The sequence below is a fragment of the Labeo rohita genome, chromosome 18, assembly GCF_022985175.1.
Source record: "Labeo rohita strain BAU-BD-2019 chromosome 18, IGBB_LRoh.1.0, whole genome shotgun sequence".
In the NCBI taxonomy this organism is placed as follows: domain Eukaryota; kingdom Metazoa; phylum Chordata; class Actinopteri; order Cypriniformes; family Cyprinidae; genus Labeo; species Labeo rohita.
In genome coordinates, this window is record NC_066886.1 from 31,497,827 (window position 1) to 31,786,184 (window position 288,358).

At 36.0% G+C, this 288,358-nt stretch overlaps 6 protein-coding genes across 16 annotated transcripts; 4 read left to right on the forward strand and 2 right to left on the reverse strand.

Moving 5' to 3' along the window:
• Positions 1–18,194: 18,194 nt before the first annotated feature.
• LOC127180894 (rho GTPase-activating protein 42) lies at positions 18,195–144,760 on the forward strand. 10 transcript variants are annotated; one of them, XM_051135269.1, is made up of 26 exons: positions 18,195–18,543; positions 48,152–48,247; positions 60,162–60,223; positions 85,757–85,828; positions 108,001–108,102; positions 108,997–109,107; positions 114,516–114,620; positions 120,854–120,983; positions 121,621–121,721; positions 121,809–121,918; positions 122,406–122,462; positions 127,714–127,792; positions 127,993–128,032; positions 128,377–128,439; positions 130,481–130,558; positions 132,857–132,941; positions 133,125–133,183; positions 133,282–133,387; positions 133,758–133,917; positions 135,187–135,355; positions 137,099–137,161; positions 138,233–138,622; positions 139,480–139,639; positions 140,762–140,824; positions 140,964–141,043; positions 143,295–144,760. In XM_051135269.1, exons 1-26 carry the CDS (start codon positions 18,390–18,392, stop codon positions 143,381–143,383), a joined length of 2,784 nt encoding a protein of 927 aa, XP_050991226.1. In that variant the 5' UTR covers positions 18,195–18,389; the 3' UTR covers positions 143,384–144,760. The 10 variants fall into 10 exon arrangements, with proteins under 10 accessions (XP_050991226.1, XP_050991228.1, XP_050991227.1 ...); XM_051135271.1 differs by having other exon boundaries at positions 135,187–135,337; XM_051135270.1 differs by having other exon boundaries at positions 130,484–130,558.
• Positions 144,761–145,040: 280 nt separating this feature from the next.
• On the reverse strand, positions 145,041–156,173 carry pgr (progesterone receptor). Of its 2 annotated transcripts, none has more exons than XM_051135287.1 (9): positions 155,850–156,173; positions 154,743–155,650; positions 153,388–153,497; positions 152,580–152,696; positions 152,025–152,330; positions 150,215–150,359; positions 148,488–148,618; positions 147,787–147,944; positions 145,041–146,180 (listed from the first exon to the last, which is right to left on the reverse strand). In XM_051135287.1, exons 2-9 carry the CDS (start codon positions 155,525–155,527, stop codon positions 146,025–146,027), a joined length of 1,908 nt encoding a protein of 635 aa, XP_050991244.1. In that variant the 5' UTR covers positions 155,528–155,650; positions 155,850–156,173; the 3' UTR covers positions 145,041–146,024. The 2 variants fall into 2 exon arrangements, 1 of the variants encoding a protein (XP_050991244.1); XR_007829709.1 differs by adding an exon at positions 146,652–146,763 and having other exon boundaries at positions 146,094–146,180; positions 154,743–156,173.
• Positions 156,174–160,818: 4,645 nt separating this feature from the next.
• On the reverse strand, positions 160,819–184,500 carry trpc6b (transient receptor potential cation channel, subfamily C, member 6b). Its single transcript, XM_051135280.1, has 12 exons — positions 184,224–184,500; positions 180,235–180,991; positions 177,875–178,060; positions 177,276–177,440; positions 176,902–177,118; positions 174,303–174,530; positions 171,859–172,123; positions 169,257–169,452; positions 165,941–166,144; positions 165,633–165,689; positions 165,305–165,380; positions 160,819–163,533 (listed from the first exon to the last, which is right to left on the reverse strand). Exons 1-12 carry the CDS (start codon positions 184,316–184,318, stop codon positions 163,397–163,399), a joined length of 2,583 nt encoding a protein of 860 aa, XP_050991237.1. The 5' UTR covers positions 184,319–184,500; the 3' UTR covers positions 160,819–163,396.
• A 737-nt stretch (positions 184,501–185,237) lies between these two features.
• On the forward strand, positions 185,238–189,540 carry rnf7 (ring finger protein 7). Its single transcript, XM_051135308.1, has 3 exons — positions 185,238–185,467; positions 188,523–188,570; positions 189,079–189,540. Exons 1-3 carry the CDS (start codon positions 185,293–185,295, stop codon positions 189,195–189,197), a joined length of 342 nt encoding a protein of 113 aa, XP_050991265.1. The 5' UTR covers positions 185,238–185,292; the 3' UTR covers positions 189,198–189,540.
• A 3,716-nt stretch (positions 189,541–193,256) lies between these two features.
• On the forward strand, positions 193,257–202,561 carry grk7b (G protein-coupled receptor kinase 7b). Its single transcript, XM_051135309.1, has 4 exons — positions 193,257–193,983; positions 199,392–199,829; positions 200,823–201,094; positions 202,179–202,561. Exons 1-4 carry the CDS (start codon positions 193,384–193,386, stop codon positions 202,507–202,509), a joined length of 1,641 nt encoding a protein of 546 aa, XP_050991266.1. The 5' UTR covers positions 193,257–193,383; the 3' UTR covers positions 202,510–202,561.
• Positions 202,562–255,877: 53,316 nt separating this feature from the next.
• On the forward strand, positions 255,878–258,628 carry fzd9b (frizzled class receptor 9b). Its single transcript, XM_051135288.1, has one exon. The coding sequence runs from the start codon at positions 256,482–256,484 to the stop codon at positions 258,228–258,230; it is 1,749 nt and encodes a 582-aa protein (XP_050991245.1). The 5' UTR covers positions 255,878–256,481; the 3' UTR covers positions 258,231–258,628.
• Positions 258,629–288,358: the final 29,730 nt, after the last annotated feature.

Consider the following 288,358-nt stretch of genomic DNA (forward strand, 5'->3'; position numbering starts at 1 on the left):
GTCTGTTATTGAGAATGATCCAAATTAATTAACATTAAAAGAGGTTAAGAACAAATGCATGTGTGTACACGACTGAATTTGCTGGAAATTTTTATTATTAGTAAATCCACACAATTATTAGTGAATAAGACCCACTTTTGGGGGAAAACATATACAAGTGGCTTATTACCGTCTCTGCAATAGGATAAAGTATTTTAACATTAACAAATTACACACATCAGCTTTAAAGGGGTCATCAGATGCTCATTTTCCACAAGTAATATGATTCTTTAAGGTCTTAATGAAAAGACTCTCTGTGGAGTGACAAGCTTGTTTACTTTAGCCACATTTAGCCACGAAACTTGCTAACTAGCACATTATTAGGAAAGGCAATTGCAAAGATTCATAAAAAAAAAAAAAACCTTATACTCACTTCTGCTGTAAGTGAAGCTGGATCACGAATGATTTGCATGAACATAGACACTTTTATGTAGATTGCGAGGCACATTTCCTTCACAAACAAAAGTCCACTGTGTCTTCAGCGGCTCAGATGTCTGGAGTAAATGACGGCCACTATGTTCAATATTACATCCAACAACAGAACATCTCAATCGCTTATCAGCCCTTCTTGTCTACGTCCCTGTTCCAGCATTGAAACAATGACGATCGGACTGTTACAGCTCATCGGGGCGGGTCTAAGGTAAAACGGGCGTGTCAATCAACTATCGTGGGAGTGGCCTCTATCGGTGTGACATCACACAGACAAGATGCTGAGAATGGCTTTATTTGAAAAAGGGGAAATTACTTTTACAGATTGAATAAAAACCACCGGGTGGATATTTATCATTATAGGGTGAATGTGTACACACACTGCCAACACTCATTTATGTTCAAACAACATGCAAAAGTGAACTTTGCATCCGATGACCCCTTTAATATTTGATATTGGGGCACTGGCATCCCAAATTAGTAATAGCATATTATTAGCTATACCATAGCTATGTGCCTTTCAGATCTTTTTCTGACTGTATTGTGTATGCTGCATGCTGCTCTTTCCTCTGAAATATGCTGTACTTCATTAAATGTTAAGGCTCAACCAGTCAACATCAGTGTAGAGTGCATTCTATGAGGTCAAGATGGTTTCGAACATACATACAGACATTGATTTAGCTCACACTGTTAATTTCTTCCACCAAAGTCACGCAACCTCTCTTGACAGGCTAGTATGTTTCAAGCATGGAATATGGTATTATAACTGCATGATATCTTCAGCAACCTTTCCCATCTTTCTCACAAATAATCAATCACTTTGAAACGGGATAAAAATCGAAATGGAAAAAAAGGAAGAAGACAGATTCAGCTAATGCTCGCTTTGAAAGTAAGATCAAGACAGCTACTTAGTGGCTTAAACACAATATTTTTGTGGTGTAACGGGCGCTATGGGATATCGGAGTGAAGCTGTAGGACCCAGAGTCTTCAGCACAGCGGAGGGTCCAGATCTCGATGTCCAGATGGAGGAGAAAAGAAATAGAAGGAAGAACATTTGAGATGCAGCATCTGCTGTTTCAGTGGGTGGTAGGGGTTGATATTTTTCAGTCTTATGTCAATACACATATTTATTTTATTTGCTCTGAAATGCAAGTAAAATACAGTAAAAATATATTTAGTGGACACTTTCCATGAATGTGGAATAAAATAGGATTTGGAACCCTTTGAAAAGTTTCTTATCCTTTCAGCAAACAGTCAGTAAATAAGCTGCTTAACCCTAAAGCTTCTGCATCACTTTGATACATAAATTTCAAATGCATCCAAATGATCAAAATCTGTTGCACACAATCTTATACATGCCTTCTGTCATCTAATTGATAGGTTAGCAAGTAAATATTTAGCAGATAAAATTATAAAAAATATCCACCTTCAGCTCATGGTACACATCTTTTTGCTAAGAAACTCCAGATCTTTGATCAAAATACTAAGAATCAACTTACTAAGCGAAGTCACAAATTTTTATATATATATATACATTTTATGTAAGTAGTCTACTATATTGTACTTGTGATTTACATTACAAGCTTTTTGCTGATTGACAGGGTTAACTTTCAGAAAATCAGAGGTCGCGTTAACTGAAAATTCTTCGTCATTTTATCAGTGATGGAAAAATCTGTAGGCTGTCCATCATTTTGATGGATTACACTGAGGGTGATCTATTGTAGATTGTAGCTGCAATCCCACTCCTGTCCAGTTGGTGGAGAGTGCACTCCAGTCTTGGCAGCAGAGCAGGGGATCCAGAACAAAAACGAAACTGTCATGAATGTTTTTCTGTGCATTTGATTACGCACAGGCGAGTACACAGAAGCTACAACGATCTATCACGCCACATTAAAGAACGTAATTGTTTTGATAAATGAGCTTGAGAAATGCAATCACAATTACAATTTGTGTAAAAACTGACTGGCATGTTGGAAATGTTATGTTACTTAAAGGGGTCATCAGATGCCCATTTTCCACAAGTTGATATGATTCTTTAGGGTCTTAATGAAAAGTCTATAATATACTTTGGTTAAAAATTCTCAATGGTAGTGTAAAACAACACCCTTTTTACCTTGCCAAAATCAGCTTTGCAGAAATCATTCTGTTCTGGTCGAGGCTGCTTTAAATATTAATGAGCTCTGCTTGCCCCGCCCCTCTCTTCTCTCTGTGGAGTGACGAGCCTGTTTACTTTAGCCGCATTTAGCTGATAAACTTGCTAACTAGCATGTTATTAGGAAATAGTTGATTGACAGATTCATAAAAAAAACCTTATACTCACTTCGGCTGTAAGTGAAGCTGGATCACGGATGATTCGCACGAACATAGATGGATATATGTAGATCGGAAGGCGCTTTCCCTTCACAAACAAATGTAATCCACTGCATCTTCAGCGGCTCAGATGCCGGGAGTAAATGACGACCACTACGTTCATTATTACATCAAGCAACACAACACCTCAATCTGAGATATTCTTGTCTAACTTACATCCCTGCTCCGGCATCGAAACAATGGAGGTCGAACTGTTACAGCTGATCTGAGGTAAGACGCTCACGTCAATCAACTATCGTGGTAGCGGCCTCTGTTGGTGTGACGCCACACGGACAGGCATCTGAGAATGGCTCGATTTGAAAAAGGGAATTTGACATTTGAATTTGAATAATTTGAAATTATTTTTACAGATTAATTAAAAACCACTGCATGGATTTTTATCATTATAGGGTACACACATTAATGTTCAAACAACATGTAGCAAGCATTCGATGAGCTCTTTAAGCTTGAAAAAAAACCATAAATAAATAAAATAATTACAATATTTACAAAACTAGCACACACATTTAAAGAAGTTTATCTAAAGTTTCCTCATTTTACACTGCCAGCAAAATAATTGTAAAAACGCGTGCACATCTGAAAGACCCAAAATTGGGTTCACATGCAGGACAAAATATATATTGCTCAACCCTTATGTGTGGTAAGTTGCAACACTGCATTCAAATGACAAAAAGTTCAAAAAAAAAAAAAAGATCACTAACGTGATGTGACTTAATGTGTGATATATCAGGAGGTTTCAAATTTATTGCACATTTCTTATATCTGAAGGGTGAAAGGACAGTTTCAAAAGAGATTTGTTTGCATTTGAATAGATGAGCGTGTCTCAGAGACCTCCATTATTTAAAGTGGGATTATGCTGAGATTCAGTATTGGTCAGAAGGATATTAAAAATCCTGAATATATGTTTGCTCTCTGATAATTGGAAATATCTAGATGGCCTTTTTGACTTCAAAGGAATGTAGCAAGAAGCCTGAGCTCATGTTGCAAAGGTCTGTCACTCCATCTGTGCAAGTCAGCTGAAAAGATGTAACATCGCCCCCTACAGGTTTACAAGATAGCACTGATAATCAAGCATTAGCATTGCAAGTAGCATAAATGTCCTCCGTTTCAGTTTGGCAGTCCAAAGCTTGAAATGTGTGCACACCTGTTATATAGAAATGATCAAGTACCCTTTTATGAAATCAAATTTTCTTGTTTTTTCATCCTCTCTATTGTGTGCAAATTGTCATCTGTGCTCAATGCTGCAATGTGATCCTGGATTTTTCTGTTTTTTTCTCCTATGTAATGATTTCTGATATGCTCAAATGCCTGCCCGCAGAGGAGACATTAGCCGAGTGGCATGACTGGGTGCGGTGAAGCCATTTATTGGGCTGAGGAAGGGCGAGTGGTTGAGGATAAAGCCCTACGAGCGCCCGCCAGTTAAAAGTGGAACAAAAATGCATGTGCAGACATGCTACACAGACTCACCAATCCTGTGAAAGGGGAACTTGGCTATTTATCATCCCAGCCTCAGATTCGCTCTGGGGGCCATAACCACACAAACCCCTCCATGTGAGTCGTCAGAGTATTAAAAAAAAAAAAAAAAAGTCTTATACCACAAACCTCTCCTTGAGCAACATCTAAAGGCATCTAATTGCAATCTTTATAGCCTGGGATGCATTGTGAAGAGAACAGTGCATTTGCTTTAAAAGCCAACTGGGAAAAGACAGCAGGGAAGAAGGTAGTCTTAGAGTAATTTCCGCTCTTCTTAATGTCCTTTCAGGTAATAGATCAGACTGTGAAAGTTTACTGCTGAAAGGAAGACAAGCTGCATATAATGTATTTCTGTATGCTAGGGTGTTTCTCTGGCCGCTCTTTCAAAGTGAAAAGCAGTAAAACCATTAACTCGGTACCAAAACCCAGTGAGCTGGCTGCATTTTAAGACATCATAGGTGCACTTCCGACACAAAGTGTGTTCCGAAAGCCAGGAGGGAACATTATGCTGCCTTATGAGAAATTTATAAATCTAATTGTGAGACAGGATTACATGTACACTAAAAAAAGAAGGAAAGAAAATAATAGTAGTTTCTGTAGTTTTCAGAACTTTACAGTACAAAAAAAAAAAAAAAAATATATATATATATATATATAGCAACATTTTAGGTTTTACCTCTTTTTTTTAACTGATAAACTGTATTTACAGGGGGGAAAAAATCTTTAACTACTACAATTTTAAATGGATAGTTTACCCAAACAAGAAAATTCACTTTTACTTAGTGCTGTGAAATAGATTAATTGCAATAAATCGCATCCAATATAAAAGATTTTTTAAATAATATGTGTGCATGTGCTGTGTATATATATAAATACATAAGCATACATGTATATATTTAAGAAATATTTACACGTATATATGTATTCATATTTATATATAATTTATATTATATACTGTATTAGTCTGATTGTATTCGTCTGAAAGAAGAAAGTCAAATACACCTAGGATGGCTTGAGGGTGAGTAAATCATGGAGTAATTTTAATTTTTAGGTGAACTATCCCCTTTAAAGTTAGTTCTTGATTAGTGCCTTAACTCATCATTATTTCATATTAAAGTAATATTAAATATGGTATTAGTACAAGATTATCTGTGTACTGTTATTGTATAGTTTGTACAATACGTAATAGTACTGCAATTACGAAAGAATGCCTAATGCCTACACACCTTCAATAAATTGAATTTAAAAAAGAAAAAATGATTTGCACATTTTTATTCATCATTTTTTTAGAAGCACAGTTAAGAAATCTTCCAGAAAAGGTCTATCACCATCTTTCTCCAACCAAAGCGACTTGAACTTGACAACGACTTCCCAGCTTGTAAATACGAACCTCCCAGGAGGACTTGAATGCATTAACAGTTGACAGCAAGGCAGTTTAGTAAGTTTTCAAAGACACTAAAGTCACCCCCGACCTCCTTCTTTTTTATAGATCTTCTCTTCTCCTCTTTTCCAATTATATTCCTTCTCACTTCCCTGTCTATCTTCCCCGTGCTCTGTCTGCCCACCCAACCCATTCTTCTCTCTTTATCTCTGCGCTTACCACTTTGTCTCATGAAAAAGTCATCAGGCCTAACCTTTCTGCTTACACGTGGGCAAGGGTGTCATCAACAATAGACTCAGTTTCTGCGAGGAAAAAGACCTTGCTTTGAGTCGAGACACAAATAGATGCGGGAGGGGGACTTGTCCGGCAGTAAATGCCACACTCTAATTGATAAGAAATGAATCTCAATTAGGGTCATTAATCACGAGGAGAGGGAATCGGTGACAGGCTGAGCGCTCCACAGGCTGCCGTCTGCAGATGAGCCGAGTGGCGGAAATTGTGAAATTACCTCAAACGTCAAACTGTGGAAGAAAATGCAATGCTGTCATCACAGTCACTGTCAGACGCTGAGACAATACATCCTAGCTGTAGGATCAGTCAACGTTAGAATAAATCTGCAAACAGGCATTGCCGTGTTCATCCTGTGAGTTATTTGTTTGTTAATCAGCAGCGCCTTTGACGTACAAAGGTTTGCGCAGCGCTCAATGAACAATGTGTTACAACCGAAGTGACATTGTGGGCACTGGTTTGCGTATAGTTTTCACTGCAGTTTTGACCTTTTAGTGTCTGATTACTTTGAGGCCTAATGTTGTGCCTGCCCATTTCTTATCAAGCCTGGTTTAAAAACATCCATTTATAATTGATGAGCACTGCGCAGTAATTCTCCCATACAGTATAGCAACATGCTATATTGTTCGTTGGCTGTGTGTGGCATTCCCAGTTGCACCTCCATGAGATTCCATCCTCTGGAATCGCCCCTTTATCTCGAATCTATCACAACCAAGCTCTTTGTAATCCACACTCAGACCGTGTAAGAATCCACACCTGCACAGTTCTACTGAAAGCTGCAGATTTTCACAGAACTGACCTTTATCACAAGGCTTCAGTTGTAGGGTGAAAAACCATCTGCTTTAGATTTTATCAATAGCAGTGAACACTGGTGGATTTTTAATGTATAATTTATCCCAAAAAGTTCATCTAAACAGACCTAGTATGTCAGCTTCCAATGGGCTGATTAAAAGAAAAAGTTGTTGTTTTTTCTCTCTCGTACAGCTGGATGAACACCTGTATTTTCCAGTATCAGGAGAATAAATGTGTGTAAGCAGCAGGCCACAGTGTCTGGCTGCTTTTTTATGACAGAAAAGCAACATTATAATAGTACACAAATAATAGTAGCAGTCCTTGATTCTGGTTGGCAGGTTGTTTCATACACGATAAAGCACGGCTATGACTGATTTCAGTCTGCTTCACCCATTATATGTACCACCAAAGACTATAAAATACCCAAGACGTGTCACTTACTTTTGAATGGGGGAAAAAATGCAAAGCTCATTATGGCTGCAAAGCCCCGCCTTCGGAATAAATGAGCCAGTCGCTAATCGGTAAAGTCATCATTGCAGCTGCGGTTAGAAGTCCCGGTTGCAATAGACCAATTTTGAGTAGACATCACAGTGACATCACTGCAGAAAAACACTGGTAACAAGTGGAGGCAAATGGGTAAAATCCATGGAATAAGAGAAAAAAATATTTTTGTGCCTTTTGATGTCAAAATCGGAATGCATTTACTTTTTATAGAATACGGTCGTCAAAGATGCCATTTGAAGCTAAATGCAGACACTTAAACGGACATACTATGGATGAAAACGGCTATGATTATTCTACTTTTAAAGCATAAATTTGATTTAAACAATAGGTCTACATAATATTCACATATGCTGTTCATAGGGGACATATTGTATTAGCCCTACAGTTACAGCATTAAATATTAATTAAACCTATTACTATTAACATTTTTACATAACATTTTTTTTCCTCACAATTCTGATTTTTTTTCTCACAAATGCAAGTTTATATCTCCTAATTCTGACTTTATAACTCAATTTAACAAAGCTTGTGAGTTTTTAATTTTGTAGGGAAAAAAGGCAGAAGTGTGGGATATAAACTCTGAGCCAAAGGGGAAAAGAGAGGATGACGAGTTGTTTTTCCTCTGGAGTTGTTGGATATAATCTCAGAATTTTGAAATATAAAATGTACCTTTTTTTATTCTTTTATTCCATGGCTCCACAGACTGCCACTTGACCCACCCACAAAAATACGTCATCCCTGTTTCGGGTCTGTAAGACTATCGCACTATCTAATGTCATTTTCGTTGAATAACTTATCGCTGGGTGACAAGCTCTTGTAATAAGTGAATAACATTTTGAAAATGACATCTGATCAATAATCTATACTCTTTTCCATGTAATTCTCTAGCCTTAAAGGCTATCTCTCCCGGGTTTTCTGCAACTACGCTGCATGCGCATCCCAAATGTTTACAAACAGATAATTGGTCTATCCACAAGTTTCCTACGCCTCATGAGGCCTTGCGTCAAAAGTGGGAGCGTCTTCCGGTTCAGAGTAAACAAGCTGGACATGACACTCATTCATTCAACAGTTGACAGGAGTGACGGGCAAATAAAGCCTCTTGAAGCACTGACACTTTCCTCTGACTGTTTCGGGACAAGATTCAAAGCTTCGAGAGTGTCGAAAACAGCGCAATCTGGTGGTTAGTTAAAAATAAAGCAGCCAAAAGACTAAAGCTCCGTCGGAAGACGCATTCACCACAATTTCCATAGATCGGTCCATGTTATATGCACAAATAAAGGCCTAACCGTGTGTGTGTTTGTTTGTTGATTTTCTGACTCTGATGAATTTATTTACCCATTAAATAGTGCCATTAAATGCCAGTACGAATATCAATATGATGTAATAGAAGGATAATGTACACATATATTAATTGCATATGGCATATATTTAATTTTCCTGAAATAATTTGTATTCTTCATATTACTTGTATGACTGGGTATTTAAACATTTAATTATTAAATAGGTCCCAATAAAAATGTACTCGCAAAGTAAGATCTGGGGGTCGAACATTAGGACACGCAAAGTGAATCGCGCACATGACTGGACAGAAAGTGAGGCTTCTACGAAAGTGATTTCTACGTTAACAAGCCTCCAATGGAGGCTTCATCTGGCATATGCCCTTTAACACAAGCTCTTAAGTCTCGGTTCAAATGTCATTTTACTAGTTGACAGTCATTCAAGATTTAGCGATCCAAACTTGCTAACAACACAAATTCGAAAAGCATATGTTGTCCATAAGAACGTAATGACATCTCTCATAAAGGTGTACATCTTTACAAAGTAAACGATGGTCTAAAAACACTTAGCCTCTTTGCTAATTAGCACACAAAATACCATTGGTATACTATGTCCACCACCTCACCTCACCGTGTTCTTTTTTACAGTAGCGCCCCCCCCTGAAACTTGTGGATACAGTCAGCGTTCTGAGATGTGCACTTAGGATTGTGCATGCACACTGGCTGGTCTAGCCTGATAAATAAGTAAGGAATTATTGATGACCGACCATTGAATTCTTAGAAAATAATGCACACCTGAGGTGGTGATGCGGGCATGATGTGAAGTGGAATGGGCGTTACATCTTGGGTGTGCATTATTTTTGTAGAATTCAGCAGACCAAAGTCAATTATTCCAATTATACTATGGTTACCACACCTCAAGACATCGATCAGATGATATATTTCAAGGCATTTGCCTGTTTTTTTGTCTTAAAAATGCTATTGTGAGTAGGATTAGTTACTTAGGCATCTCATCAAAACGCATCCATTGCTAATTCTAAAATGTCATTTTAGACCTAATGACGCTTGAGCTGTTGATAGCAGACTAATGAAGTTTAGACAGACAAACAAGCAGACAGACGGAAAGGAGAGAGAGAGAGATTACACTCGTGAATTACCTCTCTGAGTCTGTGTGTCTCTCAAAACTGATCGACAACAATGGTAAAACTTTAAGTTCAGAGCAGCACTAACAACATTAGCGTGTCTGCTAACGGGTATGCAAACTGTGTGTGCGTCTGTAAGGGAAAGAGAGTGGAAATACAGTATGTGCTTTCCGTACACAATAAAACATAATTTTGTGGCAAAACATGCAACTAATCTGTCACTTTTATCCTATTGTTTACTGTATTTATTTGTTTGGTCAGTGTCGTTGTGAGTTTTGTTTACTTATTTTGCTGTTTTAGGCTTATGGACCTTTGAAATAACTGAAATCATGTGACGAAGATATATAAACATAATGCGGTCACGAGCTGCCTGGAACTACGTTCGCTGTGCGTTTCCCTGAAAATAATGCCCACCTTCAGAACGTTCGTCAGCCAATCAGACTCCAGCATTCAACGACCCCATAGTAAGCTAATTAAACAACATTGATGATACAGTTGTTGTCAGATTTCATTGGCGATTTCCAATATGAAGTTTAATTGTAAGCTTGGTGAAGTTTTGGAGAATTTGATGTTTCCCCATTCAAAGAGATAAAAGCTGCACTTGTATGCCCGAGAGGTTCAAAAGATGTTTCAAAGATGACCAACAAGTGAAATGACTTGTCTTAAAGGGACTTTGGTATCACTGCACAACACCCTTAGCAACCACCTTTAGCAACATGAACAATCAATATATAGCATCAACACTATTCCATGTGTTTAGTATTTCAGCAAAAATAACTGTTTGTTATTGAAATGTTTAAAGTTCGAGGTCTCTTTAAGAAAGAGTCACCATTGAAGTGTAACAGATCATGCTGATGTTAAGTGGAGCGCGGGACCATTGCATTATGGGTCGCTTTAACATGGAGGCAGAGAAACGCAGATGTCACAGAGCCTGATACAGAGTTCATTAATCTGCATGGTCTAAGAGGGCGCACACGGTAAATTCATCTTTAAGTCTGTTGCATTTTGTGTATAATGTTGTTTTATATCAGTTTATGTGAACGTGTTATGCGTGAAGAGTGATGCTATTGCATTCGTATGCATATCAGCGGGCGTTTAAGTGAGAGACTGTGAAAAGGACTGAATATTGTATGCTTTATTTCTTGTAGTTTTCACTGTGTCTGCTGAAAAGAGAGAGAGAGAAAAAAGAGAGAGAGACAAATAAACAGCAAAAGACATCAGTACGAAGTGTGGCTATCATTTCTTTAGACCAGTGCAGCTACACTTCCCGTCAAAGAAACTCTTCTCATGTGGGAGAACAGGTGTTTTCTCATGCTGAGAGATAAGAAAATGTATGTGTGTGAGAAATAATCATATATGGTGTTAAGAATAAGTAAGTGGGATAAGAAGAGTTCCCAAGAGTTTTTATTTGAGCCCCATAAGTTGAATCTCCTGCCATTTACTGTTGCTTTCAGGAACTATTTTTTTTAGCGGAAAGGCAACATTTAACAAATTTACTTCAAAAAAACTTAACATACTACATACATTTCTGGTTTTAATATGTGTACTGTGTGGTAACCGTTTTATAAAAGCAATAAGGTATGTGCTGTATTGTGAATAAATCTCAGCTGAAGTTACAAAAACACACAAACAAACAAATAATGGTACACTGAGTAATACAGAGTAAATCATAATTATGTTTGCACTGATTTAATGTCCATAGTATTTGATTTCATCACCATTGTCTGTTTTAAAATCCATTTTAATTTGACAAATTAATAAATACTTTTAAAAGAATCTGACAATTCAAAAACCACTGGTTTGAACATGTTTAATGTGAAGCTGTACGCTCCTGGTTTCAGTGAAATGATCTGGGCAAGTGTTTAAATGTGTATGACAAGATAAATTATGGATTGTAAGGTCTGTGCGATTGATATGAGTGTATATATTTTAGAAAAATTATTTTGAAAAGTATTGGAAAATATTTATTACTATTTTGTTAAGGTTCATTTTTAATATAAACATAATTAAAATATTTTTGTAATTACAAATTTAGGTCTGAAATACAAATGGGAAATCAACATATACATGAACTTTAACATCGAAGGTTACTACTAAAAACTAATTTTTCCTGAAACACCATAAGACCATGTCCTGAAAATCGCCTTGCTGCCTACCACACCAGATACCATTGTATATTAAAACTGAAGAAGACCTACACAGTAATATGTGACACCGGACCACAAAACCAGTCATAAGTAGCCAACAATACACTGTATTCAGTGACTGATTTTCAAAATGACTGATTTTCCTTTTATGGCAAAAATCATTAGGATATTAAATAAAGATCATGTTCCATGAAGATATTTTGTAAATTTCCTACCATACTTCATTTGGACAACTTTAAAGGTGATTTTCTCAAACTGTGTGTTTTTTTTTTTTTTTTTTTTTTTTTTTTTTTGTTTTTTTTGCACCCACGGATTTCAGATATTCAAATAGTTCAAATAGTATCTCGGCCAAATATTTCCCTATCCTAACAAACCATACATCAATGGAAAGCTTATTCATTCAGTGGACCCTTATGACTGGTTTTGTGGTCCATGGTCATATACCATGCCAAGCTAAAGAAAAGGTTTAGAACAACCCAGGCTCATTGGAAATACATGCCTGTGGTTACATTCTTCCAAAATGATACTACAGTACATTGCTTATTGCATGTTTTGCAATGTCCAGTGAGTGGCACTAAAAGTGTGTTCAGTTTTATCTGAAACAGATGAGCGTTAATCTGGCAATGTTTTATTGCATTGCTTGTTGTATGTTTTAAAGCAGTTTAGAAACAAAATGCAAAAAGGTAAGTGAGACTAAAAGGCTGATGTTCTATTGTATTTGAAAATAACATACCACCCTATACTAAACCTAAAAGACATTAATAAAAGCAAACATAAGATAAAAACACATTAGCTGAAGCAACCATGCCTTTGTAGTTTGCTTGTACAAGTCTTTAAGTGTGTTATGTTCACAGGACTCAAGTCTAATGCTACTGAGCAAGTTTACTCTGTCAGAAAAGCCATACATATGATGCTAATTATATGATAAAATCATCAGAATGTATACATTTATAAATTACAGGCTATGGTAAATACATTCTGAGACCATAACATAGTAAAGATGAATAAAATTGTGTTTTACTGCCACTAGTGTTCATTTCAATTAATTATATATGAGTGCATTTTTACATCTATAAAAAGGCACATAGCCTGTTTCTAGAGAGCCTAGGTTGGTTTAAAATGTTGTGCAATGCAATCGTTCCAACTTCCAAAGTAGTATCAAGCAGCACTCACTTCTAATTGTTCCCCAAGCTGATTCCTTATACTTTCAATGAGCACAGCGATTAAATCTGCTAAAGTGTCTTGACTGATTCATAATTTCACCGTTCATTACGATGATGAGTCAAACAGGACCCCCGGGACACCCAATCCGTGCGTCCACGCAAGAGTGTGCACACGGGAGACCTCCACGGAGCCAGTGAAGCCAAGGCCTCCAAACACATACCTCAGCCAAGATGCTAAATAATTCATTGACGTCAGCTGAAATATAATCAGGAGCTTGTGAATAACAAACCCGTGCAGGGAAGCTAATCAATGCAGTCTCTGCAGGCGTACTGATATCTATTGTGTCTGCATCTACCAAACACATATATTAGTGCACTGGCGCACCCCTTTGCTTGAGTGTGTGTAAGTGGGTGGGCTTGGAAGGGCATGCATGTGTGCTTTGTGTTCTGTAATGGTAGAGTACAGATGGAAGCATGTTGGAGCACAGTAAGTGCAGATTGCAGTGCGGTCATAATGTTGGACTGAATGTGGTTAAAACAAACTACAGTACCTGTATCCTTGCTGAGTATCATCCTAATTAAACCAAACTGCTTTGAAAGACACCACAGGTGACCATTGCAACACTGCAATTAGCCCAGCCTCATGCAGCCTGCTATTGCTTGATTCCTGTTCAATTCTGTTTTTTAAAAGAACATTTTTTGTCGCTGAACTCTCCTCTAGGCAACACAATTACATTAAGCTTCGCATTCACAGAGCAATCGCTCAGCCATTACCCCATCACAGGAGCATTTCTGAGTCTCAGGCTGTGAGGAGGTCTCCGGTTCATTAACAAGACTGTGAAATAGCTCCAATTCTCCCTGTCACTGACTGGTGCTGAATCGAAAAGTTTGAATGCTAAATTACAAAAATGGCATGTGTGGGAATTTACAGCCTGCGCACCAAAAGCGCTGCTGTCCGATTTGGGATTTGGGTTTTGCATTTGAAATACAACCACAGAGTTGCAGAAGTAAAAATCCCATGAATATTCTCCTTAGAAGAATTATGCAATAATGTAGAAACCTTTCAAGACAGACATAATGAGGCATCATATATACTGTATATGTTATATTAATTATTAAATTAAATATGTATTTATTAGGGCTGTCAGTTTAACACGTTAATTAATTAGTAATGAAAAAGAATCCCTAAAATTCAAGATACTGGTGCAAAAAAAAAATGCCCCTGTATGTGTTATGTCTCATATATACAGTATATATCACATATCACACAATATCACACCAGTGTTACCAAGTCCACGGTTTTCCTGTGGAATTGGGCCTTTTTAACACTTTTGCCACGGGTTGTTTTTCATGTCTGCAGGTTGAAGTGCCCCCGATAACAAGATTTTTAACCCTTGGAATGTGAATTTTACCAGGGTTTTACCAGTTTGGGCTAGTTTTGGGCTAGTCTGAGTAGCAAGTGGGTGGGTTTTGTTGTGGAAACCTGGCAACCCTGTATCACATGGGCAGCAAGAGTAATATGACACATGAGTGATATGAGTGCTGATTTTGTCCCGATCTATCACAAGGATAAATGTGATTTTATACAGCAGTTTAGTAAATAAGAAGTTGATATAGTGGTATATATAGTGTTAACACAATATTATGTGGTTTTGCTCAATTTTGTAGAGAACATATTACCTTTGAAGCCATAGCAAAGTTATCTCTGAACAACACAGCAGTGTTTAGTTTCTGAATGAATCCGCATTTTGAACGAATCGTGTGAATCAATGATTCAAAGGCTCATTTATAAAGAGAGCCAATGAATAAATCAGGAATGAATCAAATTTAAATAAATCAAATGAATGAATGAATGACTCATAAAGACATTTAACGCCACCTGCTGATAGATTTAGTTTCTCATTTAGAGTATTATTTCATTAAAAAAATAATAATAATAATAACAATAATAATAAATAAATAAATTAAAGGGATAGTTCACCCCAAAATTTAAAATGTCATCATTTACTCACCCTCATGTTGTTTCAAACCTTTCTTTTGTGGAACATAACAGAAGATATTTTGAAGACTGTTGGTAACAAAGCTGTTTTGGTTATCTTGACTTTCATTATATGAACAAAAAGTAATAGGATGTTTCTTAATGTTACACTCAGAAAAAAAAAAAAGATACAAAAGTTGTCACTGGGACGTTTGTCACTCTTTCAAAAGGTACTAAAATATACCATTTAGGTATTTATATGAATATTTTAGACTTCAATATGTACCTTTAAGGTATCAATATGCATCATTTAGGAGTAAAAAATGTACAACGATGTACCTGCCCAAGTATCTGCTTTTGGAAAAAAAAATAATAAAAAAAAATAAAAAACTAACAAAAAAGAAAAAATCAGTCTATAAATAAAATATATAGTAGGAGCTTAATCAAAAGCACTTTTGCTTCCAAACTAAGTTTTAATATTGTGATTCATGGTTTAGGTCTCTTTATTGAAAATGTTTTTTAATTATAGAAAATAAATGTGAAAATGTGAAAATCACAGCTAAAATCTAACTGAAAATGAAAGACCTTTGGTTGCTTTGTCTCTACAAATTGTTGTCAGTGTGAATACCTCTTTATAGGCTACCTGTTATGTTGCACAATTGTTTTACATTAGTAGGATTTCCTTCTACTGCTACTGTCTTTCAGTTTTGGTGTAATGGAAAATATAGAATTGTAAATTAGTTGGCTGAAGTGTTTTAAATTCTTCCTCCTGCTTTGCATCGACTGAATGTTCATTTGGAATTTGACATCATTATCATCCCACCGTGCCCTGTATTTGTGGCCGATTCTACCGGCTCCAATTAGGCTGAAGTCTAATTACTTTCATTTAGTAAGGTATTAATTCAGAATTCACCCTTTCCCCATTCTCATTAGTTCCGGCACGATCTCTCAGACAGTATAATTACAGTTGCCTGTTTGGAGTAGAAAAAGGGGAAAAAAGAACAAAACGTGTCCGTATGACATGACGATATTCATCGACTGACACTACAAATGTGATTTCTGTTGCTTTATAGTTCATTTCAGTTGTTTTATTTCCTAGGCTGACATTTATGTGCTTTTGGTAGTTTTACATCTGGGTTATAGGTGGTGTGAGTGAATGCTATAGGCCTTTAAGGAGTTGTTTGAGCGTTTGGTTTATTATAGCCATATATGTCTGGCCTGTTTCATCAGACCTTGAGAAGCGCTGCAGGTCATCAGACATCCAGGAGCTTTGTTGATGTCATGAACAGATAGATCTGCACTGCTGTATGACCCTTCAGGCTGTACAAGCTATTGTCAAAGCGATCTTCCTGATATGTTGCACTGTCTGTCTTTTTCTCTCTGAGGATTAAGTGAGTGACTGTTCTGTTGTGCACTTTGTTGTGGACAACAAATTAGAGTAAATCTGCTCTGTTTACATGAGCTGGGTTGTTTTTATCACCTGTAGGGCATCTATGAACACCATCATCCATGGCTGTAGTTGCCAGAGGGACATGTCCACACATCCATATCAACTCTGGGTTAGCATCACATAAATCAGTAGGGCAAAATGACCCTCTTGGGCACAGACGGCCCAAAATTTCATCTTAATACATTTAATGAAAGGCTATGTTCTTATTAATTTTGTCAGTTCATCTAAACATCAACGTGTGTGAGATTTAGTCATCGGATGCCCAGTTTCCACAAGTTGATATGATTCTTTAGAGTCTTAATGAAAAGTCTATAACATACTTTGGTTAAAAATTCTCATTGATAGTGTAAAAAACACCCTTTTTACCATGTCAAAATCAGCTCTGCAGAAATCAGCCCATTCTGATGCATGTTCCTTTAAATGCAAATGAGCTCTGCTCACCCCACCCCTCTCTACTGTGGAGTGACAAGCCGTGCTCTGTTTACTTTAGCTGCCTTTAGCCGCTAAACTTGCTAACTAGCACATTATTAGGAAAGGCAATTGCAAAGATTCATAAAAAAACATTATACTCACTTCTGCTGTAAGTGAAGCTGGATCACGAATGATTTGCATGAACACAGACGGATATATGTAGATCGGGAGACACATTCCCTTCACAAACAAACATAATCCACTGCATCTTCAGTGGTTCAGATGTCAGGAGTAAATGCTGACCACTTTGTTTATTATTACATCCAACAACAGAACACCTCAATCGCTTAGGAGCCATTCTTGTCTTCGTCCTTGAAACAATGACGATCGGGCTGTTACAGCTCATTCAGGGCGGGTCTAAGGTAAGACGCCAGTGTCAATCAACTGTCGTGGGAGTGGCCTCTGTCGGTGTGACGTCACACAGACAAGAAGCTCAGAATTTCTTGATTTGAAAAAGGGGAAATTATTTTTACAGATTAATTAAAAACCACTGGGTGGATTTTTGTCATTAAAGGGGAGATGTGTACACACACTGCCAACACACATTTATGTTCAAACAACATGTAAAAGTGTTCTTTGCATTCAATGCTTTGTCTGTCAGCAATTATTGATTGTCAAACCACAATTTTAAATAGAATAGTTGATTTAGTATTTTACATTTATGACAAAAAATAAAATAAAATAAATGTACATACCTTACCCTATTTATCAGTAAATGTTGTTGTCCTTTTTGCATTGTAGGGGAATAAAAATGTGAAATTGTTATCTTAAAATGAACTATTTCTACCAATTTTAACTTCTTTTGAAACTATTTTCTTACATATACATATGTAATATGTATGTAACTATTTTCTTATTCATACATATAAACTGGCCTGTCAAATTTTGTCTGAAATGCAATTAACTGGGCATTAACTTGTCTGTTAAACTGTTATATCTAAGCATGATTACACTTTCAGTTGTACTGTAGTGAATATTACTGGTTCTATTATTATAACAAAAGTTTGTGTACATAAACTAATTGTTGTACTGTAAAGTGTGGAGATTCACAAAACAACAACAAAATTATCATATAGCTTTTGTATTATTATTTACAGCTGATAGATAGATAGACAGATAGATTTAATGTTACATAAAACATATATTTTTTAATTGTTTGGTAAAGGAGATAAAATTATCTTTGTGAATGACTTCGTTATAGAAAGTGTTGAACGTTAAGCCATTACACATGCAGCACGTCCACGGGTGTTATCTCATGTAACCAGCAGGAGTCTCATGATCTCAGGCTGGCTGCTGCAGAAGTTTGGCTTGATGAAAGTTCAGAGCGCGGAAGTGAAGAGAAACTTTCGCATGAATCTCTGCAAGAGAGCGACACTTCCCGCGTTTGAATGTGGATAAGGATGACAGTGATGACAAGGATCCGCCAGTGCGTCTGAGGAAATATCGAGTTGCACTGTTTTGTGAGGCTTTATTTCAGGTCTGATTATGGGGTTGCCGACTCTAGAGTTCAGTGACTCTTTTGTGGACAGTCCGGACTTTAGAGAGAGACTCAAATGTCACGAGATCGAGCTGGATCGAACCAACAAGTTCATCAAAGAGCTGATTAAAGACGGACACCAGCTGATCTGCGCGCTCAAGAGTGAGTACACAACACATCAATAGCCTACAATAACACCCGCATCTCTAATATCGCCGCTCATATGGGCTGTAACTCAATGCCCAGTGTGCTGTCTACTTAGGAAGCATGTGGTCACTATAGGCGTGTTCTAAAGCGCGCAGGATGCTCAACAATGGTGTCTAGATAGGCGACTCACTAGGTTTTGAGACACAGCCAGCGTAATGAATAAGAAATACCCTAGTGTTTATTCTTCCCTGTGATCACTAATAATAATAATAAAACATGCAACACTTTTATTAAAAACATTGCTCTTATTTCCGAAAAATACATTGATGTCCCATTTTTTTTAAATGCAAAAAAAGAAAGTCACTATTAAAGCTACTGTACTGTATTACTGTATAAACAATTAACACAGCATGAAATGTAGCTGGTTTTAATCACATCAAACAAAATGATTTTAGCCTCACCGCACTGATCTTTCTCTGTTGTTTCCAAAAAATATTTTTTTTATTTAATTTAATCATTTTGAAACATATTTAGCCTAAACCTGTTATGCATGTTGTACCTTCTGTTTATAATAAAGCATGTTAAGAAGACAAATTGTAGTGTTGACAGGACTTCTCAAATACTATATTCAACTTCTTAACAAACACAAAATCACCAATGAAACTTTTCTTCTTTAATTTATAAGAAATTTACTTAATTTCACCAGTTGGATTGCAGCCTTGTTATTCAGTCAAGCATTTTAATCAAAAATTCCATAAATGTTTAGTCAATGTTTATTGCTTTGAACTTAATATAAAATGAAACAGCACATCTGATATGTACAAACTAGATTCTAGCTTCAGTTCGCAGTCGTTTTGTAGAAGTAACATATTAACAAATGTTATTTGATTATAAAAATGCTCATCTGATCATAAGTGAATGTACGTTCAGATAGGCCTAGTTAGAAATGTTCTGAAATTTTGACAATTTTGTTTTTGCTGATTAGGGTAGAGAGACAGAAAAGGAGAACATAACATGTGAAATGTCAACATTTCTCTTTCAGTTCATGTTTGAATGTTTGTGTGATGATAGTATCTTCTCAGAGTTTATCTGAAGTTCTAAATAGCAAACTGTTTACTGATCAAGGTCATAGATACATTGAGACTGTTGTGATTTTCAGTGTAGTCTGTTAATAGAGGCCTTTGGTTTATTAGCTGCTTACACTGATGTGCTTTACCTAAGAAGTAATCAGGGTGAAATTCAGGTAATGTTTTGTTTTCTTTTAGATGTACACTCTTAAAAATGAAAGTGCTTTAAAAGGTGACATAGAAAAACCATTTTTGGTTCCACAAAGAACTATTCAGTCAAAGGTTATTTAAAGAACCAATTCTTTCTTACCTTTTTATAATCTGAAGAACCTTCTTTCGCCACAAAGAACCTTTTGTGAAACAGAAAGGTTCTTCAGATGTTAAAGGTTCTTTATGGAACCATTTTAGAAAAAAAAAGGTTATTTTATGGCATTGTTTAAGAGTGTAACTAGTATATAGGATTCTGGAAAAGGTGCTCAGATGGTGTATTTCCAGCCTGATTTCACGGAAAAACGTATGGTGATTGTTACACAATGTGAATTGATTTTTAGAATAAAGTAAGCACTAACCTCATCCCTAAACATTTTCATCACTGGGACGAAAGCAGATCATATGCATTCATACAAATTAGCCACTAATTCCCCAAATGTAAAATAGGAATTGCGGATTGTGATGGTATTAACAGTGCATTCTGGAAATATGCAGCTGTGCTTGCATCCATCCATGCTTTTTCAGCTAGTTTTTGTCTGCCAAATGCATGAACGTAGATGTACTATACTGTGTGTGGAATGCTGGAATTGTGAATCTAGATGATTGTGGTGGGTAAATACAGTGTGAGCTTCAGCCCCCCTCAAGGTTGCCCCCTGGATTATCTGATTCTCATGCCAAGGCCGTGAAAATGCTGTGGCTTCTTTTTTGTGTGAGTGTGTGTAATTGAGGCTTTCAATATTATGTGGCACTGCTGACCTTCAGACATAGAAACAAAAGATAACTTGTTTTTAGGGAATGCCACATTAGTGCTAAGATAACAGCATACAATGGGATAACTGTTTAATGCTGTTAAAGAAATAATTCAACCAACAGTAGAAATTCTTTCATCATTTAATCACCCATGTCATTCAAAACTTATGACTTTGTTTCTTTTTCCAAATCTGCAGACAGTGCTGGTTTGCTGGTATTTCTGTGCTTTTGATTATTTTACAGTGATTTTTTTCAAACGTAAAAAAGGAAACAAGTGTAATATAAGTGGTCAGTGTGACTTGGGGATTATATTCAGAGTCTTCTAAAGCTGTATGATAACTCGTTGTTGAGTCAGTGAGTTGAACTCAACAATCAGATCCGTCCGGTTTGTGATTCATTCGGATAGGAATAACATTCGGATAACAGCTTCAATAAAGGAATAGCTCACCAAAAAAACCAAAACATTTTCTGAAAATGTACTCACCCTCAGGCTAATCAAGATGTAGATGACTTTGTCTTGATCAGAACAAATTTGGGGAAATGTAGCCTTTAATTACTTCCTCTTCAGTCTGTCCTCTGCAGTGGATGGGTGCTGTCAGAACGAGAGTCCAAACATCTTATTAAAGTGAAGTGAAAAACTGTGTTATGAAGGCATTTTATTTTAAACCATAATTCATAATAATGCTTCTCCAGTGAAAAAGTGTGTTGTCTCTCACATCAAAATAGAGGACTTGTATTTTAACCATACGCCACTGTTTGAAGTTGAAAACATCTTAATGATTAATTTGCTTATTACAAATGTGCAGTTTTTGCTTCACAGTATGTTAATTGTTGGAGTGTTTTTGTGTGGATTACTAGTGGAAGTTTTTATCAGCTGTTTGGATGCTCATTCTGACGGCACCCATTCACTGCAGAGGATCCATTGGTGAGCAAGTGATGTAATGCTACATTTCTCTAAATCTGTTCTGACGAAGGAGGAAAAAAAAAGCTGAACTTGAATGGCCTGAGAGTGAGTACATTTTTAGCTAATATAATTTTTTTGGGGAAGTATTGCTCTGAAAGGTTCAAATTTTGTTCAGACATCTCTCTTTATGGTGCCACAGACAGCTAGGATTGATGTCAAGATTTTAGTGAATAATGTCTTAAATTTCAGTCTGTTACAAAAGCACAAAGCTACAACTAGCTTCAGAAGACTTGGAGTACCACACACATTTAAATATCTTTTGCATTCCTTTTGAAGCCTGAAAGTCTTGGTCATGGAAAAAGAGCATATAAGCAGCATTAAAAATCTGTCTTTTTGTGTCATACAGGTTTGAAACTGCATGAGGGTGAACAAATGATGGCATCATTTTTACTAACAGCGTGAGGGTGAATGCATGATATTTGATATGATAATTTTTTACTTTCAGGCCAGCTATGGTTTTCAAGTTAGTTGTTTATCAAAGTTATCAAAGTAAAACTCTGTGGTCCTTTAGCTTACTTTACATAACACACAGACAAGACTCTGCAGTCCACAAAAAAAAAAAAAATAGGTCTATGATCCTCCTCTGTACTGTAAATGTGTTGATTTAACCTTGCTTTCTACCCAGCAGGAAACTTTTAATACTAGAATTTCTTTTTATCATTAGTCTCTCCAGTCAAATGAACCTAAATGAATAACACTGCGTCTTTCACACGGATGTGTCACCGGGCGGCAGTGTAATTTTGTTCACTTCATTCAATGCTTCAGTGGGGTGCATGTTTTTGGAAAGGTCACATAATCCTGTGGTTAACGGCAGCACATAGTGACTCGGTTTAAATCCGGGGTGGTAATTTTCTGTCGCTTTTTCTTAATGGAATACATTCATTGTGCTGCTTTACCATATTTTTATCACTTTCTTTGCAGCAAAATGATGTTTTGTTGTACTTTTTTTTTTTTTTAAAGCAGTAAAATACACCAAAAAAATTAAAAGGTAAGGAAAAATATGCAGATCCCTGAAAATGGCTTCCGTTTCCAATATAAAAACAAAAAAAGCAGAATATATACATGCTGCGTGTATGCTTTTTTCATAAAGCCAAATGTGACACAAGTTTAATCACAATAATTTGTTGCAAAAATGCATGAAAGCAATACCAAAGTAGTCAAAATGACATAAAACCAGTGTCGTAACTCTTCTTGAGGCAGCAAATTTTAAATTTTTAATGAGGTGGTAGACAATCATTACTCAATTACTCAATACAAATTTTAATTTGGTTCTGTTCCTTAGACAACACAATCATATGAATTCTGAATGTTTGTATTACAGTGTAAGCACAAAATTAGTTATGTTTATGACATTGTCATGGTGCACTTAAGGTATTTTTTTTTACAACATATATTTAGCATATTTACTATCATTATTTTATTAATGGTATATACAGAAATAATAATAAATAGTTAAGTTATGGATAAATGATAACACAAATCTGATTCATTTTAATGTTTTAAAGGGGTCTTGTTTAAGAAAGAAACAAATATCCATAAATTAAGAATTTGCAAAAAATATCTCAAAAATTGTTTTTACATTAATGATTTATGATTTCTGCTGTCTATGCAAATGCAGGTAAATGCATGTATAGTACAACCACGTTTTGTAATACATCAGGTTGTGGCATAAGTAGCATACTAGACACCGTTTCTTTTTTTTTTTTTTGTATAATTTTTAATAACTGGCGGAAACATGCAGACTGTGTCTCACATTTATATACAGTTGTGATTGCTATATTTTTTTAGGGATTAGTCTGACTCTTAACTTTAGTGTAGGAACATGTTCTTACCATCCATACCCTAATCTACACCCTTCAGTAGTACCACATTCTTGGTAGATTATCACAGGCCATTGGATATTGCGCATGCCATTAGGAGTTGCCCAGTGGTTTATATTTTGGATAATATTTTGGCTTCAAATGGACGTTACCACATAAATCTCAATTTTCCTATTACCTGACCATTTTTACAGTGCCATTATCATCATCATTTTTTTGCTGAAAGTCAACATGAAAGCAAAACTGATGCTGTTTACTTGATTAACATGTTTTTGATCAGTGCACATGTTTATCCGAACAAAAATTGTTCACATTAGATGCCAGCCATCATACAACACCGTTGTAGTTGATGTGTTAACAAAGCCATAGCTCCACTTTTAGCAATGGAAGTTTGAAACGAACCACGGCTCTTCTGCAAACATGATTAGTCCCATCTAATTTTGCAGCAGAAAGTCTGTCAAGGTAATTAAAGGGAGCTCCAGCTGAAGAGACTACTTACCGCCCTAATGGGTTAGAGGTGCCGCCTGATCAAAAGGCCCTTTGCCTTATGAAGGTGATTAGTGATCTTCAGCACTGCATAAGGAGGATGACAGGGTCGGATTTCTGTCCACGTTAAAATAATGATGTCTGTGTAACTGCTATACAATTGCTCCTCATCTCTGAGTGAAATATTTAGTAAGAAATATTGCCCACTGGAGCCCAAATTCGTGAGGACTGTACAGTCTGGTGATGAATTTGTGTGTTCTGACTGCTGCCTTCATCTCATATGTGAAGGCGTCGCGTAATGTGTTAAAATCCTTTAAACTAGTATTAGCTTTTAACTGACTTTTAATAAAATAGGCTGTGTGACTTTGGGGAATAATGCATGAATAATATAGCTCCAAATGTATGTCAATATGCAGGGACTTTATTTAAATGAAAACCACCTCTTTGGTTATTGCTTACGTGCAGTGATTGTCTCTTCGTGTGCCGAGGTTGCCGACCCCTGTGGTAAAGGAATGTGAATGTCTAGGTTAGTGAGATCTATATATAGTGCCTGTGAGATTGTCGATTACCAAAGAAAATAATGTTTGCTCATCTCAAAAAAAAAAAAAAAGTCTTTCTGTAATGCACGTACAGTGGAGATTACAGGTCATGGCACTCTGAAGGGTTTATAAAACTCGAAAAATGTGTAAATCTCCCACACTAAAACATACTTTTAGCAACATTTTGTTCAATCAGCCTTCCTCAGGCTTCCAACACTCCTGAAAGTGTAACCAATTTAAAATGACTCATTTACAGTAATTACAGCTGTTGATAATAACAAAGGTCACAGCTATAATTATGCTAATTTTATTCAATTTTATTCAGTTTTTTTTTTTTTTTTTTAGCTTTGTATATTTATGTAGCAAATGACAACTGATAGAATTATTGCCTGTATTATGTGGCAAAGGTCTTTCCGATTTGTACAAGGTTATTTAAAGGGTTACTCCACCAAAAATGACATTTTTATCATTAATCACTTACCCCCATGTCGTTCCAAACCGGTAAAAGCTTCGTTCGTCTTCAGAACACAATTTAAGATATTTTGGATGAAAACCGGGAGGTTTGAAACTGTCCCATTGACTGCCAGGTAAATACAACTGTCAAGGCCCAGAAAAGTATGAAAGACGTCGTCAACAGTGTTGGTGAAAGTTACTTTTAAAAGTAATGCATTACAATATTGAGTTACTCCCTAAAAAAGTAACTAATTACGTTAGTTGGAAAGTAATGCGTTACTTTACTTTTGTGTTACTTTTTAAATCTGGGCAGGGCTTGCTTGTTTGTTTTTAATATAAAAAGATCTGTTTTTGGTAAATGTAAAAGCCTTTTCACACCAAAAGCCTCAGGCTTTGAGAAAAGCAAATTCATGTCTGCATAGTAGACCGCAGAAGAAAAAAAAAAGTAAACTCTTCAGCAATAAAAAAAAGGAAAACAAATGTTAGATCATCTTGAGTAATTTTTGCTTATTAGTATGGTTGAATTTAATCATCATAGGTCGACACCAAAGACATTGGTTAATAACTGGGATTAAATTCATAAAGGATATTTGTATTACTTAACATATGTAATTATTGTGGGGTTGCGTCATATTCTGAGTTGAATTTCACTTTTTTATTCATTTTGAGCAATACTGAATCTGTTTTTTGTGAGTGAGATGAATTAATTCATGTTGACATTTATTCTAGAACATCTTACTCCCGATTTCTTTCAACATGGGGACAGGAGAGATTTTAATCAATAAATTCGGGGAAAAGTAACTGGCATTATTTGAAAAAACTAACTCAGATATTTTCTTCAGATATTTTCTGTCAGTTAAAAAGTAATGCGTTACTTTACTAGTTACTTGGAAAAAGTAGTAATATTACGTAACTCGCGTTACTTCTAATGCATTACCCCCAACACTGGTCGTCAAAATAGTCCATCTGCCATCAGTGGTTCAACCATAATTTTACAAAGCTACGAGAATACTTTGTGTACGCAGAGAAAACAAAAATAACGACTTTATTCAACAATTCGTCTCCTTCGCGTCACCGTAGCGCCATTCTGGACAGTGGGATTTTAAGCAGCAGCCACTGATGGAACGGCAACGGCATCTCAACGTCATATTGCGCATTCGCGACTTTAATTGCTACTTCTTGACGTTCTACTGTAACCGTCTACTACGGGAGAACAGCTGGTTTGCCATAGTCTTCACAGCGTGACAGATTAGATAGATAAATGTTATGTTTTATAGTATATACCACTGTAATTCCATCAGTATACGATTCTGCCATTAGTCTTTCATTTAATCTGTGTTGATATGTTTTAAATTTAAGATAATCCATCATTTGTACTTAAATAAATTACTGAATGCCGCGTTGCGCCGTCCTGTTTATGGTTGCTTAATGATTTTATACGTTCTTGGCTACAACGGTGTAACAGCTTACTTCCGGCCATCGTCGCCGTTCCATTGGAAGCTGTTGCTTAAAGTCCCCTGTAAAGTATCCCCTGTACGCAAAGTCTTTGACGCAAAGACCGTAGGCTGTTTTCTGTCAGCTGCGTCAAATATAAGTTCTTTGGCCGCGTCACGCGGAATACGCTATTTCCGTTTGAATCAAAGCGTAAATAAACGCAGCTGACAGAGAACAGCGTACGCTGTTTGCGTACAGGGATACTAGGGACTTTAAGCAACAGCTTCCAATGGAACGGCTACGAAGCTGTTACACCGTTGTAGCTGAGAATGTATAAAATCATTAAGCAACTTGGTGCTGATGCAAAAAAGCAGACATATCTTTGTACAAATGAAAACATCGTTAACATTGGCTTAAGTTTAAAACATATCACCACAGATTAAATGAAGACTAATGGTAGAATCGTATACTAATGGAATTACAGTGGTATATACTATAAAATGTAACATTTATTTACGTAATTTGTGACGTTGTAAAGACTACGGCAAACCAGCTGTTCTCCCGTAGTAGACGGCTACAGTAGAACGTCAAGAAGTGGCAGTTAAAGTCGTGAACGCGCAATATGACGTCGGAATGCCGTTGCCGGTCCACCCGTGGCTGCTGCTTAAAGTCCCTACTATCCAAAATGGCGCTACGGTGATGCAGATGAGACAAATTGTTGAATAAAGTCGTTATTTTTATTTTCTTTACATACATAAAGTATTCTCGTCGCTTCATAAAATTCTGATTTACCACTGATGGTAGATGGACTATTTTGCCGATCTTACTTTTTTGGGTCTTGACAGTGGTATTTACCTGGCAGTCAATGGGACAGTCAAAATCTGGTTTGGAACGACATGGGGGCAAGTGATTAATGAAAAAAAAATCATTTTGGGTTGGAGTAACCCTTTAAGCAACAGTTTTTCAATAACGGAAGAATGTGTGCAAGTATGGTATAGACATAACATGGTAAGATTCAGACATTAAGTTGGGTGTCCACCTTAAGGATAATCACCATGTTTAAAATGAAACCATCATGTTAAAAATTGGATATTCATTGTATCATACAGTATAATACAATATCACATTCAATGCTTTCAGAATCTTTGCTTTTTAAAATAACAGATTTTTAATGACTTTATATGTATTGACCAAAAATAAATTATTTTATGTGTTATAATAAACAGAAAATTATACACACTTTGTTAAAGTGATTGCTCTGAACAAGTTTTAACTTATTCAAAACTACTTGTTTTTCTGGTTTCTTCTGTGGCATTCTCTATTCTATTTCCATTCTTTTGACTTTTTTTATTTGTATAAAAAAAAAAAACCTTGCTACATGTTAAAGTAACCTTGTTACAGCACAGCAGTCACATAATATTGCTCGTTGTTGGTTTTGATTGCTTCTATTGTCCTTATTTGTAAGTCACTTTAGATGAAAGTGTCTGCTCTGTTGAGTGACTTAATGTAAATGTATATTATTTTAGCTATATGTATTTCTATAAATACCTTGCCTTTTGCCCCATGCTGGTGAGCCTTTTACCCTGTGTGTGGAGTAGCATGCTGGCCTTGCCACGTCATGTATTTATACTTGAGGATTTAAAAAAAAAAAAAAAAAAACACTTCTATAATTCATTTTCACACCAATTATTTTGCTCCGTCAGTGTTCCATATATATAGAAGTAGTGAAAGCACTTTTTCTTTAGCCTGATTGTACCCTACCTACAAGTCTAAGCTACTGTTAAAAGCATAAATGTAAATTTATATATATATATATATATATATATATATATATATATATATATATATATTTTTAAAGCACTTATATCAAAGGTCAGAGCTAAGTACTCATTAATAAGGGCTGGTTCACAAAGAACATGTTTTTTTTGTGTGTTTGTAGTGTATAAATGTATCCATTTTATGGACTATATATATTGGTTCTTTGGTGTCCTTTTGAAGTCTCCAAGTGTCCTTTTTGAAAAGACATCTAAATTTATCTTGAAAAAAGTCCACTTCCAGAACAACAGTTTACAGATAATGTAATCACCCCCTTGTCATCCAAGATGTTCATGTCTTTCTTTCTTCAGTCGTAAAGAAATTGTGTTTTTTTTTTAAAGGAAAACATGTCAGCATTTCATATAATGGACTGATGTGGTGCCCCAAGTTTGAACTTCCAAAATGCAGTTTAAATGCGGCTTCAAACGATCCCAAATGCGGTTGTAAACGATCTCAGCCGAGGAAGAAGGGTTTTATCTAGCGAAATGATCAGATGTTTTCATTAAAATAATACAGTTTAAATACCTTTTCATCTCAAACGCTCGTCTTGTCTTGCTCTGCCTGAACTCTGTGTATTCTGGCTCAAGACAGTTAGGGTATGTCGAAAAACTCAGACCGTATTTCCTCAACTTCAAAAATCATATTAAAATCATCCTACATCGCTGCAGAAGTTCTGACCCAGTCTTTGTAAAGTGAACATGCAAAGAAGATCAAACACCCTTAACAAAAAAAAAAAAAAGTAGTTCAGAGAGAGTAAGACAAGACAAGCGTTTGACATTAAAAAGTATTTAAATATAGTATTCTTTTATTGAAACTAACCGATCGTTTCACTAGATAGGACACTTCTTCCTCGGCTGGAATCGTTTACAACTGGATTTGGGATCATTTGAAGCCACACTTAAACTGCATTTTGGAAGTTCCACTATATGTTTTTGAACATCTTGGATGACAAGGCGGTGAGTACATTATCTGTCAATTTTTGTTCTGGAAGTGGACTTCTCCTTTAAATCTTTTGGTTTACTTTGCTGGATATAGCAAATGATAAAATGATCATGGTAAGATAAATAATGTAAGCTTAATTTCATGATAAGTGTGCGATTAATCGCGATTAATTACACAAAAAGGGCGTGATTAAGCCAATTAAAAATTTTAATCTGTTGACAGCCATATTAAAAACAGAAAACCTTTCATGTGTTTTGGCCATTCATTTACATGACAGCAGCGTTTTGAGGGCCTGAAAATGCCAACTTTTAAAAAACGTCTTTCAGATTGCATGTTATATACAACATCTCATTATCATCTCTGTGTAGACGTCATGTGTATGCGTATTACGTGTTCAGTCTATCCACCTTTTTTTGACAAGCCTACTGTTTTGAATTACAGGTGGCACTTTCAATTTGGGGACGTTCCATTCAAAATGCCTGAAATGAATTATTTCAGATCATAAGGTTTCCTATCTGTTTGACTCAATGAGGTGTAGATTTTCCTTCATGTTTTATTTTTTAGACTTAATGAGAATAACGTAATGCTTGGTATTATAATGTGACATGTTATAACAAGAAAATTTATGGCAAGAGCTTTTTTCAGTCGCTGCATTCTTTTCCTCATGATTATTTTCTTTTTCCCTTTGCATTTTACTGTAATAGTATGAAAAAGGACAATTTTCTCTCGATTTAATTCATGATATACAATTCCATGGAATGCACGACAAATTTTGCATTTTTCTCTTTCACAAGTACATAATTTATTATCTGTCTAAATGGCGGAAATCATTTTGAAATAGTATCACACAATGTTCGAATTAATAAACTCTTTTGATTAAGGAAATGTATGTTGCTACATAATACAGATACTACTACAGTTATATTCCACCAGTCCGATATTGCTAAGCAGTTGCTTTTGGGGTTAGCCTATTCATAGTCTGTTTAAAGTACCTTGTTTATGCTTTTACATGTTTAAATGACATTTTAATGTTCGATGGTTGAAGGGTGAGTAGAATAATGTCGCCCAGTTTTTAAAAAAAAAGTATTGTCGCTTTTATAGAGCGAGCCTTTCACAGATTTACAGCTTAACGGAAGTTACACCCATAATTCGTGCAAAGTGTCATGGGGTATAGGAATAAGGATGCGCATATCCGCAGATGCGTAGTAGTTTTTTTACATAGTGAAGTCGCCATCTACTGGCGTTGTCGTCTGTATGTAAAACTTTTGCTGTAAGACAATTATTGTCACATAAACATACCCTAAATATGGTAAAAAAAAATGTTTTGAACTCTCTTAATTGTTTTTAATTTACACTTTTAAGAGCAACATTACAAACATACAAAACATAAAGTCCACATTTGTGACATTCATGCTATCTCCCGCTCTCACGAAGCACAAGCCGCCAGTGCAGTAAATTTGAAAGCATTTCTCTTCCTCTATCCCTGCATTAGTAAGGTCTCTGTTTGGATTTCACTACTCTTCTGGGAGTGGTGTGTGTTTATGTGAGTAAGTGCAATGCTCCAGGGGCTTTGCCACAGGAAATGCGCTGTAAACAATGTTGGGTAGGCTTGTCCTTTCCTCCCACTGATAACTTTCCTCACTGACAGATACTGCAAGTGTGTGTCTGTGTCTGTGTTAGTTTGTACCAGTAGGACTCAGGAAGCTGAGAGGCTAATTAATCTGAACAAAGATTGGATTGTGGGGAGTTATTTACACAGTGAAAGGTTCTAATTCTTCAAGGCTCTAAGAAACAAGTTACACAGTTTCCGCTGTGTTAGAAAATGTTACACTAGCCACTCCATCTATAACAGACACTGACAGTGTCAGTGTGAATACGCCTCTGACCTTTACAGTTTCACTCCCAATAGTTGTTGCCTGATGTGACCTGGAGGCCTGGATGAGAGAAAAACTCTTTATTGACTATCATAACATTTAACATGTTAAGTGTTGCTAAATGAACATACCTGGACAGTATGTTAACAGATTTTCTCAACCAGCGTTTCACTACTTTATTTATATCATGCCTATTATGGATAATGTAATACATGTTTATTACAGTATCCAAAGTGCTTATTTTCTGCAGGTTTATTATTGTTACCTATATGCATTTGGGTTTATTACTTGAAATAAAATAAGCATTAACTGAAATAAAATAAAATATATCAAAATATGATTTTATTTCAGCTAGTTGCCAAGGCAACATTTATTATTTGTATTTAGTTAAACTTGAAGTACTAAAATAACTAAAACTAAAACTAAAAACTAAAACGTAAAAGTTGATAACGATGATAAATGTTTCTTGAGCAGCATATCAGCATATTAGAATGATTTCTTAAGATCATGTGACATTAATGCTGAAAATTTAGGTTTGATCACAGGAATAAATTAAATTTTATCATATATTCATATAAAAAACAGTTATTTTAAATTGTAAAAATATTTCACAATTTTACTGTATTTTTAATATTTTTGATTACATCATTGCAACTTTTGTGAGCATAGGATACTGTTTTTCAAAAACAAAAATGTAAACTTTAAAATGCCAGGGTATTTAAAAAAAAAAAAATAATAATAAAAATGTCAAAAACAGACAACAGAAATAAAAAAAATTACAACAACAGAAAAAAAATCTGATTAGGAAAAGCTTTATAATATACAGTTTATCAATGTTACAAAAATATCCAACTTTTATAAATTGCTAACTTTTTGCCTCTTCAGCTGTTGCATGTTGTTTCAGCTGTCATTGTTGGTTTATATGCACTCCGTTTTAAAAATATCATGTTATTCTGTATTAGAACTCATTGCAGCGACAGAAAAACATATTTATTCACACAGCAATCTGTGTTTGGCTACAGTATTTATATGTTGTTTGAAGAAATATGTTTGCAGAAAACAGATCTTTGGCCTACTGTTTTGACAACCTCGATCAAAGCCTTGTTTTGTCCTTTGAGGTTTTATATCAGGAAAAAAAATCAAAATCAAGCCTATTTATATATTTTTTGACGCATGTTCCTAATCATACTGTGCATTATTTATCAGGGCAACAGCTGTCTTTGTAATATTTTATGAAAATGTAATTACGTGCTCTGCCTTTGAAACTACTTTCCTTTTCAAATGAATCACTTTTACTTTTCAATCACATTTTTCAACCACTTAGCTCCACTCTGGTATACAACAACCACAGTTTTTCTTGTTAAATATATCCTGGTTCCTTTTAAAATGTGTCACATTGTTGAAAGTGAAGTTTCAATGTACTAAGTAAAGAACTGAAAACTTCCTCTGCAGTCCAAACAAACCATTAACTGAAACTCGGCTGAACTTCCTGAACTAGGTACAGTTATGTATCAATATATCATGATTACTTTTCTCAAGATACTGCATTGTTTCTTCAGGCCCTTCTATAGTTTTATTTTTTTATTTTTTTGTCCCCAGGTCTTCACTACTATACTCTCTTAAAAATAAAGGTGCTTCAGTCAAAGGTTCTTTAAAGAACCATCTCTTTCTTGCCATTTTATAATCAGGAGAGCCTTCTTTCACCACAAAGAACCTTTTGTGAATCAGAAAGGTTCTTCAGACGTCAAAGGTTCTTTATGGAACCATTTAGACAAAAAAGGTTCTTCTATGGCATCATGAAGCACCTTTATTTTTAAGATTGGCATAACTCTAAGAAGTTATTACTGAAATTTAAAAAAAATAAATAAATAAATACTGGAAGAATTTTTATATGTAAGAATGACTTTGAGAAAAAAATAAAACAGATTTCCTGTGTTTCTAAATGAAATGTGGATTGCTTTATGAGTCTGTCACAATGTAATGCAGACTTTGCAAAGAGGCGGTAATTGAATAATTGGGAAGAGTATTGGACAAGATAGCAAAGTAAACACTTTTCATCATTTCAGATGCAAATAAGACATTTAAATAGCAGTAACAAGACCGCCTGTTTAATTCTAAGGGTGGACCTTGACTAGCAGTATCACCTGTCTTTCATCTTAGAGTTTTGTCTGTCTTACATTGTAAAACTCATGCCAAGATCTAAAGATATACAGTACTGTATAACTGATCATTTATCCAGATGAATTCTCAGATGTAACTGAACTCCACTTAGCTAATGCGTATAACAATGATCTTTAAATAATCCCTACAGATGTTATTACGTGATGTGTTGTGCTAAGCAGAAGCATTTCCCTTTACTCAGCAGAAAGGAGCAATTTGCACTAAACGATGTGCTCTTTGCTGATAATTAAAAGTGACACTGTTTGATGGGATCTGAATGAGATGCATTTGTTTGTTTTGCTGGATGGCTGTTTGCTTTTGTTTATGCAGTATATATATCAGGCATTGTTTTGCTTTTTATGCATCTAGTGCATCAAAGCCGACACCAAAAAACGAGGGTTTTGTCATTCTGCCTTTTCCCTTGTAGACATGCTGTAATTACCATTTGAGATGCATATGTCACTTTGCTTTTGCTGTAAGATGCTTGTTTGTAAGTGTGATTCTATACAGAATTAATGCATTTCTAAGGCTGTTGAGCCACCGTGAACAAAGTTGTTTGTGGTCTGTGGTTCTCGTGTCTGACAGCTAGTATTTCCATCTGAATGAGGCTGATAATGGAGGTTTTGTCTTGCCGCTGCAACACATTTGATTGGCAGAGATGTTTGGTATCTTTTTGGCTGGCTGTGTTTGTGTTATCTTAACCCCTCTCTTTAATGATGCAGCTTGTAAGTTGGTAAAAAGGTGTCAGAATTTTACATCAATTTTTGACGTGGCATGTTGAAGAATTTTGTCAGTGTGTTGACACATCACTTCAGATTGCCAGAAACATCTAATTAAGCCTCCGCTGGAAATACTGACAGACTTTAGACATTTGCTCCCCCAAGTGCAGAGAAATAGATTAATATAAAACATATTACAAGTTAGAAAGCTAGAACAGAATAGAGAATAAAAAAGTGAATATGTATTAGCTTAGAGTTTAGCAGGAAATTACTGACTGTTTTTAAGTGCATGGGAGTTTAGACTGAATTATTTCAAAAGAGCATGGTGTTAACATCTTGCTAACACTGTCAACCAGAGCGGCGCGATGTGACTAAAGACAAAAAAGTTTTAATAGTGATTTATCACGTCCTGTGAGTCTAGGGTTGCAGCTAAAGACTCTATGCGGTCAATTACAGCATGTCCTTGATTATTCTGATTTAAAAGCAATTTTAGTTTTTTTTATTTACTTATTTTTTCTTTTTTGTATTTTGTGCGACTAATTAGTTAAACTTGGTCATTTTCATTAAAGGAAATGTTCATGCAAAAATGCAATTTTGCGTAAAATGCACTCAACCTTGTGCCATCCAAGATGGAGTTTGTTTCTTCATCATAACTTCATCAGATTTGGAGAAATTCAGCATTACATCACTTGCTCACCAGTGAATCCTCTGCAGTAAATGGGTGCCGTCAGAATGAAAATTCCAACGAGACGGCTTCTTCATTGGAGGAAGTATGATTATGGATTATGGACTTGTTTTTTGGCCAACAGTGACAGTTAGGGTTGTTCATTTCAGTTATTTTTCCTAACCGACAACCGGCACTCGTTAACAGACAAGATTATTTTAAATTAGAATTTAAATATTTTAGAAGATGTTTTACATGCACAAAAAGCAGCAAACAACAGAACATGAGGATTCACATGGACACATCACATCACGCACCTGTAGTGTTTCTATAAGCGAATGGAGAAAAAACATAATAAAGCTAGGCTATATTTAATGAATGAATAGGCCTATACGATAAATATTTTTACTTAATTAACAAAACAAAAGAAAAAAAACATTTCAACAAGTAGCTAGCATGCAGAGTTTTGGTTCATTTTTGTGCTGCGCGAAAGGAAGACGGCTGAAAATGGCATCCTGTTTTTCTTTATTTTACAAAAGCACAAAGATTGTTTTTTATTGTGAATGTACACAAATAAAACCAAACAGTTTACAGTTTCAATTATCTGTATGACTAGGAGTCGTTTCCACAGTTAGAAGGAAAAAAATCAAGTGATTGCGCCGGCGCCACACACGCGCACACACAGCCAAGCATTGCTAACTTGACAATGCAGCTTTTCCATTATCATAATAAAATACATTAAAAAAAAACTTTATCAATGTACTGCCGTGACATTATGTCAAACAATACATTTTATGTGGATACTGGAATGTGAGTGAAGTATAAAACCAGGTTTACGTAATAAATAATATTTTTGCATTCAAATACATCTCGAATACAGAAACATTCGGATTTGTGGCGTATGAGAGCGCCAACGTTAGTTTCCGTTTTGCTTTAGCCTAAATGAATTTGTGCTGGCTTGTCGTTTATATAGCCTAGCTTCTTATATGTTTCATTCTTGTTCTTTTCTGAATACTGTTAAATTAAAAGGATTTTTTGTGGAGTGAGGGGAACTAAAATAGCCTAGCCTATGTTTATCGCCATCATGTCTATTTCTGAATGTAATAATAAAATGCGACTTATATTATAGGCCTATGCGATTTCTCTTTTCTTCTCTTTTCTCTCAAAAATGCAATTTAATTTTAACCATCCAGCAAATGTTTTAAAACATTTTGATAAATTAATGAAAAAAAAAAAACCTTTTAAACCATTTAACTGGTTGTATTAATCGTTCAAAATTCTTTCTGTCAGTTAATGGTTAACTGGTTAAAATTAGCATCCCTAGTGACAGTTTAAAGTTAAAACGCCTTAATGGAGGATTTGTTTCCTACAAACAATTGATGTTGTAATTGATGAACTGGAGTGGTGTGGATTACTTGTGAATTACTGGGATGTTTTTAACAGCTGCTTGGACTCTCATTCTGACGGCACCCTTTCACTTCAGTGATTTAATGCTTCATTTCTCCAAATCTGATGAAGAAAAAAAAATCATCTTCATCTTGGATAGCTTGAGGGTGAGTACATTTTCAGGAAGTTTTTTTTTTTTTTGGGTGAGTTGTCACATCCATAGTGGAATCCACGTGATTTTATCTAGGTCACCTTGAAAAGTACAAACATTTAACACGTACAGTAGGTTGTAAAATATATAGGCTATGGATGTCAGAAGTGGCACCAAGCCAATACTAAAAGTGCTGTGTGCCCTATGAGATAGATCTAATTGGCCATTATTAAGCAGTAGTGTTCCATCAGGTCTCGATGAAGCCACCTGGCCATGTAAATTCAAAGATCAAATATTTATCACCTCTCTCCGTGTCTTTTTCCGAGTCTCAAGCATGTGCGGTGTCGTTTAGTTGAGATACAGCTTGGGGATCGGAGACTGAGAGAGGTGCTGACTGGAGGAGTGCCAGGCCTGATTTCCTCCGGCTGACACATGGGCACCCCCGCTGAGAGGCTGATGAGCGATTGTCATCGTTACCTGGAGCAAGACTCATCCACTTTCGATCCCCTCTGAGTGGAATCAAAGAACAGGGAACTCCTAAGGTTCGATGAGAGAACAATCCCTTGCTTCTTGTTAAGCTGGAGGTAGAAGAGGGTCTCTTTGATGGGCCGCTGTCGTGGCAAATCAGTATGGTCTTCCTGTCAAGTGCATCTGATTGGGTATCAGAGGAATACAAGTTCTCTCTGAGACGTTCCATGATGCATTACCTGTCAGTCTTCTAAAGAACATTATAATTTGGCCGTTCTATTTCATGACTTTTGTATGAATCTCGAACAAAGGAAACGTTAATGGTCCCTTCACGTGTGTGACAGTCAGTACAGGATAGATGAATTGTGTTGTACACATTTTGTCCACATTTATGAAAATACACAGTAGACCTGGCCAAGTGCTGTGGAATTTGTCAGATAGACAGATACCACCGTGTTTTTTTAGACAAGGCTATGCTTTTAAAAGTGGTATATGCGCTTTGTATTCTTTGCAAATGGTTTGTCATTTCAGAAATGCATCCACAAGCATTTAGGAACATACCTGTCAGCCCTCCCGTTTTTCCTGAGTTTTTTTTGTATTTTGCCATTATATCCCGCTATCATCTCGTTTAAATATATTCCCATGTTTTCCCAGTTTTTTTTAGTCTTTCTGTTAAAAAACAAGACCCACTGGGCATATTTTATATGTTTCCTACAATCGCGATTGGTAAAACTCCCATAATTTGTATGGCCCTCAATAAACCTCAATATATGAATAATCATGCCAACATATTCCAAGGTTGTCCAGTTGCCAGATCTTGTATGAAACGCATCACAGTCGACACATCATACACATTTCAACCCACTTGTCTCCTCAACTTGGCAACTACAACCCAGTAATGTTATTGATATCTGCGCAGGTAGTACCATGGGAAGGAAACAATGTAGAAATGGGAGGAGAAGACTCAGGTGAAGCTCATTGTTTGATAGTAATTGTCTAAATTAATATAATAAATGTATAGAATAATAATGATAATATAATAATTGATACTTTTTACTTTCCCCTCATCAAAAAAATTGGATGAGAAAAAAAGTATTACAAAACTTCTAAAACTATATCATTAAAAAGTGTATAAATCACTCGTTTTTCTAAATATTGTGCAACAGCGACACTAGCAGGTAAAGTTACAACAGGAATCCGCGTTTCTCTCGCCTCCCCTGGAGCCCACTGAGTTTTAACAGACCCACTATATCGTGCCGTGAGTTTGATGGGGGTAATTGAGAATGAATGGGGGGAAGTCACGTGAGAGGAGGCAATGCCTCCATTGCGATATGATTAGATATGACTAGTTGTTCGACTGTGATTGGTTCATGCAATAAAACTCCTGCCTCTTATGTTTGTGTGCGTTCCACGTTCACAAATCAGTCTGAATGAACAATACAATGGTGTTAATGGGAAGACTAATTTTAAAAAGTAAGTAAACAACTCACGCACTTAGATATAACCACTTTGTTACAACAAAATAAGGCTTGAGATGTTGAAAACATGATCTGTGGGAGTTTTTAGTGAGTAATCAGCTTGGTGAAATTTAAAGTAAATCTCTGCCTAATATTTACAGAGCTTTGATGACTGATGATCTGAAACATTCAAAAATAGTTAAAAGTTAACTATTAAAAAGAATAGCTGAACGTAAGTTCACAAATAAAATATATTGTTTAAATTGTTACTGCGCTGAGTTATTATTTTGGAATAAAATGCTTAAAAACACTAACTTGATGATATTCCTACTTGGCTTTAAAGGGGTCATCGGATGCCCATTTTCCACAAACTGATATGATTCTTTAGGGTCTTAATGAGAAGTCTATAACATACTTTGGTTAAAATTTCTCCGTTTTTACCTTGTTAAAATCAGCCCTGTTCAGAGCGAGCTATTCTATTGCATATTCCTTTAAATGCTAAGAGCTGCTCACCCCGCATCTCTCTACTGTGGGGAGATGTGCCGGTCTGTTTACGTGTTTAAACACTAAGCTTGCTAACTAGCACATTATTAGGAAAGGCGATTTGCAAAGATGCATAAAACCCTTACACTCACTTCTGCTGTAGGTGAAGCTGCATTACGAATGATTTGCACAAATATAGATGCATTTATGTAGGTCGCTGGGCTCATTTCCTTCTAAAACAAAAGTAATGTTTTAGTAAAGTAATCCTCTGCATCTTCAGCGGCTCAGATGTCGGGAGTAAATGACAACTGCTGTATTCATCATTACATACAACTACAGAAAACCTCAATCGCTCAATCGGAGACCTTGTTGTCTTCCCTTGCGGTCGGAGTCGGACTGTTACAGCTTAGTCAGGGCGGGTCTAAGGTAAAACGGTCATGTCAGTCAACTATCGTGGGAGCGGCCTCTGTTGGTGTGACGCCACACCGACAAGAAGCTAAGAATGGCTTGATTTGAAAAAGGGGATATTTCTTATAAAGATTACAAAAATACCACTGGGTGGATTTTTATCATAATAGGGTGGACACACTGCCAACACACATTTATGTTCAAACAACATGTAAAAGTGAGTTTTGCATCCGATGACCTTGTTAATGACCCATTGTAAAAATATAAAGCAGAATTGTTTTCCCCCTCTCTTTTTTTGATAAAGTAATGTTTATTGTAATCAAGTACAGAAAGACGTGCAATACCTGTGAAATGTTTTAGGTGCAGCTTCTCATCTGGTATCGTTCTCACTTCCTAAGGGTTTGATAAATGCTGCAAAGCCACGACTTGTGCGTGTCATTCTACAGATGCCGAAAGCACCTTTAGCTCTTTATTGCAATGCACTATATTGCTTTCACTGAGAAACATTTGCCGTCGATATACTGATGAGAAGAGCATGGGAATTTTATCATCATGAAATTATATGCTGGGATGATATTTGGGGCATGACTTTGATAATCATTATTGCCTTTGGAGTGAGAAAGGTTTGGCTTGTTTTGTGGAGGAGAGGCTTTAATACTCCGAATTCAGTATGCTGACGTTTGTGAGGAAACATCTGATTACCCTAGTGAAAAATAAATATACTAAAATGTATTTGAAATACATTTATTTTATGCTAAGTATACTACAAATACATTTACATATTATATACTTAATAAAAATACCCTGTTATTGTACTTTTAGTATACTAAACTAGCATATTTAAAGTCTGCTAAATTGGAACAACTAATTTTGTGCTTAATGCACTTTAATTGTGCAGTGCTGAAGTCCAACTAAAGATATACTTAAGTATATTTGATTGTGCTAAAGTGGAACTATTGCAAGTATACTTTAGGTACACTTTAAATATTTTGCATTTAAAGACTGATATTATTTAAAAATCATACAGTTTTCATCAATAGTAACATTAAAATGTATTGTAGGCTTAATATTAAGAAATTTGCATTGTGCAAGTAGTTTTTATATCAGTAAGTCCTGAGCAATATGTCAGTAAATATGTTAATAGACTTGAACTATAATTAATATAAAATAAATGCATTTTAAATCTAGTATTTTTTTACTAGGGTACTTTATGAATTGATAACCTGTCTGCTAATTGATATTATAAATGCTGTTTTACTAGAGAAGTCACAAAGAATGTTGTCTTTATTTCTATTTTGCATGAGATTCTTAAAGCTAAAAGCCTCAGAATCAGATTTAATAGCAAATATATTTAAATTCAAGCTGTGAATTATGAGATGTATGAGATTTCTGTTTTGGCTAGAGACCAGTGTACAGAACCCTGGACTTTATATATTAATATTAATAAAATATATTGTGGCCACGAATAGTTAAAGTTAATAGTTTTAGTTTTAGTTTGGCACATTGTACTATTCATACTACTTAAATTTAAAGTTGTACTGCCTTAAATTAAACAAGGGAATGAATTAATAAATTGTGAGAACAAATTAGTAAAACATGGTCACAATTTGCCTAATATGCGGGAATGAATTAATAAATCATGGGGAAGAAATGAATAAATTATGGGTATGAATTCTTCATTTGCAGCCCTGATTTTTTTTTTTCCCTCAATGTCATATCTGAGGCTACATTCAAATTGAAAACGTTCATTTCAAACCCTTATTAGGCAAGTAAAATGGTCTTTGATTGTGATTTTATGTTACGTCAAAGCTTCCTTTAAACCATTACCGATGTTTAAATTTAGTGTCATGCAGTACAATTTACTGAACTGTGATTTACAGTTGATGCTGTGCTGTCTTCTGTATTTGTTGCTTTTATAGAGACTTGCGTGTGAGATCATATTATCACTATAAAAGGTGTGATTTGCCTCATTATTGACTGTGTTCCAACCGATGGAACATTTTGGAATGTGAACACAGAACTAAAATGCCTTTTCTCTACACACACCCACACACACATTAAAAAAAAAAAAACACATACGCATACACGCAGCCACCCACTATCTGCAACACACTATTAAGCACAAGCACCGTCACTGTCTCTTATGGCTTGTTGTTGTAGCAGGGCCGGAGGAAATGTCCTTTTACCTAACAGGCAGTGAGCTATAGAGGCACTCTTCCATGGCAGGCCGTGTGGAGGTGTGACATGAGATGAAACCTGTGATAAAAGCAGGCTGGAAGCCCGTCATATGTGCATACTGCCCCTGTTGCCAGGTTCCACAGCATGCCCTGTAATTACACTCGCTGCAAAATTACACGCCAGATGCGACGTGCTTGTTAATGTCATAACGGGAATGTTGCTAAGTGCCGACATGCGTGTGCACATTGGATCGTGTTTAAAGGGATAGTTTACACACAAAAAATAGAAATTCTGTCATCATTTACTCACCCTCATATAACAAGGGCATATGCTGTTAGTTTGTGTAGAATACAAAGAGATATTCACACAACTCTTTTCCATACAGTCAGTGACAGTTCAATGACTGGTCTGTCAAGTTCCCCCACCCCCGAAAAAGACAGAAGTGCACCATTAAAGTAGTATAATATCCATGTCATGTGTTATGTTCCAAGTCGATTGAGGCCATATGATGATTTCCCATTACAACCACAATATATTTTTGTGCTAAACACTGAACAAGTATACTCTAAAAAATGCTGGGTTAAAAACAACCCAACTTGTTATTTGGCAACCCAGCACTGGGTAAATAGTGTTTTGACCCAGCTAGTTAGGTTAAATGATTTTACCATGCTGGGTTATTTTATTTAAGTCAACTATTGTACTGGAACTTATAAAAACACACACATAATTACTAAAGGCAACAGCAAAAATCAAAAGATTTACATTTATTATTAAGCAAGAATACATGGACAAAATACAAGAGTACAGTACAGTTTACAACATTACATACATTTAAACTCATTTAACAAGCATTTTAGACATACAAAATGTAACATTTAAAAGTAGAATTTTTATTTTAGTGTATTCAACCGCTGTAATCGCTTTTTACTGAAATAATGCTAATTGTGTGCTGGTGTGTTGCTGAAATCTGAGCCGGTGAAGGTCTGCTGTTCGGCGGGTTAACTGCGAACTTCAGGCTGCGGCCTCGTGTTTCACTCGTAGCTGAAAGATGCCATGACTGACTCAAAAAACTGCCCATAAACAAACAGTACTGACATTAGAGAACATATTTTAAGATTAAATTTAAGATTAAAAAATTCATTTATTTTATGCAAGGCAAAAGGCGTTTCCATCCTGCGAAACAACCGCTGCTGACGCAGCTGACTGACATGTTGCGTTGCGTAAAATAATAAAATTTTACAGCACAGTAAAGACTTTATAAATGAAATAGAATACAAACCTTAATTTCGCTGAAGAAGTGCAAATCGGCAGCGCTGAGAACCATTCTCTCCTGTATAGGACTCAAATCAAAACCCAGCGTTAAAAATGTCCCAGCAGCTTAGTTACAGAAAAACTACCATGGGTAAAAATATTAAAAATAACCCAATAAAATGACCCAGTGGGCTGAACCCAGCATTTGGGTTAAAGAAAAAAAACAAGCATTTCTTACATTTTGGGCTGAAAATTCCTCATTAAAAAATCTATCATATGGCTTCAGAAGACTCAATACAGGGTTATTATTGTTAACTAAAACTAAAACAATTTAAAAAAAGAAATCATTACTTGAAATAAAATAAACATTAAAATAAAATAAAATTATTAAATAAAAACTATATGGATGAACTAATAAAAATAAAGAAAAACACAACAATATTATTACAACTAAAAAAATGAATGAAAACAGAAAATATAAGAATAAAATCTAATCAGTATGCTAACAAAACTATAATAGTACATCAATTATAGTAAAATAGCACTGGTGTTGTTCATTATAAAAAAAAAAGTAATTACTTACAGTACTTTGTAACTTAAATGGAAAGTAGCATTTTAAGTTACTTCAGTGATTTACTTCAGTGATTTATTTATTTTCAAAGTACATTGGATAAAATGTAACAAATAATACTTAATATTATTATATTACGAACAGATTTTTTTAATCTGAATGTTCTTCTGAATGTTATATGAACAACAAACAAAAAAAAAAAAAAATTCTCTGTTCCATAAAAATGAAAAATTACCATAGTAGAGTTTTAAATTAAATGAGGGCAAGTAAATAATGACTGAATTCAGTTTTGAGTGATTTATTTCTTTAGCGTTAAATGGGAATAACTGTAAGAGAGAGAGAGAAAATGAAGTAACAGGCAAAAGAAAATAAATCTTGTACGGTCTGAGAGGCAGCAGGGTGGATGTATGTGACCTTTTAGGAAATGTCCTCTGAACATGCTCCTCTTCTGCTATCTAGTTTTGCCCTTTGAGCTCGTATTGTCTTGTAAGGGAATGTTTTTCTGTTCTACCCCTGAAACTTGGGAGGTAATGACACCGAGCGTCTCTTACTATGTGTGTTCTAGGGAGTGCTTCCAGCTGGTTCTATGCTCACTTGCAGCTTTTGTGAGTCAGTTTGAGTGTTTAATGCTTTGTGACATCTCACACTGCTCTGTCATCCTTCTTGAATACAGTATTCCATCTTATGCTTACTGATTTATTATTAAAACCCAGTGTGAACTTAGGCAATTACGTAAAATCTCGTACTCATTCTTACTGGCGTGTGTCCCATCATGCAGTGGTGAGAACAGCTAGTGTTACTCTTGGCAGTGTATTCATTACACCAGATGTTTGAATCAAAAGCTGTGTTCCAAAACCTGTTGAGATGCCTACTTAGGGAACATCGTTAGGATTCATAAGTGTGCTTCTGACACAAGGGCTGTTGAAAAAGGTTGAGCACAATTAGGCGTTTTAGAACATTTCTAGTTTGGGTCAAAATCTAAGGCATTATTGCATGTAGTATAAATTAGTTTCTTTTTTTTTTCATTCATTGGTGGATCTGATATCTATGGAAGCTGAGTTTATTTCATGCAATTCCGACTATATCTCGGAATTCTGACTTTATTTCTCAGAATTGCGACTTTATATCTCGGAATTCTGACTTTATTTCTCAAAATTGCGAGTTTATTTCACGCAATTGCGACTTTATATCTCGGAATTCTGACTTTATTTCTAAAAATTGCGAGTTTATTTCACGCAATTGCAACTTTATATCTCGGAATTCTGACTTTATTTCTCAGAATTGCGACTTTATATCTCGGAATTCTGACTTTATTTCTCAAAATTGCGAGTTTATTTCACGCAATTGCGACTTTATATCTCAGAATTCTGACTTTATTTCTCAAAATTGCGAGTTTATTTCACGCAATTGCAACTTTATATCTCGGAATTCTGACTTTATTTCTCAGAATTGCGACTTTATATCTCGGAATTCTGACTTTATTTCTCAGAATTGCGAGTTTATTTCATGCAATTGTGACTATATCTCGGAATTCTGACTTTATTTCTCAGAATTGCGACTTTATATCTCAGAATTCTGACTTTATTTCTCAAAATTGCGAGTTTATTTCACGCAATTGCAACTTTATATCTCGGAATTCTGACTTTATTTCTAAAAATTGCGAGTTTATTTCACGCAATTGCAACTTTATATCTCGGAATTCTGACTTTATTTCTCAGAATTGCGACTTTATATCTCGGAATTCTGACTTTATTTCTCAAAATTGCGAGTTTATTTCACACAATTGCGACTTTATATCTCGGAATTCTGACTTTATTTCTCAGAATTGCGAGTTTATTTCACACAATTGCAAGTTTATATCTCGAAATTCTGACTTTATTTCTCAGAATTGCAAGTGTATTTCACGCAATTCTGACTTTATTTCTAAGAATTACAAATTTATTTCAAGCAATTCTGACTTTATTTTTCAGAATTGCGACTTAATATCTCGCTATAACTCGCAATTGTGAGTTTACATCTCACAATTCTGAGAAAAAGTCAGAATTGTGAGATAAAAGGTTGCAATAACTTTTTTAAATTTTTTATTCAGTGGCGGAAACGGGCATCTGTACATATCCAATAACCAAAAAATACTTAAATATCTGAGGAAAATATCAGTAAAAGCCATTATCAGTCAATCTTTAGACAACAAAGTTGTTTCCTTTCATTTCAGTTGCTTATGATGTTTCGTTTAGATTAGGATGCTGACTCAGAAAGCATCTGCTTACTTTAGAGCATGTAAACAGTAGGCAGCGAGGCGGCTCGCTAAGGTTTGAAATGGAGCCAAGAACATTTACAATCCCAGCTCAGTGATTCCCTGAAGGTATGAAGGCAGCATGTTGTGACGGACAGCATGTTCTACACTTAATAGGCGAGAGAAAGAAATGACAGCGGCTCAAAGTGACAACTGTGTGGAGATGGACAGCAGATCTACAAGCCATTTCCTACAGAGATAAAGAGACAGTTTGGAGAGCTGAGGTAATACAGGAAGGAAAAGGAAGCAAAGTGCCCACTAGGGAAACCTCAATGGCCGAGGTGCGATTTTCCAGGTTGAATCTGAAAGCCAATTGGACAGCAGCAGGTGTGCTCCTCCTTCGCCCCTCAAGACACCCGCTTCCATTTTACTCAACCTCTGATCTCGGGAAAAGCCAGGCCTATTAGACATTAATGCTCTCACTGAAGGCTACAGGAAAGTACTGTAGTTGTGGATCAGCGCTGCAGTGGCGATCCTGTCTGACGGTACGAGAGGTGAAGGGCACTGCATTATTGATGAGGCTCATTCAGCTTGACTGAGCAGACTCACATCTCAAACAGATTATTGACCGGCACCCTGGAGTCTCAGAGTTGGTGCATGGCATGAGATGATATACATGCTCACTCAACACATCGGTGGATAACCTTGTTATGTGCTCTCAGTGCTATGGGCGACGCATAAGGCCACAGATAAAACCTGATACCGGATTAAATTCCTGTGTTTATTTCTGTTAGAGGCTGTAACTAGACTTGAACCTTATCTTTCAGTAGGAAGCAAGATGTTTGCAAATGGAAACGGCTTAGTTTATTGTACTAAGGTGTTATGAGGGGTTTTAGCTCATTGCTGTCAGGGTTGGGTAAAATTTACATTTGAATTCCATAGTTTTTTTTTTTTTTTTCTTTTTTTTTCTTTTTCATACTATAAAAGTCAGTGGAGATCAGCAAATATTTGGTGACCCACATTCTTCAGAATATCTTCTTTTGTGTTCAGCAGAAGAAAGAAACTCATATAAAACTTGTGAGTATATTGGCAGAATTTTAATTTGGGTCTTTAAATATTAGCTCCCTTTCAAATCAGGAATTTATTTGAATTTATTTGCCATTTGTTGAATGACAAGAAGAGAAATTTAATTCAGAATTTAAAAATAAATAAATAAATAAATAAATAAATAAATAAACTTGTGTAATGTCTTCCAGAAATGTTAATTTATTTATTAATAAAATATTTAAAACTGAATTCATATTTCTATAATATATTTCACATTTTAAACATCCATCTATACATTACATTTTTGGACAAACTAGGCTTTTAAAATAAACAGTTATATGGATTTTTTTTCTTTCCTTGTATGCTAATCAAATTTGAATGGCAATTCTACATCCAGTTTTCAACCTCATCTCAAATGTATTTCAATTTAGCATTTGAAAGTAATTGTCAATCACTTCTAAAGACCTGCTAACACCAAGAACTATAATTATAAAGATAACTGTAACAATATCTATATTTGTGTACACACCAACAGATGATAACATTCTTGGTGGGCTGCCTTCAGCCTATACACATCAATATAAGATCAGTATTCAGCAGAAAACAGTTTTCATAGGGATGCTGTTACTCATTTTTAGTCTTTCCTAATAATAAGCTAGTCAATAAAATCAAACCTAATTTGCATGTAGATCTTAAACACAGTAGATATAACCAAGTTCATTCTAAAGGTCAGAAAAAAATGGAAATGTTATGAAAAACTATATTTTAGTGGACTACAATTGTGACACTAGGGGAAAAAAATACCAAAGCGTATGATATGCTGTGTTGTTTTTATGGGATATGGAAAAAATCACATCACATCCTGTTGCCCTTTGCTGCAGTGTTTTCTTTACTTAGAAATCATGGCTAATTTATCCACATAGAATCTGCGGCCATTAGATTGACCCCTGTAAGTGGAATGTTCCAGTATTTAATATAAATGAGATTGCAGTGCTCTCTGTATCCTCCCTAGTGAACTCTGTATGATCTGGACTGTATTTATGTTTGGTACGTGAGATTCAAACAGCCAAGAGTTACAGAAATGTTATTTCTGTGTGCTCTTGACCTTGTCAGGTTAAAAAAGCGGGCAGAAAATTAATGCAAATTGTTTGCTGCAGCTATATGATGCACTGAAAAGCTAAAATAGAAGAAAATTGAAGTCATTAAGTGCAAATTATAAGCAATATGGCTTCAACTATAACCTTATATGTTCTCCGAAATTTTTCAGTGTTCAGCGTCAATGCTATTGATAGATTTGACCAAAGCAAAGCAGTCACAGGATTGTGAATTGTATGGAGTGAACTTCTGATCTTTCTGGAATTACAAACCTCCCTTGTGGCAGATCGGTGTCAGTCTGCATATTAGCTCTGGCCTGTCTAATGAGAACTACAATGCTTCTTCAAGGCCTTTCTTAATAGAGAATTTACCAAGCCAACTGTCTAAAGTGCAAAGTTAGTTCCCTGCCACGTTGTGAATGTCTGCGTCTTGCTCTTTTGACAAATCTTTTGCTCTTAAGCTTGAAAGAGCCATTTTCCAAACCTGCGCTTTTCCAAATAAAAGATTAAGGGAAAAAGTAATGAGAAAACCTTTTCAGAGTTTTCTTTTTCAGAGAGCTTTTGAAAGCTTTTGTTGGTATTTGGAGAAGCCGTCGGGTCTATCACCTCTTTAAGACATGATGAAATGGCTTTTCTCTGCCGTCTCATTACCGTTTTTGATTGAGTTGCCTAGCATTTCCTGCTCAAGTTCTTTCCACCCACTCTCGATGACTGAGATGTACGTTTAGCACTCCAAATGAGAGCTCATTTACTCTCAGCAGGGAGCTAAGATTATGTATTTGCCTCTTTATAAAGACTCCCATAGTGAAAAGAGGATACACCTTTAAATCAAGTACTTGATCTTAGTTTGATTTCAACTCTTAGTCTTTGAGTGTCACAGCTTTTATGCACTATGATAGTTCTGCTAAACTGTCCTGTTGGAAATATATGTGATTGTATCACCATATTTTAGCCTTACGTTACACTTTCATATTTCAAAACGGTCTTTCTTCATTTCAGACCTCTCGGCAGCCGTCCAGAAGTTCTCCCAGTCCCTGCAAGAGTTCCAGTTTGAGTGCATTGGCGACGCAGAAACGGATGATGAAGTCAACATTGGTAAGTGTGATGTCAACTGCTGACATTAGGCCTGCTACTGCTAATACTGATTCAGACCCTTTATTCAAGTGTGCTATTAGTATACTTCTTTTAAACTAAAACTAGGAAAGTTTACATTTAGTCTACTTTTTATATACTTCTCAGAAATGGGCTTCATGTACTTAATGACATTTAAGTATACTTGGCTTATACTTAGAAAAGGTCTAAATATATTTGAGCTGTACTTGTGCTGCTAGAATCCGTGTTTTCATTGTTATATGGTAGGGGGCGCTATTACACATCTACTGTACAGAATTTCCAAAAAACACAAGTGAAGAAGAAACTGAAACAACAGATGCTTCCATGTGTAATCTAACAGGATCATCAGACATAAAACAGCATCAAAACTGTAACATTATGGAATAAAATGTCGACCAATGAAGAGGTAATAATAATGACTGTAAAGCTTTGGAGTGTTGATCAAATCCATCTACGTTTTGATTATCATTCTGAATCCAGTTCATAGTCATTTTTCAGTTTTTTGTATCAAAATGTTGTTTATTTCTTTGTTTTTTATTTATAAAACTTACCCACATTCAAGTGTTTAAAAAAGAATGCATGAAGCTAAAATAAAGTTTTTGTTTACAAGCAGATGCCCTGATCTTTTATTTTGATGTTTTGGATGTTCAGATATTCATATAACAAAATATATACAAATTAATACCTAAATAGAGACGTATACTTGAAATATAATGTAAAGTTCACTTAAAAAAAAACTTACGAGTATACTTGCAGTATAAAACTACTAAACTAGTAGTTTACTGAGACTATAAGTGTCCTAAAAATGCTACTACACGTATTTAATTAGTAAACTATTAGTATACCTAGAAGTTCACTTTTAGTGTAGTTGTAGTACAAGCTAAAAACTTTGATGTAAATTTGTTTGTTGTGTACTCAAAGTTTACTACTGTTATACTTAAAGTATACTTAAAAGTATACTTTTATATACTAGAAAGTAGGCCAATTTAGTCCCAAGTAGTACTGAAATAGTACACTTACGAGTATACTACTAGTACACTAATATTTGTATGCTCACTACATAAAGTACACTTAAAAATATACATGAACTTTACTTAAATATACTTAATAACATAAACTTGAAGTATACTACTTTTTGGTAAGGGGATGTATATTACAAATCACAAATAGGATTAATATAGGATAGGATTTAATAACTCAGTTATTTTTCCTAGACAGCAATTAGATTAAATGGAGAGCACATGGAAAAGTTTCCTGCTTAAATGTTCCCCAGACGAAAAGACCTCATGGAGTTTCAGAAGACATCTCATCAATCACTTGAACTAGGCCTGCACTATTAATCAAATTTTTGTTTGGATTATGACTTTGGCTTCTAGAAATTATGAAAACATGATAATCAAGATAAAACGATTGTTGTGCCACATTCTGTGTTCGTTACAGTGGTGCACTTCTGTCCCTGCTTAAAGGGGACATCGGGTGGCCATTTTCCACATTTTCTTTAGGGTCTTCATGAATTGTCTGTAATAAACTTAAAATTCCTCAATGGTTATTTAAAACAACACTTTTCTTACCTCGTCAAAAACAGCTCTGTTCACAGCGGACCTGTTTCGGTGAATGTGTCTTTAAATGATAATGAGCTACTGCTCACTCCGCCCTCTGTTCTGTTTTTTGTGTTTTCGTTGGCGTGTCACCGTCAAAAACAAAACGAATCCACTGCGTCCTCAGTGGCTTTGATGTCGGGAGAAAATGAAGACTTGTATGTTTACATTTACATCCAACTACAAAACACCTGCATTGCTTACAGCTGCTTGAGTGCAGAGAAAATAGCAAACAACATACAACTGACTGAGGGTGGAAATATGCTAATAAGGGGCAATATATCAGAGATTGTGGGCGGGGTCTGAACAGTATGACATCATACCTCTGAATCAAAATGGCTTGATAATTGAGACTGTTTAGTTTTTGGGGGGGGATTAAACAAACAAATGGATGGAGTGAAATGGAGTGAATGGATTTTTATCATTGTAAGGTGGTTGTGTCCACACACTGCTAACACCGTGTAACGTTGAATTTTGCATTTGTGTCTAGCAGAACACCTGAGAGAGTTGATTCCTGCCCTAGTAAAAAAAACATTATATTTAAAATACATTTATTTCATACTAAGTATAGTTCAAACATATTAACGTATTTGGTGACATATCACTCAAGACTGATTTAAAAATTAATCGGAGTACTTGTGCACAATGCACATTTCCTAATATTAAGCCTAAATGTGTTTTAATATCACTATTAATAAGGATTGTATATTATATGTCTTTAAATGCAAGATATTTAAAGTGTACCTGATCTTGCAATAGTTCCACTTTAGCACAATCAAATATACTTCAGTATATCTTTAGTTGGAGCTCAGCACTACTTCCAAACAAACTGCATTAAGCACAAAATAGTTGTTCTTATTTAGCAGACTTTAAGTATAGCAGTTTAGTATACCAAAAGTACAATTGCAGGGTAATTTTAAGCACATAAATATGTACATGCATTTGCAGTATACAGTACTTAGCACTAAATACATTGTAGCATTTTTATTTTTCACTAGGGTAAGCAAGAAGTCCATTAAATCGACTAAGCTATGAAAGAACAACATCGAAGTGATAAAATGTTCCTCCAAACCCATTAAAGATCTGCTTAACCATTCTATCATCTTAATGGAAAGTTCTCCTAATGCTCTGAGGAATAGTTTCCTTTCTCATTCCCAAATGTCCTGCGCACTGTCCCAGATGGATGGGATTGTCATTTTAATCAAGACCTGTCTCTGGAAATTCCATATGAGTTTCTTGGAAGAGTCACCCAGAGTTGAGTAGACAGATTTCCACTCCAACTCTTATGCCTTCGGCTATTGATTACAATTTTTAGCATGTGAGCAGTCACAGAAAGACTTTGCAATTCATCGTTTTGATTAGTAAACGCATTCTCGTATGAAAGCCAGCATCGGGCATTCCGATATCCTGTCCCAGTCCAGATTTAGCTCAACAGCTCAAGGCAGGTCTCAGCGAGATTGCCTGCCCGGCATGCATAATGTATTGTATTGATTTGCTTACATTCCAGACAAAAAGGTCTCAGCTCAGCCCTTTAAGAGATCAGAGTAACTAATTGTGATTTGTGTCAGAGATTAAGGAAAATGCAGACCGCTCGCCCTCGGTGGGCACTGAGCAGATGTGCTGAGAGTTCATACGCCCTGACGGGTTGATCGCTCATTCTGTTCTGTCTTTTTTTGCAGCCATTCATCTCTTTCTCTCATTCCTGGGTTCTCTCCTTATGTGTCATTACTTTGTTTATTATCTTCCTGTCCTGCTCTGTGCATTGTGTGCTGGCTTGACACTCAGACCATCTGCATCTAACAGTTGGCTCCCAGTCTTTCCGTACCCTCAATCGCACAAGCAACCTGTCATTTAGTCCGCTACCTTTCCCCTTCTTTTCCCAGGCAATCTGATGGGGAAAAACCCAATTAAACGTGTTGAGGTGTGGCAAAGCAAGCTTATAATGAGTTCAATTTGGCCCTTTCCTATCCCCGTCTGGTCGCCAAATAGGAACATGTTAAATTTTAGCATTTTTTTCCCCCATTTGTTGGGTGAGCCGGCCATTGCGGCAATGTTTTGGAAGGTAGCGACACAAAGGCATCTTTACGGCTGTTTAGCTAATGGACAGCTTTAATGGACAGAAACGTTGATAGGTAGGAAATCATAGGGCCACGGCTGTTGATTTACATGTGTAATTTGGCGGAATGATTTCGGTTTGCAGTCCGTGGACAAGTGAATATTGATGAAACCTGTGGCTGCATTTTAATGCGGTCTCTTTGACACAAATCCAGCACTTTGTCCATTCTGTGATACTCTGATAAATACTGTGCACAAAAATGCCAGGCACTACAGAAACTGGTATAGAAACAGCAGTTTTCACTAGAAAACTGCTAGTAAATTTCACAGATAACTGAATTAAATGTGAAAGTTTAAAGTAGAAAGACTGAAATAGTATTATCTTGTATGCACACTACAATAATCTTTTGTTTAATATTTGAAATATACTTTTTTACTATGTAAGAGCACTTTAGCAAAATCCACCAGTCAGTTTTATGCAGCTTTCAGGAATGTAACTATGGAGGTTTGCGTGACACTGATGCAAAAAGCTTAATTTACGCCAAATCTTGACTCAGACTCAGGTCTCAGCCTGGACTTGAATGAACTGGTCTCAACAACAACACTGCATGACAAAAAAATTCCCCCCAAAAATAAAAAAAATAAAAATAAAAAAGTCAAGCTCAAGCAAGTTTTCATCATTCTTTGCACAAAATGATTCAAGCGCTACTTTTGACGTGCTTAAAGGAGAAGTCCACTTTCAGAACAAAAATTTACAGATAATGTACTCACATGAGATGGGAGTTTATCGACATACCCTAACTGTCATGAACCGGAACAAAAACAGAGTTCAGGCAGGGTAAGACAAGACGAGTGTTTGACATTAAAAAGTATAGAAATTGTATTATTTTTATGAAAATAACCGATTGTTTTGCTAGATAAGACCCATCTTCCTCGGCTGGGATTATTTACAACCGCATTTGGGATTATTTGAAACCGGATTTAAACTGTATTTTGGAAGTTCAAAATCGGGGCACCATATCAGTCCATTATATGGAGAAAAATGCTGAAATGTTTTCCTCAAACATAATTTCTTTACGACTGAAGAAAGAAAGACATCAACATCTTGAGTGACAAGGGGGTGAGTCCATTATCTGTAAATTTTTGTTCTGGAAGTGAACTTCTCCTTTAAGAAGATGACAACAGATGGTATGATATTTCTTTGATTAGAGCTTAAAGACATTCCCCTGACAGAATGTTATTGTGCTGTATGTGTGACTGTGAGGGACAGAGAGACGATACTGAGAGATGACTTTATCGAGTATGACTTTGATTTGGCATAAAAACACAAAAACAGGTCTTAAGATTCCAAAAGCATTTACTGCACGATTAATTCTATTAGAATGAACTTATGAATAAAAAATATCTAGTTCTAGTTAAAGGATAAGTTCAATTCTAGAACAAAAATTTCTAGATAATGTACTGACCCCTTGTCATCCAATATGTTCATGTCTTTCTTTTTTCAGTTGTAAATAAATTATTAGTGGACTTCAATGGTGCCCCAAAATATGAACTTCCAAAATGCAGTTTAAATGCAGCTTCAAAGGGCTCTAAACAATTACAGCCGAGGAAGAAGAGTCTTATCTCGCAATACAATGGGTCATTTTCTAAACAAATTGACAGTACATATACTTTTTTACCTCAAATGCTCATCTTGTCAATCTGGGTCAGTACAGTCAGGGTAGGTTGAAAAACTCCCATCTCGTTTTCTTCTTCAAAGTCAAAATCGTCCTACATCGCTGTTTTACCTTTTTTTTTGTAAATGGCGTTTGATATTCTTTACATGTTTGCTTTGTAAACACTGGGTCGGTACTATTGAAGCGATGTAGGATGATTTTGAAGTTGGTGAAGAAAACGAGATGGGAGTTTTTCGACATACCCTAACTGTATTGCCCGTATTGAGTTCACGTAGACCTAGACAAGATGAGCGTTTGAGGTTAAAAAGTATAAATTCTTAATTTGTTTGGAAAATGACTGATGGTTTTGCTAGATAAGACCTTTCCTTCTCAGCTGGGATCATTTAGAGCCATTTGAAGCTGCAATTAAACTGCATTTTGGAAGTTCAAACTTGGGGGTACCATTGAAGTCCACTAAATGGAGATAATTCCTGAAATGTTTTCCTCAAGAAACATAATGTCTTATCGACTGAAGAAAAGAAAGACACAAACATCTTGGATAACAAGGGGGTGAGTAAATTATCTGTAAATGTTTGTTCTGGAAGTGAACTACTCCTTTAATGCCACTGTTGGCACTGACCATCGAAAACGCCGTATCAGTTGACCAATAGAAAAAAAGTTCTGATCTATCAGTCTTCATGGAAAGTTTTCAAAGTGTCTGGTATTTCTGTTGTGCTCCCATAGTGTCCCAGCCCTAAAAGGGTAAGATTACTCTTACTGAAGAAAAATGTAATTGTCTTGTGGAATCAATGTGGTCATCGATGAAAGTGAGCTTTCGGAGTGACTTGACCGGACCCCTCGTGTGCTGTGGGACCAGAATCTTGATGTAGCTGAGCTGCAATCTACTTTGAAGCTCCAACCAGTCTGCGTCGCATCAGCAGTCTGTCTGGGAGTACAGACGGGGTCACCTGACCTCCTATCGATTTCATTCCATGACTTCCTGCTGTGACATTCACAATCCACACCAGTTATCCTGAAATCAATCTCACAGAAAGATTGATGTAGCTATAGAAATATTAATTGTCCTAAAAGTACAAGACTGTTTTACTTCAGCCCTGATGGGCAGATGGCTGTTGCCGATCATACTTTGTCTTTTTCTTCTTTCTTCACTTTGTTGCTCATCAGGGCTCTGACTTTCCCATTGTCTCGCACAACAGAGCTGTCCAGTCATGATGTCAGTTTGAAGAATAGCCTGGATGGAAATTATGTAAAATGAGTCTAAAAGTGTCATGTGGTGTGACCATGAATTACTGACATGTTTTAAAATCAGCAAGATATTTTTCTCTAATCGTTAATTAAAAGAATGTTTTAAAATATTATTTTCAAGGTAAAAGGTTATAATTTTTATTTCCAAATATCATTTGTCTATTGAACATGTATTTAATAGATACCAAATAAGAGCACTCTAGCAAAATCCACCAGTCAGTTGTATTCGTCTTTCAGGAATGTAACTGTGGAGGTTTGCGTGGCACTGATGCAAAAAGCTTAATTTACACTGGATCTTGAGTCAGACTCAGGTCTCAGTCTGAACTTGAATGAATTGGCCTCAACAATAACACTGCATGACAAACAAATTCCAAAAAATAAAAAAGTCAAGCTCAAGCAAGCAAGTCATTTTTGATGTCAATTTGTAGAATGGCCTGAAAGGAAATGGTATAAAAGGAGTCTAAAAATGTCATGTGGTGTAACCATACTAACATGTTTTAAAATTAGCAAGACGTTTTTCCGTAATCGTTAATTAAAAGAATGTTTTAAAATAGTATATTTTTTAAGGTAAAAATAATTTTTATTTCCAAATATCATTTGTCTAAACATATATTTAATAGATACCAAATATAATATTATATATATTGAATCTAAAAATGTCATATAACCCTCAAAATGAATATCATATTTTTTCTTCCAAAATTATTATATATAATTTCATGTATAGAACTAATATAATATTATACATTCAATATAAAAATGTTATTTGGTATAACCCTCAAATAAAAATGTTTACCATGTTTTCCTTATTTTGTTATTTATTTTTTTGTGCAATTTACAAATATTAAACATCATTTGTATATTAAATATATATTTAATAAATAGATTTTCCTTACTCCTTGAGTCATTATTTTCATGATTTTTTCAAAATACATTTTCAAGCTAAAATGTTATTTTATATTTAGAAATATTAAAAGTCATTGTGTCACATATATTTTTATTAATTGCTTAATATATTTTATACCAAGAGTATTAAGGTTTTGGGAAGTCACATTACATGACATTTTGCAATCAGAACTAACCTTGCCTTGTCATATAAATTATATGATTTTTTTGGTGAGAATTATTGGCCTTGCATGACCTTGCACGTCTTAATGCAAAATTAAAAATCTGCTCATTGTAGAAAAGAGCTGTTTAAGTCCTTTATGTATTATTTTCATTTTAAATTTTAAAGAAATTAATTAAAGAGCTAGGTATTAAAGAGCTAAGAAAGAAAGAAAGAAAGAAACGTCCTGTTTCAATAGAAAACATTGCAATAAAGAACAGAAAACGATGCTTATCAAGTGATTTCATGCAGTTTTAAAGCTATTTCTTGCTGAAGCACAGTCGTGTGCGATCGGTCTTGATTTATGGATCGTGCATTAGGGGTTTCTAAATGAGAGGGCGATTCCTTGTCTGCCTTTCTCATCAGCCCTTCTCAAATGTGTGTACGTCAGATCTCCTCTGTCCTGAGCCAAAAGCCCATTTCACAGAATGACTCATCACTTCTGTCATTCTCTCTATTAACCTGTGAATGATACATACGCTCTAACCCCTTTTAGCCGCTATATCCTGCCTTAAGTACCTCATATAGTTCAATAGAGACATTTATCCACAGCTTTTACTTTTATTTTTCACATCAAATCCCTCTCACTCTCTTCCTCTCATATTCTGTGGTCGTATTCACGAAACATTTTATCTTAGCGCTAAGTTCTGCTAAATAGCAGAGATTGGTTGAGAGGGGACGTCATTCATTAACCTCAAATATGGCTTACATTTGAAAATTAAAACATGTAAGTTATAGCAACTTTACTTAGTTGCTCTCTCTGACATTATCCCAGCGTTTGTGTGGAGTGTGAAGCTGTTAGCGTGCTTAAGCAACTGCATCATTTGATAATTGCGGAAATAACATAAAATCCACTGTCATTTTTGATCATGCTGATAAAATAATAATAATATAATGTTATAATATTAATGTTGCCCAGCCCTAACAGTTAGTGTGCTGTGTGCATGTCTGGCATCACTGGGTGTTTTAGAGGCTTCTGGGAGATGGCAGTCTTGCGTTCAGCTGTCCGAGGCTGCTAAAAGCCAAGGAGCGTAAATGGACACAAAAAAGAGTGGACAGGCTCTCCGGACCGATGGTTTGATAATTGTGTTTATAGAGTTGGCACGCTGGACTTGACCAAGTGTCCAAGCTCAAACGGAGGTAAAGTCCATCCAGGCAGAGACAGCAGCTGTCTCTTATCCACAGCCTGTTTAAATGAAGCCATGGAGCCATCAGTGGCTCGCAGACGCTGTTCTGAGCAATCACAAGCTGCCATTGTGTTACAGCAGACAGACAGACAGACGGTAGTGCCAGCGCTGGGTGAGGTTGCGGATAATGGCGGGATTTATTTTGAATGATGTAAATTTCTTAGTGAAGCGCTAAGTGCAATAGTCTTGGAATTCAAGCTCAAGAACACTCAAAAAATGTAGTTTTGTCATTATACATTGAGAAGGGGTCAGCACCATAAGTTAAGCACTATATTCCAGAATTTTCATTTTTGTGTGAATTATAACTTGATAAATGATAGATGGAACTTCATCATAGTCTTTTTCCGAACATCCACTGGTTGAATTTTTCAAAATACATGATAGTATTGTGAATTTTATGCATATGCAAGTTGGAATCAAGGTTACTTGTTCACACTCACATGTGATTAGTTCTGTGTTTTCTTTTGTTTTCTAATTGTAGGCTCGGTTTCTCTTGTGTTACCTTTTGGTTTGAGCACTTAGCTCAAGGACTTTCAAGTAATTTCCAGGTCACAGGTTAATCAATGCATCAGTTGCCCCTTGGGTCAAGGTTTCGTTTGTTAGCCCCTGCTTGTAAAAGCCATAACTGCACCATCTGACAGCAAAGCACATTTTTCTCTAATCACAGCCAATTATTTATAGCCTTAAATCTGATATTTAAAGGGGTCATCGGATGTTGAACATTAATGTGTGTTAGCAGTGTATGTACAAATCTACCCTATAATGATAAAAATCCATGAAGTGGTTTTTAATTAATCTGTAAAAATAATATCCGCTTTTTCAAATCGAGCCATTCTCAGATGCCTGTTGGTGTGGCGTCACACCCACAGAGGCCGCTCCTATGACAGCTGATTGACATGAGTGTCTTAACTCAGACCTGCCTAAATCAGCTGTAACAGTCCGAACTCCATTGTTTTAATGCCGGAGCAGGGATGTAAATTAGACAAGAATATCTCAGATTGAGCGATTGAGGTGTTGTGTTGCTGGATGTAATAATGAACATAGTGGTCGTCATTTACTCCCGACATCTGAGTCGCTGAAGATGCAGTAATTACGTTTGTTTGTGAAGGGAATGCGCCTCTCGATCTACATATATCCGTCTATGTTCGCACAAATCATTCGTGATCCAGCTTCACTTACAGCAGAAGTGAGTATAAGGGTTTTTTATGAATCTTTGTGATCGTCTTTCCTAATAATGTGCTAGTTAGCAAGTTTAGTGGATAAACGCGGTTAAAGTAAACAGGCTCGTCACTCCACAGAAAGAAGAGAGGGGCGGGGTGAGCAGAGCTCATTAACATTTAAAGCAATCTCGACCAGAACAGGATGATTTTTGCAGAGCTGATTTTGAAAAGGTAAAAACGGTGTTGTTTTATACTACCATTGAGAAATTTTAACCAAAGCATGTTATAGACTTTTCATTAAGACCCTAAAGAATCATATCAACTTGTGGAAAATGGGCATCCGATGACCCCTTTAAATATTCTATTATATTATAGTAGATGTTTTACCAGTTCCTGATCATTTTTTGGAGGCCGTTGCAAGGGATGTGCATTGGAGCTGCATGATGTAGCCTATATTGAAATAAAATCGATGTGGCTACTGTGTTTGTCAAATCATGCAGGCTACAGTTTAATTAAATGTCTGTTTTACCAGTTTCAAACATGGCATTTTGCACATGTAGTTCATGATACAGTGCTTCAGCATCTGAGAATGGCTTGGTTAATTTACTGTGAATCAAGCATGTTCCAAGCAGCACATATATTATGTTATATTATATTATATTATTGTTAATTAATTTATTAATTATTAATTAATTAATTAATTAATTTATTGCTGGCAACCCATCAAAATAAAAGCTTGAAATTTTCCCATTTAAACAGATATTAGGACATGAATATTAGTTTTGTAATTTTACAGTAAAATCTTTTATTTAGAGTTCTATTACTTCATTTTTTTTCAATATTTATGATTTAAACTTCAATATTTATTTTGTACTATTTTTACTATTTTTTATGTCATAATATGACAGTATTGTCAGTATTATAGTCAATAATCAAAATAAAATAATGAAATAATGAATGTTTATTTATGTGTTTGTTTGTGGGAATGTGGCCTATATGAAAACTCAAGTGCAAAGAGAAAAAAAAAACAAAAAAATCTGAAATGGTTAATAAAAGATGTTTGAGTTTCTTCTTGTAAAAACTAAAGTATATAAACTTTTTTTTCCCCCCATAATCTTGCAATCATAAAAGGATTTCACACTCAAAAAATAATAATAATAATAAAAATAAATAAAAAATAACAATTAAAAATAAAAAACTTTTACATTTTTATTATTATTATTATCTATGTAGGTGCAGTTTACAAAAAATTAATCAGATTAATTCTTTCTAAATAGCTATTCAAGTAATTCTGTATTTTTCATATGACAACATATATTGAAGAAAAAGAAAAAAAATAATGATATCAGTTTTTTTTCTTGCCAATATTGTGCAGCCCTAACTTTTACTATATCATGCGTTATGACGTCATTGTCTTGCGGCTCCAGATTAGTCACATGGTGTTTTCAGATGATGATGGATGACAAGAAATATAAAATTATGTAGCCTGAAATGTATTGAATTTTTATTTTACATTAAACTCTAGCACCTGAAACGTATTAGCAGCACCTAAAAGCCTGTAAGTGCTCAGTTTGTTGTGGATAAATTATTGAACATGGCTATTTCATACCTTTTAGGTGATCAAAAGTGTAGGGAGGTATTTTTGTAACTGTTCCGTACTGATTTAAATTCATAGAATAAAGCCCTTTGTTCAGTCTGCATTCTTATTAAATGCTGAATCTTTCCTATTAATAGCTGTGGCAATAAATCAATTCTAACTGCATTTACTTAACAGCATTTCTATTGACCCACATGAATCAAGATATTATTATAAGTTTGAACTTTAACCAGCAAATGCAAATGGATTAACAACTCTATTTTTCTTCTCCAGCTCAGTCCTTCAAAGAGTTTTCCCAGCTGCTGAACACCATGGAAGAGGAGAGAAGGCGGCTGGTAAGTACTGAGTATACATACTATACGGTATCTGTAACCTTAGTAGCCTGTGTATCCTGTGAACATCTTCTTATAAAAAGGTATTTTATTAAGTCAAACTCCATCACATTGATACCATAAGCATACTGGATCATATTGTTTTCCCCCATCATTGCTTTCTTGGGTGTGTACTGTATGTTTCCAACGTATTCTACAGCAATACCATCATTGATTGATTGATTAAATATGGTAATAAAATGGTAATGCAGTAAAACATAAATAAAAAAAGCATTAGTTTGGTTTGCAGATGCCAGGAAAGTATTGCTGTTGTTTCCCCTTATTAAATTAACACCCCATAAAACCCTCCTGATTAACTGAGCTGATAATGAGAAGGCAAGTAAACAAACAAAGCCTGTTTTTTCCCATCTGATTGGTAAAACAACAAGTCTGAGCAAGTATGAATCTGTCAGATAAATAATGTTTAATCACCCAATCGGGGTTTATTTTGTGATAATGACCAGTTAACTGTGCGTTATCATTTCATTTACATGGCTGCTTTACCAAATACAAAATTTTATTTTGTAAGAAAAAAAGTCGATTGATCAGAATGAAGTGTTCCGGAGAGCTGTATAATTTTTAATCAGCGTATTGAAGTAGATTATAAAAATGATTTTTCAAAGATTATTATAGTACGTTTTTGCACAAAAACACTATATCAGTTTTTGTACTTGAAATCTTTAGTTCAATGCGCTACTTGCCATTTCTTTGCAATTATTTGTGAAATTAACTAGAAAATTTATAAATGACGTGTTTCAAAACCAGCCACAAACCATAAGCATGTGGCACGCTAGACTTGGTTTCTGCGGATGTGTGTGTGTGTGTGTCTCAGAACTCCAGAAGGCACGGTATAGTTAACATGTTTGACGTGTGCGGTCACTCGTCACGACTTTGCAGTGACATCCGGTGGACATCACGTACGGTTCCAGTAATATGATGTACAGTTCTGGGAATATGAACCCTTACGCTGTAGTCTGACACCAAAGATTCAGTAGTTTGCATGAAGTCACTGGTGCAGGCAGCCTTAGGGCCTTATTTTCTTCTCATTGCATCATTATTGTCCTTCCTGTTAAATGTTAAAACAGCAAACACTTCCAGCAATATACAGCCTCGTTTAGTTTTAAAGACAAATGTCCTTAAAACCTAACCATGAAGACGTGAGAATAATCCAAAATGCTTAATAGCTCACTTAAATGGTGCTTTAATGATGTGTGTGATTATCACACAGTTACCAGCTGCTCATTTAAACCTTTAAACTACCTAACTAAATGGCACGAATAATACATCAGGGATGCGTGCAGTCTGTTCATACATTCGATTTCAGAAAAATACAAAATCATCAGTTTTTAAATGAGTCAAGGTGTGCTGTTGGTGCACCTTTCATGCTGTATCTTTCTACCAAGACCAGATAGAAACATTGTGTTACCTTTTAAAGAAGCCTTATTTTGTACAAATTCCACAGATGTGGTCATATTAGCAAACCAGGTTTCTGGAAAATCTGCATGGGTAAACATTTCCCTTTATGTAAATTCCCAGTCGTGTGAATTTCTTTTGAAAGGACTGGATTTTGTCTGCAGAAAATTGAATAATGGTAAATGTGACCACACCTTAAAGTGCTCCTATTATGCCTTTTCAAATATGACTTTTCATGCAGCGTGTCATCTGCAAAGTTGTGAAGGCAACAGTGCATGATAAATAAAGTTAGAATAAAGAGTCGGCTCACAATCGCCTGAATGAGTCGTCAGGAAATCGAATCTTATTCTGTTATGGCTATACGTCACGGAGTAACACATTTGCATAATGTCCGCCCACGTTCTACGTCGCAAACAACTTGCCTGTCCACAAACACAATAAAATTCCCATGTGGTTTACATCATGTAGAGAAGATCCTTTTTTATAGGTTTTATATTCACTTCCAAAAGATGAATCTACAATGGTTGTATTTTCTAGCAGTTGTTAAAAATACGTAATGTTGTGTAACAACCCTGCACATGTCTTGCTAACCGGCTGACTCATGCTTCTGTAGTTCTGTTGTTCAGCTGTTGTCCCACTGTAGTCTAAAAAGTTGTGATTGATGCAGCTTGACTGTCTGTCTGTCTCATTAGTTGGAGTAATGGTAAAGGATGGCGCACAAAGCGGCTTTCACACCGAATGCAGGTGTGCATATAGGGTTGTCAAAAGGTACCGGGTTCGGTGCTTTCGGTACTGATATTTTAAAAATGTCCATTTCCCGCTCACATTTGAGCGCTGTTGAGCCGATTTTTAAACATCGCTGAAATGGCCATAGTGTTCACACGCTCAACAGATATTACTGTGATTGGCTACAACGATAAGCGATTCACGCTCCTCACCGAGCGCTCACACATGACCACAATGGGAGCGTTTGAAAGCCGCGTCTGTCAGCGGATCCGTCTATATGCAGATGTATTAGGGATCCACAGACACATGTGGCTTTCAAACGCTCCCGTTGTGCTTATGTGTGAGCGCTCGGAAGGGCTGCACTGAACTCAGCGGGCAGCGCAGCCACGTTCAGTGTGTAAATGCATTATACAATGTTGAAGTTTACAACATAGAGGTGTGCCCGGTTCGCTTACATAAGCAAATTGCAAGCACTTTCCACGGTAGTCCGTGCTAACTTGTCAATCAGCCACTTCAGCCGTTTCATTGTCAGTCTCCGGCTCGAATTGGTATGGTAAAATCGATGCCATCTTTTCTATGTATTGACAAGTCTCCAGTGCTGCCATTCAGTTATGGCAATGGGCGTATCGTTTTCCGACACGCGCTGTACGCGGTAGACCAATCATAAAGGACTGCGCCATCTGACCAATCACAGCAGTGAGGGCTCACGGAAAGGAGGGGTTTAGAGAGACTGATTCTTCGAACTGCTTCGCACGAGAAATGAGGTAAAATTAAATCTGTGTTTGGAGAAAACTAAAGTGTTTTTTGACCTTGCATACATGTAAACCTGTTTTGGGAGGCTCTTAAAACAATGTTAGCAACCTTTAAAATGGCATAATAGGAGCACTTTAAAATCGGCATGAAACAGATGTTACTGTTTTTTCTTCCCTGTTGTGGCATAAATCAGAGTGAAAGTACTTCTTGAATAAGAAAAGAAAATGTAGCAAGTTGATTTTGTCAACTGGGAATTGATTGGATCATTGGATTGTTGTCATTTGCTAATTGGCACGATCTCATGTGAGTAGTTTCTGGATGGGAAGCTATATTACCCAGCCCGGTGCATTCGTCACCAGAGAAGAGATGTTGTTGTTGTTGTGAGGGGAGAAAAGGCAATCCCAGAATGCATCAGATTGAATAAAGTCTATAGGAATTATAAAGTCTTTTAATGCTGATGTAAACTTTGATAATAGCTGAGTCTAATTTAACATGACTATTTAGAGCTAACTAGAGTATTGTGTTGTCAGCATGCTAACATCATACTCCATTGAAATCGGTTGTAACTTGATTCTTTCACATAAAAATTCATATCTTTTTTGCTTTTGAACAGTGTTTTAATCTGTCACTTAAGATGTTTAGGGTGTTGGCTTGGTAGACAGCTGTCAATGAGCAGTCCTAGGGTGATCAGACATCCCTGTTTTCTGGGGACAATCTTGGTTTTTGGTGTCCTGTCCCCAACTGGAGCTGTCCCAAGAAATGTCCTCATTTTACAGCTCAATCAAAACAATGAATACTTTCACTATACTGATTATTGCTTGCGCACTGCTACTGTAGCCATAAAGAATTTGGACGAGAGCAGAGCGCTCTTATCATCAATTCTCAAAAGAGACGCTGCTGTAGATTTCAAGGTAGTCACATACTAACTATATATGGTAAAACAAAGTAGTACTGTGCACTTTATAGCAGGGCATGATAAGGCTGTTTTGCACACAGTATTAAACATTCCTGAAACTTTCCACAACTCCAACATGGATAGTATAAAAAAATAATAAACAATGTGGTCAAATGAGCCTAAAATGCAAAATAATAAGCCTGATTAGGTATAGTAAACATACATTTTGATAAACATAAACAAAATAACTTGGAAAAAATCAATTAAAAAAAAATTAATTTATACTCACAGCTTGCAAAAAGATGATTATATGAGAATGATTATATATATATATATATATATATATATATCGGACTCTGGGGCAGACATTGTGTGGCTGAGTTATAACAACTTCCTTTTACATGGTGAAACATCAAACATCGACAGGCCACCATGGAAAAGATCCTCACAATTTAACATTGCAAAGGCCTTTAGATTAGACTGACCAAACATGATGCTGATGTCATTAAATCTCTATGAGGAGTTTGTTAGTGCGTAAAACATGCCATTTCCTGTTGCCAGCAGGTGGCACTATGGCAATAACTGAATGTGGTCATGGGCATGTGTTCAGGACTGGACTCTTATCAAGCAAAAATTTTGATGCAGATCGGACATTGTATGCCTGAATTATAACAACTTCCTTTTTCATGACAAAACATCAAAGTTTGTCAGGCCACCACGGACATACCCTTCATCGGAAGCTCAAGATCTTTGCAATTTAACATCACAAAGGGCTTTAGATTACTCTCACCAAATTTGGCATTGATCTGAATAAATCTCTATGAGAAGTTTGTTTAAATACAACGCCTGAAATGGCAAAAATGGCACAAAACTTGCAGAAAACTTCAAAATAAGAGATTTCTTGTTTCAGACTTCGTACCCCGGGGACTTTTTTGTAGGTATTGGTGTGTTACATATGTCTACCGAATTTTGTATATGTGTGTGAAACATAGCTTGAGGGCACTTCGTTGAAATTTTATAGGTGGCGGTATTGAGCCATTTTTCCACACCCACTTCTGAAACCCATATCAGATGTAAATATTCACCACTTTTGGGGTGTGTTCAAAGTTTCATGTGTTTTCGAGCATGTTTAGGCCCTCAGAAATGAGATTCATTTCAGAGAAGACAAAGAAGCAATTCCAACAGGGTCCTCGCACCGGTGCTCGGGCCCTAAATATATTGTCCCCGTTTTTTTTATTTGTAGATAATTGCAAGTGAGATTTCAAGGATATTTTGATCACTGAGCTAGGAATGGTCCAGTTTTCATTTTAGAAAACTGGTCACCTTACAGTAGACAGCATGGAAGCTCACTATGTTTTGAAAAAGAGTTTTTGTATGCGTGTTTGTAAAAGATTCTTAAGCGATCCCAGCTGGGAGCATTAATGCTGGGTTCCTGTGAAATGTTTGAAGTTAGAGAAGATAAGGGAGGTTTGATAAAATGACTAATGGTTTGTTTTCGTGACCCATGTTGTTGTTTTTCCCAAAGTGCTGCTCTTTAAAGTCTCTGTCTCGAATGATGCTCTGAGGTTCACTCGTATACTGCGACCCCTGCTCTCTGATCCATATATATGTGGGGAAAAGCAAAGTGGCTTTTCTTTCAGACAGTGAGTAATAGGGTGAATATTATTTTTAAAAAAAGGACTAAAATATACATTTTATTACGTTACTCCTAAATACATAACTTATGGATTTATGTCTGGAATAAACTCATTTGTGCAGTCTCACAGAGTGAAACACTTTAGTTTTATTGAGAACAAAACACTTTTGAGGATAGCAGACACAGGGGATTTGATTTCATTTTCCTCTCCTTCATCCTTAACATCTAATCTCTTTTTAGCAGTCTTCATGCATAGTTTGCAGCAGAGACACTCTTTGCAAAGAGGAGACTCAGTCCGGGAGGAAGCCCACAGGACAGAAAAAATCTCAAATGAGATATCTTTATTATCTTTATCCTAGACAGCAGTGAGGTTAAATGGAGATCAAATAGAGGTTTAAAGGTACAGTTACACAAAAACATGTGAAATTATTTCAGACCATGCAACAGAATATATATTTTTTTAATAAAAATAAATTAGAACAAATAAAAATTGGTTTATTGGTCAAACATCTTTTATAATTTTATTTTGTGCCAAAATGTATTGATAAAAACTAATAAAAAAAAAAAAAAAAAAACTAATTTTTTGGCTCATTATAGTGTCAAGTTTTGCAAAATACTAACTTCAATCTTCTTTTGAATCAATTGTGTGTTCAGTCTCCTGTGCATAGCACATGAAAGTACTGTTTGTGAGTTGCTGCCTAGGTTGAGCATTGCAGATCAGTCATTTGTGAGGTTACATTTTAGTTAGGATGCTGTTGTTGAAGACAGCTGTACGTAGGCGGTAGACAGCCAGGCTAGGTTTTGAAACACAGCCATTATCTTTGTTTGCGTTGTGCGGCTCGCTGCTCCTGTCCATTCTTTGTTGCGCCAATTGACTTTACTGACTGCTTAATCAGACATCTCGTAATCCAGGGCCAGCTGTGGTTAATGAGAAACCACATGGAATTTAGCTGCAAGTCGGTGAAACTTTCCACTTCATTCAGTTTACTCGCATTCCTTTTCATGTTGTCTGCAGCTAAGTGTTTCTTCACCTTGGCCTGCAAGTCTGTCTATTAAATAGGATGTAATGGCTGGTGTGCGCTCTTTTAGAGGATGCTTTTGTAAAAGAGATTGCATCTACCAACACCTTGTGTCATAAATTTTTGAACAGAGGAATATAAGTAAGGGAGGAAGGAGATTTTCCAAATATTTTCCATGGTAGACTTGCTAGTGCACTCTTGATCTCCTGAGCCCAATCAGTCATGGAACAGAGAGCGCTCTGCTGTCAGACTGAAAGCGAGGCAGCCGTATATACATGCAAACGTCAGTTCTCTTCAGCCGAGTGGGACTGAAGCCAGCCCTTGTGATGCAGTATTACTGTCAATAATGCTGACCTATTGACATGTGGCAGTGAGAGCAGAATTGTGATTATCTCTGCATGTCTTGTTGAGATCAGAATGCTAAATGGTTTTCAGATTTTAAGCTCTTTGTCTGCAACTCAAAACAAATCACAAGACCTCTGACAGCTTTTTAAACACATAATCATAACTGCTCAAATGTATCTTTATGTATAGAGACAAATTAATGAGGTTTAATACCTCATCTAAATGAGTTCTAATTCTAACAAATAATCTTTATTTACAATAAAAATAAAAAGTACATGAAAAGTCTTGGACAATATATGCAACAAAATCTATGCACTGTTGTCCCTCAAAACCTTAATGAGCACCTGATGGAGTTTACATCAAGCTCTTTCTATTCATAAAGATGCCGGTACAGACATTCCGGTCAGCCAGGGTTGCCTTCAATTCATGCGTCTTCGGAAATAGAGCCATGCACACATTCATTACGCAAAATGGGGAACACACTGTTATGACAAAGTTTTTGCAGCATGCACATTTGTGCTTGTGCGGATGCAGTGAGTATAAACCAAGGATGATCAGCATGGATTTATGAGTTTGACATGTGCAGTGCCACCTAGTGGACTCCTTCATTTTGTTTTGGCACGTTTTGCTTGATGTAGGGTGTCGTGGGGATTCATAAAGGACATGGGTGGTGGGAAGCAAGATTCAGTCGTTTCATCTCATGTAGTGTGTCAAAGTGGATGACGATGACAAAGTCACGTCTGCAACGCTTAACGATGTCACCACAGAAAGACTAGCATGTTCGATCTTTTTCCATCGTCCACGACGAGTTGCATCACATCTGTGACACTGGCCAACACATCGAAATGAAAGAGAGACAATGGTATCGGTCCTGCTAGGTGGAATTTTACAATGGAGAAAATGTTCATGGCAACAATACTCATGTATTTATGATATCTCCTTGAGGGACTACCACAATAGCATGAAAAAGGTTAAATAAACACTATTTTACATTCACCTTGACAGTCTATACTGTCACGCAATGCAGATTTGGGTTCACTGTCAGGTTTTCTTTCTTTTTTGGGCTTTTCTGGTATCAAGACAGAGCAAAACACGCTGTATTCTAGCCATTGTTTGTTTACACTCATGGCACCTTCTGTCTAGTCCACCGTATTGATAACAGCACGCACATCATAAAAGATGGCAAGCGATGAATGGTCAGGTAGCAATGTGTATTCTGACATGTTTATTGTTCACGACATGACAAGATTTTAGAAGTCAACATTGCATAATTTGACACAGTGACTGTTGTAACCCACAAAAACCAAAACCAAAACCAAGCAAACAAACAAACAAAAAACAATAAAACAAAAAGTAGTCTGAATCACCTATAAGCAAGCACCCAACGATGCATTTCCCAAAAGCAGCTATGGTTAGTCATCTATTTATTTTTCTTTAAGACTGGTCAAAATGTTTACATTTTGGTTTCATAAAAACTTAGATTAGTCAAAGATGTTAGCTAACCGCTAATTGGTCAAACTAGTTCTTAAGACACTGTCTTAACATAGAGGCTAAGTTTATGCAACTGGCCCATGGTTGCAAGTTCCGTTGTTACCACACTCTGAAAATTTACCAAACTCTGGTTATTTTGGTAACCCAACTCTGGGTTAAATATCCTCGTGGTTAGTGTGCCGACATATAGCGCAACTGTGTTTGCGGCGACCCAAGTTCGATTCCTGTCTCAAGCTCCCTTGTTGATTCATCTCTCTTCACCCAATGCTCTCTACTGTCCTATCAAAATAAAGGCAAAAGCCCAAAAATATAACTTAAAAAAAAAAACAGTTGGGTTAAGTCTTTGACCAGACATGCTGGCTTGTTTTAATTATTTCAAATATTGAATGAAAATTACTATTGCTGGCTTAAAATGAACAAAAAATAGATTGGAAATTAAAAAGCAGCACAAAATTACTAGAGGCAACAGTAATAATCAAAACGTGAACATTTATTAATAAGTGAAAACACCCATGGACAAAAATATAAAACAAACTGGATTATACAGCATAGTTTTCAACTCATAGAAATAAAATATAGAAATTTACTTAGAAATAAAAATATAACATTTAAAAGTAATATTTTAAAATATTACAAAATAACCGTTGTTGTCCACTAAATCGGCGGGGCTGAGGACTCACTGTCTCCTGAGGAGAATAAAAAGCCCGCGCTCTGACTGTAACCCAACAGCTGGGTTAAAGTGCCCTCACTGAGTTATTTTGTAAGAGGGAGGGGAGGGGTGTATAGTTTCAGCAGCCACTAACCTAACAGCTGGGTTACACAAAAAACTACCCAACACTAGAAAAATAACCCAACATAATGACCCAACAGGCATAACCCAGCAATTGGGAGTTCAACAGACCATAGTTAACTAACAGTGTTTTTTTGGAAACACACACCAGAATATCCTAGACACTATTCAGAGCACTGTAGAAAAAAGCATTGCACCTTAGTAACCTTAGTTAGCAAAATTTTAGCAACCTCCCAGAATATCCTAGCAAAGCTAAAGGTGTTTTGAAAGTATTATCTGTGATTGGAAATGGTGCATCTGGAAAACTTCTCTCTGGCTGTTAAACACCTTTCAAACTGCCATTTGTCCATGACAGTTACATAATAGGTGGCTGTGCTCTGGAGCTGCACATTCTTTGGCATGGAAATCTTTTCAGGTTCATTTCTTCCCTCGGTTCTTCAGGGTCAGACACAAGGAAAAAACATGAATACATTGGACTGCCAAAACTAAAGGAACTTTGCAGTGAATACAGTTTTATGCAAAAGTTTGGGAACCCCTTGCAGAATCTGTGAAAATGTGAATAATTTTAACAAAACAAGAGAGATCATACAAAATGCATGTTATTTTTTATTTAGTACTGTCCTGAGTAAAATATTTTACATAAAAGATGTAGGGATTCGATCCGATATTTATATTGGGTATCGGCTCCGATACTGCCCTTTTTGTCAGATCGGGTATCAGTCATAGAGTGTAAATCCAAATCCGATATTGTGCGTATTATTCTGTGCACGTTTTCGTGCACTATATTCCAAGTCTTCTGAAGCCATACAATAGCTTAATGTAAAAGCAAAAATGTAATCTACATTTAATAGCAAAAGCTTAATCTACATTTATTTAAATGAAGAAAAAAAAAAAAAAAAACCTTCACTGGTATCAGATCGGTATCTGTATCGCCCGATATCGAAGCCTAGGTATTGGAATCGGTATCGGAGGCAAAAAAGGTGGATCGGAGTTTGGGAACCCTTGGTAATACTGTGTGTGGTTACCTGGATGATCTATGAATGTTCTTTTTTTTTTTTTTTTTTTTTTTTTTTTTTGTGATGGTTGTTCATGAGTCACTTGTTTGTTCTGAACATTTAAACCGAGCACTGTTCTTCAGAAAAATCCTCCAGGTTCTACAGATTCTGCAGTTTTTTTTCTTTGTTTGTTTTTTTTTAGCAATTGTGCATATTTGAACCCTTTCCAGCAGTGACAGAAATTGAGGGACTCAAACTAAACTATTAAAAAAAGGTTCAAACATTCACTGATGCATTAAGAAACAAGAGGAAATAAGATGCATTAAGAGCCAGGGGTGAAAACAGCATGAAGATGTCTTAATTTTTCTTATTTTGTTGAAATATAATTTTTTCCCATTTAGTCCTGCCCTTCGGAAACAACAGAAGATACTTGCATGTTTCCCAGAAGACAAATTAAGTACAATTTACCTTGATCTTCAAATGCTAAAAGTTTTCACCTCCGGGTTCTTAATGCATCGTGTTTCCTTCTGGAGCATCAGTGAATGTTTGAATGTTTTTTAGTAGTTGCTTATGAGTCCCTCAGTTGTCCTCAGTGTGAAAAGATGGATCTCAAAATCATACAGTCACTGCTGGAAGGGGTTCAAATATGAAAAAGATGCTGGAAAACCAAAGAATCTGCAGGATCTGGAGGATTTTTCTGAAGAACAGTGCTCAGTTTAACTGTTCAGAACAAACAAGAGACTCATGAACAATCATCACAAAAAAAGGTCGTAGATCATTCAGGTAACCACATACAGTATTAAGAACCAAGGGTTCCCAAACTTTTGCAGGGAGTTATTTTAATAATTTCAGCTATTGTTTTTTTGTCTTGTGGACTATATGGAAACATATTTTATGTAAAATATCTTACTCAGGACAGTACTAAATAAAACAATTGCATGCATTTTGTATGATCTCTCTTATTTTGTTCAAATTATTCACATTTTCACAGATTCTGCATAAAACTGTATATCAGGGTCCAGAACAGCTTATAGAAACTACCTAGCAATGCCTTCGCAACTGTCAAATAAATATCATATACCACCCCAGCAACCACTAGCATTATAGCAGCTTTTTGCATGGGCAAACATCACTCCCAAATTCTTTTTTGACATGATATGAATGAAGACTAGAATAAATGGATGGTTGAGGGAATTAACAAATAAACTCAAAGCAAACCCAGCATTCCAGATCAAATTTCCTCAGCGGCTTTGCGAGTGTGTGCTTTCACAGACGAGAAATTGAAACAAAATCCTCGGCCCCTCAACCCCCCACGTCCCCTAGTCACATCTGGAGTCAATCAACAACCCAAAATAGAAAAGACACTGAGCGATAAGAAGCCGCTTTTGCTCACTGGCTCACAGATACACGTGTATCAGATTAGTGCCACTTCCTGTTTTAGTGGTTTATTAGCTGAAATATATATTTCGGTGCCAGTGCTATTTCAAGGAAGTTTTGGAATGGGTTGTACGGTGAAGGTGGGTTATCGGCGCTAGACGGGCATGAAGGTTTTATTACCGTCATGATGGTTTGCTTGGCTCAAAGCCACAGAAGAAACCGGTATCCGTGTATGTGCGTCAGCCACCCAAGTGTGTTATTGCGGAGCACAGACTTATCAAATTCCACCGTTTTAAAGAGAAGTCTGGTTTAATTCCCCTGGTGTGAGACAGCAAGCCTTCTCAGCAGAAAGAGAGATGGAAGGCTTGTGTGTGTGTGAAAGGGAGAGAAAGTGTTTTGTGCTCTGCATGGCTGGAGATTGTTCAAGGCCGCTGAGTTCTGATGGTATTCAGAGGCCAGGGGCCTGATGTTGTGGCGCTTTTTTTAAAGGTGATCATATCCTTTAGGGAAATCCTCTTGAAGCTGTTCCAGAACAAATCTGTCCTCCGAGCCGATAATGTTGTGAAAGCACTGAAATTCGGTTCCCTTTTTGTCAGTCTAGCCAGGTGTGGTTATCTTCAGCCTGCACCCTGTTTAGTAATTTCCTCACTTGCTCAACACTGTTCCTCTTAGCTTGTTTTGTGTTTTAGACAGCTCAGAGCACGCTTTTACATCCAGTCTTACATTAAGGCTATTAAGAAGACAGGCCCTCAGCTGTGTTCATTCATGTAATCTGGAGTTACAGGGAACTCACCAACATTTATGCTTACATTCAGCCCTAAACCACTCACGGCTTATTACACCCTCACATTAAGCTTCAATTTGACGCGTTTTGCATTCAAAGGCACTGCATTCATGAGCTTAGGTTTGTCATTCAGCTATGTTAAAGTTCATCTGAGTTCCAGAGAGTGCAGCCAAGTGCTAAAGCTGCGCTGGATTAAATCTGACGAAAATGTGACACATTTCATCCCAGGATCAGAAGAACGATAAAGAAAATAGCGACTATTTTTATTATGTTTTAGTTTTATTATGTATATGTGTAAGTATGTACAGTGTAAAAAAAATCCATAAAATTTACGGTAAAAACAGTAGCAGTGTTCAATTTAAATACCGTAATTTCATTAAATTCATTAAATAGGGTAGATGTGTACATACACTGCCAACACACATTTATGTTCAAACAATGTAAAATTGAACTTTGCATCTGATGACTCCTTTAAGAAAAAAAAGTTATTAAAAAAAATAAAAATATATATATAATGCTGGGAATTCTGGGAATATCAATTTACGGTTATTCACTGTAAATTTTGCGTTCCTTTTCACTTCTGAAAACAGTATACTACTGTAAAATTGCATGCAATTTCCATTTGACAGATTTTTACAGTTTTTTACCATTAAATTCATGGTCATTTTTACAGTGCATTTATTTATTTAAATTTGTATTTATTTTTTTGTATTGTGACATTATTTTCATCAGGAGTGCATTGAGTGAATCTCTCTATTTTTTTTATTTTTTTTTGTAAGAAATATCTTATGCTGACTGAAACTGCATTTATTTAATCAAAAATACAGTAATAGTCTAATATTGCTGCTCAAAAAAAAAAATTATTCTTATTAATCAAAACAGTTTTTACTGCACATATTTGTAATATTATTGTGCTTCAGTAAAACTGTAATATACTACCGTTCAAATTTTGTATGTATTTATTTTTATTCAGCAAGGATGCATCAAATTCATCAAATGTGACAGTAAAGATATTTATAATGTGTATATATATATATATATATATATATATATATATATATATATATTATTATATATATATAATAAAAGAAACGTGAAAAAATGTATCATGGTTAAAATAAAAAAAAAAAGCAATAAAACTTTAAAGATTACAAAAAAGTGTGTGTGCATTTTAAATGTTAGTGCAGTAATGAGAATTTGGGATGAAAATATGCTTAATTGTCAGGGGAAAAAAGCAAAAACATTAGATCAACCACAAAAAATTCCAGTGAAGAGTTTTGTTAAATTCATGCAAACCACGACCTGATTTAGGCTAGAAGCCATGAGTTGTCCAATCTTTTGTTTATCCTCTCTGTGATTGCATTGCGGAGCGTGGGCATACAGTGTGCTGAGGCCAGTCTTAAGGAATGTCACATCGAGCGTGACGACAGAGACAGAAAAGAAGTGATTGTTTCCAAGGTTTACAGCGTTAATGGGACTCAAGAGGGCATTTATGGTAAGACACACATGGACTACACTACAGTGTGACTCCAGGACTCAAGACAAAATCACTGCCCCACAGCTAGAACCGAGGTTTATTTGAGTTTACTGTAACTACAACAAATGTGTCTTTGAACAAAAGACTCCACATGTCTCTCACAACTAAATAAAATAAACAGAGAGAACACATGGATAAAGTCTATACACTGCCAGTTAAAAGTTTGGAATAGTAATGTTTTTTTGTTTGTTTGTTTGTTTTTTGAAAGAAGTCTCATGCTTAGGAAGGCTGCATTCATTTGATCACAGTAAAACAGTAATATTGTGGAATATAACTGCAACTTAAAGTAATGATTTTCTATTTTTATATACTTTAAAATGTAATTTATTCCTGTGATCAAAGTTTAATTTTCAGCATCATTACTCCAGTCTTTAGTGTCCTCCATGATCCTTCAGAAATCTAATATGCTGATTTGGTTCTCAATTATTATTGATACTCAGTTATTAACAATGGTTCTTATATAATAACATTGAAAAAAAAATGTTCTTGCTTAATATTTTTTATGAAAATTATAATAAAATGTTTTTTTTGTTTTTTTTCAGGATTCGCTGATGAATAGAATGTACAAAAGAACACTTTTGATAAATTTAAGTGTCCTTGCAAAATGATCAATAATAATAATAAATGCAAACAATTTTGCATAGTTGTATTTGACACATGAAAACTGTAACAATGTCTCTTACAAGGTAACACAATGTAACCTTGCTCTCACTTGAAATGTGTCCCCACATTAAGTCCTTGAATTTGAGGGTATTGGACCTGGAAAGTCCTTGAAATGTCCTTGAATTTGAAGTTAACCAAGGTGTGGGAACCCTGATTAAAACACTGAAGAAATATATGATTCCTTAAAAATAAGGTTTTAATAATTTTAGTAGTAGTAGTAGTATTGCGTACATTCTGCTGAACAATAGTAATGTATTCCTGCCACAATGTCTTCACATTAAACTGAACTTTTATTTTGACGGGTTGCCGTGAATACCTTTAAATTTAGTTGTACTCAAATGAAACGGAAAATGCTCACAAAGTGACTCTCAGAGCAGTTCTGGAGATGCTGATGTATTTATGTCCTCATTTATGTCCGCAATTCAGTACAATTCAGCATTATGGAAATCATAAGCCCTACTTTAAATATATATTTAAATAGAAAACAAGTCATTTTAACTTGTAATAATATTTCACAATATTACAGTTTTGACTGTATTTTTGATCAAATAATGCAGCCTTGGTGAGCATAACTTCTTTCAATATTAAAAATTCATAATGATTCCAAACTTTTATTTTGACCGGTAGTGTGTTTAAACCATTTTACAATGTGCCATATTTGAATGAGTAAAAGTTTCATCAGGAATTGCACTGACTGTTGGACCAGAGGGAAAGCTACATGCCACAGTTCTCTATTTTAACATCCTGTCTGTGAAATCTGACTTTTAGACAAAATGAAGCACCTCCACCAATGAGAAGTTTGAGTGCATCTTGTGAATTAGGCAGCCTTGCCATCATGAGCAGGAAAACATCTCATATATGCTGATCTACTCTGTCTGTAGACGAGTGTTCAGCGTGTGAAGGATGGGAGGTTTGTTCAGGAAGCAGGTGTTAGACTGAAGCAGCACCTGAGGTGGTAGAACGGGTCGGTGAGATTTGCGTCTCGCTGAGAGTGCGCTTAGCGTAAGCACAAGGTAATTGATATCTTAATTGAGAAAATGCTGTCATCAAAAGTCGATACAAGTTCATCATAGAAATTAGATGTACCTTACTGGTGAGACACCTTACGGGTAATGGATTTCCCCCTCTCTTTAGGTTTATCGGCAGCATGCATATACTGCAAGATCTGTTGAACTCCATCCAAATGAATTCAGCAGACATTCGGTTTTCAGCTCAAAGCGAATTTTTGCAGTCAACCTCACTGACACCAATTAGAGTCGTATACAGATCACCGCCGACTGTTCTCGGATGCCTGGGATGAACCAGGTGCTTTTGTTCCTTGCAGGCATTTGCTTTGATATCTTATGAAAAGTTTCTATGAGTAACTTGAAAGGGTTGGTGAGTTTGTTATCATATGATTAAGTAAAAGTTTTGATCACTAACAATTTCATATATTTTTCAGTGCATTTAAAATACAGAATGATTACTTTTGTGTTAAAGGGGTCATTAGATGCTAGGTTCACTTTTACATGTTGTTTGAACATTAATGTGTGTTGGCAGTGTATGTACAAATCTACCCTATAATGGTAAAAATCCATGCAGTGGTTTTTAATTAATCTGTAAAAATAATATGCCCTTTTTCAAATCGAGCCATTCTCAGATGCCTGTCGGTGTGACGTCACACCCACAGAGGCCGCTCCCACAATAGTTGATTGACATGAGCGTCTTACCTCAGATCAGTTGTAACAGTCCAACCTCCTTGTTTTGATGCCAGAGCAGGGATGTAAGTTAGACAAGAATATCTCTGATTAAGTGATTGAGGTGTTGTGTTGCTGGATGTAATAATGAACATAGTGGTCATCATTTACTCCCAACATCTGAACAGCTGAAGATGCAGTGGATTACGTTTGTTTATAAAGGGAATGCGCCTCCCAATATACATATATCCGTCTATGTTCGCGCAAATCATTCGTGATCCAGCTTCACTTACAGCAGAAGTGAGTATAAGGGTTTTTTTTTATGAATCTTTGCGATCGCCTTTCCTAATAATGTGCTAGTTAGCAAGTTTATCAGCTAAACGCGGCTAATGTAAACAGGCTCGTCACTCCACAGAGAGAAGAGAGGGGCGGGGCGAGCAGAGCTCATTTGCATTTAAAGCAGCCTCGACCAGAATGGGGTAATTTTTGCAGAGATGATTTTGGCAAGGTAAAAAGGGTGTTGTTTTACACTACCATTGAGAATTTCTAACCAAAGTATATTATAGACTTTTCATTAAGACCCTAAAGAATCATATCAACTTGTGGAAAATGGGCATCCGATGACCTATATATATATACACTACCGTTCAAAAGTTTGGGGTCAGTACATTATTGTTTCTTTTTTTTTTTTTTTTTAAGAAATTAATACTTTTATTCACCAAGGATGTATTAAGTTAATAATTAAAAGTTTATTAAAAGTTAATAATAAATAATTTACATTGTTATAAAATATTTATATTTTGAATAAACACTGTACTTTTTAAACTTGTTATTCATGAAAGAATCCTGAAAAAAAAAAAAAAAAAAAATCACAGGTTCCAAAAAATATTTGGCAGCACAACTGTTGATATTATCCAACATTGATCATTCTAATAATAAATCAGCATATTAGAATGATTTCTGAAGGATCATGTGACACTTAAGACTGGAGTACCGGCTGATAAAAATTCAGCTTTTCATCACAGGAATAAATTATATTTTAAAGTATGTTAAAATAAAAAACATTATTTTATATTGTAAAAACATTTTGCAATTTTACTGGTTTTTTTTTTTTCTATATTTTTAATCAAATAAATGCAGCCTTGATGAGCATAAGAGACTTCTTTAAAGACTATTACAAGTCTTACTGACCCCAAACTTTTGAACAGTAGTGTGTATATATATATATATATATAATGTTTTAAATAAACATAATAAATAAATAAATAAAATGTAAAATGGCATAAAGTACCTATTTCTATTCATAGATTGAGTTGACAGCACCGTTTTCCTTTGCACTTTTTCTTTCTTTCTTTTTCTTCTCTTTTTGTTTTGTTTTTTTTGTTGTTGTTTTTTTTGCTTTTCACATTCGTACATTCTTTTCTTTTAGCATTGTATTTGGGCCTTAGGGCATGATGTCTCTTGGGGCGTTAAACTGTTCTAGGGAGTGGAATGTAAAATCAATACTCTCCAGCTTTTTGCGTGTGTGTTTTACATAAACTTGCCGCATGATAAAGCAATTACTTTTTGGACTTAAGCCCCTTTTTTGATGTCCCTGGTATGTCTCCAGTGACATGGAGATGATCCCTACAGGTGAGTCTGTCTTCAAAGGCCCCGTCAAGGCAGGCCATTCCAGATAAGGATGATTACGGTAGCTCATCCCGAAATGAATTCCAAAGGTCAAGTGTCCTGAGAACTGCCTCCACAACTACAGAGGAAAAAAATGCAATGAAAACCTTCACTGTTGATATCAAGTCATTCAGATTCAGATTAGTCACAGTGTCTGAGCACTGCATCGCAGGATGTTTTGCTCTGCAGCCAGGGAAGTTAAGACGGTATGAAATCAGCCGTGAGGACGTTCCACTCCAAACAGGTAATAAAGTGCAGCCAAGGTGTCGATTCAACTCATGCATTTAAATCATATAGATCAGATCCCTTTCTGATCTGAGCATCGTCCTGGGAAGACACACACACACATACTGTAGACCTATTTGTGCCTCACGGATTCATCAGAGTTTCGAATACACATGCTTTATTCATTGGTCATAAAATAATAATCAAGGAATGAGCTGGAAATTTGAGTATTTATTGAGTTACTTTCCAGTTAGCCGCGTTTAGCATTTATCGTCTCCACTAGCCGTAGGGATGATGCTCGTGTCGCAGTTCTTCCCTCGTGTCGGAATATTAATCTAACCAGTAATTCCTTTGATAAAGTTGCGCTTTCAGAATTCTCCATTCAAGGCTCGGGGGGGATGTTTTTGAATACCAATGAAGCAGTGCTTACTAAATTGAAATAAAACAAAGGAATGAAATGAGAAACTGATAGAAACGGTGCAGGGTTTTGGGTTTGCGGCTAATCGCAGAGCGCTCGGATGTAGATGAGGTTTGTGTGCCTTTGTCAGGCAAAGGTGAGGGTGACCGTGTGTTTCAGGGGGTTTCAGAGACAATGAAAACAATTCTTTTTGATTTATGGGTGGAGAGAGACGCTCTCCAGAGATGGTGGAGGAGAAAGGTCTCTCTAAAATTAGAGCAGGTATTATGTGCTGTGTTATAGCTTTATCACGCACCCTCACAGCGCAGAATAACTCTGTTAATCAAACCGAGTGTCATGTCACACCGCCACGGCAGGTCTGCTCCACATACGCAGATGTGCATCCTGAGCTGATATATTTGCATGTTTTGGGCAGGGAGGTTTCTAATACCTGGAGAGAGAAATATCCATTAGCATTCCTGTTCATCTTCAAGGCAGTTGCAGTGTGCTGCTAAAAATTTACTTGAAGGATTGAAGGTATTTGGCATTAAAAAGACTGTAAATACATGGTATATTTGCAGCTCTGATGCAGTTTATATATTCTGATTTCCTTTTCTGAATCGGCCTCACAACCGCAAACCACATGTAACCACACCAGCCCAGGACCTCCACATCCAGCATCTTCACCTCCAAGATCGTCTGAGATCAGCCACCTGGACAGCTGGTGCAACAATCGGTTTGCATAACCAAAGAATTTCTGCACAAACTGTCAGAAACCTCAGGCAAGCTCATCTGCATGCTCGTCATCCTCGTCGGGGTCTCGACCTGACTGCAGTTCATCATCGTAACCGACTTGAGTGGGCAAATGCTCACATTCGGTGCCGTCTGGCACTTTGGAGAGGTGTTCTCTTCACGGATGAATCCCGGTTTTCACTGTACAGGGCAGATGGCAGACAGCATGTATGGAGTTGTGTGGGTGAGCGGTTTGCTGATGTCAACGTTGTGGATCGAGGAAGAGGAGTGGAGCAAGGAGTGTGCTGCACTGCGTGAGGCAAAGGGTGGTCACACCAGATACTGACTGGTTTTTAGACCAGACCCCTCCCCCCCCGGACCCCCCCAATACAGTAAAGCTGCTCATTTTAGAGTGGCCTTTTATTGTGGCCAGCCTAAGGCACACCTGTGCAATAATCATGCTGTCTAATCAGCATCTTGATATGCCACACCTGTGAGGTGGATGGATTATCTCGGCAAAGGAGAAGTGCTTACTAACACACATTTAGACAGATTTGTGAACAATATTTGAGAGAAATAGGCATTTTGTGTACATAGAAAAAGTCTTAGATCTTTTAGTTCAGCTCATGAAAAATGGGGGCAAAAACAAAAGTGTTGCGTTTATAATTTTGATCAGTGTATATTATATTATATTATATTATATTATATACAGGTTATATAGGGTCTTATAAGAACTCACTGTGCAATGTAGCCTATAGACTGACGTTATATGGCCCTAAAATTCAAGATATTGGGGCAAAATGTCTCACATTTACATAAGATACAGGATATAGTTAAGCAATATAAGATAAAGTTAAGCAATATCACACAAGCGACGATTGCTGTTTTTGTCCTGAATAGCACAAGTGCAAATGTGATATTGATTTTATACAACAGTTTAATTAATAAGAAGTTAATATTGCGTTTATTTTAGACACAATATTGTCTGTTTTTTTTTTGCAACTTTGCCAGTGAAAATATTATCTATTAAGCCACAGCAGAACTGTTGCATCTCCGAGCAACACCATTTAATACACATTTAAAACCCATTAATCTCACTGTGTTTTTTATGCAATTTAAATTACAGTGTAAATACATTCATTACACCTCTGAGCTGCAATACAGTTCTCTAAATACCAACTCAGATGTCACAACTGGGAAAAAAAAAATTTAAATCATGGCCATTGTAGCCTAAAAGTTCAGGTGTAATAAATTTATTTTGAGTCAAATAAAGTATTTCTTTCTTAAGCTACTTTTTGCAATGTTTATTTTAGGGCTGCAACAACTAATTGCTAAAAATCGATTATTATTGATAAAGAAAATCATCGAGAACGAATCTCATTATCCGATTAGTCAGGTCTGCCCGCCGTGCACGTACAACTTCAGCCGGTCGAGTCAAATTATTGCACTGAATAACGCATTTGTATGGACAAAATGCATCTAAAAATATTGGAGGAAACAGAATGAGATGCTGCGCAATCCAAGCTGCCCAAAACTTGAGAATTATTTATTTTAAGCTTTAAGCTAATGTGTTAGCGTAATCACTTGCCTTGTCAGGCACGTTGACAGATGTGTTTGCATCCTCACTGCAAAAAAATTCAGTTTGTGGGCAGTTTATGGTGGCAAATTCAAACGAGCATTTCCATTTTTACACAAAAGTCCATCCTGACAGTCTATGTTAAGTTAAAATTTTTACTGAATGAGCGCGAGCGTCAGACCGATGGAACATAGATATGGGGACAATTAATACTCAGCGCAAAAACATTCGTTGTGCTGAAATTTCTGTTGCTGAACAATAAATGTAGGTTTAAAAGACAACATGTAGTGCAAGTATTTTATGAGAGTAGGAACTGTAAAGGGATAACAGCGTGTACAGTGTGTCTGAATATTGTTTATTGTTTATTGGGATCCCCAAAGTGGTTGCTAGTTGCAGCACTTAAAATATACATCTACATATTTATAAACATATCCTCACATTTTCTTTGAAATACATATGTACAGTTACTCTTTCAAACCATATTCCAAGCAACAGAGCCTCGATAACATACAGTCTTTTTCATCAAATTTGTTTTTGGACTCAGTAAAAAAAAGTTGAGCCTTACTCACTTGACGTGTTTTATAATCATGTCTAAGTCCCACATAAACAAGCTTTTCAAAGAAAAAACAAGGAGTATGATACTTGATTACCTTGTGAAAATATACCAACAATCATACTTGTAATTTAACCTTTACCGGCAGCCAGAATAACTTTTTGTGCATGTCACTAACATTGGCCCAAAATGGATAATGAATCACTAGCCTGGCTGCTCTGTTCTGAACCATCTGAAGTTTTTTTTTAGGTGTTTCTCAGATGCACATGACTATACTATAGGGCAGTACTCAAGATGTGATAAAAAATAATGACTGTACCACATCTTTTAAAACTAAAATGCAGAACATTTCCTGGCCACCGCTATAACTTTTCCCTTAGTGGTTACTATATAAATGTTTGTACCAGGACAACATATTGTCAATTTTGTGTTTTTATTCATTTTTATTACCTGTATTATTCTTTTCATTTTTAATGTAGAGATTTAAACTGTTCACTATATACAGTGCTTAACAAATGTATTAAAAGAAATTTATGTAAGGTTTTTACCAAATTATGTAAGGTTTGTGCCACTGGAGCTCCAAACTAGCAGTACTGGTGATTACCAATTTTTTTTAGCTTTCTGTATTGGTTAGTCCTCCAATATGTGTAAACTCTTTAGTAAGAGTAGTAGGCTATTTATAATGCTATAATATAATTATTGATGTTATCTATGAAAGAAAGGCAGAAAAAATAGTCAAGCGCTTTATAGTGTTTTTTTTCTTCAATTACCCAATTACTGTCAAAAAGTACATAAACAATGCCAGCAAGAATGCAAGCTGTGCATAGAAGAATGGATTGAAGGCTATTTTTGATCTGTGAATAAATAGTTGTTTCAGTTTGTCATTTGCCCAGTAAATGACTAACATTTTTAGATTTAAACAGATTCCTAAAATATTTGTGTTTTCTCTTTATTATGACAGGTGGTCTAATAAATTGTTAAGCAGTGTATGGTTTCATAGCATTTAGTTGGCATGTTTGTTTGAAGGACATTGGGCAGAATGTGAAATAGTGTGATTTCTGTCAATAAAATGATTTTAAAATAGGCTAACTAATCGATTATCAAAATAATCGTTAGTTGCAGCCCTAGTTTATTTGATGCTTTCCTCTTTTAACACAATAATGGCTTTAAAAATTTGATGCGTGACTAATTTTGTGATTAATTTAATTATTTGAGCACCACACTGAGTAATTAATTAGATTACAAAAATATAATATAATATACAGAGTGGACAAACAACACTGAGACTCTTCATCTTTTGAAAAAGGGCCAGAGCAACGAAATCTCAGGTTTTTCAGTGTGTGTAGCTGCACGTGTTTTTTCAGTCTGTTGATGTGCCTGCCTTGTTCTGTGCTGTAGTGAGCTGGGGCTCGGGGAGTAAGGCTGGAGATGAACAAGCTCATCAAGAAAGCAGGCTTTTTCATTGGAGAGGAACGGAAGCATCTGGAGGTTGTAGAGAAGAGGAGAATGATGTCCAAGCTGCTGGACAACATCATAGACAACACTCTCCACCCCCTCCATGACATGCCTGTAGGAATGAACAGCATGTTCTGAAGTAGGCTGATTCAGCTGTGCAACAGAAAGCGCTACAGGAAGCCAATCATGCCTACTGCCGTGAGACATAATTCATCAACCATGTGCAGAGGCACCGGTGACCTTTAGTGAATTAGGACGCTGCTCTGAGTTATTCTTGGGCCCAACATGAAAAATCTTAAAATACATAAAAGCAATTTAGGTTCTGTTCAGTATCAGCTTCTTTTGGCTTTCATAAATACTCTGATTATGACATATGTGCAAAGGATGCCTTTTGTGATACCTGGGCAAATTGTGTCAAGAAATGTTTATTCTTCTAGCATTCTTCAAGCATTCAAGCACTGTCTATGTACTGTATCCGTCTGTCTAGCAACCACCTAGGAAATTCTAGAAATGCCTTAACAACCACTCAGAACACCCTAGCATGCGTCCAGTAATGCCCTAGAAACCAACTGGAATACCATACCATAGTAGCACACTAACAATGCCTTGTAACCACCCAGAAAACATCAGCAACCACTTCTCAACATCCTAGCACCTAGAACATCATAGTAACCACCCACTGCTGGCCCTAGACTTCTGGGGACCCTAAGCAAAACTTTATCTGAGGGCTTTATCAGTGCAATCATAAAAACCCCAAAATATCCCCAACTTGTTATCTAGTTCAGAGCAGTTTCACTGTCAACAAACAATGAGTTGCACCAGTCAATGATACAATAAAAAGAAGAAAACTGCATGCAGTAGGACAAACACAAAAGAAAAAAAGATAAACATGAAATAATTTAGCCTACTAAAAGTAATAGTCTACTATACAGAAATTGATTGGAGCAATTAAATGTAAATAAAACACTGCATAGTCTTTGCCATATTAATTAAATAGACAATAGTTTTCTTTTGTTGTTTGGTTAACATTGAATGACAAAGACAACAGCAGATTTATTAGGCTGCGTTAAGACCTTTAAGATCCAATGATATAATATACTGACAAGCATGTGATTACTTTCCCATCTGTTTATTTTAACTTAAAACATAACTGAATCACTGCTGCACAGACTCAGGGTCCAAATGAATCACCACTGCTCTAACTCAGGCTCCCAATGAGACACTACTGTGCAGACTCAAGTTCCAAATGAATCACTACTGTGTAGACTCAGGCTCCAAATGAATTTCTACTGTGCAGATTCAGGCTCTAAATGAATCACTAATATGCAGATTCAGTTTCAAATGAATCACTACTGTGCAGACTCAGGCTCCAGATAAATCACTACAGTTCTAACTCTGGCTCCAAATGAATCACAACTGCTCTAACTCAGGCTCCAAATGAATCACTACTGCACAGACTCGTGCAGTAGTGATTCATTTGGAGCCTGAGTTAGAGCAGTGGTGATTCATTTGGTAGACTCAGGCTCTAAATTAATCACTACTGCACAGACTCTGACTTTAAATGACGTCATTTTCTCAAGATGACAGCGGCCATACTGAGAATTCTTTGGCTTCGCTTTTCTGTAGTGGAAGAAGCGGAGACGCGTCATCCGTCTTTTTTACAGTCTATGGTTTAAGCGCACACCCGAAGGACAAAGTAGCCCGTTTGTCTGGGTTTTTGCACCGTCTTGGATCGCGCGCACAAGAAGCTGCCTGGGGAACAGCGTCTCTTTCGTGGCTTGATGAGCTTCTAACACTTTTAGTATGGAGCATGCCTGGCAGGAGACTGTATATTACAGCAGTCCTGTAACGTTATATGATTTGACTGATTGGGATGTTATGTAGGACGGCTGACAGCAGGCCGCTTTAAAGGAAAAAAACGGCATTTGGAATTGTCGGTATGCGGCATTAATCGCTCGGCCATAGTCATTAAATCATCTTTGAGGGCAAGGGGGGCCCCTGGTGGTTCGGAGGCCCTACGCAACTTGCATACTTTGCGTATAGGGAGGACCAGCACTGCAGTCACCTTGCAACATTCTTGGAAAGCCAGAGTGAACACCCATTGAACACTCTATCAATGGGCTAGCAACCACCTAGAACATCCTATCAACTGCCTTGCAGAGTCCTAGCAAATAACCAGAAAAGCATAGCAACTACATAGCAACACCATTGTAAATTCTCTGGATCTGTGGAGCAGTGTGTGCAAACACACACTCACAGACCGATGCTGTAACTGAAAGAAATTTCCTGTTATCGGTGTCAGTGTGTTGTGAAGGGCTTTTAGAGCACATATTATAATGCCCTGAGATATAGAGACATATTTCAGAGTTTGAGAGTCAGAGTCTGACAATGCCGGTGTTTCATGACCCATTTAAAACAAAAAAGACATTTTCTTATTTCTTTATCGCTCAAATTCACAATGTTCATATTATTGCTCATTTTCTTCATTTTAATAGTTAGTGGAGTGAACTGCAGCAGTGTGCTCTGGAGTTCTTATTAAATGAATACTGATGAATGTAGTTTTATCACACTAATCATTACTGCTCTTCTGAAGCGTTGGTGAGAATGTTCTCACAAGCCTGCTGCAAAAATGTAAACTCGCACCACAAATTTGCTCATAGTAGTGAGCTTGTTAAAATTCTCAGCCTTTGGCATGCCTTCTAACTTTAATTCAAGCTGTGAACTTCACAAAAGTGTAGTTTAATCAAGACTGTTTTCTCATGAAATACTGTATGTCTATGCTTGATTGCAGATACAGAATGCTGATGATGTTCTGATCACACCCTTGGAGAGATTCCGGAAAGAGCAGATTGGAGCAGCCAAGGTAAGTCATCCTATATAACTTCAGACAACAACCAGAAATGCCCTGGTATTTGGACTAGGTACCAACAAGGCTAAAATAAGCTACTGACTGACTAATGCTTGTGTGTGTGTTTGGAATCGTGTTTGCTTTTAGGCTGGACAAATCTTGTTTGGACTATATTCTGCTCAAATCTGTTATTTATGGTTTAAAATATTTAAAAAGGTTTTTGCTGTTAGTGTGTTTTGATGGATATATTAAATGCCTGAAGATAGTAATATTTTATGAATGTTTAGCCATTACAAGAGTGCCTTCATACCTCTAACTAAAAAGTATGTAAAAGTGCCAATGGTATTACCATGTTTGCCATGCCATGTATTACTTAAAGTATCTTAGAATACCAAGTAAATACCATCGACATGAATATGGTAATAATTCAGTGTCTTGGTTTACATCAAAGCAATGTGTTACTGCTGTTATGTATGATTTAAATGATTCCTTGTGAGGTTTGCACTGTTAGCATGATTTGATGCATATTAAACACCTGAAGATAGTAATATTTCACTGATTATTCAGCCATTACAAGTCTGCCTGCTTACCAAACAAGTACCTTAGTACTACCATAGACTTTGAGTATCATCAAATATAAAAATGGCTATACTGTATAAAGTACTGTATATATCGAGAGACATGGTAATACTATCATTGCACCATGGTACAGTTTCAGTACTTCTCAAAAGTGGTATGAACGGCTGCTGTTGTTTAAAATTGTGAAATTGAGGCTTATAGTCCTTTCATTGTGTAGTATTGTGTAGACCATCAGATCACTTCCAATTTTATAGGCCATATTTGCTGTCTACTGGAAATTAGTAAAATATTAGTTTAATTGGATGCTAATTAATTGTTTTCCAGGTATACACCTTCAGTTCAGAATCAAAATTAACCCCTTTTTGCTAAATACAAATTCATGATTAATTGGCACACAAGAGGTTTTCTTTTAACCCATTGTTTTTCACCCCTCTCCTCCAGCCGTCTGTCATTAAGACGAGTTTCATAATCAGTTGTGATGGCTAAAATTTCACCGAACATGTTTTTCTGATTGAATGTCTAGATTAACTCAAAAATGTCATTACAGAAGTGAAATGGGTTTGGAATGTTGTTTTATGTCTTTGCACATTGCTCTAGAACCCAACAAAATGATGTGTCCTAATTTCTGTGATGATGCAGTGTTTACTTTGCCTAGCAGTCTTTTAAATCATGATTCGAATCAAATCTTTGTAGTAAAGTAATGCATTTTTTTAATTTATAAGAAAATATTACTTTTTTTCCCATGTATTGACTTACAGCTCTCCCGTCTCCCTGTTGAGATAAGTGGGTCATTGTCTGCACTGTGTAAACATAATGCTTACTGTAGTTCTAGATTAAATGTGAACATGCATTTACTCATCTTACTTGCACAAAAACAGATTTAGTATTCCTCAAAATGAATAAAAACAGTGCAAACTCAGAATATGATGTAATCCTTCAATAATTAAATATCTTAACACAAATATCCTTTATGTATTTAATCCCATTTTATTAACCAATGTCTTTGCTGCTGACCTTTGTTAATCCTATTCAACCATACTAAGAAGCAAAAATGACGGTAGATAAACAGTCTCACTTTATTTTAAAGGAGAAGTCCACTTCCAGAACAACAATTTGCAGATAATGTACTCACCCCTTTGTAATCCAAGATGTTCATGTCTTTCTTTCTTCAGTCATACAGAATTTTTTTTTTTTTTTTTTTGGAGGAAAACATTTCAGGATTTTTCTCCATATAATGGACTGATATGGTGCCCCGAGTTTGAACTTCCAAAATGCAGTTTAAATGAGGCTTCAAACGATCCCAAATGCAGTTGTAAACAATCCCAGCCGAGGAAGAAGGGTCTTATCTAGTGAAACGAGTCAAACGCTCGTCTTGTCTTGCTCTTCCCGACTTTGTTTTTTTTTTTTTTTTTTTTTTTTTTTTTGCGGTTCATGACAGTTAGGGTATGTCGAAAAACTCCCATCTCATGTTCTCCCTCAACTTCAAAATCGCCCTATATTACTGTTTTACCTTTTTTGTTAAGGGTGTTTGATGTCCACTTTGCAAAGACCATGTCGGTACTACTGCAGCGATGTAGGATGATTTTGAAATTATTTTTGAAGTTGAGGGAGATAATACGATTGGAGTTTTTCTACATACACTAACTGTCTTGAGCCAGAATACACAGAGTTCAGGGAGAGCAAGACAAGACGAGCGTTTGAGATCAGAAAGTATTTAAATTGTATTTTTTAATGAAAATAACCGATCGTTTCGCTAGATAAGACTCTTCTTCCTCAGCTGGGATCATTTACAACCACATTTGGGATCGATTGAAGCCGCATTTAAACTGCATTTTGGAAGTTCAAACTCGCGGACATCATATCAGTCCATTATATGGAGAAAAATCCTGAAATGTTTCCCTCAAAAAACATAATTTCTTTACGGCTGAAGGAAGAAAGACATGAAGATCTTGGATGTCAAGGGGGTGAGTACATCATCTGTAAATTGTTGTTCTGGAAGTGGACTTCTCCTTGTAAGGTCCAGTTCTCGCTATTAGCAAACCATTAACTACGGCTTTTGCCTCAATAAACTCCTAATTATTAATAGTTAGTAAGGTAGTTGTTATATTCAGGTTTTGGGTAGAATTAGGGATGTAGAATATGGTCATGCAGAATAGGTCCTTTATAAGTCCAAATAAACAGTCAATATGTTATTAACAGCCATGCTAATAAGCAACTGGTTAATTGTTACCTATACTAAAGTGTTACCAGATAAACATAACATTTGTGTTTTGTTTTTTTTGTTTGTTTTTTTTTAATTATTATTGCTGAAGAGAGCAAAATGACCCAGCCCAAACGACAAAAGATACACAAAAGTAAAGTAACACATTGCTTTCCATAAAATGTAAATAAGTAATGCAGTTAGTTACTTTTTTTAGGGAGTAATGCAATATTGTAACGCATTACTTTTATATGTAAAATTACCCAACATTGCTTGAAGGTACACTACCAAAACAAAAACAAACAAACAAACAAACAAACAAATCAGTACTATGGCAGTACTGTAGTACAATATGAATGAAATCAGATAAGAAATACTATAATGTACACCTAGAAACCAAGATACTTGGTAAAATGCATGGCATGGCAAACATGCTAATTCTGTTTTTAGTTAGTGGTATGAAGGCACTCTCGTAATGGCTAAGCATTTATAAAATATTATCTTCAGGTATTCAGTAATAATAAATTCAACCCATGCTAACAGCAAAAACCATATAAGGAATATTTTAAACCATAAATAACACAATAGCAGATTTTGGCCGAATGTAGTCCAAGCAAAACTTGTCCACAGTCTAAACACAAACACGTTCCCCAATACACACACACACTGAATCGCTGTAAGGTAGAAACTCATTATACATTAAAATAAGCAGCATCAACATGTCCAGCAGTATGAGCCCCTTGGGATCTAAAAGATCACACACACATATTCAATCATACACATATACAACTGTGCTCAGTCCTAAATAAATATATACCTATACACTCAAACACACATGCTGAGCGTCTTCCTTGAGGCGAGTGTTAGGTCCACCCATCTGTACATAACCCAAGCCCTCTGATTTATATTCCTACCTCAAAGCCACTTTTGATTTATTTTGCATGAAAAGGGTTTTTGCGTGTGGCTTGCGCTTTGTGGAAAGTTCACTTGCAGGACCAGAGAACCAGTATTCTCGCTGCTCTTGAGCGGATGGGTGGACACAATGTAAGCAAAGACGAATTCTCATAAATTGAGATCAACCAGTGTGGTGTTGTGGAGTTCTGTCTTTTAGATTTTCTGTAAAAAGAACTTGTAAACAGTGCATTAAAAGGGGTAGTTCACCCTAAAATAACAATTCTTTATATTAGGTGGCCTTAACTACTATGTACTTACATAAAAAAAAAAAAAAAAGTGTCATACTTATTGTGTTCATATTGTATTGCAAAACACATTTGCTGCTATTGAGGTGGGATACGGGTAAGGTTAAGGACAGGATTGGTGGTGTGGGTAGGTTTAAGGGTAAGGTGTAAGGGATGGGTCAACAGTGCAATTATAAATGTGCTTACAGCAATTAATTACAAATGTAATTACATGCAGATATATATTTTTTTAAATGTAAGTACAATTTAAAAATGTTTGTACTCAAAAAGTGCATTGTACCAAAAGATTAATTAAAATATAAGTACATATTAGTTAAGGCCACCTAATATAAAGTGGGACCCACCTCTGTCATTATTTCCTCCCCATATGATTTTCTTTTCTTCTGTGCAAAACAAATTGAAAAATTAAGCAGAATATTGATGCTTTTCTATAAAATGGGCTTCATAAGCAGAATGTATGAATCTTGTATAAATTATAAAAAACATTCTGTATATATAATAAGAGTATAATAATCTTTTCTGCTCATGTTTCATGAATTCATACTGTTCACTGCAAATCTTCACCTGTGGCAAAGCCCTTAATTTTGCATATGCTATTTAATTGTGCCAGGATTAATGTCACTAAGGTCTAGCGCTTCCGACTGTGATGTTGCAACTTTGATTTTTTTTTGTTTTTTTTCTTTCCCCGTTTTGTTTTTCTTTGGTTTTGGCTAAGCCTCCGCTGACTTTGAATGTGCTTTATAAATATATGACTTGACTTGGCATGAAGGCTTTTATTGCGTGGGCATATTTCACATGCATCTAGCCAGAATGTTATATATCATGCATTGCAACCTCTACATTTCACTTTCACTGTTTTTGTGAAGTAAACAAAAGCGTCATGTCATTCACCTCAGCGTCTCTCTGCAGAAAGTGCATATATGAAAGTCATCACCCAGGTCTCTTCTTTCACTCTTTATCTCCTTTTTCACCACTTTCCTTTAACAGCTTATCCCTTTCTCCTCTACTCTAAACACACTCTAAATGCGGAGAATGGATTGAACACTAGCCATGGAGTCAGGAGCCTTACTAAAGGATTATGGGAATGTGGGGGATCGGCCGGCTGCCAGACCTCCTCCTCACTCAAATTTAGTGTTCAGAGGGTGGCTGGGAGGTATGGACGTCCTTATTAGGGAATTACAGCCTCGCTGCAGCTCCATCTGGTTAACGGAGTGAGGTCAGTGGCCGATAAAAGGGCCGCTCAAACTCAAAGCCTGAACAATTTATTTCCTGTTGGCCAAGCAGCCCTATTTAGCACCTCACAAGCGCAAGGCTTTTACTATGGGAGAGCACGTATGGGTCATCAGAGCTCAGAATCACAAGCTGTTCAAATTTAAACAAACACAAAAAGTTTTTGTAGAATTGTACTGTTTGTTCTTCTCCATGCAGTTACAATGCATCATTTTGTATTTTAAAACAAGTACTTGGCATCTCAGTATTTAGCGTCGTTTTTGCACATTTGTCTTGGGGATTGATTTTGTTTTATTCATGATTTGGGGTTAATTCACTTTTTCCTTCCTTTGGAAATGTCACTGGCACAAATCTACCCCAGAACAGAAGTTTATGATCTCAGCTAATGGTAGTAAGACTGGTTTGTGTAATTCCCCGTGAGCCACGTCTCATAAAACTGGACCCAGCAGGTCATGAAATCAGCATGTCAGCTCAAAAATGTATAAATAAATAAAGCTACACCCTCAAACCAGACCACAAACTTAACATATGCCAATACATTTATTGCCAACAGTATTATCTAGTTCACTGAACTAAAAACTGCAGCAAGCACTTCTTACCTTGGCCATGGAAACAGGTTTGCATAGTTTATTGATAATAAAAATGCAACTTGCCAATCTGGCCATGTAAACCAGCTGGGACATTCTGCAAAACATTTGCCCCTTATATACGTATCTTTAACAAATACTAATGTATTATGTTGCATATCAGCAAAAATTCTAACGTTTTATTGTAAACTTTTTTGTGTGCTAATTTCTCTTTTTGCCTGACCCATTTTCTGTGTTTAGTAAAAATGATGTGAAGATGTCTCCACAGATTATATGTCAGCTATATTAGATCATCTGTGTTCCTTTTTTTTAAGAAGTGAACAAGGACAAGGACAAAGCAGTAGGGTACAATCTTAAAATGTCAACTGTCAGCATATGTTAGTATCATGATTAAATGATTGAAATTATTAAATTATATTTCTAAGAAACATCTTTTAGTTTTATGACTTCATGCATTAAACATTAAAAGTTAAATACATAAAAAGTGGAATGCAGAAACGTAAAACTGTCAACCCTGTCACCTTCCTGTAACCCTGGAAACATCATATTTAAATTCTGTTTCTAGGAATCATCTTTTAGTTTTATGATCTTATGCACTAAACATTTAAAGTCAAATACATCAAATGTAAAAAAACAAACTGTCAACCCTGTTACCTTCCTGTAACCCTGAAAACATAATTTAAATTATATTTCTAAGAAACATCTTATAGTTTTATGAACTCATGCACAAAACATTAAAAGTTAAATACATAAAATGTAAAAACATAAAACTGTCAACCCTGTTACCTTCCTGTAACCCTGGAAACATCACATTTAAATTATGTTTCTAAAAAGCATATTTTAGTTGCATGACCTTACACCCAAAACATTTAAATTGCAATGCATAAAATGCAGAAACGTAAAACTGTCAACCCTGTCACCTTCCTGTAACCCTGGAAACATCATATTTAAATTCTGTTTCTAGGAATCATCTTTTAGTTTTATGATCTTATGCACTAAACATTTAAAGTCAAATACATCAAATGTAAAAAAACTGTCAACCCTGTTACCTTCCTGTCACCCTGAAAACATCACATTTAAATTCTGTTTTTAAGAAACATCTTATAGTTTTATGACCTCATACACAAAACCTTTAAATACATAAAATGTGAAAGCATAAACTACCAACCCTGTGAATACGTCACATTTCAATTTTCATTCTAAGAAGCATCTTTGAGTTTCATGACCTTAAGCACAAAACTTTGAAAGCCAAAAAAAAAACCCTTTCAATCCTGTTATCTTCCTGAAGAAATAATTATACCACGACAGGTATTAAAATGTATTAATTTAACTTGATACTGTATGACGCAATGCAGTTTTGATTATCTTACAAAAAAATTTTACCTTAATATCACCCCACAAACACCCGTTTGCCCAGCAGTAGTTAGATCATAATGGCCTACAGAGAAGTACAGCGTAATGATGGATGTGGGCCTGTGGTTTTCTGTCACGGTGACGGCTTGAGATACGAGGCACGTGTGAAGCCACCTCTGGACTGACGGTGGCTGGAGCAGGTGGCAGAAGGCAGGGGGTGAATGAACATCTGCCCTGACGGGGACTTTGCTAATGACATATGCCGTTATGAGATTGACTAAGTGGTTAGGCAGACAGATTGGCAGACAGAAGACCACAGATGAGATAGGTCTTCTAAAAATTTCCTATATATAGCTAGATGTCTTGGAATTGTATTAAGGCTTGGAATGTCAAAAGGCTTTGTTTAATTCCTTTGATACCTAAAACTAGTTGTAAAGAGTTGTTCAGAGTGTTTTTTCATCAACATGTACAATCTTGTTTATGACAGGCCTTGGTTGAGCCATGAAGGAACAAGTGTAAACATTTTTGTGGTTGTATTCACACCTTTAGAAAATTTCATATCTTCAGGGCCTCACCGTGGTACTTCATGTATAACTGTATATGTGTGTGTTTTCCGTTTCATTTGTAAGGTTCCTTTTCAGTTAGGATATTATTTTACAAGGTACAAGGTGAATAAAAGTGTCTCACTGAGACTGTGGAGCAGAGCCGGTGTGTTCAGTTGTATCTTTGAGACCTTGCATTTCCAGCCAGCAGGTCGGGCTAACCCCGGTCAAAGACAGAGCTGAGACTTTGTTTCTGTCCTTAACTACTAAGAAATTCACTGACAAGACCTCGCTTACACAAAAACTTGCACGTCAATCTCGACACACTCCCACTTCCCTAGACCAACGCATATCTGATGACATTCAAGGTAACCAAGAAACTGAACATTGTGAAAACATGCAGTTACTGAAAGAAGTTCATTGTGAAGGATGAACAACTGGTAATCATGAGCAAGAATTACACCATCTTTACCTTATTTTTATAGAATTTAGTAACTGATACTGTAGATTTGTAACTGTTTTTAGATATGTCTACCATCTAAACTTGCAACTGTTTTTTTTAAGTAAATAGAAGAGTTTTTATCTATACTTTCAGCTGAAAAACCTTTCAAATATGTTACATATGTTATATTATACTTTTTTTAACAAGATTTTGAGTTAAAATTTATATGTATGATTACCATTTCTGAATTTCACAATTTTGTAAACACCATAAGTAAAGTACTTATATCCCCAGTTTCACAGACAAGGTTTAAGCCTAGCCCTAGACTAAAATGTAAGTCTGAGCTGTTTCAACAGAAAGAAAATTGCATTGACTGATCTTAAAATATATTAGTGCCTCTGTTTTGTCTCAAGATGCACACCAGTACTGTGTTTTTTTTTTTGTTTTTTTTCTAAGGCACGTTTATAAAAATTACTTAAATGTCCTAATTGAACTATAGCCTAATCCTAGGTTAGTCTAAACCCTGTTTGTGAAACCGGGCCGTAGTGTAATTAGATTGTATTACATTGTAAAATGCTCAGAATCATATTACAGTTACTTTGGATTACATGATTACAAATTATTCACACAATAGCATTATTCATAATTTATTGATGCTTCCTAATTTTTCTTTTTTTCTCTTTTAAATCATTCTTTCTAATATTCACAATATAGCATGGGCCATGTAATTCATTTGTAATACGTTCATCTGAATATACATACAAGCACCTCTCTGTCAATTATATAGTGTATGATATTAATTATTCATCTTTAATCTACGCTTATAATCATAATTTGTGTAAAAAGGAACGTTGTATGGAAAGGAAGGAAAGTTGTATGTGTTTTACAGCCCAACTGTAGGCACAGTCGCCTATTTCCAGTGAGCCTGTGTTGCAATTTTAAACCATGACTTCAACGATTCTAAAATAAAATTACTATCAGACCTTACTGAGTTTATCACAGTATATTCTGGCATTGCATAATCCGTGAAGGATACATGCAATCCTGTCTACTGTTTGGAACAGGTCTATGATGCCTTACAATACTGTCCTGGTAGGCAACTTTGGAACTGAGTTAATGATATCTTTGGCTGGACAAGAAATACAGAGATGCCTGTAGTATCTAAGGTGTTGCTGACAGGACTTTCTAGGGTTTTAAAATTCAGGATGAATGTGTCTGCATTCAGTTCATCTGGGCCTGTCTAATCTTAGGCACTTCCTGTCTGGTGCAGAGTGCAGTACAGTGTATTTTTGAATAACTCTTCTCCACGGGAGGTGGACAGATTCAAAGATTACTGCAAACCTTCATCAGAATAAAAGCTGTGAGAGGAGCTTCTTGCCTGCAGAAATAGTTTCAAAATAAGAGGTGGGAAGTTGACCTTTACCCTTATGTGCTTGGCAGGAAATAATAGCTTTTATGTCTAAGGTTAATCAAACATTGAAGGAAGAGCAGTTCTCTTGTCGTCTCTGCAACGCTTTTGTAAAACAAGAAGTGAAATGTGCTGTGTTTTGTTAGTATTCAGTTCTGTCATTACCGAAATCTGGTGTTTGCATAATAAAATTAAAAATGGCAGCTTAGTAACTGTTGTGCTAAGGGTCTTTGAACCGATCATGTTAATATTTATAATAAGGTACCTTATGATCACAAATATTAGTGCAGTGTGTGATTTCTGCACCACTAGCAGCACACATCAAGGTCTGTAATATCATTTCAATAGCAATTTTTTAGCTAATGCTATTTCATGCTTTTACTATGAAATATTAGGGAATAATTTTGTATTTTTTGTATTTTTCCTTCAGCAAAATACAGAGCCAGCTATCAATGGAGAAAAAGGGCTTTTGTTCACAGAATGATATAGTTGCCATCATCTACAAGAAGTCTAACTGGACCAAGCTAACAGCTAAACCAAACTGAATAACAATGGCATATTTATAGCTGTTCTGCACCACAAATGAATTTTGATCAAATTTAACGTTGAACTTTAATTTAAATATGTTGAAACTCCGTTATAAATGTGGATTTGATTATCTTATTTCATTAAAATTTGACAGGCATCTGTTTTCATCATCAGTTTGTCCTGATAAAAGAGTCTGAATAGTAGGGGTGTAACGGTACATGTATTCGTACCAAACTGTCACGGTATGGGCATCTCGGTTCGGTGCATGAGGCCTTACAACAAATACAGGCAATTCACCCTCAATCCAGAAGGGGGCGCCTGCAGAAATACAATGCTGAATGATAACTGCTGGCAGAAGAACAGCGAATACCAGGAGTTGCACACTTGAAAACAAAGCTCACTAGACAGTGATCATGTGCTGATTCTGAACGCGTCTCTCACTGACAAAGGAGTACTATAACGTTACTTTTAAGACTTGCGCACTCACCTGTCTGCAAAATGGAGCTTTGTTCTCTTGTATCCTACCTCTCGCATTCAGCACAAATCCAAATATTCCATAATATTTCCATAGTTGCGATGCATCCAAATGCTAAAATTATTTGTTATGTAAATTACAGGCTTTGTACTTCAGTCGCGTTCTAACGGTGACACAGTGAGGCGGGCGCGCTGATGTTTGGTTCACTGTGTTTTATTTTGATAAAGTAAGTTACCAACTGTCAAGTTAGCAATGCTAGAAGCCTGGAACTGATATTTTTTTGTGTTTGTGTGCGCTGACGCGATTGCTTCAACTTTCCTCATACCAGCAAAATCACTTTAAACAAAAAACAAACAGAATGTTGCTTAAAACTGAATTGAAACTCAGCAGATATAGGCTATGTTACGTGTCGCACATTTTTTTTCCTTGTCTATCAGTTAACTAAATTAAATATATTTCAAGTATGTATTCCTTGTATGTATGTATATATGTCCAGATTTTATAGCCTGTATATGACATTAATTTTATATAATATTTAGTATTTTTACATGTAGGTGGAAAAAATTGTAATTTGTACTACTGTTTGTTTAAAATAAATGAAAAGAAACCTAGCATAGTAGATTTGTTTTTTGTTTTGTTTTTTTTCTGTTGTACCAAAATTGTATCGAATCGTGACCCTCGAACAGAGGTACGTACCGAACCGTAAAATCTGTGTACGGTTACACTCCTACTGAATAGTGAAAAATGTTTTTGTGAACAGTGTTATTGTTTGTTTTTCCATATTAAATCCACATGATTCCACATACTCCTGGCACACAAAGTGATGATGTGTGTTTAGAATATTTTAAATGACTGTTTTATTTCTTTGTTTATTGAACTGTTCTATACTGTGGTAATTAATTATGCTGTATCCGTTATGCAAGTTTGTTGTTGTGTTTTTCTTTAGTTTTCATGTTGTGCTAGAAAGGTGAGAACACGCTTTGAGTGCCATCAAAATAGCTCAAGTCGAAGTGCTGCTTCCTTATTATCATCGTTGGACTCTGTGTCCAATTAGCCATGTAACAATTTGCCAAAAAAAGAGCTGTTTTTTTTTTTTTTTTTTTTTTTGAGAGAGAGAGAGTCGTGCACTGTATCAGTAGAGCTTCAGATGTTTTCCGCTGACTGCTCAGGCACATGCAATCGCCCACCTGCTCTTATCAGGTAACAGAGGACTGATTAGACCTTATGCGTTTAATTGAAGTGTTGTGTGAAGACGCTGAGGATGTCATTATGATCCTAAGCTCTCTAGAGAGCATCACTGGACTAAGACAACACCGTCCACCCCCATCCATACTGTTCTCTTCTCTTCTCTTCTCTTCACATCTTATATTTTATTTCAGGATAGTGTTGTCACGATACTGGAATTTCTAACTTCGATACGATACCTTGAAAAATATCGATATTCAATACCATTTTCGATACCACAGAGAAATAAAACTGCCACAGTATTAAGGGGGTAATTTTTTTTTAAATTTAAAGATAAATATAACAAATCTAGAACATGACAATGAGGTATATTTTACATGAACAAACATATCTTGAGGTACTACACTGCTACAGCCCTGTTCAGCTTCTTAGCTTCATTTGAGTTTGCTTCATACTTTCTTTGCTGTTCAAATACAGCTGGTAGTGTAGGTTGTGAGCGTGTTGTTTTTGTTGCAGGTCAAGTCTCATCTTCTTTCTGGTGCTACAAGACAATGCCAAACTTTAATAAACTTTTTTTTGTAGACCACACTTTTAAAATGAACCGAACTATCTAACTAATCTTAGAACTTAAGCTAACGGTAATAGATATGTGTTAACATTAGTTAACATGAATAAACAATGAAAAATCTTTCCAAAACATTTATTAATCTTAGTTAAAAGTTAATTTAAACTAACATTTATTAATACATGAGCTAATTAAAATCCAAAGTTCTATCTGTTAATATTTTTTCAGTGGACCAGAGCTAACCTGATCCGTTGTATTTTTATTACCTACCGTTATGAAAGATTAAAATATACTGTAACAAATGCATTGCTCATCGTTCATAAATGCTGGTTAATACATTAAAATTATTTGATGAACAAATTTTAATGCCAGATTCACATATACTCACTGATCCACTCATGCAAACGTGCGTCCATCACATGCGAAAACAATGCTCAGTTGCTCACTGGATCGACATAAAGACAAATTGCAGAATTTAAGTAGTAATTTTTTGAATAAAGTTAAATAAGCACAAGTTAATTTACATTTGGGCACAGTTAAAGTATTTACTTGTCTTAGATTTCTCAGTCAGTTTATCAGCAACAATACTAGGCCATCTTGGTTAATGATTCAGTAATCTTAAAATGAGAACAGTTACCAAGCTCTCGAAATTCTTTATATAGATCCAGGTGTCTGTCTTTCCGGTGCTTTGCTAAATTAGAGGTGTTAGCGTCTTTTGTTAGCACTGCTCTGTAGCAACACTTGCATATTGGCTTGCTTGTGTCCTTCGGCTTTCCATGTTCATTTGCTTCATATCCAGAATATTTCCAGATAGCACTCCTGCTGTGTTCTTTATCAACCAAAGCCGGTCACAGGGGCGCCGCACTCGCCATCTTTCTATCCGCTTCACTTATGCTATTTAACGAGAGCGAATGAGACGAGACAGGCACTGCGGTCACGTGTAGTGTTTGTCAACGCGCCTTTGGAGAAGTGAAAGTGACAGCTCGGCTAGTATCGGTATATCGATTCTTCTGGAAATTAGTATTGATACCGTTCAGATATTTCAGTATCGATATGTATCGAAATATCAATATTTTTGACAACACTATTTCGGGATATTCTCTCTTTTCTTCTTATTTGTCCTCTCCTCTTTTCTCACATTGTCTCATCTCTCTTCCTTCTTCAGCTTGTCTTCATCATTTATCTTGTCCCATTTCAGTTTGTCTTTTCTTTTATCTCATATTGTCTCTTCTCCCCTGTTCCTCTCCTCTTTTCTTACATTGTCTCATCTCTCTTTCTCCTTCAGTTTGTCTTTACCTCTTATTTTGTCCCATTTCAGTTTGTCTTTTATTTTATCTCATATTGTCTCCTCTCCTCTGTTCTTCACCTCTTAGTTTGTCTCTTGTCTTATCTTGTCTTGTCGTCTCCTATCTTCTCCTTGTTTCATCTTGTTTTCAAGACGTCTTGCTCATCTTTTCTCAATTTGACTTGAGGCTCTTGTCCTGTGTTGTGTCCTCTGTTCTTGTCTTTCTCTTGTGTTTGTCTCTCGTTTCTTCTCTTATCGTCACGTCTTCTTATTTTGTCCTCTCCTCTTTTCTTACATTGTCTCATCTCATCTCATCTCTCTTCGTCCTTTAGTTTGTCTTCTTATCTTGTCCCATTTCAGTTTGTCTTTTATTTTATCTCATATTGTCTCATCTTCTCTGTTCTTATCTCTCACTTCACCTCTGAGTTTGTCTCTTGTCTCATCTTGTCTTGTCGTCTCTCCTATCTTCTCCTTATTTCATCTTGTTTTCAGGATATCTTGCTCATCTTTTCTCAATTTGACTTGAGGCTGTTGTGTCCTCTAGTGTTCTTTCTCATGTGTTCGGCTCTCTTCTTCTCTTCTTGTCTCGTCTCGTCACGTCTTTTTTGTCTATTCTCTCTTCTCGTCTCATGTTGTTTTCAGTTCTCATCTCGTCTCAGTTTGTCTTTTCCCTTTTCCTCTCTCATGTTGTATTGAATCCTCTTCTCGGTTCTTTTCTTTCTCTTGTCTTTTTTTTGTCTCTTAACTGCTCATCCTAGTTTGTCTCATCTTCTCTGTTCTTATCTCTTCTCTCATCTTGTCTCATCTTATCCTCTTTTCTATTCGTCTCATTTTGTTTCACTGTTCATCTCATCTTAGTTTGTCTTTTATTGTCTCATGTGCTATGTTCTTGTCTTTTGTCTTGCATTTTCTCTCATCTTGGCATCTCTGCTGTCCTCAGTTTTTGTAATCTCTTCTTCACCTGTCCACTTTTATTGTTGTTCTTTATCCTTTCCTCTCGCCTTGTCTCAGCTTGTCTTTTCTCAGCTTGTCTTATCTCATTTCCACTGTTCTTGTCCTCTCGTCTCTCCTCATATCATCTTAGTTTTTTTCTTCTCCTTCTTTTCTCTCCTTTCTTGATTTCTCGTCTCTGTTCTCCTCTCCATTTGTCTCAATTTATCTTGTCTCATCTTGTCTTTTCTCCTGTCCTCTCCTTTTTTATTGTCTCTGTTTTTTCAGCTCATCTCATCTCGTCATCTCTTTTCTCATCTCATCTTCTCTACTACACTTGTCTCATCTTGTATTCTTGTCTCCTTCACTCAAATTGTCCTTTCCTCTCATCTTGTCTCAATACTTTTCCTCTCTCTCTCCTCTTCTGGTACTAAATAAGTTGATCCTATCATATTTATTCACTGAACTTATATCAGAGTGTAATAAACAGTGGCGAGACATTCCATCACAGTTGTTTAGATTTGGCACCAAGCACGGAAATTTGAATATTGGCTCACGTCTCCTAAAAGCAGAAGAGAGTAAGAATAACGAGTAAGAGCCTGGGCTGTTTGTGCAGTGCACCCCTGGGGGTGTTGGTTTGTTTCCCCTTGGAGCTGTCAGTATGTGAGGCAGTGATCGCTCAAAATCGGTGCCATCAGCCCGTCTGGCCAGGTGGCTCCACAGGCTCCAGGGTTCTCTATGAGTGTGTGTGCGCTCATGCACATATGTTTGTCTGCCTGGCTTTTTTGTCACTCTGTGGGGGATCTGAAGTCTGTCTGTCATGCAGAGCCCCATCCGTTGCACAGCGGTCTTTAACCTGGCTGTGGTTCGAACTTCCCCTGTGAGCAGAGGTCACGTGAGGTCATCTCAGTAGAGGACAACAGTAAATTGTTGAAGGTCTGAAACAAAGCACAAATGGTCAGCTGAGGCCCTGCTGGGATAACAAAACGGGATCACACTTGTTAGTGGGTCTCAGTGCTTAATGGGTAGCCCTGCATTGATTTTGTTCCAAAGGACATTTCCAAAGATATTGAATGTGAACCATTCTCAAAGTTCTACTCATTCCCTGTTTGGAGTGCTTTCAAGCTAGCACTTTTGGTGCACACCAATGTTCATTTGACACCAGAGTTTGATTCATTTCAAAGCTAAACTCTGTTTTCCAAACTTCTCTACATATCATGTGGACATTCTGATGTGAACAAAATTGCACCAAATCGCTGAACTGAATTACTATGAATGATGTATGACTGTGTTTGTGTGTTTTCACTTGCTTTCTTGACAAGCAAGACTGACGCACTGCAAGCACAGAGAACGTATATATCTCCTTTATGCTCACCTTCAGCAGAAATGAACTCCCACGTTCTTTAGAAGAAATGCAGTGCATTTGTGACAGATAGCTGAAATGTGTTGACACTTTGGAAACAAAAACAAAGGTTCAAAACCAAAGTATAAAAAGTGAGGTGAGCAACGCTCTGAATTTTGCCGCCTTCTCCTGCATTGTTCTTAACTAGCAACAGGAGTAAACAGCTGCCACTTTGATGACAAAAACACGCTGTTCTTAATCAAAAGATACAGTCTGATGGTGGGATGGTGGGGGACAGGAGGAGCAATCAAACTCCTGTTCAGACTATGGTGTGTGGCTTTAGGAAAGGACGTGACATGTTGCCAAGTATGACCCATACTCAGAATTTGTGCTCTGCATTTAACCCATCAAAGTGGGTACCCAGAGCAGTGGGCAGCCATATTGCTAGGGGGTGCCCGGTGAGCAGTTGGGGGTTTGGTGCTCAAAGTTGTGGAGAGAGCGCTGGTGATTCACTCCCCCCACCTTCAAACCCTGCCAGACTCCTTTCGGTTACAAGCCCGACTCCCTAACCATTAGGCCACGGCTGCCGCATTAAATGCGTTTGAGCCTGAAAATAGCCAACATTTGGTGCTGATGGTGGCCACTACACATCAAAGAAACATTTTTTTACCTCAACTGGGATATGAATTAAGAAAATTATTTGGTAAATGCATTTTAAAGTTGTTACGTCTGACATCTGTTATAAATAGTTTTATTGTTACATTTAGAGATGCGCTAATCTCAGTTCATGGGCTCATGGTTTACATGTTAGTATTGAAGCATGCAGTTTTTCTTTAGTTGTGTTCCTTTGTTTTGTCCTCTACTACACAAATCATTAAAATGTACATTTTTTGACTCAGTCCCAACATTATGTTGTTTCCTGCTGTTTGGAGCCCATCTGCTGCAAACTCTCTCCATAACTCAGTGCAGTGTTTGTGGACAGAGCGGCTGTGTGTTGGATTACTAAGGCATTTCTTGTTGTGGTGACAGTGGCTGCTGTGTGTTTGTGGATGGCTGTTGAGGTCCTGCCGTTTATCCTTGCTCTGTGGCTTGGGATGTACGGGTCAGTGTGGTTGGTTTCTTTGCTTCAACAGAGACTGCTTGTTTGCAGAATGAATTTCTCCTCTCATACTTTGGACTGTCTGGTGGATCAAAGACTATCTATCTATCTATCTGTCTATCTGTCTATCTGTTCATCTCATGTAACTACACATCATTCAGATGTTTAAAATATGTCTAATTGTCCATTTGTAAAATGATGTATTTATGATTTCATTTTCAAATTAATAATTATTTGATTCCTTCAATACTCTGTATCTGTGTAACACATTTTACCATATTTTAATTCATTTTTAAGACTTTTTCATCTGTATTCTGAACGCAGATACTGCATAAACCTATTTATAAACAAGCCCTGAAGTTATTTGTAGACTTTTTAGTATTATGGTCTTTTTTATAGCAGAAATTGTTTTCAAATGTTCTATTACTGTCAGAATAAACAAACACCTATGAATCCTGTGGAGGTTTTGTGTGGGCCTGTTTATGAGTAGGCCTCTGGCTTATTTTTTGGGGCTGTTTTGAAGCTTTTTAACTTCTAGTATGTGTGGTTATAGTGAATTATCCCATTGATTTAAGACAGTACTGGGGCAATCCCAATACATTTAAAGTTTTTTGGTTTAATCCTCCTATTTATTTATTTTTATTTTTTGATTATCCCTCTCTCAGAGTCTTTGTGTTGCAGAGAGATAACCTGTGTTTCCTTCAGACAGGTTTTTGCAGTATTCATCCAGTATATTGTATTTCACTGCCATGCTTTGATATAAAGCAAACAAGCCCGAGGGGAAATTTATTGTCTGTCAAGACACTATCTAATATATTTATTCATTTATTTGTCTGTTTTATTGTTTAACTCATATCCCATAGGAGTCAGATATAGACACTACGATTTCCTCTGGAAACATTTTCTCTTTTTTTTCTGGACACAGTAGGAATCTTGAATCTTGAAATTATTTATTGATTGTTGTCAGGAATTTGGAAACGTGGTGGATGCTGGGCTGTTATTATTTTGTCACTGAGGTTGTGAGAGTGTTCAGCAAGCGTACTGTTTAGCTACGTCATATCAGTAGCCGTTATATTGGGTCAAGGGTTAATGGAGGGGCCATGGGAATGAAAATACACACACAAGCTCGAGTTTCACTGGTTGTTTCCTTTCACTGCATGACTGTCTATAACTACAACTATAGCCATTTTCAAAATAGCATATTGCCATGCTGTTTTTGCAGTGTGCTCAGTATGCATATTTTTCTGTATGTTTTCTTCAGAAAATGTGCTTCTGCTTGCATGCGTGCACCTTTTTATTTGAAATAGTATTGAGGTGTTTAAAAATAATTGTGATCACATGTATGGAGCTCATGTGTTAACCGCTAGGCCGTGGCTCAAACAAACCAGCCTGTGCCTTTGACAGTGGTCCAAACAAACCCTCTGTCATCTCCCATGCTTCCACTCAGAACAGCACTTGAGTTGCTGCGAAGAAATAGAGCACTTTCAAATTTACATATGACCTTTGAATATAGCGATAACTGTAGAATCCACGCATTGCGTCGCTGCATGGAAGGCCTCAGGCAAAACAACTCAGGTGTGAAAACAGACTGAATGGAGTCAGGGCCTTTTGGAGGGTTTGGTGTTGTCGATTCTCTTGTGTGGAAATCGCCTCTCGTGAAGTTAGTTATCTTGTGAGTTGTGACAGAGAATGAAAGAAGCAGATGGATATCTGAATTTTAAATTCCGTATTCTTCTCTTCATCATTTCCATCTGTTACTCTTCAATGTCTTTGTTTTCATTTAAAGCTAGCCTATAAAACCTTAATTTTGTGCAGTGGTACCCCCACACCTAGGGGTGTTGCGATATACCAGTTCTAATGGTATTTAAATAATGAAATATCACAATTGTGTTAGAGGTGTCACAATATTTATAAATGAATAGTATACAAAGGACAATGACACATAAAAATCCAGTGCCATTATGGAGCACTAAACTATCACATGTAATTTGTTTCATTCATACTCGACACCAGAGGGCGTCCTCACACAAAAAAGTCCACAAGCAAGACTTATAGAAGTAATAACTCACATAGCACATGTCTGCAAGTCCTATAGACGTATTGCAGATGAGCAAACACTGTAAAAAATGCGTCTTCCAGATGTAAATGTAGACGTCAAATAGATGTCTTTGTGATGTATGTGTGGTATCAGCCCAGACAGCACACGTACATCTGCAAGATGTCTGTTAAAGATCACGTTTTCCAGATGTAAATTTAGACGTCAAATAGACGTCTTTGTGATGTATGTGTGGTATCAGCCCAGATAAAGAACACATGATCTAGAAAGCATCCACTGTGTACAAACATCTGACAGATGTCTATAAGATGTCAGTTTTACATACATTCTAAATTACAAACATCTTAAAGACGTATTGCAGATGAGCAAATACTGTAAAAAAATATATCTTCCAGATGTAAATGCAGATGTCAAATAGTCGTCTTCGCAATGTATGTGTGGTATCAGCCTAGATAGAACAGATACGTCTGCAAGATGTCTGTTAAAGATCACATGATCTGAAGAGCATCTGCTGTATACAAACATCTGACAGAATTCTGTAAGATGTCAGTTTTACATACATTCTAAATCACAAAAACCTTAAAGACAAGAGTTCTGATGCAAAAGCCTCTAAATAGTCTGATGTTTTTCTTTAAAATGAGCATTTCTTTCTGGCTACTATGTATAGGTTTCTGTGTAAGTACTGGTACTTCTAAATGGGTTGAGGCTGGGATTCAGCGCATTCGAAGTGAAAGTACTTGATGAACATACTATATGTGGAGAGCATTCACTCAGTATCATTATCTTATTTTTGACCAAGATGGCTTTTAGAGGCTTTTGCATTGGAACTCTTCACATATAATAGATGTCTATTTAACATCTGATAGGAAACATCCTATAGACGCAGCCCTGCATCCTATTGCAGATGAGCAATACCAAGCAGCAACCTCCCGGTCTGACTCTTGAAACCAACACGGAAATAACTTAAACTGCAATTCATCTACTGGCTGCTAGAGACTGGCTTCAAAAGGAAGTCAATCCCATAGACTCCCCATGTTAAAATGCCCAACTTAGCAGAAAAAAAAATATGTTTACAGCCTCGTACAACAAGTGGTTTTGGTCTGTATAGCTAATTTTGCCCTTGATGACAACTGTGAGAGGGCTGATTTTTTTTTTTTTTTTTTTTTTTTTTTTTTTAATATAACTCATCCATTTAAATTATATTACACCTTAAAGTTCTTCATAATTAAGAGCGTGGCCACTTGAGTGACAGGTGGATTGCTACCACTGTCACCACTGTCGCGTTAGGTGGGCGTGGCTTTAGCAACCAGCTCCACCCACATCCCACCTCTCTGCCCATTTTCGATTATCCGGGAGTGACGCACTGCCATGATGGCGACAGCCTGCGCCACCCACTTTGAGCTTCAAAAATGCTCTTCAATATCCTACGGGTGACGTCAACGTTCTAAGAAATCCCTGTAGGCATCCAGCCATCGCTGTAGCTGAGTAAAATGCAGAAAGAAATGTTTTATCTGACTTTGCAGGCAGTGTTTGCATTCAAAGGTACCTCACAAAATAATTTCAGACAGACTTCTGAGGCAGCATAATGGTTTAATGATCTACAACAAAATATAGAGAGCTTTGGTGAAAACAAAGTGAATATTTAATTACTATAATTCACATTTCTCCCTAGAAATGATATCAAAAAAGGAAAAAAGTTGATAAAACCATACAATTACACACAAACTGACTGCCAGCTCTAACTTTCAGACACCATTTTTATTTTTTACGACAACTGTCAGGGTAGTGGGCAGTGAAAGGTACAGCTATGCTGCCTTAAAAATCTGATAAAGATATCTCAGTAGACAAGATGTCACGCAATTATTTGTTTCAATTAATATTTCAGCTTTTTGGACACAACCAAAGGGTCAGGGTTTGGTTAGGTCCAGTTAGCCTCTGTTGGTCCGTGGTGTAACTATACCATCGTGCTGCCAAAAAAGCATTTCTGCATTGACAGCTTTTCAAAAAGGACTGTTTTGACAGAACATGTTCTACCATCTTGACCTTTCATACCCATAACTTTGAGCCTACTTTAAAAGTTTCCGTTGCCCTAACTTGATTCTCCAGGCTGAAAGTTTAGAATGTTTTTGATTGATTTTGAACTGAATTCTCTTGTGTGCTTTGGCAAACAGTTCTGCTGAAAAAAACAATAGACATCATCAAAAAATGTGTAATGGTTTTACTGGTTATAATGGGACTTTATACAGTTTTAACAGAAACTGTAATGGACCCTGTTGGTCTCTACTGGTAATTGGTCACCTTTTATTGGTGGCTTGTTAAAACCAATAAATCCTAATGGAACACGTCCTAAAACATACAACAGAAAATCATTTTTTAATGGTTTTAATGGTTAAAAGTTGATGGTTTGTAATGTTTGTAGTGGAAACCATTAGAATTTTCTGTGATGGTTTTATTGTTTGCTTGTTTTTTCAGCATTGTGGGTATTTCCAAAGAAGACTGTACACTGTGCCATTAATGAGACCAGTGCAAATCTAACTTTTCTGTCAGCACACATCTGTCAGGGAATGTAATTTTAATAAAAGCTGACCCATAGACTCATAGATGATATTTCAGAGTTGCATTCAAATGGCAGTGAAGGCGATATTTTCAAAAGAGTGTTGTGTGATTTGCTCTTCTGTGCAAGAGAAGATTATTCTTATCTTGTAACTGTGTATGATGAAGTATATAATCATCTTTACGTTTGGTTTATGTCATTTCATTTCCGTCCAAGTGACAATATATTTATTTACATGCAATGTATCAATTATGTGCTCTATAGCAGTAACTGCATATCTTGCCGGGAGACCCAGATGGGTTTGTGTGATAAAGCATTAGAGTGCCACCTAATGGCTTGACGGGCAAATCACAAGCACGCTTTGTTGTCAAATGTTAGTTTAGCATGTTCACAGTTAATGTGATTCTCTACAGCTGTGGTAGCTCTGATAGAACACCTGTGTGCCTGACTTCATACGCTAAAAATGACCAGAACACCAGCTGTCTGAAGTCGGTTCTGAGAAAAGCTTTGTATTTTGGGTAGCTTTTGGGTAATTGACAGCTTTGGTAATTTTACAGCTTACATAACAGGCCTTGATCTTCTTTAATAATGCTAATATAATGCCAGTAACAATTTGTTTTTTTTATAGGAGGGGAAGAAGAAATTTGACAAGGAGGCGGAAAAGTACTATTCCTCACTAGAAAAACATCTCAACCTGTCATCCAGAAAAAAAGAATCGGCTCTCCAAGAGGTGAATCATTCCACAAATAAGGCTAGATTCACATTTTCCAAAGGAATACTAGTGCTTACGCAAAACGAAAAGAATTATAGTAAGCTCAGGTTTAAGTTTTAATCTGCATTAGAAGTGTTTTACCATCTTCCTTTCTTTCTATTGTGCACTAGACTCAGAGAATCAACAAATAACTACAGTATAAATGGTTAAATGTATGCGAGGAAGACAAAGACTAATCAAATTCAGTATGCGAATAGGTGCAAGAAAGACAGCCAATCACAATTCTGTTTAATTTTCTTAAAAACAGAAACAAATAGCTCAAGACCTAAGTTAGGAACATATTGAAAAAACATTTTTTAGTTCACTTAAAAAGTAAAATCCTCACCTTTTTGTCATTCCAAACTTGTATGACTTGTTTTCTCCTGTGAAACATGAAAGCAGAATTTGAATAATGTAATTTCCGCTCTTTCCATGCAATTATAATGACTGGGAACCAAATAATAACAACACACAAGACATACGAATTACTTTTATAGTCCTCTGTGTTCTTTGTTCAGCTTGAACGCTTGAATTTTTCCTTGTTGTGTTTCACAGAAAACAGAAAGTCATATGGGTTTGGAACAACATGGGGATGAGTAAATAATGATAAAATTTCCATTTTTGGATGACTAATCCTTCTCGAAACAGCAGCGTTTAAAAGCTTTAGTTCCTGTTTTTTTCTTTCATGCTGTTCGGAGATGTTCCTGTGCGTTTGTTTAGCTTGTTGTTACACAAATTCTCACAAAGCTGAGCCAGAAATTCTCACATGTAACCATTAACCAAAGCCCAAACACGTCCAAATGAGCGTACGAGCCTGGCAGCCATCGCTTTCTGTCCGTCTCTAGGGTAACAGCGCTCTTTGTTCGTTTGCAGGCTGACGCTCAGATTGATAAGGAGCGGCAACTCTTTTATGACGCCTCTCTAGAATACGTCTTCAAAATCCAGGAGGTTCAAGAGAAGAAGAAATTTGAATTTGTCGAGCCGGTAAGATCTTTGTCATGCACAAAATTACCTCTTATTTTTAGACTTGAAGTTCACAAATACCCACAGAGCCACTCATATGCACATAACAAGGTTTTTCAGTCTGGTTCTCAGGTGAGCACTTGGAGATTTGGTTTGGTGCTCACACTGCACATAGTGTGACCTATTAAAGATAACTAATAAAAATAAAATAATTAATAATAGTATTATTGCACTTTGTTTATTTAGTTTTAAAAAACAAAATAATAAAGTGCTATAATATTATATTTTAAAATAAAAAGTGAGTATTAAGTAAAAATACAACTAATTTATAGTAGGGTACAACCACACGTGTAAAAGGCTCACCAGCATTGGGTAAAAAGGCACACAAATACTTTTGCTAAAATAATGTTGTTGTTGTTTTTTTTTTAAATAATGTTTACTTGTTGAAAACAATCACTTTAGCAAAGTTAGCTTATTTTAATAAATAAAATATTTATTTTTTGTTCAATAAATCTACTGTCATTACAATGTGTTAATATAAAACATATTTTAAAATACAGAAGCAAAATCATTTTAAAATGTAAAAATTCTGAAAGCATTGAAGGAGATCCCATAATGATTGTAATATAGATTTACAGTAGTAACAACAAAATATATTTTATTATATGATATGATTAATAGCATGTTTTTAAATATGATGGTTTCATTCTAAACATGGTGATTATCTTTAAGATGGACACCCAACCAGAGGTCGCATTAACTGAAAATTGGATGAATGTTTTCCCATGAATGTGTTTGATTATGCACAGGCAAGTACACAGAAGCTACAGCAATCTATCATGCTACATTAAAGAGCACCAAAATGGTATTTATTGCTTGAATTTCCTAATGAAATGGACAGAATTTGAAATCTGAGACATAGTTTCATATCAAAAGTAACAAAGCCTAGCCTATTGCTATTTATTGGAAGGAAGACACACTATGCATTGTTCATTCATCAACTGAAAAACGCATAGACCAAAGGATTCAATTGTGATTTAAGAATCGATATTGGTTTATTAAAATGAGAATCTTTTGAGATGAGAATTTTTGTTTGTTTGTTTGTTTGTTTACCCATCCCTAGAGTATTTTGTTGTTTTTAAACACTGCACTGTCGTCCTGTAGGTTCATGATTAAAAATTAAAGTTTAAACAAAAAATGAAAGCAATTAAATGTGTCATTCTAATTAAAATATGAAAATTAAAATGACAGGTAATAATATATTATACAGACAATGTTAAAGTCTAGCGCAACCTCTGCACCCAACATAATATATGATATTTACCATCTGAATCTAACAATGACATGTCAATAAATGGAAATGTTAGCCTTCTATTAATTATCATGTTAATTATTGTGCCTTTTAGCCCCAACAGCAGGGCTTTTTAACCCAAATACCATACTTTTACATAGTCTTTCAATATTTAAAAACTGCTGCATTAATTATCTTAAACAAGACTGAAAATGTCTCAAGATACATTGAATAATTTTAGCGATTCTCATTTGCTACTTAAATCTACAACATTTTTTGAAAAAATCAAATATTAGATCAAGTAAGCACAGAATCGTCTTTGCGCTACTGCCTGCGATTGCGTTAAGGATCAGACAGATTTGCACATGTATCTTGAAAAGTGGATGTTTTGGAAAGTGCTACGCCATGTTTATCTGCCATCTAGTGATTTCGAAGAAAATAATATCAAAGGCGCCTTTTACCCCAGGGCGCCTTTAGCCCCGTTGTACCCTACACTTAAAAATGCAATGCTAATATTTACATTTTCTTTTTTTTTTTTTTTTTTTTTTTTTTAATATGACTTTTGATCATTTTTAAACCTAAAATCAGCAAGCTGTTTTAGCACCGCCAAGTGAATGCTTTCAGTTTGAATTGAAATTTTGTACAATATTACAGTATCAATCCAATACGGCGATTGTGCATTGACAGCTGTCAATCATGTCGGTATGAAAATGAGCGGTCTAAGCTTATTTACGCAGCGCTTTTTTGTTGTTGTTTTTTGGTCGCGCATGCACACCTGCATACCACTTATGTGCATCACTGCACATAACCACAAAAACATATGGACAAATGTGTCTTCTGAACAAACAATTGTTGCCTATCATGCAGTGTAATGTAATGAGAATCAAGCCATCTGGTCAGTAATAGTTTTGTAGCGAACAGGACAGTTTATGACCACTGAAGTCATAATTTCACTTCTTATTATGCCAACTTACAAACCTCAGCTGTCATTTCCTGTCCCACAATCACCCCTGAGCTTTTAAAGGTACAGTTCACCAAAAAGTTTGCTGTTATCTTGTTCTAAAACCTGTATGATTTCCTTATTTGTGGAAAACAAGATATTTTAAAGAATGTTGGTAACCAAAAATTGAGATTTCTGATGAAACCTTCTGCTTCTCAGATGTTTCTTCTGAAAAGACTCCATTAATCTCAGATCTGTCAGAGATTTCAGAGTCTCAAACTGCGTTCATATTTGACAAGATACAGTAATTGCAACCAAGCAACTGATCTCAAACATGTTTCATCCAGTACCAAATGATCTGAACTGCTATTCACATTTAAATACTGGATGTTTTTCTAATGAATCTTTGGAAGGAACTTCTGAGGCCAACTTCATCCTTCCTCTTAATGTAAAACAATAGCTGGAAGTTTTTTAAACACAGTTCGAGAAGAAGAGATCTCAGTGTTCTTTTTATTCAGACGTTTTTCATGTTTAGCATCTAAATCTTCACTCAGCAGACAGATCGAGTGGAATACACAGCAGCTGGACCTTGCATATTACAACAGTGGACAGAATTTGCATGACTCATTTCTGCATTAAGCATATTTATATGCATAAGTGTGAGCTGTAAAGTGAGCCAGAGAATGTGCTGTATAGATTTAGAGGGACATCCAGTGTTTATCACCTGGCATGGGAGAAATGACGCTGTTAATCTCCCAGAAGCACCGCAGTCTGGTCTGCTCTTGAGTTTCAGGGTGTGACATCAGCATCTTTGAAGTCTTTTGGTAAAGTCACATCAGAAAGTCAAATCTTTGCACAGGCCTTAAGTATGAGAGAGCCGGGAAAACTGTAATGATTGACTTATATGCACTCCCCATATACTTAAAAAAAAGGCTGAAACAATTTTCACTCAGAAATTGTTATTAAATGTCACAATTACAAAAAAATGTCAAGTGACACATTAAGCGTGAAATTGTAAAATGAAAGGAGTGAAATGGTATTTTCTTGTAAAGTATGCTTTAAAAACCATTGTTTTATATGCCGCTTGGAAAAAAAATATCCTTTACAGTGTACATCAGGGCTGTTCAATAAGTTTTTCACTGATTAAATGATTAATTTAGATTTGAAAATAATTAATTCCATTTTCAAAAATCAAATCATAAATCATTTTCCCCTGCTCTAAGTCTGACTCCTACTGACACCTAGTGGTGTGGATGCAGAAACATGCAAAAGCAAAAGTTCTCAATTACCAATACGATTGTAGAAATGGGCAATTCACCAGACGCCATGATTATTTTTTTTTCTCAAATGTCCAATAACAGGAAGATTTACAGAGATGGCTACCCCCATGAGGCGACCCGCTCCATGTAAAATTTAGTTTTTATTAGGCCAATAATGAGTACAGTCTTCATATCAAGTGACATTTTACAAAAGTCTTATTTATTTTTTGTCAAAAAAAAAAAAAAATTTGTGAGGAAAATGCTCCTATTTTAACATTTTTTGAGTAGTGTAGCAGTTGTTAGACTAGATAGATAGATGGATACATAGATAGATAGATAGATAGTTGCTATGCGGTTGCTAGGGTATTTGGAATGGTTGCTAGGGTGTTGCTAGCATGATTTAACATGCTACTAACATGAATGTAAAAAACAGCTAAAACCAGCTGATTTAGTAAAACCCAGTTTAAAACCAGCTAATTCAGGAAAACACAGCTTAAAGGAGAAGTCCACTTCCAGAATTATGGTTTTTGAGGAAAACATTTCAGGATTTTTCTCCATATAATGGACTTCATTGGTGCCCCAATTTTGAACTTCCAAAATGTTGTTTAAATGCGGCTTCAAAGGGCTCTAAACGATCCCAGTCGAGGAAGAAGGGTCTTATCTAGCTCATTTTTTTCTGAAATTATACATTTTTATACTTTAAGCACAAAAGCTTGTGTAGCACAGGCTCTGGGATGTGCGTTCACTTACTATTGAATCACGTCGAAAGGTCACACAGAACATGGCGGAACTACAGACCCAGTGTTTACAAAGTGAATGCGCAAAGACAAAGGAAGTGCAAGTAAGTCAAATGCTGTTTACAAACAAAAAGGTACAACGATGTCGGACTATTCTGAAGTTGTAGAAGAAAATAAGATGGAGTTTTTCGCCTTCTTTTTGAGTACACAGACGATGAACAGACATGATTCGCAGTGTCGTGGACACGCATCCCAGAGCCTGTGAGCTTTTGTGCTTAAAAAGTATACAAATTTTACTTCTTCCTCAGCTGGGATTGTTTAGAGCCCTTTGAAGCTGCATTTAAACTGAATTTGTGGAAGTTCAAAATCAGGGCACCAACGAAATGCTTTGGTCAAAAAACAATTTCCTTACGACTGAAGAAAGACATGAACATCTTGGACTACAATTGCTGTTCTGAAAGTGGACTTCTCCTTTAAAACCGGCCAATTTAGGAAAAAATGTTTATACCAGCTAATTAAGCAAAAAAAAGCAAAAACCAGCTCATTTATAAAAAAAGAAAGAAAACAGCTAAAAACACCTCATTTAGCAAAAACAGCTAAAAACAACTAAAACCAGTTGATTTAACAACAACAAAAAAAACAAAGCTTAGAACCAGCTGATTTAGCTTACAAAAAAAAAAAAAAAACAGCAAAAACCATCCTGAGATGGCTGTCTAGTCTTTGCTGGTTTAAGCTGAAAGTAACTGGTTTAAGCTTACTTGATTTTTTTGGCAGGTCTCCCAGCTAAGACCAGCTAAGACCAGCCAAAAAGCGCCACAAACCACTTTAATACCAGCCTGGAAGATCAGCCAAAGCAGCCAGCTTAGGCTGGTTTTAGCTGTTTTTGAATGGGGAGTTGATAAGCTTTGCTATAGCAACAGACAGCTTAAATACATCATAAGACACAATTGTACAATACATACTTTAAAGCTTAAATAGCAGATCAATAAGTTGGCTTTTTCAAGCAAACCTAAAACGTTGTTTTTTTGTGTGCAAGTGTAGACAGACTTTTGATTGAGCAGTTAGGTGAAAACTTAAGAATGACACAACTTCAGACACAAAACATTGTGAAACCCCTTTTTGCACTTAGAAAGAGGAAGTGTTGGATATGTTGTGTAACAGACGTATGATGGAAACTTATTTATATCTTCTTTGGATTGCAGCTCTTGGCCTTCCTACAGGGTCTGTTCACATTCTATCATGAGGGTTATGAGCTGGCCCACGAATTTGAGCCCTACAAACAACAGCTACAGTTTAACCTGCAGAATGTAAGTACATCTCTTGTGAGTCATCCAGCTTCTCTTTCTCCTTTTCACTTACTGTAGCCTCCTGCTGACCAAAAATGTGTTTTTAGTATATATATATATATAATATATTCGTATAGCCACATGGTAACGTCTTGGCCATATAAACAAGTTCTGCATCCATTTTGCCCTCTGTATTTCATGCTGTAACCTGCTCCATGTGTCTTTGATCAATATTGGCCTGAAATAAACCGCTTCCTGCTGCTCGTCAGCATCTCTGTGGCTGGGTTCCGTGACCTTTGACCCTTTCATTGCATCACTGTCACTGTAAGCTCAAAGCTGATGTGGTGTCACAGAATTTCAGCTTGTTCTAAAGCACAAAAGACCTGTGCTGCAAGGCTATGCAGCACTGCGGCATATATATATACGCTGAAAAAACGCTTTAGCCTTAACAGTATTTCACTGCTGCAGGACAAGCACCCTTAAAATTGTAGGTTGATAATTCTCAGTGATATATTTGGCTGTGATGTCAGTACTCTAGAGGACAAAAGAAGGACATGAAGCCATTTCTTTTCATTTCTTTCCAGCAAACTGTGAAAGACAATTTGAATGCACTTGGTATGTACATTAATGAATATCTATGGGATAATTTATGGCTAGGTGTGCATTAAGTAAGGGATTAAGCATATCCAGCTGGTTGTTATTGAAAAATACACCAAGACATGTTGATCAAGACAGGCCGTTTATTGCCCGGAGGGGTTTATTTGGCAATAACAACCAGCTGGATGTACATTTGCCAGCTTATTATGCAGCTACTTGCCACGTAAGTAAATAATTGGACACAAAATATTGATTTGAGTTGAAATATTTTATTAGCTCATTTGTAAAGCTTCCTCAAACAAAACAGGCCCTTTGAGCCAAAACAAACTAGTTATTTTATCACTTTTCACCAAATAGATAATTACTTGGACATGAAATATTGATTTTGAGTTAAAATGTTTTAAAATCCATTGCAGTGCACAAAACAATCATTCTGGCAACTAGGAAAGCACTATAGCAGTACAAGAGTACTATTATGACTGAAATCTTCTGATTTAGTTTTCAATACAAATGCTAAATGACACACAAAATTGCATCAGTGGAATTTGAATGAAACGAGATAACGAGTCAGCGCTGTAATATGGGATAAAAGGAGTGCCAGTTTCAGATACCAGAATGTGCTGTCTGTTATACAGCGTTGGTACTGACGACAGTATCAGGAAATATTAGACCTTGTACTGTTGTGACTGACCAATTAAAATCAAGTATTCCAGAGAATTGTTAAATTTACTTGCATGCAGTGGTGGACGAAGTACACAAATCAAGTACTTAAGTAAAGTATTACTCCAGTAAAAGTAAAAGTGCTCCTTTTTCAATTTTACTCGAGTGAAAAGTAAAAAGTACTGATGAAGTAAAGAAGTACTGATGATAGATTTATTTTGCAATTTTATATAAGCTATTTAATTACATTTTATATCAGCACATAGTTTTTATAGTCCTACTGCTCAAAATACCAGGGATTTTCCGAAAATAACCACTATATAGAGTATAAATACATTATTGTTTGTTGATATGGACTATGTTGACGAGAGTGATGTAGTGACATGTGCATTCACTGTGCAGCTTACACTGCGCTTACACCATCTAATTTTCACCAGTAAGAAAAAAAGTCTTTTAAAGCTTGTTGTTTTGCATAACGTCACAGTTATATATGACATGAGAATAAGGTCTGAAGGTAGCAAGAACATTGTTAGGAAAATATAATTATATAAAATCAAACCTTGTCTGTGGTGTAAAAACACCCCTGGCCAGATGCCCCCAGAGGGCATCACTTCCCACTTTGATAATTACTGTAGTTACCATGTTCACAGCCTTTTTTTTTCCTCAGATGTAATCTGTGTGGTTGAATAAAAATATTTGGACTTTATATCTAAAAATTACCTCAACTCAGCTCCAGCAAGCTTGTTAGCTAGACAGTTTGCATCAGCTAACAGTATTTACTTATTTTCACTTATTTTTATGAATAAACATTCATGTCTGTCTACTCTGCTAGTTGATCCAAAAATTTATAGAGTTCATAAACAGTATAAAAACAGACGTCACGTAGGGCTAAGTGCGTAGCATTTTAATAAAATTGCTAACGTTACAGCAGCGGGGAATATGAACGTGCATGGGTTATTTTATTTAATCTGTGTTATTTAAATTTTTCGTTTTTTGACCTAAACCATAGAGACACTGATGTTGATGTGTCTGAATTCAAGTATTTCAGCCTTTACAGCAGATTTAATTCACAAACAATGGACAGTTTTGACCTAAATATTATTTTCAGTTACAATAATTAATCCTAAAAATTGAGATTAGTAACTTGTTTTTCGCAGCATCAGTCGCACGTGTGCTCACAAAATCTCCCTGTCCTTTTTGAATTCAGTTGACTGGAGACTCACTCTAAACGGATCATTTAAATAATGAGTTGTCGACTTGAGAACAGCTGCAATTGGATCATTCCAGTTCGTGAATGAATTGTTTGGTGTGATTCATGAATCAATTTAACAGGTTCATTGAAAAGAATCAGTTTGTTCATGAATCAGCCACGGCTTCTGCATCTCGGAGCATGTGATATATTATAAGGAGTAACGATATGTTTTATCAAATTTAGTGAAGTACAAAGTACAATCTTACACTTTGGAATGTAGTGAAGTAAAAGTGAAAGTTACTCAAAATAAAACTACTCCAGTAAAGTACAGATACTTGAAAAATGTACTTAAGTACCATAACGAAGTACAACTACTTCGTTACTGTCCATCACTGCTTGCATGGAAAGCTGCATTGATGTTTGCAGTGCGAAATTTTAAACATCTACATTATGACTTTGTTACTGAAAAATAAAATGTAGCTTTTCAGTAGTGAAGCTGTTTTATTTAATAAAAGTCACAGGGTAGCTTCTGAATGTGTCATTGTGTTCACACTTTTTGTCTGATTTTCAAATCTATTTTTGCTTGAAATCTAAGTTGATTCACCTCATAGCTGTTTGATGTCTTTTTGTTTGGAGAGAGTTCACTTTTAGACCAACACAAGCATAGCCATCTATGCTTCCAGTCCCTATACGATGCTAAAAGCATTGTCCTCTGTTAGATGGCAGCTGCATTACTCAAATATGATTTCAGGTCATTCTCGGAAAGTGGTATAATTTATGGCAAATATAAAAGATGATTTCTTTTCCCATAACTACCTAAAGTCATTGAATTTCGATGAGCTTTAGTTTAGAGGAGCATGCCAAAAGTGTTACACAGATGCCGTTCATTTGAAGACACTAACAAAAACGTGCTAAAAATGACTATGCTCTTAGTAGTACCGTAGTATTCAACGAAGTACCCATAGTACATATACATGGCAGTCATTCAGTACCATCAGTTTACTTTGTAAGTCTTCTCTAAAGGTTATATATATATATATATATATATGAAGAGTTCAGATGCAAAACCAGCTAAAAGCCATCTCGGTCAAAAATGAGATAATGATAGTAAGTGAATTCTCCTGACACACAGTATACATCCATCAAATACGTTTTCTTCAAACTCACTAAAATACCAGCCTCAAACCAATCAGAAGTACCGGTACTTACATAGAAACCTATACATCTGAGCCTGATAAAAATGCATTTTTTTAAAGAAAGATGTCAGATGGATTTAGCTGGTTTTGCATATTTATATATATATATATATATATATATATATATATATATATATATATATATATATATATATATTTGATTTATTTATTTATTATTTTTTTATATTATTTTTTAATTGTACTTTTATACTGCAATAATTTTACATTCCAGCTTCACATTAATGTAGAAACAACATATAGTATTTTTTAATATGTGCCATTTTTTATGACAGAAGGCAAGTGTCATTGATTGCAGCTGATGTCTCTATTATTTTTTTTCCTAATATTTAACCATTGACTATAGCCATTCAACATTACAGTATAACTGAGAGCTATCGCTTTAACATTTGTTAGACTTTAAAAAATAACTTCTAATTTAAATGAACTTAAATGAAATGAATAGCAACATATCTAATTTTATTTTGTTTTGTTTTTTTGGTTGCATTGGAACAACACAAAAAAAACGGAAAAGAAAGGTCAAATCTGATACAATTCCACACAGAACCCAAAAAATGCACTGTACAAAATGATTGGCACCCTTAACTTAATATTTGGTAGTACCACCTTTGGAAAAAATAACTGAAATCAATCACTTCCTGTAACCATGAATGAGTTTCTTACACCTCTCTACTGGAATTTTGGACCACTCTTCTTTTGCAAACTGCTCCAGGTCATTCAGATTTGAAGGATGCTTTTCCCAACTGCTGTTTTGAGATCTCTTCACAGGTGTTCTATGGGATTCACATCTGGCCATTTCAGCGCTCCAGCACTTTGTTTGTAACCATTTCTGAGTGCTTTTTGAAGTGTGTTTCGGGTCATTGTTCTGCTGGAAGATCCATGACCTCTGGTGAAGACGCAGCTTTCTGACACTGACCACTACGTTGCGCCCCAAAATCATCGGATTTCATGATCCAGTGCCAGAAGCAGCAAAGCAACCCCAAAACATCTTTGAACCTCCACCATGTTTGACTGTAGGGACTGTGTTCTTTTCTTTGAAGGCCTCATTTCATTTTCTGTAAATAGTGCCATGATTTCCTTTACCAAAAAGTTCTACTTTTGTCTCATCTGTCGACAGTATGTTCTCCCAGAAGGATTGTGGTTTTGTCACGTAAGTTTTGGCAAACTCCAGTCTTGCCTTTTGCCTTTGTGTCAGCAGTGGTCTCCTACCATAGCGTCCCTTTTCATTCAGATGGCGACGGATAGTGCGAACTGACACTGTTGTTGTACCCTGTGTCTGCGAATCAGCTTGAATTTGTCTGGAAGTTAATCAGGGTTCTTTATCCACCAATCGAACAATCCTGTGTTGTAATTTTTTCCTTAATTTTGTTCTTCCGTCCACGTCCAGGGAGGTTAGCTGTAGTGCCATGGGCTGTAAAACTCTTGATGATATTGTGCACAGTGGACACAGGAACATTAAGATTTCTGGAGATGGACTTGTAGCCTTGAGATTGTCCACGTTTTTCCACAATTTATTCTCTCAAGTTCACAGACAACTCTTTACACTTCTTTCTTTTCTCCATGCTCACTGTGACACACAACACAAAGGCTGAGTCAACTTTTCTTTATTTTAACTGGTTGCATATGTGATTACTATATTGCCCACACCTGTTACTTGTGGAATGTGTGAAATTTGATCAAGTTTGACTTTTCTTCTCTGTTTTTCTGTGTTGTTGCAGTGCAAACAAAAACAATAAGCATGTGAATACCGAAACATTTGCAATTGGAACAGTTTTCTGAGAGAATTGCAAGGGTGCTGATATTTTTGGCCATGACTGTATTTATTTATTTCCCATACTGTCAAGTCAATGGGGTCCATCAACTGTTTGGTTTCCAATAGTCTTCAAAATATCTTGTTCAATAGAAGAAAGAAACTCATCCAGGTTTGGAATAACATGAGGGTGAGTAATTTGAGAAATATGAACTCAACCAGCTCTGAGCCTGTGTATTCAAACTGAAATGTCCAGTAAGTGGCACTAAAATCACTTGCAATTTTATCCGAAACAGATGAACTTGAATCTGGTAATGTTTTATTATGCTTATTTTTGTACCTTAAGTGGTAGTTTGGAATATAAATTTCTGTTGAGTGTTGTAAATTTTTTAATGCTCTATTGCAATAAACTTACCTGATTGTGTTAGCAAGCAAATGTGATGTTTAAAAAAAGAATTTGCTGAAGTGACATCATTTTAAAGTGCTTCTTAAAGTCTTTGAGCTTTTTTTATCATGACTTGTGTTTATCAAGCAGGTGAGCTATTTGAGCAAGTTTGCTACAACAGAAAATATGGGGCTTGTTGTATGCAGACATCAAACTGTTTTAGTTTAGAAATCATGCACTGTGGTAAAAACACTGTGTTTTGAATTTCTCTTTCCTATGCATGCCTGTATACTGTAGATGTCATTACTACATTCTTCTACAGTCTCATATCTGGTTTAAAATGCATTCCCATTTGTCAGATTAAATATGATTGGCTATTCTAAAACAGCAATTGCATTCCTGAGATGCGATTCCAATGATTTATTTGTATACATGTGTTTTATTTGTTGGATGAAGACGAGAAACAACTTTCTGAGCACCAAGCAGGAAGTAGAAAAGCTGATGAACAGAGTTCGGTCTGCAGATCAAGACCAGAAGCCTCCAGGCCACTGGACAATGGAAGGCTACCTCTATGTCCAGGAGAAACGTAAGTCTTATAGAGCCAGTCTACAATCTTTCAAGCACCAAGAATGAGCAAACAGAAGAACAGACAGCCTTTGGCCTTCCATACCAGACACTTGTAAAAGTATGATGATAACAAGTCTAGAATTTAGTGTTCATGCATTTTTATTTTTATCTTCCCTAAGTGATCCCCTCTTTTTCCTGTTCCTTCATACTGCAAATGTCAGGAAATGGCAAAATAAAATTGCTGTCCACATGTAAACAGTTAGATTACATTCAATTAACATTATATAATTTCAGATAGGACAGTGAATGGCGTGGTCTAGGAAAGAATAACATTGCCCTCTGGTGGATGGATACATAATACACAGTTGTTACATTTTTATATAATTTTTAGTGGCAGTTGATTTTCAAATTAAAACATTAAAAGATCACAATAAAGAAATAAAAAGTATATATACATATCAAAAAACATTTTTAACTATTTGAATTAAACATTCAAAATTATTCTAGAAATGTATTGAAATTTAAATAAAAAAAAAGCTCATTGAAGGTACTTTAACCAATTAAAGTAGGAATATATAATTTATTTATTCAAATTTTAGAGCTTGACAGCTGCAAATGTCAATGTTTTGGCAAAGCACATCTCATGTGTGTTGCAGGGCCTTTGGGATGCACATGGACACGCCATTATTGTACGTACGAAAAAGATAACAAGACCTTCAGCATGTGCAACACAGAGGCGAAACCCACAGCTAAACAGGTACAAAGACGCTCATGTTTTAGTAATCGGTAGGAACAGATGTGCTGTTTGCATCGGGTTCCACCGTCTGTCTGTCTCTTTTCACAGAACGGTGTCATGTCAAATCCAACAGAGAAGTTCAGACTGAAGTCCTGCATCAGAAGGAAGACTGACTCGATTGATAAGCGATTCTGTTTTGATATAGAGGTGGTTGAAAGGTGGGCATTTGCACTGACAACACAGTAAATCAGTAAATCTTTAATACTCCCTGAGAAATATTTCACCCCAAAATAGATATTTGGCTTCTGTTTCTCAAACATGAATTTTTTCTGTTTTGTTTTAAGAGCCTGCATTTCTGTTTTCTGCATGCTTCTTTTGTCTTTTACTTCACACTATATAATCTGTCTTTGTATATTTTAACTGTGTAATCTTCTCCTTTTTTACTTGCATCTGCCTTCATGGCACAGTCTTACGATATTAGGTGGCAAATATGTTTTATATGTATGTAAGCATCTGTGCACACATATTACGTGCCTGTTCTACTAACACTCAGTCAATCAGGTCTGTGAGTAGCAATGTACCTTTTTGTGTGTTCATGTACTTTGCCACCTAGTGTAAGGTTGCACTGTTGTTTTTCTGACAGTTTACCTTGTACTGTATGTGCCCATTCCCCCCTGTCCCTTCTCTGTGTTTATTTCAATCTAGAAATACCATCTATCGTGGATCTCTTTTCAGACCACTGCAATTTTTCTGTAAAGCCCGGTATGTGACCAGCCCAGAAGCATGTTGAAGCGCATGTGTGCTGCTTGTGATCTCATGCATTCAAAATCCACGCTGATCAAAGCTCATTTCTCACTCCGATGGTTTGACTGTATTGCATGTTGAAAATCCAACACATTCCCTGCACCTATAATCGGTGGGATAACAGTTTGATTTGATTTAACTGGCTGAGTGATTTTTGATCTGGAAATCACATTATCTCTTGACATCAAGGAACAAACATCACAACATCAAATCAACAATGTAGCTATTGCTACACCAGGCTGGAGTTAGGCAAGATAGAGAGGAAACATCCAATGATAGAATTGAGACAGATTTATAATTATTATATTTGCGTAATCAGTTTATGCGAAAAACCTAGTGAGCTGCCTACTCAGAAAACATTTTAAGGCACCATTCAATGCAAAGACCCAAAAGACAGTTTTATTCTAAGATGCCTCATTTTTGCACAGATCTTAAACAGGATTGCATGTTTCCTTCACAAAAAAGCAATATTATATGTTTTTATTTATTTATTTGTTTATTTATTTTTGTCAGCCAAACTCCTTTGTACAACAGTGTTTTAGTGCCACGTTAAAAAAAATTTCAAATCTAAGATTACAACATTAAAGTTGTAATATTTCGAGAATAAAGTCAAAATATTATGAGAAAAAAGTCAAAATACTACAAGAATAAAGTTGAAAAATTTTGAGAGTAAAGTCGAAATATTACAAGAAAAAAGTCAAAATACTACAAGAATAAAGTCAAAATATTACTAGAATAAAGTTGAAAAAACTATGTGAATGAAGTCGAAATACTACATGAACAAAGTCTTAATATTACGAGAATAAAGTCAAAATACTACGCGAATAAAGCTGAAATATTATGAGAATAAAGTCAAAATATTACTAGAATAAAGTTGAAAAAACTATGTGAGTGAAGTTGAAATACTACGAGAATAAAGTCTTAATATTTAGGAGAGTAAAGTGGAAATACTTCGAGAATAAAGTCGAAATACTACAAGAATAAAGTTGAAATACTTTATTATATTATTATATATTATATTATGATATACTATCAACAGAAGGAATGAAAAAATACTACAGCCTAATTTAATAAAACAAATGTCTCATTATTGTAATCGGAAAGATGATCGATTCACATGCCGCTTAAACTGAGGTGAATACAGCAATCTGTCATGCCACATTAAAGAGCGTGAAAAACACATTATTGTAATAGACTTATTGTTTGCATTTTGCTATAAAACCAACATAATTTGAAAGCTAAGACTTTGGAATATCTCCCCGTGATCCCAATCTGGGTCATTTGCATGTGCAATATGTGCAATATAAGATACAATATTATAACTTTAATCTCATAATTGCTACGAATAAGTAATTAATTCTCATAATTAATTTGTAATTAATTCTCATCATTTTTACTTTATTCTTGAAAAATTTAGACTTTATTCTTGTAATATTTTGACTTTATTCTCATAATATTTTGACTTTATTCTCATATTTTTTACATTTTTTTTTTTCCAAAATATTATGACTTTAATCTCGTAATCTTGTTTATTTATTTATTTTACCTTTTGATCTAAAACGAATTCTCTGTGTGCTTTATGTGATGAATACAATTTGTGTGACTTTCTGCATTTGCCACCTAGGCTATGCATATTATTTAAATCAGTCACTGATGAGGTTTTATGACGTAGGATGTTATTTTAAAAAGCTGCAGCCTGTGTAAAGAGCAGACAGCATGGCAGCTCACTATGTTTTGGAACAAAGCTGTTCAGTTTTATCTCAGAATGTTCCATTACTGGAAAACCATTTGAAAAAAGGTTCATTATAAACAGTTCGCACTGTAAATTCTAATTGGATGAGCCAAAATCAAAGCCATTATAAATGCTATAGTATACTTACACTTTCTCATGTACACGAATGCCTCTCAGGAAACACTCCTACCATTACCTTTAAACTGCACTGCAGCGTGCTTGCCCTAACAAGCGGAATAATAATCAAAGCATAGCTGGGCGTATAGCTAATTCATCCATGCACAGATATTAGTGACAGCTGGTGCACAGGCATGGCTGTAAATGCAGCGAGGAGCGTGTTAATGGCTATGAGCTGGCGCTAACGTTCACCTTACAGTTACGGTTAATGGAAATGCTGTCAAATCATGTGTGAAGATCCACGGGTAATATTTATGGGTGGATTAATCAGTCCTTGTGATTCTAAATGGTGTGAAACTCGGATATAGAATACAGTTAAATTGATGTTTATGTAAATGAAATAGTACTTTCATGTATCATTTTTCCTTTCAGTGTGTAGTGTTACTGAGCTTGGGAAATTGAAAGGTTTTTAAGACATCACTTTTGATTTTTGTTCAAACATTTAAAGAAATAGATTACCCACAAAAACATTATATAATTTCAAACCTGTATGACTTTCTTTTTATTATGGAACACGAAAGGAGATGTTTTGAAGAATGTTCGCGTTGCTCTTTTTCATACAACCCTAGGAGCTGCCAAGTTCAAAAAATGAGACAAAACATACATAAAAGTTGCTAAAATGACTCATGTATTCAGGGCTTGACATTAACACTTGCCAACCCGCCAAATGCGGGTGAATCTCAGTGGCGGGTAACACAGTAACACAAAAGAAACATACTGTAGTAAAAATTTAGTTTTTATATGTATAACATAGCTTAAGCAACATGACACGACCAAGGGAGTGCAGTTTTCTCTGAAAACCATCATTGTAAATTTGACAATGATTTCGTACAACAGTTCAAATGAGTAGTTAATATATATTTTAGTATGCAAATGGTCAATGTTAACTGTTTTTGCTCTTTGGTTAATGAAAATAGTTTAAAACGAAGATCACAGCAGAACAGTCATGCATCTCTGAGCAACACACAGCAGTGTTTCATTACTGAATGATTTGTTTCTGAATTAGTCATTTGAGTCAATGATTCAGTGGCCCGTTCATAAAGACAGGCACTTGCTTCATTCTTTGATTGAATCAGCCATCTAAATGAATCGTTTGAAGGTATGACTCAATGACTCACTCAGTCAATTGCTGCCACCTATTGGCAGTTTACTTCCATATGTAACTTGTTCTATAAGTAGCTTATCTTTGCATTTTTTCGTTTGCATTTTAATATATATATATTAGGGGTGTAACGGTACACAGATGTCACGGTTCGGTACCTCGGTTCGAGGGTCACGGTTCGATACGATTTCGGTACAACAGGAAAAAAACCCCAAATCTAATGTGCTAGGTTTCTTTTCATTTGTTTTAAACAGACAGTAGTACAAATTACTTTTTTTTTTTTTCACCTACATGTGAAAATACTAAATGTTATATCAAATTAATGTCATATATAGGCTATAAAATCTGCAGAACATATATAAATACAAGGAATAAATACTTGAAATATATTTAGTTAACTGAATGACCAGGGGGGAAAAAACTGTGCGACACGTTATGTAGCCTATATTTGCTGAGTTTCATTTCAGTTTTGTGAAAGAAAGAAAACTCAAATATCAGAAAGCAACATTCTATTTGTTTTTTGTTTAAGTTGATTTTGCTGGTATGAGGAAAGTTAAAGTAATCGCGCCGGCGTACACAAACACAAAACATGACAGCACAGTTGGTACTTAAAATAGAACCCAGTGAACCAAACATCAGTGCGCCCACCTCATCGTTAGAACGCGACTGATGTACAAAGTCTATAATTTACATAATAAATTATAGTTTAGCATTTGGATGCATCGCAAATATGGAAATATTATGGAATATTGGATTTGTGCTGAATGCGAGAGGTAGGATACAAGAGCACAAAGCTCCATTTCGCAGACAGTTGAGTGCGCAAGCCTTTAAAGTAACGTTATACTCTTTTGTCAGTGAGAGACGCGTTCAGAATCAGCACATGGTCACTGTCTAGTGGGCTTTGTTTTCAAGTGCGCAACTCCTGGCATTCGCTGTTCTTCTGCCAACAGTTATCAAACAGAGTTGCATTACTGCGTGCGCCCCCTTCTGGATTGAGAGTGAATTGCCTGTATTCATCGTAAGGCCTCATGCACCGAACCGAGATACGAATACATGTGTCATTACACCCCTAATATATATATATATATAAAACTGATTTTAAACGCCAAGCTCGTAACATTTGTACTGTTTTGCAATGTAAATGCTTTGATGCTACATTTTAGTTTCATTAAACAAGTAAATGCATCTAAATGCTGCTTCAGCTGCTTCTTTTTCTTCTGCAGTGGAAAGATTGGTTTTGTTAATACCAATTTCATTGGAAAAAAAGAAGAAGAAGAAGAAGACCTGGAAGTCAGTTTAAATAAATTTAGTACCTAGTAACTTTATAACTTTGTTTTTTTTTGCTGATGAACAAAAAAGTTAATGTCAAGCCCTGCATGTATCATATTCTCTAGTTTTGTGTGAAATTTATTTACTAAGACACTTTTTACACTATTACTACACTAAAACACTATTTACTGTGCCACTACTCACCATGTAGGTAATTTTATGGAAAAGAGAAGTTTGAACATTCTTTATGTTACATTTAAAGGGACCGTTCACTCAAAATTCTGAAAATTCTGTCATTAATTACTCACCCTCATGTCGTTCCAAACCGTTAGATCTTTTACAAATTAAGATATTTTTGATGAAATCCGAGAGCTTTCTGACTCTGCATAGACAGCAACGCAACATTACGTGTTCAAGGCCTAGAAAGGTAGTAAGGACATTGTTAAAATAGTCCATTTGTCATCAGTGGTTTAACCGTAACGTTATGAAACGACAAGAATATGTTTTGTGTACCCCTGTATATGCAGGGTCAGAAAGCTCTCGGATTTCATCAAAAATATCTTTGTGTTCTGGAATTTGTGTTCCGAAGTTGAATGAACGTCGTACAGGTTTGAAATGACATGAGGGTGAGTAATTAATGACAGAATTTTCATTTTTGCGTGAGCTTATTCTTTAAGAGAGAAAGTCATAAAGGTTTGGAATGGGTGGGTAGGATAATTTGGAATAAAATCAGGGTAAGAAAATATGCCATTTTTCTTTCTGGGTGAATTGTATATGATGTGGCAACATTTCATTTGGTTCTAAATCCTTTACATGCTTCAGTTTCGCTAAACACATACAAGCAAAGGCTCTATTCAGAAACTATATTAGGCATATGAGTAGGATATTTCTAGAGCGTGTCAGACTTTAAAGTGCTGTGTTGTCTTCAGGCATGGCATTATCACGCTACAAGCGCTGTCTGAGTCCAATAGGAGACTTTGGCTGGAAGCTATGGATGGCAAAGAGCCGGTAAGTCCTGAAGCAAATTTCTTGGCTGATTTAATACAATCTTGACATAGTTGTCATCATTTGCTTCTGTATTGATTCAAGCTTCAGAAGATCTAAAGCTCAGGTATTTCGTCATAACGTAAAAATTGATCTTCAATATCAGTGCTCTACAAGTATTTCTCAATTAAGTTAATATAATACGTTTTTCCTTTCTCTTTCAGATCTACAACCTTCCTGCTATTCTGAGCAAGAAAGAGGAGAGTAAGTAGTCTCTAAGCTCTCGTATTATCATATAAAGGCCTTATATGTTTTTAAATGTTTGATTTTATTATGTCTTGCCTTTTTTCAGTCAGTCAGTAAAGCTTAATGTTGGAGTCTGACCTCACATGCTCTCATCAGATTAACTGTGTTTAACAAACACTTATTCAGATAATGTGTTCTGTTTCCCTTCACTACACCCTTTGTGTGTCTCTGTTCTCTCATTCCGTATTACAAGGTCGATAGCATTAAATTGAGTACAACCGAGTAAGCCGTATCCCCCTGAGTGTGACACAAGCTAAATCCATCTATTGAACATGTTGTTTCTTTTCACCTGTCTTTCGTAGCATATTTAAATGAAGCTGGATTTAATTTTGTGAGGAAGTGCATACAGCTGGTGGAGGTGAGAGGTGAGTTGTGTGTTTACCGGAGTACTAATTTCTTCTTACTCTATGTATACCTATATTCTAGTAATTTGAATATTCTAGTTAGTTTTCTTTTTGATTTTTATATATATATATACATATATATATATATATATATATATATATAAAATGTAACATGTCATGTTTAAGGAATCCCATGTACATTAGAATATATTATTTAATTATAATTTAAATAAATTAATATTAATGTTAACATTAATCAAAAGATCATTCTTAAGCCTTAAGAATCTTTAAAAAATGTAAAAAAATGTTTTTTTTTTTTTTTTTTTTTTTTTATGTGGTGTAATACAGGTGCATCTCAATAAATTAGAATGTTGTGGAAAAGTTCATTTATTTCAGTAATTCAACTCAAATTGTGAAACTTGTGTATTAAATTCAGTGCACACAGACTGAAGTAGTTTAAGTCTTTGGTTCTTTTAACTTCTTTTAACATCTCAACAAATTAGAATACTTCATAAGACCAATAAAAAACATTTTTAGTGAATTGTTGGCCTTCTGGAAAGTATGTTCATTTACTATATATGTAATCAGTACTTGGTAGGGGCTTCTGTTGCTTTAATTACTGCCTCAATTCGGTGTGGAGGTGATCAGTCTGTGGCACTGCTGAGGTGGTATGGAAGCCCAGGTTTCTTTGACAGTGGCCTTCAGCTCATCTGCATTTTTTGGTCTCTTGTTTCTCATTTTCCTCTTGACAATACCCCATCGATTCTCTATGGGCTTCAGGTCTGGTGAGTTTGCTGGCCAGTCAAGCACACCAACACCATGGTCATTTAACCAACTTTTGGTGCTTTTGGCAGTGTGGGCAGGTGCTAAATCCTGCTGGAAAATTAAATCAGCATCTTTAAAAAGCTGGACAGCAGAAGTAAGCATGAAGTGCTCCAAAATTTCTTGGTAAACGGGTGCAGTGACTTTGGTTTTCAAAAAACACAGTGGACCAACACCAGCAGATGACATTGCACCCCAAATCATCACAGACTGTGGAAACTTAACACAGGACTTCAGGCAACTTGGGCTATGAGCTTCTCCACCCTTCCTCCAGACTCTAGGACCTTGGTTTCCAAATGAAATACAAAACTTGCTCTCATCTGAACAGAGGACTTTGGACCACTGGGCAACAGTCCATTTCTTCTTCTCCTTAGCCTAGGTAAGACGCCTCTGACATTGTCTGTGGTTCAGGAGTGGGTTAACAAGAGGAATACGACAACTGTAGCCAAATTTCCTGACACGTCTGTGTGTGGTGGCTCTTGATGCCTTGACCCCAGCCTCAGTCCATTCCTTGTGAAGTTCACCCAAATTCTTGAATCAATTTTGCTTGACAAGCCTCTCAAGGCTGCGGTTCTTTTTTTTGTGCATCTTTTTCTTCCACTCAACTTTCTGTTAACATGCTCGGATACAGCACTCTGTGAACAGCCAGCTTCTTTGGCAATGAATGTTTGTGGCTTACCCTCCTTGTGAAGGGTGTCAGTGATTGTCTTTTGAACAACTGTCAGATCAGCAGTCTTCCCCATGATTGTGTAGCCTAGTGAACCAAACTGAGAGACCATTTTGAAGGCTCAGGAAACCTTTGCAGGTGTTTTGAGTTGATTAGCTGATTGGCATGTCACCATATTCTAATTTTTTGTGATAGTGAATTGGTGGGTTTTTGTTAAGTTTGAGCCAAAATCATCACAATTAAAAGAACCAAGGACTTAAACTGCTTCAGTCTGTGTGCATTGAATTTATTTAAATTTGAGTTGAATTACTAAAATGAATGAACTTTTCCACGACATTCTAATTTATTGAGATGCACCTGTATACTAAGTGTTTATATGAAAACATCCAAGTATGATTTTGAATATTGTGATAGACAGTCAAAAATGTGCCTTTTCACTTTAAGAAATTAATCATAATACCTCAAAACGGACGTCCAATTCAAGTAATTTACGTGTAATTTGGTCTCTCTGTGGGAATTTGGAGAGAAAATGTGTTTTTATGCATATTCTGTATGTATATATTCTTCTCTCAGCAGGACTCAACACTATGGGTTTGTACAGAGTCGGTGGAATAAACTCAAAAGTGCAGAAGCTCATGACCACAGTCTTCTGTAAGTTAGTTTATTCAACACAATTAATGCCAGCCTCGAGAATTAGACAAACAAATGTGTGTTTCAGACTATCCCTCTGAAGCAGTCCCCTCTCGCAAACACATTGTCAAATTAATTTATTTTGGAGCTCAGCATCACATCTGGGGGCTATTACAATGTTGTTCTCAAAGATCTCAGCAAAGTTCTGGAATTAGTCTGTAAACCCTGAATCTAGTTTAATAATTCAAACTATAAACACCATGTCACCATGAAACAAAAATTGGCCATTTTATTTATAGAATGTTGCATTCCACACAAGAACATCGCTACCTTGGTGACAGGTTGTCTAAAAATAAAGGCCATTTTCACTCTCCCACAAGATGAAAATGAATATAATTAATATTGTCATTATTTAAATGCTGTAAATCATTAAACATTTTTTGTCCAACTGTTGTTATAAAAGCTGCAGCGTTATTCGAATATTTTTTTTTTTTTGAGACAATTGTCACAATTGTTCTATGGTGTGACTGTCTCAAGCATGGTTCAATAAATTACAACTTTTATAAATAAAAAAAGAAAATCATAAAAAATGTGATAAATATCTCTGGTATAATTGCAGTAAGTGTATAAGTGTCTATTTTTGTAAATGGCAATAGTTTTTTCATCCATATATTTATGAAAGTGTAGGAACTTGATACATTTTGTCTCTGTGGTGTGACACCATATCCTGATTTTAAATCGGCCAATTCCAGAAAAAACTTTAATTAGTTAAAGGACCCCATTCATGGTCATGTTACTGAAGCCCCCTGTCAAGCCCATGACATGTGCACGTGGACAATTTTTGTCTCAGAATTGTTCAAATATTTGATATAATATTAAATATTTATAACCACTATAAAAATGGGTTACGGTTTGTTGTCCTTTGGTGTGACACCCCTAAATTATATATATTTTTTAATTAAAAATTATGCAAATATATCTTGCAAACTGCTAATGACAGGTTATCTTGGAATAGCAAGGTCATTAATTGACACAGAAGGCTGAAACGTCATATGGTGTGACAGAAAATGTCCTCCGGTGTGACGCCTGTACTGTCACACCATAGGACAAAGATGTCACACCAGAGGACAAGGTCTCTTTAAAAAGCATTTTAAATAATTAAATAAGATTTGTTTAACTACTTTTTTTTCATTCTTTTTTGATCATTTTCAGTGTTCTTAAATGTAAATAATTACATTAATTAAACTATTTTCTGATGTTTTTGCTGAAAACTTGTACTGTTATAAAGTGTCATGAAAATAAGTATAAAGTGTGATACTTTGTTTCTGAAACAGAAAGAACTGAGGGAGAGAAATTAGTAGATGGCAATATAGACAATCGTATTTAGCTGTGCTGCACATGCAATATAAATAAATTACATAGAAATACTTTAAGAACTACCATTTCTGTCCTTTAGTGTGACATAATTTCCTGTGGTGTGACACACATGAAAGAACCACAGATTTTTTTTACCTCAAAATATTGAGGTAAAAAAAATATTTTTTACCTCAAAACAGTTGAGTTTTGCAATAGTGGAGATATATTCCTCATCTTAAAATGGTTTAATTTTCAGCAGTTTTGAGCAGATGACAGTAAAGTTTGTCTAGTTGTCAAAGTTTGTTTTGAAATTGTCCAACAAGTCACTGTTTTTGAAATATTATGCTAATTTAATTATAATTTCATATTAAATAAATAGCACTGTATGAAAATAGGTGTCTAACAATGAAGGTAAATCTCTCTCATGCTATTTATATTAATATTAAGAGAATTTTTTTTTTTTCTTAATTTTTTGCTATCTCACACCATAGGACAAATTTATGGTACAGCTCAGTAAAAATGTTTCAGTAAAAAAAAAAAAACAATGAAAGAATTGACGAAGTTAGGGAGCCTTTATATTTTTGCAAAGATCAGACTTTACACTACATAAATATATGCATTTCTTCTTCAAAAATGGTCTTTTACAAAATAATAATATTTTTTTTTTTTTACTGGCTATTTGTCAACTGCTCATATACCAAAATAAATCATATAAATATCTATGTAATGTAATGTTTTATATGTTTGTCATAGACAATGAAAAAGTTGTAGTGAAAATTAAAATGAAAAAATGATATTTTGAATAGGGAAAATGATTTTTGCATTGTGACACTTTCTTAACAGTTATCTACATGTTCACATCTAACTGTCTGTGACTGTAATGGGGGAAAAAAAAAATCTTTAATATTACTCCAACATTTGCACACAAATAATGTTGCACATGTTCCTGCTTTTCTATTACAGCACCCAAAGCAGCGTCAGATATGGATCTGGACCCAGATACCTGGGACAACAAGACCATCACCAGCGGCCTGAAGAATTACCTCAGGTTAGTGTGTTCCTCAGGTTTTACGTTATTACTCTTAATGGAGATTCAAAACACTAATGGGAACCGTACATTGAGGAAAATGACACTGAAATAGATTGTACCTTACTCTGTTTGAGTGAGCTGAAATTACAGCACTTCTGTGAGAAGAGCTAATAAGATGTAATTCTCACCGCTGTCCACCAGGTGTCTTTCTGAGCCTCTCATGACATACAAGCTCCACTCAGACTTCCTCTTGGCTGTCAGTAAGTTATAAAGCTTTTGTTATACATTAGAGAAGCTGTATATGTATACATTTATGTTTAGTTTGTACTAATGGTGTGTTTGATCTGTTTTCTTTCAGAATCTGATGATCAGAACTACAGAGTGTGTGCTGTTCATGCACTAGTGCATAAACTACCTGACAAAAACAAAGAGATGCTGGAGATATTAATCAAACATCTAGTCAAGTATGTCTGAACATGTATTTTTTTTTTTACTGTTGCAGGAAAACTTCTCTCGGCCTAAACTCACTTTCTTCTTGGTCTCAATAATATGTTGTGAGCAAAATGTTGTACACAAGGTGGATGGTCACCAGCATGTGTTGTGTTTTGTGTGCTGGTGTCTGTACAAGACTTAATAACTAGCTTAACCAAGACCAAGACGAACTTAATCAATGGGCTTCACCACCTAAAATTTAGTAGTAAACAGCATTGCCCACTAGATAGCACTAGGTTGCATTAACCACCATATACAGTGTGATCCAACATGTAGGTTGGTGTAAGCTGAATTTGAAGTTTGATATTGGTTTGAGAATTTGACTGGCATGTGTCTCTGCAGTGTGTCCACTCACAGTGAGAGTAACATGATGACGGTGTCCAATCTCGGAGTGATCTTTGGCCCTACGCTCATGCGCTCACAGGAAGAAACCGTTGCCGCCATGATGAACATCAAATTCCAAAATATTGTGGTAGAAATTCTCATTGAAAACTTTGAAAAGGCAAGTGAAATCAGTCATTCACAACATACTCCTGGAAGAAATAATAATACATTAATATTTTTATCTATAAACATCTATGTAAACTACCGGTCGAAATTTGGGGTTTTGTAATGATTTGTTCGTAATATAATGTTTATAAAAGACGTCTCTTATGCTTACCAAAGCTGTATTTATTTTTTCAAAATACGGAAAAAGAAGTGAAATATTTACAATTTTTCTATTTTAATATATTTTAAAATTAAAGTTATTTCTGTGATCAAAGCTGAATTTTCAGCATCATTACTCCGGTCTTTAGTGTCATATCATCCTTCAGAAATCATTCTAATATGACGATTTGCTGCTCAAGAATTATTAATTATGTTTTCAGTGTTGAAAATTGTCATTTTTTAGAAACTGTGATACATTTTTGTCTTCTGTGGTGAGATTTTGATAAATGGAAAATCCAGTAGAACAGCATTATGTGAAATCTTTTGTAATCTTCTATAATCAGTATGAATCTTTGCTGAATGAAGTTATTATTAATTTTATATAAATACGTATTACATATAATTTATGTATATAAATACAAATTACATGTACACTGGCATTCAAAAGTTTTTTGTTTTTTTTTAATTTTCTAAAGTTTTTAAAGTTTCTTATGCTCATGGCACCTGCATTCATTTGACCAAAAATACAGAAATATTATTATGATGTAAAATGACTGTTGTCTATTTTTTAATATACATTAAAATATAATTCCTGTGATGCAAAGGTAATTTTTCAGCGTCATTACTCAAGTCTTCAGTGTCACATGATTCTTCAGAAATCATTCTAATATACTGATTTATTATCAATTAGTTGTGCTGCTTAATATTTTTTGGAACCTGTGATGCTTTTTTTCAGCATTCTTTGATAAATAAAAAGTTAAAAAGAACAGCATTTATTTAAAATAGAAATATATTGTAACAATATAAAGTACAGTTTAAACATTTAGGGTCAGTAAATTTGTATTTTTTTTTTTTTAAATAAACAAATTAATACTTTAATTCAGCAAGGATGTGTTAAATTGATAAAATGTTATAGTGAAGACTTATTTTACATTCTAATAATATTTAAAAAATAGAAATAGAAAACAATTATTTAAAATTATTTTAAAAAAAAAAACATTAAAAATCTTCTTAAAAATCAAACTTTTGAATGGCAGTGTACGTCGCTTAGGTGTCCAAATACTTTCAGATGTTTGTGTATCCGGTTATTCTCTTTCATAATTATTTGGGTATGTCTTCACAGATATTTCATCAAGCGCCAGACCCTAATGTTCCTCTGCCACAGCCTCAGTCTCGGCCGGGGTCTCGCAGGAGCAGAGCAATCTGTCTCTCATCTGGGCCGCGCAAACCCAAAAGCCTCTACACGCCCTCACTGTGCCTGGCAGACGCGGACAGTGAGTCTCACAATACCAGTAATCCTCACATTTCACATTTACTGATGACACTACACTCTGTGTTTTATGTTAATGTAAGAAATTAATTTTACTATTTTGAATTAGTACACCTAACATAATTAACACATTTGTTTTACTTTACTGGTGCTTGCTAAGGCTGGATAAAATTGGTAAAAAAAAATTCCATAGACTCGCATTTAAGTGCCCGAGCTGCAAGCTACACTGATCACTTAGTTTGTACTGCTACTTTAGCAAGGGACGTGCTAACCTGGACAAGAGCCGAGCACTATTACCATTAATTACCATTACCATTAACAGTAATGCTGTTTAATTATGTTTTATGCAACAGGGTGTGGGATTGTTATGCACAGTTTTTAAACGTTCCTGATATTTCCACCGTCACAGTGCAGTAATGTATGAATAAAAATAATAATAATCAACTAAACAGTTACACTTGCAACAATTACATTTGCAGAAATCACAAACTTTGGCTCAAAATGAGCCTAAATGCTAAATAAGAAGCCTAATTAGGGATTAATATGTTGTTAATAACATTTGAAATTGTGTATTGAAACTACTTAATTGTTACAAAGAAAAATCCCTGATTTTTAATTCATATACAACAACAAGTGAGATTTCAGTGATTACTAACATATTGGCCAGGGGTGTGGGGGGAAAAATCTATTCACATTTGAATCTTGATTCAGTCTTCTAACAATTCACATCGAATCACAAATTTCAAAAATCAGTTTTCTAGTTAATATAGATATAATAGCCTAGTCCTAAAAACAATAACAACATGATGTTGTCAAAACAAAACAGCAACAGTAATGGAGGAAGAAAAACAAATACACCCTGCCCTATTTTCAGCGAGGACAAGTAATTATTGATCTTTAATAATTATGGGAAGTTACTATTATTATGGGAAGAAGGGATGCGTCCGAATCTGTGTTCGCACAGCAGTGTTGCCAAGTCTGCAGTTTTCTTGCAGAATTGGGCTACTTTAACACTGTTGCCGCGGGTTGAAGCGACCCCAAAAACGTGATATTTATCTCGTGGAATGCAAATTTTACCAGGGGAACCCCACCAAAAAACGTATATTTTACCTTGCGGAACAAGATTTTTAACAGGGTACCCTCCTCTAAACGCGATTGGGCTAGTTTTGCAAAGCAATTGAGCAATTGTAAAAAAACCTGGCAACCCTGTCGCAAAGGCACAGAAAACAAAAAACGATCTATAGAGCCACTAAAGGGAAATGGCAAACATTAGAGGCCTGCTAGTGGTTGCCTGTTATATTACATTACATAAAATTTCACTTACCACATAAACAGAGTAAAAGATGACTGATAGGATGATGGCGAATGATTTGCAGATCTGAGCATCAGAGAGCACCTCTGACAAACATCTAATCTTGTAAAATGTGTGGTAAGTACTAGGGTTGTGCCGATAGACAATAGTATCGTGTATCAGTGATAGTCAGAGATATCGGCTGTTACTGATGCCTTTGATGATAGCAAGACTATTATTATTATTGTCCGTCAAAAACAGACTAGGCGCCTATCTTTAGCGATGCAGTGCAGAGAGCCACTTCTGGGGCGCTTCAGAAACTTGCCGCAAGATGGCTGGTATAAACACAAAGGCACAAAAATGAGGGGGTGTTTCAGGTGGGAAGCATGCATTGTGTAATTGCGTGCAGTTGCTGACGCTTGTGAAAGTGTGCAATCGCTTTCTTACGCGCGCTGTTTTTCTGATTCTGTTCAGCAAAGGACGGGAGAGGATGGAAAAGGGGGGCATTATCAAAATTGAGCATATCGCCCAACAATAGTAAGTACAGCTGCTCTGTGTATACACAGAGTACGTGCGATTGCAGATCTTGAAAGTGAAAGTAAAAAGCAAGCATATTAATAACAGCTCCCTGATGCATGCAATTAATATACAGTATAATTACCCAACAATATAATTGCGAGAGATAGCATTTTTCCTCCCGTCTTGTATTTATTCCCCTTTTGGGTTTCTGTAGTACACATAATTTCCTTTCCGAACACGGTATTCGGATTCGGGCACATCTCTAATAGGAAGTGTAAAATATTTGTATTTATTAGGAAGATAATAGTTATTAGGAAACACTGATTGCTTGAATCAGGACAACCCATACTATAGACTGGTGTGTTTTTGTATCAAAATACTGGTGCATTTGATGTCCATTGTGCACGAAAAAAGTGATGATAAACCTGTGAATCATGATTAAAAATCTAAAAGTCGTGAATCGATTTTTAACCGAATTATGACCCCAGGAATCTATATGAATCGAATCGCCAGGTACTTAAAGATTCCCACCCCTAATATTGGCTGTTTATTAGTTTATTATCTACATCCTTAATTCTACCTAATACCTAAACTTAACAACTATCTTACTAACTATTAATAAGCAGCAATTAGGAGTTTATGAAGATAAAAGTCGTAGTTAATTTTATGTGGAAAAAAATCTAATTTTGTTACTGTAGTGTGGCAAATTATCACATTATTTACGTTAGCATCTCTTTTACTTTCTTGCGTACTTGCTGATTAAAATATAAAAAAGTGAAACTCTAACAACTATTGAGAGTAATAGGAACTGATAAAAAGTAAAACACCCAAATACATTTCAGTAAGGATTTTTTTTTCCTGAAAATGTGCTTTACTGTCATAAAAATTACATAATGCATGAAAATAGGCTTAACGTCTTCATGCATTTATTTTCTTTTCAGTTTGAGGTGCAGTGTGACCCGGACATTCTGACATTTTCAGGCAGTCATTGTATTAAGAAATGTAGTCAGTTTAAGATGTGATGTGGTTTTTAGCTGCTGTATGTCTCTACAGCAGACATACAGCATACATGTCGTTCTGCCCCTGCAGGTGACACGTTCAGCAGTAGCTCCGGCAGCACTCCAATCGGCAGCATGGACTCCCTCTCCTCCCACTCCTCTGAGCAGAACAGCTCCTCCAAAACCTGCTCCTCTCCACAGCCCAAAGACAAGCCCCCCTTCCCCGGCCTGCGGCGGACTCCTTCCTCTCTGTCCTCCAGTGAGCCGCAGGGCCCCACTTGCACCAGCAGTCCAGACTCCAGCTCCAGAGAGGACACAGCCCGTGTGGACTGGGAGGACTCCAGCGGGGTGAACACAGTCTCAGCAGCTGTCAGATCTTCACCAGCACCCACAAAGGCTCCCCACATAGAAGCCGGAATCAAATCAGCACAGCTTATCCGCTCGAACGCCCCATCTCTAAAATCTTTAAACGTCACAGAAGGTAGGGGCCAATAACATACATAACTGGTAAAAAGGTTTTTGTTAAAAAGACTCTTTTGTTCATCCAGGCTATATTTATTTAATCAAAAATGTAGTAAAATTGTGAAATATTATTACTCTTTCAAATAACTGTTTTCTGTTGTAATATGATTAAAAATGTAATTTATTCCCGTTATGGCAAAGCTGAATTTTCAGCAGTCCTTAGTGTCACATGATCCTTCAGAAATCATTCTAATATGCTGCTTAATCATTATTATTATCCATTTTGTTGGTTAATATTGTTGTGGAAACATGCATTTCTCGCCATTCAAAGTTTGGGCTACATAAGATTCAAAAAAAGAAGTCAAGGACACATTAAATTGTTTAAATGTAACAAGTACATTTCTAATGTTACAAAAGTTACAAAATGTTTCAAATGAATGCTGTTCTGTTGAACTTTATATTAATCAAAAAATCCTGAAAAAAATGTAGTGTTACATTTTTTAACATATTTTACAGCAAAAACTGTTTTTAACATTGATATTAATAGGAACCATTATTAATTATTAATAATGATAATAAGCACCAATAAAAACATGATAAATGAGCAGCAAGTCAGCATAATAGAGTGATTCTTGAAGGATCATGTGACACTGAAGACTGGAGTAACGATGCTGAAAATTCAGCTTTGATCACAGCAATCAATTGCATTTTAAAATATATTAAAATAGAAAACAGTTATTTTAAATTGAATTAGCGTTTTGCAGTTTTACTATTATAATGTATTTTATGATCAAAGAAATGCAGCCTTGCTGAGCATAAGACTTAAAACATTTAAATAAATAAATATTAATTGGCCCATTGTGTATGTCTCTGGAGGTCGTAAGAGCTGTGTGGGGTCTGTACACAATCTAGCAGGCGTGGAGCATAAAGACGGCACCCGATCCACTGCCTACCATGATCTGCCGCCTAAAATGGTCCTGCGTCGAAAGCTGGACAACAGCAGCTCTACCAATGGTTATCAGAGACCAGGATCAGTGTAAGTCAAACTCTCTATCAGTATCCAAACCACTGATGCTAAAACTGACATAACCCAGCTCTGTCTGTTACTCTAGAAATCATTCTCAGATGAGTAGTTATCCAGCTTTGTTAGAAGTTAGGAAAAAGCTTTTGTTGTGGGACCATGTCCACCCTGTGTGCTAATCAAATGGCCTAATGACAGATCCCAGTCAACATTTAAGGATGAATATGATGAAAAACACTTGCCAAGTTCTTAGAATTTTGATCTTTTGCATTCATGTTGATAAACGTACTATATGTATTATATGTATACTATACATACTATATTTTTTTAAAAATGCAGACATTTTTCATATTTTAAACATTTATTTTTACAAGTTTCATGAATTGAATTGTTTTGCAATATGGTCCCATTAGTTATTTTTTTGTTAGTACAATAACATAAACTAAAATATTTTTTTTCCATTATTTTTGAATCTTTTTTTATGTTGCTGTAAGAATTCCATTTATGTTTGTTTTTTATTGTTTTGTTTTTTTTTTAAATAAAAAAAATACATTTATTTATTTATTTAATCTCAGTGTAGTTGATTTATTGTTCAGAAATTATTGTCAGCTTTTATCTGTGTCTGTCAGATTTTAGAAAAACCTTACATCATGAGAAATGTAAAAACATTACTCAGGATACATAGTGAAAAAACATTGTGCAGTTTTTTCTAGAGCAGATGCTGGATCAACCACTGAAGGGGTTGATGTGACCTAGCACTGGTTTTTAAACATTCTCTCCAGGGAAGGATATATAATTTGACTTGTCATGACAGAGAAGAAAAGAAACATCACAACTCACTTAAGTAGACTTGATTCCAAAACCTTTTTATTTGCTTATATGAACTGTACATCTTTAAGTGTAGCAACATGTTGAATTGAAAAATGTTTGGCCTGTGAAAAAGGTATGCAAGTCTAAATTTACCAGTAATGAATATAGAATTTTAGAATTAATATAGTGTTTTTTTACTGTATATGTGAGGGTAAAATTCTTTCTACCTGTTTTAGCTAAATACTGATTTGTTCATTCAGCTTAATCCTGGTGACATCAGCTCATTAAGTTGACATTCCTGACATTTGGCATGGTTGTATGTTCCAGGGTGGCTGCCAGAGCTCTGCTTTTTGAGAACCCATCAGCTGTAAAACCTCCTCCCTTGGGAAGGTAACAATGAACACGACAGATAAAAACATCACTGTTTCATATATATTTGATGGCAAATGTCAAAAACTAAAACCAACAAATTCCCTTTTAAAACAGTGTATGAGCATATCCATAAATCATTTCTGATTTTAATCCACAGAGATGCCAAAGCCATATATTCCTGTGAAGCTGAACACAACAATGAGCTCAGCTTCCCACAGGGGGCTCACTTCTCCAACGGTGTGTCTATTTGTCTATCTATCTATCTGTCTATCTGTCTATCTATCTATCTATCTATCTATCTATCTATCTGACTATCTATCTATCTGACTATCTATCTGTCTGTCTGTCTGTCTGTCTGTCTGTCTGTCTATCTATCTATGTGACTATCTATCTATCTGTCTATCTATTTGACTGTCTGTCTGTCTGTTTCTTTGTCTATTTATCTGTCTCTATCTATCTATCTATCTATCTATCTATCTATCTATCTATCTATCTATCTGTCTGTCTGTCTGTCTGTCTGCCTGTGTGACTTTATATATCTGTCTATGTCTCTGTCTGTCTATCTGTCTATCTATCTGTCTGACTTTCTGTCTATCTATCTATCTATCTATCTATCTATCTATCTATCTATCTGTCTGTCTGACTTTGTCTATCTTTCTGTCTGTCTATCTGTTTATCTGACTTTCTGTCTGTCTGTCTATCTATCTATATGTCTGCCTGTCTGTTTATCTGACTTTCTGTATCTATCTATCTATCTATCTATCTATCTATCTATCTATCTATCTATCTATCTATCTATCTATCTACCAATCAATCATCTGGCTATCTGTCTGTTTATCTGTCTATCTATCTGTCTGACTTTGTCTGTCTATCTGTTTATCTGACTTTCTGTCTATGTCTATCTATCTATCTATATGTCTGCCTGTCTGTTTATCTGACTTTCTGTATCTATCTATCTATCTATCTATCTATCTATCTATCTATCTATCTATCTATCTATCTATCTATCTATGTATCTATATATATATCTATCTGTCTGTCTGTGTCTGTCTGTCTGTCTGTCTATCTATGTATCTATCTATCTATCTATCTATCTCTCTATCTGACTGTCTGTCTGTCTATCTATCTATCTATCTGTCTATCTGGCTGTCTATCTATCTATCTGACTATCTATCTATCTGTATGTCTGTCTGTCTTTCTGTCTGTCTGACTTTCTATGTCTGTCTATCTGTCTATCTATCTGACTTTCTGTCTCTCTATCGATCTGCTGTTTTGAGAATGTGTTTTGGAGGATGTTAAAAATATGTACATCTTTTGTGACTTCCGGTGATGGTTATAAAACCCATAGAGAGAATGAACTATGACTGGACTGATGCACATTGCTGCATGCCAGAGCATTAATATTGATAGAAAATAATACATTCCTGTGTCTGCTCTGTGGAACGGCCATCTGTTGTTGTTCTTTGTACACGTCAGGACTGGGATTTTATAGCTGGATGTATTTTCCGCAAGGAACACACTTGGCTGCTGACCAGGGCATTGAAACAGGTCACAGTAACCTGCTGAAGGCAGCGCCTTCCCCTCTCTAGAGCTCAGCAAACACTCAGCACAGCATAAACCTCCTCTTACCCATCAGCCTTCTCACTCTGTTGACTTTTGAAAGCTCTGCTTGTAAAAAAAAAAAAATAATAATTTAAAACCTCTTTATTTTCCAATCTCATCTGCCTAATGCTTCACAGTCTAAACAGATGCTTTGATAGTTCAGAGAAATGCGTCATTACAGGATGAGTCATTTGTAAGGTTTTGAAAGCTTTATGGGGGTAATTTATTGGAGCAAACTGACCCGATCCATCATTAATTAAAACCCTGCATATGCAGTTCACTGATGCCCCCCATTTCTGAGGTTACTGTTGTTTTGTGAAGATAATGGCTAAACAAATCACTTGTAAAAATAATGTCTTCAGTGTTTAGTTTACTGAGGACTTCTACACATGCTGCATTTGTCTTAGATGAACTCAGATGGTCAAAAGGCCGGAAAAATGTAATTGCTTTGAAGTTGATATGGTGTTCTGAGTGTTTTAGTTTAAGCTAAGCTGTTCAGCTGTTTAATCCACTAAGCAAAAGTCATAGGTCACATCACTTAGAAAAATAATAGCACACCTCAATAAGCCATAAGCTTAACAATAAGGACATTTTCTGCTGACTGTTTTTTTTTTTTTATTTTTTTTTTTTGCCTACAATTTCACTGCCCCCATCAAAACAATGCCATTTTATTTTTGGCTGTTGTTTGTGCCAGGAAACAAGGCTTTTAAGTTAACACTTAAATTTATAAGTTGTCATTTTTCTTTACTATGTACAATATTGTCTATACTATACTATATATCTAAGGCCACATTGTCGTGCCCCTGTTTATTTAAGTAATAATACTATAGATTTTTCCTGTCAAGTCTCTTCCACATCTTATTGTTTCTCATTTTCCTCTGTGCAGTGTATCCGTCGGTGGAACCGGGCTGGCTCCAGGCAACATTTGAAGGCAGAACAGGCCTCGTTCCTGAAAATTACGTAGTGTTCCTCTGACAGCGTCTAACCAGCAGAGGCCAAGCAATTCATGGTATCCATGGTGACATCAATTTTAGACCAAGAGCTTTAAGTATAACTCAGTCATTGACGGATATGTAAGTGGACTGTGCCATTAACATGACATTAAATATAAAGAGATCATGTATGGTACACAAACCTCAATGATCCAGCACAAAGGTGATTAATGTCTGGCTTGCAAAGCTTTCGCTGAGGTATGAATGTTAAAATTGACATCACGTGCTGCTTTAGTCTGGATACACAAATTCACATACACTGAGAGATCAGGAGGTGCGACGGGCTGCACTAAATGGTCCTTTTAGGTCTACTGTGTGGTGGAATACTGTAATTCTGTCAAGAGAGATCAGCTAATGGGTCTAAAAAGACAGGCTTTGTTTTATTTTAGCTCAAAGTTAACTGCCTTGAAATGAAGGAGAAGAATGTTAAACCTCAGCACTAATTATCTGAGTTGTGAATCATTGTCATGTTTGACTCAGTTCAGCCAAACTGTGCTGTGTGTGGTTTATCTCCTTATAAATGTATGTACTTTTACGGTCTTTAATGTTCAAAAGTCTGAGACCATATTTGTAGGATTTTGAACATTTTAAACTATAACAAAAAAAATCTGTAATATTTTTAGGTCACTAATCAATTAAGTAAATGGTGGTCAAATTTCCAGCTCTTTGGAACATTTATAAATCATGCTGGAGAAAATTAGTATCTGGTTTGGTTATGCAGCTTGAGTGCTGCTGACATTAAAGGGACAAAAAATTACATTTACACATTTTCAATTATTCATATTCATCACATTATGCTGTTAATATGTTTTGTAAATAAAAAAGTATGTTACTGATCAACATAATTCTACATGCAGTACTGAAATCAGCCATTCAATTTTGTTAGACAGTGAAATGTTCCAGTTTTGTGCTGAAATATCAGCACCCTTGCTTTATTCAGGCAAATCAGTGGAACGCAATTGAAAGTGTTCCAGTTATTCTTAACTGAAATGTCTAATATTTTCTGATACACATTATTAAATCTCAGTTTTAGAGCATGAGTGGATCAAGGTCACTGCAGAATGTCAAGTAAAATGTAATCTTTATAAATACTAATGAATCAAGTCTTGCTGTAATAACTTCATTGTTGCTGTTCAGGTCATGTTATTCCTTTTGAAGTTTAAAGTGACACTCTCAGTGTCAGCAACACCAATGTGGTACGTTCCGATCATCTTTTTGTCCCCATAATGAAACATTCCAAACTTGTATTATGAATTGATGAAGATCTAGATGATAGCAATTTATATATGGATGATTTTGTAAATCATATATTTTTCTGCTTAATTCATTTTTGTTCTGCCAATAAATTTATGAAATGAGACCCATTTCTTGTCTTCCATTTAAGAAAAGCTAAATCATCAGAAGTAAATCTCAGACATCAATTGCTTCATTCCGGCAGAGATCTGAGTATGGCATCAGAAGTATTTGGAAAGGAGGCGGCTGCCAGGATCCCAGTGTTCTTTCCCAATTAAATACATGGGAATGCTCCGTGCCCTTGACTGCTGATGTTGGACTGATACTCCCTTCAGCTAAACCATCAAGGTCACAGGGAGGAAATAATAGATAATTCAAAAAGTGTTTTTCAAATTTATGCTCTTGCTCTCTGATAAAGCATTTAATATTCAGTTTTAAAAATAAACATCAGACTGGATCAAATTATACAATGCTGCAGTAATTATACAGTGCTCTCTCAGCCATACAATTGAGTAATTTGTCTTTCAAACATTGTTATTGTACACAATCAGTGTTTTTTTTTTATTAGATACTTCACATGTACTTTTCATTTGACGTGACGTGAGCGGATACTGCGTAAAAGTACAATCAAGGGTGGCTGGCATTGGGCGTTTGTAAGATCTGACCATGAAAACTGTCCGCTTGACACTTATCAGAGTGAGACAGATAAGCATTTCCTTTTCGTCACACTCAGACACTTTTCCTGAAAATCTAAGATTTTTTAAAAAAATACAATTTAACCATAAATTAGAGTCTAATAGATTTCAAAAATCACAAACATTTTAGCAACATTTAAGGATTCATTAAAAGAAAGAACTTAGTTAAATCCAAATATCACATTTTTTCCACAATTTAAGACTGTTTTAAGTTATATTTTTGTCTATTTATCATAAAATGCTCAGAAATATGTAAGACTGTGGTGTTCTGTAAATAGCAGGTTTAATAATACAGCATGATACAGCACTTTTTATCCTTATTATTAGCCTATAAATGGTATTCTGGTTCTTTCTCCGAACTAAAAATTGTGGATTTTCAACTAAAACATCAGGGTCCAGTTGCATAAACATAACCATCATGTTAAGACTTGTGTCTTAAAAGGTAGTTTGACCAACTAGCGGTTACCCAAGAGGTAATCAGTCTTACTTTTCAGATTCAAATTAGACCAAACTACCTTTTTGTAACTGAATTTATAGTTATGACTAGTCTTGAAGAAAAAAAAAATAGAAGACTAAGTTTGTAAGCCTAGTCTAAGCAGTTCATGCAACCAGCCCCAGAACTTATGACTATTATAAGGGGAGGAATGTATATGGAAAGATGTTTTAATTACACCAGACCCAATCATTCTGTCTGGATCACTTGTTGTGAAACATGAGGGGTTTGACCATTCCCGCCAGCACTTTCGGCAGCTGTGACGCAATGACCTCTGACATCATCTCTGGAAACTCCACCTTCATGGCGTCGGCTTGGATGTATGTGCTCAGACAGTAGAGATTGACCTTCTTTACAATCTACACAAAGATAAAGTCAACGTCACAGTTTCGTCTATCATGCTTTGTGCATTCTGATATATGACAAGTGATGGCAAAAGCTGCTTCGTTAGTGATGTGACACCATTTCATATGAAAGTTTTGATGCATGTATTACACATTTGGAGATAAACTATTCATTTGATGTCTTTTTTGCACTAACATCAAACAGCTTATCTCCGTGTGTTGCAAAACAACAGATGAAAGGGTTATTCACATCAAGGACAGTAACTGTAAGTATAAAGTTTTATTAATGTGATTCTGATTCTGTGAGAATATGAAAGTCCACAAAACAGCTGTAATGATATTAAAATATAGCAATGTGACGCATTTGTTGGAATCACTGTCTTAAACTGGGTCATCGGATATGATTCTTTAGGGTCTTAATGAAAAGTTTGTAATATACTTTGGTTAAAAATTCTCAATGGTTGTGAAAAACAACACCGTTTTTACCTTGTCAAAATCAGCTCTGCAAAAATCAACTCCTTTCTGAGGGATTGTTCCTTTAAATGCAAATGGGCTCTGCTCGCCCGCCCCTCTCTTCTCTCTGTGGAGTGATGAGCTGCTGTGAGAGATTGATTACTTTAGCTGCATTTAGCACGTTTAGCCAGATATTCTTGTCTAACTTACATCCCTGCTCCAGCATCGAAACAATGGCGCTCAGACTGTTACTGAGGTTACTGGTCTGAGGTAAGACGCTCATGTCAATCAACTATCGTGGGAGCGGCCTCTGTCGGTGTGATGCATTTTTACAGATTAATTAAAAACCACCGCATGGATTTTTATTACTATAGGGTGGATTAGTACATACACTGCCAACACACATTAATGTTCAAACAACATGTAAAAGTGAACTTTACATCCGATGACCCCTTTAAAGAGCTTGTGCATAATAAACAGAATGTTGTTTGTTGGTGTGGGGGCTAATATAGTTATTGCTATAGTTGTCTTTATAAAAACAGTCCTACTTTATATCTGGTGGCCTTAACTACTATGTAATTACATTAAAAAAGTATTACAGTGTACTTATTGTGCACTGTATTGCAAAACGATTTTGCTGCTATTGAGGTGGTAATGTTAGGGACAAGTTTGGTGGTATGGGTAGGTTTAAGAGTGGGTTAACGTGTAAATGATGGTGTCAGAGCCTCTAATTTGAATGCATAATTTTATTTAATTTATTTAAATGTAAATGTAAAAACATGTATGTAAACAATATGTGCATTGTGCCAAATGATTAATTTAAATGTAAGTACATAGTAGTTAACTACATTCATTTCAACTAATTTCAGAATAGATAAGTAGTGTCCCTGAAATCAATTAACATTATCTTTTTTAATTACAATTAATAGCAAAAGCTAATGTAACGATAAACAGAGCTCCTCAGAAAAATGTTTTGGTAATAGGTCCCCTGCCTTTTTTTTTTTTCTTTAGAGAGAGTAGTTATTGTTTTTGGTGTGAACAGGCCTTAAGTTTTATTTTGTTCCATTGCTTTTATGTTGAGCCTGAGGTAAAAAATAGCATTGTCTTAAGAAAGTTCAGCAGCTTATTTGGTCTACAACTTTTGTTTATATTTTTACTCGTGCTGTACCTCATGCATGGTGTCCATGAGTTTGGTCAGGTGGTAGAATCTCTGTGAGCTGGCCACCACTCCTTTCTCCTTCAGCTGGATGGCTTTCGTCAACTCGCAGATGTAGTTCTGTCTCATTTCATCAAACTGTGTTTGACTCTTCAAGCCCTCCAAAGGAACTGTCACAAATACATCCATTTTAAAACATTACCAATACACTACTGCCAAAGGTCCTGTTAAGAGTTTACCACAGCATTAATGTGTTTTTGTGAGCTATTTCACCATGCATAAAATGTTCCTCCTATAAATCACAGTAAAAAAAAATATCTTCGCTGACAACATCCTGCATTGCCAGTTTTACCATCTAAACCCAGATGTCTAATAGCTAACATCGCTTTCAACAGCTTTAAGTTTAACTTAGCTACATCGTTTCTTACATTGTTGATTGAAAACAATCTATCAGAAAAATAATGTTGCAATCAGCATATTTGGAAGGCATTATTTTTGTTCTCATTTGAAAACTGTTAGCTTGGAATTGAACTTTGTTGCACTTTTCAAGGTCTCACCTTGTGCCAAACATAAATCTCTCTCTATTCATGCAGACTGGCACAGGGCCATTGGTTTAAGATTGTCCAGACTGTTAATATTCCATTCTGGAACACTGATCTGACCTGTAGAGGGTCAGTTGGTAAGAGTTTTATGGGTCAGAGAGGATTTATTACCAGTGTTGAGGAGCATCAAAGCCTTCATGCACAGGAACTCTTCCTTTGTGACTTGCAAGTTGGCAAATTCTTGTGGAACAAACTGCATAGCCAAGCACAAGTCGTAGATTGGAGACCTTCTCAGCTGATCACTGAAATGTAAACAACTGTATGAGAACACTGAGTATATGCATAATTCAATTTCTGTTGTTTAATGCATATATGTGACCCTGGACCACAAATCCAGTCATAAGGGTCCATTTTTGTTGAAATTTGTTTTTTTAAATCATCTGAATAAATAGGATTTCCATTGATGTATGGTTTGTTAGGATAGGACAATATTTGGCCGAGATGCAACTATTTGAAAATCTAGAATCTGAGGGTGCAAAAAAATCTAAATATTGAGAAAATCACCTTTTAAAGTTTTGATGTATTTACGCTGGGACATCTTCATGGAACATGATCTTTACTTAATATCCTAATGATTTTTTTCCATAAAAGAAAAATGTATAATTTTGACCAATACAGTGTATTGCTGGCTATTGCTACAAATATACCTGCTACTTAAGACTGGTTTTGTAGTCCAGGGTCACATATATACACCAGTTTATTGAATGTAGCTATTAGGATTCCTGACACTTTTCAGGAATAGGGTATGAAATAGCTCAATTTTGTCAGTGAACAGAGGTGCATCAGAAAATGTGTATGTTGTTTTGCAGTAAAAGTATGTAATAAAGCCCTTGAAATATTCACAGAAGGTTCTTTTTCGCTTGTTGCTTGGAAGTTAAAATATCTGAGTAGCAATATACTGTTAACAAACATATGTGTTTGGTGCGCTGTCCTCTTAAGATCAAAATAAACTAGGGATGCACCAGTGTATCGGTCAATTATATGGACTCGGCCATCAGCCAATATTATTAACGCAATATTAACACATTAAAGAAGTCCACTTCCAGAGCAATAATGTACTCACCCCCTTGTCTTCCAAGATGTTCATGTCTTTCTTTCTTCAGTCGTAAAGAAATTATGTTTTTGAGGGAAACATTTCAGGATTTTTCTCCATATAATGGACTGATATGGTGCCCCGATTTTGAACTTCCAAAATGCAGTTTAAATCGATCCCAAGTACGGTTGTAAACGATCCCAGCCGAGGAAGAAGTTATTTTCATTAAAAAAAAATACAATTTATATACTTTTTAATCTTAAACGCTTAAACGATCTTTCGCTAGATAAGACCCTCCTTCCTCGGCTGTTTGAAGCCACATTTAAACCGCATTTTGGAAGTTCTCGGGGCACCATATCAGTACATTATGTGGAGTTAAAATGCTGAAATGAAAGGCTAAAGAAAGAAAGACCTGAACATCTTGGATGACAAGGGCTGGGGGGGGGGGGAGACATTATCTGTAAATCTTTGTTCTGGAAGTAGATTTCTCCTTTTTATGCAGCAACATTAGCATTTGTTCTATTTTACCCTATGAACTACCCGTAGTTCAAGCCAGGGTTGCCAGGTCTGCAGTTTCCTCTTCACAATCCCTTAATTTTTTTGTAATGCGGTTTATTTATATAGCACTTTTCCACAAAGTTTGCTTTGGCAAACTGTTAATACAAAATCCCAAACTAACTTTATTTTGGCCTGATTTTGTTTCGAAATGGCGTCATACCACTTTGTTTTCCAATTTTGCTTTAAGTATACCAGGGGCCTTTACTCTTCAAAAGATTTAAATTCAGTTGTTTTTACTATTACTTACTGGTTCAAGATGAGATCAGGCGCAAAGTACAGGCAATCAGTGGTGACATTCTGAAAGGTTCTCCAACCCAGCGAGAACAACATCAAACCCATCCAGGAATACTGGATTAACGTCATCTGATCATTGATGTGCAAACTGCGAAAACCTGTTAAACATAGCAGTACAATAAAAAGCTTTATTAAAGCCTTTGAACTCACTTTTTAAAATTAAGGTTCCAAAAGGAGGTTTTGACAGCAATGCCATAGTGAACAGTTCTTAAAAAGAATCACTTTTCTTCTTTTTTGTGAAAAACATTTTATTAATCTGAAGAATCGTTTCCATTAAAGAGAAACTGTTGTGCAATGGAGAGGTTCCACAGTTAAAGGAGAAGTTCACTTCCAGAACAACAGTTCACAAATAATTTACTCACCCCCTTGTCACCCAAAATGTTTGTCTTTCTGTTTTTAGTCATGAAGAAATTATGTTTTTTTGAGGAAAGCATTTTGAACTTCCAAAATGTAGTTTAAATGCAGCTTCAAAGGGCTCTAAACGATCCCACCCGAGGAATTATCTTATCTAGCGAAACAATCTGTCATTTTTTTTTTGGAAAAAAAAATTTTAAATACTTTTTAAGCACAAAAGCTTGTGTAGCACAGGCTCTGGGATGCGCGTTCTTGACACTACGTAACTTTACTATTGAATCACGCCTAAAGGTCATGCGGAACGTAGGCGGAACTACAGACCCAGTGTTTACAAAGCGACCGCGCAAAGACTAAGAAAGTGCTGTAAACGCTGTGTACAAACAAAAAGGTACAATGTTGTCCTCCTCTCAAGTTGTAGGGGGAAAAAAAAGGTGTACTTTCTCGCCATACTCAGTACACAAATGATGAACTTAGACGTGATTTGTAGTAGTAATGGGAAGTTCGGATCATTTTACCGACTTGGACCTTTGAGTCTTGTTCAGCAAAATTAATGAAACTTTTTTCGAGTCATTTCGTTCATTTTAGCAAAATATAATTAAAATGTTATGTGTTACTTCCCTAACACATCTACTGCTTACACAAACGTTGATCACACTACAAACAAGACAAAACTATAATGCGATAAGAAACAGAAAAGATTAATTCATTGTTTACCTGGGTCTTTAGTCTATGATTAGCTCACCTTACCTCTTATCTGACAAGTTTTCGGGTTTGAGTCGTTCGTTCATCACGTGACAGCCCCATAAGATGAACAAAGGACTCGAAACAGGTGAACTAATTCCAGTGCAGAACCTAATAGGATGTTGCGCATGCGCGACTGAATGAATCACTCCCCGAGATGACTCGTTCTTTCCGAGTCACATTGAAGATTCATTCAAAATAAAAGAATCGTTCAAGAACAGCCCATTACGAATTCTTAGCATCGTGGACACGCATCCCAGAGCCTGTGCTACACAAGCTTTTGTGCTTAAAAAGTATACAAATTTTTATTTTTTGCAAAAAATGACGGATCATTTCGCTAGATAAGACCCTTCTTCCTCGGCTGGGATCATTTAGAGCCTTTGAAGCTGCATTTAAACTACATTTTGGAAGTTCAAAATCGGGGCACCAACGAAGTCCATTACATGGAGAAAAATCCTGAAATGCTTTCCTTAAAAACCATAATTTCTTCACGACTGAAGACAGAAAGACATGAACATCTTGGATGATAAGGGGGTGAGTAAATTATTTGTGAACTGTTGTTCTGGAAGTGGACTTCTCCTTTAAAGAAGCCGTGATTCCAATAAAGAACCTATATTTTTTCAAAGTGTAATCTTAAATGTTTATTAGGCTGATTGTAACGGTGATACCTGGAAGAGACTTGGACCATCTGACAATCCAGAGCAGCTGCCTCTCGCAGAGTCTGTTGAGACTGTTGAGGAGAAGGTGGGGAAGCTCTGGTTGCGAGTTGTCATAGCCAGAGTAAACCACCTGCGGCTCAATGCTTTCCAAGATGCTGATCATCTGCGGAGACAGCTGCAGCTCACGGATCGCCGGCATACGGGGCAGGGAGGACACAGCTTGACCATCAGCCAGCAGGGATAATGGACTCTGGAACATCAGGGATGGACTCAACCCCATGACCTTTACACCTGCAAACCGCTTCATTTTACGGCCTAAAAAACCCACAGATGTGCTGTAATGAGGGCTCATCTTATACATCTTGTCACATTTATGCAATATGCTAATGCACTTTAGAAAATTAATTAATAGTTGGGAGTCTTCAGGGTGGAAGCCAGTGTGTTATTTGATCTTCAGGGTCACAATTTCTTTCAATACAGAAAATATGTTAGGCTTAGTTGCTTTAAGTTGCTTTAGTTAACATTACTAGCAATTTTAATAAAAATGAATCATATGAAAGATACCTCCAAGCATCATCCCTGCCTGGTAGCACTTTCTAAGACGACAAGCAGGACAGTTTTTCCTCCTGATTTTATCAACAATACAGTCATTTCGTCCAGCACACAGGTAGTTGTGGTGACCTAGACAAGTGTGAGAAGAAAAAAAACCTGTCAGCACAGATGCACATAACCAATTCCAGTTCTCCATCGGCAATCATTGGAAGAACATGTTTTTAAAGGAAGATGATTTGGAGAGTACAGCGAAGAAAAAAGAAAGGTGCAGAGTGAATTGGTTTAAAGCAAGGCTGACAGGGCATAGTGACATGGCCACGGTCAGACATAGTGGCTCTAACATATCTCTCTTTAGAGATAAGAAGAATAACAAGGCAGAGAAAGAACACGGTGAACACTGGTCCAAATGATAATAACAGTCTTCTGGGACACTGTATACACCGTGACTCACATACATAGAAACATGATATAACATTTTCTCTCTGCACCAACACTGAAAATATTAAAAAAAAAAACCCATGCAACCACAATTTATGTTTTATAGCTGTTTGCTTCCACATCACCCACTACCAAAAATTTAGTCTTCATCTACTAGGACAATGAAGATTTTTGTCCAATCAGTTGATCTCTAGAATAAGATTGTCCCGCCCCCAATACCATCTTCTAACCAGTGGCAAATCATGCTCATGGCTGTGAGGTAACCGAAACCCTTAAATATGTCCCCCTCAATATGTAACTTCCTGTTTGGGAAGTTTCCTGTTTATGAAGTAAATCAACACAGCAGAGAAAAACTGCAAATTATTAAGACAATGTTGCTTACCCTCAACAGCTCTCTTGAAAAACACCTTGCAGCTTCCACAGGTAAGAACTCCATAGTGGCAACCCGAAGCCTCGTCTCCACATATAACACAAAGTCTTTGAGATGGAATCCTAAATGTAAACAAGACACAATGTTCTGAGGATGGTATCTCCAAAGCAATGGTTTGGACCAAATGGTTTCAAATCTTAAGATGTTTCATTTATGCATTTTGCAGACACATTATCCAAAGGGATTTACATTGCATTCAAGGTACAAATTCACTATTTGTTAATTCTTGCTTTTCCTGGAAATTAAACCCATGACATTGCTAGCACCATAGTGTACTCTTTGAAATGACACACAAACACACACACACACACACACACACACACACTTCTAAGTGTTCCACACATGTCCAAATAGGGTCACTGTACAATACGTTCTGACCTCTGACTTACTGATCAAGTGATTTTTAATGGTTAGCTCATTCAGTGCTAAACTAGATGTGCTTCTGGAATCATTTTGGTTTTGGCTCACACCAAGTGGACCCCAAAACCTTAATGTGCCAGCTCTGTGATGTACATTGTAAAAAATGTTTTTTTGTTTGTTTCTTTGTTTGTTTTGTTAGCATCGTTGATCTGCATGACATTTATTAGAGTATGCCAAAAAACAGATCAGAAAGAACAGAAAAGAATAGAATAGAATCAAGAATAATTAGACAGAAATGATAAGTAACACACCAAATTAAACATTAGATTTGGTCACACTTTATTTTAAGGTCAAACTCTCGCTATTAACCAACCATTAAATATGACTTCTGCCTTAATAAAACTACTAATTTGCTGCTTATTAATAATTAGTAAGGTAGTCGTTAAGGTTTTTTAGGCATTGGGTAGAATTAGGGATGTAGAATATGGTCATGCAGAGTAAGTGCTTTATAAGTACTAATACCAGTATGTTACGAATAGGCACTCCCTATACTAGTCTTACTTTAGATTTTAAGTAGAAAGATATATAGTATAATTCTTTCTCTGCGATGTTATTCACTTGTTCACAACCTATAAAAGTAATTTTTTACAGTGTATGACTGAATCAGTTAGTAGCCAAAACGAACAAGCGTCAAATTAGCGTCAAACTTAAGCTGTATCGTTTGTTTAGAATTTCCATTCAGCTCCAGATATTAAAGTTCAGTAGAGAACTTCTTGTTCCATTACGCACATTAAAATTAAGTATTTATTTTAATACAATAAATGCAAATGGTGACATTTCCAAAACGATTATTATTCGGAATAATTAATTAACACTACACACATCATTTTAATTCTACGTCTTTAAACAATTCAAGGTTATTTTGCTTAAACTCAAGTCGTTCTTACCCTGGGAATGCCGTGTAGGCTGTCTGTGCGCGCGGGATGAAGCGATCTGCTGGAGAGTATCCAGCGTGCTCTTCATTTGTGCTCTGATACCAGAACGGAGAGTCCGCGGGTGAAATCCATTTGGAAACGTCCGTTTTGGACATCATGCTAGCTGCGCTCGTTCCATCGAAATTCAACACAGAAGGCGAGAATACTCTTCTCGCATGTGGCAAAACCAGTGCAGACTGATCCATGTCAAACTGAAAGTTAGAAGAACTGTCCACAGCTACCTGTTGGACAGCTTGAGATGAAAGCAAAGCTGAAGACTCCTCAATAAACTCACACTGCTGTTTCCTTTCGCCTGGGTCGTAGCAGCTTTCCAAGGCGCTGATGTTTAAGCCGAGATCGAAATCAGGGTTGGGTGGCTCCATGATGAGACACTGCTCGTTCTCTTCTTTGACAAACGCACTCTCTGAAACATCTGTCTCACTGGGCAGAAGCGTTTTTGCGCTCCACTGTCCGGTTTCGACTTTCAGAAATTCATCCATGTGATCGGTGTACGTTTTGGTCCCGAGAGGCAAGTCAAGCAAAGAGAGCTGATCCAGAGCGTCGCCGCTTGATCCAGGCGGAGTGCTGCGTAAAGACCCCGCGTCTCCAAAATTACGCACGGAGACCCTGCCGTGCCCAAAACTCCCTTCCTTTAATGTTTCCATTAAACTACTTATTCCAGTCCTCATCTCTGTGGAATCAGCGAGAGAAGTGTTCACAGTGTCCATTTTATTGTTAGTTTTGGTTTCCATAATCATAAACCTGGCCGGCGAGATGCGTCCTTACTGTTTGGTTAGATATTTTGATCTGTGGCGTATAAACTTCTCGTACTCCTTGTGGTGAGAGGCAGTACAAACGTGTCTCTGCGACTATTCCCAAATCTAAACCAATAACTCGGAAAAAATATGCTTTATTAATTAGAATATTTATTTTACAGTATTTTATAACAGTACGCATATATTTATATATGACATTTAATATGATCTTAGAAATTGATCTATTTTTAATACTAGAGTTAAGGATAAAAGTCTATATTACATCAAATCAATACTTTGAAGAAAGAGAATTTCAATTACATACAATCAAATACACGTCTCATGTAAGAATGTGAAGAGTGAAGTCACCAAGATCGTCACGGAGAAATGGTGGTCATAATGTAGTGAAATAAAATGATCAAATAAAATAAAATAATATTATCCAACATGATCCAGATATGCTCCAGATATGATATGAATGTGCTCAGCACGACTGGGAAAAGAAAAGATGACCTTCTAATTTATCTACGCAGAAGTTACGCATGGAGTAGGCTTGACAAGCGATTAATTTCCAGACTGAATATGAAAATTATGTACTAAACTAGCCCTGTTTGCTTCATAATTAAACTGAAACGGTCTGTGACATCTATGCTCGGCACCATCTGAAAAACTTACTAAGAATATAGGCTGGTTTTATATTCCGAATGATCTTTGTTTGAGGTCACTCATCAATGTGATGTGAACATCCTGTACCGGTTCCAGAAGGCCGGTTAAGGGCTCTCTTGATTTTTGAAGCTCATTTCCTCGCAGCAAAGCATCATTTGCTCTTCACATCAAATCATTTTCCATTTTCCACTAAAGCATTGTTAGTCCAAGTGTCTAATGCTCAAGTTTAATTATATTTTTAAAGTAAAAATTTGGTAGCCTATTATTATTAGCCCTTTATTATTATTTTTTTAATGTTTGACTAATAATAAGCAATGTTCTATGAAATGCAGGTTTTCCATTTACTAAATTGAGCATATTATTAATAGAAGACACCAACCTTTGTTTAAATCCTAACCTCAAAGTATCTATATAGTTTTTACCCTGAAATATGAATATCAAAGCATTCTGATGCACTCTGACTGACTTCTAATAAGGCCAAATTGCTTATGAAGCATGTAAAAACAATTTGTTGAGTCAACTTAAAATAATTTGTAACCTGGCTGCCTTAAAATTTTAAGTTCAGTCAAATTTTAAGGCAGCTGGGTTACTTACCCATCTGTTAAGTTTAGCAAACACAAATATCTAAGTTGTTACTTAGTACAACTTAACATTTCAAGTTGACTAAACTTATTTTAGTTGACTGAACTTAAAATTTTAAGGCAGCAGGGTAACAAATTATTTTAAGCTGACTCAACAAATTGTTTTTTATTTTTTACGGTGTATGCCTGTTTCCGCCACTGAAAAAAAAAACCTTATCTCACAATTCTGACTTTTTTTCTCGGAATTGCGTGATACAAACTGGCAATTCTGACTTTTTTATCAGAATTGTGAGACATAAACTCACCATTGCGAGTCATAAAATCAGAATTGCGAGATATAAAGTCGCAATTCTGAGAAATACAGTCGCAACTGCATGATATAAACTCGCAAATGCAAGTTATTGAGTCAGAATTGTGAGATATAAACTCGCAATTCTCTAAACATATCAGTCTTTTTTTCTCTCCATAACTGGACTTTATAACTCGCAATTGCGAGTTTGTATCTCATAATTCTGAGGAAAAAAGATACAAAGTCGCAATTTGCGAGAAAAAAAGTCAGAATTGCGAGTTCTGACTATCTCGCAATTGTGAGTTTGTATCCCGCAGTTCTGACTTATTATCTAGCAATTCTGACGTCTGTGCGTTTATATCTCACAGTTCTGAGAAAAAAATTCAGAATTGCAAGATGTAAACTCGAAATTGCGAGAAAAAGGTCAGAATTGTGAAATAAAAAGTCACAGTTTGTTTGTTCAATTTCTGTCTCTGATAAATTCATTTACCCATTAAACTGCGGCATTTAATGCTAGTACGAACTAGCATTTATACAAAAGATTTATAGAATATATATTCTGAAATAGTATATGATGTAATAGAAGAATAATGTGCACATGAAGTGCCTATGGCAAATATTTATTTTCCTGAAATAACTAGTATTTTTCATATTACTTTTATGACTGGGTATTTAAAAAAAATAATTAACAAGTAAAATCTGGAGGTTCGAACATGCACATAAAGTGAATCGCGCACAGGACTGGAGAGAAAGTGAGGCTTCGTTTTCACTGGTTTCGTGATTTATCAACACAAGCCTCGAATCGAGGCTTCATCTGGAACACCGAAGGGGTCATCGGATGCCCATTTTCCACAAGTTGATATGATTCTTTAGGATCTTAATGAAAAGTCTATAACATACTTTGGTTAAAATTCCTCAATGTTAGTGTAAAACAACACCCTTTTTACCTTTTCAAAATCAGCTCTGCATTATTACATCCAACACCTCAATTGCTTAGGAGCCATTCTTGTTTACGTCCCAAAATAATGGCGATCAGACTGTTACAGCTCATTCAGGGCAGGTCTAAGATAAGACACCAGTGTCAATCAATCTATCGTGGGACCGGCTTCTGTGGCTTTGACATCACACAGACAAGAAGCTGAGAATGGCTTGATTTGAAAAAGAGGACATTTTTTTTACAGATTAATTAAAAACCACTTGGAATTTGTATCCGATGACCCCTTTAACACAAACTCTGATGCCTCAGTTCAAATGTCACATCACTAGTCATTTAAGATTTAGCGATCCAAACTTGCTAACAATGTGAGAGCACAGCTTCAAACAGCACATGTTGTCCCTGAGCACCGTAAGGACATCTCTCATAAAGGTTTGCAAATTTACAACATAAACACTGATCCAAAAACCACGAAAAAACTTTGCTAATTAGCACAAAAAATACTTTTGGTATATTACTGCTGCCTCATCACCGGAAGTTGTACCCACGTTCTGTTTTTACAGTAGCGCCCCTCGGAAACAGGTCGGAAACAGACCCAATAATCAAATCTTTAAGAATACTGCTAATAATGACAGCCCAATGGCGACAAAACTTCCCTGTTCTCCAAATCTAATTCAAAGTGTTTTTCTCTCACATCAGAGTGCTCAGATGAGAGGGTCAAAGTGACCAAACTGGTTCTTTTCTTCCCTTTCCTGCATTTTGAAGGCATTATTTCCTAACACCTTGGCAACCATGCTTCAATGAGCTGTGACATTCATGTGACAAATTTGATAAGTAGTATTTCGTGACCTATTATTTATTGATTTGGTTATTATACAAAATATATATATATATATATATATATATATATTTGACTTTTAATTCTGATTGGTCAATAATTTAATAAAAATGTCAAAACCAATGGATATTTCAATATTTTTTCAATATTTCATATTCATGTGTTTATGTTTTGGTTAAGTAGTAATGTAACAACAAGGTGCATGTACGATGAGATTCACAGGAAAAAAAAATTCAAAGTGATATTAGAATTTAATTTAATGGATGTAGCTAAGCAAACTGTTGTTGAGGTCAGAGCACTGGTAGTCAAGTCAACCGAAGCTGATAAAAGCTTTTCACCTCAGCTGTCTATTTCTGACTCATTTCCAAGCAGAGCAGCACCTGGTAAATTATATCTGTATAGGCTGCACTCAGCACACAGGTGGTGGGAAAAAAGGTGTGAGAGGCTCTCCAGAGGTCAGGTTGAACTATGTGTAACATCCCTGCCTGTTACTGTGAGACCAGAATTTAAAATAGCCTATGTGTCGTAATAGACATCTATTACAGAAACCTCTAGGATGCATTGTTTTGTTTGTAAACTACCTTTCCCCGTGATTTAGTAGTGATCAGAACCTCAGGGCTGAACAGAATAACAAGGATGGCCATGTACATGTTTCACACACTGTGGGAGTTTCTAAAAAGGGTCAGTAAGTTGAACTCAAACGTTTCTTGCAGTGGTTTAGTGTGGTGGTTTCACAAGTTCTCATTTGGGTTCAAATCAGGTGAATAAGGGGGCCTGGTCATTATTCTGTCATCTCTGAAGCTTTTTCTGGCAAGTCTAATGTTGGGATACTTGGCTGCATGTGATGGAGCATTGTCATGCATTAAGATAATTATTATGCACACACTGTATTATAATATTTTGTAATACACTGATATATAGCAGTCAACATTTGAAGTAGATCAAAACTTTCATGAAAGTTGTCCTAAAAATAAAACAATACCCGTTCTTGTCGTAGGACAACATGGATGAACTGTTTTGATCCACTTCAAATGTTGACTACTGTACATCCAAGCAAAAGTCAAATCGAAGGAGGATTTTGAATGGCAGGTATATGTATGTTTTAGGTCAAGAGTAATTTCAGAAATGTATTTACTTTTTTAGATATATATAAACAGTGATAAGAGATAAAATTACCATTAATGTTAATTAACAAGGTAATTAGAGGTATTTTTCATTGTTGAAAAATTGATTTTATTGATTTCAATTTAGTTTTTTTTTTTTTTTTTTTTTTTTTTTTTTTGCTTTTCTGAGAGGTTTTGTGGCAAAATAATAATACAAGACAAAAATAAATGTAGCTGTGGTCTCTATGGGTTCATATCCACTGGAAACTGCATCACTTTTGAAGGAATCATACTTTATTGATTAAAATGACCTTCTTGGCCATTATCAAGGCCTTCATCAGACATCCCTGTCTCTGTGGGTTCAACCAACTCAATAGCACCTCATGTGGTTGTACAAATAATGGCCCAACAAATTCAAACACTTCAGCCACAGTTATCAATGCTACTGAATTAAATAATAATTTTTCAAGTTAAAGTGTCATTTTAAATGGAAGATAGCCTGGCCAGACTCAAACATTTAACCTATATATATATATATATATATATGCATGCTCGGTCAAAAATGAGATAATGATACTTAGTGAATGGCCAATTTCAAATCCAGGTCATTTACCAAAAAAAAAAAAAAAAATTATATATATTATATATATATATATATATATTTTAATATTTATGACTTTTATAGCACTATGTGCTCACCAGGTTTTTTTCACCACCAGTTTTGAGTTTTCGATTAGGGTTTATAATATTTGGACAGGCCCCTTTTCTAAGCAACCCCGTTATAGCTTCCCAAAGGGTAAATTTCAACTTTTTTTTTTGATAATTATTGACCTAGAGAGTAGACCAGGTACAGTTGGTACACTTTTTGCTTTTTACGTTGCCACACCAGAACTAGGGACTGAAAAGAAGTGATTTTTCATATGACATTTCCTTTACTTGTCTACTAAAATAGTAATACTTTTTTTTTACATCCATAAGTAGGTAATATTTGCCACAAATAAGTCATAAACACAAGAAGCTTTTTTGTTGGAAAAGTACAGTTGTATACAGTACAGTTGAGCACCCATCCATAATGTTGAATGTTGTGTTAAAACATGACAAAAGATTATTAAAGCATAGTTCAAAATGTACTTGAAAGGAATAGTTTTACACAAACACAGTTCCTCAAGATTTACTCACTCAGGCCATTCACAATATAAAAAATGACTTTTTTTCATTACAGATTTGAAACTATTTAGCATTTCATCACTTGCTCACCAATGGATCCTCAGTCAGTTTCCTAAAAAAAAACTTCATCATTATATAATCTGCAAGTAAAAAACCCCAAAAACAATTAAATTAAGAATACTTTTTCACAAAGTATGATCTTTTCCATTGGGCAGTTTGTAAATGAAATTACGTAGCAAAAGAGCAGATTTAGTTTCTTTAATCAGGACCTATAATTAATAAGTGAACCAGAGACTATCTCACAACAACCTATATTGTCTAATGACGTGTGGTTTCCAAGTTATAATAAAGCAATGTGAGGGATTACTGAGAACCTCAGTAGATTCATTACAGTAACTGAGTATAGTGCAGTTATTAGCGTATATGTTTTAAAGGGGTCATCGGATGCCCATTTTCCACAATTTGATATGATTGTTTAGGGTCTTAATGAAAAGTCTATAACATACTTTGGTTAAAAATTCTCAGTGGTTGTGTAAAACAACACACTTTTTACCTTGTCAAAATCAGCTCTGCAAAAATCATCCCATTCTGATGCATTGCTCCTTTAAATGCAAATGAGCTCTGCTCGCCCCGCCCCTCTCTACTGTCTGTGGAGAAACGAGCCTGTTTACTTTAGCCGCATTTAGCCGCGTTTACCGCTAAACTTGCTAACTAGCACATTGTTAGGATTGTAAGGCGATAGTTTCGATAGATTCATTAAAAAAAAACCCTTATACTTACTTCTGCTGTAAGTGAAGCTGGATCACGAATGATTCACGCGAACATAGACGGATATATGTAGATTGGGAGCCGCATTCCCTTCACAAACAAATGTAATCCACTGCATCTTCAGCGACTCAGATGTCGGGAGTAAATGACGACCACTATGTTCATTATTACATCCAGCAACACAACACCTCAATCACTCAGTCAGAGATATTCTTGTCGAACTTACATCCCTGCACCGGTATCAAAACAATGAAGGTCTGACTGAGACAGCTGACCTGAGGTAAGACACTCATGTCAATCAACTATTGTGGGAGCGGCATCTGAGAACGGCTCAATTTGAAAAAGGGGAAATTATTTTTACATATTAATTAAAAACCACTGCATGGATTTTTATCATTATAGAGTAGATTTGTACATACACTGCCAACACACATTAATGTTCAAACATGAAAAAGTGAACTTAGTATCCAATGACCCCTTTAAGTCTAAAAGAGGAAGCAAATGAGGTAAAAGCGCAACTTACCACTTGTGTTTTCGAAACATTTATTTTTACTTTTTCTTTTTTTTATTATAAATATACCATTGTCTCTGTAGGAACACTGACACCTTTTAACTGTCAGATTTCACACAATGAATAATTCATATTTAGGGTTAATAAAACATTTGTAGCGGACCTCAAACGACAATCATAACATGTTAAAAGATGATAGATTTCCAGATTCATTAACATCAAAAACACCATGCAAAATGCAGTAACTACACATTCACAGTGACATTCTAAAAACTTCTCTGTCTCGGTGTTGTGTAGTTACTGTGTTTTGTCTTTGTAACATAGCATAATTAGAATAGAATATGACACAGCATGGCAACACGATGGCAAACAGCGGCATTATTAGCACTGACGATACCAACAGTGACTCTCCATAAAAATTCTGAAATGTAACATTTTTACTTTATTTACTCTCCAGAAGAAAATGTGCTTATAAAACAAGCAAATATGGCTTACTGTTAAGGAAAGAGTAATAGAGTAATTCTCACTGTCAAAAACATGTTCTGGGGCCAGTTGAATAATCTGCTTAGACTATAATTAACTTCACTACATTTTTATTCTTTCAGACTGGTTATAACTTCTTTTTAAGTCAGCTGCATAAAATCTAATTTTAGATTGAAAATCCTTAGGCAAACTGCTAGCTGACTAGACTAGTTATTAAGATACAGTCTTAATATAATAGCTGTGTTTTTGCAACTGAGCTTAAAAAAAAAAGTTTAGTAAATTTAACATAGTGATATTTTTTATAAATGTAGCACCCTAGTTCCTGTATGTTATTACATATATATTAATGTATTTTTCAAGTATTTTAATGTCGTATTATTTTTTGTACTACCTTTATGATATTTTAAATTATATATATATATATATATATATATATATATATGTGTGTGTGTGTGTGTGTGTTTTAGAATATTGACAATGTACTGAGAATCACCATTGAGAATAATGAAAAGAGTGTTACTATTGAGAAAAACTACAGGTTTTGTTGACTAGCTAGTCTCTCTCCCAGTCTCCTGACAAGTGCTGCTAGCTCCTCCGTCTGACGGGACTTCTCCTCTAGCAGCTCATAGCGCAAACTTGAGATGTCCTGCTTGATCTCCTTTAGTTCCCCTGTAAGACACAAAGAGATTGATAAAGACCTCCTATCATCAGTGATATGCTTACATAACTGGATCATTTGGCTGACACATAACCAGAAGTTTAACCACCTCCACTGGAAACCACAGTTGAAATAAAATATTAAACCTAACAATAAATAAAAATATAAAAGAGTTTTAAAGTGAATTTATATTTAAAATAATCAAAGGTTTTATAATAAAGGGATTTTAGTTTATTTAGGAGGACAGAGATCACAAAAATAACCTATATTTAACCCTCTGGACCTCTTTGTTTAGGAGTCACACTTGGCTCCTTCGCGGTCAAAAGTGACCGAAAACTTTTTGTTTTTTTTTTCAGGAAAATCATTGTAAAATATTTTTGTTCAATAATACAGTATTTTATTATTATTATTTAGAATTTTGAGGGGATTTTATGACAATATGCAATATTTATACAGTTTTTAAGAGTTGTTTTTCCCATTAGAATTCATATATATTTATTTATATAATATTTTTAGTGAGAATTGTGCCATCTGGTGTCATTAAAAAATAAAAACTTGTGTAATGTCATGTAAGCTCCTGTATCGCTCCCTATATACATATTATACATATATACAGAGGCTTTTGGATTACCATTGTTTTTTCGACATATTTTTTTAGGTTTTGCTTTTAGGTACACGTTTAGACATTCTAAAAGACTACTTTTTGTCAAGGTTCAGATATTTTTGGTTAGATAAATATCAGGTTGCATTATGATTACAATCAAACATTAAAATTTTGGGATCACATGGGAAGCATTACTCTTACTCAGACATCAGGAACATCTGCTAAAGTAAGAGCAAAGACAATAATTATCAAACAGTAAATTGAAGAAAATAAATCTAAATAACCATAAATAAATATAATTGTAACTATTTACAGATAAACTGTAACTATTTTACAAGAAAATTGCTCTCCCCATCTCATATATTCTCAAAATTTGCTCTGTTGCCGTCTTACCAGTTAATCACTGAGTGTGTTTGTGTGTTTTTGAGTGAGACTCTTTTTATTTATTCATTTTATTTCACGTTCTCAAAAACTCTGCTGCATTTTTATCAGTTCATTTCTATGTGTGCGTGTGTCTATTTTGCACTCTTGATATTCTAGAGTGTCACCCCTTGATTGCTGTGCACTTTTCAGAGTTTTCATATGTTTTTGAATTTCCCATTCATGTAATTTTTGACCACGAAGGAGCCAAGTGTGACTTTTTTTTTGGTGACTCTTTAACATATCCGAATCATGTCCATGATTTTTTTGTGTGTTTACATAGCTACTGCAACAAAAGTCACCAAGTGTCATCTCATTCCGATGAAGCTACAATTTTTTACATTTCAAAATAATTTTTTCTGTCAAAAATGACTAAAGAGGCTGTGATGATGAACTGGATTATCATCATGTGAACATTAGTTACAGGGTTATATTGTTTATTGATTTTTGTTTGTTTATGATTTAATGTGGGAAAGCATTTTGATGACTATATTCTAGCCTTGATTATCAGAATGTGTGTTGAATGTGTATGTTTTAATACTGTTGTTGAACTATCTTCTGTCATCCTGATCTACCCCTGTTAATGGTTTGTTCCGCTAGTGTTTGGCGGGAAGGTTGAGTATATAGGGGAGGGTTTCTGGATGTAGAGGCTAGTCGGGCCACTGGAGGCCCAAGGCCCAGTGGTTGTAGCGGCATTATGACAGAGGCACAGAGGGTTAATAAAAAAGCAAAAAGACTGATTTGGAACAACACTGTACCTTCATTAACTTCATCTCCCTCTTTGTCAGTCTGTGCTTTGATCACATATCGTTTGATTAGGCGTTTCATGATCCTCTGTGGACAGAAACAATAGCACCAAATTAATTTTGAGGATTTATTCAAATTTATTCTGTCAGATTCTGAAAGGATACATTATTATTAAACGGCTTTCCAAAACAGCTTCTTCTGATTGGTCAGTCACTGCCTCTCTTTTGTATAATGACATTCTATTACTGTCAGCAAACTATGTTGGAAATCTAAATTCTCGTCTCTAATATTATTCTGTGATCTCTTTATTCAGCATGACTTGTCAGAGTTGTGTTTTACCTGGTAACGACTTGTATGAGGTGAGTTCTTCTCACTGGACTCTTTCTGATTACCAGACTGAAAGAAAAAAATAATTTCTTTGTGAATATGGAACCAAAAATAATTTGTTCTTTCAATAAATTAAAAGATCCTCATGCTGTCGTTACACAATCTAGCCATAAGAGGGAACCAAATACTAATGAAAGTATATAATGTTCATAAGAAAAATTATGCTTCATATCATCATATAAACAAAAATGAATGCAAAGTTGTGCGAAAACTCTCTCTCATGCATCAGATGCATTTTTAGTCATTTAAGAATGTCTCACCTCATTGAGCTCTGTGTCCTCCTTCAGATCCTCTTTGTGTCTGTGAAGAGGTATTAGTAGGAGCTGTTTGAGTTTCATAGCCAGGCTGACGACTGATTTTGGGCTGGGGATGAGGTTAAAGGGCACAGGCAGCGTCCCTCCTTCCTCAAAGTATGAAAACCAAAGCTTAGCCCTGGCAAACTTCCACTCCACATCTGCATCGTCCTGTAATGAAGATATACACAATTACTGGCAAATAACATTTCACTTGAAATGCCTTTAAATCAGTTTATTTCCATATAGGTACATTTGGAGTGGCACCAAATATTACTTCACATCAAGAGCATTTCCTCTGACAAGCCAAGGGAGGCAGTGTCTCCTCAAAATATTGGATGAGAGAAAAAACAGTTGTACAAAACAAAGCAATGCCAGTCTTACAAAATATAACATTAAAAAGTGTCACTGTTTTTTCTAAAGAAATACTAAGAAATACAGTGGATACAGCCTCCCCTGGGCCCACTGAGTTTTAACAGAGTTTTAAGAGAGTTTGGTGGGAATGAATGAGAAGGAATAGGGAAAAGTCACCTGAGAGGAGGCAATGCCTCCATTGTGATATGATTGGATATGGCTGATTATGATAGGTTGTGATTGGTTCATGTGATAAATCCCACCTCTTATGTTCTGTGCATTTGCGAATCAGTCTGAATGAACAATATAATGGCCTTAATGGGAAGACTAATTTTAAAAAGTAAGTAAACAATGCACATACATAGATATAACCACTTGTTTTTTACATCAAAATAAGACTTGAAATGACATTAAAACATGATCTGTGTGGGTTTTTAGTTAGTAATCAGCTTGCTAAAATTTCAAGTAAATCTCCATGTCTGTGACCAATATTTACTGAGCTTTGATGACTGATGTTTCGAAAAATTCAAAAATAGTTAAAAGTGAACTATTAAAAAGAATACTGCCTTGAGTTATTTTTTTCTTTAATTAATGTAAAATGCTTAAAAACACTAACTTGATGAGATTCATACTCGGCTTTAATAAATAGAATATTGATTACATTATTAATGTAAAAATATTGAATAGATTTTTTTTTCTTTTTCTGATAGTGTAAGTGATGTTTATTTAACCAAGAAAATGTGGCTGGAACATGAATTTATACTTGATTTAAAAAAAAAAGAAAAACTCAGGACTTTGCCTCCTCATTTCAGAACACCACCGTATATCACTGCTTCACATTATTCACACCAGTAAATGTATGAACAGTGTTGCTTTAAATAACAAAAATATCAATCATCAGTGTATGATTTATAAAGATAAAGGTAGCACAGATACACAAACCGTTTTACCTAAAGAAGTGTAAAATGTACATTTATAATGATAAAACATCTTATGAATTTGGGATTTTAGTTTGGAGGACAGAAATCACAAAAATTAACTTTAGTTATATTAAATATTGGTTTCAAATGACTAGTTAAAGGAGAAGACCACTTCCAAAACAAAGATTCACATATAATGTACTCACCCCCTTGTCATCCGAGATGTTCATGTCTTTCTTTCTTCAGTCGTAAAGAAATTATTTTTTTGTGGAATTTGTTTTTTGTGGAAAACATTTCAGCATTTTTCTCCATATAATGGACTGATATGGTGCCCCGATTTTGAACTTCCAAAATGCAGTTTAAATTCGGCTCCAAACAATCCCAAATGCGGATGTAAATGATTCCAGCCAACAAAAAAGGGTCTTATCTAGTGAAACGATCCGTTATTTTCATTAAAAAAATATTTTAAATACTTTTTAATCTCAAATGTTTGTCTTGCCTTTCTCTCCCTGAACTCTGTGTATTCTGGCTCAGGACAGTTAGGGTATGTCGAAAAACAATCATATTTTCTCCCTCAACTTCAAAAATAATTTCAAAATCATCCTACATCGCTGCAGAAGTACCGACCCAGTCTTTGCAAAGTGAACATGCAAAGAAGATCAAACACCCTTAACAAAAAAGGTAAAACAGTGATATAGGACGATTTTGAAGTTGAGGGAGAACATGAGATGGGAGTTTTTCGACATACCCTAACTGTCATGAACCGCAACAAAAACAGTCCAGGCAGAGTAAGACAATACGAGCGTTTGACATTAAAAAGCATATAAATTGTATTATTTTTATGAAAATAAAAACATTTTAATAATAAAAACAAGCATAACAATCTTTACGCTAGATAATACCCTTCTTCCTCGGCTGGGATCGTTTGAAGGTGCATTTAAACTGTATTTTGGAAGTTCAAAATCGGGGCACCATATCAGTCTATTATATGGAGAAAAATGCTGAAATGTTTTCCACAAAAAACATAATTTCTTTACGACTGACGAAAGAAAGACATTAACATCTTGGATGACAAGGGGGTGAGTACATTATATGTGAATCTTTGTTTTGGAAGTGGACTTCTCCTTTAACTAGTCATTTGAAACCAATATATAAAAACACTGCTAGAGAAAGCATATGTTGTAAATATTTACTGAGATACAGAATTTCCTCATGTGAAAACTAACCTATATACACTCTTAACACCAGATAAAATATACTAATATATTGGTTCCCCAAAGAACTTCTTAAAAGTGGAACAGTTCTTAAAAGTATTTTTTTTTTTTATTAGTGTGAAGATCTTTTTAATCATCTGAAAACCATTTCCACTATAAAGAATCTTTTGTGGAATGGAAATGTTTTATTCATGTTAAAGGTTCTTCATGGAATCATAGATGCCAATGAGGAATCTTTATTTTTAAGAGTAAGAACTAAATGATATGGAAATCAAATTTGCATCATCTGATGAAACCAAATGCTAAAACATTAAGGGCCAGTATGACTGTAACAGTGCAGTGTGTTGACATATTAGTAATGGTCAAATAATGAGATCCCCAGATGGCAATTAAATGCATCAAAAAATAACTTCCTCTGTTTCTTGTTACCACATTAGACCTCTCTGGTGCAATAAATCTTTTTTATTGATAATGGCTTTTTTTACTTTGCAGCAGTAATAATATTTGTTGTATTTTTCATTTAGTGCATGACCAATTTATATTTCACTGTTGGATGCCATTGTAATATATTGTGAAGGCCAAATTGCTTTTACACAAATAGGCTGTCATTTATAAAATCAATTTCTACTGTAACCAGAGAGGACTTCCCTTTGCATTTTAACAAATGCGACAGTACTATAAAGGATCTGTATCTCATTTAAATCAGAGTACGAATGGGAAATGATGGCGTCTGGACATTTACCCCTGGTCTGTACTATCCTACTATCCACAGATCTCATTTCAGAATATGATTACCTCAATTTCCTGAAATGAGTTGTTGATCATGGCGATGAGCATGTTGAGTAAGACGATAACCATGGTAACGTTGTAGACTCCGTAAAGTACATAGCCAATATTCTCAATGAATTTGTGCCCGTTGTTGATGACGACAGACTTGACCTCAGAAAGTCCAAAAATAGCCCAGAATAAAGTTTTAAAGCTTTCTTCAACACTGGAAGAGAAGACAGACAACTTCCTTTAGTTAACTAACATGAACAATGAAAATACTTCTAAAGCATTTATTAGCATCTTACTTCATTTCAATATTTACTAATACATTATTAAAATCAAAAGTGATATCTGTTCATATTTAACTAGCATTCACAAAGATTAAAAAATACTGTAACATATGCATTGTTAGTTTGTTAGTCAATGCAGGGACTTTTTTGTAAAGTATTGCCTACATTGTTACTTTGTGTCTTTTGAGGTCATGCAAATATACAGTTAAACATTTAGAGTCTCTCTCTTTTTTACATACTCATTTTGCCCTCACAGAGGTATTGCAAGCAATCAAATGCTCTCTGGAATCAGCAAATGGTTTATGGCTCTGACAAAATCAAAGCCTGAGAAACATGCTGTTTAAAGTCCCGTCCAAACATCCTGTTTTTAATAGAAAATAGGTCAGATTTGCTACACAGCCAAAAGTGACTGCCCACTTTTCCCGAGAATTTTTTTTCCCATTCGTTTGCATTGTTTATATTTTCCATAAACAATTCTTCAAAACTCCAAATGATGGTAGAATGTCATTCAACCGCAAGTTTCAACCACAGATCATGGTCATGGTAGGTCTACTCTGAAAGATATTCACCTTTATAAACCTTTTAAGACTTACAATTCAAATAGCTGCTATTGGTAAATAACTAAAAGAATAACAAAGTGCAGTAAACAATAAAACCATCTGCTTTACAAACCACTGTGTTTCTAATTGTCACAGTTAAAAAAATAATAAATAAATAAACTATGGTTGTTCATTTCATTATTTTTCCTAACCGACGCATTAACTCATTAACTGATTATTAACCGTTAACTGACAAGATTCTTTTAAATTAGAATTTAATTAAATTAGAAAGGATAAGTGTCTGTGACCCATAAAAAATACCAAAATTTGTTCTACAGGGATTCATTTTACACATGCAAAAAGCAGCCAACAACAGAACACGTTCACATGGACACATCACATCACCAACGGAGAAAATCATAATAAAGCTAGGCTAATGAATGAATAGGCATATGTAATAAATATTTTACTTAACAAAGGAAAGAAACAAGTAGCTATATATGCAGAGTTTTGGTTAATTTTTGTGCTGCGTGAAAGGAAGACGGCTGAAAGCTGCATCCTATTTTTCTTTATTTTACAAAAGCACAAATATTTGTTTTTATTGTGAATGTACACAAATGAAAGCAAACCATTTACAGCTTCAATTAACTGTATGACTAGAAGGAGTCCTTTCCACTGTTAGAAGGAAAAAAATCGAGTGATTTCGCGCGCACAAACACACACACACACACACATACACACACACAGTTAAGTATTGTTAACTTGACAATGCAGCCTTTCCATTATCATAATAAAATACATTCAACAAAAAAATCGCACTGCTTAATCATTATCACCGTACTGCCATGATATTATGCCAAACAATTTGTTTTATGTGGATATTTTTAATGCAAGTGAAGTAGCCTACAAAACCAGGTTTACATAATACTTTTTTTTTGTTTTTTGCCATTCAAATACATCTTAAATATGAAAACATTTGGATTTGTGTCATATGAGAGACCCAACATTAGTTTTAGTTTCGCTTTTGCCTAAATGAATTAGTTTTGGTTTGTCGTTAATATATCCTAGCTTCTTATGTTTTTTATTCTTGTTCTTTTCTGAATACTGTTAAATTTAACTAAAATAGCCTAGCCTATGTTTATAGTGTTTGTAAACATTTTGCGTCGGCATCAGGTCTATTTCTGAATTTAATAATAAAATGCAACTTAACGTTATAGGCCTATAGGCCTCTCTCTTAAAAATGCAGTTTTATTTTAACCATCCAGCAAACGTTTTAACATATTTTGATAAATTACTGAAAATTTGTAATGACCTTTAAACCATTTAACTGATTGTATCAATCGGTCAAAATTCTTTCTGTCAGTTAATGGTTAACCAGTTAAAATGAGCATCTCTAAAATAAACAAATAAAACAATTTCCAGTTTTCTTATGAAATTAGGTTGAACCTCAATATATCACCTCAAAGATACTAGACAATCATTGAATATTGGTCTTTAAGGAATTCCACTGTATTTCAATGAATTACTTACCTATTTCATGTTACCCTGGGCTCTTTTACAGAATATAAAGAGTCTTATTCACTCTCATGTCCACATGGACATGGTCATGATGTGCTAGTCATTATAATCAAATTCCAAACGCCTACATCCAGTATGTGCTAATGCAATGCTGCCAAAAGCTCTGGTCGTTTTTGTGATTATATAACTAATAAAGACACAGATGTGATGTAATTACAAAGGACAAGACAAACAATCATCAAAGGAATTGATGTGAATCAACCAGATATGTTAATTTCTTACGTTGTGAAGGCGCCGTTCTGCTTTGCTCCACGATAGTATGAGTAGAGGTTAAACATGCCAATCATGAAAGCCACAAACACCATTATGAAGATCACCATGAATTTAAATATGTCTTTCACAGTCCTGCCCAGAGAGATCTGCAAGGGCCCAAAGCTCTCGTTGGCCGGCAGGATATACGCAATCCGAGAGAAACTCAGAACCACTGCGATGGCATAAAGGCCCTCAGAGATCAGCTGAGGGTCTGAAGGAACCCAGTGGACACGAGCTGAAAAACAGAAAAAGGATACTTGTTATTTAAATGCACAAATAATCATGTTACCTTTACAGTGGGTAAATATTGAACACGTCACCATTTTTCCTTGTAAATATATTTCTAAATATGTTGTTGACATGAAATTTTCACCAGATGTCGATAACAACCCAGGCAATTCATACATACAACCACAACAAAACAAATAATTATGTGTAATATATAAGTTATAAGTTATACATATAAGTTATGTGTAATAAAATGGGGCGAAAGTATTGAACTACTGAAGTTTATTTAATACTGTGTACTAAAGCCTTTGTTGGTAATGACAGCTTTAAGGCGCCTCCTGTATGGAAAAACTAGTCAGATGCATTGCTCAGGTGTGATTTTGTCTTTAAATCTTGAAGGTTCTGTGGGCCTCTTCTGTGAACTCTTGAGTTCTTATTTTCTATTGGATTTAAGTCAGGTGATTGGCTGGGCCATTCTAGCAGCTTTATTTTCTTTTTCTGAAACCAACTGTGAGTTTCCTTGGCTGTGTTTGGGATCAATGTCTTGCTGAAATGTCCACCCTTGTTTCATCTTTATCATCCTGGTACTGTTGTTGTGGGACTGAACCAGCTAATATAATTTCCACTGACAAGGGGCAGGATTTCTTTCCAGTTACTGATAGATTTCAGCTGGTGTCTTGGCTTTCCATGCCTTTTTGCACATCCATTTCTTCATGTGTTTAATACTGTTTTCCCATGTCATTCCATTTTATTACACATAACTCAATTTCTGAACTTATTTTTTTGGTTTTCTTTGTATGGATGGATTACTTGGGTTGTTACTGACATCTGGTGAAAATTTCAAGTCAACAGCACCTTTAGAAATATATTTACTGAGAAAAATGTTGATGTGTTCAATACTTATTTTATTCGCTGTGCATTTACATTTAGGTACTAGATAAATTCTTTTATCCAAAGCACTGTTTTGCAAAAGTCATTTTACGTTGTTAAAGTAATGTAGTAAAAATCTTTTCTTATGGTTTATTATTTACAATGAGAAGGTCAAAAAAGATGGTAAAATAAGCTGTATGTGCCACAATGATCTTCTTAACTATAAGTAAAAACATTGCACAAAAATAATGTTTTGCGAAAATCATTTTTCATTGTTGAAGTAATGATGTAGAAACCATAATTTAAGGCTGGGCGTTTTTTACGATTTTATCGATTAATTTGAATTTAATGTTTTGCCATGATTTTATTTTTTAAAAATCAAGGAATTGCAATTTTGAATAGAAATATTACCAAACATTAGAATTAGTGTGACAATATGCCAATGATAACACTAAAGAGAAAAGAACAATCCAACCGCATGTCGGCGCGCATGATAACGTGTGACGCGCTCATATCGCTAGGAGCCATTCACACAAAATGCGCTTTTGTGTTGATGTGGGCAGTGGAATAGGTAAAACATGCAAGATGGGAGTGAACTTCTTTTAACTTTTAAAAAAAAAAAAGTTTTTAAAACGCTGTTTCATGCATGAGATGCTGCAAGAGAACTGAGTGCAACAATCAAGCGTGTCCATGTTTACATAGAAAAATGGTGAAGAACTACTACTGTATGTCTGATATTTCATGTTTGCATCATGGGGACAGGCTGAAAGCTCCTGTTCATAATTTTTACAGTAGAATTAATAATTGTCTACTGGTGTTAGATCTTATACCTTTTACCTTACTTAGCCGTTTTGAATTACCTTGACTATTGAGATTTTTTAAAAGCATTTTTTATCATATTATTTCTAAACATAAAAAAATATAATTATATAACATATAATATCATATAATATCAATTCATGCATCTTTTCTGCAAAGATATTTAACAAATGATTTGTTTAACATTTACATCGTGGTGACTTCATGTGTGGTGCACTTGGAGTACAATTTTCTTTAACTAGAGAACATTTTTAAGCTGACTAATTACAAATCGTAAAAAAACGAGAATCGGTCAAACGTTCTAAAAAAAAATCGAGACTGAAACTGAAAAGTGATTTTGCAATATCACCCAGCTCTACCATAATCATCTTTTTATTTGTTTATTTATTTAGCAATTCTAAATAGACCACTTTTTGAGATAATATCAAAACTAAGAAAAGTGGTTTTTAAAGGAACAAAGAATTATTTTTTCATAAATGTTTTATAGCAATACTTACCAAGACGATAGTATTCGATCTCAAGGGGCAAGGTAATGTTTGATAGATCTGTGTAGCGCTTGTCGACGTAACTCTGTGCAACATTTGCATGCCAAAACGCCATAAATCTAGCAATGAAGGAAGTCACAAAAATGGCCAGCATTCCAAAATCCAGCAAATTCCAAGGCTCCAGCAGATATTCTCGAGGACCCTGAGACCAAATCTCCTTACATTCTGCCCAAATCATGCCTTTAATTAGCAGAAAACAAAAAAGAGATGGGTAATTAGAGTTTTATCCAAAAAAAATATTCATGCACCCAAAGCCATTTAGTGTCCTAAAAAAATCTCTCTATTTTTAAATGAACAATATTGCTTTACAGATCATTTCTACAAATGTTTTACTAGATTTTGATGTGACAGATGTTAGACAGTTCAAAGAGTTGTGACCTTCTGTGAATCACTGTGTGCTCGCAGCAGTCATTTGGGATTCATTTTAGTACATCACTGTGGGAAACAGTGATATGGAAGAGTTCTTTGAACCATTAGTTTCATATTGTTCATGGCAGACTTTTATATTTGATACACCAGGCTTTTATTACTCTTATAATATGATATAGGATAATATGGAGCTTATAATTACGAGCAAATATGCAATTTGATGTGCTTAGCTTTATGATCAAAACTCTAGTTTTTATTGTGGGGGTAAAACATGCAATGCAATACAATGATGACTGAGAGAAGTACAATAAACATTCCTCAAAAGCTTGATACTCACATTTTAACATGATTTTTCTGAAAAAATATGAATAGATTATCAATGATGTTTAATGTGTCGTATTACTCACCCTCATGTCATTCCAAACCCATAAGTACTGGTTTTATAAACTTTTATACTACTTTTAAACTACTTTTCTACTACTTTTAAACTACTGGTTACATAAACTTTTTTTTTTTTGCAAGACTGCTCAACAGCTTTTTTCCCCAGGCTGTGAGAGCCCTCAATTCCAGCCACCTCACCCCCCTCTGAAACCTTATCCACAATGTAAACTGTTGAAAAACTCAAAACACAATTTTTGCAATTCTGAGTGTGCTACACACAGGTGAGTGGGCTGGACAAACCACCTGTAGTAACGCATTCTTTCATCTCTATATGCACCAGACACTTTCCTATAAACACTACATGTACACAGAAAACATCGTGCACCTCTGAGTGTGCTACCTACAGGTGAGTGGGCTACACAAACCACCTGTACAAACACTCTTTTGTCTCTATGCACCAGACACTTTCTTATTAACACTTATTAACGTTACAAGGACCTAATAAGGACTTACAAATGTCTACTTGTTAACGCACCACAAATCTTTTTGCACTATTTGCATCTTAACCTTTAATTACCTCTTCTGCACATTATCATGCACAGTTATTATGTAAACTACTTGTATAGTCTGTCTTAGGTTATGTGTATGTATAGTCAATTATTTATAGTATATGTATAGTTACATGTATAGGCTTAAAAAAATGTTTTTTACGTCTAGTGTATGTTCATATTTATGTTTATTTACGTAGCACCGTGGTCCTGCGAGACACGACATTTCATTCCACACATGTAGCGGAATGACATCCAAGATGTTCATGTCTTTCTTTCTTCATTTAATAAGAAATTATGTTTCTTGAGGAAAACATTTCAGGTATTATCTCCATATAGTGGACTTCAATGGTGCCCCCAAATTTGAACTTGCAAAATGTAGTTTAAATGCAGCTTCAAATGGCTCTAAACGATCCCAGTCAAGGAAGAACGGTCTTATCTAGCAAAACGGTTGGTCATTTTCAAACCAAATTGAGAATTGATATACTTTTTAACCACAAATGCTCGTCTTGTTTTGTCTCCGCGATGTGCATGTGTAATCTGTGTAATCCGGGTCAATACAGTTAGGGTGTGTCGAAAAACTCCCGTCTCGTTTTCTCTTCAATGTCAAAATCATCCTACATCGCTGTTTTACCATTTTTTTGTAAAAGACATTTGATCTTCTTTGCACGTACTTCTGAAGCGGTGTAGGATGATTTTGAAATTGGGGAAGAAAATGAGATGGGAGTTTTTGGACATACCCTAACTGTTTTAAACAGAGTTCATGCAGACTTACACAAGACGAGCGTTTGAGGTTAAAAAGTATATAAATTGTCCATTTGTTTCGAAAATGACCGATTGTTTTGCTAGATAAAACCTTTCTTTCTCGGCTGGGATTGTTTAGAGCCATTTAAAGCTGCATTTAAACTACATTTTGGAAGTTCAAACTTGGGGGCACCATTGAACTCCATTATATGGAGATAATTCCTGAATTTTTTCCTCAAGAAGCATAATTTCTTATCGACTGATCAAAAAAGAAAGACACAAACATCTTGGATGACAAGGGGATAGGTAAATTATCTGTAAATCTTTGTTCTGGAAGTGAACTTCTCCTTTAAATAACTGTCATACAGAAAATAAGCAGTGTGAACATTCTGCAAAAGTTCTGCTTTTGAGTTGTGTTGCAAAAAAAAACATACAGGGTTGCAATGTCATGCAAGTGAGTAAATGATCTGATTTGCTGTTGTGTAACACACTGAGAGATGATGCCTGACCTACGACCCAGGAAATGATCAGCATTTCCATCCAGGTAAACGGGGTGGTCTTCATGCGGAACAATTGCGAGGGATGGTCGTGGATGGTCATATTTGGTAAGAGAGATGTCCCTTCGAAACGGTCAGCAGCGTTCATGATGAGAAGGCCAAGAAAGATTGTGAAAGAAGCTGCATGTGCCACAAATTTTAAGAAAGGACCACGTATGATCTTCCCCAACTGTGATCAAAAACATTGCACAAAGCAAATAAAGAACTGAAACAGCACTGTGTTCACTGTGTTATTTTCTTACTTATAATATCACATAAGCAGAAAAGAAATTTAGTGCTGTGGCTGAATTCACATTGACTAAAGGTTCAGGTTATTGCAGTCTGACCTTGCTTGAGGGTGCTATCCAGTACAGTAAGGCCAGGATGGGAAGGCCAACCACCACCCCCAGAACCACCAGCAACTTGACAGCTGTGGTCTGTTGCCTGAGCCCTGACAGATTCTCATACCATATGGACAAAAGCTGCTGCTGGCAGTTTGGATGGGCTACAAACTGTGTGGGAAGCATCAGAGCAGGCAGAAATACAGTAAACAGATATGTTTATATTACTGTACTATCATCCACAGTGATTAAACCTTTTGTATTTCAACACTTAAAGAGCTAGTTCACCCAAAATTGAAAAATTCTGTCATTAATTATGTTTTTCCAGACCTGTAAGATCTTGGTTCATCTTCGGAACAAAAATTAAGATGTCAAAATCAAAAATATCTTAATATCTTAATTTATGTTCTGAAGATGAACAGGTTTGGTGGAACGACATGAGGGTGAGTAATGACACAATTTTCATTTTTTAGGTGAACTATCCCTTTAAGGCTAATTAGTTGAATCATTTTGCCTACTATCACTTACTGAAATAATTCTGTGAAATATTGAATTGAATATAAGAATTCTGTGAAATATTGATGTTTATAATGAAAGACACTTACCTTTTTCAGCTCGTACTTGATAGCCAGTTTTAATCGAACTAGATTAGGTCTGCCGCCCTTGTCAAAGTGGCCACTTGCCTCTGTGTCTCCGTTTAAAATGGCTTCCACCTCCTCTGTATTTCGACACAGATCCAGAAGTCCAACTACAAAGTCTTTACATTGCATAGACAGCTTCTTATAATCGTTCTGTGAAAGGAAATTAGAATAGATCTGTTGAAAACATACAAGCATGATGAAAATCAGCATTTTAAAATCGTAAGAGTCATTCTATAATTAGGGGTACATGTCATGTCCATGGACTCTATTATCAATTTTACTAACTTTTCACTTCAAGCAATGATCAGTTTTATATCAGGGTACATTTCTAATTCATTTAATACAAATATCCAACAGACACCCATGTTTATCTTGCAAAAATGGCCTATTCTGTACAGGAATTTGTTGTTTTTGTGCTGTCTGATTTGGTATATGTAAGGTTTTGCTCTTCAGATTAGCTTTGAAATACATGTTTCTTATACATATTTGTCCAAAATAGTCATTAAATATTGAGAAAGGTGTTTTGAAAAATATTTTGCTCATGCATCTACATTAAATTTTGTGTATGTCCGAGAAATCACTGTCAACTGTGTTACTTCCTATAAAATCCCCCATAAATCAGCAATGGTTTGTTCCAAAGTCACAAGTCCGACATCTCCTGGTGTAATTTCCTTTTTTGGAGGTAAATTTGAAGACAGTGCGGTAGGTCATAACTTCTCCTCTTTAACATTTTATCTATATTACTGTCTGCACATAGAGTAGATTAACTGACCGTCAACTGTGTTATCAACATGTTCTGGTGAACTTGCGTCACAGATTATATTTATAAATATGCAGAGAATGAATATAAAAACATAAGTTAATCAAGGTCATGTCTAACTTGTCCAAGGTCAGCAGTTTGCACAAGGCCCTAAAATGGCCCAAATGTCAACTGTGTTACCCACCAGCTGTAACACAGTTGGCAAGGATTAGCATGGCTGACACTGTTGGCAATTTAATGTCATTTTAACATCCTAAAAAAAATTCACAAACTATTGTCATTACACAGAAATTACATAGGAATTACCTAAAATCATGACTTGCATTACAATGTATAAACTTAACTGATCTAATCACAGCCACACCCTCTATGAACTCAGTATCCATAATATTATATACACATTATATGCACATTCATTATAAAGCATAAATATAAAGGGTTATAAAGCATTCAGAATTCCTTGTGATTGACTTAAACCTATATAATGTTATAGATTTGACATACATCTATTTTTGCTTGGTCATGACTGATGAAAAAGAACTGAATGCTTTATATTTTCACATATTTAATGCATGCTTTTCCCTTTTCTTTTTTCTTTTTTTTTTTTTGGTCCATACAACAGCCTCAACTGTTCGGTTGTCAAAATTCTTCAAAATATCAAATTTTATGTTTTTAAAAGAAAAAAAGAGAGAAAGTCATAGCACTTTGGAATGACAAGATGGTGAGTAAATGATGGCAGATTTTTTTCCCCACTCTCTTTCTGTCCCATTAGCATTATTAGTAGTATGCTAAGGCCAGAATCAATATTACTGTTGTTCATACTCAGGGTTAGTGATTTGAACAAACCCATAAAACTAAGAATTACGCTTCAGCACATAAAGTTTGTGCTACGAATTATACTTTAAATTATATCTTAAAACATCATTAATAAGTTCTTTACTATAATCTTTGCCTGAAGTGTTAAAAATGCATAAAAAACTTGAAGACTTTGAAGAATGTTGGCATTGTTGGTGACTTAATGAAAGATATTAAAACATGTTACAAACACATTTCTTTGCATTATTTAGGTCACAGTCAGAGTTTGCCACGTGATTATCTTTAATGCTTGCAAACTGAATGTAACTGGAATGTGGTTATGCATATGTCACAGCAGATAATAGTTATGTTTTTTTTTTCTTTACTTTCTAGAGAAAAGTCTTACCATCTGTTACAGGCTCAAACATCATACAAAACCTTCAACTCATCAATAATAATGTAAGCAAGAAGAGCTAAGCCACCCACTCTATGGCAAAGGCTGCAGACTCACCAACTACCAGGCATGACTGTACACCCACATCCATATGCACTCTGCTTAAAAAGTTAAAAGTTAAATAAAAAAATCACAACTCTTAAACTCATTAGTCTAGTTGCTTGTCTTTTTCCCAATGTATTTCCTGTCTAATATTGTTAATACTCTATATCACTTGATACTACCCAATGAAATGCTTGGACAAATCCCATTACTGTGTTGACAATGACATATATCCTATTGAAACAATTAGCTGGGATGAGAAATTGTGCCCACCTTAAACTCTTTTTCTATGTTGGCCAGTACAGCCAGTTCATTGCTGAGCTCTAGAGCTGTCAGTACCGGGTCCTCGCTGGATAAAGAAAGGTAGGCAGGGCTTGCCAACCCTTTGTAGGCATTGATTCTGGAACGTGAATGGCTAAAAGAGTCATGCCTCTGGTGATAGAGGCAGCTGTTACATTTGCAAAAGTAGTCATGTGGGCGTGCAATGCGAGCACCCTTTCTTAGCAGAATGTGTACGATCTCATATTCGTGGCAATGAGAAGCTAGTATAATGGGTGTAATATCATGGGAAAACCGTGTGCCATCCTCGTCATAGGCGAAGAAGTCATCTTGCGTCTCTGCCTGGAGGGGGCTGCTAGTGAGTTTGGATGTGTCCGCAAAGGCCTGGTGGCCTAAAATGGCCTCCACGATACGAATGTAGCCTTTACTTATGGCTAAAAGCAGAGCGTCACCAATCCTAGCCAGATTCTCTTTATTTAGCAAGAGTTCTGTCACTTCCAGGTGCTCATTGGCAACTGCAAGCTGCAATGCATTCTGGCCCATGTAGTCCACACAGTTGACATTCAGGTCTGGGATTTCTTCTAGCATCCTACGGATGACAGGGATATTTCCATACTCAGCCGCCTCTAGGAAACGCTCTTCAGTTGGCGATAGACTATTGTAACGGGCGTTAAACATGTAAGCCGGTCGTCGCATAGCCATACGCCGGCTCTTAGCCAATGCGTGCCTCTGAAGGTCATCGTTGCTCCACCTATTAAAACAAAGCGGTGGTAAGTGAAAGTCTATTTGCAACATTCTGGTTTAATATTGTGGTGGGAAAAGTCCATTGTCTATTCTCAAAATGTAGCAAATGCAGGTCCAGTACAGTAGCAGTGAAATAAATGTTGCCCTAGACCAAAACCAGTCATAAGTAGCATGGGTATATTTGTAGCAATAGCCAAAAATACACTGCATGGGTCAAAATTATACATCTTTCTTTTAAATTTTAAATTAGGGATGGGCGTATCGATCCTGAAGTATCGATATATCGTTACTGATGAGCTGTGTTTTACTGACCAGTGATTTTGTTCATCTAACAAAAAATGTGTACAATATGCATTGAATAGGATATATATAATGTATGTTAGCAAATAATTGTGCTGTATAGAACTACTGTCCTGCTCATCTGAATGCATGCAAATGTTGCAAGACAGAACCAATCGATCACAGAGAGCATTCACTCACTTCAGACAGTGCATTCAAACAGGGCTGTGTTTCCCAAAAGTATTATAAGAAAGCACTGATGCTTTTGGGAACGGCAGCCCAGAACAGAGGATCAGATCAGAGGACAAAAAAAGACATGTTTGCGTTATTTCACAATAAACAAATTGAAATGGTAGCCTATATAATTGCAATTGCATTTATTTAAATGAACGTTTAAAGTTCACTGATCTTGTTCTGTATTGTAGTAATGTTACTATAAATCATACACTGTCAGTGTGCAACATCCACTGGCAGCCCTGAAATATTTTCAGCTATAGGTTTTGTAGTCACCACCACAGTAAACATATTTTACCCATGTGTAAAAAAATATATAATTTCATAAGTTGCAATTAAGGCATATTCAATGTTAAAATGCATTTCAAATATAAAGTTAAAGAGGTATAATTACATATTTTACTCTTAGTAATTTAATAACTGTAATAATTTAAAAGTTAAGTTTAGGAGTATCATATTGGCATTGATATCAATGATACTGGCCCTAAAAATATCGAAAACAAAATAAGTGGTTTCGCCCATCCCTACCAAAAATCATTAGGATATTAAGTGAAGATCATGTTCCATGAAGATATTTTGTATTTTTTTTTTTTTGATTAGTAATATGCATAAGACTTTCATTTGGACAACTTTAAAGCCAATATTTACATTTTTTGCACCCTCAGATTCCAGATTTTCAAATACTGTAGTTGTATCTTGGTCAAATATTGGTAAAAGTGTTTAAAGGTTGTAACATGGTATTGAAAAAGAATAAAAGTTGGTGGTGTTTTACTGCCCCTAGTGGTCATTTTAGCTGGAAACCTGTTTTGTTTTGGTTATTTAGATACACTGTAAAATACAATTTGTTGAGTCAACTTAAAATATATTTTTTTTTACCTGGCTGCCTTAAAATTTTAAGTTCAGTCAACTCAAAAAAGGTTTATTCAGCTTGAAATGTTAAGTTATACTAAGTGACAACTTAGATATTTGAGTTGATTCAACTTTTAAGGCAGCTGGGTTACTTACCCATCTGTTAAGTTTAGCAAACACAAATACCTAAGTTGTTACTTAGTACAACTTAACATTTCAAGTTGACTAAACATTTGAGTTGACTGAACTTAAAATTTTAAGGGAGCGGGGTAACAAATTATTTTAATTTTTTTTTTTTATTTTTTACAGTGTAGAGGCATGTTTTCCCAATGAACCTGTGTTATTAGGCTTGATTGAATATGATTATAAATACTGTCATATATTTAAATATTTTCCCCTTAAATAGTTCTAATACAATTTGACTGTAGTTTAATTGTTTTAAATTCTGAGTAGGCTGCAATCCACTATCATGTTAATAACTTTGTTGACTAATCAAATGTTTAGTATATTATCTTGAATATCTTCACAGGTTTCCGAGGCTGAGCGGTCAGAATGAAGAAGTTTCTGCAGGTTGAGTCACTGCTGATGACTTACTCAAAATTATCCATTGCCATTTGGAGCCCAGCCATTGACCAAAATCCCCTGGTAAAAAGACAACCAGCTATGTTGCCGTTTTCCTGGTGGTTTTTTAATGCCTATGCTGGTCAGTCAGCTAGATCAACATTATATTAGTACTAACATAGCATTTGACCAATATGCATACTGTAAAATATAATATGTAAATATTATGTATCACAATGAAATTCATTAATTTAAAATACTCCGTTCACTATACATTGACACATATAGACTTCACAACTAAGATGCATATTAATTAAAAAAAATATTCAACATCTGTGATTGATAATGAGCTCTGAACGATGTTCAAAACAGGGTAACAGATGTATATATCAGATTAAAAAAAAATAACGGACAATGATGTGCCTGAATGATTGCATTTAAATTGCCTAATTTTGTTAAAATAATTTGTTTCCGTAGCAATGACAGCACTGAATCAGAGATCAATAAGCCCTCCCACACTAATGCTGTCTTAGTTCTTCAAGAAAATACTCATGCTGGCAGCAAAAGGGCATAACTGCTGTTATCAGTGTCAGTGTTCTCCTTGTAACATTTTAATCCATATAAACCTTTCCCTTTAAAATTCAAGTACTCTGAGATCTTCTTACATCTTCTGCTACAACTTTTTGTATTTTGAGTGAAAATAATCCAAGTAGGAGCAGACAGTGTGAGGGACTGAATGTAGGAAAATGTAAAATATTTTGGATCAAATATGTCAGATTTACAAAAATATGCCAAAAGGCTAACTGATTCTTAAAATACAGACCACATAAAGACCACAGATGAAAAACAGAGAGAGAGAGAGAGAGAGAATTATTTATACTAATATTCAAGCCTTTTGAAAACTTCTCTGTGTGACAGCTAGCCCCAGTCTGCCCTTATGTGAAAGTAAATACAAAAATCACATCAACATTTAAACAGTTTTGTTTAAGACCAGTACTTCAAGAATATGTAACGTGCAGCTATCAACAAACAAATAGGCTACAAATAAACTTTTTTCAGTCTGTTTGTATGTAAGTTTTATGTGAATGTACCACTGAAAGGAAGCAGTAAATTTCATTGTACTGTTGTGCAATGACAATTAAGTATTCTATTCTATTCTATTCTACAATACAGTAAATAAAAAAAATAAATAAATAAAATGGGTGGTAAAACTTTACTGCTAATAATGTTAATGCTAAAATTGCAATGTTGTAACATTTCTTCTATATGTCTTTTACATTATAGGCACTACAAAATGCCATATAAGCAGAACTCACCTCTTGCAGTACCGTGGTAAAGGATACTTTTCAAAGTCGGTGTTCATCCGTTGATGGACAGAAGTGTGTTTGACAGAAGTGTAATCAGTGGACATCGGTTTGCTGCTGTCTTCATGAATCTCTCACTGCTACTGATGCGCACGAGACACCGGGAATAGACGTGCCCATGCAAAGTTAGTTGAAATTCTTTTGAATCTTGTTTTTCATTCAAATATAAGAATTCTGTTGTCGGTCTGGTGCATAGAACTACACGCGCGTTCTTGGGAAATCTCATTGAGAGTGTGCACCAAAGCGAATGTATGATGACGTCACGGGTCCAATGTAAAAAAAAAAAAAAAAACGTTCAGTGAAGCTGTGTCCTTACTAGTTTGTATGATGTGAAACGCTGTGTGCGAGGTGATACACATATTTAAAGCGGCAAATAAAAAGTACTTTTTGGGAAGTATTTATCACATGAGGGAAAGATTGTCTTGTGGGGAAAAAATTGTTTTATTATACGTGGAGCGGGTCGCCCTCTCATGGGCGCTGGCATGTTGGCATGCAATTGTCATAAACTACTATTAATAATAATATGAAAATACATTTAGTTAGGGCCCAATGTGTTTTACAAAGTGTAAACATAAAAGTGCAAGAAAAATAAAAAAATTTAATTTAATAAAACATTTTAATGAATGCATAGTTTATGTTCTTCACAGCATTAAACCTTGTTTTCCTGAGAATAATAAAAAAATAAATAAAAAGTTAGCAAAATCTACATTCTTCACATTTAATAGAATGCTTGGAGGTTACAAGAAGATGTGAAAGAAGAGGTGAAAAAAGATGATACAATGTATCATCAAAAGTAAATGTACATCACTTGTATCCTATTACATACTACTTTTTTAAAGAAAGAAAGAATATGTTTTAGAGGAAGTGGTTTAGATTAGGGAAAAATAGTGAAATTGTTCTTCACTGGGTGTATTTAAGACATCCAAGCAGGGGCCTGTTTACGGTCAACTCCAGTGAGAGACCGATCTGCGTGTCTGCAGACCAGCCTATCTCAGCCATTTTGTTTCTACGCCTCTTCGCTATGGCGGAGATGGACGACGGTGATGAGCCGGGTTTAGTGCACACTCACAGCGGTTCATCTGGATCCAAATCAGGGGGAGACAAGATGTTCTCTCTCAAGAAGTGGAATGCGGTAGCCATGTGGAGCTGGGACGTGGAGTGTGATACCTGCGCTATTTGTCGGGTTCAAGTAATGGGTGAGTGTTTCTCTAGCTAACCGGCTAGCTGGAATAGCATTTATGTACCTTCTTGTGATTGTTTGCTGGTTTACCTCAACAGACCGTGAATAGGCAGATAACACTGGCTGTATCTGGCTGACCCACTAACAAGTCGTTTCTAGCAAAGTAACACAGTTAAAGATGAATCACATTCTTCTGCCTACATAAACAGCATTCGTGGAAATCATAAGTGACGTAACTAGAAGCTGACTCAAACCGTGAAAAGTGCCTACAAATGCCCAAAATGCTTGAAAAAAATGCATCGAACGTTCGAACGAACCATTCGAATTTTAAACTCACGTATTCAAATTATTAAATGGAACGATGGAAAACCTACAAGAAACGTGTGTCTGACTTTTGTATTAAAAACGATGCTCAGAAATTCCGAATCGAACACTCGAAAGCATTTAAACGCACCGTTAAACGTTCTGGTGAACCTGTAATAGTGAAACATAAACTGCGAACACTAACATCCTCAAAAACTGCTTAATCGATGCTTAATATTCTTAAAGTGACTGTTTGATGGTGTTTGTAAAGACCATGCAAAACAAAAACAAAAAAATACTCAAAAGTGCAAATGAGTGACGTATACCTATACTAGCGTTTTCACACTCCCATGAACCCCAGATATGGTCATTCTAATACGCCTTTTTTTAAACCTGGTAAAGGAACATTTCATAAGGGCTTTTTAACCCTGGCTCACCCTAAATTATCTTGGTTCATGTTTCACACTTCTCATACTTTTACCCCAGGTTAACAATTAACCCTGGATGTTGATGAAGTTTTACACTGTACATCGCTGACCCAAGGTTAATGTTTTCTTTTTTGCATTTTTGCAGTGTCTGTGGCATTGATTGGATGAATGCAGCATGGCACGTGTGTGTGTACTTGTTTTTGCTACATTGTGGGGACCAAATGTCCCCACAAGGATAGTAAAACCTGAAATTTTTTACGGTCCCCACAATGTTAAAAAATGATTAAAAATAGTAAATGATGTTTATCTGAAAGTGTAACGACGCAAACATGTTTTCTGTGAGGGCTAGGTTTAGGGTTAGGGTTGGGTTAGGGGATAGACAATATCGTTTTGTCAGTATAAAATCTATAGAAGTCTATGGAAAGTCCCCACAATTCACAAAAACAAACGTGTGTGTGTGTATATATGTATAGGGATGGGCGATATGGGCTTAAAAATTTATCACAACAATTTCAGGTATTTATTGCGATAACGATATCAATGACGATAATTCAGGGAATCCTGTTTCTTTAGAGAAAGTATTATCTTTCCTATTTTTACCCAAAATAGAGTGTTCTGAGCATAAATGATTACACACATAATGTAATGGCTGTTCAATTCACTGGAATGTGAATTGGATTTGTGTACTTTTTGTACTAGAAGCTCCTTACACCAAGACAAATTCCATGTGTGTAAACACTTGGCAATAAAGGTCTTTCTAATATATATATATATATATATACATATATACATATATATTATAATTTTTATTGAATTTATATTATATTTATATAAATAAAAATTTTGTACATAAATAACATATTTCTCTTAAATATATACACTAATTTGTGTGTATTTATATATACATAATAATTACACACAGCACACACACACATATGTGACCCTGGATCACAAAATCAGTCATAAGAGTCCATTTTTAAAAATTTTTGATTTATACACTGAATAAATAAGCTTTCCATTGATGTATGGTTTGTTAGGATAGGACAATATTTGGTCAAGATACACCTATTTTAAAACCTGGAATCTGAGGGTGCAAACAAATCAAAATATTAAGAAAATCACCTTTAAAGTTGTCCAAATAAAGTTCTTAACAATGTATATTAGTAATCAAAAAAATAAGAAAGGAATTTTACAAAATATCTTCATGGAACATGATCTTCACTTAATTTCCTAATGATTTTTGCCATAAAAGAAAAATCAATAATTTTGACCCATACAATGTATTTTTGGCTATTGCTACAAATATATCCCAGCGACTTAAGACTGGTTTTGTGGTCGAGGGTCACATATGTGTGTATGTATATGTATACATGTATGTGTGTGTGTGTGTTCCTAAAGGGGTTTTCACACTGTGGTTAACCCTTAAGTGGTTAAGTTTTCGTCATTCTAAACATCACTTTTTATTGGCGGGACTCAATGCCTTGCAACAGTCACAGAAACACTGCATGCTGTACAAACAGTCGTTTCAGCTTTTGATGGGAAAATGGCAAATTTGGACTGAAAACGCATAAGTTAGAGTGAAGCAAGATGATCTAGGATCTCCGTTTACCCAGGGTTTAGATTGACCCAGGGTTAACTATTTCAAATGTGAAAAGCTCTTAACTGTACCATCAAGTTTTCCAAACTAGACTTTTCAGACTTTAAAAGTAAAAATAAAAGTGTCTTTACTCCTATTCACATCTATTTTTAATCATCATTTTCCACCCAAACACTGAAACAGCTGTTTATGCAAGTCATACTGTTTCCATATCCGTCCAAAACACGTGAATGTGAGGCACGGTCACGTGCTGCATTCCTCCAATCAATGACATTGACACTAAATAAGCAGATAGGAACATAATTTAGTTTTTGGGAATTTATGTTGTGAAACTTCATCTTATGAGTTCCCAGGAATAATTGCAGTGAGAAACATGAAAACAGATGACCCAGGATCCTGTCCAGAAGTGGTGCAACTAAACTCAAATGCACCTGTGTGGCTAAAATCCCTGCACTGTGCTTTCAGTTGTGTTTATGATAATAAAAAACATGTACTATCTAGGTAGGCATTTGACTAGGCTCAGCTGTTGGACTTCACTGGTTCATCACAAGTAAATGTAGTTAACATGCATTCCAGTATAATCAGTCAGTCAGACTGTAACTTCATATGACTTCAGAAAGTCTGCCTTCTGACAGAATTTTAAAATAACGTATATTTCCACGTGTTTCTGCCCTAAATATACATGAAAAGAATCTGGGTTTGTTTGAATGAATGTTGAATAAGTGTTTTCAAATGTATTTCAGATGCATGCTTGAGATGCCAGGCTGAAAACAAACAAGAGGATTGCGTTGGTAAGTCAACTGTAACATCACTGCTGACATACTAACTGCCTGCCTAATTAATCAATTACGTTTATCCCCTAAGTAATTAATTACATGAATCCCCTAGAAGCATATGCCTGCATAGTTCACTGCTGTTACAGTTTGCACTTCACTATTATTTTATTTATTTTTCTTATTTTTAATATACAGTATAATAATAAATTATATACTTGAGTCCTTTATAAGTTGCTTTTTTCCACAAGTGAGTTACAGTGCACCTCTTAAGGGAAATCCAACTAAATCAACCTGGGGTTAAGTACCTTGACCAAGTGCACGATCCGGTGTTCATTTGTTTCACACTGGTAGGTTAGGCAGCTGGTTAACACTATCAAATGATAGTGTCACACTTAAAGGGATAGTTCACGCAGAAATGAACATTCTGTCATCATATATTCCTTATGTTGTTACAAAACCTATGTGACTCTCTGTTTTGGGGGGGTCTGAAACATTACTGTCTCGTACTCTGTCTTTCTCTTAGTGGTATGGGGAGAGTGCAACCACTCCTTCCACAACTGCTGCATGTCCCTCTGGGTGAAGCAGAACAATAGATGCCCGCTATGCCAACAGGACTGGGTGGTACAGAGGATCGGCAAGTGAGGATTCAAGCTTTGGGACCCGCATTTCCTCCGTCCACTTTGGCACTACTCTGTTGCGGGAGACCGGACTGATTATCAGCATCTCCAGTTGCTGAATGTGTAGGAAAACCTGTATGCATGTGTGTGACTGTCAAAGTGAAACCATGGATGTAGGCAGAAATCCAGGTGACACTGGTTAGCTTTACCCTTCTGTCACCTCATACAGCATTAAGAAGAACCAGCCAGAAGAGCTCCGGGATACGACAGGTTCACTTGTGTGTTTGTGGCATTGTGTGTGATATTATAACTGAAGTTATGTTATGAATGTGTTTTAAATGTGGTAGAAATAAAAAAAAAATTCAATGGTTTATAGGCGTGTATATTTATTCTAATATAAATATTTGTATGTGTGTGCAAAAAAAAAAAAAAGAGGAACAGATGAACCAAATCAATTGAGTCATTTATACTGGAACCGCTCTGATTGATTCAAACTTGTGACTTTGATCATTCATTTCAAGCGATTCACTAGCAAAAAAAAACATCAAATTTCGATATCGTTTGTCACGATTTTAAAAAGAACTTAGTGATGGGTGAAACTGAGCTTTTCGAAACTCCGAATCAATGAAACCAATGTGTCAGAAAATGCTTCATTATTTCAAAGCACTCCACTCTGCAATCGGATTGCATATCACCAATCATTTGATTTAGGCTGGAACTTTAAAGCGCATAACGTGAATCATTTGATTCAGATCAGAACAGGTTTGTTAATCATTTAGCGGATTGAATGATTGTATAAAATGAATTGATTGAAATCAAATTCAGATCGGGACTTCAGAGCGTAAATCGTGAATCATTTGATTTAAATTGGAACTTCAGAGCAGGTCCACAAATCTTTAGCATTAGATCGAATCTTCAGAGCGTGGATCACAAATTTTTTTTTAATTAGATCGGAACTTCGGAGCGGGTTCGCAAACCTTTTTCTTTTGATCGGAACTTTGGAGCGCGGATCCCAAATCATTTGATTCAGATCAGGACATCAGTGCTGGTTCGTGAATCAGTTGTTACAGATCCGGATTTCAGAGCGATTTCACTAATCTTTTGCTTTAGATCAAAACTTTGGAGCGCGGATCGCAAATCATTTGATTTATATTTAATCTTCAAAGTGCGGATCGCAAATCTTTTGCTTTTGATTGGAACTTCAGAGTGTGGATCCCAAATTATTTGATTCAGTTCAGGATTTCAGAGCAATTTTCTGTGTGTGTACTTGTTTTTGCTACATTGTGGGGACCAAATGTCCCCACAAGGATAGTAAAACCTGAAATTTTCCAGTCTGTGGTCCCCACAATGTAAAAAAAAAAAAAAAAAAAAAAAAAAAAAAAAGATTAAAAATAGGAAATGATGTTTATGTGAAAATGTAACAATGCAAACGTGTTCTGTAAGGGGTAGGGTTAGGGTTAGGGTTAGGGTTAGGGTTGGGTTAGGGCATAGACAATATCATTTGATCAGTATAAAAACTGTAGAAGTCTATGGAAAGTCCCCACAGTTCACAAAAACAAATGTGTGTGTGTGTGTACATATATATATATATATATATATATATATATATATATATATATATATATATATATATATATATATATATATATATATATATATAAACATCAAACCATTAATGCAGTACAGTTATATAAACCCAAAAATGTGCTTCACATTTACCTGTGGTTAATTCAAAAATGAAGATTGTGTAATCATTAAACTTCAGGCTGGCTTGTGGACACAAGTACCTAAAAAGCACAAAATCTATCAGGGGGAAAAAAAAAAAGTTATATATAATTTCCATGACTTTTCTAAAGCTTATGCAGCACTGAGACGTCTGTGCATTTCAAAGCATTTCCTAAATGTTCTGCCAGTACTCTGTGTGTTTCTCCATCCTCTTCTAATTCCAGTGAAACAATCAGCTCAGGATTTGAGTGCTTGTGATTAGTCCGGAAGCCGTAAGAACAATTTCCAAGACAAAGATTTAGTTGTAATTTGATGCAGGCTTTTCAGCCAGTGGTTATGTAAACTAAAATATTTGTATTGATAGCTCCACTGGTGCATTCTGGGGTTAAGGGCTTTGCTGAAGAGTGTGCTCAAGATTAAATTTGATGCATTAAATTATACTGGGGTTGTTGACATGTTAAAAAGTGAGACAAATGTCCTACTATACTATAAACAATATGTAATAGCGTGAAAATACTTAAGGCTGTCCAGCCCTTTGAATAACGTTAACCAAAAATAAAGCTTCATAGACTTTTAGGGTGCTCATATTTATCTTTTTGGCTGTCTAAACACACTCATTTAGAAAAATAAATAAAATGTAAGTGTTGTAAAGACATTGATGTGCAGGAACACACATTACTCTACAAAACTATTTTCAAGCATTTGAATTGTCATTACATAATTTTCTAATTATTCTATAAGAAGAAGAAAAAAGAGAAGCAATGTCTCAGATCTTATCATGCATTTTAATAAATGCTAATGCTGTATATAATGTCAGCTGTCTGCCAGACAACCGTTAATGCTCTAGAACATGGCTGCCCACACTGTAAAAAACAATTTGTTGAGTCAACTTAAAATAATTTGTAACCTGGCTGCCTTAAAATTTTAAGTTCAGTCAACTCAAAAAAGGTTATTTAACTTGAAATGTTAAATTATACTAAGTGACAACTTAGATATTTGAGTTGAATCAACTTCAAATTTTAAGGCAGCTGGGTTACTTACCCATCTGTTAAGTTTATCAAACACAAATATCTAATTTGTTACTTAGTAAAACTTAACATTTCAAGTTAAATAAACTTATTTTAGTTGACTGAACTTAAAATAGGGCAGCAGGGTAACAAATTATTTTAAGCTGACTCAACAAATTGTGTTTTTTATTTTTTACAGTGCAGTGCACAAAGCAGCCAAGAGGACAGATTTTGCTGTAATGTTTAAACCTAATGACAGCTTATTCTCACTTTACTCTCATTTTGTATGCTTGTATAATGAGCTTTAAACCTGCTCTTGTAAGCTCTTAAAGTCTTCAGACTCTCAAAGAACTGAAAGCAGCCACAATCTCTTAGCTTATAACATCATCAAGTATGTAATTAGTTCATAGCTAAGCCAAGCATGTCTGCTCTGGCTTAGACTTGGAGATTGGAAATTTAACAGACCTCTAAAAGTATTAGGGCCTGTTTTACTAAGTCTACCAAGATAAGCACAAATTAATACCTGCTTAAAGACATGCTTTTTGGGCGTTAAGTAATGGTGCAAATTCCAGTAATTTGACAGACACAAACATTAGAAAAATGCATTGCGTGACTCATTTTAATACTCTCCTCCCATAAATTTTGCGTTTGAAAGGGCAACACCTACAAATGCATATTCAGTAAGGTGATGTGCAAAACGAACTGTCCATGCCTTTTCAGTGTTAATTCTTCACAGTTTGTCTTTAGTACTGTTTTAACGTCAAAAGACGGTTTGCGTTGACGCAAGCTGTTAGTAAAACTAGCTTTTAAACTTTAATTTACTGCTATGATTTCTCTAAGCAATTTAATATGTTTTCACCTGGCAGACAATAAAGTGCGCATTAAGGTCAGTTCACACTGGCTAACATGGTAAACTGGCACTAACATTAAAGGAAGGATCGAGGTATATCTAGTGACGAGAATGTCCTTTTTTACTTGGGCTAGTAAAAAACCACCAAGTACCCTATATGCTAAAACACTCTGAGAATCAGCTGAATAGCATCATCCAAGAAGGGACATTTTGCACGAGCATGCACCACTCGCATTTTTTTCATAAACCTAGTCAAATCTTGTTCTGTTTATTTCCTCGAACTGAAGCTGAGAGTAGAGGACTGAGCACGTCAATTGAGCATTGTCTATCCCTTAGCATTGTGGCTAAACATAGTCCAAAGCCTCTTAAGTTAGGTACGACATAAGTTCCTTTCCGTGAACAGTATCCACGAATTAGCATACAAAGACAATTACTTCAGGGAAAATCCCTATTGAGGTTTTTAATTCTGACTGAGCAATTACGTGAGTGGCGCAAGGAAGACTCGGACTTGAGGCTCTGAAACCTCATTCATTTTGACTCACCAGCGCATCAGAGCTTGTCACTGTGTTGTCTGCATCTCAGTCCTTATTCATCGTTACGCATAGTTGACCCTTCACCTTGCTACAGCCATGTGTGACATGGGTGGACTGGACAACCTGGTGGCCAACACAGCCTACCTGAAAGCACAGAGTCTAGACGACAGGGAGATGAGGAAACGAAGGCGTAGCCTAGTTCTTCCCCAACTTGCGAACTGTGCAGAAGTCCGTGCAACTACTCCTAAGGACTTTGAGGACATCTGTGAGCAGCAGCCCATTGGGAAAACATGCTTCCGACAGTTCCTTTTAGCCTCCAGTCCAGAATACCTAGCCGCCGCAGAGTTTCTGGATGAGTTGAAAGACTGGAGTTTGGCAGAGGCAGGTGCTAAAGACAAAGCCAGGCAGAATATCATTAACAAATTCTGCAAAGCTGACTCCAAGAGTTTTATGGCTTATCTGACAGAGGACATGGCGGAAAAGTGTAAAGCGGTCTCTGAGAAGGACTTTGAGGAGGTGATGGTGGGACAGGTTAAAGACGCCACACAAGTGTTTCTAAGAGGAAAACCTTTCACCGAGTATCAGACCAGCCCGTTCTTTGATAGATTCGTGCAATGGAAGCAATTCGAGAAGCAGCCCATCTCTGATAAATACTTCTATGAGTTCAGAACTTTGGGGAAAGGAGGATTTGGAGAGGTGAGTGTAATACATCAGTGTGTGGCATCACTAATTCAGGGCTCCTATGGGTCCTTGAAAGTTTTTAAAAACTAACTTGCATAGATACAGGTCCTTGAAAGTGCTTGAATTTATTGTGCAAATATTATTCCCTCCGGTCCGCTAATGTGTTATTTCGCCAACATGTTGAGGTCTATGCATACTAGTTTGTTTGATTTACGTTAGTTACGTTAGTCTTTTCCCCGGACATGTCCTCTTTTTGGACCCAAAAAAAATGCGTCTGGCTGAGATTTCTAAATCGCCCAAAATGTCTGGGATTCGGCTTTTGCTTTCTACAGTGACCGTTCATTGTGTGCGTCTTTTAGTTTAAGCCATATGTGGAACTGTTTTCTTGATCCTGCTGCAGCTGAATTTTGGGCCATTACTGCCTGCTCACACAATCATTCTAATATTAAATATAATTTTTGCACATCTAAAAGCAAAGAGCTGCAAATTTGGTGCATTACAAGATGAGCTTATTCATGATCGACTAGTTTGTGGAATACATAGAGACATTCTGAGAAAATCACTGCTGCGTGATGTAGAACTTACAACCCCAATTCCAGAAAAGTTGGGACGTTTCATGAAATGCCATAAAATCAAGAATATGTTATCTATTTATTCTTTTTAACCTTTAATTTAATTGACTACAGAGAAGAAGTACAGAGAAAAAAATTCAAATGTTTTACTGGCCAACTTTTAATTTTATTAATATAACCAAATTTTGATTTTCATGGCTGCAACACACACTCCAAAAAAGTTTGGACAGAGGCAAAATAAAAGTGAGAAGGTTATAGAATATCCAAAGCAGGTGAAAAGTAAACAAGTGAGGATATCATGTTTGGGTATAAAAGGAGCATTTGAGTCTTTGCAAGTGAAACTGGATCATGTCTCATCACTTTATGCCAAATTTCATGGCAAAAGTGTCAAACAAATAGAAAATCAGGGACTCTATCATATGCGGAGTATTTAAGTCTTTTTTTGAATGAGCGGCTCTTCACTTTCACTTTCAATTTCGTGATCACACGTACTCTGTATAAAGGGAGCACATCTTACGAGATCAGATCAGATACTCTTGTCTTGACCCATGATCAGTAAAATCTGATTCCTGCAGCTTGCGTTGGATGCACGGTTGCCAAATCTGGATTTTAAACTGTTGCGAAGGGCTGATTTTTCTCCCGTGGGTTAAATGTTTGAAATATTGCATTAGTTACATTTGACTGAAATGCTTATATGAAAACATTTTGCATTCTATGTGTGATAAAACTGCAAGATGTTAAGTTTTGTGATCGCCAGTGGTAGGAAGCCTTTTAGCTGTGTTCATGATCAATATGTACAAGGGTGACTGTAAAATATACATTTTAGGTATGAAGGTATTGGACCTGGAAAGTTTTTGAAATGGTCTGAGCTTGAGGTTAACCAAGGTGCGGGAACCCTGCTAATTGTATGTGATTAGAGGTTTCTCTCTGTCTGGCCCAATCCCTCTCTGAGTAGTAGTCGGTGTGTTGAAATATATAGCTGCCGTGTGATGTGCATGTGCTTTCATCCTTCTTAACCTTGCGGGTCCCGAAGCCATTGAACGTGAACGGTCCTTCATTTATGCACAAGAGGTGAGAGCTGCAATTTTGGTACATTAGTCAAGTCAAGTCAAGTCAAGTCACCTTTATTTATATACCGCCTTTAACAATACAGAATTGTGACAAGGCGGCTGTACAGTATTAAATAGGAAACAGTACATCAAGGCAAACCAAAGGCAACATTAAACACTCACATTATAGGTAAAGGTAGTTAATCAAAAACAATAAAATAAAATGCAATATTGTGTTAAGAGAAAGTGTCCCCAACTAAGCAAGCCAGAGGCGACAGCGGCAAGGAACCAAAACTCCATCGGTGACAAATGGAGAAAAAAACCTTGGGAGAAACCAGGCTCAGTCGGGGGGCCAGTTCTCCTCTGGCCAAAGTTCCCGTGGTCTTGTGCCGACAGCCGTCTAGGTGATGTGGTCTTTAATGTGGATCCGTCTCTGGGGCTCATCTAGTTGATGTGGACTCCGCTGACATTCAGGGCTGTAGAGGTCGTCTCTAGGTGCTGATCCACCGTCTGGGCTGGGTTCGGACTGGATCCGGGGGACTGCAGTGACCATCTGATCTGGATACGGACTGGATCTGGTGGTTAATGTGACCTCGGAATAAGAGAGAAACAGACTAATATTAGCGTAGATGCCATTCTTCTGACGATGCACCGAGTACATCGGGTGTTATGGGAAGTGTTCCCGGTTCCGGTTGACCTAATTAGTGCAGCCTAACAATCCTTTAACGGATTTGAATTATAAGAATGTGGATTTGTTATGTGTAAGCAAGGTTAAAGAGATGGGTCTTTAATCTAGATTTAAACTGACAGAGTGTGTCTGCGTCCCGAACATTGTAGGGTAGATTGTTCCAGAGTTTGGGTGCTAAATAAGAAAAAGATCTGCCGCCCGCGGTTGATTTTGATATTCTCGGTATTATCAAATTGCCAGAGTTTTGAGAACGCAGCGGACGTGAGGGACTATAATGCGATAAGAGCTCACTCAGGTACTGGGGAGCTAAACCATTCAGGGCTTATATAAGTAATTAGCAAGATTTTAAAATCTATACGATGTTTAATAGGGAGCCAGTGCAGTGTAGACAGAACCGGGCTAATATGATCATACTTTTTGGTTCTAGTAAGAACTCTAGCTGCTGCATTTTGGACCAGCTGGAGTTTGTTTATTAAGCGAGCAGAACAACCACCCAATAAAGCATTACAATAATCTAACCGTGAGGTCATAAACGCATGAATTAATGTTTCAGCATTTGACATTGATAGCATAGGTCGTAGTTTAGATATATTTTTGAGATGGAAAAATGCAGTTTTGCAAATACTAGAGATGTGGTTTTCAAAGGAAAGATTACCATCAAATAGCACACCTAGGTTCCTAACTGATGACGAAGAATTGACAGAACAGCCATCAAGTATTAGACAGTGTTTTAGGTTATTACACGCTGAGGTTTTAGGCCCAATAACTAACACCTCTGTTTTTTCAGAATTTAGCAGTAAGAAATTACTTGTCATCCAATTTTTTAACTCAACTACACAATCCATTAGTTTTTCAAATTGGTACGTTTCGCCAGGCCGCGAAGAAATATAGAGCTGGGTATCATCAGCATAGCAGTGAAAGCTAACACCATATTTCCTGATGATATCACCCAAGGGTAACATGTAAAGCGTAAAGAGTAACGGCCCTAGTACTGAGCCTTGTGGTACTCCATACATTACAAAACGAGCTCATTCGTGATTGACTAGTTTGTGGAATATACAGTGAAATCACTGCTGCATGATCCAGAACTTACTTTGACTAAAGCTATATCAGCATGCCAGATCTATGAACAAACTGAACAGCACACCAGAGACCACTTTAAACAACAACTCCTACAGTCAATGCTGTGCACCAGGTGTTTGCAGGAAAGAATAGACATTGAAAATTGTAACACAAACCAGACAGCAATGCACCGCTGACCATAAAGAATTCTAACAATTGTGGTAGTGACCACCCAGCCAAAAGAGATAAGTGTCCTTTATTTGGTCAACAATGCAATGCATGCAAGAAGTGGAACCGTTTTAAAAAATGCTGCAGTGAACTGTAGAGCACTGTACACATATATGGTAACCCTGTGAAACTAAAAGTGGACACTGGAACCAAGTGCAATGTAATGGATACAGACACATTCCAGCACCTGGGAAAAGGGGAAGAACTGTGTCAAACACAACAAAGCATATGGTGGGAATGAGCTACACACACTTGGCACAGTTACACTACCATGCAATCTAGCCAGCCAGACGTACAACCTGCTGTTTTATGTCATCAAAAGCTCTGGACAGCCACTACTGGACCTACCTGACCGCCTACGCATGGGACTTCTAACACTTATAAAAAGGAAGTCCACCAGCTGAACACGTCCAGTCAGGATGAATGTATGGACAGAATTCTCACCAAATATCCTGACCCTTTCAAGGATGAGGTGGGTAGACTACCTGTCCATATTTTATGAAAACTGACCCCACCATTGCTTGTTGTTCGATGGTCAAAATGCATTCCAGTCGCCGTGCAAGGTTAAAAAGGAGCTTCAGCGAATTATAGATCTTGGTGCATTACGCCCATTTATGAACTAAGTGAGTGGGTGTCTTCCATGGTTGCTGCTCGTAAAAATGACTCTAAAAATATTGGTATTTGTATAGACCCTAGAGATTTGAACACAGCTGTGCAAAGACCCCACCAACCAATGAGAACAGTTGAGGAAGTCACAGCCCAGATGTCAAATTCCACCATCTTTTCTGTGCTTGACCCAAAAAAAATCATTTTGGCAAATATCCCTAGAGTAGACCATAAATCACCACTACTCACAACATTCAGCACCCCTTTTGACCGATATAGATTCCTGAAAATCCTGAAAGTCCACATGGATTGCTCTTTGCCACCCATTATACTCTCTAAACATGACAAGTGGTGATTTGTCATCACCAGCTGGCTAGGTGGTGACAAATCTTTTAATGAGGAAGTCACAGAATCATTTATTCAACTGGTTCGTTCAAAGCAGCTGATTCATTCAGTAATGTGTTGCTTGAAAATACACATCAATTCTGCTATGAATTTGTTTGGAACTATTTTCACTGTCAAAATAGCAAAAAAAAATAATAATAATAATTTACATTTACTTACATTTAGCTGCATTTAACTAAAATGTTAACTTGTTTGTTGAACATTTGTATAAAAGCAATATCACATTGTGCAATCAAGCTTTTATTTGCCCTGTTACTCTTGTGATATTGCTTAATTTATGGTAAAATATAAAAAAGGTCTCATACAAGTTTTTTTTTTTTTTTTTTTTTTTTTTTTGCAATCATATTTTGAATTTTTTGGGGGGCATTTATATTCATCTTGGTGATATTTTTGATACAGTTCCCCATTAAATTCTGTCCAGGCATAAGAAATAAAACTGGGACAACTAATTGTGTTCTTAATGCACTTTAATTGTAGAAGTAGTGCTGAAGTCCAACTAAAGATATACTGAAGTATATTTGATTGTGCTAAAGTGGAACTATTGCAAGTATACTTTATTTACACTTTAAATATTTTGCATTTACAGACAGATTTAAAGATCATACAATTTTCATCAATAGTGACATTAAAACATATTTTAGGCTTAATATTAAGAAATGTGCATTGTGCACAAGTAGTACTCCAAATAAATTTGAATTGCAATTTTTATATCAGTAAGTCTATAGTATAAGTCTTAGTATAAAATAAATGCATTAAATCTAAGACTTTTTTTACTAGGGATGTTTCTCTTCTGAATGTTGAATCTCTCTGTAGGTGTGTGCTGTTCAGGTCAAACACACAGGCCAGATGTACGCCTGCAAGAAGCTGGACAAAAAACGTCTGAAGAAAAAAGGAGGGGAAAAGATGGCTCTGCTGGAGAAAAAAATCTTGGAGAAGGTAAACAGCCTGTTTCTGGTGAACCTGGCCTATGCGTTTGACACGACAACCCACCTGTGTCTGGTAATGAGTCTGATGAATGGAGGGGATCTGAAGTACCACATCTACCACATTGGGGACATTGGCATTGAGATGGAGCGCGTCATTCACTACACGGCTCAAATCATCACCGGTATCCTCCACCTACATGCCATGGATATTGTGTACCGGGACATGAAGCCAGAAAATGTTCTACTGGACAGTCAAGGCCAGTGCAGGTTGTCAGACTTGGGCCTAGCTGTGGAGCTACCAAATGGGAAAACCATCACTCAAAAGGTATGAACGGGAACGTGAGACAAGCTTTTATTATGTTGATGATGATAGTGTAGACTAGTGAGTAACAGTCCGAAGAGCTCTTGAGGTCAGGGAAGTGAGGTTTACCTGCTCCTAAGATCTGGCCTCAATTACCACTAGATTGGTAGTGTAGTGGCACTCTGTTTCAGTGAAGCTTATAACTGAAAATCCATCCATTTTCCAAACTGTTTCCGCTGGAGATCCTGCAATTTACAAGAAGTTCCTGAAGAGGGCTGTTCTTTTGTTATTCTAAATGTATGGGCCATTTGGTTCACACCTTTGCAGACAGTTCCTGTTGATTGCATCTGAGGTACAGTCACAATGTAAATGCATCTGACTAAAGATACACATAATCTTTCAAATCTTATGTAGGTCTCCAGGGATGCAGGAACCAATAAGCAAGGAAACACACTGAGTAGGTGGCCAGTCCATCATAGGGCAATTGTATTAGATATTTAGTATTTAAATCTATCAGATCATTTGATTATTGTCAGTGTCATGTTAACTGTATCAGCATTCATGGATAATACCTTAATGATTCTAATACTCCCAAAAATGAACTCTTCAACTTTTCCAAGTGGCTAAAAGAGAAAAATCTGGGCTCTACCAAGTAAAAAGGACTTTTTTGTAATATTTTAGACAGCCAGGGGTACCACAAAACCTTTAATAAGCCCTCACTAATGGTAATCACATTAATACTCAAAGCTGGGCTGGCACAGCACGCCCTTCTTCAAAAGAGTCGTGTGCCTCAAAAGGTCTGACTTCAGTCCCTGGAAATGCATACTGGTGAAATGTGTTTTTGTGTGGTTTTAGGAATCTCTTCTGAAATGGGATTTTAGTGAGGATGATGAAAAGGTCAAAGAGTTTGTACCATGATAAATGTCTTTAAATATAATTTGAAATGCTTTTTCAGGTGGCTTCAAGAGGGCTGAATGATTTTTCTCATAACCCCTCTTGTTGTCTTTTCCATCGCAGGCTGGCACTAAAGGGTACATGGCGCCAGAGATCCTGAAGCAGGAACCGTATCGTACGTCAGTGGACTGGTGGGCCTTGGGCTGTAGCATCTACGAGATGGTGGCCGGCCGTCTGCCCTTTAGAGATCACAAAGAGAAGGTTACTAAAGAGGAAATAGTAAGGAGAACTCTAGAAGACGAGTGCAAATTTGAACACAAGAAATTTGACGCCCCCTCAAAAGACATCATCAATCTTTTTCTGAAAAAGAACGTCGAAGACCGCCTCGGCTGCAAGTAAGTGGCAGCGTTTCTGTGTTTCATGGCAAGAAGACGCTCTGTTTCCACTCCAGGTCATTATTAGGACGTGGTCAGTCCAACTCTGCCCTCTGCATGCCAGCATACGAGCAGAAGCTGTACTCTGTCAGCAAAATCAAGCCAGAGTGGCAGCAAATCGAAGAAACAGAGCGTTTCTGTCAGCCTTTTTCAGTGAGAGCACTGGCAGTGGGTTTGGAGCCCCAACGCTGGGTTTGGATGGCGAAATGCATGAATGTTAAACATAATATCTTTGGGTCTTTTCATTCTGTGGGTGAAGACACCAAAGAGATTCAATACCAGCTTCATTGCTCATAGGTTTAAATTACATATTAACGTATAATACTCTTCCCAAAGTCACTTGCTGAAACCATTTCAACCCATTCAAATTTTTGTTCGAATCTGGAGCAGTTTCACCCAAAAGTGAAAATTCTGTCATTATTCACCCTTGTTGATCCAAACCTGAGTGCTGTTATTTTTTCCATGGTACACAGAAGATTTTTTTGTTTTTAAGAATTTTTGTGTAGCTTCTGTCGCCTCTGTCAAGAATGGCCAAAAATATCATAAAATCACCATAAGAATTCAATTTGACTCATGCACTTTCAACTTTTAGTTTTCTTATGCCTGTTCTGTGATTCACTGACAATCTTAAGCTCTCAAATCAAACATGGTGCCAAAAGACCCATTAGGTTTGATGTCAAGACGTTTAGTTACAAGGCCTGCAAAAACCACTGATGTTTGATGTTATCAACATCCAGCCTGCAGTTCTCGTGCCACATTTGAGGGGAACATTGCCAGGATATAATGATTGTGGTTTGTTTATCATAATGCTGTTGTATGGCTTCAAAAGACAAGTACTGCTTAAGTCCCAAGAGAAGGAAAAGAAAGGAAGGAAAAACATTCCTAGAACATTTAAAATTTGGAAGTTTGCAAAATGTGGAAATAAATTTTGCATAGATTAATGGAAACTTTATGCAAATGCTTTTAGATACAGAATACTGTATGCCATAACCATGCACTTGCACCAATAACTGTTATAATCAATAACTGTTTTTTTTGCCCTCAGGGATGACCCACGGAAACACGAGTTCTTCAAATCCATCAGCATCCCTCGGCTAGAGGCGGGGCTTATTGCACCTCCATGGGTGCCCAAACCCAATGTTGTGTACGCTAAAGACACAGGCGACATCCGGGACTTCTCTGAAGTTAAGGGGGTTGAATTTGATGCCAATGATGAGAAGTTTTTTAAGGAATTCAGCACAGGGGCAGTGCCAATTCCATGGCAACAGGAAATGATTGACAGCGGACTCTTTGATGAGCTTAATGATCCAAACAGGAAGAAAGGGGGAGTGGATGATGATGATGAACAAAAGTCCAAATCTTGCACTCTTCTGTGATAGAGCAAGAATATCTTGCACAAACAAATTTTTTTTTAAAGATTTTTCTGTATATGAGGCTTAGAGTGGATATGTTTTGACTTTGAAGGTTTATTGTTATAATAATAAATAATATTACTGTAGTATTAATTGCTTTTAATACCAAGTGTTTTTAACAAGCATTTATATGGAAGATTATAATTTTGTTATTTTAATGGCTGATGCATTTGCACACTCATGTCTCATCAGTCTTAAAATGTTAAAAGACATGCTAATTATTATTTTTTTTTTTTTTTTTTTAAATAGATTTAATTTTTAAATTCCACATTTCACTGTAATTGTTATATTGGTAATATATCTGTATGCTCTGTTGTTCATTTCATCTTCATTTTTTTAAATTATTAATTTCTTTTTTTTTTTCCTCATATGTGACCCTGGACCACAAAACCAGTCATAACGGTACATTTTTTAACTGAGATTTATACATTATCTGAAAGCTGAATAAATAAGCTTTCCATTGGTGTATGGTTCAAAGGTCACATTAACCGAAAATGATCCGTCATTGACGGAATATTTTTAACAGTGATGGAAAAATCTGAAGGCTGTCCGTCATTTTGACGGATTACACTGAGGGTGATCTATTGTAAATTGTAGCTGTAATTCTCACTCCTGTCCAGTTTGTGGCGAGTGCGCTCCAATGTAGCAGCAGAGCACTGGATCCAGAACAAAAACGAAACTGTCACGATTGTTTTCCTATGAACAGAAGCTACAACAATCACACCACTTTCAAGAGCGCCAAAACGGTATTTATTGCTTGAATTTCCTAATAAAATGGACAGAATTTGAAATCTGAGACTTTTATATCAAAAGTAACACAAAGCCTAGCCTATTGCTATTTTTTGGAAGGATGACATACAATGTAACTTTACTATTAATTCATCAAATGAAAACAGCATAGACCAAAAGGTGATTGTGATTTAAGAATCCATTTTGGTTCATCAAAATGAGGATCTATTAAATTCAAGTAATCGTTTTTTTTTTTTTTTTTTTTGTTTACCCAGCCCTAGCATTATTGTTGTTTTTAAACACTGCACTGTCATCCTGTAGGTTCATGATTAAAAACGAAAACGTGCACAAAAATAAAAGCAATTAAATGTTTTATTCTAATCAAAATATGAAAATTATCCACAAGTTTCCGGGGGGCGCTACTGTAAAAAAGAACGTGGGTACAACTTCCGGTGAGGCGGCGGACCTAGTATACCAATGGTATTTTGTGTGCTAATTAGCAAAGAGGCTAAGTGTTTTTAGACCATTGTTTACTTTGTAAAGATGCACACCTTCATGAGAGATGTCATTATGTTCTTATGGACAACATATGCTTTTCAAATTTGTGTTATTAGCAAGTTTGGATCACTAAATCTTGAATGACTGTCAACTAGTGAAATGAGATTTGAACGGAGACTTAAGAGCTTGTGTTAAAGGGCATATGCCAGATGAAGCCTCGATTTGAGGCTTGTTAATGTAGAAATCCCTTTCGTAGAAGCCTCACTTTCTGTCCAGTTATGTGCGTGGTTCACTTTGCGTGTCCTAATATTCGACCCCCAGATCTTACTTTGCTAGTACATTTTCATTGTTTCATTTTTAAATACCCAGTCATACAAGTAATATTTAGAATACAAATTATTTCAGGAAAATTAAATATATCCCATGTGCAATTAATATATGTGTACATTATTCTTATATTGCATCATATTGATATTCGTACTGGCATTCAATGGCACTATTCAATGGGTAAATTAATTTATCAGAGTCAACAAACCAAAAATCAAAAACAAACACACACACTGTTAGGCTTTTATTTGTGCATATAACATGGACCGATCTATGGAAATTGTGGTGAATGCTTCTTCCGACGGAGCTTTAGTCTTTTGGCTGCTTTATTTTTGACTAACCACCAGATTGCGCTGTTTTCGACACTCTCGAAGCGTTGAATCTTGTCCCGAAAAAGTCAGAGGAAAGTGTCAGTGCTTCATGAGGCTTCATTTGCCCGTCACTCCTGTCAACTGTTGAATGAATGAGTGTCACGTCCTGCTTGTTTACTCTGAACCGGAAGACGCTCCCCCTTTTGACGCAAGGCCTCATGGGGCGTAGGAAACTTGTGGGTAATAACAGTACAGAAACTTGTGGGTAATATGACATAATTTTTATGATCCTGTCCGTCAAAATGATGGACAATGTTAAAGTCTAGTGCAACCTCTGGTATGGTTTGTTATGATATGTGTTGGCTATTGAGAAAATCACTTTTAAAGTTGTCCAAATGAAGTTCTTAGCAATGTGTATTACTAATCAAAAATTAAGCTTTGTTAAATTCACGGTAGGAAATCTGTAAAATATTTTCATGGAACATGATCTTTACTTAATATCCTAATGATTTTTGCCAAAGAAAAATCGATCATTTTGACCCATACAATGTATTTTTGGGTAATGCTACAAATATACCCCTGCTACTTATGACTGGTTTTGTGGTCAATGGTCACATATGCAGAAAATGAAGTGAAATTTAAATATTAACCCTGAGGTACAGTCACAACTGTGTAAGTTGTAAGGTCCATCTAGTAGTAAACTAGCCATTAAAACAACATCAGAACTCACTAGAATGTCTCACCACTGGCTTGCAGTGCTGACAGAGTTGTTAAACAGATGCCACTTCTAAACTCTCCTCATGTTGCATAATCCACTGACTGCTAGATATGACCAGCAGAGGTCACTGCTCACAATGACATACTGCTTTTTATTAGACGGGAAGGTGACTTAAGAAAAGCGGCACTGATAAACCCATCCACGCTGAAGAAAGTTCATTTCAAAGAAATTTTATGTGACCTCCTAAATATTTTAGCCTTGCTCACATGTAGATTATCACAAATCCTGCTCTTGTCACGGGGGGATTATTGATGAAATATGATAAAGGATGAAGTCAGGCACGACATGGGAAAGAGAGGCCTGTGGTTTTGGACAGGGTGCAGATATTTGCCCTTCTCCTCCGCGTTCCACGATGACACCTCAGCTGTGTGATAAACAAGCTCCCTGAGGCGGGTGGAAACCTCCGGGTGCGGCTCGGCCGGTCAGGCACGGTCTGGCGGAACTCGCAGAGCTGCTACGCTGCACCCTGCGCCACATGCTCCAGTGTTTTGTCCACATCCAGCGAGCAGCAACTAAAATAGCCAGTGGTTTCATTAGGAAAACAAGCCCCGTCTGTCTGCTAAAGTAGACATTATTAAACATTAATATTTTTATGCTGCCTTGCTCTTCATCATCCCAGACTGTTCCGTTATTGGAATGTTTGCCTGAATGTGTCTGGGTCTCTTTTAGACTATTTTAAAGGATAATTTGCTGCAGATCGCTTGAATGGAAACTGGGGATATTTTCTTTTTCAGTGGTCAAAATATCATGGAAATCTCACTTGTTATTATCTATGAATGAAAAATGTAGACATTTTTGTATGTTTTTGTTTTTAAATTAGGCCTACCTTTTTTAAAACCTATTTAATTTTATTCTATATTTATGCTTTTGGAAATGTATCATAACTAACCCTAATTGGCTTATTATTTTGTTTTTCAGGCTTATTTTAAGTATGTGCTTTCAGCAAATGTAATTGTTGCAAGTGGTGTCCACCAGTTCACTAGCCGCTGCAGGGTAATGACGAGAAGAATAACAATGTGCAGTAAACAGTAAAACTGTTTGCGCCATAAACCAGTGTGTTCATAATTAAGATAATACATTAAAAAAATATGGTAATAAGCACCAATTTGCAACATCAAAACAGCAAACAAATCTTTAATGTGACTCGGGAAGAACGAGTCGTCTCGGGGAGTGATTCGTTCAGTCGCACATGTGCAACATTCTGTTAGGTTCTGTACTAGAATTAGTTCACCTGTTTCGAGTCTTCGGGTTTTTCAAATCATTCGTTCATCTTATGGGACTGTCACATGATGAACGAACAAATTCAAACCCGAAAACTTGTCAGATAAGAGGTGAGGTGAGCTAATCATAGACTAAAGACCCAGGTAAGCAATGAATTAATCTTATAGCATTATAGTTTTGTCTTGTTTGTAGTGTGATCAACGTTTGTGTAAGCAGTAGATGTGTTAGGGAAGTAACACGTAACATTTTAATTATGTTTAATTAAAAGATTTGTTCATTTTGCTGAAGGAGACTCAAAGGTCCAAGTCGGTAAAAAGATCCGAACGTTCCATCACTACTACAAATCACATGTAAGTTCATCATCTGTGTACTTCGGCTCAAAAAGGTAGAGTATGGCGAAAAACTCTTTATTCATCTTACTTTCTCCTACAACTTCAGAATCGTCCGACATCGCTGCACCTTTTTGTTTGTAAACAGCGTTTGACTTATTGCACTTTCTTAGTCTTTGCGCGTTCGCTTTGTAAACACTGGGTCTGTAGTTCCTCCTACATTCAGCATGACTATTCGACCTGATTCAATAGTACGTAGTGTTGTGAACCCGCATCCCAGAGCCTGTGCTACACAAGCTTTGGTGCTTAAAAAGTATATAAATTTTTATTTTACGAAAAAATGACAGATCGTTTCGCTAGATAAGACCCTTCTTTCTCGGCTGGGACCGTTTAGAGCCCTTTGAAGCTGCATTTAAACTACATTTTGGAAGTTAAAAATCAGGGCACCAATGAAGTCCATTATATGGAGAAAAATCCTGAAATGTTTTCCTCAAAAACCATAATTTCTTCACGACTGAAGACAGAAAGACATGAGCATCTTGGATGACAAGGGGGTGAGTAAATTATTTGTGAATTGTTGTTCTGGAAGTGGACTTCTCCTTTAATAAGATGTATGTGTGGGAATTACTGTGTCGTGACTTTCCGGAAGGTGTAAAATTGTGTGTAACATTATTATTATATTAAACATACAAACAGTATTGCTTGAAGTCCCCATGAATTTAAAATGGAATTTTTTTTGGCTTTTAGTATTAATATGTTAGACATAAGGTTATCTGTAGTAGTGTGCTCCAAAACAATGACAATTTACAAGATATAAGCATTTAAAAACTTACAGTCTCTGACTTCTGCTAATATGGATAAACAATTTTGATGACGTCACCCTCCACCACAGCTTTTCATCATATTGTCTGTCCAAACAAATGATTTTTAGAATCCAAAGTGTCCCCTACACTCTAAATAGATGCTCAAGCTACACTCTAAAAAATGCTGGGATATTTTTTAACCCAAACGCAGATTTCAGCCCATTGGGTCATTTTATTGGGTTATTTTTAATATTTTTACCCAGGTGCTGGGTTATTTTTTTTAACCCAAATGTTGGGTTTAACTTGTTGGGTCATTTTATTAATTTATTTTAAATATTTTTTACCCAGGTGCTGGGTAGTTTTTCTGTAACTAAGCTGCTGGGTCATTTTTAATGCTGGGTTTATTTTTTTCTACCTCTGTCTCTGACGAGACAACCCAGTTACAGTCAGTCAGAGCACAGGTTTTTTGAGTCCTCTACAGGAGAACGGTTCTCAGCGCTGCCGATTTGCACCTCTTTACTAAAATACAGGTTTGTATACATTCTGTTTAATTTATAAAGTCTTTTCTGTGCTGTAAATTATATTATTTTATGCAGTGTCAGCAGCGGTTGTTTCACAGGATGGAAACACCTTTTGCCTTGCACAAAATATATGGATTTTATTCGTTATTATATGGAGCTTAATCTTAAAATATGTTCTTTAATGTCAGTACTGTTTGTTTATGTGCAGTTTTAGGAGTCAGTCATGGCATCTTTCAGCTACAAGTAAAACACGAGGCCGTGGTCTAAAGGTTGCAGTTAACCCAGTGAACAGCAGCCCTTCACCGGCTCAGATTTTGACGACACACCGGCACGAGAACTAACGCTATTTCGGTAACACAAAACTTAAAAAATTCTACTTTTGAATGTTACATTTGTTATGTCTAAAACGCCTGTTAAATGAGTTTAAATATTAAAAACTATACTGTATTCACACAATAAATTCAATTTGTCTTGTATTTTGTCCATGGTTCTTGCTTAATAATAAATGTTAATCTTTTGATTTATTGCTGTTGCCTCTAGTAATTCTGTGTGTGTTTTTATAAGTTCCGGCCCATTTTAAACCAGCAATATAATAATTATTAAACAAAAGTTGACTTAAATAAAATAACCCAGCATTTAACCCAACCAGCTGGGTCAAAATAACCAAGCATGTGTTCTGTCCAATATAATTACCCAGCTCTGGGTTGCCAAATAACCCAAATTGGGTTGTTTTTAACCCAGCATTTTTTATAATGTAAAATCTGTCACTCGTTCACAGACTTTGTACTTCATGTACGGTGAATGGGGGATATATATATAGACTAGAGATCGACCGATGCAGGGTTTTCTCTGGTCCATGTCGATGCCGAAATGTAGAAATCAGGGGAGCCGATGATCGATATATGAGGCTGTTTTTTGTTTTTTTGTTTTTTGGCTGATTTTCCCCTTCATCTTGTAAAACGTAACAGTCTGAACTGTACTTATCATTTTAAGTTAAAAAAAAAAAGTGCTCAAGTAATCAACAAAGTCAATAAAAACCCAGTTCTCTTAAAATCTCAAAATGTATCAAATTTATTGAGAATTGAGAACAAAAAAATGTTAAACTCACAAAAACAATAGTAATGCTAGACACAGCAACACAGTAAGGCATCCAAGATGTAAGTGACTTTGTTTCTCTCAAATTTTTAAACTCAAACTGTTGCAGTCTGTCAGTCATATAATGGCAGTCAACCCACATGGAAAGAACCTATATGAGGATATATGCGCATATATGAAACCTATATGCAGTATATATGCACATATATGTACATATAATATAGGAAAACGGCCAATTTTATATATGTCACATATATTAAAAACCTATATCAAAACCTATATTAAAACATATATGTTTATATAGGTTATTTCCGTGTGGGAATGGCTACTGATAGTAAAAAAAAAAAAAACCCAAACAAACAAAAAAAAAACAACATACACAAACGAAATCAAATTAAACCCTGCGACTTGTGACGATACACTGATGTCCTAAGACACGAAACAATCGGTTTGTGCGAAAAACTGAACAGTATTTATATCATTTTTTTACGTCTGATTTACCGCTATGTCCTACTGTCCTGAGCGCATGCACAGCATCTGGCGCAGCAGCAGCAAGTCTTAACGCTTCAGGGAGACAGATATCTCTTCAAAAGTGGTGGTGTTGTTGTAGTAAGTGTTATGAGATGCCAACAGAAGTGGAGAGCATCTATAAGTGCAGATCGCTTCTGGCGCTTGCCTATACTACGCCAGAGCGCGTACACATGTCACGCACCAGATGCTGTGCATGCGCTCAGGACAGTAGGACATAGCAGTGAATCAGAGGTAAAAAATGATATAAATACTGTTCAGTTTCTCACACAAACCAATCGTTTTGTGTTTTAGGACATCAGTGTATTGTCACGAGTCGCAGGGTTTAATTTGGTTTTGTTTGTGTGTTTTTTACTCTCAAAGATTTGGTAGCCACTGACTGCTATTCTGCTGAAGAAATAAAGTCACACCTACATCTTGGATGCCCTGGAGGTAAGCAGATAAACATCAAAATTTCATTTTTGGGTGAACAATCCTTTTAACTCTACAGTTGTGCGACTTAATTTAATAATTTAGTTTTTAATTTAATTTTTAATTTTAAAAATTGCCAAAAATCCTAATGGTAAACAAAGACTTTTAAGATGACAAGACATGAAATTACCATTATAACCAATAGATGGCAGCAGAGGATCATTCATTAGCCCAGTTCAGAGCCGTATAGAGAGAGATTTGCGACAACGGAAGTTCAAAACGCTCGATCGTCACGTGATTCGTGTAGACTTCAAATAGTTCCAGGAAGTTCATAGCGGGCAATTGGAATACATGGAGTTGGAGAGGCAGAACTGCGATTTTGGTTAATTAGTAGACAATAAAAGAATGTATTTACATCATTTATAAAATGCATACGCAGTTATAGCAGTGTTGTATTTAAAATATAAAATACTATGCTAATATTTGAGGATTAATGTGGTCAACTATCCCTACTTGCCTTGTTAACATATTTTAGGCTAAAGTAACTTTGGTTAAAGACTGCATTTGCTGTTTTGAAATGGTATTGTCTTGTTGGTATGTTGTCTTAATACCAAATAAGTGAATTATAAAATTAAATTAAGGAAAATTCATCTTGTTTAATGTTTTTGATTCTTGTTCACCCCATAATTATTAATATATAAATATTTTCATAGTATATTCAACTTAAAACATTGTTTTTACACATTTAATCATATATTTTACGTATGTTGACTTTTGTTATACACTTATTTACAGCAACTGATTTATTCATTTATAATAAACGGAAAAGCATGTTGTCCTTGTAGTTTCCTGTGCTAAATGGGAATGATCCAGAGTCACTCACAGAAAGCAGAATGAATTTATGGTTTTCCTACTGACATGGAGAGGAGAAAAAAGATGCATCAAGTTTTATTTTATTCACATTTATTTGTATAGCACTTTTTATTATACACAGTGTTTCAAAGCAGCTTTACAGGAAAATTAATGTTTCTACATTACAAATAAGAGTTCTGTTAACAGGTGTAACTGTCAAAGTAATGTTCATATGGCAGAAATGTTCTAAAATTAGCTTATACAAATCATGCAGTTAGTTAACATAATGTATTCAGCAGAAACAATTAATACATTAAAGTCATGATCACATGATTTGATCATGTTGATTATAATACAAAGAAAATTTGGTAGTTTTATGTGTTTATTCAGAGTTGGCGTCATCTGAAGTCCTCTCAAGGCTTGGCGTCATGTCTTCAGAGGTGTTCTCATTACAGGGAGTCTTCAGGTGGTTCTTGTTCTTAGAGCAAAATAGAGAAGGAGAAAAACATGGGAGAAATGGTAAAGTGATGCTCTATCACATATCAGTCCTGTGGCATCGCTGCTTCTCCACACACAGTGTTTCTACAGTCGATAAGAAGTACAAAAGTACAGTAAATATAAAACACAGTAATAAAGTACATGTTTACTGTGATTAGATTTATTAAAGTTGAAGTCAAAAGTTTACATACAGCTTCCAGAATCTGCAAAATTTGAATTAATTTACCAATATTAACACAGTATTAAGAATGAAGTGTATGTAAACTTTTGAACTGGGTCATTTTTATAAATGTAACTATTATTTTCTCTTATAGACTATATGTAAACAACATCTTTTATGTGAAATATCTCATTCAGGTCAGTACTAAATAAACAATGTTTAAACGTATTTATTTTGGTAATATAAATTATTTTAATTAACATTTTGCAGTATCTGCAAGGTGTATGTAAGCTTTTGACTTCAACTGTATACAGGAGTGGTATTTAATATATTTTTGGTAATTTAGCCTGGTATGATTCTCAAATGAAAATTGCCTTCCTCTATTTCATTCTCACTTAGGTCCATCAGCATCCTTTGCAATAAATTTAATTCTAATATTTAACTTTCCACCAGCAAAAATAACGTTTAAAAGCCTCAATTTCACAACGATGAATTAAACTGCTTTAAGAAAACGAATAATGAGGAATAGTGAGGAATAATCTAATAATAATCTGTTTTAATGCATAAGGTAATTTAATTAACTGCTCTGATAATATACAGTTTTGTTCTATAAATGTCTTACCTTGTAAAAGTCGGTCACAGCGGTCTCTTCTGCTGCATCTCTATGGCGCTGATAGTATTAGCGCTTACTTCCGGGAACTATTGCGCGCCTCCACGATCCGCCATTGCTGTAAAAAACTGGTCCATTGGAGTCAATGGAGTTGTCGCAACTCTCTCTCTATAAGGCTCTGGCCCAGTTAACATTTCCACGTCCTAGTTTTCACATCTTAGTTTTGGACTTATTATAAAATGACTATTATGCAAGTCGTATCGTGCTATTCTAACAGCTGCAGATCTGGTGCCTCCGTCAATGTTAACTCAGCAGTAGAGTTACACTCACAGGGCACTGCACTTATTCACAACCACAAAAGTACATTATATGCTTTAAAAGTCTTGCCGGTTAAACATTTCATATGCATGCTGTTTTGACTTTTCCAGTGCGCGTACACCTAAAGGGCACGCACACTAAAATGTGGGACGAATGTAGGTTACCAAACAGTAGCTGGTCCCCATTGAATTTAATAATAGAAATGATTTCAACAGAAAAAAAAAAAAAAAAAAAAACTCATTCAGGGTTAAAACAACCTGAGAGTGAGTAAATGATGGTATAAAATTAAAACACTATAACAGAATTGACAGACAGGTGACAGAATCATTCATTTTTGGGTGAAGTATTCTTTTAATATTAATAAAACATCAAAACAAAGAATCAACTCACTGCAACATCACAAAAATCACTCACTGCTCTTGACTGATGAACTTTACAGTTGCTTTAATAAGAACCAATGTACAATTGATGCATAGTGTATAAGTATATAGTGTTTCACTTTTTATATATAATTCAGTTTCTTGAATGCTACTGTTAAATACACCTACTGTACCTGAAAAAATAAAGCACTGTTTGTTTTATTTGTATTATGTTTATTTGTAATGTGTATCTTTGTTAAAAGATAAAATAATGACAAGATTTTTATCTTCACTCTGGCCTAAATATCTGCCATTCTTTTTTATTTTACACTTTGTTCCCTTGAAAGGCTTTGTTTTCAAAAAATGGAAATTAGTTTGGTTGTACTGCTCAGACAACTTAGTAAAACCAACATGACAAAGAATCATGATAATATCGTGAATCATGATATTTCTGAAAAAAATTGTGATGTAATAATTTTGCCATATCGCCCACTCCTAATGTCAACACATAGAATAACGTTGCGTGTTTCACAGCACTTCAGTGCACCTTTAAATGTAAGGTAGTATGCAGTGTTGGGGAGTAACTAATTACATGTAACGGAATTACGTAATTTAATTACAAAATAAATGTAATTGTAATTAGTTACAGTTACTGAGAAAAAATGTGTAATTAAATTACAGTTACTTTTGAAAAATGCCAGTGATTACAAAGGGGGCTACATCTGAATTTTTTCACACACCCACCCCCACTTACAGATTTAATTGACTTCTTTCAGAAATTGCATTGACTGCTCTAAAATGAGACACCAATGTTATAAGAGTTTAGGACACAGAATAGGACACATGCTTATTCGATAACTGTTTTATTTCCTATTTGGGTTTATGCATAAACTTTATTTTTTTAAATTGTTTTTTCCAAGGCATTGTTAGATGCTAGTGTTTTCTGTCTTAACTATGCAACTATATTTGATTTCAAACCCAGTATCATAGCTATTAAACTATTTCTTGTTATGATTTCAAATCTGTATTCAACCTCGCAATGATCTCAAAGTAAATAATGCGTGGTTAGCGCACCGACATATAGCGTCCGTCTCAAGGCCCTTTGCCGATCCCGCTCCCCTCTCTCCTCCCAGCTCTTTCCTGCCATCTCTCTACTGTCCTATCACAATAAAAGGCATAAAAAGCCCAAAAAAATAAGTAAAAAAAAAAAAAGGCTGAACTTGTGGTGGCTGTGCTTTAAATTAAATTATTACATGGCTCTGTGGAATGCTTGATTCTGATTGGTCAGTCATGACATTCCAAGGTATGTTATTTCTTGATAACAACTGGTAAAAGCTAATAACACAGACTCATCCGGGCCACTTAAGTCAGTGCTATATATACACTTGATAGTTTTTCTTGGCAGAAGCTTTGCGTTCGGTTAGCAAATAAAATCTTAAAGCTTTATTCAATATTATGTGGACAATTTCTTAATTCTGTCATCCTGGTATTGTAGGCTCGCGCAGCTGCTGCGATTTTTTTATTTATTTTATTTGGGTTTTTTTGTACACTGTAATGGATTATAAGATAACTAACAAACTAGTACTACTACTTAATTATTTATATGGTGAAATGTGTAAGAAATCTGCTATGACTGCACTGTATCCCTAAAATGTCTAGTTTGAACTTGCCGTTTGCTAGCAAATAATTTCTTCATGGAAGCTTTGCGTTCAAATATTTCAGCTCAGATCAGTGTTTCGTGTCTAATTATTTTGACACGAAACATCTAAATAATCTATCAAGCAGCTGTGTAATAAGTGAGATAATGTACATTCAGCCAGTTGTTATTGCAAAATAAAGATGTATGTTATCCCTTACTTATTATAATCTTAATTCAAGTGATGAAGGATTTTGAAAGTCTGACAGTAATCAGTGTTGAGTGCTACTGTAAGGTAACTGTGCCTGGTTTAAATGTTTCAAAATGATTAACAGTTGAAAATATTAGAAATTTAGAAAAGTGATCAAAAAGTAATTAATTAAAGTTAAATTGAAAAGTTACACTACTTATTACATTTCCAAAGTAACATTCCCAACACTGGTAGTATGTGACTCTCTTAAAAACCGATAATGGTGTCTTTGATAACTGATAATGATGATAGAGCTCTGCTCTCATCCAGGTTGAGTTCCTCTTTGCATAAAGCGGGTTGCGCACGACCAAATAATCATTGTAGCTCACAGCTCTTTCTGTTGGTGAAAATAATCACTAGACGATTGCTCTGGTAACCAGCAGTTTATATTGGTCTGGCTTTTCATGGGCTGTTTTGAACATGCTGTAAAACTGCGACAGGGCAACATAATTGGGACTTTCCTCTGAAAACGGGGATGTCTGGTCACCCTAATTTGAGTTCAACAGAAGTGAAGCTCTGTGGACAGCATCTGTGACATGCTGCTGATTACCAAATAATTTAATCTCTTACCTCAGTTAAAATTACAGTTAATTTGGCCCATCATGTGTGCAGCTATTATCATCCAATCCTCCCCTCGTTTATTTTTTCTTCTGTCATGCGAAGAGACGTTCATGGGTAGACGCTTATCCTATTTCTACACTGCAGACAAGGAGAGCAGCTGGAGGACAGCTCAAATAACACATTTTTGCATTAAATAATTTATATATGCACTTATGAATGAATCTCCAAAATGCTGCTTTTAACCCTCTGTTATACAATGCTCCATACACTTTCATTGTGAGGGCATTACTATAAACTGTTTTTGTTTTTCCATACCAATATGCCCTCTAGACTTTGAATGTCTTGTTATTAAACTGGCAAATACACAAGAATGCTTAATGACATTTGTTGCATCTCCGGAGGACTTTACTGTGGTGTCAGCACCTCTTACAAATGATCTTGTCTGGTCTAATGCTTGGCATTTCTAGCCACCGATCTTGCCTTTGAATACAATAGGCATACTTGCTTAGAGATTTTGCTTGCGTTGGACTAATTTGCAGTTCTTAAGTGTTTAGTGGTGGGTATTAAGCTGTTTTATCCAAACCGCCATCTGAAGACCTCCTCTTCTGGTATCTTCTTTTACATTGAAATTATTAGGTTCAGATTTCACCTCAGCGGCACAGCCAGTGCTCTCTAATCTCATTTAACAAGCTGACATATGGCTGCTAACACAATACTCTCATGAAACTCTCCACTTCTGCCTCCCGCTTCACACTTTAACAGACTGTGGTCGGCCCTATAACATTTCAGAGGGCTTAATGTCATTTTCAGGGCGCTTGTACATATGCATAGACAGGAACACGGGTTTAGACACTTGCGTTTTAGAATGATTTAATGCAGGACTGAGGCAAGCACTGCTGTTGCGCAAGGTGTTTTTCAAGGCCTCTAACCTAAGTATTCAACCTCCACGTGCGGCCCATCTTAAAAATCCTGTAGACTTAAAATGAAGAAGGATGCCAAGATGTATCAAGAGACCAGAATATTAATAATAATAATATACTTGTGGTGGACTCTTTTGACTTGGACCAGTAAGCAAACATTCTAGTAACCACACAGAACCCTCTAGCAACCGCATTGCAATACACTGAAAAACACACACAACTCCATAGCATTAGCGGTGAGGTTTGTACGGGCAAGCAGCCCTGACAAAATAAAAACGTTTTTTGTTATTTTACACATTTTAAAACAACAGTTTTAATTTCAAAACTATGAAATAGCACTTATAACAGAATAAGACATAATGTCCAAAAAAAAAAAAAAAAAGAAGTCAAACAAATCAAAATATTTTATTTTATTTTAAATAATTTCTGCATGTACTAATAATTTTTCAGTAGTTAAATGAACATACTTAATGTATTATAAAGAAATTTGGACAATGAACAATAACTATATTTATGAATTAATATTAAGATAGATTAGTAAACTCTTGTTCATTTTTAGTTCATGATACCTGATACATTAGCTAACGTTAATGGATGGAACCACAGTAAAAACTGTTACCAAAAAAGGTTGTTACAAAAAAAAATAAATAAAAATAAAAATCATAGTAATAATAAAATAAAAATTACAATTTTAATGCTGCTTTTTGTCTTTTTTGTATGCATTTAATGTACCATATATGGATTGTTTTTGGAGTATTCATTTCTGGGTTTTTTTTTTTTTTTTTTTTTTTTTTTTTTTTTTTTTTTGCATATATTGTAATTAATTTGTAGTTATTGATATTTACATATTTGTTATTGTAATTTAGCTCTTTAATTTTCTGCCTCTCCCTGCACAGTTTTTGCATTGTACTTTTTTGTTGTATAAAATAAAATAAAATAATTTTAATGCTGCTTTTTGTCTTTTTTTGTATGCATTTTATGTACCATATATGGATTGTTTTGGAGTATTAATTTCTGTATTTTTTTTTTTTTTTTTTTTTACATATGTTGTAATTAATTTGTAGTTATTGATATTTATATATTTGTTATTGTAATTTAGCTCAGTTTTTGCATTGTACTTTTTTATTGTGTACATTAATAAAATAAAATAAAATTTGTGCAAAATTCATGCAAACATTCATTTAATTTGTCTACAAACTTAATTTCAGCCATTTAAGCTTTTATCAGGTCAGGTATTTTCAAATGTTTCACTGGTACTACATTAAAGCAGTTCATTTTTAGTTTTCACTTATAGTGCACCAGTAATGAGAGATCATAAACATACAGGATTTTAATGCAGGCATGCACTGAAAGATTAGTTTTTAATTAGGGTAATGAGGTCAGAATGTCAAGCCCTATGAAGTGTGCTAAAGCACAAGTGTGCTGAGATTCACACTCATGCGTAGATGGAAATCCAAGATGCTCCATGATTGCGGCTATAGGCTACATAACCAAGGAGACATCTGTGGCTGCCGCAGTGACAGCTGGAGCTCCACGGAAGATCTCTGAACATGTTTTTCCCAGGCTGAAACCCAGATACTCTTACAAAGACTGTCTCTTAGTCCTTAATGGAAATAGTTGATCAGGTCACCCAAAGAAAGCCGCCATCCTCTTCAGAAAACACACACACCCTCAGACACACATTCACACCTATTTGTATAGACGCTAAATATTTACTGTCTCAGCACACACTCTCGAATGCGTAAAAACCATAAACACGTGTACTCTTTTAGCGCTTGTGCGGGCAGTTGGTGTGTGAGATCAAAGTGACAGTGATGGCAATTTGGAACTGAAGGGTGTAAGAGTGTAAAAAATCCAGCTCACGAATCTTCACTGATAATTTGACTTTCTCCACTTGTGTGTGTTCAAGTGAGTGGGCCAAGAGCCGATGGAGGCTTTACACATATCAATGACGGACAAGGTTTTTTAGTCTGATGAAAAGATATTTCAGCTATACTTTATTTAAAGCTGTCTTGCTGCAGTGGACCACTCTACAAGTGCTGAGTATATTAATTAACAAAATGTACTTACTTTATGTTTAGGGATAGTTGCTTATAGTTGCTGGGGATAGTAAAAAGTACTAATATGTACACTTTAAGTACTAATGTGTACCTTTTATGGTTAAATAAAATACAAAAGTGTACCTTTTGAAAAGGTACTGGCCCAGTGACACCTTTGTACCTTTTTTTTCAGAATGGCGTGTTGAGAAACCACAATGACTTATAAGCAATATCACACAAGTAGACATGCCAATATAGAGCCATAAACCAGTCAGTAACTGGTGTTACCACCATTTGCCTCACGCAGTGCAACACATCTCCTTCGCATAGAGTTGATCAGGTTGTTGATTGTGGCCTGTGGAATGTTGGTCCACTCCTTTTCAATGGCTGTGCGAAGTTGCTGGATATTGGCAGGAACTGGAACACACTGTCGTATACGCTGATCCAGAGTACCCCAAACATGCTCAATGGGTGACATGTCCGGTGAGTATGCTGACTATGCAAGAACTGGGATGTTTTCAGCTTCCAGGAATTGTGTACAGATCCTTGCAACATGGGGCCGTGCATTATCATGCTGCAACATGAGGTGATGGTCGTGGATGATTGGCACAACAATGGGCCTCAGGATCTCGTCACGGTATCTCTGTGCATTCAAAATGCCATCAATAAAATGCACCTGTGTTCATTGTCCATAACATACGCCTGCCCATACCATAACCCCACCGCCACCATGGGCCACCCGATCCACAGCGTTGACATCAGCAAACCGCTCACCCACACGACACCATACACGTTGTCTGCCATCTGCCCTGTACAGTAAAAACCGGGATTTATCCATGAAGAGAACACCTCTCCAAAGTGCCAGACACCATTGAATGTGAACATTTGCCCATTCAAGTCAGTTACGACAATCGAACTGCATTCAGGTCGAGACCCGGATGAGGACGACGAGCATGCAGATGAGCTTCCCTGAGACGGTTTCTGACAGTTTGTGCAGAAATTGGAGGTGAAGATGCTAGATGTGGAGGTCCTGGGCTGGTGTGGTTACACGTGGTTTGCGGTTGTGAGGCCGGTTGGATGTACTGCCAAATTCTCCGAAACACCTTTGGAGATGGTGGACATTCCTGCAGTCAGCATGCCAATTGCACACTCCCTCAAAACTTGCGACATCTGTGGCATCTGCACATTTTAGAGTGGCCTTTTATTGTGGCCAGCCTAAGGCACACCTGTGCAATAATCATGCTGTCTAATCAGCATCTTGATATGCCACACCTGTGAGGTGGATGGATTATCTTAGCAAAGGAGAAGTGCTTACTAACACATATTTAGACAGATTTGTAAACAATATTTAAAGGAAATAGGCCTTTTGCGTACATAGAAAAAGTCTTAGATCTTTGAGTTCAGCTCATGAAAAATGGATCTGCCCGAGGTGAGGCACTCTCGGTGTGATCATGAGCACTGAACGGCCGCTGACGTCCTGGAGCTCACATGTCTGCAAACGTCAAAGCAAATTTTCAAATAGACATTATCTTTATTAACAAACTGCATATTTGAAGTCCAAACAAGTACATTCTCACCTGAAAAACCCTTAACTACATTCTGTGACACAAAACAGTTATTTTAAAATTACGTTGGGCATTCACCATGACACTCACTGTGAGAAATATGGCATCTTCAGCAAGTGGAGTGATACAAGCGGTGAAGCGGCTGTTGAAGTTCTGCTGAACTCTAATATCATGCCCTTATCAGCCAATTACATTCGAGGACCAGAAAGAACTGTTGAATAAATATAAATAAATTATATATATGGTGGATATAAAGAATATATAAATGAAATTAGTTTTTTTCAGTTAACCAAGGATGCATTTATTATTATTTAGAGTAAAAACACTATGTTCTAAAATGTAATTTATTTATTAAATTGCAATGTATTCCTGTGATGCAAAAACTGAATTTTCAGCATCATTACTCCAGTCTTCAGTGTCACATGATCCTTCAGAAATCACTTTAATATGCTGATTTGCTGCTCAGGAAACATTTCTGATTATTACTTACAAATAATTTATATTACTAAAAAATCATAATATATTAATACTACTTCACTGTATATCACCCTGTATAACAAGACTCTTTTTAGTCATGATTTCAGGGCAGTTATGCAACCTTGAATTGCAAGCAACAGTGCTGAAATGTATACCAATGTCTAAAAATGATGAAACTCACTATTGATTATCACATGTCTGTAATGTTGTACATTACAGGCACTGAAGAGAAGAGAAGAGAAGAGAAGAGAAGAGAAGAGAAGAGAAGAGAAGAGAAAGAGAAGAGAGAAGAGAAGAGATCGTTCACGTCTGGTTGTCATGGTTCTTCAAACCGCTGAGCATGCATTTATTTTTCTGTGTTGACTGTGTTTAGTAGGGCTCATTACTTGAATTCTTAACATTTCCACAAATAAGTGAATTCCATAGAGGAGGCCAAAGGAAACACAAACCTCAAACACTGGCTTGTTTCTCTCTCATTCTCTCCTTCTCTCCTAATGCGCACTTTTGTCATGCCCCAGTATTATAATAGAGAAATAAATGTAGCTTATCAAATTCAGCTCTATCCATAGACCGACTGACCACCTCAACCACTGACCACCATTGTCATCTTACAACTGGAGCGAACCAAAGTCAGCAAGACTTTTTTTAGTTTATTTCTGTTTACTGTAAGACGAGTATTAAGCATCATTTGATGAGTTTTATAAGGACAGAATTGTCTAGAAGATAGATGTCCTCATTGTTTCTGTGGTCAGACCGTTTACATCAGTTAAAAATATTCCAGTATGGTTAAGTAAACTTTGGCTTTATCTGTAACAAGTAGCGAAATCTTGGAACTGCTATAAGTTTAAACTTGGAATTCTGCCTGTGTCTGTTTGTTTGTCTTTTCATGCCTGTTTTTGCAATACAGCATTTTTGTAAACAATTGCCTATTGGCAAGTTCTCGGCTAATATATGAATAAAATACATTTTATAAGCATGTTTGCAAACCTTCAAATGCCCTACAAATTATCAAGTCATTCAGCTGAACATTTCAAACAGATGCTTTGGTATAAGATGAATGTTTTCTCTTGAAATAAATAGGCCGCTTTACTTACAGTGCTGTATTTAAAGTACTTCTTTTTCACAAGGGTTATTTGTCATTTGTATGGACTACTGAATGGATGAGGGGGTCCCACTGATGTGCTCTATTGTATAACTTACTTCAAAAACTTGTTGTCCTGGGCCCCAAGATTTTAAGTGATCACCCTAATGGGAATATATCCCACAAACCTCAAACAATAATTACACGCTGCTGGTCGCTGTCAGACCTAACATAGAGATATCATTACATGTGCAAATTTACTTAAAACAAACTGCAGTTTCCTGCTTATGTGGCCGCAAGGTTTGGCCCAGGCATTTTTACATGAGTTTTAGGAAGCGAGGGAGTGAAAAGACAGAAAGATGGAAAGAGTGGAAAAATGGACATGGTAATTAAACTTCATTTAATAGAAAAAAAGAGATACTAGAAAAGTTATCAGAGAGACATGATAGCCAGGTGAGCTTGTTCTTCAGTTGTGTAAAATGAGGTATCAGGTTCTTATTACATTCCCTTTCAGTGATGTCATTCAATGAATCAAGCAGGCTGGAAACGTCCCAAAACCATTAATGTCACTGCTGTCATCTGTCTCTCCGTCTGATGTGAATTTATTGTCCATTCTCTCAGTGTGATATATTGTGTCATTATTACATTTAAGGCACTGTAATTGATCTCCCTAGACTCTCTCACATATATTTTTCCTTCTCTCTCCCACTTTCAACCAACAGCACAAGTAAGCACTATATTTATTAAAAACTGTATTTGTAATTTACCTTACACTTTTATCAAAAGTTGCATACACTGTCAGAAAATTTTGAAGGAAAACATACTGGTATATTTTCTGGCAGGAAACCAAGAAATTGACTAAAAATGATGTATTATGCTTGCCAGACCAGTAGTTGGCGATGTCACTTCTTTAAGAAACAATAAGTGTCTGCACACATACTTTTAGACTGAACGCATACCATACATGCAGTTGATGTCACCATTTTCATAAATTTACGTTTTTGTAGTTAACAAAAGTGACAATAACAATATTGGTTTCAAAAACTAGCACTTTGAAATCTGCTTTTTCAGAAATTTGCTTTTACAGGCCCCCAAAATGCAGATGTGTAAATGAATGGCTAAAATGCATAAAAAGTTATCAATTTTTAAGCATAATGCATAATGCATACTTGGAAAATATGGGTAAAACACCTTAAAAAAAAAGGAAAAAAGAACATTTCTTGAAAAAGGTTTTGTTGTTGTTTTTGTTGTTGTTTTTAAGTAACTAAAGATTATTTGAGTATGTTTAACAAGAAAATACTATTTCAGTCTTTATACGATTTTAAATTTCACATCTAATGTAATGTTATACTTGCTGTTTCTTTGTAATTTCCTGTGAAATCTAGAAATTTCTAAATAATAACATGGTCTTAATTCAGTGTATTAATGGTAAGTTGTGCTCTGTTTTTATTAACTATTTGGAAACACTTTATTTTAAGGACCAATTCTTCCTATTAACTAGTTACTTATTAGCATGCCTATTACTAGCATATTATCAGTTTATTAGTACTTATAAAGCACATTTTAATGCTTTATTCTGCATGTTCATATTTTAGATCCCTTGACCTTACCCCATACCTAAACTTAACAACTAATTTACTAACTATTAATAAGTAACAAATAAGGAGTTTGTTCAGGGAAAGCTAATAGTGTTAGTTAATAGTGAATATGCGTTACCTGTTGTAAAGTGTTACCAACTTTTCTTATAGTGTTCAGTCAGTGTATTGAGTACCCTGGAGCAATCTGAGGTTAAAGGTCAAGGGTGAACCATTAGTGGTGTAATTGCAAAGACAACTTTTTTTTGTTTGTTTGTTTTGAAAGAAAATGAAGTCATGAAGTGGTGCTTTGTGATGATTTTCCATGCATGTGAGCTGCTATGTGCTTGCTAAGCTGCTCTGGGTTCTTCCAAGTCGATAAAAAGTAAAAACAGTTATATGCTGTTTGTCTGATTTGTCTGAAGTGTTCTTAACAAACTATACATCTTTCTTGTTCATAGTGTCTGTTTACACTAAGTGCAAATAGCCTGCCTTGTTGGCAGAGGCTATTTACACTAACTCCGCCCACCAAGGTGTGACCGGTCTAGTCAACATTATAAAAGACGATCGTTAAGCATCAGCTCCAGTGGCACAGATACTAAAACACTTTTAATAGTCTTTTTGACACAACTGACTTGAGTTCGAATCTTCTTTTTTTTCTCCTTTTTTAAATCTCGTATCACATCAGAAAGACATTTATTTTCAATAAAATGAAGGAAATAATCAAAAAGTTGAAAATAAAGTATTAGGTAGGGTTAGGGTAGGCGTAGAGAGGGCTTTATTGTCCCAATAAGGTTGCATCTATTTAATAATTTAAAAAAAATAAAAAATAACACTCAATACGTTAATATTTCATACTGTTTTATAATGTACTACAATACTGGGGTGCAGATAATTGCCACTATTTGCAATAAGTAGTATTGATAGCAGAAAATCCTGCTATTTTAACATAGTGTAAATAGAATAGCTAGTTGCAATTAGTGTAACGCTAAAAACAGTGTTGGGTAAGTTACTGTAAAAACGTAATTGATTACTAGTTACTAATTACATATTCAACAGTTTAATTAGATTACTGTACAAATTACTCTCTCCAAAAAGTTTTTAATGACTTATTACTAATTACTTTCTAAATCCTATATCAACCTCGACAAGTTAATGATACAAGGATAGACTTGAAACGGTTCTTTTAATTCTTTCAAATATATAATAGATAACTGCATGAATTATTCTGTACATGCTTTAGATTAGGGTTAAATTCTCACTATTAACTAACTATTAACTAGGACTTTTGGTTCAATATACTTCTAATCTTAGTAAAGTAGTTGTTAATGATTAACAATTTAGAATAAGACATTAATATATGGTTTTTAAGTAATAAACAGCCAATATCCCAGTAATATTCATGCTATTAACCAACTTAGTAGTGAGAAATGGACACTAAAGTGTTAACAATATTCTTACTAACTCACCAAAGTATTTAAAGGGAGAACTGTACATAAAAAGCATGCATTTTAAGGTTAGACTTTACATTTTGATGTTAAATCACTATTGCATTGTATATAAATGTTCTACAGTCTATACACGGTATTAAGTTCCATTACATATGAAATAACTGTAATTAAATTACAAACAATAAAAAAAAAATAAGAGTAATCCCTTACTTTACTTTTTCAAGAGAAAAGTTATTAAATTTCAGTAACTAATTACTTACAAACAACAAAAAATACTGCTATATAGCATCCATCACTATTTATACTTAGTGCAAATAGCCGCCAACTTTTTTTTTTTCTTAGCTTAATATATCTTTTACAGTACTGTCCATAGCGTGGTTCCAGACAAGTTATATGCTAGAAATCAATATACCCAGGAATACTATATCTAGTTTTCATGTCCAGACTCCCATGTGCCTATTGAAAATGCCTGGGTGATGAGACCTATGTTTAGGGCTGCTGTAAGTTAATATGTTAGTCATATTTTTAGGTTTCTCTGACATGTGGTCATCATTGGCTGTGCACTTTCATTGCATTAGCTTTCTGTCTGCTTCGTTGGCCCCTACTTGACCCTTGGCATTCAAATGAAATGAGTAATTTTGTTGCTCACGTGTTACAGAATATATCTGAAGAGAATGGCACTGGTGCTACTGTGTACCTAAACTGAAACAAAATAACAAAATAAAGTGAGATGAGAGACACTGAAATGAGCATGAAAAAAAAAAAAAAGCAATGCATTCCAGAGCATTTTTGCACTCTCAAGAACACACACACACACACACACACACACTGTACAGATGTTGGCCTGGTTCCGTCTGACAGTAGTGTATTTATCTCCTCATGACCAGTGATGTTCCCTATTGTGCTGAACACAATTCCTCTGTGTCCACTTTTCTGTTTTTCCAGACCAGATCATGGTGGGGACTTTCCACTGACTTCAGCTGTTTTAATATTAAATTATATGTTTGATACCCTAATTCTAACTCTCACAGATTTATATTTACATCATTCATTCATTCATTCATTCACTCCTTTAAGCACTGATGTGACGCAAAGCCACAAAATGCTATTTAGATAATAAACACATATTTTCAGAGAAATGTGTAAAAACTGCACCTTTAGTGGTACACCAGCTTTTCAATGGGGCAGTAGCCTTAAAGGAACACATTTGTGACCCTGGACCACAAAACCAGTCTTAAGTAGCACAGGTATATTTGTAGCAACAGTCAAAAATGCATTGTATGGATGAAAATTATTGATTTTTCTTTTATCCCAAAAGTCATTGGGATATTAAGTAAAGGTTGTGTTTCATGAACACATTTTGTAAATTATCTACCGTAGGTTAAAACTTAAAAATTTTTGATTAGTAACATGCATTGCTAAGAACTTAATTTGGACAACTTTAAAGGTGATTTTCTCAATATTTTGATTTTTTTGCACCCTCAGATTCCAGAATATTGCCCTATCCTAACAAACCATACATCAGTGGAAAGCTTATTTATTCATCTTTCAGATGATGTATAAATCTCAATTTCAAAAAATGACCCTTATAACTGGTTTTGTTTTTCCAGGGTCACATTTGTACCTTGTTTACCCCTAAAAGTTGCATATTAGTACCTTAGAGTAGTATTGTACACTTATGGTAGTTCACTTAGGGTAGTGTTATGAACCTTCTATAAGCAAATAAGGCACAAAGAGTATTATGTTGAACAAATCAGACATAGGGAGTGCTGTGATTAATTTTTGTAGGCCAATTTGGAGGTTCACATCACCCTAGTTCCATCGACAAAAACCCAACAGGATTTTTCCACTGGTGTTTGGATTATTGCAGAAAATAAGCTCTGCAACCAACAACAGTTTATTATTCTGAACTGAATCAAAATTTTAAGTCTAAATACAATCACTAAAAGTAAAAAGCTAAACGTAGGCTATAAACAAACTACACCACAAAACATCACTATGTTAAGGTTCCATCAAGTGGTTCCATTCGGTGGTAAATAACGTGGAATTAATTGTCTGAAAACATTCCATTCAAACTTACATATCTTTTATCTTTTTAACTCTCTTTTTAAAGTAACTTCTTTTTTACAAAGCTGTGTTAGTCTAGAACTCTATCTCTGTTTCTAGTATACAAACCCTTTCATTCCATCTTTCATTCATTTAGCAACTCTGAGTGTGGGTGTGCGAGTGCATGTTTGTGACAGAGCCCTTTATCAGAGATTTCCATGTAATCCTGTGTAAACACGCTTGACGTGAGGACACCACGTGCATATTCCAACATGACTGTGGTCCAAGCGCAGTCGGCTGCAGTTCTTCAGTCATCACTGACCCCGCAGATGTCTGTGTTTGAGAGATGGTAGCAGAAACCATTAAAATGAAGCATGTTATAAATTACCTGAAGACCAAATGTCACCTTAGTGCTTAATAACAAAACATGTCTCAGCATGCTTTAAATAATCATGAAAGTGTGCAGCTGGGATCATGAGGGACTTGAGAGGCGTTTTTCACATACACACTTTTACTTCAGGAAGTCTTATACAGAAGGTGTTTTAATTTGTCAGAGTCATCCAGTAAGCTGACAATAAACAGGTACATTTCCAACTGACTATGTGAATTAAAACATGTAAAATTTAAGAACAGGCACTACATACTAAAATAAACAAATGTGCAAAATTTACACAAAAGCCTAAAAAAATTAATTTCTGCCTACAGTACCTTGCTTTAAATATAAATCAGGTTAATGTTGGAGTATTAAAAGGAAATCCTGACACATCTACAAATCTATCTTTTTCTGCGGTGATCCAGTTTAGGTTATCCAATACTTGGACTGATTTTTGAGTGTCCTTATTTCACTTTAGTGCAACATGCACAGAGAGAATAAGAAATTCACATGCAGGACGTGCTATTTCAGGCCGGCTCACCGCAGTGTTTCGTTTGAGATACCAAAAACTCATAGAGTCAAAGATGTGTATCTCTAGATGGATGCATTTCAAACCACAGACTTACTGTATAATTTCCCCTTTAATCTTCTGACATCAGCCCCCAGCACAGAGACCTGTGGGCCTGCCAAGATCCTTCAAGTCCAGGTGAAATGAGCGTTAACAGTAGTTCTGCTTTTACTCAAAACAAGCTTTATGTGTTTCACATTTAATATAATAGGTGAAACAATGTGTTCATATTAATTGCTAGAGGTGAGTTTGGGGTGGGTTTGAAGCCCTAATGGAAGTCAAAACAAAGTTTAAATATATAAAAAAAAAAAAAAAATTGCACTTGGATTTGAATTGAAATCAGTATTGGAACTGATACTTTGTTTCAAGTTGTTGTGATGCTGGTGACAGTTTGTTCAAGGCTTTCACATCTCAATTTCTCTACTTTCTATTTAACAATGAAATGTAATATTTTTACCCCCTACTTTTCTCTTGTCAGCTTTTCCTCTTTTGGAAATAAACAACAACTAAGGAATGGCATCCCTTGTGAAAAAAGTAGGTATTACAAAATGAATATACTTAAAAACAATATTAAGTGTAAACTGAATGCAATGTTTCCAGGCACTTAACTGCATGTTAAGTGTAATTAAATAAAAATGTTTTAAATTTTACATTCATATTAAATACACTTTAACTTTTTTTTTTACCCACTTAAGTAAGACTTAAATACATCTGTATATATAATAATTACTTTTCTTCTTATTTATTTGTTTATTTATTTATTTATTTATATTTAATTACTTCTATTGTCTTCAAACTGTGGTTGAAGTGTTTAAAATTTGACATTGTTACAAATTGCACTTTTTTAAAAATATGTGCTTAAATGTGTTTAGTCACAAAATCATGAATTTTCCCCTATAGTGAACAATAAATATACTAATATGTATTTGAAATACATTTATTTCGGTGTACTACAAATACATTTACATATTATGTATTTAATAAAAATAACCTGCAATTGTACTTTTAGTATCCTAAACTGGTATATTTAAAGTCTGCTAAATTGGAACAACTAATTTTGCACTAAATACACTTTAATAATGCAGAAGTGGTGCTGAAGATATACTGAAGTATATTTGATTGTGCTAAAGTGGAACTATTGCAAGTATACTTTAGGTACATTTTAAATATTTTGCACTTAAAGACCAATATTATTTAAAAATCATACAGTCCTCATCGATACTGACATTAAAACACATTTTAGGCTTAATATTAAAAAAAAAGTGCATTGTGCACAAGTAGTACTCCAAATAAAGTTAAATTACAATTTTTATGTCAGTAAGTCTTGAGTGATATGTTACTAGACTTAAACTATACTTAGTATAAAATAAATGCATTTTAAATCTATTACTTTTTAAGTGGCCTAAAATTTAAGTGGCCTTTTATTTATTTAATATATTAAAGTTAAGGAAAGGATTAAAAAAATTAAAAACCTTTAGTAGTTAAAATCCACTACAAATATATGAATTCCTTCTTTCTTTCTTTTCTTCTTGCTACCTTTCTTTCTTTGGTAACACTTTACAGTGAGGTTAATTAGATAACACTGGTTAACTACATTAGTTAACATGAACAATACTTCTACAGCATTTATTAATCTTAGTTAATGTTATTTCAGATTTACTAATGCATTATTAAAATCACAAGTTGTGTCTGTTAACCTAAGTTAATGCTCTGTAAACTAACATGAACAAACAATAAATGACTGTATTTTTATTAACTAACAGTAACAAAAAATAATAAATGCTGTAGAAGTATTGTTCATTCTTAGTTCATGTTAACCAATGTAGTTAACTAATTAACCTTATTGTAAAGTGTTACCATTTATTTTCTAAATTGGACTAATATTGGAAAGTTTGTGATGATAGTATAGTGTGAATTTATGTCAGTGTGTCTTTTTTTAAAAATCTGACATAAATAAATAAAAGATTGCGCAATAACTTCTATAATCTTTCATTCTAACCCTGATAATGAATCGCGTAAACAATGTAGCTCATCCAGATATGCACACAGAAAACTGTAGATTACATGAGTAGCACTGAATTATGCTATCCGAAACATAGCCAAGAAGTCTCAGGGTTGAGGAAGTGGATGAGACGGGGGCTGTACATCACATGCTTCAGGCAACAGGCCCAAAGACCCAGGGGAGTAAGAGAGAGAGAGAGTCGTTAAACTCCGGAGCAAGAAACTGATTCATAACTCAGCACTCATTTAGAGCAGGTCTCTTGTTTACACACGGCAGCAGCTACACAGCAAATCTATCTCACTGCAGCTTTAAAAAGCCAGTTTGAAGATTTACAGTACAGATGTCTACATGTCAGCCAAAGGAATAAAACTTGTAGATAGACTGTAATTTCAACATTGTGTAAGTTGGTTGTAAGGCTAATAATGACAGAAGTGCTGAGCACCTGCATGTCTTATTTCTGTTCTTGTTTTTCCATTGCTACCAGCCACATGCAGTCTGACAGAGCGCACAACGTTGATGTACACGCAGCACATGCTGATCTAAACACAGATGAATTCATGACTATGACAATCCAAAATAAGCATGTGTATGGTGCGTTGGTAATGTGGTAATTAGACGTTGGGTTCAGGAGTCCGTAATTTTGCAGTCATTAGTTTGTCACTGAATCCACCACACCGCTTCCACAAGTCAAACCCTTGTGACATATGGTTACCACTGAAAACATGGTCTAGTGAATGTCTGCTATCACATAAAGGTTTTTAGAATTAGAAATGTCGTGGTTTGATATGAAAATTTGACTTGATTTGATTTGAAAGAGAGAGAAAAATAAAAGGATTGTCTGATTTTTAATTTAAAAAGCAAGGAAGAAAAAAAAAGCTCTCACAATTATGACTCTTTTTTTCCTAATTCTGATTTTATATCTCATAATTCAGACTTTTTTGTTACAATTTTGAGAAATTGTAAGATATGAAGTCTACATTGTTAATGTAAATTCATAATTCTTCATAAAAACAAAACTGTGAGATATAAACTCACATTTGTGAGAAAGAAAAGTCAGAATTGTTGTATTAAAAAGCCACAATTTTATTCTGCGGTGGCAACAAGCTTCTAGGGATATAGTACAGTCAAATGTAATGAGTTATTTGTGTTGAAAGAAGCTGTTTAGACATTCTGGCTGTAGACTTATACTGAACTGGCAAAATAAGGACATTATATTTTCTCAGTCTGTGAATGCAGCGAGTTTCCTATAGTTGTAATGTATGGGTTATGGTACTTCCTCCACAGATCAAATATTTTGTTTCCTGAAGCCTGATTGGCATCATTGAGCGAACTCAAAGTATGATAAGACCTCTGAAAGAAAAGCAGAAATGCGTTCAGTCAGACAAGTATGATTGCTGAAGTCTCCCCTTGGAGACGATGCTATCATGCTAAGATGTCTATCCTATCTTTTGAAAGCTGTAGGCATATCAGTACACTATTTTAAACCAGGCATTTACCACTGTTCATTGTTTAAATGTCACTAAACAATGCGTAATGTATGTGTACACTACCAGTCAAAGTTTTTGAACAGTAAGATTTTTAAGTCTCTTCTGCTCATCAAATCTGCATTTATTTGATCCAAAGTACAGCAAAAACAGTAAAATTCTGAAATATTTTTACCATTTAAAATAACTGCTTTCTATTTGAATATATTTTAAAGTGTAATTTATACTGTGATCAAAGGTAAATTTTTAGTAGCATTACTCCAGTCACATGATCCTTCAGAAATCATTCTAATATTATGATTTGCTGCTCAAAAAACATTTATTCTAATTATTATGTTGAAAACAGCTGAGTACAATTTGTTCAGATTTCTTTGATGACTAGAAAGTTTAGTAGAACAGTATTTATCTGAAATAGAAATCTTTTGTAACATTATAAAAGTCTTTATCATCATTTGCTAAATACAAATAAAAAATTACACTGATTTTTGAATGGCATAGTGTGTAATGTTACAAAAACTTTTTATTTCAGATAAATGATAATCTTTGGATCTTTCTATTTGTCAAAAAATGTACTTAACTGTTTTAAATCTAGATGATAATAATAATTATAATAAAAAAAGAATGTTTTTTGAGCAGCAAACAGAATATTAGTATGATTTCTGAAGGATCATGTGACACTGAAGACTGGAGTAATGATGCTGAAAATGTAGATTTGATCACAGTAATAAATTACATTTTAAAATATACTAAAATAGAAAGCAGTTATTTTAAATGGTAAAAATATTTCTGAATTTTACTGGTTTTGCTGTATTTTGGAACAAATAAATGTAGGTTTGGTGAGAAGAAGAGACTTCTTTAATCTTACTGTTGAAAAACTTTTGACTGGTAGTGTACCTATGTACTTTATTTATTTATTTATTTATTTATTTATTTATTTATTTATTTATTTATTTATTTATTTATTTATTTTCATACCCTTTTTTGCAGTTTTTACTGCTATAGTACACAGTGCATGGGGAGAGAAGATACCCTTGTGAAAAAGAATTGTACTGAATGTTATTACAGTGTACTTCAAATGTTAAAAGTACACTTTTAAAAAAGTGAACTTGCAGATAACACAATATTAATAAAATAAACAGCAGCTTAAGTGTACTTAAAGTATACTTTGATGTTTTTAATAAACTTAACCCTTTAACTGTCACCGTCCCCCCACGCCTAAGTTTACTTCACCATATTACAAATAAATCCTAATCTAATCATGACAAACTATACATCGTTGGAAAGGTCTGGAACTCCTAAATAGATTTTACCATATTTTCGTGTTAGAAATTATGTATGAAAAGTAATAGATTAATATATGTCAAGAGTGCAACTTAAAAAAACTACATTATAACATGAGTTCTGACCTTTGTCACAAAAGACTTTCTTCATTGCCTTTTTTCCTATCACGCTTTAGATATCATAAGAAATTATATATCAGCTCAAAACTTAAAATCTCACAATTCATCCTTTGAAAGGCATTTTAAAATCAGACATTGCATTACCACGGAAAATGTACATCAAAATCATATTACAAAATGTTTTCATTCATGAATTATAATAATTTAAGTCTGGATAGTGCATGTTTATGTCTGTGTTCAAAAATGGGAGTGACAGTTAAAGGGTTAAAACAAAAGTACATACATTTACATTATTGTTTCACAACATGGACAAGAGGCTTGCCAAATAGATGGATGGACTTTAAAAAACATTTTAAACCATTATGTATTATTCATTTTTGAAAAACATAAAAAGTTACTATATTTTAAATATACTAAAATTTCAATTACATCATTAAAACTGACGTTAAAGTATATTTGGTAAGACTTTAGTCAACATTTTTTTTTTAGCATTTATAAAGCACAAATAAATGCCTTATTTTGCATGACCACATAAATCCTATCCTACTGATAAGCCGCAAATTAGAAGTTTACTGAGGCAAAAGTCATAGTTAATAGTTAGTTAATAATGAGCATTAGTCCCCAAACTAAAGTGTGACTGTATATTTATTCCTTCATAAATGCTTGTCAGTAAGGACTTTATGTAATATAAACTTAAACTATAACACATTTTCATTGAATTCTCTTTTTAACAGTATGCGAAACTGTAGTACTTTTTCCACAAGAGTAGGCTTGGAATTGGGAAAAGATCCAAGCCGAATTCAACCTCAGGTCCTCCTGTATATAAAACGGCTTTACTGCATAGCTCGTGGAGATCCGAGGCAAGTTCAACCAAACAAACGAACTGTGAAACAGACTCAATTGCGAAAGTGTAAATAGAAATAGAGCTACAATCTCTGGAATATTTGTTGTTATATAACACTGATTCTTTCAAAGCTGGCTGAGGTGGTGATGTTGACCTTGCTATTGAACTTTGGATTGCCCAATCACCGCTCTAAGAACATCTGAAGCTAACAGGATGTTATGTTATTCAGTCTCTGTCAGGTACTATAGCACTTCCTTCCCCTTCTTCAAAAACCAACGCCTCCTTTATTTATCGCACTCTCTCTTTCTTTCTCACTTTAAGCCACAGCATTGTCTTCTTGTCTTCTTCTTTGTAACTCTTCTTCCTTGCTCTAGGAAGTCTGCGCAGGTTCCGGCAAAACAAACTCTCGCTCGCAGACACACCTTATCGGCCCTTTTATCTCTTCAATCTATTTCCTGAGCAGAGGATGAGGGCCTTCTATCCCTCGCTCTGTTTGCCTTCAGTTGAGTGTGATTATGAATGAGGAGAGCAGGTCTGAATCGGTCTTGTTTTGAACGCTTGAACTCCTTTACTCATGGGTAGCTTACAAATGACCTGTTCTTCTCTGAGCTGTGACATAATTACTTACAGATTTCCCTACATAGCACAGTAGATATTCACTGAGCTGAATAAAAGAGACTTTTAAAACATGTTTCATTTAATGGATTTGAGGTTTAGGACGAGGGGGATGTGGGTATTCTTTCTTTTTCTCTCCATCATTCACTCTCTTGTTTGATGGAATGCTAGACCGGAGGCAATGGAAACGTAAGCTTTATGAGTGATAGCCTTTATACTGTATATACAGTGGTATGTGACTCAGGACTATATTATTGTGCCTGTTTCAGTATGCACTTTAGTGCCAATCCTGGTTATAGGCTGTCAACTTACCTTTGTGGAAAAATACTACAAGAACTACACATTTCTAATGGCAAAGCTGTAATTTAATACATTTAAAATAAATTAACTTTTATTGTGATATCAAGTCAATAAGTTACCGTTTTAATCAGGTACTTTACACATGCTTTACTAAGTCAACACATGAAAATATGTGCACTTCTTTAAAGCACCAGTCCAAACTGACTGTATTGATTGAGTGTACTCTAAATATTAAAGTTGTGTTTTTTAGGAACTGCACTTTCAGATAATATAATATTAAATGAAATGTATGAATATGAAATTTAATTTATGTTAATGAAATAAATGTGACTTTTTTAAAAAAAGGAAAGTTCACCAAAAATTTGAATTACCCCATGATTTACTCACCCTCAAGCCATTTTAAATGTTTATGACTTTCTTCTTTCAGACAAATACAATCAGAGTTATATTAAAAAATGCCCTGGCTCTTTAAGCTTTATAATGGCAGTGAATGGCTGCTGAGATTTTGAAGTCCAAAAAAGTGCGGCCATCCATCACAAAAAGTGCTCCACATGGCATCAGGGGTTAATAAAGACCTTCTGAAGTGAAAAATATCCATATTTATAATTTTATAAATCATAATCTGTAGCTTATGAAGTTATTTTTCTTACACAAAAGCATCTTTTCACCTTAGATTATTAACCTTTATTAACCCCTCAGAGCTGTGTGGAGCACTTTTTATGATGATAGATGCACTTTAGTGGACTTCAAAATCTCAACAGCCATTCACTGCCATTATAAAACTTGGAGGAGCCAGGGCATTTTTTAATATAACTATGATTGTATTTGTCTTAAAAAAGAAAGTCATATACACTTAGGATGACTTAAGGGTGAGTAAATCATGCTGTGATTTTCATTTTTGTGTGAAATGTCCCTTTAAGTACACTTTAAAAAACTAATAATGTCAAAGGTTTTACTTTGAGGTACATTTTAATAATCTTTTATCATGCTTTAAAGAAGTAAACCTATTTTGATGTGTTGAATAACATACTATATACTATATATTTATAAAGTTCATAAATTGTAACTGTAGTGTTTTCAATTTTACACTTAAAGTTTCTGTGTTTTAAATTTAAAGTTTGTCATAACAAATATATTTAAATACAAGTTTTAATAGAAATCACATTTTCTCCTCCAACTTCAAAAGTACTGACCCAGCGTTTACAAAGTGAATGTGCGAAGATCAAACGCCAAAAAAAAAAAAGGTAATACAGCGTTGTAGGACGATTTTGAAGTTGGAGGAGAAAATGAGATGGGAGTTTTTCGACATACCCTAACTCACTTGAACCGGAATACACAGAGCACACGCAGAGCTAGACAAGACAAGCATTTGAGGTTAAAAAGTGTAAATAACAGATCGTTTCCTCGGCTGAGATTGTTTAGAGCCCTTTGAAGCCACATTTAAACTGCATTTTAAAAGTTCAAACTTGGGGGCACCATAGAAGTCCATTACACGGAGAAATCCTGAAATGTTTTCCTCAAAAAAAAAAAAAAAATGTTTTTTTTACCACGGAAGAAAAAAAGACATGAACATCTTGGATGACAAGGGGGTGAGTAAGGCCTTCTGAAGTGAATCGATGTGTTTGTGTAAGAAGAGATTTATAAACCATAATCTCACCTTGAGAAAAAGCCAGAACATTTTTTATATAACTCCGATTAAAAGTAGAAAGTCATATACACCTAAGATGGCTTGAGGGTGAGTAAATCATGGGGTAATTTTCATTTTGGGTCAACTATGCCTTTAGTCACACTTGAAAAAAACTAATAATGTCAAAGGTTTTACTTTAAGGTACATTTTAATAATCTTTTTTCATGCTTTGAAGAAGTAAACCTATTTTGATGTGTTGAATAACATACTAAAGTAAAACTAAACTACTATAATTATATTTATAAATTTCATAAATTGTAACTGTAGTGTTATTTGATATTACACGTAGAGTTTATATATTTTAAATGTTCTAAATTCAAAGTTTGTCATAACAAATATATTTAAATACAAGTTTTAATAGAAATGACATTTTTGATTTTGGTTTGCTTTTAAATGCTTTTAAGTATGTTTGGCAGAGCCATATTTTAACTATTATAGATGTAATTATGGAAAATATGTACATCATGTACTTAAATCCTGCTAAAGTGGGTCAGAAAAGTACTCTTGACTGCATTTATATAAATTTAAACTATAACACATTTTCATTTAACTGTAAATAACATGCAGTTAAGCATCCGAAAACATTACATTCAGTTCTCACTTATGTATATTCTTTCAAATTATATTATTTTCATAATAAGTGTATTTCTTTTTGACAAGGAAAACTACACATGCTAAACCTCTAGCAAGTTCTTGGCTCTCTAAAAATAAATGTACCCAACAATGTTTTCATTTTCAATTCATTTAGTCTGGTTTGTAAAATGTATGCTTTGGTTTATTATTATTGCTAGTTTATTTATATTTAATTTAATAATATTAGCCGTTTAGCAGTTCTCTTATTCTCTTGTGGCACCAGCAACGGCTATGCTTGTCCAAACAAAGTATACGCTTTCAGTGCGAGGGATTTCTTATTGTTAAGTAGGGTTTTTTCCCTCTCAGATTATTATTGTGATAAATATCCCCTTCATTGTCTTCTCTAACAATGCACAAAAGGCTGCATTTGATGTTAGCGATGAATGCCCTGCACCCCTGCCCACAGCGCTAGTCTTTTGAGGCATGGGTTTCTTTTTCCAATGGTTTGGCAGCGCAGGCTGGATGGTTGCGCAGAGGGACAGAGAGGGGGTCTATGATGGGGTGAAAACTTGCAGCAGCCTTTGGGACAATTACAAGAGAAACAGCCGGCGGCTCCTGTGTTTCATATCCCCCCTCCGAACTCCTGCGAGTCTGTGTCTGTTGGCCTGCAGTGAATGCCTGCTTTGTGTTCTCACACCTCATGTAATGAACTGAGGTATTATGGACCGGGGCTGAGATGTCCGCACTCACGATAAAGCACACAAGGTGTCAATTAGCGCTGTGGGCCAACCTTTCATTCATCCTGTATTTATTCTGTTTGTTTGTGTTGGACGCAATCATTTCTGACGTGGCGTTTCATTGGCGTGAATTGTGATGTGAAGCCATGAATTGCCCAGTTGATTAGGCTGTTGACAAGGCTGGTCGCTCTGTCCTCGGGGGGGAGCTGGGTTGTGTCACATTTCATCTTTGGTCATAGAATTGACATGTTATTGTTCTGTCCAGACTCAACGCTTGGTAGCTGTACCCAGAAACAACTTAATCTCATTCTTCTGGAAGTTAGAATTAGTGGTAGCACTTTGTTTCAAGGACCAATTCTCACTATTAGCAGGCATGCATTATACTCGCATATTGGCTGCTTATTAGTACGTATAAAGCCTATATATAATGCCTTATTCTGCATGATCCCTTAATCCTACACCTGAATTTAAAAGCTACCTAATTAACTACTAAGACGCAGCAAATTAGGAGCTTTTTGAGGCCAAAGTCATAAATAATAGTGAGAAGTGGACCTTAAAATGACTGTAAACTGAATAAACTTTCTTAAAGAAAGAGAAGAAAGAAGTCCACTTCCAGAACAAAGATTTACAGGTAATGTACTCACCCCCTTGTCATCCAAGATGTTCATGTCTTTCTTTCTTCAGTCGTAAAGAAATTATGTTTTTTGAGGAAAACATTTCAGCATTTTTCTCCATATAATGGACTGATATGGTGCCCCGAGTTTGAACTTCCAAAATGCAGTTTAAATGCAGCTTCAAACGATCCCAAATGCGATCCCAGCCGAGGAAGAAGGGTCTTATCTGGTGAACAATCAGTTATTTTCAATTAAATTAAAAAATTTATATACTTTTTAATGTCAAATGCTCGTCTCGTCTTACTCTGCCTGAACTCTGTTTTTTTCCGGTTCACGACAGTTAGGGTATGTCTCAAAATTATATCTTCTTCTATATCTTGTATCCTTGTCCTATATCGCTGTTTTACCTTTTTTGTTAAGGGTTTTTGATCTTCTTTGCATGTTCACTTTGCAAAGACTGTGTCGGTACTTCTGCAGTGATGTAGGATGATTTTGAAGTGATTTTTGAAGTTGAGGGAGAAAATACGATTGGAGTTTTTCGACATACACTAACCGTCTTAAGCCAGAATACACAGAGTTCAAGGAGAGCAAGACAAGACAAGCATTTGAGATTAAAAAGTATTTGAATTGTTTTTTTTTTTTATGAAAATAACTGATCGTTTCACCAGATAAGACCCTTCTTCCTCTGCTGGGATCGTTTACAACCGCATTTGTGATCGTTTGAAGCCACATTTAAACTGCATTTTGGAAGTTCAAACTCAGGGCACCATATCAGTCCATTAAATGGAGAAAAATCCTGAAATGTTTTTCTCAAAAAACTTAATTTCTTTATGGCTGAAGAAAGATATGAACATCTTGGATGACAATGGGGTGAGTACATTATCTGTCAATTAAATCATAGTTGCTTAAGTTGTTATTACTTATTGTAATTTTTATTTTTTTAATCACAACGTTAAAACACTAGGTGATGTTGTTACAGAGTAATTACACAAATAAGTACTGAGTAATAGTAACCAACTGCATGTACTTACAATAGGGTTAATCTTAGGGTTAGGGGTTTGGTTTAGGGTTAGTTGCTTGTTGTTGCAACATATTAAAAGGAAGTGTTACCACAAACTAATAGCTTATTTAAAATGTTTTAATTCAATTTTAACTTTGCTGAAAAAGTATCTTAACTATATAAAATAAATTACGTAAAAATATAATGCACCATCTATCTTATATGTTTACTGAATATATAATACTTAATATATTATAAGATTTTTTTTATTAATGCACTTTTTTATTTTGAATGCCCTTTTTTGCTGATAGATATTTTTTGAAAACTATGGTAATGTTTTTTGTGGTCTATTGCAGAGGTGGAAAGTCTAGGGGTCAGAAAGTAAAAGTCCGGCCACGTGTGTATTCCATTCATGAACTCAGCCAGTTGATTTAACTAAGTAGTTCTACCTCCTGGCTGAAAAACTGTGCTAATTTGCAAATCCAGGTGATTGGAACAAAATAAGGAGGATTTTTACTTTCTGAACCTGGACTTTCCACCTCTGGTCTATTGTAAAGAAGTAACAATGGTTTAACACAGGGGTCACCAGACTCTGTCCTGGAGGGCCGGTGTCCCTGCAGAGTTTAGCTCCAACTCCAATCAAACACACCTGAACCAGCTAATCAAGGTCTTAGGTATACTTGAAACTTCCAGGCAGGTGTGTTGAGGAAAGTTGGAGGTAAACTCTGCAGGACACCGGCCCTCCAGGAACAAGTTTGGTGACCCCTGGTTTAACAGATATATGCCTCCATTTCCTCTTTTAATTTCACTTTATCATCTTGCTATCACTCCTCTGTCCTGTTTTGTCTCTTCAGTCTCTGTAATCTAATCTCTTCAGATACACTGTATCGTCCTTTGTCCTGGTGGTGTTTGTCAAACATGACTGACCTCAGGTCTGCTCTCCTCCTGCTGTCTACTGACTGATCTCAGTCACTCTCTTCCAGAGTGAAGGGATTTATGGGTAAAAGATACTCACCAGAACTTTATGTATGATGCTGAATACTCTCAATGAGCAATGTGCTTGTAGACATGTTTGTACATCAATTTTCTAGCAGTCTAAAGTTGTTCATTGACAGAGACAGATGTTGGACAGGGCCTCGCTTATTTCCCAGTACAATAACCCTCTATAACATACATAATCAACAGCAATAATATGCCAATGGTTGCTAGTCTTCCTGGGGTTCACAACTCAATTAAAAAAAACAAACAGTTGTGTTTTGTTATATATTGAATTAATTAATACTTTTTTTTTTCATTTCTTTTCTTTTCTGTTATTGCCATGCCATGTCGTCAAAATTGCCATTTTGTATCACATTTGTTATTTAGAATTTTATGAGGAATTTCTTGTGTTTGTTGATTAGAAAACTGCATTGTGTGAAATGCAGAGAATATGAAGTTGTCATGTTTATTTATATGGATTTTTTGTACTATCCATTATTAAATATTGACCTTTTTTTTTAAGTGTTGAATTAACATTTAGAAGAAAAGCATTTAAGCGTAAGTTAATGAAAGGTTAATATGGGCCTAAACCTGAGACTAAGTAATTGTATTATTTTTTGTTATATAGCAGTTAGTGTCTTTGTATTGTCACTTAATTGTCTTTAGGCAGAATAAAATAAAATAATAAAATAAAAACAAAATTAAAAATAAAAAATATTTTAAAAATGTAAAAAAAAAAAAAATTACAAATTTTATGTCAGAACCAATAACCTCCAATTCTCTCTCTCTCTCTCTAAAAAATTATAAATTATTAATTAAGCCAGGCAAAATAAGGTTAAAGTTAACATTAAAGTAAAAAAAAAACAAAAACAACAACAACAACATGGTGATCACATATCACTGAACCTCCATTGTTTCCTTCTTTCCACAGAGCTCTCAAAAGATTAAAACCAGGACACCCCAGACCGACAATGATATGCTCTGCAGGGTGTCCCAAAGACAGCCACTCTCAGTGTACCATCATGTTTTTTGGCTCCTAGCTTGTGTCATGTTTCCAGATTGTACCTGGTTAAGAGGAACGGCTGTCAGCCTGGCACCAGGCAGCCTTACGTAAACATCCCCACCTGGCACCCAGCAGTGAATGAGTCGTGAAAGCTGTCCTTCTTTCCAAACACGCATCGCAGACATGTAGAGACACACCAGAGCCTTAAATCATGCCACATGCACAGACGAACTAATGCTCACTGGTGTTAGAGAAGCTAAAAAGGTTCTTTAGATTTATAAACGTTCTTCACATTAAGAAATTGGTTCTTTGAGGAGCCAAAAATGGTTCCTCTATGGCATCACTGCAAAAAAAACCCCATTAGGAACCATTATTATATATATATATTATCCAAAAGTAATTTTTTTACTTTTACTTACTTAAATTTTATTGCAATCAGTGAATCAGGTTCATTTCTGAGATCCAGATGTTTCAGCCTTATATATAAGAAAGACTGGTTGTTTTAGGAAAGTTTGAAAAGCCACACTATTCTGCAAAAGCTGTGCTACTGTCACCACTACTAAAAAAACGTAGTTAAGTTAGGGGTGCTGCTACTTTAAGTTATACTTCCAAGAGAACAAGGAACAACAGTGTCTTGCAGGCCCCTGCCACCATATGCCAGAAATTATCATACAGATTTGCCTTTGTATCCATTTTTAACACAGGAGAAGAATCAAGCCTTTATTCAGACCGGGGTTTCACTGTTTACTCTTCTACCTTCAGGGCCAGAGGACAGAAAAATAGAGAGGGAAACTCTGGTTTGAGTAAATGAAGGGAAAGGTAGAGCACTGTAAGGTATAGAGGGAAGGAAAGGGGTGGGGAGAAGCAAGAAAGGAGCCCTTTGAGTGACAGTAATTTAGAAACCTGTGCTTTTTATGAGTTTCCTGCTCTTAGAAAAACATACAGAGAGAGAAAAGGGGCCTGATTCAAATCACTCTCTTTAAGCAGGATGGTGCACTGCACGTTTGTACATGTTTCTTTAAATTCAAGAGACGTCTGCACTGTTTAGGACTTGGGAATATGTATTGATTTTATGTTTAGTATATATCACAAGTCAACATTTACACATGCCTTTACAAATGAGCGTGTATTCCATGATAAAAAAAAGAGATATTTTGCAGAATGTCTGAGCTGCTCTTTTTCATACAATGAAAACGAAAAGTGATATATATTTACAAACTACAAATAGCCCATAAAACTTGTGCACTAACACACCTTGTCATCTGTTACTATGAGAACCAATGATATTTAACATTATTGAGGTCAAACAAATGCATACAGCCACATTGGTTTCATATTAGGACCTTGTGAAAATTACACTTCAGCATATCTTAGGTCACATAGAGTAATAAACATAAACATAACTGTTATTATATATGTATCCCCATCATATTTCTTATCCTTGGTGACAACTATCATTGTGCAGCCAAGAATTTCTGTTCTGGGTTTTTTTTAAATAAAGAGTTTTTCAGTTTTGTGTAACATGAGGAGGAAGTAAATGCTTTAGTTTAGTGGTTTTCCACAATGTCCTCAAATGCATAAAACAACACAATTCACCTCCAAGGCTAACAACGCGTCTGGTTTGAAGAATGCTGTGCAAAAGTTGTAAGAATGACTAACGAAATGCTGCAGCGGTCCAGGTCCTAATGGTTGCACTGATTGATTAGTATTTTCATGTTCTGCAAGGAGACACAGTTATGAGTTTGTTCCCCAATGGGTCTGAAGCTGAAGACCAGGAAGAGTTTGTGGATTTGAGGTTTTGAGACCCCTCTGACCCACACTCTCCCGTGTTTCCAGGCCTTAATTTTTTTTTTCCGTGAAAGGAAACACTGGATAAATTATCGGTCATTCTGAAATCAACCTTGTTCCTCAGAAAAGGGTGAAAAAGTGAACCTAGTGATATTTCCGCAAGCATTTTTTATTGACCCTTTAACATTGGTTCTGGTGGATAAATGTAGGGGGTACAAATAAGTGTGTGTCTGCAGAGGCCAGTGAGTCCGCTCAGTTTGGTGTGTCTCGTTTGCTGTATGATTGATGGCATCATCGGTGTGTGTGTGAGTGTGTGTGTAGGTGATCTTCCAGCATGCTAGGGGCCCTGGTGGCAACACATGTGCCATGTCACAAAAACACAAGCTACTGATATCAAGATACTTACAGGAAGTGTTGGGCACCATATTTCTTTAGTTACTTTAGTTATTTAAAAGGGTGTCTCTATGTGGTTGCATATAAGGTGTGTTTGGGTGGTTGCCAGAGTTTTGTTATTTCACACTAGGGTACACTAGGGTATTCTGAATAATTAAAAGGGTGTTGCTATGTGCATGCCAGGGTATTTGGGGTGGTTTTCCAGGTTGTTTCTATTTCAAACACATTTTGGTGTTCTGACAGGTTGAAAAGGTGTTGCTATGGGATTGTTATTGCATTGTTATTGTTTTTGGATGGTTGCCAGGGTGTTGCTATCTCAATACACCTCTCACACTAGGGTGTTCTGAATGGTTAAAAAGGGGTTGCTATGTGATTGCTAGGGTGTTTCTATTTTAAACTCATGTTGGTGTTCTGACAGGTTGAAAAGGTGTTGCTAAGGAGTTGCTAGGGTTTTTGGAGGGTTGCCAGGGTGTTGCTATTTCAACAAACCCCTCACACTAGGGTGTTCTGAATGTTTAAAAGGGTGTTGCTATGTGGTTGCCAGGTGTTTCTATTTTAAACTCATGTTGGTGTTCTGACAGGTTAAAAATGTGTTTCTGTGGGGTTGCTAGGGTTTTTTGGGTGGTTGCCAGGGTGTTGCTATTTCAACCACACTAGGGTCTTTTGAATGATTAAAACGGTGTTGCTATGTGGTTGCCAGGGTGTTTCTATTTCAAACTCATTTTGGTGTTCTGACAGGTTAAAAGATGTTGCTATGTGGTTGCTAGGGTGTTTTGGGTGGTTTCCACGATATGACTATTTCAAACACACTATGGTACTGTGAATGGTTAAAGGGTTTTGCTATGTGGTTGCCAGGGTGTTTCAATTTCAGCCACACTAAGGTTTTTTGAGTTGTTAAAAGGTGCTAGGTTGCTATGTGGTTGTTAAGGTGTTTTTGGGTGGTTGCTGGGGTGTTTCTGTTTCAAACACATTTTGGTGTTCTGACATGTTGAAAAGTTGATGCTATGTGATTGTCAATGTATTTTAAGTGGTTGCCAGAATATTTATATTTCAGCCACACTAGTGTGTTCTGAGTGGTTAAAAAGGTGTTGCTAGGTGGTTGCCAAGGTGTTTTTGGGTGGTTGCCAGAGTGTTGCTATTTCAACCACACTAGGAATGGTTAAAAGGGTATTGCCATGTGATTACTAGGGTGTTTTGGGGTGGTTGCCATAGCAGCACCTCTTCAAGTCAGAGCACCCTAATGTGGTTAAAACAGAAACTAGGGTGCTGTAGGGGTGTTGCTATGCACTTGCTAGGCTTTACTATGCTATTTCTAGGGTGTTTTCTGTGGTTGTCTGGGCACTGCAGGTCCAACCACATCAAGGTTTTCTGACTGGTTGAAGGGGTGTTGCTGTGAGGTTGCTAAGGCATTGTTATGCTGTTGCCAGGATGTTTTGGGTGTTTTGCCAGGGTGTTGCTATGTCAACTACTTTCAACATTACAAGGGTGTCATGATTGCCAGAACATATTATGTTGTGCTAGGGAGTTCTGGGTGGTCAGTAGGGTGTTGCTATGATTTTGCTTGGGTATTTTGGGTTGTTACCAGGGCGTTGCTATGTCAACTACGCTCAAGTATTTTGGGTTGTTGAAAGAGATGTTTCTACGTGGTTGTTTTGGTGTTCTCAGTGATTGTTAAGGTGTTGCTATGCGGTAGCTCGGGTGTTACTTTGCTGCAGTTAGGGTGTTTTGGGTGGTTTTTATGACATTTAAAGGATGTTCTGTTGTGGTTGTCAAAACACAATATATGCTTGCTATGGTTTCTGGGTGGTTTGCAATTGCTAGAGTGTTCTGGGTGGCTGCCAGGGAGTTGATATGTCACCCACACTTGGGTGTTCTGGGTTCTTGCCAGGGCATCGTTATGTGGTTGCTAAAATGTTCTGAGTGGTTGGTAAGGCATTGCTATGCAATTGCTTGATCAGTGTGGTTGCCAATGTGTTGTTGTGTAGATTCTAAGGAATTGCAAATGTGGTTTCAAGGATGCTCTGAAAGGCTTCTAGGACATTTTTCGAAGCTAAGGTGTTTGTCATGGTTGTCAGGGTGTTTGCTAAGCAGTATCTTAGGTGTCCTGGGGGTTGCTATGTGATTCCTCGTGTTCTAAATAGTGGCTGAACTTTGCATCATTGTAGTGGCATGCAGACATGTACTGTCTGTCTCAGTGTTTAATATAGTTATTGCTCACTGAGTGGATCCTGTACTGACAGCATAAAGAGCCTTTAACACTGACACCTCTCCTGGCCTGTGATGCAGGTTAACAGCAACTCTCTGGATCTGTCTAAAGGGGCCGTTTGTCATTCAGTAACTGAGCGCCAGGCCTCTTCAGTGGGCCCCATGTCGGGATGTCTCCCCCTTGGGCCACCTGACTCTCCCATCTATCCACACGTTATTAATAGGCCTTGCATGGCTCGACAGAAGCGCTAACAATCCGTCGGGGGTGGGGTGTGTGTATGTGTGTGTGTGTGTGTGTGTGTGTGTGTGTGATAGTAAGGCTACATACAGGGGTCTTACTTGAAGAGCTGGGGTACATTATGGGTTCAGGTGTGTGTACGTGTGTTTGGAAGGGGTCATTTATTTTAAACTTTCTGTGAAGATAGCCACCGTCACGCTGCATATGTCCTCTAATCATCCCAAGGCAACTGTCTGGACATGGACTATGTATTATGTTCACAATGAACTGCCTGCACCCCAAACTTTTTCACCCATTTTATTACCTAGGTAAATAATTGTGGATCCTGCCACTGGTTAAAGCAATGCTGCAAGGCCATTCTGGTCTGGATGCTGAAACAAAGTGTTTAGAGTCTTTTAAAAAGAACCCAAAAATAGATTTATTGTTTAAAAAAAGTATGTACATACAAAAAAATGGCAGTGGAGAGAGTGTGTCTTGTTTTCCCATGTCTGCTGCTATTTCTGTCTTATTAATAGTCTCTCGTGCGTGACAGCGGTGGGGAATTGAAATGTGGGTGTGATAGTGTGTGATAGACAAAACACAGATAGTACAGTGTGTTTGTGTCTCTTATGTGTGTGCGTGAGTTCTTATGCGCCAGGTGCTGATGGCTGCTGGGAGGGCAGGGATGAACAGCATGTGTTAACTGAGATGATTGGGCCGTTATTCATGTGATAGCCGAGTAGATGATTTATGTCTCAAAGCTGAGATCAGCCCCCTCTAATATGAAACGCTGATCAAAGGAGCTAATGGAAAGACTAGACGAGTAAGAGGGAGAGAACTAGAGAGAACGCTACTCGCTTTTTCCACTGCAGTCAAAGGATGCATCAGGTTGGCACTTAGTAATCACTATCACGTTACTTGTGGATTGCTATGTAAATTAGATTATTCAAATATCTCAAATCACCTAATATAAAATGTAAAAGTTTTGATCTTGGATGGCTCAATCTAGGATATCATTCCAATGCGTGTCCAACATACTCATGTCAACTAAAACATTTTAGTCACTTATAGAATTAAAAAAAAAATGAATGATGGATCATGTAAAATGACTCAGACTCAGAATGAATCTCAAATAAGATTCCAAGTGTATATTTTGATAAATAATTTGATTTTAAATTCAACACTTACTAATACGTTATTACAAAAGTTGTATCTTGCTAATATTATATAATGGCATGTGCTTACATGAACTAACAATGAACTGCTAAAGTTTTGTTAACAAAGATTAATCAATACTGTAACAAATGTGTTGTCATTGTGTCATTTGGTTTTTCCCTCCTGTGTCCTTATTTGGTCTTTCCTGTTCCGTTTCTAGTTATTACGTCATTGGTTAATTGTTCACATCTGTCTTTGTCTCATCAGCTTTCCTATATAAGTTTGATTCAGTTCCTTTTCCATTGTCCGTTCTTAATGTTGCTATATGTTTGTTTCCGTCGTGTTGGCGTGTGGTTTTCCCTCCTGTTCCCGTTTGTTCCTGTGCCTGTTTTGGATTATCTTAATAAAGCACATTTATATTATCTCTCCTCATCCCTGAAACTCCTTCCCGCGCACGACCCGTGACACATTGCTAGTTATTTTTAGTTAAAGCAGCAACTAACAATAACCAATGGGACATTAATGAGTATTTTACTAATTTGACATTGTTGACTGAATTAGGTGAGCAAATTGTCACTGTTAAAAGAGCAGGGGGAAAAAATAAAAGCAGAGAACCCACAACAGCACATAAACTCATCAAACTGACAGAAATTGTATTTTAAGGTGTCCTTGTTACAGTGTAATTATACATATAAGTGCTGAGTATATTAATTAACTACATGTACTTACTAAATGGTTAGGGTTTGGTTTAGGGTTAGCTGCATGTAATTATGCATAATTTATTGTTATTATAATAGCAAGTACATGTAACATGTACCAAGGACACCTTAAAATAAAGTGTTACCGTAATTCGCAGAATAACTTATTACATATTACTCATGTAGCTAAATGTGGATAACAGAACTTCATTAGTGGTCAGTGCAAGTGACCCGATCACGGTCAATACAAGTTAAAGGGACAGTTCACATAAAAATGAAAATGTTGTCATCATTTACTCACCCTCAAGTTGTTTCACACCTGCATGAGTTTTTTTCTTCTGCTGAACACAAAAGAAGATATTTTGAAGAATGTTGGGAAACAGCTGTTGGAAGCCACTGGCTACTACAGTATGGAAAAAATACTACAGAATCCAATGGTTATGGCAACTGTTTGGTTACCAACAATGCACAGGTTTGAAACAACTCAAGTGGAGTGAATGATGACAGACTTTTTAATTGAGGGAGAACTCTACATTAAAGGGAATCTCATTGTTATCTCATTATGGCAGCAGCTATTTGCACTGTGTAAATAGCAATAGAGGCTATTTACACTAAGTGATAGATGCTTTAAGTGCAAAATAGCTATAGATTTTATTTACATTTATAAAATAGCAGTATTTTCTGCTATGTATACTACTTATTGCAATAGTGGCAATTATCTGCACCTTAGTATTGTAGTACATTATAAAACAGTATGCAGTAATAATGTATTGAGTGTAAATAATAATTTTAATTCAAATTATTAAATGGATGCAACCTTACAGACCAGTTCCTTGTACAAACAGTGATGATGGTTTTTGTGGGCGGAGCTTATCTGCTGGCAGAAAATGACAGTTTTCAAGTAGCAGTCTATGGAATATTTCAAATTTCTCACAATTCCGAGATTATATCTCACAATTCTGATAAGAAAAATCAACTTGTCATTCTCTATTTTCCCTTGGCTCACAATCATAAGTTTATTTGATTTTTTTTTATCCCACACTTTTTTTCTCAGAATTGACCACCGTGCTATTGTTGAGTTAAATCTAGTTATAAAGTTTGAACTAGGAGATATTAACTCGCATTTGAAAAAAAAAAAAAATGTGTCAGAATTGTGAGATAAAATAGGTAAAAATGTTATCTAAAATGTTATAGGTTTAAATAGTATTTCATGCTGTAACTGTGAAGTGCTTACATGAATATTATGTAGACCAATTGTTTAAATCAAATTCATGCTTTAAAAGTAGAGTTATCATAGCAGGTTTCATCTATAATCTGTCTATTTAAACCTCTGCATTTAGCTTCAAATGGCATCTTTGACAATAGATATTCTATAAAAATTATTTGCATTTCGATTCTGGCATTGAAAAAGACACAACAATACATTTTCTCTTATTCCATGGATTTTTACCCTTTTTGCTCCACTTGTTATGCGTGCGCAGCTGCAAGTGATGTAACTGTGACGTCTACTCCAAATTGGTCTATAGGGGACCACATAAGTCCTCCGTCCTCTTACTCTAACCCTACCCGATTTTATTGAAGATAAATGCCTTTCCGATTTGATCCGAAATTTGAAAAGGGGGAAAAAAAAATGGCAAAAGGCAGATTCAAACTTGGATCGATCGCATCTAAATGACTACGTCGCGCATTTTATCATCTACGCCACTGGAGCTGTTGTTAGACACTTTTTTAGTGTTTTGTAGTGTTGACTAATCCAATCACACATTGGTGGGCGGAGTTACTGTAAATAGCCTCTGCCAACAAGGCAGGCCATTTTCACCTAGTCTAAATAGGCACTCCGTTATTGTTATATTAATTTATAGGCTACTGTACTGTAAATATGTGGTACTTACCAGTGGATAGACAGGGCCGGCCATCCACGTGTCCAGCTACGGTAGTGTAGATTTCCATTACACTGCTCCCACTGGGAGGTTAAAAGCAGTTGTGTGTTTGCCCAGAAAGTTCAGCTTTGTAAAACAAAGAGGTGAAGGCTTGGTGAACTGCTATACACAGTCGCTCTCATTTGTTCAGTTCATTGTTTTCAGCTTTACTTTCTCCTGAACTCTCTCTTTCTCTGACCTAAAGGCCTTAGTTATTAAACGACCCCTCACCTCTCAGTCACATTTGATATATATCTTTTTTTTAATCATTGACTCTTTGTATAAACACATATGTGTACAATATGAACTGACATGTTGTGGCAAATTTATTCCAAGTGACTCAAACCCCTGTCTTCCATTTACTTTTTAAAACGTTCCTACTAAATATTATCATTTCTTATAAATCATTTTCCCTCCAAGAAATCCCTTCACCTTTCTGGACAGATTTAAATGTAGAGGAGTTGTGGAACAGTATTTCTGATCCTCTGTTTATCTTCTGCAGAAGCTGGAGAAAACTGTTTATCTCTCTCTTTCCCTCCTTCTAAATACACATCACAAAGAATCTGATCCCTTATCAGCACACAGCACTTTAAAGAGTGACAGACGCAGTGCAAACACACTCATGCTGAGGGGAAACTGCGGACAAATCTGTTTTTCCTCCTAATTATCCTAGGAATATAAGGAATGTCTTGCTCTGAAATATAGCATTACTGATGGTGTCCAAAAACAGCAAGGTGACTTAAATTGCAAAATTCTATTTGTAAACATTGAAAATTGGCTTCATTTGACACCAAAAGAATCTCTGTTGGTATCTTACCAAAAATAGTTCACCCCAAAATGCTGCCAATATTTACTCACCCTCAAGTGGTTCCAAAATAGTATGACTCATGTTGGCCCTTATGAAAAAGAAGGGTTAGAAAGATTACTAATAACAGAAATAATATATTTTAAAGGTTTACTTAAGTCGAGGTTTCAAACATGTAACTGTGAATAAATTAAAATGTATTATAGCTTGTATAGTATGTATTATAGTAATGTATATTAAATGCAATTAGCTGAACTTAATTGCTTTTTTACACACATAATTACTTGAAGAGTTCAGATGCAAAAGCCCCTAAATCCATCTGACATATTTCTTTACAATTAGCATTTTTTTCTGGCTATTTTGTTTAGGTTTCTATGTAAGTACTGGTACTTCTGATTGGGCTGAGGCTGGAATTTAGCAAGTCTGAAGTAAAAGTATTTGATGGACATGTACTATGTGTCAGGAGCATTCACTCAGTATCATTATCTCATTTTTGACCGAGATGGTTTTTAGCTGGTTTTGCATCTGAACTCTTCACTTCTACTTTTACAATATACTGCCAAATGCACTGACAAGCATTTATGAGAAAATAAACATATTAATATGTTAACAAATAACTGTTGTTATTTTAAATGTAACATTAAACAAGTACTGTTAAAATTATAATCAAGTACTTCATATGTGGTTTAGTAGGTTTGTCAAAGCAAACAAAAAAAAAAGAACTTCTTTAGAGCATGACAAAACATTAAAACAAAGACTTATTTAAAATAATAAATAGTATAAAAGTGTTAATAGTTTAAACTTAGTCAAGAAAGTGTATGCTCTTTTATTTTATTAATATTATATTTGACCCTGGACCACAAAACCAGTCGTAAAGGGCTTTTTTATTTACTTGAGATTTATAGACCATCTAAAAGCTGAATAAATACGTTTTTCATTGATGTATGGTTTATTAGGACTGAATATTTGGACGCCTATTTGGACGCCTATTTAAAATCTGAAGTACACTACAAGTGCTCATTTAAGGGTGTGCTTTCCCATATTGTTAAAGTTGTTGTTAACTCAATCCCACAATCCTTTCCTCAAACTCTCAGCTTTGGAACAAAACTTCCTTGACGTTCACCTGGAAACATGTCACCGCATCCAGACTACACAATTTATACTGCAAGACAGTGTGACTGGAGCACAGGCAATTACATAACTCTAGCCGAAACAGTGTTAGCATTGTGCTTTGTGAGTGTGTGACTCCAGATGTGAGAGAGCAGCTCTCCTGTTACACTCCGTTTTAATCATGGTAATCCATCAGGTTTTGCCACGCTCCTCCACGCGTTGTCTTACTGTGTGTTTAAGAGAAAGAAAGAGAGACATATAATCATATGGGACAGGATGCAATTACAAAGACACCTCTATTGTCTTCGTTTTTGTACGTGACACCTGAACAACTGTGAAATCAAATCCCTATTTTCTGAGTGAAATCATAGCTGACTTGAATATGAATACTGCCTTTTATTTATGGGAATTGATGCAGTGAGGCTATGAGGACAATGTATTTGCTGGTAGATGTGTTAATAGTCTCTCTGTTGTGACATGAGTGTGTAAACATGCACATATGGGTCAATCTCACAAATTCTGTCACATTAAGAACATGCTCAGGTCACATTTCACCCTAAAATCAAAAGACAAAAAATATTGTTGTGGCGTTATTTCCATGAATATAATATACATTCCCCAATATTTTCATCAGTTTTATGCTATTATTATTATTATTATTTTAAATAGTCTGAAGAATTTATGATTTTCTTATTTTAACTAGTATGAAACATTTATACATCATGGCAGGTTATGTTGCCTGTGTCTACACATTAAAAAGAATGTTTAATAAAATTAGAAGAGAAAAAGTATTTTTGATAATTTTAAACATATTTTTTAAACTACTTTATTACATGTTGTTTGATGAGAATCATTATTGATTAATGAGAATTACAAAAAAAAGTAAAATGATAAAATAGTAAGATTAGGGAGTAAAATGTGTTTATTGTCATTAAAAAAAGCAAGAAAATCTTGGCTTTTTAGTTTTCCTCTATCAAAATATACACTGTAAAAAAGCTATATATAAAACAAAGATTATTGGAGTATATTTTACAAGAAAATAAATTTTGTGTTTAATTCAGTATGGTATTTGCCCTTGCAGGTAATTGTCTATAGTAGCAATTTCTATTTTTTTTTCTTCATCAATATTTTTATTTTATTTTATTTTATTTTCGAATATGTCCAGGACAATTCTTGACAGGAGTCATAAAGTTCATATTCACAGGTTTTTCATGTTTTTGCTCTTTAATAAGAACGCCCATTACTCTTTGCGCACACCATGGCCCATTTGTCCTTTTAAAAAATTCACTATGAACTCGTTTTCAACTCCATTTGAGTGTGTTATAAGGAGCTTTTAGAGATAATCTGTCCCCTTCATTTGTCTTTCCTCTTTAAATAATCCCTCCTCCCCTGCACAACTGAATATGGCTGGTTTTGTGTGAAAACTATTGAAATCACACCATTTGTTTCAATGCTGTGTTAATACTAAGTGTCTTTTTTTAACCAAAAGAAGATTATGCCGAAGATTTAAATATGTCCACGAAGCACATGCCAACATGTGTTTCCTCTTACTTAGTTTAAAAATAAACAGTACTTACTGTGGAAATAAAATACCTAATGATTTAGACACTTATTTGCATGTTAAATTCATGTTTTTTGTTTGTTTGTTTTGTGTGTGTGTGTGTGTGTGTGTGTGTGTGTGTGACCCATTTAGGGTCTTTATATATAATATGCTTGACATTTTTAAAAAGTGCATTTGAAAGTGTACTTAAGTGTGTCAGCAAACAATATTCATGACAGCGTACTCCTTTTCATTAATATTATATAATGTGCAAGTACAGTTTTTTAAAATATACTTTTGTATTGTGCTGAAAATCCTTTACCTAATTGGATGTTCCTGGTCAAAAATGGCTGGCCCTTTAAAAACTGCACGTAATTATCACCAAATCTTGGATTCAGTCAGGTTTTGTCAACTTGTGTTCATCAAATTAGCTTTTGGAACTGGAACTGATTAATCATAGACATTACTGATCTGAACTTATGCACCTCAGTTTTTGAGTGGAAAAATTTGTGGATAATTTTATTATAATATACGATCGATCAGTTCCAAAAAGAAAAACCTGTGCTACTTGTAAGAAGGTGAGAGTTAAGTGTACTTCATTAAGCGCACTTCTGTTTTTTTAAAGGTTGATATTTTGTTTCTAATACAATAACATTTAGACATCTTAAGTGTGGCTTAAATGTCTTCATCATTTCTGGCACCACTGTCGTACAATGTTTGTATTGGAAGTTATGCACAGAGCTCTCCTCAAGCTTACAGTAAGTTAACGCAATGGAAATGATTGTGACTGGCTCCCCATCCACCTCCCCTCTCTTAACTCCAGCTGATGGCATTGTCCCCATACCTCTCTTATCCCAGGGCAGGCCCTGTTCCTTTCAGACACGGATATCTTACCCTGCCACGTGTCAAACAGCCTGACGCACACTCCACATCAACACTACCCTCAGCGGTCACCCTCAGCGCACAGCATCGGACCTTGTGATTTCCATCGTATTTTAAGAAGCACCCACACTTCCATTATGTCAGCTCTCCAAGAGAGTGTCCGCAATAATCGTTCTCTATTCACATACAATGCAAACAAGAAAAGCAAACACCGATGACGCAAGACTTCCAACCACAGAAAGCGCAGTCCAGTGCGCCGCAGTCACAGGACATGGTGGCCGTTTTGATAAATAGTGACAGCCTAAGTGCACCGAGCCCCATTAGCTTGAGTGAGAGAGATATAGCATTGTGGCACAGCTAGCCAGACAGGATATGGTGTCATGACATGATCTCACATCACTTTAATTCACAGTTGGGTGAGCTCTAATTAAGGCCTCCATCTGTCACCCGCAATTTGTAAAGTCTTCAGGCAAGTCGCCCTATTTTCCAATTAGAGCGGTCTTGCTTGCTTGCCGCGAGTCTGGTGGAGTTGTTTTTAGAGGCGCATTTCGTGTCAGTCGGGAACACAGAGGTACGTCTGAGTGGTCAGATAAGATTAAAAGGGTGGAAATGTTTCGTACAAACACGGAGAGTCCTGTTACATGATACAAATCTCATATCAGTCCTTGGGAGGCTCCATACACAGAGTGCGACACATGAGCTCTCAAAATGTGTTTATTTTCTCTGTCAAGCTTAGTAAACTAGTCAAACGTTCCTGCAGCTTAAAAGACTAGTTCACCCAAAAACTTACAATTTGTAAATGAGTTCGCTTTTTGTCATGGGAACAATTTTGGTGAAATTTAGCATGACTTGCTCACCAATAGATTCTCTGCAGGGGCCAAAATATGAGTCCAAATTCCACTTCTTCCAGTGAAAAAGTCCTTCCAGTGTTGTCCTCTCACATCAGAATATTCCACTGAAAATATTTGTTTAGAACTGTTTTGGACTGTTTTCCGCTTAGGAACGGTGTTTGATCGGTGCATGTTTCTCTCCTGTTTCAAACAAAGCGCCTTTTTGCAATATTATGGATAGAGGAAGACATATTTTTGCTGAAAGCAATGGTTTGACGTATTTATTACATGCACGCAGCTTTTCACTTTGCGGGACGTTGGACTGGAGTGGGGTGGATTACTTGTGGATTATTGTGATGTTTTATCAGCTGTTTGATCTCTCTGACGGCACCCATTCACTGATACATTTCTCCAAATCTGTTCTGATGAAGAAACAAACTCACATATAACTTGGATGGCCTGAGACTGTTATGCAATGCAAGTTGGTTTTGAATAAAAGTGTTTTCGTAAATGTGACATTAGTGTTCATGATTCCAAAATTGGATAGGACTGGGGTCTGACGTGCAAACGCTCAGAATGATAAAAATCATTCTGTCTGGAATGTATTTCCTTTTTGGGCTGGAGGGGTATCAGACTCACTCTGTGCTCTTTCATGCTAAGTGAGGCATAGTACGCCAAATCCAAATCTGATAACTGCTCACAATCTAACACCGCGGGTGAAAAGGTTTAAATGCCCACTGTAACCACATCAAACAGAAGGGTTTCTAATCTGGCTTGTTTTATTTTGGCCAAACGTTTTGGCTTGAGAACTGAGCTCTTTTTGATTAATGGCTCTTGGAATAGAAGAGACGATTTAAACATATTTGTTTTAGATATTAGCAGGGTATAAACAATTTTGGGACATTCTTGTACATTTAAGTAAACTTGCTTTGTTGCCTGCATAGTGGAGGTGTTGTACATTGTATAGCCACTAGATGGTAATAATTATCTTTTTTCCTTTACGGAAATCTCTCATTGACGGGATGTGGATGTTTTCAGTATAAATATCAAGGTTCAATAAACGACAAAGTTTAATGAAATCTGTGAAAGATGAATTATTTTCATAATTAAAGTTTCTTGTCTAGGCTTTGTTTTTCTTTCATTACATTTGGAATGAACTTCTCTCCTTTTGGGCAATATCCTGAAGTGTTGAGTATCACAGCAGCTATTTTAATAAATTCCTTTGCACCCTTATTTTCCACTGTTGCCATTGCTTTATTAGGCCATAATACCAGTGCCACTGGGAGAACATTTTATATGAAGCTTGGCTGTCTTAAATCTGTGGTTGAAATCTTATATGTAAGGATTTACAATATTTATAAGGAATGCAAAGTAAAATAAGTTTAGTTTGCTAAAACAAATAATTCCACAGTTTGCATTGGACAGTTGCATTGGTAGTTTGCTCTAAAATATCATTACTACAGTTTTTGTTACTAAAAGTAACCATAATATAGCCACCACTTTAATAAAAATAATAATAATAAAAGAAAGAAAGAAAGAAAAAATCTTACACTGGTTGAATGAAATCACATAATTCGTTGTTTTATTTTATTTTGCCTAAAACTATGATTACCGGATTGAGCGTTTGTGTTTATTGAGCGCCTTTTCGGTTGTAAGAGGGCGGAGCCACGATTTATGCAATGTATTTGCAGTTGTAAGTGGGCGGAGCACATTCCCGACGTCGTTGGCTTTTCAGAAGTGTGTAGGAGGAGCCACGTGAGTGCGTCATGAATGCCCCGCCCCCGTATTAGAGGACATTGAGAGAGGAGAGCGAAAGTTCAGTGTGCGCCAGTGGAGATGAGAGGAGGACACAGGAGCTGCTGACGGACTTTACGCTTCACAGAAGTTCGAAGATAACTGAAGACAAGGACAAATTTGTTATTTCTCAGGCTGAGCTCCTGCAGATGCCCTTATTTGTCCTATTAAAGACGGTAACGACTGGCGTGAAATATTAGTGTTTTGAGTGACCGTGCAGGCGCGTTTTTCATAGAAAAACAGATATGACGAGCTTGGACATTCAGCCTCGTTTTATATGATATGCAGAGACCTTTCATTTAGAGGAATATCTGTTTTGCAGCGTGGATGATCAATTAAATATTCACTGAAGCACTTTTAATCTAAGCCTATGGAGCTACATAATCATCCATAACTATCCTCTCTTGGGACTGTATATGCCAGGAAAGTTTTCACTGACTTACCCCATTCAAAAAAGCTGACTGAAAATCCAGCATGGGAGGCTCACCTCTGAAAATTGTGATTTCTCTCTGGTGTCAGATGGTCGTTGCTGCCTACAGTTTAGAGATTGGCTCCTATGATCTGGAGAGAGGGAGACCGGCTAAATGCGAGCCTATCGTGATCCCTATGTGCCAAGGCATTGGGTACAACCTCACCCGGATGCCCAACTTTATGGACCACGATAATCAGAGGGAAGCTGCGATTAAGCTGAATGAATTCGCTCCTCTGGTGGAGTATGGCTGTGATGTGCATTTGAGGTTTTTCCTTTGCTCTCTCTATGCACCTATGTGCACGGACCAAGTGTCCACATCCATCCCCGCCTGCCGTCCGATGTGCGAACAGGCACGTCAGAAGTGCTCGCCCATCATGGAGAAGTTCAATTACGCCTGGCCTGATTCTTTGGACTGCTCTAAACTGCCCACCAGAAATGACCCCAACGCTTTGTGCATGGAAGCTCCAGAAAATGATACCAAAACAGAAACTAAGAAAGGAGAGGGCATGCTGCCTGTGCCGCCCAGACAGAGGCAGCCTGGCGCTGGGAACGGACGCTCGGGGGGGAGCATAGGAGTTTGTGAGAACCCGGAAAAGTTCCAGTATGTGGAAAAGAGTGAGACGTGCGCTCCGCGCTGCTCTTCGGCCGTGGATGTGTTCTGGTCCAGACAGGATAAGGACTTTGCTTTCATTTGGATGGCGGTTTGGTCCACTCTGTGCTTCGTATCCACGGCTTTCACGGTCCTAACCTTCCTGCTCGACCCACATCGCTTTCAGTACCCAGAGCGGCCCATCATCTTCCTCTCCATGTGCTACAACGTTTACTCAGTCGCCTTCATCATCCGATCCGTCGCCGGGGCGGAGAACATCGCGTGTGACCGCGAAAACGGCGAGTTGTATATTATCCAAGAGGGCCTGGAAAGTACAGGTTGCACCATAGTCTTCCTCATCCTCTACTATTTTGGCATGGCAAGCTCCATCTGGTGGGTCATCCTCACCCTCACCTGGTTCCTGGCGGCTGGGAAGAAATGGGGTCACGAGGCTATCGAGTCGCACAGCAGCTACTTCCACATGGCCGCCTGGGGCATACCTGCGCTGAAGACCATAGTCATCCTCACCATGCGGAAAGTGGCAGGCGACGAGCTCACCGGACTGTGCTATGTGGGCAGTATGGACGTGGGGGCGCTCACGGGCTTCGTCCTCGTGCCTCTGTCCTGCTACCTCGTCATCGGGACGTCTTTCATCCTGACCGGCTTTGTGGCGCTCTTCCATATTCGAAAGGTGATGAAGACCGAAGGCACCAACACAGAAAAGCTAGAAAAGCTGATGGTGAAAATCGGCATCTACTCCATCCTGTACACAGTTCCCGCCACCTGCGTCATCATCTGCTACTTCTACGAGCGCCTCAACATGGACTACTGGAAATTCAGAGGGCTGCAAAGTAAGTGCACCACATTCCCGGGTCGGAGGAACGAGGACTGCTCCCTGGAGTCTTCGGTGCCCACCGTGGCCGTGTTTATGTTGAAGATCTTCATGTCGCTGGTGGTGGGCATCACCAGTGGCGTGTGGGTCTGGAGCTCCAAGACGCTGCAGACTTGGCAGGGGCTGTGCAGCAGGAAGTTAACAGACAGGACTTGCAGGAAGCAATGCAGCGGGAGCTGCAGCACCAGTCACTGCCACTACAAATCACCTGCCGTTATACTGCACATGTCAAAGACTGATCCCTACTTGGACTGTCCCACGCATGTATGAACGCAGAGATCTGTGATGTGCCGTACTGTGGACTTTGTGAGAATAATACATACGGTGCAGTGAAGACTTAAACGAACTTAAAACCCAACATTGCAGCTAATCAATGGATTAACAGTACTTTTTAGTCAAAGGGAGAATTTTATCATTGCTTGCTGTAGCACAAAATGAGACAGATATGCACATCCTAATCAGTTATAAATATCTGCAATCGCTCTTGCATGGAGAAGTGCACAGTGTCCCCATCTGAAAGTCGTTCGATGACTTGTGAATATGTTCTAATTTTTCAGGACTTTTATTTATTGTATATATATATATATATATATATATATATTTAATTGTGCTTGGTCTTGGTTTCTCACAAGATGGCACTGATCAGTCTGTTAATAAGTGCCTTTTTGAAGAAGATAATAAAATGTTATATATTTTCAACGTTTGTCTGAAATTTCTTCTTTGGCGTAGGCATTACAAGAGTTAATTGCTCACTTATCTACTGATGCAAAGACAAAGTAACAGTATTATTTCAACTTCATTGAAGTGCTCGTTGTGTGTCTGCATCTATTTAGAGGTGGAAGTTAAAGAGAAGCGTCTTGGTGAGACTTTTCACATGGACTGTAACAAGAAAATGCGTCAAAGCAATGCAAATATTTTGATGAAGAAAGCTAGGTTTGCATCTGAAAGGTTGCCCCAGTTCAGATGCAAATCGATCCTTGAGGGACCCTTTCAGGAGCCTTCAAAAGAGTGGGCTACCCCCGAATAACACAAGGCTGTGTGGCTTTGTACGCCCCTGACACGAATAAATCTATGTTGTCAGTTTTAAGGGACTATTGGCCAGAGCTGTGACTAAGCTTGGATCATGGAGATTAGGCTTGTAGCGTGAAGGCCTCGTTTTTGTTTTTAGCGCATTGTTTATGCATCGTGTTTTTCTTTTTTACCCCCCATTTCTTTTAGCCGTTTGCTCTATTTTCTCTCTTTAATTCCCCTCCATATGACAGACGCAGCCGCTTAGGGCGCGCTTTCCTTTGAGCGCATTTACCAGAACAGAAATCCCTGGTGGTTTTCTCTCCTTCATCCTCAAAGGGAATCGTTGAGCAGAGCGACAGACAGTAGCCTGGATTTCTGTGTGCGAACATTCGCATCATCACCTTTAAACGCAGAGGTTGTTCTGGAATTATATTCCATTAATGAGGTGCACCACGTGCACACACACACAGACACACACACATCCAGATTCTCCTATTGTTGTGTGTCGCTTCTCTCTTCCCCCTCCGCTCTTTGATGTGAGCCACTCATGCAAATAAAGGCACTTTTCTCCGACGCTTGATCCGGAGCATGTAGGGCTCCGATAGCTGCTTGAATTGTATTTTCTTCACCCTACCCCCGCCCGTTTGTAGCAGCGGATCTGGGTTTTGATGATTCATTCGTATGCCATTGCATGTCGGTGTCAGATCTTTTTTTATACTACCCCCTTAAATGAATGTTTTTTGTCCTTTTTCACCTTTAACCGTCTGTAACAGGAACTAGCCCAATCTCATTTACACAGACTCTGGCTTTACCTGACATTAGTGAGTATTTGTTTGGTGACAAATACCCAATCACACACTAAAATGAAGTTCATGGTCCATTCAGCTGGTCATGCAAAGGTAAATAAAGTGCCTCAGCATTTCCATATACATGAGATTTCTTCCACCACATAAATTATCTGAATGAAAAAAAAGAAAGAAATTTTAATGGGGTGAAAATGCAAACAAAATGTCTCAGAAGAAAATCAAAAGTTTACATACACCTTCCAGAATCTGCAAAATGTTAATTATTTTACCAAAATAAGAGGGATCATATGAAATGCATGTTATTTTTTATTTATTACTGACCTGAATAAGGTATTTCACATGAAAGATATTCACATAGTTCCTTCAGAAGGAAACACAATGCATTAAGAGCCTGGGGGTGAAAACTTTTGCTACATTTGAATTTGAAGATCAGGGTAAGTTTAACTTTTTTTGCCTTCTGGAAAATTTTTGTATCTTTGGTAGCCTCTGAAGGGTAGTACTACATAGCAAAATAAGAAAAATGTACACATCTTCATTCTGTTCAAAAGTTTTCACCCCCCGGCTCTTAATGCATTGTTTTGTTTTTTTTTCCATTTTAAGCGTCAGTGAGTGTTTGAACCTTCTGTAATAGTTGCATATGAGTCCCTCAGTTGTCCTCAGTGTGAAAATATGGATCTCAAAGTCATACAGTCATTGCTGGAAAGGGTTCAAATACACAAAAATGCTAAAAAACGAAGAATTTGTAGGACCTGAAGGATTTTTCTAAAGAACAGCAGGCAGTTTAACTGTTCAGGACAAACGAGGGACTTATGAACAACTGTTACTAAACAAAAAAACACAGCTGTGGATCATTCAGGTAACAACACAGTATTAATAATCAAACATATGTAAACTTTTAAACGGGGTCATTTTTATAAATTCAACCATTATTTTCTCTTGTGGACTACATGCAAACGTATTTTATGTAAAATAGCTTATTCAGACCAGCATTAAAAAATAACATGCATTTTGTATGATCCCTCTTATTGTGGTAAAATAATGTAAAAAGGTGTATGTAAACTTTTGACCTCAACTAATATTGCACTTTGCAATATTTTATAATGTTGTATTCAAGATCTAGACTGTATCTGGTGTGTTTTATACAGCTATGTTGATCTGATTTCACAATTACAAGCCATAGTTGTTCAGATTCCAAAAAAATGTCCCACTCATAATCAATGAGGCAATCTCTGACAGGTCTGGGTTAGTGAAGCCACATTGTTTTGTTGTTTAAACTGACAGCTGCATGTGTCATTTAGCCATCGTCATCACAACATTGTAAAAGCGGCTCCTCTGAGAGAGCTTTGGCAAGTACACACATCCTTTCAGCAGCCAGTGGTTCAGAGCAGGCCGTTGAGGTCTGCTAGCGTTTTATGACAGAGTGTTTTGGTATTTTTCAGCTCAGGTTGCCTCTCTAGAGGGGTGCTTTACCTCCATCACAATGTCAGTAAACTGTGTCTGCTTCGAGACGAAGCAGTGTGTGTGTGCGCATCCAGAGGTACCAATTAAAATGACTCAGGCCAGTGGCTTACGTCGGAAAGGCACCTGCCCAACCACAAATGCAAGGTCAACACTGGAGCAGAACATGCATTCTCATTCACTCACATCCTCTCAGTCACTTCCTAAAATAAGCTTTGATGATGGTACAACCTCAAATATCAAAACAGCTGAATTTTGGAGTGAACTTTTCCTTTGTTTGATGCCCATCAAACAAAGCAGTAGTCCACTCTAAAATGCATTGTTCAAACCAAAATTCAGCTGGTTTGATATTTTATGATCTAATGCACTTTAAAGAGTCTGCGTGCTTCTTAGTCCCACTGCATGTGGCGGGATCGGGTCGGTTAGCCACGCTCTCGTCTGTCCGACCGAGCGGAGTGTGAGAGACCCTGTCCGGTCATGTGTTTGATTAAAAGAGGATCTTTATGAGGTGTTTACCCACCTCCACCCGAACCCCAGCCATGCTTATCAGTCCACAACCATCCACCCACCCCTCAGGAAAGAAGAAAGAGAGAGAGGGAGAGCAAAGAGAATAAAAGAAGCCCTCATTACACTCATCCACCCCCTCCACCCTCCCCTGCCCTCCAGAGAACTATCCCTTTTCTGCACTGTTTTGATGTGTAAATGAGCGCATTGAAAACCTGCTGGCCTAAAAGAGAAGCTTTCCATGAAAATGCGCCAGTCGCTTCGCAGTGGGGTTCACACATAGTGGGTCTGCCTCGCTCAGCACTGATGCTCCTGGTTTACTAATATGAATGTATACGGACAAGTACAAGTGCATGCATGTATACAAAATTTGGTGTACAAAATTTTCATCATTGCAATTTTACAATTGCTAGTAAATTCCACATTTACAAAGAAATAGCAATAAATCGGATTAATGTTTGTTCTCTAGTGTTGTTATTTGCCTAGACAGGAACTAAACAGACAAGTATATGTGACACTTATGTTAAAATTCACTTATTTTTACAACAGACAATGACACTGACACTGATGATTTGTTTAAAGGGAACCCTGGGTATTAAGACTTACATAGCTTAATATTAAAGATATCACATACTGAAATATGTAGTAGAAAGCCCATGAAAGATTTACGTTTAAAAAACTAAGTGCAAATAGCAATATATTCTGTTTACACTATGAAAAATAGCAGTATTTTCTTTGCAATAATATTAAATGTTATTTATACTACTTAGTGCAATTAGTGACAGATATTTGCACCTCAGTATTGTAGTACATTATAAAACAGTATGCAGTAATAACGCATTGAAATTATCATTTTTATTTAAATGATTAAATGTATGCTGCGTTATTTGGACAATGACTTCAGCAAAAGGCAGATACGAATTTGGGTCGATTGCGTCAAAAGACACTGCTGTGCATGTTATCACCTATACCACCTGAGCTGTTGTTTATTATGTGTCTTTTGTAATGTTGACTATCCCAATAACACTTTCGTGGGCAGAGTTAGTGTAAATAGGCTATCTGCATTTAGTGTAAACAGACACTCTGCAAAAATCGACATCATTTTATACATATTTCGGACTGGGGGAGACGCCATTATTTCAATAACGTGAAATGGTTGCACTCAGTGAGCTATACTGGCGCTACCTCTTGCCATTTTTACTGCAATGCAACTTAGAATACAAAACTCAAAAATTAAAAATTAACAATTTCATGCCAAAATGGCAAATTAAAAAAAAAAAGATATATTAGATATAAAAGAAGATATTTTGAAGAATGTTGGTAACCAAACAGTTTTGGTGACCATTAACCAATTAAAAATCATTAGATATTAAGTAGCCCTATTTACATTTTTAACACATGATCTAGGTCATAGTTTGTAAGTGCAAATCCAATTTTTTCCGTAACATGGAAATCTTACCTTCTGGAGCGGTGCTTTACTTTTCTGATGTTTCTATTTAAATTAACCTATTTTCCATTAAACCTATGGAATTGGTTTTAAAAAGTATATAGATTCATCACTTTTCTATCACTTTTTTTTTTTTTTTTTTTTTTGCAGTAACTCACCTGTCATAGTTTAATGAGTGGGAAGATAATACGAAGCAACATGAGATTAGCTGCATTGAAAACAGATGCACGCACATATATACAGATCCTGATCGAGGGGATTTTGTCCACAAAATGATAATTACACTTTATTATAACAAATTATTTTAGCATTTTACACACAGTATTTTAACTAAAGACCGAAACACGAGAGCACCGGTTACTCAGGTAAAAGGTGGATAAATAAAAATATTTGTCTCCAATTATTATTTTATTTTATTTTATTTATTTGTCTCAAATTCCCTCATTTTCTAAACCCTCAAGGTCACTGTTCACAATCAAATCAATTTTCAGTAGATAAAATCAAGTCCTACATTGCTTCTTGCTCAATGCTGAATTTGCTTTGAAAGTTAAATGGGTTGTGATTTGTTTCACACTGAATTAACATTTGCACAAATTGAATGAATATGATAGAAACACCTCATTGCATTGCATGTTTTGTGTGTTATTGTGAGTGCTTACACACACACACATAGTAGAAACCACAACATACACCCAAAGAAAACATAACCTTCTGACTATTAATCTCTAGAGCCGCCAAAGATGGAACAGCCAAAGTTCAGGTTAAAAAAGGTGGTGTCCTCATGATGAGGAAAATATGCATGAAATATCTGAGAAATATTTTTTAAACAAACATTGAAGTTCTCAGAATAACACGATGTCTACCCAGATTCCAAAATCCTGAAACAGCACAGCCTTTGTCAGAGTCTGTTAACGAACAACCCCCAAATATGTTTAAAAAAATACACACAGTAAAGAAACTTTAGGAGCACATTGAATTTGACAGACCATAACCCATCTACCTCACTGGTGAAAACCACTGTTCTTGTCTTTGTGCTTGTTCAACTGTTCAGTGCTTCTGTTTTGTAGTCAAATATAAAGTTCTGAACTTCTCTTGACTCCTGCTCTGAGAGTAACACTGACATCGGTTTATTAAGCCACTGCAAAGCTATTAAACCTGCACTAAATAAATATATAAAGAAAGTGAAATACAAAGGGAAATCTAACCAGCTGTCAAGAAATCATGCTTTCAACATGCTATAAACATTGACATTAATACACGTAACACGTGTAACTGACACTTTGCATATGCAGAGACTGTGTTTTCTTAAATAAATTTACTTTGCTGCATGGCACATTATTTTATATGTATCAGAGATATTGAAACCAAACATTCAGTCCAGAGTCCATTCAGCATGCTTCTGTTTTTCAAATTACAAAATGAATAAACCCATAAAATAACCAACAACTAAACCCAATAAACACATAAGACAGGCATAACAGATGCGCAAGTTTCTCGAAAGAAGACCATGTGCATTTGGTATTCAGATGTTCACTCTATATGAGATAGAAATTTACTAAGAAAATAAACCAAACATATCCTGCTCATTTTCCTTTGAAGCACACTGCCATATAAAACTCAATGTAATCACTTAAATTGCTTGTAGTCTTAATGAAAGCTGCCCAAACTCACAAGCTTTATTCATACAGTCTTTATTTAGAAATGTGAAATGAAGGTCACTGTCATGAAGAAGTACAAGTGTGATCTAACATACACAACACATTTTTGATTCATTCCACGAAACTGCTGAGATTTGGACTTACACATTTTTTAATTTTTTACCAAAATGGATTACTTTTCTGAACACCCCACAACATTAATGACATTTAACTTCCAGAAAAACATATTTTTTTCCATCTCAGGCATCAAATCTCTATTGGTCATTATTTTAAGATATGTGCACTATTAGTCTTCAACCCCGTTACGGACACTATGGTAGCTCTCTGAATATGATTATGAACAATGTATTTGTAATGAAATCAACATTTTTCTATTAATCGGATATCCCTCATACTAATTCAGTATTTGCAAATATAAAAGTTACATAAAATCTCACACTTCTGCTATACTAAAGCCTGAAATGGAACTTTTCGTGACAGCAACCTCAAGTCAGTATTTTTATGATTGCTCTGAACATCTCAGACTGAGTTCAACAAACATTAAATTACTTTTTCATAAACTTAAAAAATAATTAATAAAAATGTAGGTGTGACGGAGTCGAGACTTGGGTAACAGGGTTGAAGATGGTAATGGGGTTGAAGAGACAAATACATCTTAACATATAAATTGTTTTTTACAGCTTTAACATGGACATTACTACATTCAACATATGCATGTGGTATTAGACTCTTGATCAAATAAGATCATTTATTTAAATTACTGGATAACTTCATCTCACAACCCCGTTACGATCAAATAAGTAACGGCGTTGTGATTTTTTGCTCTAAATGGCCACTGCTCTAAATGTAGTGAATAACAGGAGAGCACATGACATGCACGGTATTAAGAAAACGTGTATGTTGTTAAAATATTAAAGATCATTTTCACAAGTAATAGTTTTCTATCTTTATTTGATGTAACAGAGTTGAGTCGTTAAGCTTGACAATCACAATATTAATAAGTTATAGTCATAAAATAAGGTGGTAACTTGCCTGTGTTTGCTCACAATGTTGTTCAGAAGACTTATACAATGTCACTTCCTGTTAATGATATCACATAAGGATCAGTCCATTATTTTTTATAGTGGGAGAATGATTTGTGTAACGGGGTTGAGGGGCTAATGAGGTACGGAATTAAATAATATGATTTTAATGAATAATCATGAATTTACTTAGAAAAAAAACGTTACCAGCAAAAAAGCACAGATAGATATTTAAGAGAATGGCAAAATGTATTGACCTTTTTCTAATTTTATTATTCATATCCCAAGTACACTTTCATAGAAGGCCATGAGGGACATGACAAAATAGGTGCTATCAACGGAAAAAACAAGATAGTTTCTAATATAAAGATAAAATGTAAGTCATGTTTTTAAACCTTATTAAGGGAGACATATCAACTAATACAAAAATAGTTTTTGTTGACCCAATAGATAAAATACACTTAAAAAAGTCAGAGGGACCCAAATCATACCAGTTTCGTGGAATGACTCTTTTAAACTAGCCACAAAAAAAAAAAAAAAAAAAAAAAAAGGTTTTGTATGTGTCTAGTAAAGCTTGACAGACTTCAAAACTTGATGGATAAAATGACTTTCTCAGTGAAGTGTTTTGATTGGCTGTCTGGGCTGTCAGTCATTTATCTGTCATAAGGTCAATTCATCCAAACTGTTGTCCTTTGTTTGTGTATACTGAGCCAATGACAAGGAAACATACAGAAATTTTAGTATCACCAGTTCAACTGACCTCTGGATTGTGGGGGGAAACCAGAGCACGCACAATATTCAAAGAAACAACTTACCTTCCAAATGAAATAACTTGCTGACATCACTTATTTGTCTTATTTTTTAACCCCTCTTCTTCATTCTGGTAACTCCCACTCTTTTACAAAATCTGTTTGCAATGGATAAAATCAAATCCCACCATATTTATTATCCTGTTTCATTCAGAGGTATATGAGTATCAAAGAAAAATTGTGAAATATATAAAAGGTTGGGAAAAGTTTACCGTTAACTGAACTGCTGACATGTTTATAGCTGATGGTGCAGACATTTGAGGTAACTCTATCGCCCCCTTGAGTGCTGAGGTTTGTTACCTCCATGCATAAAAAACGGGCACTTGCGATGCATTCACATCTGTATTTGCGTCCTGACGTAGAGCATATTTCTGGCCTCACAGTTCATGATTTTAAACAGCTTGTGTCATTCAAAGGAAGAAAATATGAAAGCTAATGGGTCATGATTTGCATGATCTCCAGACATGCGAAACCCACTAAATCAGAGATTTAGGTCTTAAAAAAAATCAGCCTTTCCTCTTGTCAGTCGTTGTGAAAAATGGTATTAAAGAGAACATAAAGCTTAGCGCGAATTTCCAGTCTGTTTCATCATGCCTTTCAGAGGCTGCAATAAATAGCAGAAGAGATGCCAGCGGTTGTCAAGAGATTTGCAGCATACTCAAGTACTCATCTTTACGTCTAGTGCCTGAAAAGAAGGCTTGTTCTATTTTAGCATTTAACAGCCGGCTTCATTTTAATATCAGCGTGAGTTATTGTTTGCAGACTTCTCTATATTTTACATGTTGCCCCCAGGAGTACAGAGTCAGTAGTGACTGTGTTCGATTGATCCGAGGTAACTTTTTCCTCTTCAAAGTGACGTGAGCGCATAGTGACGGCGGGCGTTTGTCGGGGTGACAAAGTGACGGGCGTTCGTCTAGGCCTTTCATCGGAGGTTGTCACGAAGTGTGATCACAGGCACTGTGTTATCTAGGTCAGACGTTTAGACACGGAGGGCTCTGCCATTTTGATTCTAGTTGCTAGGCAGCACCCTTCTCTAATCTCCAGTACCAAAGTCTCTCCAGAGAGAGCAAGAGAGAGGGATCAACAAAAGAAAGAAGGAGTGACGGGAGAAACAACAACAAAGGGCTGTAAACGGTGCGGTGTCATCGTCTGGGTTTAGAAACATGGGCGACGAGGGGGGTCAGCGGGTGTGGAAGATCCTCGCATCTTTGGATGTAAGACGCAAACCTCTTTATCTAGACCTACAATCAAACCGTCTCTTTCTTCTCGCTCACACAAACTAAAGCTCTGCTTTAGAACTTAGTGAGCTGTTTGCTGCCTATAAAGGCTTGCCTTCTAAGGTTGCATCCCTAACACTGTGTCCACACAAGATGCGCCATAACAGCTTGAGAATGTCTATAGTGGACAAGCCAAAACGACCACTGCGAATTCATTAGTCCATATGCTGGAGTATGTCAAAAATAGATTGGAACGTCAGTTTATTGTTAGGCATTTGTCAGGTTGCATCCTGTGTAGACAGCATCACTGATTTTAATGGGTTAGGGGCCGTTCACACAGAACACGTCTTTGTATTTAAAAATGCGAGACGCAGTGTTCAGGTATGTTTTTTTAAAAAGCGCAGCACAGAATACCTCCTCCGCCATGTTGCTACTGTAAACAAAAGCTCACAATGTTTGCCCCGCCTCCGGGGTCTTCTGATTGGTCCACTGTTTCAGAACTGACACTGATGAGCGGTGTTGCGTGTAACTTGACACACTGTCTTAAAGGGGACATCAGATGCAAAATTCACTTCTACATGGTGTTTGCATGTAAATATGTCTTAGCAATGTGTGGACACAACCACCCTACAATGATAAAAATCTCAACTATCAAGCCGTTTTGATTTTCTGAGCAGTATGATGTCATATTGCTCAAGCCCCGCCCACGACCGCTGGCCATTGTTCCGTATTAGCATATTTCCGCCCGTCTTTCAGCCAGTTGTATGCTATCCGCCATTTTCTCCACACTCGAGCAGCTGTAGCAACAATGTCTCGTAAGCAACGCAGGTGTTCTGTAGTTGGATGTAAAAGTGAACATAAAAGCTGTATAAAACAGCTTGTTTTGCAGCTTGATATTGCAAATTGGTGTGTCTTACCGTATTATTTTAATGTATTATCTTAATTATGAACACACTATTTTGTAGTGCAAACTGTTTTACCATTTACTGTTGTTATTCTTCTCATTATTTTAATTATTTATAAGGCCCTGGAGATCAACTTTCCTGCAGAGTTCAGCTCTAACTCTGACCAAACACACCTGAACCAGCTAATTAGGATCTCATGGAGCACTTGATAATTACAGACAGGTTTGTTTGATTAGGGTTGGAATTAAACTCTGCAGGAAAGTCAATCTCCAGGAACAGGGTTGGGAACCCCTGCTATAGCGGATAGTCTCACCCATAAGCTTACTTACGTGTTGAGGAAAAAGCTGGATATTTTTTACAATTAAGGCAAACTGTCTTTCCTCTTCCACAGAAGAGAGGGGTGGGGTGAGCAGTAGCTCATTAGCATTTAAAGGGACATGCATCGAAGCAGCTCGCTGTGAACGGAGCTGTTTTTGACAAGGTACAAAGAGTTGTTTTATACAACCATTGAGGAATTTTAAAGGGGTCATCAGATGCCCATTTTCCACAAGGTGATATGATTCTTTAGGGTCTTAATGAGAAGTCTATAACATACTTAGTTTAAAATTTCTCAGTGGTAGTGCAAAAAACACCCTTTTTACCTTGTCAAAATCAGTCCTTTTTAAAGTGAGCTGTTTTACTGCATTTGCCTTTAAATGCTAACGAGCTCTGCTCACTCCTCCCCTCTCTTCTGTGGGCTGACTAGCCATAATGTTTACTTTAATTTTAAGTTGATTCAACTCAAATATCTAAGTTGTCACTTAGTATAATTTAATGTTTCGAGCTGAATACACTTTTTTTGAGTTGACTGAACTTAAAATTTTAAGGCAGCCAGGTTACAAATTATTTTAAGTTGACTCAACAAATTGTTTTTTACAGTGTAGGTGAAGCTGCATCACGTATGATTCGCTCGAACATAGACGCATTTATGTAGATCGCTGGGCGCATTTCCTTCAAAAACTAAAGTAACGTTAATCCTCTGCATCTTCAGCGACTCAGATGTTTGGAGTAAATGACGACTGCTATGTTCATTATTACATCCAACAACAAAACACCTCAATTGCTCCATCGGAGACATTCTTGTCTTTCCCTGCACCGGTGTCGACACAATGACGGTTGGAATGTTACAGCTCATCAGGGCGGGTCTAAGGTAAGACGGCAGTGTTAATCAACTATTGTGGGAGTGGCCTTGGTCTGTGTGACATCACACCGATAGGATTCTGAGAATGGCGTGATTTGAAAAAGGGGATATTACTGATAAAGATCACAAAAATACCACTGGGTGGATTTTTATCATTATAGGGTGGTTGTGTACACACACTGCCAACACACATTAATGCACAAACAACATGTAAAAGTGAGTTTGGCATCCGATGACCCCCTTAACCAAAGTATGTTGCAGCATTTCATGAAGAGCCTAAAGAATCATTTGAACTTGTGGAAAATGGGTATCTGATGACCCCTTTAAAAATGTGGCGCTTATGTGCAGGATGCTGAAAAAGATGCAATACGCAAGCAAAACGTCATACACATCCATCAATAGCGTGCATAGAAAAACAATGTAAAAGTAGTGCATTGGAATAAAAAAGGTGTTTTGTGTGAACAGCCACTTTGCATACTGTCTTTCTTGCATTGTGCCGCTTGTGTCCAGTGTAGCAAACAGTTTAAGCAAAATTTGACCAATGAGGATCAATGTGGAATTTACTTGTTAAGTTGTTAAATAAGGGTACAAGTCTCTACTCTTTCAGCTGAAAATACTATCTCAATCTAAGCACTCTTTATTCATATCACATATTTAAGATAATCTTTTAAAAACAATGATAAACTACAGTAGATGTTCTGTTTTGAGATAGAGAGATGGCAAAGAGCTGTATTTATGATCTCTACGATATATATTGGTTTACAACAGTGACTCTTTAGGTATGAGAATTGCATTTTTGATATTTGGGATATGGTAATTGAGCTATTTTTGACTGACCATTGGGCTAGTTTTGTTATGCAGACCTGGCAACTCTGTACTGAACCATGAATGACAGAAACTATTAATAGAGAGGCTGAAAGTGTTAAATGGCAATATGAGCTTGTGACTGCAGCATGATGGTTTGATGCTCAACCTTCAGGGGCTTATTCTGAGAGAAAACTGGCCAGATCCTCCCTCCTCTCTTTCTGTACATCTCTCTCTCTCTGCTTATCTCTCCCATTTCCAATGTCTCTAGAGATCGCAAAAATATTCTGTATATGTAGGCCTGTGTGTGAGAAAAGCGAAGCAAAAGACAGAGTGTGATGTGCTTGATGATGATACTTTAATCATTTTTTCTGTTTCATGAAAATTTAGTTCAAAGCAGACTATTTTAAAACCAAGAAGCAGAGATCAGTAAGAACTGTATTCGGAAAGTGGAAGAATTGAAATCACTTCAAACAAACACAGTTGCACCATTGTGCCTCTGTACTTATTCCATACAAAAATGATACGGTTTACAGAATAGAAATAAAGAAACATGATTTGATTTTGAACAGTCACACACAAAATCAATGCAACTATTTGTAACTATTTTACAAACTAAATTCAATGCTTCAGACAGAAAACAGTGCAAATATCCCTCAAAGGTATTTTTTGGTGGTCACATCCTTAGGAGAAATAAAAAGAGACACAAATAAGAGAAGCGAGATGCCAAACTGAGATCTCTAGCTTATTCAAGGACAGTTTGAGCTATTATTCACTTCTGAAACTCTATGAAATTACTAGAGAAACATCTGAGAACAGTGACCCTGGGCCACAAAACCAGTCAAGGGTCAATTTTTATGAAATTGAGATCTGAAGATCTGGAATCTGAGGGTGCAAAAAATCTAAATATTGAGAAAATCGCCTTTAAAGTTGTCCAAATGTAATGCTTAGCAATGCATATTACCAATCAAAAATTACATTTTGATATACTTACGGTAAGCAATTTACAAAATATCTTCATGGAACATGATCTTTAATTCATATCCTAATGATTTTTGGCATAAAAGATAAATTGATCATTTTGAACCAATGCAATGTATTGTTGGCTATTGCTACAAATATACCCTTGCAACTTATGACTGGTTTTTTTGTGGTCCAGGGTCACATTTTTGAATTACTTTTCAATGCATTGATCTTCCATACAGTCACCGGTTTTTGTTGAGATATGTGTGGCTGGTGAGTTATATCAGGGAGAGTTTGACTCAAGAAGAGTCGACCCTTAGCCAAGACATCTCATCCTGCACTCACTGCAGAAAAAACCTCATCAAACAGACACGCGCTCATATCAGAGAGAGCCGTGCTGATTGAACTCCAGTCCTCCACGCATTTGATCTAAACTTCTCCTCCCCTTCAAAGCATGCACACTTTTAATCCACTTACTTTTATTTTCTCATGTTACCTTCCTCATCAAGGTCAGGCTTAGAAGAATCCGTGTCTGAAGCGCTTACGAGCGCACAGCTTCAAAATATTTTACAAAAAATTTTGGTCATAACAATATTCTTAAAGAAACTGTGCATACTTTTGGTTTATATATGTATTACAATATTGTAAGAATAAGGTACAAATTGGAGCCTGAGATGCTACTAAAAAATGTTGTTGCTTCTTGCAAGTTTTGCAACACTTCCAATGTGAAATGTCCAGTGAGTGCAGGGTCAGCCCATGGCATAGACGGAATAGGCAAATGCTAGGGGCGCTAAAATGAGTGATTTTACCTATACTATGAATTTAAAATATTACAAAAAAAGCGATCGTCCGACAAAACATACCTGTTTTATTGCTCTCCCGACTCACCCCGTTCGTCGCATGATCAGTCTTCCTCCGCACAGCCGCACTTCCACATACATCGGTTACCTGATAGACAGACGTGATAGACGTTCACCTCACTAATAAATTATCAGTATGTCAAAAAAGACAGAAGCCCTCTGGTGCCCAGGTAAGAAAAAAAAGAGAATAAGAGGAAAACCGGGACAAAGACAGAGGTAATATGATGTAATAAATGATGATCATATAAATAAACTACACGAGGTAAAAGTTTGTGAAAAAACTTCATGCTGGCCTAGTATAAAAATTAAAAATAATTTACTAACAATGGAGTTCCAGAGATCCGAGACTTTGTAACATAATCGTGTCATTATTCATGTCACATGATAACACGTTTTAATAATATTTTTACCGGATTTCCCTGGTGAAAAAAACAGCATATGCTGGTAGGTATATCTTGATGTTGGGATGCTGGTTAGGTTTGTTTTGATGCTGGTTTAAGCTGGTCCTTTGCTGGTTTATGCTGGTCTTAGTTGGTCATGTTGCTGGTCAAGGACCAGCATAAACCAGCAAAGTACCAGCATAAACCAGCATCAAAACATACACTCTAAAAGCTGCTGGGTTAAATGCAACCCAGCACTGGGTAAAATATGGACATACCCAGTGATTGGGTTGTTTTGACCCAGTGGTTGGGTTACTACCCAGAAGGTTGGGTTAAACATTTAACCCAACCGCTGGGTCAAATCAACGCAATCGCTGGGTATGTCCATATTTTACCCAGTGCTAGGTTGTTTTTAACCCAGCAGTTTTTAGAGTGTACCTACCAGCATATGCTGTCTTTTTCACCAGGGTTATGGTATTTAGCTAACGGAATTGGCCAATTTAGTAATACTTGTATATAACTAGGCTTATTAAAATAGCAACATTTTATATAAGATTAACTTTAAAGATGTACGTTTCTCAGTTTAATTCGAGGTGATAACGGGCTATAGTTTAGTAGAACATTGCTGCCATCTACCGGAAGTCGAACACTTTTTAAATATATTTGGAAGATTAAACAGTAACATTACTGTATGCTAGAGAAGTGTTCAGATGAGTACAGTTTTGTGCTGAAATACCAAATCTATTATGTATTATTCTAGCTGTTTGTATTTAATTTATAATGTGACATGCAGCACCTATATTTGTATAGCTTCATTGGAAACAATTTAAAATAAGATTAATTTTCAATAACTAACATTAACATATATAATAAGTACTGTTACAGATGTATTGTTTATTGTTAGTTCAAGTTAGTTAATACATTTACTAATGTTAAATGATACCTTATTGTGTTACCGTTTCACTATCATCAGGTTTTTTTTTTTTTTCTTAAATGTATTATTGGTGGAATGGGCTGTGAAGCAAGGGGCGCCAGGTAAAATCTTGCCTAGGGCAGAAAATTGTCTAGGGCCGGCCCTGGAGTAGTGCTAAAAAACATGATCAGTTTTATTCCAGGGTTTCCAGGTTTTCACAACAAAACCCAACCAATTGCTACTCAAAACTAGCCCAAAAGTAGCCCAATCGCATTTTGAGGGGGGTCCCCCAGTAAAAATTGCGTTCCAGGTGGTAAAATACACGTTTTGTGGTGGGGTTCCTCTGGCAGGGTTTCCGCGGGTCTTAAAAAGTCTTAAATCACTTTTCCGTGAATCAAGGCCATGAAAAGGTCTTAAATCAAAACAGCAAGTCTTAAATTCATATGATCATGGCATACATTTTCGTGAGGGATTGTTTCCTCATGTGAAGCAAAAGCATAATTTCTGTGCTACATGGCTTAGGTCGCTCAATATTCATTAAACAATATGCGGTAGATGGCGGTATGTGCTGATACATCTGTCTGTCACCCGAAGAAGAACTTGTCATTTAGATTTTTTTTTTTACAGTAATAAAAAATATTTAATTCGGTTAGAGAACAGACAATACAATTAAAACGGAACGCGCTTGCTCAATGCAGTGTGCTGAACGACAGTCGCATCAGATTTTATCACGTGAAGAGAGTCGAGCTGACAAGAGAGAGGTTAGAAAGACCCATTGTGGAAGAGTTTCAAAATGAAATGCAAAAGCGTCTGTTTTAAAAATATTCTGAAACAGCTGACTTCTGCCATTTATCTAAGGTGATAGTGGAAGATTCATATTTATTTGGATCCACAGTGTTTATTTATACTGTGTAATTTTTTTAAATTTTATTTTATATTACATCAAGGTGTATGCCGTGCTTCCAAGCTTTCTTATTCGTTCTGCTAATAATCGTTCTGCGTTTCTTCTTTATTCGGTTACATAGTGTTTACTGATTTTCAGTTTTGTATACCTATATAAACTTTGTGTAAGTTATTATTTTATATTAGACATATAACATGGTGTATTATTATTCGTTTTGTTAATAAAAGTTTGTTACGTTAATACCGCTAATTTAAAAGTTAAAGTAAAATGCTGCCAACACTTGTGAAGAAAAGAACTAAAAACAAACAATTGCTTGAGACCGAATTGCTGCTAATTTGAACGTGGAAGTAAAACTCAAACTATACTTAGAGAACATATTGCTGGATTCCCTTAAAGAGGTCATTGGATGCCCATTTTCCACAAGTTGATATGATTCTTCAGGGACTTAATGAAAAGTCTCTAATATACTTTGGTTAAAAATTCTCAGTGGTAGTGTAAAACAACACCCTTTTTACCTTGTCAAAATCAGCTCTGCAAAAATCATCCCATTCTGGTCGAGGCTGCTTTAAATGCGAATGAGCTCTGCTCACCCCGCCCCTCTCTTCTCTCTGAGTGACGAGCCTGTTTACTTTAACCACATTTAGCCATGTTTAGCCGCTAAACTTGCTAACTAGCACATTATTAGGAAAGACGATTGCAAAGATTCATAAAAAAATCCTTATACTCACTTCTGCTGTAAGTGAAGCTGGATCATTAATGATTTGTGCGAACATAGACGGATATATGTATTATTATTACAGTATTATTTTTACAGATTAATTAAAAACCACTGAATGGATTTTTATCATTATAGGGTAGATTTGTACATACACTGCCAACACACATTAATGTTCAAACAACATGAAAAAGTGAACTTAGCATCCAATGACCCCTTTAAATTGTCTTTAGTTGATCTTAAAAAGGTCTTTAAAAACCAACAGCGCCTCTACCTGCCGGCAACCCGCCAAAATAAAAGTTTGCTAATCTTAGATTTAAAAGTTATGAAAATTAAAATTAAAAATGAAAAAACGGAAAATGTGAATATTAGAATTGTATTTTTAAATGTACTTTAAAACAGTTGTAGTTTATTTTAATACTCACTTTGTATTTTAAAATATAATCGTATTATCACACTTTATTTATTTAATAATTACTTTATTTTTTAGATAGATAGATAGATAGATATGATTGGCCAGAACAGTTTAATTTGAGTTCTTTTGGTTTGTAGCTATTAATAATCTTATATTTCCTTTTAATTAAAGGAAAATATTTGTTCTTCTTATAATAACTTTGTGAACAGCGCTGAATGCTTGATCTTGGCAAACAAACATGGGATTTGTGCCTCTACTTCTTTGAGAATAGTAATTGGACACCAGAGTTTACCCTATATGAAAAGTGCCATAAGTACCAGTGAAGGATAGCCTAAACATCGCTCAAATCCACGTATTGCTCGCTATGCCACAGCACGCCTTTGTGTTAACGGCACTGAGAGTTAGACTTTCATGTCCCTTTCTCCTATTCATTCTCTCACGCTTTTCTTTCTGTCTCTTGTTGTGGGGAACCGTGTAGGGGTGTAGATAATGCTTTTAGAGAAGTTTATAATGAAGTTAACCCTCTCTTTTCCTTCTCCTTCTCACCAGCACCCTTTATTCCACCAAAGCCCCTGAAGAGAAGAGTAGGGGGTCAGAGGTCAGTATGCATCTGTATGGTGAGAAAAGGTTTGAATGAGGCCGTGTAATTAAGCGAAGCCTCGGCAGGAACATCGAAGGCTTATGTTTAGACTTTAGAAGTTCTATTTTGGTCTTTCATCAACAGTTTAAAGAATTATTTTGCAGCCTCTTTTAGTTGATTGCTTTTAGGAATGCATGTGTATAGTTTCAAACGGAACATTTGTGAGGTTTGTAGGAGGTTTTACATTGCCTTCTCCATATATATGTTATGCTAGCTCAATGCATTGCATTTATGCTTAGAATTCAGCCAAAATAAAGCACTGGCAAGATAATTCTGCTGAACAAGACTGTATTTCAAACATAATTGTGCTGCTCACGTCATGGAACAGTTTCACGATAGGAACGTGCCTACTATACTTTAAAATTCTCTGTAGGATTCGGAAACAAAGCGCATATGTTTCTCACTACCCAACAATATGAGGCATGTATTCTCTGTTAAGCACCCTGCTGAAGGCAGATCTTTTCCCAAATGGTGCTTCCCTGCAGTGCAATTCGGGATGTAAATGGGGTAGAGAGGGAGGTTCTCATTTGAAGCACAGCCCATATGGACCTCTGTGCACAGTGACCTGTAAAATGCGCTGTGAGGTGCTGAATATGGTTAGGATGCTGATGTCTTCACGCCCCTTGTTTTGAAAGAAAAATCCCTTTTCTGTGGTGATAGATTGAAATAAGGTCCTATTCATTTGCAAAGTTCAAATTTTGTTCTTCCTTCTCTGTCCCATCATCATCTATTGCTGTGCATGCCTCTGTGTGGAGGTACAAATGAAGGTTTGAGTGCACTGCGTTCATATAATACCACCAATCACTAATGGATGCATTTCAGTCCATTCCACAATTCTTTCTCTGTATGATCATTCTGTGCCAAAGCACCTGCATCATAACCACTATAGACATTAGGGGATGTCCCTCCAGTATTATATTAGTGGTCAACAAATATGGCTAAGTGCTACCAGTCCAAAATACTAATAGTTTTTTTCTTAAAATAGGAGACCTATTATGACCCTTTTTACAAGATGTAATATAAGTCTCAAGTGTCCCCAGAATGCGTCTGTAAAATTTCAGTTCAAAATATCCCACAGATAATTTATTATATAATTTTGAGTGGAAGCAGAAACATGCTGTTTTCATGCCTGTATCTTGGGTTGGTAGATGCACCAGGGACCTGGACATGGAAAAAAAGTCAGATTTTCATGATATGTCACCTTTAAACAAAATATGTTGTTGCTATTACATATCATAATACATTATTTTAGTATATTATTACCCTATAGCAGTGATTTTTAAATGTATATACTTAATTTGCATTATATGTTTTATGCACTGCACCTCTAAAAGTTTGGAAACGTGAAAACTTAGAAAAGTGGGCTTTTGGACAATACTGGCATGAATCCTTTTTAATTTGTGATCATTTTGCACTGATAAGGGACAACACAAACTACGAAAACATATTTTATTACATAAACAGTTTATACATAAAAAAAAAATAAAAATTTTCGATTAATCAAAATATCCACCATTAGCAGCTATTACAGCTCTGCATAATCTGGGCCTAAATTCATTGTATTCTAAACTTAATTGGCAATCAATTGTTGAAGCTATTAAGGTGTGCTGACCCAAAAATCTTTTAAAACCCTGGGCCAAGTTTAAACCAGTAACCAGGCATCACAGCTGGCAAAGGAGAATGTCTGACTTTGACATGTATATATTGCCATTATTATGTAATCAAAATGATAATATCAAGTTACTTTAACGTATTTGCACCAAAAAATGATAAGGATTTATGCAGATATCGTCCAAAACCACACTTTGCCTGGGGTGTTTCCAAACTTTTGAAGGGCAGTGTATGTTTAAGTGTATGTTTAATATGTTTTATATAATTTCTATGTTTAATACAAAATATTTTAGGGTGGAATATTACAGGATGGAAAAACGTTCAGAATTGATACAGAAATAGAAATAGATAGCTGACTGCTGAACGAGGGCACTTAAAAGTCTTCCTATTTATACCTCATACACAGACACACACAAGTTGCACTAGAGAGAAAAAAAAACTGCACACTGTACAACTTCTGTATATATTGTGTAGTTTTATATATTTTGCATAGCAGTCTCTACTATATTCTATTCTACTTTGTTTAACCTTTTCAGTTATTGCACCATTACATTTTATTCACATAATATATTGATAGTTTGCTATATTTTATTAGATTATTTTTATTATGTGTTTATGTTGTTAATTTTTTGCACTATGGGATGGGGGACTCAAGAATAACATTTCACTACATTACATCACATGTAAAAATTAAAAAAAACAAAATCTTGAATCTTAAAACCTTGATACCTTGCGTTCAAACCATGTGGTCAAAATAATTTATAATATCACTCCCCATGTATTATAGAAGACTAATATTTTAAAAAAGAATATTTAATCAATATATTCATAAAAACACAATTTAGGTAGAATTAAATTGTGTGTTTAATTTATAACCCAATTAAATGTAACAGCAATTTATCAAGATATGCGAAGTGATCTTCACTTAGTCAAAAGTTACAGTAAAAACAATAATATTGAGAAATATAATGAAAAAAAAATAATAAAATAAAATAGTGGGTTTGCCATTTGAATATATTTTAAAATGTAATTTATTCATGTGATGCAAAGCTGAAACTGTTTTTACTGCTTGATATTCCATTGGAAACTGTGTTATTTTGTGGCAGCAGCTATTTGCACTAAATAATTTCTTAGCAATAGATGCTATTTATCCTACTAAGTGCAAATAGAAAAGATATGTTTACACTATAAAAATAGCACAATTTTCTTTCAATAGTATTAGTTAGATGCTATTTATACTACTTAGTGCAGATATTTGCACATCAGTACTGTAGTAAATTATAAAACAGTATGCAATAATAATTGAGTGTAAATAATCATTTTTAGTAAAATTATTAAATGGATGCTGCCTTCCATACACCTACCCCTAACCAATAAACATGAGGCACTTTATTTTACACTTTCCAATTATTTCCTTCATTTTATTGAAAATAAATGCCTTTATGATCTGATATGTGGCAAAACGTGGATTCTAAATCGGGTTAATCGCATCAAAAAGTGACTGCTACCTACACCACTAGAGCAGTTGTTCAGCAAACATTTTTTGTAATGTTCACTAGCCCGATCACACGTAGGTGGGCGGAGTTAGTGTAAATAGCCTCTGCCAACAAAGCAGGCTATTCGCACTTGGTGTAAATAAACACTGTTTTGTTGTTGTTTATAGAACTTTGATGAAGTTTAAAAGAACAGCATTTATTTGAATTATTTTGTAACATTATAATACTTTTAATCAGTTTTGATAAATTAATTGCATCCTTTTTTAAATTTTTGGATGTTAGTGCATCAGTGTATTTTTGTCAAATAAATGCAGCTTAAAGAGATTCAGATTTAAGAGACCTCTTTTGAAAACACTGAAAAATCTGAATTATTCCAACCTTTTGAACAGCAGTGTATTTTGATGACCAATAAACATTTAGAAAAAAAAAATAATTAACCCCGTTTTAACCACTAACCTAATTTTAAACCACCAGCTCCTCAATATGTTTCTAGTTTTCAGGTGTTGAAGCAATAAATCAAATATCCTGCCATTCAAAATGCAAAGTTCTCTTGAATGAATTACGAAACGTACTTTGAACAAACCTCAACTGTCTACCATCATCAAATATCTATTCTGGACAAGGGTTCTGGACAGAGTTGAGTATGGCTTTAAATTCAGTTATAAAAGCAGGAGAAGTAGTTTCACACAAATATACCTCTATGTCTACATACATACATTGCCGCAGAGTACAGGCCTGTCAACATTTTGCCAGTAATTTTGGCAGCCTTTTGCAAATCGTTCAAAGGCACATTGTTGAGTAAGTGCATAAGTTAGACCATAAATGCCCAACAGTTTGTTATTAAAGTACAAACATCTGGAACTGCTGGTCCTGTACTTGTACTACATGTTGTATAACATAACATGCTATGCAAATAAAAAGACGCTGTTTAGAAAGCCAGGGATAATTCTGTTTTCTCCTGTGATTTTATTTGGAGCCAACTATGATGACCTTTGATCTTTTTCTGCAACATCCACGGTTCCCAGGGCGAGACTGCGTGAGAGCGGCGTTCTCTCCTGTCGCGTTTTACGCCGTGCTGCCGGACATGACTCGCCATTCTGTACTAATTACCCCTTTCCTGCACTTCTTTATGAGCCGTGTTTGCTTTGTGCGGTGCATCTGGCTCTGTTTACCATACAGCGCAGTCGCTTGTAAAGTCTGCCAGCTCTATAGGGGGTCGTGTCAGCATTAGTGCCCATTAGCGATTCCCAGACCCCAGAGTCTACACTAACCACAACACATGGGACAAGTCCTCCTTTAGTCTGTACTCAGAACATGGTTTTTCATAGATGTTAGCCAAAACCTAGTGAGCTCCCTTTTTGTGCACTGCCATCTACAGCATCCTTACCAAAACTGAACTTCATAATTGATTGACTTGAATCATTTTACATAGGAAGCAACACAAAAAGAGGACTAAATACAGGTGATGTTGAACTGTGAATTTACATCAAGTGAAGACATGTGACCAACACAACACTGATGTGTCACATTGTGATCTCTTAGTTGATTTAAAATAATGCTTTAAATTCGCAGAATTCCAGTGTTGCAGTAAAACTGAGAAGATTGCATATTGATACATTTTAGATGTGTTATATATTGAATCATGTTTTTAACAAAGACAACACAGAGGGTTACATTGTATTACAATCGCTGCAGTGTTCGTAGAAATTTTGCATGTTCAAAGTCTAGTATGACCTAACTCTTCAAAGGAGAGTTGATCCAAAATGAAAATTTTGTCATAATTTATTCACCCTTGTTGTGTTGCAGATCTGTGTGGAATTTTGAATAAAGTTGGCAACCACGAAGTTTTGGTGACCATAGACTCCCATTGGACGAAAAAAAAATCTCTAAATATTTCTTCTATGTTCCACAGAGCAAAGTAAGTCATACACATCTGGAGCAATACAGGGGTTTATACTAGTTATAATAAAATGCCATATGTGACCCTGGACCACAAAACCAGTCATAAGTAACACAGGTATATTTGTAGTAATAAGCCAGCAACATTGTACTTTACATTGTATTGGTCAAAATGATCCATTTTTCTTTTATGCCAAAAATCTTTAGGATATTAAGTAACGATCAGGCTTTATGAAGATATTTTGTACATTTCCTACAGTAAATATATTAAAACTTAGTAATATGCATTGCTCAGAACTTAATTTGGACAACTTTAAAGGCGATTTTCTCAATATTTAGATTTTTTTTTTTTTTGCACCCTCAGATTCCTGATTTTCAAATCCTATTCTAACAAAGCATACATCAATGGAAAGTGTATTTATTCATGTTTCAGATGATGTATAAATCTCAATTTTAAAAATTGACCCTTATGACTGGTTTTGTGGTCCAGAGTCACATATTAGAAAAATCTGCGATTTTGCTTTATTTTACCTGACATCACAACAAATGGGACAAGTTGGAATGTTCATAAAATTAAGTTTTTCCAAATTGTTTGGAAATAAACAAGTTTGACAAAGATGTGAATTGGTTTTACAAGCTGTAAACTAAAATTAGGGCAAATCCGTCTGCTGGAAATACAGCATTACTCATAAAATGTGAAAACTAACTGGTTTTGTCATGCAGAATTTCTTTTTTAATTGTATACAGACAAATTATTTGAAAACCTGTCACATCAAGCATAGTTAAATGCTGAGACATAACAAGCTGAAGGTCAGGCCTTCGACAACCATCTATTGGGCTATTTTGTAAGCTCTCGTCGGGCTCACGTTGGCGGCAGTTCACCCGATTCACCATGAATCAGTGTTGGGACTGTTGGTGAGAACTCTGGATGTGCAGTTTAACAAACAAGTTAGTGCATGAGAATTAAAGCGTAATTAATTCTTTGTTTCGTAATTACAGTCTATATGTTTTTCGTTATTTACCTCGAAAGAATTTAAGGAAAATGTGACAACATGCTCCGTGGGTGGGGTAATTGCAACATCTAAGGGGGAACGCTGTAACAACGTTACAACCATCTGCACAACTGGACTTTAAAATGAAGCAAAACATTACAAAACAATCTAAACTGATTGGAGATTAGATTAGTGTCAGTTTAAATGAATAATAACAACGGAGATGAAAAATTTACTTCAGTCAGAAATTTATTTTTACTATGGTCTTCAATATCTTCAAAAGTTTTTTAAATTTTAGCACACTTTTTTTTCTGTATAATGTTGATATGGTAACCAGTAAATATCGTAAATTTGGTTATGCTAGCAAGTGTGGAAATATTTTAACCATGTGTGTTACAACTAACCCAGTGTTAGTTTGTGCCCCACACTCCCCTATTTGGTCCTAGAACTAGTAGTAAAGAGGAAGGATGATCACTTTTACTCGTGCTCCGAGCTGTTTGAACAGAGGCGTCTATACAGTTATCTAGATGCCTTTTATTATACAAATCGTAGCACTAATAGGATGCAAGTATGAATTTAGAAAAAAACTCTTACTTCTTTATTGTCTGCCATCATCCTATTCCACTATCTGTCCTCGTCCTCGTCAGGAGAGAACCAACAACAGCCAATCAACAGCCAGTCCAAAGACGAGCAGCCAATCAATACAAGATTTGGTCAGCAGCCAATAGTATTTGTTAACACAACAAGCATATGTTTGGGCCCCGCCCCCTAACTGTTAAAACTTAACTTGTGTGTGTGTGTGTGTGCATTTAGATCTGCACACATGTGTATGGAACACTATGGAATGCCAGGAAGGTCATAAACATGTGAATTTTAACATGTAAACAATATGCTGTGGACATGTTATTTACATGTATTTTTTTCCACATTGAATATGTGTTGTTTACACATTGTTTGTCCATGAAAAATCATTGCATTGCTGATGCAATAAGTAAACAACACATTTTTTATGCAAACAATGCATCCTTGGCATGTTGTATACACATGCTTTTGACCTTCAGTGCATGCCATACACATGTTTAGGGTGTGTGGTTCTTCCAAGAATGGTTGTTATTTGTGCTTGTTTGTACTTGAATTTGGAATTTGCCATTTCTTCAGGTTTACATTTTACATGCAAGCTTTGTCACACAGTACTGTAATTCGGTTGTGCACTGTGGTCATGCACTTGCACGATTTTGTCCAACATTTAACGCCAGCTCTTTGGTCCAGATGCAGCCAATACAACAGCATTGACTTTCATCGCCATTATTTTTTGATGTCAGCTTGGTGTCCCGGCCTTTAGGTTTCAGAATTTCAGAATCTTAAAGAGGTCCTATTATGCTTTTTCACTTTTTGAATTTTAGCCAGTGTGTGGTGTGTATGTTTGGGCATAAAAAAGATCTACAAAGTTACAAAGTCCACTCCAAAGGAAGATATTTGTCTCCTTTGGACTACAGTTTGTTTTCATGATGTTATGATGTCACAACGCAGTCCATCAGAATATCATTAAAATAAATCCCGCCTACAGAAAGTTGAATGGTTGCGTGGTGGGGAGGGACGAGGTGGGGGATTAGCCTAAATTTAGCGATGCATTGACTAGAGTGGCCACGTCAGAGCCGCAACGCACCACAGACATGTGCAGTGTGTGGTGAGAGATTTATTCATCATACAGTGTAGATAACTTCACTTATAACGCAAGTGTTTTTTTAAAATGCATAAACTTGCACTAGAATAGGCTAGGCTGATCAGTGATGATGTTCTTTGATCATTTTAGGCTGCTTTTAGTCTTATGCTGGAGCTGGTTTCAGGCAATGAAACTACATATGTAAATAATTAAATAAATTAGCACGATAATATCATAGGACCCAACACTACTGTAGCGTATTATTTACTCACCCTCCATGCATCCTAGGTTTATATGCCTTCCTTTTTTCAGACGAATGCAATCAGAGTTATATTAAAAATTATCGTGGCACTCCCAAGCTTTAGAACGACATAGACGAGTGTTTCTCTTCATCAGTCCAAAACAAGTCCAATAAAGTGCCTCACACGGCACTGGGGGGTCAATAAAGGCCTCCTGTAGCAAATCAATATGTTTTTGTAAGAAAAATATCCAGATTTAAAACGTAAGAATCACTTTAATCTAGCTTGCGCTAACTGCTTTGGTAAGGTGCGTGGCAGTACTGAAACACCATCTAAGCTGTTCACTAATCGCAACGCACTAGGACAGCTAACCAATCACAACACACTTCGTTTTTCAAAAGGCGGGCTTTCATTAAACCCGGAACTAATCTAGCCATTTGTGCCAGGCTGGGAGAAATGTATTGTAATAATGTAAATTATGTTTAAAATAATGTGTTTTTCGACCACCAAGCATAAAAGCATGGTCTATTACATCCGCAAAACAAAATCAACACTTTGTAAAAGAGCATAATAGGACCCCTTAAAAGATAGCATTTTGTTGAATGCTACAACATGCAATCTAGGCAGGCAGGAAGGTTTTGGAACAGGGCTGTTTTGTGGTATTTTTGATGGTATGAGACATTGAACATAAATGAGGCATTAACATGGGCAGCACAATGTTTTCACACATTTGGTGCTCTTGTACCAGGCCTATGTTTTGCTTGGCTCCGCTTGAGGCTCACAGAAGTAATAGTGTTCCGTCATCTTTCAGCAGCTTTATCATGCCCTCTGAATCGCACTGGAGTAAGCATGTGTGAGAGAGGGCAAAGGAACAGAGAGGGTACGAGTGTGTGTGTGTGCACGCAACCATGTGTGATCCTGTAAAAGTGTATGTTTGGACACAAAGGGGAAAGAAGGCTGGTATGCTGAGAGAGCACTCGGACTAAGTCCACCGCAAAGCATGAGATGAATTCTGCCAGAGTCTCAAGTGTCATAAAGGCGGCGTTGGGCCAAGAGTGTGTGAGTGTGTGTGTGGGTGTATGATAGGGTCAAGGGATTAACAGCTGGTATAAGAGTCTCAGTGCCGCTAGACACACACAAAACAAACACAAACACTTTCCTGTAACACAATCAAAGCTGTGGCGAGAGATCGGCTACTAAAATAAATGCAGCAGGAGGGGAACAGTGAGAAAGGGAAAGAGACAGTGTGTGTATTTATGTTTGTGCAGTTGAAAGTCATGCCGCTTGCACGCACAGAAAGAGAATATAGAATAAGAGGCATACATTTTCACAATGTCTTAAGAAAACGTGAGTGGCGCTCGCCTGCCCAGTACCCACAATGTTGGAGTTGGCCTGATTTTTTTTCCATGAATACCCATGTGTCTATAGATATGGATATGGCTCTCAGAAACCCCACACATGGCGTCTGTCCACCGACTCAAATCAAAAGTTTACCAGGGCGTTGGTATGAGTTTTGTACTCACTTTGTTGCTCTCTAGTTACTAGGATTCATTTCTAATTGTTTTTAGTGTGTTGTTGTGCACTTGCTGAGGTTTTGTAAATAGTTGAGTGAGATTTGCCAGGAATTTCTGGTTGTTTATTTTTCATTCTCACAGGAGACATGTTTTATCCTAACTTCTGGTCAGACGGGTTGCATTTTCCAATTTTGACAGTAGATGGTGTTGTTTTCCAACTGGCATATTAAACTTTGCTTACAAATTATTTTGAGTGGAGCAGTAAGGATTTGGATTGATATCTTGTCATTGTTTTATGTGTAATCTTTAGAAATGGCAGGTCAGCTGTTTTGCTAGCTATTGCCATTCTTGACATGGAGGCAGTACCTATAGTCAGTGCAAATGACTTTTATGAAACAAAAGCAAATTTTAATTTCATCTTGCGTTGCAGATTTGATTTGCATTGCAAGAAACCTAGCAAAATATGTACAACTCTTAAGCTGGACTAAGATGGAATGAAGACATACAAATTTGTTAGAATGTTTTCACTCCAATTCATTGTTACAAATAGTGGCTGTGACAGATCATTACAGAGTTATTCAAATATACTTTAAAATAAGACATTACTAACAGTTTAGAGAACAAAATAATGTACATGGTACATAGTTAGCACAGTGTTTTGTTGTTTTAGGTAAATATCATTACATGACATTGTTTACAATTTGTTTTATTGACATTTCATGAGGATGAAACAACGACTGACTACAGGAGACATGATGCAATTCAGTATGTTGTATTCAGTGTTGCCAGGTCTGTGGTTTTCCAACGGAATTGGGCTACTTCAACGCTGTTGCTGCAGGTTGTTTTTGATGTCTGCAGGTTGAAGCGACCCCAATAACGTCATATTTAGCCCCTGAAATATGAGTTTACCAGGGAAACCCTCGAAACACGACTAGTTTTGAGTGGCAATTGGGTGGGTTTTGTTGTGAAAACCTGGCAACCCTGGTTGTAATGTTTCTTTCAAAACCTCTGTGGCCTGTTGCTTAAATCCAGTTGAACAAACTCTGAGTTTCAGAATAGGTTTAGAGTCTACAAAAACAAACAAATCCAGCCTGGTTTTGATCAGGTTTAGCACCCTTACAACGCTTGATATAAACATTCTCTGTCAACTCTGTCAACTTATGAGAATCTGTGCAATTCACTTTTCTACTGAAGAGCAAGAGATGACGTTATTAAAAATGTAATGAATTAAAATGCATTACATAGCAGGAAAAACACTGCAGCAAAAGTTTAAGAAGGCAGCAGAAGGAAAATATGTGACAGAATAAATTTTTACTCAAACTTACTTGGGTAAAAACGGAAACTGGCTTCGTCCAACAGGCCTGATGTTCATTCATGTTTACTTAGTGGTACAGCAGAAGAGGTTCTCCCAAGAGCTCCAAGAATGTGAAAGATGAAACTTTGTTTCAATTCAAAAGTATCAAACACAAGGCTTTTGGTGAATATCTACAATATTCATCCACAGTGACTCACCCTCTTGTCTTTTCAAACCTGTATGAGTGCTTTTCATCTGCAGAGCACAAAAGAAGATTCATGTTGGTAATCAAACAGTTGCAGGAAGCTGTTGACTCCCTTAGTATTTTTCCACTACTCATTTAAGTACAGAATACCATCTCAAGAGCCATTTGTTCATTTTACATATTTAAGCTAAGCTTTTTAGCGTACAATGTACGCTGCAGTTTTTGGGCTCACTGCATCCTGAACAGCATAATTTTAACTATTCATGAAGGATCAATCACTGATGGCTTTCTGAGATTTTCGTATGTAGGTTAAAGGAGAAGTCCACTTCCAGAACAACAATTTACAGATAATGTACTCACCCCCTTGTCATCCAAGATGTTCTTGTCTTTCTTTCTTCAGTCGTAAAGAATTTTTTTTTTTTTTTTTTTTTTTTTTGAGGAAAACATTTCAGGATGGACTGATATGGTGCCCCGAGTTTGAACTTCCAAAATATTCAAACGATCCCAAAAGCGGTTGCAAACGATCCCAGCAGAGGAAGAAGGGTCTTATCTAGCAAAAACGTTTGGTTATTTTCATTAAAAAATACAATTTAAATACTTTTGAATCTCAACACTCGTCTTGTCTTGCTCTGCCTGAACTCTGTGTATTCTGGTTCAAGACAGTTAGGGTATGTCAAAAAACTCCAGTCATATTTTGTCCCTCAACTTCAAAAATCATTTCAAAATCACCTACATCGCTGAAGAAGTACCGACCCAGTCTTTGCAAAGTGAACATGCAAAGAAGATCAAACACCCTTAACAAAAAAGGTAAAACAGCGATATAGGGCGATTTTGAAGTTGGGGGAGAACATGAGATGGGAGTTTTTCGACATAC

Coding starts and splice junctions, on each gene's coding strand:
- LOC127180894 (XM_051135269.1), top strand. CDS start 18,390: ATGGGGTTGCCGACTCTAGAGTTCAGTGACTCTTTTGTGGACAGTCCG. Junction 108,103..108,996: donor AAGAATCGGCTCTCCAAGAG/GTGAATCATTCC, acceptor GTTCGTTTGCAG/GCTGACGCTCAGATTGATAA. Junction 135,356..137,098: donor CAGTGAGTCTCACAATACCA/GTAATCCTCACA, acceptor GATTCTGTTCAG/CAAAGGACGGGAGAGGATGG.
- pgr (XM_051135287.1), bottom strand. CDS start 155,527: ATGATTATGGAAACCAAAACTAACAATAAAATGGACACTGTGAACACT. Junction 148,619..150,214: donor CCTGATCTCATCTTGAACCA/GTAAGTAATAGT, acceptor TTTACATTTCAG/TGATCAGCTGAGAAGGTCTC. Junction 147,945..148,487: donor TTTGATGCTCCTCAACACTG/GTAATAAATCCT, acceptor TATTTGTGACAG/TTCCTTTGGAGGGCTTGAAG.
- trpc6b (XM_051135280.1), bottom strand. CDS start 184,318: ATGTCCACTGATTACACTTCTGTCAAACACACTTCTGTCCATCAACGG. Junction 177,441..177,874: donor TCAAGTACGAGCTGAAAAAG/GTAAGTGTCTTT, acceptor CTTCCCACACAG/TTTGTAGCCCATCCAAACTG. Junction 174,531..176,901: donor GATCATTTCCTGGGTCGTAG/GTCAGGCATCAT, acceptor TGCTAATTAAAG/GCATGATTTGGGCAGAATGT.
- rnf7 (XM_051135308.1), top strand. CDS start 185,293: ATGGCGGAGATGGACGACGGTGATGAGCCGGGTTTAGTGCACACTCAC. Junction 185,468..188,522: donor TTGTCGGGTTCAAGTAATGG/GTGAGTGTTTCT, acceptor AATGTATTTCAG/ATGCATGCTTGAGATGCCAG. Junction 188,571..189,078: donor CAAACAAGAGGATTGCGTTG/GTAAGTCAACTG, acceptor TCTTTCTCTTAG/TGGTATGGGGAGAGTGCAAC.
- grk7b (XM_051135309.1), top strand. CDS start 193,384: ATGTGTGACATGGGTGGACTGGACAACCTGGTGGCCAACACAGCCTAC. Junction 193,984..199,391: donor GGAAAGGAGGATTTGGAGAG/GTGAGTGTAATA, acceptor ATCTCTCTGTAG/GTGTGTGCTGTTCAGGTCAA. Junction 201,095..202,178: donor GAAGACCGCCTCGGCTGCAA/GTAAGTGGCAGC, acceptor TTTTGCCCTCAG/GGATGACCCACGGAAACACG.
- fzd9b (XM_051135288.1), top strand. CDS start 256,482: ATGGGAGGCTCACCTCTGAAAATTGTGATTTCTCTCTGGTGTCAGATG.